The 288,358-nt window shown below is 35.3% G+C and overlaps 2 protein-coding genes and 1 pseudogene across 2 annotated transcripts; 1 reads left to right on the top strand and 2 right to left on the bottom strand.

Moving 5' to 3' along the window:
* The first annotated feature begins 55,105 nt into the window (after nt 1-55,105).
* On the top strand, nt 55,106-182,084 carry LOC143641099 (protein crumbs homolog 1-like). Its single transcript, XM_077108503.1, is given in 14 exon segments — nt 55,106-55,550; nt 69,247-69,427; nt 69,482-69,496; nt 70,982-71,121; nt 75,182-75,364; nt 129,750-130,411; nt 130,413-130,707; nt 135,979-136,526; nt 138,043-138,208; nt 143,361-144,270; nt 146,755-146,887; nt 150,486-150,611; nt 181,870-182,050; nt 182,053-182,084. Coding segments are annotated over 14 exon segments (4,017 nt in total).
* A 20,306-nt stretch (nt 182,085-202,390) lies between these two features.
* LOC143641083 (DENN domain-containing protein 1B-like) lies at nt 202,391-235,847 on the bottom strand (annotated as a pseudogene).
* A 38-nt stretch (nt 235,848-235,885) lies between these two features.
* Nucleotides 235,886-269,487, bottom strand: LOC143386710 (tubby-related protein 4-like). Its single transcript, XM_077108495.1, is given in 10 exon segments — nt 235,886-235,990; nt 235,993-236,075; nt 238,188-238,281; nt 239,100-239,244; nt 242,439-242,583; nt 246,048-246,282; nt 247,342-247,566; nt 260,197-260,363; nt 266,972-267,106; nt 269,343-269,487. Coding segments are annotated over 10 exon segments (1,479 nt in total).
* Between the last annotated feature and the right edge of the window lie 18,871 nt (nt 269,488-288,358).

Here is a 288,358-nt window from a genome sequence, read left to right as displayed (position 1 = left end):
AGTTATTTAATAAATCAGTTAATGATGAAATTTTTATAGCATTTTTTTTGTAAGAATCTTCCATCCTAACAACATTTTAAAGTATTTTTTAACTTTTAACTTTTAACTTTTGCATCATTTACTTTTTTAAATACCCTTTAGAATAGTCCTAGAGTTATATAAAAGTTAAGAGGGTAGTAGGGAGGGATCCCTTATTCCCCTACTATTGACATCTTACATTAGTGTGGTAGATTTGTTATGACCAAGGAACCAATATTAAATATTATTATTAACTAAAATCCATAGTTTGCTCATACTTCCTTAGCTTTTACCAAATGCTATTTCCCTGCTCCAGTATCCCATTCAGAATGCCACTTTGTTATTGGTTGTTATATATAACAGACTCCTCTTGACTGTGACAGTTTCTCAAGTTTTTCTTGATGTTGATGATATGGCAGTTTTGAGGAGCACTGACCAGATATTTTATAGTTTTTCCCATTATTGAAATTAATATTGTGTTATTATCATGAGACTGAAGTTATGGGCTATTGGGACAATGATCACAATGTCATTGTTGTTATGTTGTATCAGTGATACATAAATCAACATGATATGTACCTGATGATGTGACCTTAACCACCTTGTAGGTAGTGTTTCTCTACTGTAAAAACCATTTTCCCCCTTTTCATACTGCCTCTTACGAAGAAAATCACTATGTGTAGCCCACATCAGGAGATATCCTCCCCCTCCTGGAGGGCAGAGTACCTACCCAAATTATTTGGAATTCTTTGCATGAGGGATTTAACACTATTCCATTTATTAATTTATTCAAGTGTTAATTTATATCAGTAAAGACTTATTGATATTTATTTTATACTCCAAGGTTGTAATCCAATGTTAATTAATTTTTGCTATTTAAATTGTTGGGAGTTATTTTTCCTTCATTCCTATTCTCCTCTGACCTCAGTGTGGGGTAAATTTAGCACTAGCTCTACCAGACATTCCAGATCAGCTTTTATACTTCTTGCCTCATTCCTAGCATAAGCTAGCAACAATATCAAGAGCCAAGGCCCTGGGGCAGGAGTATGCTTATAGTGTATGAAATACTGCAAGGTGTCTAACAAAACCAGAATGGTTTGAGAGAAATAGAAGCACTAGGGAGGTTTCAGTGGTTTTGCTATCAGTTCTTTAATATTTTCTATAATCCTTCACAGTAGCTACTATAAAGCCCATTAAGACACTTGAGGCAATAGATAGCTTAAGTGATATACTGAAAACCTAGCTATAAGGTAATATAATGGAGACTTAAACATAGGTTGGTCAGATTCTAAGTCTCACATCAGCTCACAAAAGCTAGAAGATAAACTCAGGAATTTTGCAAGTTAGTTATTGAAGCTTTGTCAGTTTAAAATCAGCCATAGTGGAAGTGATCACAAACACTACAAATCAGGACTTTGAAGAAGTTTTTCCGGAAAAAAGAATGACTCCTAGATAACCGAGTATCTATTCCACCTTTGTACTTCCCCAAATTAAAAATGTCAAAAATTTCAACTGGTATCCCTCTGTTACAACTAAATTCTGCAGTGGCAGGGATGGCTGATATGTAACCTGGATTAACCTTGTTGTGTAATCTTTTTGGTTCTCCACATTATTGTCCTGATAATTCCCAGATGGATGATTCTTTTCTCTAAATCCAAAATTCTTTGAAACTTTTAAATAAGTATACTTTAGGAAAATTACTGAGAACTAGGGGATAATTAGGCTGTTTATAGTTTAATCTCACCACAGTTTAGTTTGCTTTGCCCAGAGACCAGCTCTATACAAGTAATCATGTCTGGTCAGATGGTCTCAAGTTGGCAGCTTTCAAAGACAGAAAATAAAATTAGCTCTTAGCAAATCAAGCGTCACCACTGCAAAAATGAACTGTGGGTTATAGCAATCATGTTTTCATACAAATAATGCATCTGTATGATTTCACATATGTTTGAATAATTTTAGTTACCTGTTGTCCATTCCTTTAATGTAGTTGAAGAACAAATATTTATATCTAGCATCCATTTTTGAATAAGGAGGGTCAGTAAAATCAAACTTTGGCTCTGTCCCCCCATTAGTTGTGCATCCATAAATGGATCCTTTTAACTCTCTAGGTCACTCATAAAATGAAGGGGTTAGATTATATAATTACAAAGTTTCCTTCAAGGTCTACATTTTATGATTTCATAATTACTCAAAGCAGTTAATTATACACACTGATGAACAGCTTTCACTAGGTCTCAGTACAACAAGCAAATTTCTGCAACTTCTTGTGTTAAAACAAGGTTTATGTCTTCTTTTCATCACATACTGGGTACAGGTTGGCTATAATACTACCTTATTTGTCATCATAATTTCTATAGATTGTTTGGGTCCTTTTCCCCCAAATTCATATGTTGAAATCCTAATTCCTTGTATAATGATATTATGAGGTGGAGACTTTGCAGGCGATTAGGTCTTGAAGGCAAGTCCCTTGTGAATGGGATTAATAGGCTTATAAAAGGGACCTCCAAGAGATTCCTTGCCCCTTTCACCATCTTCAGAGCAAGAAGATGTCTGGCTGGTAGGAAGTGGGTCTTCTTCAGGCACCAAATACAAATTCTGCCTCCACTATTGGTTGATGAATTCCCAACCTCCAGAACTGTGAAAAAGAAATTTCTCCTGTTTATAAGCCTCACAGTCTGTGATAGTTTACTTCAGCAGCTGGAACAGACTAAGACATTCATTGTAGGACAGATGATGGGACTATCCGGTTTTAGAGAATGCTGTGTTCATGGCTGAAAAAAAGAGAAGAAGAACAGCAGAAGAGTTTTATGGCCCTGACGTCTTCAGCTCAGCTGTGGTATGGGTCACTTTGCCTTACACTTCATTAACCAAAACAGGTCATGTGGCTCAGCCTGATGTCACTGGACTAGGGATGAAGTAAGGTAGGAAATATTTGGAACAAATAATATTGTCTACTCCATCTTTCCTCTTATTTCAAACTTTTAAGAGTCAGTTTCTAAGCAAGCTCATTTAAAGAAGCATTAAATATGTACATTAGAGCTGGGTGTGGTGGCACACATCTATAATCCCAGTGACTCAGGAGGCTAAGGCAGGAGGATCACAAGTTCAAGGCCAGCCCCGGAAATTTAGCAAGATGCTGTCTCTAAGTAAATAAATAGATAGATATAGCTGGGCATATGGCTCAGTGGTAAAGCACTTTTGGGTTTAATTTCTAGCATCAAATAAATAAATAAATTCCAGGCACCAGAAATGAACAAACAAACAAACAAATAAATTAATAAAGGTACAGATTAGAAATTTGAAGGACATTGACAAAGATTTTATTTCAGCAACTATTTATTAAGCAGTTATGTGTGGGACTATTTAAAAGAAAGGTATTATTTAAAATCACATTCTCCACTCTAGTGGGGAGGATGTATGTGTGAAACTCTTCACACATTGTTATCTATGAGACAAATCACATTTATTCTTTTCAGATATAGAGGTAGAAATTTTATTGCAAAACATAAATCTAGTTTGATGACAGGAAGAGATGCTTTGTGAAAGGAAATATAATCTACTGTGCTTTGAAACCATTAGCCCCAATACAGTCAGTTATTCTTTGAGGTGAAGTTTAACTCAGATTTGGGGAATTAGCAAATAGTCTGTAGATTAGAAATTCTTACTTCTCTCCAACCTAGTTTCACTTATGATTTATACCTTTACCAGAGACAGAATGAGGAAGCAGAAGTCAAAATGCACAATTTTATATTTTAGATATCAGTACCTGGAAATTTCATCAAAAACTCTGAGAATCTGTTTAAACATTTTATGGACTAAGAATCTTAAGACAAGCCTCTTTATCCTGCTCATTGTGGTTCTGATTGTTTTTCTCCATGTTCTGTTGAAGTAATTATAAAATAATTAAAAGATTGATTTCTCTACAGAATTAATAATGATGGAAATAAAGAGAGATTCTATTCTTTTCATTAACTTCATAATAGGTAATTTTTTGGCCTTTTTTTAAACAACCCATATATATATAATTGAAAAAAGGCAATGTATGTGTTCTGTAATTTATTTGCTCAGTTACTGAAGGTAGCAGATAAGCTACTGGAACTGTTTGAACTTCAGAATAGCTGTAGATCTAAGATCATGCTTGCATGAACTTGATGTATCCCTAGGTTGGAAGTTCAAGAAGGGGTGCAATTGGGTCCATTCTGAGGGACTCTATAGCAACAGTGAGTGTAATCTACTGCCACCTGTCCTTTTATTCTCCTGTTCCTTGTGTTTGGAGTTAATATATTCATTTGATTTTTTTAAGATTTCATGCTTCCTTTGGCTGTGAGATATGACCAAATGCTTTTATCCCCTTCTCTATAAGCAACATTGTGGGTTAAACATTATACTGAGCGGTTTTACACAATTTATCAGCTTATAATGAAGATAGTACTCTTTCCATTTTGCAGAGGAATGTAAGGTTTCAAGAGAACAAACCAACAAATTGTTGATTTCCTATACTTTTTGTTCAAAATGGGTAATTTTTACACAGTCATATCATACAATCAGGATTTTGAATTACTAATTTCAGTATTCATAAAACCCTTCTAAACCTTGATAAATCGGATTATGTAGAACATTGGTCTCATTTAATTAAATAGACTTTTAATGGATATAGCATAAAAATTCTATATCAATCTTTCTTTCTTTCTTTCTCTCTTTCTTTCTTTCTCTCTTTCTTTCTTTCTTTCTTTCTTTCTTTCTTTCTTTCTTTCTTTTGTGATGCTGGAGATCGAACCAACTGAGCTATATCTCAGCTAAAGTGAAGCATTAATGTAAATATAATTATATATCTCAGCTAAAGTGAAGCATTAATGTAAATATAATTGGTTCTTATGTTTCTAATTAAAAATATTAAGTCAGAAAAACATAAGAGAGAGAGAGAGAGAGAGAGAAGTAATGGGAAGATGATCAAGTTTGAAAATAGGTTCCACCCATAAATAAAGTTCTATTAATCAAACTCTAAGAAATAAAGGCATTAAAGATTATTTATCATGTATTCCATCACCAGCTCCATGTGCTACAGGTGTGCTTTCAAATATCAACATACTGTATACCCTCAAAGGAAATTTTGATTGTTGATGATAGAATTTCAGACCCAAAAGCTTTAGACATACACTGGCTTTTAAAATTCCAGATAGCATAACAAACATACATGCTAATAAGCACATTGCTCCAAGGCAGTTTTTTAAAATATTTTTTTTAGTTGTCAATGGATCTTTTGTTTATTCATTTATTTATTTATATGCAGTGCTGAGGATCAAACCCAGGGCCTCACATATGCCAGACTCTACCACTGAGCCACAACTCTACCCCTCTAAGGCACTCTTTACCCTAATAGCTAATCATGCAAACTGGAATGGCTTTGGTTACAGATTGTTACAAAAATGTTTTGTTAATGATTTGCAAAATTTAATGTGTAACATAAACACATAAATTTAAATGATGGATTTCTAGGCTCCAACTCCAGATTGGATAATCATTTTATTATTTAATTGCTCTTGGGTGGGACCTGGGAATCATTTTGGGGGGGATTTTTTGGGGATTAAATTTAGGGGCACTCAACCACTGAGCCACATCCCCAATCCTATTTTTTATTATATTTAGATACAGGGTCTCACTGAATTGCTTAGTGCTTTGTCATTGCTGCAACTGAACTTGTGATCATCCTGCCTCAGCCTCCTAAGCTGCTGGGATTACAGGCATGAGCTACCATGCCCAGCTTCAATTAATTAAACAACAAGACTCACGATTTTGATGAATATCACTTAAAGAACAGATCTTAAGAGATATTAATTGTTAGGTTAAGAGTTGATGGAGTATTAATTATCAGAGTATGGCCAAGAATCTTATGAGGGAAGAAGAGGGGAATAACAGGGGCAAGCATAGTGCATTTGGAACTCACTTAGAGAGAAATGTAATAGTGAGGGGTAATGTGAGATGAGGTGGTAGGGGCAGCATCCATACAAGAATGGCTTTAAAAACTCAAATGAGTTATAATAATCTTCTAGTCATTTCCTGAATCTTTTCACATCATGTCCATGAAAGGATAACATATGCACACCGTACTTGCTCATGCAGTCAGTTCTATTGACAACCAGAGGTGACCACTTGGTGGCTCCTGTGGCCCTGACATGTTTTAATTTGCTCTCTGTACATATATTGGAAAATGCCACTACAGGAAAGGGAAAGTCATCGTGGATGGACCTTTAAATAAAAACAATGACATGCTCAAACTTGGTCATACTGCAGATGGATTAAAGAGGGGCAAGGCTGTTGGTAGAGAGACCTAGTAGGAAATAATGGGAACCTCAAACAATGTATTCTCAGTGAGGAGGAAGGTATAGGAGTGAACTTAGAATGGAAATCAACTTAGTGTTTGATGAGAAATGGATGAGAAGGAAAGGGAATATAGTGAAGGATAATTACCAGGTTTTTCGTTTATGCATCTTAAACAATGGTATGGCATTATTTAAAGTAATGTAAAAAATGTAGGATGAATCCTTATAAGTTGAAACAGATTGTTTTGAAATATCAATAGAACATTCAGGAAAAGATGTCCAGCAGGCAGTTGGAGATACTTCCTCTAAAGTTTAAAGAAGAAACCCAATTTGGAGATAGAGAATTGAGTCCTCACTTTTTTTGGAAACTTTCACTAAACACATCCTATATAATATTATTAGGATTGGAACAGGCTACACAAAAAAATCTAGAGAAGTACTATGACATAATCTTACAGTAATCTTATAGATCAAAAGGCTTAAATATGAGTGTTATAATACCCACTGACCTCCAGGACAAATAATTGAAAATGAATCCAAAGATTATCAAGCAAAGGCAGCCATAACATTATGTGTAATAGTGACTAAATACAAATAATCTTGAGGATATCAATTACATTTGCATTTGGGATGTTTTGGATAAGTGTCCTTCAAAGGTTCATTGTCATGAGCCATCCATGGGCTGTGTGTGAGCTATGTGCATTTGAGCTTATGACAGGACTGGTCTGGCATTGCTCATTGGGCTGTGGGACACAAATGTGCCTTTCCCCTCACTTTGCCTGTGATCCCACACAGCACCTGAGTTGGGTATGACCTGTCAAGATGTCAATTGATCTGCTGACAGCAAGACATCACAAAGCAAGACTCCACCCTTGAAACCTTATCCCTGCCTTTGTCTTTGTCTATTTCAAGAACCCCCTTGAACTAGATCTATCAGGGGCTTTGCTTTTGTAAAATATTTTTGAGTGATTGTGTTTTATTATTTAATAATTTGAGATATTAAGATTTGGAGTGGCTATTTAGGGTGGCTTGGATTCCTCTGAGCAGAAGAACCCTCCAACGAGATGCTGACTGTCTTTCCCCTCAAAAGTCCATATGTTAATGTCTTGTTCCCCCAGCCTTGAGGCTATTGGGAAGTGTTGGGACCTTTAAAATGAGGACAAGTTGGTGGAAGTTAGGTCATTGCGGGCATTTCCTTGAAGGGGATCCTATCTTCCTTGAGGTGAACAGGCCTCTTCCACCATACATTTCCTGCCATTATGTGTCATCCTATCCCAGGCCCAAAGCAACTAGGGAGGGAATTCTCTGAAACCATGAGCCAAAATAAACCTTTCTTCCCTCTAAGTTGATTTCTTGCAGGTATTTTTTTTCTTAATAGCAGCAGAAACCTAACTAACACAGCATATTTATACTAAGAAAAATATTTGAAACAAATTGTGTTGTTTTATGTTTCAGTATCCAGAGTTGCTTTTAAAGAAATAAACACAATCCAATAATCAAGAACAAAGTAAGGCAATTAAAATATTTTCTAAGGTCATTTAAGAAACACACAAAAGTCCAGAATATAATTCATAGAATATGTTTTAGAAATGCTCTTTCTCCATTTTTATGTTCTCAGTATCTTTCACTATTTCCTGAAGTCTAGACTCTCAGCTTCCTTACAGATTGTCTCATGAAGTCCTCATAGGTTCTTTAAATCCCTCTTAGAAATAAATTTCTACCCTTTCTTACAAAATTCCCATGTCCTAGATTCCCAAATTCTCTTTATTTCCTTCTCATTAGCTTGATTCTGTGTAATAACAGACCAGGAGCAAAGTTTTCAAAAATTAAAGTTTTCATATAGGTTAGAAAAGGAATGGGGAAAATTATTCAACAAAGTCAAATGTACTCTAGTGAGCAAGGAAGGGGAAAATAATGTCAACAAACACTAGTTCAAAACTTCACTAGTTCAAAACTCTGGATGCTGATTCAAAATGGGGAGAGGGGTGGCATGAGAAAAATGGAGGAATTTTAATGGGCAAAGGGGAAGGAGAGTGGGGTGGGTACATGGGGGCAGGAAAGATGGTGGAATGAGATGGATATCATTACCCTAGATACATGTGAGACTGCACATAGAGTGTGATGCTACATTGTGTACAGCCAGAGAAATGTATATATAATTAAAATAAATAAAATTAAGAAATAAAAATAAAATACTAGAGAAACTGGGGATAGGAAAAAACTTCACTTGTGTCGCTCAAATAGCTAAGTGAAGAAATAAATCACACCAGGGTGTCATCATGGAATTTGTGGTATAAAAAAATGTTATGGACAATGAAAGAAAAAATTCTGAAGGGAAATATCCTAGAAATTTAGTAGTAATTGATTTTGGAATAGTTTACAAGGTATTACAATGTTTTTCTAAATATTGCTGTTGGTTTGATATTTTTGAAAAGCAGGCAAAGTATCTTTAATAATCAGTTCAAAATATTTCTATTGAAGTAAATTTATTATAAAATAATTTAGATGTTCTAACAACATTTTAAGTCACAGAGCTTCTGCTAATGGAAATATTTGCTGTTGTTAAGATGTTAAAAATCTATACTTATTTAAAAGAAATTAGTTTAAAAATATGTAAGAAATGAGAATGTGTATTTTAATCTTAAGCAGTGTGGTTTTGAACCATTTTACTTAATTTCTGGAGATGTTATCTCACATCTAGTATGGAAATAGAGATCATTTTCAACTGCATTGTAGTGTTGTGATAAATAATCTACGTGTGATAATCTATAAGGTCTTACAGATTGATAATCAAACTTAAGATTCACAATAGGGACAGGTGCAGTGGCACACACCTGTAATCCCAGGGACTCTAGCCTCAGCAACTTAGCAATGTCCTAAGTAAATCAATGAGACCCTGTCTCTAAATAAAATATAAAAAAATGGGCTGGGGATGTGGCTTAGTAGTTAAGTACCCCTGGGTTCAATCCCTAATACAAAAAAAAAAAAAATTCACAATAGGCTGTATCAAGCACCAAGTATACTTACCTTGAAGAAATTTATGGACAAGGATCAATGAATGTACAGAAACAAGCCAACAGATATCTCCTGATTTCCAGGCTCAGACTTGGATGTCCCAGGGATTCTGCACACTAAATATGTGTAGACACAAGGAACAACGTTGACTGGATAATTTAGCTCAAAGAAAGCATCAGCTTTGATGTTCTTTCAGTTTTTATATCAAGCCATATGTATGTAACCAATTAGTCACATCTAATCAGGTTTATGTGATTACCTCCATCTCTTGAGGGCAGCTCCATTTCATTAGTTTACCAATTATTCATTAAACAACCTTGACAATGAGTTACAAGTGCTTAATCTGGTAAATGGGATTCTAATTTATCTTGTATTGATATAGGTAAATTTCTTTTTATTCCTGAAATAGTTTACTGCTGAAAATTAAGAATCAAATCTTAAGGCATTCTTGAGCCTAGAGAGAAATAAAAAGAACCGTTAGACATTTTTCTACTTATAAAATGCTCAGAATAGTAAACAAATTTTTAAACAGATTTTGATTTTTTTTCTTTTCCTCATGTGGCATGTACCTGATTGCTTGTTTTCTAGGTAAGAGGGAGAAGACCACTCTCAAAAACACAGTCTTTCCCTAAATAATCACAGTAACATCTTCATTTATTGAGGATCAAATACTTGTAATTGTGTTACCTGTAATCTCTGAATCTTACAATACATCTGTAAGGTACCTGTTATCTCTATTTGAAAATTGTATAATTAAAATCCTAGAAGTTAAGTGACAGAGCGAGGATTAAACCAAAACATCTTGTCATTCCCTCAAAACCACTTTATAGATCTGAATAACTACAGATAGCTATCTTAGATGACTAAAGATTTACTAATTAATCATTTGACATTTATCTGTTTAATGGTAATGTAAGAAGTTTTCAAATTTCTGTCCAAATTATCCTAGCTATTAAAGGACCTACACACCTGTAATGAAACACAAAATTTCAAGCACCTCTGTACAGAATATAATAAAATTTTCTTAGAGTTAGTCTTTAGGATTATTATAGGTTATTAGTATTTGAAGACCACTGGGTACCTTGAATGACCTCCAAACCCACCCTCCAGCACTGTGATTTTAAGAAGAAATCATTGGTGCTTATTTTTTTGCATTATAATTATATAAAATTTTGTTTGTATCTTTAATTTAATGCGAAGCCACATGGACTTCAGAAATAATGGATATTTAATTTGATTGTTTAAGCATTTGAGTCATCTTGTCTCTGGTTCAAGGGTAAAATGAAAACTATTTTGAATTCTATTAATTTCCTGCTTCATAGGCTATTGGATGTTTCTAAAGAAAATCTTCAAAACAAAACAGAAAAATATCAAGGTAAACTTAGGTTGATAGATACATTTAAGGTCCAATATTTATGTACTTTCATGAAATTCCAAATTAATGTTTGTATCATATATTAATAGGTCACAGAACAGTTGAAAAGGACAAGTAAAATAAATTTGTAGAACATAGCCTAAATTAAAAGCATTAATTGGAAAATAATATATGGTGGTTTAGAAATCAATATCACTGCACTCTGTTGAGTAATAAAAAGGTGTATCTTCCTGTGTCTTGTTTTATAACCATAAATTTATTATTTTATTTATATTATAATTTCCACCCATTTAGTGTTTATGTAATCATTCGCTTGCTTATCAAAGCTCTTCAACACATGGCCTATTTCTTGATTTCAGTTTTTTTCCATCTGAATTCCACTTACTTTTCTGTGGTTCTGTTAATCAGTGAGAAACCATGTGACATTTCACCTGAAATGTCACAATAATCTCTTGAAGTTCTTGAATGATGTTTTATTTTGAAGGTATCATGTTTTCTTCATTAGACCACTATTCTTTTGTGTGGAGAATTGCTCTCTTTACTGTAATTTGTTCTTCTCTAGGAACTCTCTATTTCCTTTCTGTTTTCTTTTCATTTTTCTTATCTACTTTTTTTTTTATTTTAACCTTTCTGGTTTCTGAATACTTTCTCCTCAGCTTCAGTATATTGTGATATTCCTTGGTTGTGGGTTTATTTTTACTTTATGTATTTTTTTTTAATAAGTGTGTTGAAATTATACACAATAGTGGGATTCATTAACTTTATTTTAAATTTTATTAATTCTGTAAGAGACTTTCTGAGTTTCTCCATTCCAAAGTTTCATAAATCTCACAATTTTGGGAAAAACCTAAGACATTAATCACTTTGAATACTTTCTCATTTCCATTCTTTTTCTTCTATTTCTTGGTATTACTATTATATGAACTTTGTAGTGTTTTTTTTTTCTATCTTTGATAGCTGTTAAGTTTGCTAAAATATTTTTTCTTTTCAGCTGTGTCTAATATGGTCTTTATATTTATTGGTTGAGTTTATATGTCAGTAGTGACATTTTTCTTTACAACAGATCTATTTGCTTTTAAAATATTTGTATTGCAATTTAAATTTCTTTTAAGATAGATAGCTATATCTTATATGGTTATTTATTTTGTATGATAGTTATATATCATATAGATAGCTATACATCTATAATTATTTAAATGAATACTTATTTTTTGTTACTTATTGTACATACAGTTATTTTTTTCCAGGTATATAGAAGTCATATTTCTTTTTAAAAAGATTTTAGTTGTAGATGGACAGAATGCCTTTATTTTATTTCTTTATTTATATGTGGTGCTGAGTATTGAACCCAGTACCTCACACGTGCTAGGCAAGCATTCTACCACTGAGCCACAACCCCAACCCCATATTTCTCAATCTCTTATCTCAAGGTTGGGAGTTTAGTCTGCTCTATGTTGCTTCTGCTACCTCATTGCTTTTTTTTCCTTAGGACTTGTTATAGGGTACTGGGAGCCTTTCTTCAAACAAGGCTTTTTAGAAATCTACATTGTATTTTATTAATTCTGTGAGAACATTTTGTGATCTAAGTCATGGAAGCTTCCTTATGAAGATTGTTTATTTTCATGTGCTTTTGACAAGTGCCCAAGAACGCCACTGGCTCTGAGCCAGTATGTGATTTTCCTACCTAAAGTGTGTGTTTGGGGAGGAGGATCTCAGATCCCATGGACTAATGTGCAGTCTCCAGGTTTCAACTTTCTGGAGATCCCGTGTGCAATGGGCAGGCAGTCATTTCCTTCCTTCTTGCTCCCCCAGATCCCTGACAGTGGGAAGGTTATTTGTTAACATCTGTTTTCGCTGATCGCTCGGTTTAGAATCCCCTAGCTCCCTTCCATGGTTATCATGAACCATGCTCCTGATGTATTGGATCCATTTTCCTCTTTCTCCCTCCCCACAAGAAGACAAATAATGGTGATGAACATGAATTTCAGCCCTTTCTTCCTCTGTGTTACCTGGTGACCTACATTTCTTCCACTTACATATTTAAATAATGTTCCTTTATTTGATTGAATATTTCTGAGGATTTGTATTGGGAGAATTTTAAGTTTATGAACCTTTGCCCTCTCACTAAAAAATAGAAGTTAATTATGCATTCATTAAAGTAAAAATATCTTTATAGAAATGATATCCTATTACAGGAAATTATATTTCTTATTCCTGGCTCTCTGGCAAGAAATCCAAATGCATTTTTTAATTGTAATGGGCCCCAATTGAGAAATAATCCTTCTTTAAAATAAATACCTTTCAAATGAGAAACAAATCCAAAATATACTGTGGATATTAATCATCTCCATTTTCCAAAAATATGGCAATCTCACAGGCTATTTCAAGTTGTCAGCTTCTGTAAATTTGCATGCAAGAGGTTATAAATAAAAGTAACTATTACAAGAACTGGGATGACTTATCTTGTAAATTTTAATTAGTAATATTTAAGCATCCACATAAGATAACATTTATTGAATGATATGATCTTCTAAACCTCAATTTGAATAAAAATGTTAATAATGACAATATTGAAATTTGTAAGAAAGGACAGGTATGTCTTTTCATTTTTAAAATTCTAATGAAATTATGAATTTTGCTTTCCTTATTATTCTGAAATAAGAAACACAGGACACTTTGCAAGTTTATTCTAACTTAATTACATTGAGGAATTCAATTTTTGCACATTTTCTTAATTTTCTAACATTATTTGCTTATGCCTTTTAAATCACTGTTTTCAATTATTGCTGAAAACTCACATTAAAAATAATTTCACATGGGGCACAGTGGCACACTGCTGTAATCTCAGCAACTAGGGAGGCTGAGGCAAGAGGATCACAATTTTGAGGCCAGCCAGGGAAATGTAGTGAGACTCTGATTCAAAATAAATTGAAAAGAACTGGGAATGTAGCTCAGTGGTCAAGTGCCCTTGGCAAAAATAAAGTTTTAAATTATATAATAAAATTTCAAATTTAATTCAATTGGTTTCTATCTTAATTGAATCATTGAAACCTCATAACATTGTTGGATATATTTCTTTTTAAAATGTATTTATTTTTTAGTTGTAGTTGGACGCAATACCTTTATTTTATTTATTTATTTTTATGTGGTGCTGAGGGTCAAATCCAGGGTCTTGCACATGCTAGGCAAGTGCTCTACTTCTAATCCATAATCCCAGCCCTATTTTTCTTTTTTTTTATAAAATTTATTTATTCTAATTTGTTATACATGACAGCAGAATGCATTTTAATTCATAGTACACATATAGAGCACAAGTTTTCATTTCTCTGGTTGTACAAAAAGTAGAGTCACACCTTTCATATCTCCATACATGTACTTAGGGTAATGATGTTCATATCATTCTACCAACTTTCCTGCCCCTGTGTCCCGCTCTCATCCCCTCCTTCCCCTTTTCCCTATCCAAAGTTCCTCCATTCTTCCTATGGCCCCCCCACTCTCCACCCATATTATGGATCATCATCCACATATCAGAGAAAACATTTGGATTTTGGTTTTTTGGGATTAGCTTACTTTGCTTAGCATGATATTCTCCAATTCCATGTGTTTACCTGCAAATGCCATGATTTTTTTTCTCTTTTAATGCTGAGTAATATTCCAGTGTGTATATATAACACATTTTCTTTATCCATTTATCTACTGAAGGACATCTAGGTTGGATCCACAATTTAGCTATTGTGAGTTGTGCTGCTGTAAACATTGATGTGGTTGCATTATTATAGTATGCTGCTTTTAAGTCCTTTGGGTATAAACTGAGGAGTGGGATAGCTGGGTCAAATGGTGGTTCCATTCCAAATTTTCCAAGGAACCTCCATACTGCTTTCCATATTGGTTGCACCAATTTGCAGTCCCACCTGCAATGTATGCGTGTCTTTTTCCCCACATCCTCGCCAAAGTTTATTGTTGTTTGTATTCTTAATAGCTGCCATTCTGACTGGAGTGAGATGAAATGTTAGAGTAGTTTTGATTTGCATTTCTCTAGTTGCTAGAGATGTTGAACATTTTTTATATATATTTGTTGTATATTATATTCTGATCTTCTGAGAAGTGTCTGTTCAGTTCCTTGGCCCATTTATTTATTGATGTTTTTTTTGGTGTTAAGTTTTTTGAGTTTGTTTTTTTAATATATATCCTAGAGATTAGTGCTCTATCTGATGTGCGTGTGGTAAAAATTTACTCCCATTCTGTAGGCTCTCTATTCATTCACCTCACTGATTGTTTCTTTTGTTGAGAAGTAGCTTTTAACTTTAAATCCATCACATTTATTGATTCTTAATTTTATCTCTTGAGCTATAAGAGTCCTGTTAAGGAAGTTAGAACCTAATCCCACGTGATGAAGATTTAAGCCTACTTTTTCTTCTATTAGTTGCAGGGTCTTGTCTCTGGTCTAATTCTTAGGTCCTTGATCCACTTTGAGTTTTGTGCATGGTGAGAGATCAGGGTATAATTTCATTTTGCTGCATATGGGTTTCCAGTTTTCCCAGCACCATTTTTTGAAGAGGCTGTCTTTTATCCAATATATGTTTTTGGTTCCTTTGTCTAATATGAGATAATTGTATTTATGTGGCCTTGTCTCTGTGTCCTCTATTCTGTACTTATTTTTCTATAGCAAAAACAAAATTAACAAGAGAGTTTATATATATTTCAAGAGGCCTCATATATTTGTCTTTTTGGCTCCCAGAAGTGGAGTCCTGTCACAGGTCAGGATAAAAGAACAAAAGACAAAATTTCACGACAAAATGTGGAAGAATATTAACTTGGGGCACAAGAGCATCTTCAGGTCAGCTGAAACTAAAGTCTGCTAGTGTTAGAATCCACATCAAATTAAAATCAGAACAGAACATGTTAGTGAAATTAAATACCCCTTTTGGCAATAAAAGAAAACTAAGAAAGAATGTCAACTTATTAGCTTAAGGTACCTGGTACTGGAGATTTGACCCAGGGTTACTCTACTACTGAACTACATCCTCAGCCCTTTTAAATTTTTTTTTTTTTGTGTTGAGACAATTTTGCTATGTTGCCCAAGCTATCCTTGGATTTAAGATCCTCCTGCCTCAGGCTTCCAAACTGCTGGGATTACAGGCTTGTGCCACCATAGCCAACTAAATTTCTCACCCTTCCTGAAGCCGCACTAAGCATTTTGTATTTCATTTGCGTGGTCTTCAACATTCTACTCTTCTATTGTCAGTTATTTATTAAAATTAACTCCAGACTCAAATAATTATGTCAATTATTCCTAAGGAAGAAAAAACTTTGTGGATTTTTTTCCTGTTCATTTTTACCTTGAAGTAAAAGAGTTATTACTATTAGAAGTAGAATGTAAAATAATGAACACTGTAATAGTGCCATCTTCTGTCTATCTATAGCTGTTGACATTGCTTAAAATTATTTATCAGCAAGCTTTATTCTTCAACACCTCTATTAAGTGACAAATGGGTAGTATTATAATCCTGAAGTTAAATATGTTGAAATTCAAACTCTGAGAAAGTGTCTTATTCTAGTTAGGCTCACAATAGGGCCAGAACTGAAATTCAGGTGGTTTGATTCAGCCATGCTTGGATAATATCTAAATAAGTCACTTTAGACTTCCCATATCTATTTTGCCTTTATCTTAATAGATAAACTTATTTTTATTGTAATATCAAAACAGAATTTTATAAACTTGTGAAAAACACTGTTCAAAACATTTAAAATTAGACCTCGTGTTTTGGAAAAACAAAAAGGCAGTGCTCTAAAGATCTTCCAACAAATCATGAGCATGCATTTATTAAATGTAAGAAGCTATGTGTTGATATGCAATAGCTCTGTTGGTGGAAAGAAGTGTAAGGTAATTCAGGTCACTATGAATACCAATGGAAACAGACCTTTCTCAAAATCCTCAAAATATCTCTCTCCAGAATTTAACACAATATGCCCTTTAATGATTATTGTCTGATTTTTAAATGTAAGTCAAGTACAGTGTGATGTTTCCTTGCCTGATGGTCACATTTTAGAATATGATCATTTTAATTTTGAATGACATTGAAAATTTACCACATTTGAGAGGGACTGCTTTGTAAGTGGTAGTGAAATATAGTAAAATGAACACAGGTTTTAGTCAGTAAACGATAATTTATGCCCTGCTTCTGCCATATTCTCTCTTAACCTGCATGACTTTCACATTCATCATCTATCAATTAGAATACTTTATTTAGATACCTCTGTGGAATACTGTATACTTAATTTAGCCTTCATCCTTTCCTATTCACCTGTTTGTCATTACAGAGTCTGGCAAGCTAAAATCCACATTTCTTAGTTTTGTTACAGGTAGGGTTTTTCAATAAATTAGCTTCCACCAATTATAAGCATTGGCAGGCAGCAGACCATTTTCCTCATTTAGACCATGTCCATAGGCTCATACCACCAGGAAGACAGGAGGATTTCAGCACCTGTATTTTATTGTCCACTCTGCAGCTACCTGGGTGTCAGGAGGCAGTCCTGCAAAAACAGTGGCCACCCTCCACATTCCAGTGCTCATCCACCTGCTTTGTGATGGTTCAGGGACTATGTCAGTGGAGTGCAGTGACAATTTGGCAGCGCTAATCCCTGGATCATAGCATGACATTGTGTTTTGCACTCTATAATACTCAGAAGCAGCCTCAGAGTTAGTTCTGGCAGTCATCCCTGGAAGACCTTTTGGAACCCACTCTTCCAGCCCTTCCAATATTATCTGTTCCTAATTCTTCATATTGAATCCAAAATGTTTACAGTGGATTTTTGTGTCTTATCCTAAACCCTGATATAATATCTAAGTTTGCTTTGTGCTCTAAATATTTGTTTTGTTGGAGATGAAGTTTCTGTATCTTGCCTAGGCTGACCTTGAACTTGCTGTCCTCCTGCCTCAGCTCTGCAGTACCTATGATTGCAACCACTGTGCCTGGTTAATAGTGTTCTTTAAATCATGAGGATATTGTACTTATGTGCTTTCTAAAACATAGTCTCTAATGTATGGTAATTTCTTAAGGAATTTCAATTTCTTTCTATGTGGAGTCTATTTGTAATGTAATCTTAATACTATCCAACAACTACTCTTATTCGTTTTGAGAATATTGGAGTCAAGTGTGTAAGCATGTTTATTAATGACAAAATGGGCTATAAGTTAAGGAGTGAGTATAGTTTTTGAGTATTATTAAAAATAAAGATCATACATACATATTTGAAAAACATTTTGTATAATGACAATTTTATGTAATTCCAATAGAATATCTGACATAATTTTAAAAATATGCAATTAATTATTTTCTAAGATTTCTTTTGGTTAGTATAATGACAATTATTTATGTGTGTGTGTGTGTGTGTGTGTGTGTGTATATATATATATATATATATATATATATATATATATATATATACACTTATAAATTTTATGCACACACATATATATTAACACACACATAGTAAGGTTATATTTTAAAGCATATGATAAAGAACAATCTGTATAATGCAAGCAATGAAGTAATGAATTGATTCATTTTAGAAACTGATATTTAGGTTCTACATTTTAAAAAAAGTAAAACATGAAAAAAATAGAACTGAGCAAACTCTCCACAATTTCAGACTCCATGTTAGGAATATCTTTTTACCGACTTATAGAAAGCAAAACCAAGGATGGCTAGAGATGAAAAGGAAGTTCTGTGTCCAGGCTGAATATTAGTAAAAATATCTGAAAATGCACAGCATCTGGGAATATGAGCAAAATAATCAATCAGACACAGGAAAGCAACTTGGATGCAGCGCATACAAGGACATGTCTCAGGGGAAGCAGTTGGCCAGTTCCGTCTGGACATTAAAACAGGAACATTCAAATTGGTGTGAAGCGAGCTGTAAAGTCCAAATTGTAGAAAACTGGGGAGGTTCCAGGTGGGCGGAGGCAAAGTATGTGTTCAAAGATGGAAGTCATGGAAAAATTCCAGCCAGTAACCTGGAAAAACAAAGACAGCATATTTGAAACATCAGGAGCAGGAATCACCTTGCTGATGGAGGCAGATTTCCTGTCTCAGATTTTAGGTTTTCTATTATACCATGAAGGGAAGAGCTAATCCCAAGTTGCACAGTCCTGGATATCCAGAGAACTGATGTCATGTACAGAGAGAGGAAAATATATGCTTTGAGGCAGAGCCTGGCACATGCAATCAGTGGCAAGTTAGGTTTTTGGTGAGGCATTAGTGGCTGTCGGATTCTTGGAAGAGAACTGTGCTGAAAGCAAGATTGGGTGCAGACACCTAAAGGGACAAGAATCAATAAAGAAAGAGAAATTGGTCTTTTGCTGAAAATTCACTCACAGCAAAAGGAAAATCACACAGAGAGGCATGATGTAAACACTTGAATTCAAATAGACGGGTCTCACTCTGTGCTTTCTTGCATCTAGCCATTTTTGCTGTGAACAAAAGCTCACAGGTGCTTGGGTCTAAAGCAGGGTGAATGGTGTTAGTCATTACATCTCAACAGAATAATCTGTATGCTGGTCACATTGTGTTGTCTGTTGTGTTTCTTAGCAGCACACTGAAAAAAAGAAACTTGATTTGTGTGGCCTGACCATTTTTTTCCCCTCTTACTGTGAAAATAAACATTAGGTGTGAAAATTTGGGTCCTTTTACTTTTATTTTATTTGTCCCTTGCAAAATTTTTTAATCCATTTAGTAACTGGAGGCAAAACATAAAGACAACATCTAAAATTTATTAAATATTTTTGTTTGCCTTGCATTTTCAATACAATATTTTATTTTACTTATTTTAGTACCAGGGATTAAACCCAGAGATGTTTAAACATTGAGCACTGCCCCATCATTTTTTTTTTAGTTAAAATTTGAGACAGGATATTACTAAGTTGCTTAGAGTCTCATTAAGTTCCTGAGACTGACTTTGAATTTGCGATCCTTCTACCTCAGCCTCCTGAGCTGGGATGACAGGCTTGTGCCACCTGCCCAGCTTGCATACCCTATCTTATGAAAAGGTTTTCAGAGCCTAGTTAGTGTTCACAGAGCTAGGTAGTGAAAGTTTTAGGCTCGAGTTAGGATTTCAGGGTTCGAGTTTTAGACCTGTTTCTAAGTAGCTGAAACCTTGAGCAAATTACTTCTCTCATTATCAGTTTCATGACTGTTGGATGAAAATAATAAAAAGCTGCTTTACACCTTTTTCTTTTCTTTTTTTTTTGCACAGCATTATAGAGGTCTACATGTATAATTCAGTTTAATGCATGTGTATTAACAAAATAATGTTTTCCAAGTAGCCTTCAAGATCCTGGGTTTGAGACAAAGGCAATAAGCTATGGATTTGGACTTTGAGGTCTTGAGTCAAAAGGGAAGACAGAAATATACACAAAATATTTTTTAAATGGCAGAAACTCCAAGAGCAGCGATTAGCCCAGCATGAAGTTGAAAAATAACAGATTTAATCACTGTCAATGTTTAATTTATTAACCTTCACTTTTCCCTTACATTATTTTTACATGTACAAATAATGACCAGAATTGTCTATAAACGACTATAAACTATCACTGATGGGTAGGTGACACACACTAATGGATGATGTATTATTCATTAATCTAAAGGTACTAGAGGACAGCAAAAGCCTCAATGATTGTGTGAGGTTCTGGTTCTTCCTAACTTGACTGGGACCTGGGTCCGTTTCAGATCATCTCTCTACCTGGCTCTTCTACTTGCCAGCTCTGTGATCTTGAGCAAGTTACTTAAACCCTGTTCTAGTGTTTCTAACCTATAAAATGAGAATAACAGCTGTTTCTAAATAATACAGTTATAGTGAGTTTTAAACAAGCTAATCTATAGTTTTTAGAAAAGCATTTTCAAACAGTTTGGAGTCAATAAACACATCATAATTGCAAATGTCATTATTAGTATGAAGATAGTGGTGTATTTTTTTGAATAGTTCTTTGTAAAATAGGAAGAATAAGAAAATTTCTCTCTTAATCGTGCTGAGAGAATTAAATTTAAAAATACCTGATATGACAGGTCCTCAATAAATGTGAACTATTATGATGATAGTTATTCAATAATTCTCTTTATAGTTAATATTTCACAGTAAAACAAATAATGTTAAATAAATTCAAAATATATGTGTAAGCAGACAAATTTTTGTATGCGTATATGTGTATGTATATCTTCACTAAGTTTCAAAATTACACAGAGATAAACAGGTTGGATTGTTCTGTTTACAACATTATGGACATTTCTTAGTTGACTCAAGTGAATACTGTGGACTTCTGTGGAAGATGTCCTAGCATGGTTTTGCTAATACAAACACACAAAAATTCCTCCTGGGTATACAGACTAGCATAAGATTTGCTTAATGGAGTCTTCATTCTTTTCTCCTATTTCTTTCTGTTGTCTACCTTCCTAACACTGGATTGCATGTATTTAGAGAAATCTGGTTCTTGATTCTAAGGGTTCAAGAAGAGGGTTACAGGAAACACTGAGCCCAGAGCCTGATATTTATAAGCATACTTGAATTAATGAAGGATTATGAATGTAGTTTGCAACCCTCTTCTGGCACAGTGAACATCTGTTATTCTAACATGTTTTAAAAAGGCAATGGATAAAAAGCCCATATCGGTACACTGACTGGTAAAAATCAAAATAGATTAAACTAGTGATTTTAGTGCATAGCTTCCTTTTAAATTTTTAATTTGCATTAAGAATACATGCAATGATACATGGTAGTTATATGTGTTACATTTTTATACTTACCTATCCACAGAGGTTACCCAATAGTGTAGAGTTATAAGAAGATCCTAATTATTGAAAACAAAATAATGAGACTTTCCAGGAAAAATTTCAAAGAAGTTCTGCTCTTGAGGCTCTCCTTTCCTCCTCAGGGAACCAGAGAAGTCTAACTCATTTAGCAATTTTCAGGATAGAAATATATAAAAGGAAGATAGAATTCCAGGGTCCAGGAACACAGTGTCTTCCTACTTTTCAAGGATGCCATGCCTCAATTGTTCCCTTGTAAGGAATGAAAGACCATGCTACTTCCTGTCTGGAAGTTGTTAGAGCCCTTCAACCACACACTGCTGTTTTTGCTGCTAGGCTGCAGACAAGAGGGAAAAGTATCCCCAAGGTAACAGTGAGGGGAAGTCCCTTGTAATACCCATGTAATTAGTTTGTTGAGCAAAGAGTCCAAGAAGAAAATGAATTTATAAATTTTTAAAATGTGTTTTTACCACATTGAGAGGAACTTAGTGTTTTATCAGAAAGCTTGTAGTTCAATCAATTAGTACTAAATTTATTTATTTTCAGTGCATGGAAAATTAGTCATATACTCATGGACATATTAGTATATTATGTGATTCAGTTAAGAAAAATATCTTCATATTTAGACTATTTAAATAGCTTTTGTGTAACTAAAATTATTACATGGGGTAATTTAGGATACTAGAAAACATATGTACTTCTGTTTACATTATATAATTTTTAATTTATCAGATGAATTAAAGGTCTAAACCTAAAATGCTAGCTAAAATATCTTTCTTTTGTTTTTTTTTTAAATTTTGAGATAAAAATTATTTTGAGACTTCTAAAGTAGATGCTTGTAGCATTATTTACAATAGTAAAGACATAGAAAAAAACCTAAGGGTCCATTGATAGATGGATAAAGACACTACAATACACATGTACAATGGAATATTATTCAGGCATAATAAGGAAATACTGTCATTTGTGACAACATAGATGAACCTCAAGGGCATTATGCTACATAAGATAGCTGGACAGAGAAATACAACTGCTATATATATCTCATATGTGGAATCTTAAAAAGTTGAGATCATAGAAACAGAAATAGAATGGGTTTCTGGAGTTGCAGAGTAGGGAAAATTAGATGTTGATCAAAGGGTATAAATTTTCAGTTATAAGATGAATAACTCCTGGGGATCTAATGTGCAGCATAATGACTACTGTTAATATTATTGTATTATTTACTTGAAGGTTGCAGAAAGTGTAGCTCTTAAGCCAAGGAGGGTTGTACATAACTGAAATCCCAGCTACCAAGAAGGCTAAGGTAGTAGGGTCAAAAGTTCAAGTCTAGCCTGGGCAATTTAGTGATATCCTGTCTCAAAATAAAATAAGAAAGGGCTAGGGAAGTAGTTCAGTAGTAAAGCATCCCCGGCTTCAATTTTCAATACTAAAGGGGGAAAAAAAGTAGATCTTAAATGTTCTTTCCACCTGCCTTAGTTGTGCTAATCTTTTTACTATGAATACAAATACCAATATATGATAGCACACACTTTATATACAATTTCCACAGCTTATGCAATATGACTACAGCTTAGGAGGGACCATTATTTACTCAGATAGAAATGGGAGTGCTTTTATGCTATGTTTATTTATCCATTAGCAACATTTAATACTATTCTTGTACTTTTAATTCTCCTTGATAAATCAAATGCATGAACCTTCTTCACCAATATTTTGTCAGACTCATTAAATATCATGATAATTCTGGAAAAAAGAAATTAGTTGCAACAATAGTAAAAATTAAAAAAATTTGAGTAAAATATAAGAGTTTATTTTGTATTATCATGCAAAGAAAAAGATTTTCTTAAGCAAGACAAAACCTTTGCTGCATTAAAGAAAAATGCTCTCAGAATATTGGCAGGATTCTTTGGCCTGCAAGTTCCCCAAATGCAACTTAAATTTGCTTCAGCAAAAAAATAAGAAAAAGCACTGCCTGCTTAATGTCAGTAATTCATTCCTGAGAATCAAACAATTTATGTGAACATGTTTACTGTATAATAATGTTTAGGGTATAATATTTAAATAGAAAAAAATGTATTTCACATCAGCCATCATTCCCTCTAGTTTTGTAAAACTAGATAAAACCCTATACAGAGAATGTACAACATTCTTATTCACCAACTAATATGATGTTTAATGAAGAGTTCTTCCTTAGTGCCACTACTATTTTTTGTGTATGGTTGGGGTTACCGGGGATTGAACTCAGGGACACTCAACACTGAGCCACATCCCCAGCCCTATTTTGTATTTTTTTATTTAAATTCAGGGTCTCACTGAGTTGCTTAGTGCCTCCTTGTTGCTGAGACTGGCTCTGAACTGAACAGTCCTCCTGACCTAGCCTCCTGAGCCACTGGGATTACAGGAGTGTGCCATGGCACCTGGCTAATGCCACAGTGTTAAGATGATCATCCTTTTTATTAACACTCTGTCAGCTTCTCAAAACATCCATATATGATTCTTTCTTCCAATAATATTTGGAATTTAACTTGAATCTATTTGTGCACATTGTTGGATTAGAAATATTGTATATGTGGATATCAAACACTATAATGAGAGATGTATATATCCTTTAAGTTTTAGGTATGAAAGACATACTGAAAGGTGTCTTATTTGTTCAGTTAACAGGGATATTAACCACAGGCATAACAATATCAGGGCTTCTGTTTCTCTCAGTTGAACAGGTTGGCCTCTCTTACCATCTCCCTTCCCCATCTCTTTTCTGTCTCTGGGGTCTGTAGCCCTAATTGGGTCTGCATTAGCTCATTTTCTGGGACTTTCTCCACTTGTTAACAGAGAGAGAGAGAGAGAGAGAGATAGAGAGAGAGAGAGAGAGAGAGAGAGAGAGAGAGAGAGAGAGAGAGAAAGATCTTTGCTTTTCCATTTTTGTAGACCTTATCATGCTCAACTTTAGAAGAAGGGCTTAAACAAAAATTTCTTTTTATATGGCTCTGAGTGACCTATTTGGGGTATGCATCCCCTTCTGCAGTAACTGGTCATGTGGCATTTTGCTGAACAGTGTTCACATAATTGTTTCCGGGGCCAGGAGCAGCATTTATTAAATGGTATTATTATAGGAGAAAGGAACAAGGCTTCTAAATGGTGGTAAATTGTACACACAGTGCTAGGTAAATAACATGTTCTCAATATACCAGGTAATATTGTGTTTCCCTCTAACCTCAGCATTTTTACATCAAAGCCCTTACAAACAAAATAATTCAACCCATAAGTAACAAAGAATCACTGCCATTAATTGCATACTCATGGTTCGACAGGCAGTTGGCTAATCACGTTCCATGTGTTAACTAATTCAATCCTTACATGAATCCCTTGAAATCAGTACAATTATTTTCAATTTGCAGAGGTGAAACTCCAGCTTAAAGCTAATGAATAAAGCTAGGACACAAAACCAGGGCTCCCTGACATAAAAATTTGATTAAGCCAGAGGACATCTCACTGCTCGAATTTGTTGATTGCTTCTGTAATTTTTATTTAATATGTTCCTCCTCTGTTCCTTTTAGTTCTGAAATTGTTAGTTAGAAAATACGATCGATAGAGGCTTGATTTTGTGTGTGTTTGTTTTGACAAGACCGTGTCACAGGTCATGTTTTATGCTTTCATCAGGAAAGAGAGAGTGTCTGGTGGTCTTTTTTCTTTTGTTATTAGCAGTCATTAATTCATTAGAAGTTGCAAAATATTGACCCCCTAATTCTATCATTTCATTTTTCCAGTCATTAACTATCATATATCTGTACCTGTTTTTGGTTATCACAAAGCATAGTTTGCATAGGAAGGATATATAAGTGCTCCATTTTCCTTTGTTTGCCAATATTCAACATTAATTGGTTTCCTAATATTTCTGCAAAGGTAAAATCAACACATTTTGGTTTATTTATTTTAATCAAAATTTCCTCAATTACCAATTCTTTGTTTCTTATTGATCTGTGGGAGCTCTTTTCTGTGAAATATGCTTCACTCTTTTTCTTGTCTTACTTTTTGGATGATGTCTCTTCTTCATACAGAAACATTTACATTTTATATAGCCAAGTCAAGTAAAAGTTGAAGAGTTTCTTCTGTATTCTGCTTTTCTTTTCTGTAAGTGGAAACTAAACATCATGCTCTAGATTTCACATAAACAGCACAACTCAGGCATTGTTGCTTCAAGTTTGATGAGATGAAATAATTTTAAACTTCCTTGAAAAAATATAATAAACATAAAAATAAACCTTAGCATGGAAAGATAACCACATAGAAACTATTTTTAGTTGATATTCAATAAAACATACACAAAATTATAAAAACCAAGTAAGTATGTAATCCGTGTCGTTTATAGAGCAGTATTTAGGTAGGAAAAGACTATCTGGTTACAAAACAGGGACCACATTCACTCAAATAGAAAAAAAAAGAATGTTTTTACACTGTGCTTCTTTATTCATAGCAATACTTAATATTATTCTTGTATTTTAATTCTCTTTAATATATTAAATATATGAACCCTTTTCCACAATATATTGTCTGGTTAAATTTTAGGAAGGTTACAGGTGTATTAAGTAAATTGAGAAACTCAGAGGTGAATATTTTCTCTCATATGGGGAAGCTACAGTGAAACAAAGGAAAGGAAGAGGGAAAAATATGATACATAAAGCATCAATGAAATATACATTAAAAGATGAGTGTCGCCTGGCACAGTGGCACACGCCTATAATCCCAGTGGCTCAAGAGGCTGAAGCAGGAGGATAACGAGTTCAAAGCCAGCCTCAGCAACTTAGTGAGGCCCTAATCAACTCAGTAAGACACTGTTTCTAAATAAAATACAAAAAAGGACTGGGGATGTGCCTCAGTGGTTCAGCACCTCTGGGTTCAATCCTGATACCAAATAAATAAATAAATAGGCTAAGTGAAAGAAAGTCTAATAGAATAATTGAGTAGAGGAAGGAGAATGGGAGATGGGGAGGAGAGGAGGGAATAGGGGGACCATGAACGGAAACTAACTGCCATGCAGGTATGAGTTTGTTAGGATCAACCCAACCACTATGTATATCTATAAAACTCTAATAAACAACAACAACACCACAAATCAATACAAAAAATAAGTGAGGGAATTTCTGGAACAAAGTGCCAAGTAAAAGAGAAGAAAATAAAGAACTCTGCAAAATTTTTGTAAAATGAATAAAAGAAAATATAATGATAACAGAAAGATACAGACATCCATCAGTGTAAAATTAGGATCCTGCACATTTATAAATTTCAGATGACAATTTGGAAACTTAATAACTTGCTCAGAAAAAAGTCTGTGTGTAAAGCAGATAAATGAAATTATATATTATATAATCATATAATGAAATGACATAATATAATATATATATTATATTACATATAATTTGTAATAGTATTATTATATATAATAATATGTAATGTATGATTACATATTATATATAATATAATATATAATTATATAATGAAATTATATATTATGACTATAAGAGTAATTCTTCTAGGTGGCTTTATTTTATTGTATTATTATGGGGCTAGGTCCTTCCTGGAAATTGAAACAGCATGAAGTGCACCTCCCACCACACCCCGAAACCCAGATTCTTGAAATCAAATCAGAAAGATGTGGACTGGGTCTCTCAGAGTTACAACAATAGGTTGTTAGAAGGGATAGGAAAGGGGAATGTGGACTCTCTCAAGGGAGAGGGTGGTTTCTCCCAGAGAGAAAAGGAACAGTGTGCCTCTCCTGCCCTCTAGTTTTATTGTGGGATCCCAGGAAAGAGTTTCTAGAGAGTCCTGCACTGATCTACCTCTTGAACTTTGAGAGCACGATGAATCAGACTTTCAAGTCTCCACTGCCATGAGCAGATCACTTTGGCCTGTGCTGACTGGTTCTAACTAGAACCTGTTCTTACAGATTTTATGGTTAGAGTGAATTATCCTTATCTGTCATGACCTGTGTGATGCTTACTCAGTTTCCCTAAGCTAGGGCAGTGAATCAGTTTAGAAATATTAAAGATATGAGAAATTTAAGAAATAAGACAAGACATGAAATAAGTGAAATGCAGGATCTGATGGGGACCAACTCTGATGGAGACTGGTTCTAACTCCATAAAATGGAGCCTGTGGGCTTTATTTAAATAAGTGGAAACACTAATGGGTTTCAGTGTAAAGAACTTTCTGAGGAAACAGGAAGAATATGGCAGAAACAACTCAAGTGAAGCTTAGCATGTTAGGCCCGCCTCCTCTACTTTTGGGGCAGCTGTGTTTGAACCTAGGACTGTGAGCTAAGGCAGGGCATCAGCATTATATGGACATTCTTGAACCAGGGAATTTCACCCAGGAGTTCCCAGAAAAGCAACCTCCCTGCCTTGTGGTGGCTCAACCCATAAATCATACACAGCCTCTAACACTTATCTCCCTGAGTTCTGTGATCTGGTTTGTGTAAGGCTTACAACAACCTCCCCCCCACACCCACACATACACATACAACCTCCCACAAATGCCCACCAAAGTAACTTGTGTTCCTCTTATGGACATTATTTCAGGCCTGTATTTCTACTGCAGATGACAGGTAGTTTCTTGAGGAATGTAGAATATCCTGCCAACCTCAGCCAGGAAGGTAAATTCCCTTTTAAAAGAAAAAGCAAGTATGGGTCAGTACAATGGGCCTAGCTTATAGAATTATTTCCTTAACCTCATGTTCCCACCACTCACATTTGTCTGTCCCCTGCCAGCATGACCCCAAATAAATTGTTTACCAATACAAATATACGCAAAATCTTGGAGACTTCTCCTGAGGGAAAGACACATGCTTGTCAATACATCAGTCCTTGGAAGAATCATAATTTCAGAATACTCTAATAAGCAATGTTGATAAGGCTGTAGGAGAAGCAACTATGATGTGTTTTAAATTTGTTATTTTACTCCAATAAAAGGCATAAACTCCTTTTCTTTATCAAACATACTTGAACACCTTTACATGGCAGGCTCTGTGAAAGGTGTAAGAATAAGGCACTTGTTGAAATCTATTGAGGCATAAAGTCCAATAGAGAAGGTAAGGTGTTGAGGATGGGAATAGAAGAGCACACTATACCCTTCAAACTTGGAGGAAGTGCCCTCTAGGAGCATTTTGCTAACATTTTATTTAATTCAGAAACCAACTCACCTAGGTTATTGCTATCCTTATGATGTATGAGGAAACTAAGGCTGAAGAAAATTAACTTGTCCACAGTTATATGTCTATAATAGGAAAAGAATCTGATATTGTAATAGGAAAAGACTCTGACATCAAGGAAGAGGTTGAACTTTGGATGTATAACAACCATGATAAATATGATATTTCTATTCTGTAATGAAGTGTCTACCACACTCAGTAACTCTCCCTTTTTAAAACATTTGTAATGTGTTGCTTACCTGCTACCTCAATAGAGGACCCTTGGAGAAATTACATTTACATATCTTTGTAAATACATATACATATATTTATACATACAGGTATATTAAAATATGTATAAAAATAAACAGTAAATAGTAACAAAAACTATGTGTGCACACAAAAGATCCAGGAATAAAACCTTAATCTACTTCTATAACCTCTTATAATAATGTCTTAATTCAGTTATGAAAATAGCTTTAAGCTCACAAGTTCCCTACAAAAATTCTTCAGATTTCAGGGGTCTATGTACTACATTCAGAATTTCTGCTCTGAAAACATTGCAATTTCTTAATTTACCACTGTCAACTTAGAGGTAATATTGTTCCACTTCACATAAAATATGAAAACATTACTATAGTAAAGTTTTATTAACCTTTTTGCCCTGTGTACTATTTTTAACATATATTTTATATCAGCATATGATTAAGCCCTACAACCAAATATAATAGTCATAATAATAATAACCGTGATCAATTTTGCTTTAAAGAACAAATTTTCTATCAAAGTAATTCCCAAAAAAACATATGCATCCTTTTGTATTTACTAAAATGCATACTAATTAGAATGCTCTTCAAGCCTTTGTGTAGATGCAAATTTTCTTCTGATATGGATTCCCTCCAACTTGAAGAACCAGATATGCTAATAGCTAACTTTTCCAACTTCAGTTATCTGAATAGATTTTCATTTCACCACCATTTTTAGAAGGTATTTTCACTGATGTGGAGCTCTAGCTTGACAGGTTTTGTTTCAGAGATTCCTTTTCATTGCCCACTGACTTTGTATTTTTCAAATGAGAAATTAATTATCAGTCTATTCATTGGTATGTAATGTGGTTCTTCTCCCTGAATTCCTAAGCAGTTTATCAGTGTTTGCTTCCCATTTGTTTTAAGCAATTTTCTTTTCATGTGTCTGGGTATGATTTTCCTTGTCCCTTCAATCTCAGTCTAAGTTTTTCACCAAATTTGGGAAATATTTGGTTATTCCTAATTCATTTTCCCCCCTGGGCTGTTGCTCTTCTCCCTCTGGGATTCAATGATACCCAAGGAAATTTGCTTGGAATTATCCCATGGACCACTTCAACTACCTTCATCATTTTAAATATTTTGGCACCCCATTCTTTAGATTGTGTAATTTCTGCCTCTAGATTCATGAATCTTTCATTCTCTGGTCCCAATGTACTATTCTTTATTTCAGATGTAGTACTTTTCAGTTCCAGAATTTTCAGTGGACCTTTCTTACAGCTTTCCTTTCTCTGCAGAGATTTCTCCATTGTTCCATCATATTCATCCTTTTCTAAAAGTCCTTGAAAATATTATTAAGCTCTTGACTGCTAATTTCAATATTTGAGCATTTTGATGTAGAATAGAAGGAATAAAATAAATAGATAGAAAGGAGACATAAAGAAATGAAAGGAAACATGATTTAATTTACAAATTCTACATATTTTTCCAGGCCTCTCACTCCCTAATCCAGTCTCTCCAAGCCAGTTATTCCCAAATTCCTGATAAATCTGTAAATTTACCTGTGTATTGTTAATTAACCTTCCCCCAAGTAATTTATTGAGTAAAGAGAGAGATACATTATTTTGACAAACCCACACTTTAGGGGACTTTCCAGCATCATCTACTGATCAGATAATCAAGACCAGGTCATCCTAAGGACCCAGATATTGATCAGACCACCAGAAATTGCCCTGAGATCCGCAGATTGATTGTAGTAGGCCCCCTCTTCCAAAGAGTCATAATTAAGCTTCTCCAAAGATTCTCCCCATAATTGTTCTTATCAATTGAATTTTACAAGGAGCATCGACAGGATGTCAGCAGGATTTCTGCAGAGAGCTCAGTGTGGTTGAAATCTTCTTGTTTCCTGTAAGTGCCAGGTTTCTCTTTCTTGTAAAAGTTAGCAAGCTTGTTGCTATACAAAAATTCCTATTTCTGTTTTCCATGGTAAAAACTCATGGAAACCTCTGTCTATTCTAAGAAAATGGAATGAAAAGTACTTCTATGCAACCTCCCATTATGTAAATCTCCTCCCTCTGAGTATAAAGTTTAAAAAATTTCCAGACTTGGGGTCCAGAAATTTTTAGGTATTAACCCCTCTAGACCACTGCAGCTTAAATAATTCTTCTTTCTAAAAATTTCTTGGGTGTCCAGCCTCATCTGTCATACATCAATATCATTCCTATATTTTTTCCCCTACCCATAACTCACCAACTTTCCCTTAAGAGCCAGAAACTTCAAAACCACATTTCTTACTCTCTAGATGACCCATTCCCCTTTGAATGTGCTATTTATTCCCAAAGGCATCTCTCTTGAGATTGCCCCATTCCCTCTTGAATGTTTTTCTCTTTTCCTCAATAACCTTTGTGCTTCTGAGTGGCACATGCTCAAATCCTTTTCATTACATATTCCAAGAGGCCACTGGTCCTGAGTCCAGTGTCTCCTCCTCTCTGAGAACTCTTCAGATACTTTTTCTGAAACACTTCTGCAGTGACAATTTCAATATTTATTCCCTTTTTAAAATATATTTTAGTTGTAGATGGACACAATACTTTTATTTTGTTTATTTATTTGTATGTGATGCTTAGGTTTGAAACCAGTGCCTCACACATGTGAGGCAAGTGCTCTCCTGCTGAGTCACAAATCTGGCCCCTCAATATTTATTTCTATTGACTATGTAGGTCACACTTATCTGCTTTTCACATGCCTAATAACTTACCATACACTGGATTTTCAGATGATAATTGTGGGGATTTTTTGGTTGTGTTAGTTTTCTTTCAAAGATTTGGAATATTCTGGCACACAGTCAAAAAATTCTATTTTCCTGTAAATTTTGGTTTCATTATCCATTTGATGGATCTGTTTTGGTTTTGAACTTATGGTGTACTCCTTCCTCTATGGTTCCAGTAACGCCAGAGCTTTCTGGTTTCTCAGTGCTCGAGATGCTCTGGAAATCTCTCACTCTGAGATAGAACTTCAGTGCTCTATTTTTTTTAATATACATATTTTGTATGTATATTAAAAATATATATATTAAAATCCATCTCTCAGCAAATGATATTTGCTAAGCTCCTGAAGAAACTTGATGAATAATGGGTCTTCTGGGATCCTTATTTATTTTTTTCTTCTTATATGCTCTGAACTGGCAATTAATTGTTTCTGATCTCATCCTCCTCTCATCAGGAACATTGCTGTGGCTCTGATTGTTTGCCTTCTCTCTTCCCACTGCATAAAAGCCACTCCAAAAAGAAATTCCAGGAGTTCATGTACTTTCATGTATGTTCCATTAAAAAAAAAATCTAGTCCACTAACTGTGCTCAATACTGAATATACTTGCCTGGTACCTTTCCCATGTCTCTAGTTGTTTATATCAGAAGGGCAAATGTTGAACCAGCAATGCTGTTTTGGCCAGAAGTGGACATTGGTGAAGGCAGCTATCTCTTAAAATTACTAGACGCTTAGTAGGAGTTTAATCAACAGAAAAATAAATTGGTTAGATAATGTGTTTTATGTAAAGAAAAATGTGATCTAAGACTAGAGGAGATCTTTGCATTATGTCTGGTCACAGTGAATATAATAATTTTATTTGGTTTGAGTAATCACAGAAAAATATCTCAATCAAAGGTGACTCAATCAAAATAGCCAAACTAGGTTTGATCACATACAAAAAGGTATGAAACATGACCTTGCATCTTTGTGTTAATCATTATTTTACATGTTGGCATTGTTGGTTATTTTATTATAACGATTTTGGAAACTTCTTAGAGGTGATTACAAATACTGTGTCAAAAGAGTTCAGCCAAAGACAATTTCAGAGAACTTCTTTCTCTCACCTTCAAAGATATACTTGTATAAAGCTAAAACAGACAGATGTAAGCCAAAATGTGCTGAGTTACATAAAATCCACACATGTGGATAAAAGTATCAGAAAGAATATTTAATTTTTCCATTCATATAGATTCTCACTGTGGAATGATAGATATAGTTCATAATTATAAACATGCAAACAGAGACAACAAGCTGAAATAGAGAAATATTTGCATCAACTTCCACATTTTTTAGACTTGTATAAAGACTGTGTTTAATTAACAGTAATCTTCAGATGCAATTACTGAAGTTGTTTGATTGCTCAAAGTTGCTTGCTCTTATTTGAGTGATCCTGCAATTCTGTTTTGGCTTTGGGAGTACTCTAGGTATCCTGAAAATGGCCAATGCATATTTGAATAATATAAATTAATCCTTTCCAAATAAAATGTTTAGAAAATGATATTTTTTCCTTATACTAGACATTCTAAAATGATAATCTTAAAAGTGAACTGAGGTCAATAGCAGGGGACAGTGTTTATCCTGATATCATGAGTTTGAATATTCACATTTGATTTGCAGTAATCTTTCCTACCCAATACCTGAGGGGTCCAGATTTTAATTTAAGAAGAAATCCTTTCTGAGATCTTTTCTGGGCCAATAGGTGTTTTAAACATCATTGCTGTGATTGTCATTGTGCCATCTTATCATATGAGCTTTCAAAGTAAGATTTATGTATACATTTACTACATGTCTTTAAGAACTAAAAAGACATAAAATATGACTAGCAAATTTGCTAGTATTTCACATGCAAAGCAAATTATATAAATAGATGTAGTTCAAGGCAGAAAAGTAAAAGAAATGATTATGTTTGGTTTTGTTTGTATATACCCTATTCATACAAAAGAGTTCCAAAATTTAATGTGTTATCATTTAGAATGTGTATGTTTTGTGACAAAGATAATAATTAAATTTTAGTTATCAGAAGTTGAATTTTACATTATGGTAAATTAAAATTTAATAATATCTTTTTGTAAGCTATCATAAGAACATCACCCTACATATTTAACTTGACTTAAGCTGAGAGAAATAATATGAGACAAAGGTATATTGTTGGGAAATACTCCAAAATGTCCAATGATGGCTTCAAAATATGAGAATATTTTCATAACTAATTTTTAATACTATAAACTGATGGACAAAAGAGATCTGTTTAATAAGTTAAAAGCTGGTTTAGTTACCTCATTACAATTTCTTTCCCCTAACATGTTGAGACAAAATACCTTGGATCTTTTTATCCAGGCTTGCATTTTTCTCTCTTATTTTCTTCTCCTGTAATTTATTTACTCTTTTTTCCCTTTGTTTCCATCAACATAGAGCATTCAGAAGTAAAATTATCTTGGGAAGGGGGATGATGGCAAATGGATGAAAACCTAGCTTCTTGTCTTGTGGTGGTTACTATAGCAATAATCATGATGGGAGATTTTCAGCCGCAAGTGGTTTCTATAACAACATGATATGGTGCTTTAGAAATAGACCTAATGTAAATAGATTCTTTCTGGGTCTCTTAACCCTTTTATACCACAGAATTAGCATTCTTTGGGAGAACAAATATTAGTTGGCTAATTTGATGGAAGCCTTTAAAATATTGCTTTTGCTTTATAAAGATTAAGATGTTAATTATTTTAGAAAGCCCTGGCTAGAGATTCTAGGATCTTAGGCTTCTTCACTTCTGGAAATAATTGATAGCATCCTTAGTTTAATTCTGCAATAAAACCGAAATAGTCTCAAAGCCATATCATTCATAGAATTCACCCAAAATGTGAAAAACCGTGAATTTTCCTCATTAGACAGTTTTTTAATGCTCCCATTAGATCACTGAAGGCTTTTTTTAGTGAAATCATTACACACTGACTACACCTGTGGAGGTCCCTGGTGCGTGTTGATGTTTCTGCTTCCATTAATGGGGGCCTGAATACTTATCCTTTGTTATGCTATTCTGTGTGCTCTAAGTTAGGGATAGTCTCTATTTGAGTATGACAAAAGGAATTTCTGTAAAAATTTTCTGAAGGAAAGTGTTAGTATAGTAAAATACAACATCCAAGAAAACAAAGGTGACCATTTTCATTCAAAATCATCATTCAAGTGTCTTATAAGGGAAAGATCAAGGGAATGAAGGACATGTACATAACACAAAAACAGTTTGTGGTAGGCTGTATATAATTTTTCAAGAGAAGGAAAGGTGGAAGTCTTAACTTTAGTGGTAGAGTCAGTAAAATATAGGAAAATGGGTATTAAGCTTGCCTGATTCAGTTCAATAATGAATTATCAATTACTAGTAACTCTTAGGTTGGATACCAGACGTATATACAATGATGAATAATATATGGACATGTTTTAAAAGTAAATTATCAAGAAAAAGCATTGTTATTAAACAAAATGTTAATAATGTAATCAATTTATTATTGGAAATTAATGAATCATTTGCTTGAATTCATCATTCTTTCCCCACAAACGTTCCCTAAATTGTAACTACAAAGGCATAGCCATGTATTTAAAAGAATGATTTCATCTAAGGTGTGATGTCTTATGCATTTTTTACAATACAGCTATTCTTATATTTTGTGCTTTTCTATTCAGTTAAACTGCCAATTCCAAATAGGAGATAGTCTCTTTCAACTCTCAGAAGGATGTCTGCAGCCATGCATCTCCCTCTGAGTTTTAAGACAGAGCTGCAGTATTTTCATTTCCCTGGTGTTTCATGCTCAACAATGAAGCCTCAGAATTCATTACATATGCACTTGCCATAGCCTTCTAGGGTAGAGTTTGCCAAATGGGTCCCTGGGAGATCAAGAACTGTTCTCCATGTGCATTATGAGGTTGTGCAGATGAGCTAAACACATCTGTGTGCACTAAGACCCTGCTCAGAGCAGCATGTGCCAGAACACACTGGGCAGAGAGCCATTCATAAACTCTTCAAATTTTTATCCAGACCAAAGGCACAATGGCATCACAGTTGTTGAGCTCAGAGCCATGGGGCTTTTAGCTGAATCAAAAGAAAATGAAATATATTCACGGTGGCTTCCAAGTTAGCCAATAACCACAGTAACATGGGTTTTCCCCAAATTTGGTCCACAGCTTAGAGTGACCTGACAGAAACACATCATTCTCTCTCTGTTCAAGTGTAGTGAGCCATAAAGTGAGCAAAACAAACTTCCAGGGGTAAAACCAATTAATCAGCAAAGCAAACAATCAGCATGTATTTATGGCAGTATTCGGGGCATACAGTAGTATTCAAAGTATGTGATCAAAACCAAATACATAGGTCATATGTATAGGTACATTGACAAAACCTAGTACAGTTTCTGAATGAACAGTTTATTTACTAATTGTAAAGCAAATGCATGGATAAGTGTTAAATTAAATTGTGTCTCAACAACATTACGTTCTCTGGCTGATAAGGCCATAAGATCAATAAAAATGAAAAATATGGAAAAAGTACACATCTCGTGGGCTCTAAGGAAGTGTACCATTTAAAGACATATAAAAATTAAACTTTCAGAAAGTAATTTGAGATGTCTTTATTCATGGCTACTGGGATAAAAGTGTCATAAAGTAATATAAATTAAATTCCAAAAAAAATAACATCTTACTCATAACCACACTTATTTTTCCAAGCTTTAGATGGCTGTACAAAAACATGACAAAGCTGTCAACAGCTGCACTGTCTAATATAGTAGCTGCTAGTCACATTTGGCTTTTGGGCACTTAAAATGTGGCTAGTCAGAACTGAGTGTGCTGTAAGTGTAAAATATACATAGGATTTCACAGACTTAATATTAAAAAATAAATATCTCATTAATCATTTTTACATTGATTGCATATTGAAATGAAAATATTGTAGACATATTTGATTAAATTAAATATGGTGAAATAAATATTGCCTGTTTGTTTTCCCCTTTTAGTGTGGTCACCAGAGGACTTGACATTACATATTGGCTCACTTTATACTTCTGTTAGCACTGGATAAATGCTTGCTAATTAAGTGTAGCCCTTGGACACAGAGCCACAGCAGTACTCAGGAGCTTAGTAGAAATGCCAAATCTCAGGCCTTATCCTAGACCTTTTAAGTCTTTAACAAGATCTTCAATGGTTCATATGAACATTACTGTGAGGTGCTGATTGAGATAAACTTTTAGGTGTGTCTTTTTGTGATTCCATCTTCTTTCTTGCTGTTTATTTGTTTTTCAAATAAATGTTTTAAAGTCTTCTCAGCAGCCTGATCTGCTACAGTTAGATGCACAAAGTTGGTAAAGTTATCTGACATTCCTGAAACTTTATTCCATATTTATAGAATGAATATCACTCTATAATTAATTTTTTTCTATTGGAATTAAATGGAATGATAGGTTAACAATAGGGCTCTAGTTTGGGCTGTTCTCATGTGTTTTACCAATTTTGTTTTTTCTTTAACTTTATTGTGTATAGTATGTTTGCTTAGCACACTGGTAAGAATCTAGTGGAAAATATTAAAAAGTTCAAAACCCTTTTTAGAACAAAGGTATCATATAGCTAAATATTTCTGTACTATAGCTTTATTATTGATATTGAATTTTTAGCTGTTGATTGCTGATTTTTTTTCTTTACTTAAAAAAGGGCTGGAGATGTGGCTCAAGCGGTAGTACACTCACCTGGCACGCGTGGGGCCCGGGTTTGATCCTCTGCACCACATACAAACAAAGATGTTGTGTCTGCCAAAAACTGAAAAATAAATATTGAAATTTTCTCTCTCTCTCTCTCTCTCTCTCTCTCTCTCTCTCTCTGTCTCTTTAAAAAAAAACAGGTCTGTATGAATGAGAACAGTTTATTTTTTTAATTTAGGACATTTTTATCTTTACCACAAGAATTTCAATCTTGGCTTAGTAGAAGCAAAGGAACTAGTAAAATGTAAGCCTATCCCATAAGTTAAAAGGGTTATTTAAAATCGTATCATTATTAAAATATACATGGATTATAATAATGTCAGAAAGTCTAGTTCTGATTAGCTTTAAATGAATTTAATGCCTAAGGAACATAATTAGATCCTATTAAAAGTTTCAATGATTGACATTTAGTAAAAAGTGACATTCACAATTTATATCATTTAGTCACATTGCATGATGAAGAGTTGCACACCTTCTACTAGACAAGTGTGTATGGTTGCATTCAGAGGCAGGAAGCACTTACCCTAAAGACCAAGACTGCAGCCAAAGCAGACCTTGGCTTAGTGTACAGGATGGGTAAAGGAAGATCCAGAGGCTTTTATTCTCATGGGGAGGCTTTGTAAGAAAAAGAACTTTTTGGAAGAGTCACCTCTTGATTTCATTTGTGATGATGTTGATACTCAGAAATTATATATAAAAGTATTGGCAGCTGGGCATGGTGGCGCACTCCTGTAATCTCAGTAGCTCAGGAAGCTGAGACAGGAGGATCTTGAGTTCAAAGCCAGCCTCAGCAAATGTGAGACACTAAACAACTCAGTGAGACCCGTGTCCAGATAAAATAGGGCTGGGATGTGGTCAAGTGACCCTGAGTTCAATCCTAGTACAAAAAAAAAAAAAAACTGGCAAATTTGCTTATCACATGCAGGTGATTTAAAATATGTTCATAGAAAAGTTTCTCAGTGAGGTCATTGCCCTCAAAAAAGGAGATAATAGAATAGAGATAGTGAGATACAGATGACACTAATGAACCTTGGTCACAACCTCTTCTCAAGTGGAGTAAGGAAGTCAGGCTTCAAATACTTTGCATGTGAATTAATTGTGGTAAATATGAAGGTGTTGGGCACCTACCTGGATTATGAAGTATGATTCTCAGAAATTGTGCTGATGATAAACTTGTACTTCTTAGGACTACAACAACTCAAAAAATCTTTTTTCCATCATATAGTCTCATTTTTCTAGAATTGATTCATTTAACTATGCTTTTACAAGGAAGGCATTGACTATGAACATGGTACACTGAAAGTCAACAGAAGAGTAACATGACATAGGTGCATTAGACTCAGGCAAGGAAAGGCAAATAACATTGACTAAAAACTACTTCATGCCTAAGTTTTATAAGGAACTTTATATATGCTACCTTTTTTACTCCTAATTATAACAGCAACACAAATGATAATGGATGATAATGCCCACTCTGTGCCAAGTACTGTTAGGCTTTTATGTACATTAATTTAAACCTCATAATAACTCTATGGCATAGGTACCATTTTTATAAAAATGGAAACTGAATCAGAGGTTTTGTTTTGATAAACTCATAGAACTAGTAAGTAGCAGAGCCAGGATATAAAACCCAGAATACAAAATCCATGCTTTTACAAATTACACATATGGTTATCAATCATCTCCTTTAAAAATAAGAAAACTGAGACTCAGTGATGATGATTTTCTTAAAGTCATCAAAATGAAAAATAAATCTCTGTCTGATCATAAAACCATTCTCTTTCTATTAAATGAAATTGGCCTCAATTTAGTTTTTAAGATTATATCTATGTAAATAACTTTATATAAGATAGTGAACATCTAGTTTTTAGATGTAAATGAATGGTCCTAAGAGCCCATCTCCTTCTTATTTTTAACTATTCCATATGGATTCTATCATATTACACATCAAAGTAAGTGCCTTGACTGATGATTTGTTCTGCTTGATTTTATCAAAGAGGTCAAAGGAAGAATTTCACAGCAAGGCTTAAATGAGAATGCAGGTAGTTTTGCTCATTCATTCATTATTCAACAAATTGCTATTGACTACCTATCATGTGCAAACTATTTTAGCTATGTCCTGAATAAAGATGTACCTCTTCTGAATCACCCCTCCCCATCCCAGCCCTTAAAAGAATTTCATTTTCTGCAGAGAGCCAGGGCAATAAGAATTCAACCAACCACTTTTTCTAATTTCATAAACTGAAATTTTTCGACCTGGATATTTTGATGCAACTCCAATCACATTGTTTATATAATCTATTTCATTCTAACAGGCTCATAAGCAAATATTTATTATATCTTCCATATAAAAAAATTATATAAAAGGATATCAGAAAATATTCATTGGGTGTCATTGGGAATATCAAATTTTGTATCCTTAAGTCATATTTAGTCCTCTCCTATTATTGTTTATTAAAACTAAGCTAAATGTGTATTAAATACAGAATGATAATAGGAAGAACTGGTGCTCCAAGTCCCTGTCATCTCCCAGTGGTTTGAGGAATTAAAAAAATTACAGGAAAATACATGCTTCAAAGCACTTAACTTAAATAATTTTGTATATACTAGTGGAAGTATATATTGGTAAATATTCAATGAAGCTAAATATGGGGATCATTAAATTTTTTATTTTAACCCAGATATGAGCAATAATAGTAATTATATCCACCCTTACTTCCTGTGAGGATAAATTTTATTCTTAAAGTTACTATCAATAAAGAAGAGACCAAAGACAGAGATGATTAGATTTATATGGGAATAATCAAGTTATAAAATCCTGAGAAAAGACTGGGCATAGTGATGAAAAGAGGATATTTAATTAAAAAATAAAAAAATTCAAATCATCAAATATTAAAAATTATACACTTATATACGCACATATGTACATATACATGTACATAGTTTACACATGAAGGAACCTCATAAAGGTATGACCCAGGATTATGATAACTCATACTCGAGAAATAATCGTGGGACATTTTTTATGCATAAATAAATTCTGAGGATAATATGAAGAAACAGTAGATTCTAAGAACAGTTAGACTCATCACAGCTTTCATGAATTGTTTTTCTGAGCCAAACATTTAACCATCATTCTAAATTTGTAATTGGATGAAAATATTTTCTTGAAAACACAAACTGGAGAACAGATGATTCTAACACTATTCCACTTTTAACTCTATTTGATCCTGACCAAGCCCAGATACCTATGGAAAGGATGTATTTGGCATATTGAATTTGTCCATTGATAGACTTTCTATGTAAATCTCCCTTAGAATTATGGGTTTTGTTTTTCCTAAAATAAAACTCTTTAAATGAAAATTATTATTGAATTGGGTATTTTTATTATTATTGTTATTTTTGTATGAATCTACTTATTTTTATATTAGGAACCCCAAACATCTTCTGTAACAACAAGTTAGCATTTATGAACATTTACCATATGTGTCAGCCAAGTATTTAAATATAGTTATTTAATCCTCATTAAAAATGCTAAGAAGTAGGTTCTACTAATTTCCTTTTACAGATGAGTAAACTTTAAGTCTGAATGTCAGAGCTAGGCTCCATGCAGGTCTGTCTCACCCTGCCACTGAATTATCCTTTCCGGAAAATCTGCCTGAATTTGTTAATAGAAAAGTTGACAAAAATACTGATAATAAAAACTACTGGATAAAATTTTCAGGCTGATGATTTCAAATAAGAGAATTTCCTATTTGGTAGAGAAGTACATTAATACCATTAAGGAGAAATAACTCTTACACTACTGATAACAATCTCTGAGGAATTTAAATATTTTTCCTTAAAGCATTTATCACTCTAAATAAATATATTTTACCTTATAACTAAGGTAAATTATCAATATGACTTTTTTCATTACTAAATATATATATATATATATATATATATATATATATATATATATATATATATATAATTACTAAATATATACACACACATAAATAAGAAATACATTTTAATGTTCTTTGGGTCTTCATCTTCCTTAAAACTGTTCAAATTAATTTTTACTTCTCAGCAAACAAAAAATATTTTATTCTAGAATTAGAAATACTCAATGAGAAACAGAAATAATTATAGTAAATACATAAAATCTTTTTATTTCTTCTGTACAGAAGTTTTCAAATCTCTGTTCTGAAACCCCAGGGGAGGCAGGAGGCTAGGCTGACTGTGGCAAGGGCCCCTCCCCAGGTTCAATCTAAGCAGATCTGCCTTCGAATTTATACACTGGGATTACTCATGACATTTTTTTAAAGTAATTCTGCCACTATTGAACAAGAAAAGGAAATAGGAAGGAAGGAAGGAAGGAACAAAGGAAGGAAGGAAGGAAGGAAGGAAGGAAGGAAGGAAGGAAGGAAGGAAGGAAATGAACAGTTTAAAACTCACTACTGTGGAACTTCTTATAATAACCAGTAGATGGCAAACTTTACTGCAAGGAAGCAATTTTGCAGCCCATGAATATTGGTCTGCAAGTACCAATTACATTTCACAGTCAGTAAAATTTTCTCCTGTTTTCATATGAAAGCTGCACATAAAATCCTCTATGGTCATTTTCCTGGGAACTAAATTTCAATTATAATTTCAAATAATACTATAGGCTTTTTATGTGTTCATTTATGTCTTGTTCTAAAGACTTTTCACTATTAAAATTTAATATTTTGTTGTTCACTGAGGGAACATACAATCTGCTGGATATAATGAAACATATGACATATTTTTATCAAGCATTGTGAAAAAATTTGGAATAATCAAAAACCTTACCTTATGACACTCCCATCATTGTTCTGACCATAGTCTGCTTTGATTTCCTTAGTTGGTTATTTAATTATTTAATTTAATTGGTTGCTCTTAATAATGCAGTCAATTGCAGTTCCTTTATCTATTTGAAAGATTGATTTGTTTTTTTACAGGAAATTGTTTGGTTTTTTAGTACAGGCAGTTGAAGCATTAGTTAATATAGTGTCCCCCTGGTGGACTGCATTCTGAAGAGAGACTGTTAGCATCTCTATGGACATTCCATACATATATGTAGCAAATAGGGCCAACAATACAATAAATGGTCATGATTGACAGGTAATCTTATCTGGAACCAATTCTAAAAACACCTCAAAGTATACACAGAAACAAATAATGAAAGGTGCAGCCAGGTTGTAAATCTACCTACATGGCTTTAAAAAAAAGTTTTTATCAAATTTATTCAGTAATATTTTAAAAATTCCAAGTGTTAAAAGGGAGACAGCCACATTCCTCTGAGCTCTGCACTCCTGCTTCTCACTCATGACATGCATTACCCAGAAATAGCTACTGAAAACTCTCCTAATTATTTCTCCTGGTTTTCATTTATATTTCCAAATAATGGCTGAATGCTTGGTTTTTTTAGTTTTAGATAATGATATAATCTATTGGAATCCTACTATGGTAAAAATAAATTTAATTCTCCCCCAGTTCTCACATACATGCACCCACACATGTAAATCTATTGTTCCCAGTATCCATTATATGATTATATTGTCACTATTATTATCATAAGGTATAGTCTCAACAACTACATATTCCTTTCAATTTGCCTATTGATTTCACTTAAATATACTGATTTCATTTACTTTTACTTTTACTTTGTGGTATAACTTTAAGCTTTCCTAGAATTAATTCCAATGAAAGTTTATTTTTTTTTAAAATTGGTGTTTTTAGTTTTCTATTTTATCTCTAACTGGTGCCTTGTACTTTTTTTTTCTTTTTTCTTGGAGACATCTCTGGTTAATTTCTATGCCAGTAGCATATCTGGCCTCCTGAGATCTCCTTTAGGTTACACCTTTCATTTCTTTTTTTGGTTAGATTCCAAGTTTCCTAGATCCCACAACATCTTCTTTTTCAGTTTCACTGCTATTTTTGTGAGCATTATCCCCCAGAATCTTCCTGAAGATAGAGCATGACAGCTAAAAAATGGAACCTGTGAATGCTAAAAAATGTTTTTCTTCTTTTCAAATTTGATTTGTAGTTTAGTAGGGCATAGAATTCTGATTTGGAAATGACATCATCTCAAGATTTCTGAGGCATTGTTCTAAGATATTCTAGCTTCCAATGCTTCTGTTGATAAATTAGTAATGTACGGATGCTTTGTAAATGCACTTTGCAAATGTTCCATATAACAGAAGCTTAGAGGATTTTTCTCTTTGTCCCCTGATGTTCTGAAGTTTCACAGTGATATGCTTTGGTGTGAATTAATTATTTTTCCCTCATTTTTCTTGGGCACTCAGTACAACTTTTAAATCTATAATTTTATTTGTTTTCAGTTCTCATAATATTTTCAATATTTCTGTTACAATTTTAATTTCCTTCTTCTCCCTCTGATTCCTTCTTTCATAACCACCCACGTTTTTAACATTCTCTTGTTTGAACTCCTTGTTCCTTATTTTTCTTCTCTCTGTTTGAAAATGACATGATCTTGTACATAGAAAACCCTTGAGATTTCATACACACAAAACCAAAGCTGTTAGAACTGATAAACGAATTCAGCACAGTTGCAAGACACAACTTCAACATGCAAAAATTAGTTGCATTTCTACACAACAACAATGGGAATCTGAATAAGAAATGAATGAAACAATATCATTTACCACTTGATAAAAAAAAAGGTACTTAGTGTTGGGAGTCGCTCAGGCTCCAAGACAAACTTCCCAATCCCCCCAGAGAAGAGCCGCTCAATGGTGAGCCCTGCTGGCTCACATGATCCTTACCCACCAATCAAAAATCACCTGGTGCCAACTGCCATAACTGTCAAACTGCCCCCGGGTCTATAAATATGCAGAGCTGTTCCTCAATAAAGGGGCATTTTCTCCGACAACGAGCCTTGTTCGTTCTTTCACTTAGGATTAAACTTAACCAAGGTAGTATAAGACTTGTATGCTAATACTACAAAACAAATTAAAGAAGACAAAAATAAAGATATTTTATGGTATTGTTAAAATGTCTATGCTATTCAAAATGATTCACAGATTTAATGCAATCTCTATAAAAATTCCAATGATATTTTTGCTAGAAAGACAAAAAAAAAATCTTAAAATTTATATGGACCTTTCCAAAAACCTTAAGTAGCCAAAATAATTTTGAAGAAAAACAGAACTGGAAACTTCATAATTCCTAATTTTAAATGATATTGAGGAAAGAACATAACTCTCCCACAGGCAGCCAGGAGACGAACCTTGGAGAAAGACAGGAGAGGAGGGGGCACCATGCCAACCTGAAAGGAGACACCAGGTCTAGAGACACTCTGTGACTTGCTACTCCCTGACAACTTCAACCACAGCCACTACATCTTAGTTACAACACCTATTTCTGTTTCTTAGCTCTTCAACCACAGCAGCCCTTCTTTAATTACATTTGCCCTTATTATCTCTAGCAACAGCTGACCACAAGTAGACCCCTAATGGAAATGCTTCCTCTCCCCTTGTGTCAAACCACAAGTCTGGACCTGTCCTCTTAAATATGTAAATAAGAGATTAAAATCATGAAATACTGACCGGTTTATTAATCTTGGAGCTTGAAGAACTTGATAGGCATCTCTCATTCCACCAATCACTTGTACTGGGGCATCAGATATGGTTTTTTTAAATTGTTCTTCTTTAGAAATACATGACAATAGAGTGTATTTTGGCATATTATACATATATACATGGGTATAATGTATACTAATTAAGATTGTATGCTTGTGGTTGTACATGATGTGAAGTTATCCTGGTCATGGGTTCGAATACCACAATAGGAAAATTATGTATGATTAATTCTACTTCCCTTCCTATCCCCTCCCCACACCCTTCCCTTCATTCCCCTTTGTCTACTTCAATGAACTTCTAATCTTCTTCTACCCACCCTCCCTTGTTGTGGGTTAGCATTCACATATTTGAGAGAACATTCAGTTTAGTTTTTTGAGACTGGCTTATTTTAACCCAGCTTTATATTTTCCAGTTCCATCCATTTACCAGCAAATGCCATAATTTCATTCTTCTTTACAGGTGAGTAGTATTCTATTGTGTACACATACCACATTTTGTTTATCCATTCATCTGCTAAAGGGCACCTAGGCTGGTTTCATAGCTTTGCTATTGTGAATTGAGCTGCTATAAACATTGATGTGGCTGTATCACTATAGTATGCTGATTTTAATTCCTTTGGGTATAAGCTGAGGAGTGGAATCACTGGGTCAAATGGTGGTTCTATTCCAGGTTTTCTAAGCAATCTCCACAGTGCTTTCCAGAGTTCTTGTACCAAGTTTCAGTCCGACCAATAATGTATGAGTGCATTTGTCTTCATGAATCTCGATTTTATTGGAGTATAGATTTTAAAGTAGCTTCTGATATCATCTGTATTTCAGTGGTGTCCTTGGTGATGTTCCCTTTTTATCATAAATTTTAGTAATTTGAGTTTTTTTTTAAATTTTATTGTTGGTTGTTCAAAACATTACATAGTTCTTGATATATCATATTTCACACTTTGATTCAAGTGGGATATGAACTCCCATTTTTACCCCATATACAGATTGCAGAATCACATCAGTTACACATCCATTGATTTACATATTGCCATACTAGTGTCTGTTGTATTCTGCTGCCTTTCTTATCCTCTACTATCCCCCCTACCCCCCCACCCCTCCCCTCTTCTCTCTCTACCCCCTCTACTGTAATTCATTTCTCCCCCTTGTATTTTTTCCCTTTCCCCTCACTTCCTCTTGTATGTAATTTTGTATACCCCTGAGGGTCTCCTTCAATTTCCATGCAATTTCCCTTCTCTCTCCCTTTCCCTCCCACCTCTCATCCCTGTTTAATGTTAACCTTCTTCTCGTGCTCTTTGTCCCTACTCTGTTCTTAGTTACTCTTCTTATATCAAAGAAGACATTTGGCATTTGTTTTTAAGGGATTGGCTAGCTTCACTTAGCATAATCTGCTCTAATGCCATCCATTTCCCTGCAAATTCTATGATTTTGTCGTTTTTGAATGCAGAGTAATACTCCATTGTGTATAAATGCCACAGTTTTTTTATCCATTCATCTATTGAAGGGCATCTAGGTTGGTTCCACAGTCTAGCTATTGTGAATTGTGCTACTATGAACATCCATGTAACTGTGTCCCTATAATACACTCTTTTAAGGTCTTTGGGGAATAGTCCGAGAAGGGGAATAGCTGGGTCAAATGGTGGTTCCATTCCCAGCTTTCCCAGGAATCTCCATACTGCTTTCCAAATTGGCCACACCAATTTGCAGTCCTACCAGCAACGTACACGTGAACCCTTTTCCCCACATCCTCTCCAGCACTTGTTGTTGTTTGACTTCCTAATGGCTGCCAATCTTACTGGAGTGAGATGGTATCTTAGGGTGGTTTTGATTTGCATTTCTCTGACTGCTAGAGATGGTGAGCATTTTTTCATGTACTTGTTGATTGATTGTATGTCCTCCTCTGAGAAATGTCTGTTCAGGTCTTTGGCCCATTTGTTGATTGTGTTATTTGTTATCTTATTGTCTAATTTTTTTAGTTCTTTGTATACTCTGGATATTAGGGCTCTGTCTGAAGTCTGAGGAGTAAAGATTTGTTCCCAGGATGTAGGCTCCCTATTTACCTCTCTTATTGTTTCTTTTGCTGAGAAAAAACTTTTTAGTTTGAGTAAGTCCCATTTGTTGATTCTAGTTATTAACTCTTGTTCTATGGGTGTCCTATTGAGGAATTTGGGGCCCAACCCCACAGTATGTAGATCATAGCCAACTTTTTCTTCAATCAGACGCCATGTCCCTGATTTGATATCAAGTTCCTTGATCCACTTTGAGTTAACTTTTGTGCATGGCGAGAGAAAGGGATTCAGTTTCATTTTGTTGCATATGGATTTCCAGTTTTCCCAGCACCTTTTGTTGAAGATGCTATCCTTCCTCCATTGCATACTTTTAGCCCCTTTATCAAATATAAGATAGTTGTAGTTTTGTGGATTGGTTTCTGTGTCCTCTATTCTGTACCATTGGTCCACCCACCTGTTTTGGTACCAGTACCATGCTGTTTTTGTTACTATTGCTCTGTAGTATAGTTTGAAGTCTGGTATTGCTATACCGCCTTATTCACACTTCCTGCTTACCATTGTTTTTGCTATTCTGGGTCTTTTATTTTTCCATATGAACTTCATGATTGCTTTCTCTATTTCTACAAGAAATGCTGTTGGGATTTTGATTGGCATTGCATTAAACCTATAGAGAACTTTTGGTAATATCGCCATTTTGATGATGTTAGTTCTGCCTATCCATGAACAGGGTATATTTTTCCATCTTCTAAGATCTTCTTCTATTTCTCTCTTTAGGATTCTGTAGTTTTCATTATATAAATCTTTCACCTCTTTTGTTAGGTTGATTCCCATTTTTTTTTTTTTGAGGATATTGTGAATGGAGTGGTTGTCCTCATTTCCATTTCAGAGGATTTGTCGCTGATATACAGGAATGCCTTTGATTTATGCATGTTGATTTTATATCCTGCCACTTTGCTGAATTCATTTATTAGCTCTAATAGTTTCTTTGTAGGCCCTTTTGAGTCTGCTAGGTATAGAATCATGTCATCTGCAAATAGTGATAATTTGAGTTCTTCTTTTCCTATTTTTATGCCTTTAATTTCTTTCATCTGTCTAATTGCTCTGGCCAGTGATTCGAGAACTATGTTGAATAGAAGTGGTGAGAGAGCGCATCCCTGTCTTGTTCCAGATTTTAGAGGGAATGCCTTCAGTTTTTCTCCACTCAGAATGATGCTAGCCTGAAGCTTAGCATAGATTGCTTTTACAATATTGAGGTATGTTCCTGTTATCCCTATTTTCTCTAGAGTTTTGTACATAAAGCAATGCTGTACTTTGTCGAATGCTTTTTCTGCATCTATTGAGATGATCATATGTTTCTTATTTTTAAGCCTATTGATGTGGTGAATAACATTTATTGATTTCCATATATTGAACCAGCCTTGCATCCCAGGGATAAATCCTACCTGATCATGGTGCACAATTTTTTTGATATGTTTTTGTATCCAATTCACCAGAATTTTATTGAGGATTTTTGCATCTAGGTTCATTAGAGATATTGGTCTGTAGTTTTCTTTCTTTGAAGTGTCTTTGTCTGGTGTAGGAATCAGGGCGATGCTGACCTTGTAGAATGAATTTGGAAGTTCTCCCTCTTTTTTTATTTCCTGAAATAGCTTGAAAAGAATTGGTATTAGTTCCTCTTTAAAGGTTTTGTGAAACTCTGCTGTATACCCATTCGGTCCTGGGCTTTTCTTAGTTGGTATCTTTTGATGGTTTCTATTTCCTCAATTGATATTGGTCTGTTTAGGTTGTCAATATCCTCCTGACTCAATCTGGGCAGATCATATGACTTAAGAAATTTATCGATGCCTTCACTATCTTCTATTTTATTGGAGTGTAAGGATTCAAAATAATTTCTGATTATCTTCTGTATTTCTGAAGTGTCTGTTGTGATATTGCCTTTTTCATCTCATATGCTAGTAATTTGAGTTCTCTCTCTTCTTCTCTTCATTTGCATGGCTAAGGGTCTGTTGATTTTATTTATTTTTTCAAACAACCAACTTTTAGTTTTGTCAATTTTTTCAATTGTTTCTTTTGTTTCGATTTCATTAATTTCAGCTCTGATTTTAATTATTTCTTGCCTTCTACTTCTTTTGCTGTTGTTTTGCTTTTCTTTTTCTAGGATTTTGAGATGAAGTATTAGATCATTTATTTTTTGTTTTTTTCTTTTTTTAAGAAATGAACTCCAAGCAATGAATTTTCCTCTTGGAACTGCTTTCAATGTTTTCCATAGATTCCGATATGTTGTATCTGTGTTTTCATTTATCTCTAAGAATTTTTTAATTTCCTCCTTGATGTCTTCTATAACCCACTGATCATTCAGTAACCTATTGTTCATTCTCCAAGTGATGCATGATTTTTCCTTACTTCTTTTATCGTTGATTTTCAGTTTCATTCCATTATGATCAGATAAGATGCATGGTATTATCTCTACTCCTTTATATTGTCTAAGAGTTGCCCTGTGACATAATATATGATCTATTTTTGAGAAGGATCCATGTGCTGCTGAGAAAAAAAGTGTAACTGCTTGATGTTGGGTGGTATATTCTATATGTGTCAATTAAGTCTAGGTTATTAATTGTGTTATTGAGTTCTATAGTTTCCTTATTCAACCTTTGTTTGGAATATCTGCCCAGTGGTGAGAGAGGTGTGTTGAAGTCTCCCATGATTATTGTATGGTGGTCTATTAGACTCTTAAACTTGAGAAGAGTTTGTTTGATGAACATAGCTGCACCATTGTTTGGGGCATATATATTTATGATTGTTATGTCTTGTTGGTGTATGGTTCCCTTGAGCAGTATGTAGTGTCCCTCTTTATCCCTTTTGATTAACTTTGGCTTGAAATCTATTTTATTTGATATGAGTATGGACACTCTTGCTTGTTTCCGAAGACCATATGCGTGATATGATTTTTCCCAACCTTTCACCTTCAGTCTATGTATGCCTTTTCCTATCAAATGCGTCTCCTGAAGGCAGCATATTGTTGGGTCTTGTTTTGTGATCCATTCTACTAGCCTGTGTCTCTTAATTGGTGAGTTTAAGCCATTAACATTTAAGGTTATTATTGAGATATGGGTTGTTCTTCCAGCCATATTTGTTTATTTATGTTACTAAACATGGTTTGTTTTCCTCCTTGATTATCCCCCCCTTTACTGTACTACCTCCTGCTGTTGGTTTTCATTGATATTTTCCACTTCCTCTTCCTGTAATATTTTGCCGAGGATGTTTTGAAGAGATGGTTTTCTAGCTGCAAATTCTTTTAACTTTTGTTTATCGTGGAAGGTTTTAATTTCATCTTCCATCCTGAAGCTTAATTTTGCTGGATACACAATTCTTGGTTGGAACCCATTTTCTTTCAGTGTTTGAAATATGTTATTCCAGGATCTTCTAGCTTTCAGAGTCTGTGTTGAAAGATCAGCTGTTATCCTGATTAATTTACCCCTAAATGTAATCAGCTTCCTTTCTCTTGTAGTTTTTAAAATTCTCTCCTTATTCTCTATGTTGGGCATCTTCATTATAATGTGTCTAGGTGTGAATCTCTTATGATTTTGCACATTCGGCATCCTGTAGGCTTCTAGGATTTGGGGTTCTGTCTCATTCTTCAAGTCTGGGAAGTTTTCTCATATTATTTCATTGAATAGATTGCTCATTCCTTTGGTTTGGACCTCTATACCTTCCTGTATCCCAATAACTCTTAAGTTTGGTCTCTTTATGTTATCCCATATTTCTTGGATGTTCTGCTCATGGTTTCTTAACAGTCTTGCTGAGCTGTCTATGTTCTTTTCAAGTTAAAATACTTTGTCTTCATTGTCTGATGTTCTATCTTCTAAGTGTTCTACTCTGCTGTTAGTATTCTCAATTGAGTTTTTAAGTTCGTTTATTGCTTCCTGCATTTCTAGGATTTCTGTTTGTTTTTTATAACTTCTATCTCCCTGTATAATTGATCTTTTGCTTTTTGGATTTGTTTATGTAATTCATTGTCGAAGTGTTTGAAGTGGTTTTCATTGTCTAATTTTGCTGTCTAATGTCTTCCTTGAGACTCCAGATCATCTGAAGAATGTATATCCCGAATTCTTTATCTGATATTCCATCTGCTGCAGGTATTACCTCTTCTATAGTTGAGTTGACCTGCATTGCTTGTGGTCCTTTCGTGCCTTGTCTTTTCATACTATTCGTGTTTCTTTCTGCTTGGTGAAACTGTTGTGTTATTGATTTTTCCCCCTATATATTTATATTGCTCTTGTATAGTTGCAAAGTGTCCCTCGCAGGTGCGGGCAGTGGCTCTGCCCCTCCTCCAATTGGGGAAATGTGCCTACCACACCGGCAGGCCAGTGGGCCTGTTCTTTCGGTGGTTGCAGGTCCGCCTACCTTGCAGGCGTGGGCGGCGGCTTTGCCCCTCTGTGGGCCGCTGGGCCTGTTCTGTCTGTTGGTTGCAGGTCTGTCTACCTAGCAGGCGCTGGTGGTGGCTCTGCCCCTCCCCCAACTGGGGCTATGGCGGGCCACTGGGCCTGTTCTGCCGGTGGGTCGCAGGTGGGCCTACTATGTAGGTGCGTGGGGCGGCTCTGCCCCTCCGCTGGTTGCTGGACCTGACCTGCCGGTGGGTCTCAGGTCCACCTACCTTGCAGGCGCGTGGGGCGGCTCTGCCCCTCCGCGGGTTGCTGGGCCTGTTCTAGTAATTTGAGTTTTCTCTCTCTTTTTCTTCTTTAGATTGGCTAAGAATCTATCAATTTTATTTACTTTTTCAAAGAACCAATGTATTTGTTTTCTTATTTTTTTTGTTTCAATTTTATTAATTTCATCTCTCATTTTAATTATTTCCTGTTTTCTATTGCTTTTAGTGTTGATTTATTCTTCATTTTCTAGGGCATTAAGATATAAAGTTAGGTTATTTATTTGGTGATTTTCTATTTGTTTTATGAATGAGTTCAATGCAATGAACTTTCCTCTTAGATCTGCCTTCCTACTCTCCCAAAGATTTTGATATTGTCTTGCTATTCTCATTTACCTGTAAATATTTTTTTGTTTCATTCCTGTTTTCTTCAGCTATCCAGTGGTAATTTAATAGTGTATTATTTAGTCTCCTGATGTTAGATAACTTCTACTTTTTAAAATTTTATCATTGATTTCTAATTTTATTCTATTATTATCTGAAAAAAATGCAAGGTATTACTTCAGTTTTTTGTATATGCTAAAAGTTGCTTTGTAGCCTAGCATATTGGTCTATTTTAGAGAATGATTCATTGCTGCTGAGAAGAGAGTGTATTCAATTGTTTATGGATGAAATATTCCAAATATGCCTATTAAATCTAAGTTATTAATTGTATTTTTTTATTTCTATCGCTCCTTTATTTAGTTTTGATTTGAAAACCTATCGATTGGTGAGAGAAGAATGTTAAAGTCACCCAGTTTTATTGTGTTGTTATCTATTTGATTCTTGCGATTATGAAGGGTTTGTCTGATGTATGTAGTTGCTCCACTCTTTGGGACATAAATAATAATATGCCCTGTTGATGTATAGCTCCCTTAAGCAGTATGAAATGGCCTTCTTTATCCCTTTTGATTAATTTTGACTTGAAGTCCACTTTATCTGATAGGCGGATAGACACCTCTGTTGTAGTTGTAAAAGATATTTCTTCTAGCATCTTCTGGTGTGGGGAAATAGATGTTTCTTTTTTTTTTTTTATTTGGACCCAGGATTGAACCCATGGGCACTTTACCACTTGGCCACATTGCAGCCCCTCCTTTTTTTTTTTAGCCAGGCTGTCATGAAGTTGCTTAGAGCCTCACTAAGTTGATAAGGCTGTCTTTGAACTTGTATTCTTCCTACCTTAACCTCCTGAGTCACTGGGATGACAGGCATGTCCCAGGGTGTGAATAGGTCTTAATGACATATCTGCTCTAACATTCCAGCTCAGTTAGTAGAGTGCTTGCTTTGAATGCACAAAACCCTAAGTTCAATCCCCAGCATAAATAAATAAATAAATAAATAATTCAAGCTCTCTAAGCTTTTGAATGTTTTCTCTTTTATTCAACTAAGTCATGTCCAAATTTTAAATTCATTTACAACCTTTTGTTTCAGTCAATAAACTTTTAAAACTCTGAGCTGTTAACATGAAAGGTAGGATCTTTGTTCAGGGAGATTTTATCAATAAGTTCAGACTGATCCAGCTTCATGGTCCTTCTGTAGTCACCTCAATATCTATTCCCACATGTATTTCTTGGATTTCTGTCTGTGTAAATTAGAAATTCAAATAGAAATTTTTGTTGTTGCTGTTTGCAGTGCAACTCCTTATGGAAATACCTTTCCCCCACTGGAACTTGAGTCTAATTATAGGTCTTAGAAGCAAAGAGATGTGTTGGAGGTAGGTCCCGAAAAGAATCAGCATCCATTCTTTCTATATGTATCAGTTTCCAAAAAATGCTTTAATATATTATGCACACAGTCTTTCAGCTGCTTGATATAATAAGTGGTTATAAGAAGTATCCAGTGTCAAACTTTGCATGTCTACATTACCAGATCACATCATGGACAATTACTGCTCTCTTTATTATTGGCAATAGAGTCATTAGTATCTTTGAAACTAGTCCATTCAGAGAACCAATCCAGAAAGAAAAGTTCTAGGGCAAATGGATGAAAGTCTAACCAATCACATAATATCCTCAATCTGTTCCTGTAGAACTGCTTCTAGTACCAAAATCTGCTTTAATCTGAGTTCTCCATGAAACAGAACCAACAGAAAAAAAAAAACATAGAGAGGGATAAGGAGTTTTCCTAAGAAGATGGTCCATCCTTTATAAAGGCGTATTTGTGTCTTATGATTTAAGAGAATTTTATTTTCTGTGTTCTATTACAAGCTTGTACTGTTTATTATCTGCTATTACGCTTTGGGGCAGTATTGTGAGAAAGGAATTAAAAGAAAAATGTATTATCTGATTCCACACAAAAAACCTGTATTTTGTGGGCCAACACAACTGAGGTGTCAAATTATAGAACTTCTCAATATATAAGATTAAGAAAATAAGAATGCCTATATGTCCAGGGAAAACATATTTACGTGAGTATCTGATCAATTTGGAAAGAATCAAAGAATTATTGCTTTAATGCAGGTTGTTGTGTCAAATATATTTTTAAAAATACATTCCTAGAACAGTCATGATTTTAGGAAAATGAAAGTTTTCACAAACTTTACTACATCAATGTCCTTGTGATGGGACTTAATCTGTCTTAAAACTGTAAAGTTTACATAATTATTTTGTGTTGCGGTGAGAATAAAAAGAATATATGTAAAATTTTTGGAATGTTTGGTGCATAAACAACTTCAGTAAATAACCAGAATTTTATTTTTATCATTTTTCTGTGCATTTCTCTTTAGAGCATAAGTTGAAAATGTGATAAAACAGTCAAAAAACAAATAACAGTCTTCACTTAAACATTAGTTATATCTTATTCAGAGAGAATTTTGTAATTCACTTCCCAATATTCCCAAAGTCTCCCATGAGAAAATGTGATTTTCAAAATTTTACGTATATAGGAAGGGTTAATGGTTACTTCAACTCACATTATCTTATACCTGAGAAAGGGAATAAGGAGGAGAAGAAAGAATCTCAAACCAGTATTTTTTGTTTGTTTCATATTAGCATCTACATAACAAATTTTGACAAGTGGGGAATTAAAACTCATCATTAGAATGCAGCCAACTATGTATTTCATTAATGAATTTGAGGTGACATAGGGTCTAAAAGAAAGATGTTCTTTAATTTTACCCTCAACAATTTTATAAGTTTAATCTTGATATTTTTTATTTCCTCAAAGATTCTTTTTGCAATAAAAACAACACCAGGTGCCTGTCAAATTCTTGCCAAAACATTTCTGCATGCAAAGGTTTTTCACAAGACAGCAATTGCCATTGTTCAGACATAGCCAATAATTTGGACAAAGACTGTGACAACATGAGAGATCCTTGTTTCTCCAGTCCCTGTCAAGGAAGTGCCACTTGTGTGAACACCGCAGGAAAAAGGAGCTTTCAGTGCCAATGTCCTCCTGGGTATAGTGGGATCACCTGTGAAATCACCACTGGTTCCTGCGGTGTGAACTCCTGCCAACATGGTGGTATTTGCCACCAAGACCCTGTCGACCCTGTCTGCATCTGCCCTGCTGGATACACTGGAAGATTCTGTGAAATAGATCACAATGATTGTGCTTCCAGCCCTTGCCACAATGGGGCTGTGTGCCAGGATGGCATCAATGGCTATTCCTGCTTTTGTGTCCCAGGATATCAAGGAAGGCACTGTGACTTGGAAGTGAATGAATGTGTTTCAGATCCCTGCAAGAATGGGGCTACGTGTCTCAATGAGATAGGAAGATACACTTGTATCTGTCCTCAATATTATTCTGGTAAGTGTGAAATTACATCTGCATCTCACATGATGTAATTATATTTTTCCCCTTAATTTTTTTTCTGCTTAAAAATATAACAGAAGCAAACGTGACATTTTATGTCTCATCCAATTGTATAAGAAAATGGTCTAATTATTTTTTTATTTAATTGACTTTAATTTTTAAAATACATAACAGAGGAATACATTACAATTCTTATTACACACCTAATTCTTGACAGGAATTAATTACTAGACAGAAATCTTCCAACACCATTGAAATGTCACTAAACCCACCAAACTAAGTGTTTGTATATTGTCACTGTTACTGGTTCTAATGGAGTGTCACATTACTTAAAACCTAACTAAACTTTTTAAATAATACTCCATTGTGTACATAGACCACATTTTTTAAAAAAAAAATGTACATATCTGTTGGTAGATAATGAGTTTGTTCTCATATCTTGGTGATTGCTAACAGTGATGCAATGAATATGGGAATGCAAATGTCTCTTTGACATACTGATTTTATTTCCTTTCGATATATACTTAGTAGTGGGATCACTAGATCATATGATAATTCTATTTTTTATCTTTTGAAGAGTCTACATACTTTTTCCAAAAATGATCTCAGTAATTCACAATACCCCCATCACTGTGTTGGGTTCCCTTTTATCCACAACCTCCCAACAATTGTTATTTTGCATCTTTTTTATAATAGTCAATATAACACGTTGAAGGTGGTATCTCTTTGGGGTTTGAATTTGTATTTCTATGATGATTAGAAATGTTATACATATGTTGGTTGCTTGTGTTCTGCCATTTGCAACAACACAAGTGAATCCAGAAACATGATGTCCTGTGAAATAAGACAGACACAGAGAGACAAATATCATATAATCTCACTAATACCTGGAATCTAAAAAATAGAACTCATTGATATAGGGAGAAGTATAGAGATTATTAGAGAGTGGTCGTGGAGGCAGGGGATGGACAGGCAAACAGAGATATTGATCAACTTGTATAAAGTTACAGCTGATAGGAGAAATAAGTTCTGCTATTCTGTTGCACAGTGACTATGGTCAATAGCAATGCATATTTTAAAATAAATACAAGAATTTTAAATATTCTCACCACAAAGAAATGATATTTTAAGTTGAGAGATATGCCAATTAGCCTAATTTGATCATTCCACCGTGCATGCACATATCAAGCCACCACACTGTACTTCATAAATATAAATGATTTTTATCTAAATATAAAATAAAGTTTAAAAACATAACTTGGGTTCAATCTAGAATCAGTGGGCTTCCTAGGGCCTTACTGTCCAGGTCAGGACAGTTCCAGTTTCCCCATTGGTGCATATATCTTTCACCCAATTCATCAATCTTCCCTGTAAGGATCAAAGTCTGACCTTGAAATCCACTTGGAAGGCAGGCTATAAGTTGATGTATATCTGGTGCTAAAGTGTGATTAACAAATCCATAGTGGCAACCAGCTCTTATTTAATCTATCAGGAAAAGAAAATAATACTTTGTATTTATCTATTCTTTACAAAATGTCTATTGATATGCTTTTATCTTATTAGTAGTACAACAAGGTAACCATTCGTTACCAGGTTCTTCCTGCTCATGGTCTTCACATTTAGTCTCCATCCTCTCCATTTTTCTGAATCACACAAAATTATTCACTAAGGCCAATTCCTCCTGTGTTAACCATGTTATTTGCTTTGTAGTATCTTTGGATTTCCCATCTATTTATAAGGGGGATAACTTACCCCATCTATGCCTCCTATATTTATCTGCTCACCCCCTCTACTACCTTGTCTCATGTCTCTGAGACATCACTCACATTTTAGTGCTGTTTTCCTCTTACTCTGGCCATTCTTGTAGCTCTCTGTGACTTCAGGCTTTCAATTTGCTGCCTTCTCTTAACTTTCATGCTTATTCTTTATTTTTCTTTTTTATAACATACATTAAACAATATGATGATTTCCAAAATATTCTTCAAAATTTGCATCAGAACAACCTTCTCAACATCACTTTGCTAATCTTACATATGCTGGAAATATTTCTTTTGCAAAATAGACATATCCCTAGTATTTTTTGCCATAAAATTTGCTCATGCTTCACCTATAACAATTCTTCAAACTCTGCTGTTTTGAAATCAAAGATGTCTTCTAAGTTGAGTCCATGCATTCTATTCCCAAGGCCTTAGCACAGGTCCTCTTCATCTCTTAAATGTAGTACTACTCTATAGCCAACCAAATTCTCTACATCTAGCCATTATCTTCTCCAAGTTAGTTTTTAACACCATCTTTGAAATAATCCTTCTAAATTGGATCTAAGCAAAACTTTCTGAAGAACCATGAGAGCTCTGTACTACATAGAGAATAGTTGCAGCTTCTCATTGAAAACATTCCACAGTGTGTCCCTGACATTAGGTGAAACTCTCCACACCACTCTAAAGTATTCTATTTTCTCAATTCAATCATCTTCATTTTTTCACTGAAGTAGCTCCCTTTCTCCCTGGAACATTCTTTCCCACTTTACAATATCACTCTGAAGTTCTCCTCAAATTTCAACCTTGTTCAAATATTACCCCAACTCAAGGAACATTTCTGGATTTTCTCTCAGGGGAATAGTACTTTCACACTGCTGTGGGAGTGGTAGTCATTACTTCCACACTAGTCTACACCTCTATTAAAGAGCTTCCCACATTTCATCCTGTTTTACTGATATCTAAATGCTCTTGTCTTCTCCTACTTAACTGTTAGTTCCTAAAGGACAAAACTTCTGTCATATAATTATTCTCAAGTTAATTGATTTTTTTAGTATCTCATACACGTGTGCCAGTTTATTAAACATACACGAAAATCTCCTTATTTATATATGTGCCATCATGTCCATTTTCTTTCATTAGTGGTTTGGGAATTAACTTTCAGTGTTTTAAACTTTTTGATGAAAATGAGAAATAAGTTTTTAGTGTGTGTGGTGCTGGTTTGGCATTTATTTTGTTTCTTATGGTCCTTTAAAAAAAAATATATATATATATATATATATATATATCACTGTAGTTCATTAAGATAGCATCTTTTATTTCCTATGGCTATTTCAATGTTGTGAATGGTAATTAAAAGGGAAATATATGAGATCAAATTAATGTTTTAGTTATTTAACTAAGGCATTCTGAAACAGTCTTATAATTGCAAAAAAACAGCTTGAAATTTTTTAAATAAATTTTAGCATTTTAATTTAATTGGATTGTAATGAATCTTTTCTGTGGTGTAGATTTAGGCATAAAGGATTTCAAGGGTGTATTCCACATGTGACATGCAGTAAAATTCCATCAAAAGGCACTTTATCCTACAGTGAGTGCATTTATACTGTGGGTTTTATCATTTTCCTGCTGGGGCTGATAACAGTCGGTGCTCTTTTCTCACTTTAACACTTGAAGTTCACAATAAGGCTGTTTCCTTGCCAAACCCTGACATAATGATGTTTCATCCTATATGACCATATTCTTCCCTTGTTTTCTAAGAGACCAAGTAAATTTTATTGTTTCAGTGTTTTCAGGTAAGATAGATAAAATCTGATTTCAAACTAGAATTTAAATGAGAAATTCATAAAGCAGTAAGAATCAGGTCTATTTATATCTGGTTAAGTTTTTCATGTTCAAAAATGTGATTGTAGGCTTGCTCATCAATCCCCTACACAGTAGAATAACCTGCATTCTGGTAGCTCATCAGTGGTTCTCAGCCCTGAACACTCATTAGCAATTACCCAGGGAGATCTGAAACAGAGATGTTCAGACTCTGCCTTCGGAGAGTTAAGTTTAATTGATGATTCTCATGTACAGGTAGGGCTGGGAGACAAAAATTAAGTTCATGTGAACTTAATTTGGAAACTTTCCTTGCACTACACAATCATTTAGCCACAGGAAGGTTTGTTTACTTCATCGCCATCCCATGATTACCAATATTTGTGGCAGCTCAGGCCAATTAATTAGAATCCCAGAGAAGGTCAATAGAACCAAGGGAAAAGCCAAAGTTCAGACAGAAAGAAAAAGAGCATGAGAAATCAGCATGGATGCACTTGAGTGCTCCGACTCAACCTAGACCACCCCATGAATCCTGGAAACTGTATTACAATGACCTAGCCGCTGTGAGCTCCATCCAAATTTAGAGTAATCATAAAAAACTTGGCTTACAGGAAAAAGCCTGTGTTCCTCTGAGCAGCAAAGCAAGAAAAGGTAATAAATTTTAAAAGACAGAGAGGTAGGAGGTGGGGAAAAGAGCTGTAGCACATGGAGAGGGTTCACACTGTGTGAATTCTCCTCTCTGCAACCCATTGTGCTTTGTGAGCTGTGATTCATGAACTACAGAAATGGGCTCACAGGGAGCCATGGAAGATGCTGGTGAGAATCTGCTGTGCCTAAGCAAAAACTCCAATTGGAGCTCAAAGTAAGCACCTGCAAACTTTCTTTAATGAAAAGAATATTAGCTCTGAGCACATGACTGCTCTTAGTTAAAATTTATGCAATGAATCATTCTGTAATGGAGGTCTTCCTCAAAGTTAACCAGATTGATTAATGTGTATTTTTACCTGTTAAGATGTTTTGCAATATGAGAAAAACAGGACTGTGGAAGGCAGGAAAGGACAATTGATTGTGTGATGAAGCAACTCTGTAGGAAAATACATTTTTCCTCCATGATAAAATACATCTTTAGTATAAAAATGTACTTTTGGAAATAAGAGAAATATCACATTGCATTCACTTTTTATGCATAAGGCAGACCCATGTTGACCTTTCAAGTAAAAGATGCATCTCTATTTCAGAAACTAAAGTATATGAAAACATTCTTTTTATTTTTTTTTAAATCTATATTAGTACATGGAGACTAGTTAGAAGGTTATTAGAATAATTCAGGTGTAAAGTATTAGGACTTGGCCTGGGACAGTGAACATATACATGAAGGAAAAGATTGGCTTAAGGGAAAGAGATTCACTTAGCATTTATCAAGGCAAGAATGTTTTAGACTCATTTTATGCTAGGAAACACTAAAGTCTCTGTTTTGGTTTAAATATGAGACATCCTCCAAAAGCTGATGTGGGATACAATGCAAGAGAGTTTGGAAACAAAAATGATTGAGTTAGGAGAGCCTTAACCTAATCAGTGCATTTATCTATTTTAATGATTAACTGGGTGAAAACTACAAACAGGTAGTGTGTGGCTAGAGGAGGTGGATCACTGGGGGTGTAACTTTGGGGTTAATATTCTGACCCCAGTGACCGAGAGCTTTCTCTGCTTCTTGGTGGCCACATCCTAAGCCACTTTCCTCCACCACACTCTTCCATCCTGATGTTCTGCTTCACTTCAGGCCCAGAGCAATGGAGTTGGCCATCTATAGACTGAGACCTCTGAAACCATGAGCCCTCAATGAACTTTTCTTCCTCTAAAATTGTTTTTGTCTGGTTTTTTGGTCATAGTAATGAAAATTCTGAACCAAACATCTCTTAGAAAGAAAGAAAGAAAGAAAGAAAGAAAGAAGGACTAAACCACCATTTCCAATTTAATGAACTTAAAATATAGATAGATGGTTCTCCAGTTTTAACTGCATGAAACATACTTGGTGAGCTTATCATTAAAATACATTTTTTTTAATTTAATAGATCTGACATGCCTGAAACAGGAAAAAAATTAATGAAAATAGATTTTATGTAAAGCAGGTATTTCTAGTAATAGTTCAGACATATGATAGTTTGGATAGTTCCTCCAAAGCCCATGTGTTGGAAACTTAATCACTAATGCAATAGTATTGGGGTAATGTGGTGGTGGAAAGGTCATAAAGACAGAGCCATCATGAACAGATCAGTGCCACAATCAGAAGGGCTTTGGGGAGCGGGTTCACATCCTCTAGTCTTCTACCATGTGAGGAAGAACACTCCTCCATTCTGGACAATGCAGCATTCAAGGCTCCATCTTGGAATCAGAGACAAGGCCCTAACCAGATACCACTCCTGCTGGTGCCTAGATCTTGGACTTTCAGCCTCCAGAGCTCTGAGAAATAAAACGTCTGTTCTTTATAAATTATCCAGTCTCAGGTATTTTATTATAGTAGCAAGATGAAGTGTGATGCATGGCGTGGATTTTAAAAGCATTTTTGGATTCATTAAGTCAAATTATATATATATATATATATATATATATATATATATATATATATATATATATATGTGTGTGTGTGTGTGTGTGTGTGTGTGTGTGTGTGTGTGTGTGTGTTGCCTGAAGTGGATCAGGCAATGTCCTATGTTCTGTAAATATAAGAGTAAAGAAAAAATTTTAAAATGCCTTATATTCTAGAGAAAAGAGCTAGATGGGTACCAAATGAGTAAGTAATTGATTAAACACATAATAGGCTGGTGTGATAACTGCAGTAGAGAAAACTAAAACAAAAAAAGGGGAAATAGCAATTTAACATTTGACATAATGATCAAAGACAGCTTCACTGGACAGTGACTTGTGAATGAAGTTATAAAGACATGAGAAAGAGAACCAGGGAAATGTTTTGTGGAACAGCATTCCAGCAGAGGAACAGCAAATGCCAGAGGTTAAAGTATTTGGGAATAGCAATGAAATTGGTATGAGTAGGCGAGGAAGATATAAGGCCAGAGAGAGAAAGGCTCAGACTTTGTGGGGCTTTGTAAACCACTGGAAGAACTGGCTTTGACTTAAGTGAGATGAGAACTTGGGGGAGAGTTTGAGACTGGAATGATTATCTTATATTTTAACAAGATCAGTCTGCTTGTTACACTGAAGATTTAAAAGAGTGGTTAGGGTAGAATTACAGGGTCCAGTGGAGATAATGGCAAGCAAAGGGACTACCTTAAGGGATAGAAAAGGAAAGAGAAATATCACATTTTAACAATAACATCCCTGCCTTAAAATTTAAGATAGAAATGAACACAGAAAGATCATGGATAATGTAAACTAAAGGCAGCATGCCTTTCCCTGCATGCTCTTCATTACCCTCTGATATTCACGCATAGATTATTCAGAACAGGTATGACCTTTAGAATATTTATAGAAAGAATGCAGTCTTTTGTAGTAGTTTATATCAACCATTACTTAATTAACAGTGTCTTTCATATGCACAGGTGAAGCTTATGAGTAATAACTAAGTTACATGATGCTTATTCATTTAAAATTTCCTATCAGGACCTCTTTTCATTTCAGTAATATTTCATGTTCTTCTTGAGCCTTCTCCAATAGTCCACATCCATTCTGATACATAAGTCTAAGAGGTAAAATGTAGCCAACTGATACTGACTTTATAATGGCACTTCTCAAAAACATAATTTGAACTTCAGTCAACGTGGAAATTTGAATCTGAGCTTGAAGTTCCATCTTTTCTAAATATGTTTTGATTAATTAAATCACTTAAAGGCTTCCATGGAAAATCATCTGGATAATTTTTTAAAAATCCATGAAAAACAATGTGGGAAAAATAAAACCATATTTTATCAAAGGAAAATGGTTGCTTTTGTATATGATCTTAATTATGAAATTGATTTTTCTTGAGGTGTGGTATAAAGAAAATAAGATATTTGTTCAGAACTAGAACGTTTTGAAATAGTCTCTATGAAGAAATGAAGTTTAGGGCTTTTGAAAAATATTTGTTGAATGAATGCACAAAATAAGAAATTGTAGTTGCTCAGCAAATATTTATTCCTGCAATGCTCTGATCATTGCGCCAGACCTCGGAGACATAAAGATGACTAAGACAAAACATGTCTTGACAAAGTGTTCACAGTTTATTCAGGAAGCAGGCATGTAAACAAAACTTACAGTCTGTCTCAGAATTTAATTATATTTCTTTTTAAATTTTATTTGTGCTGAGGAAGCACAAATAGAAGAGGTAGTAACATTGCTTGGGTTAGGAAATGATTCATAGAAAAACTGGCCTATGACTTGAACAAAATCACATGTTTTTCAGGAGAGAAAACTGAAACTTTTGTCCTCTGGCTACATTAGTTGTTGTTGGTATTATTACTGTTTAAATAACATGTTGGATACAAAGGGAGAATAACTGCAGAAATGTTTTGGAAAGAGGTTGCTGTGGTCTGAATGTTTGTGTCTGCACACACAAAATTTGAATGTCAACATTCTAACTACCAGAGTGAGGTGTAAGGAGGTGCTTAGGTCATGGGGGTGGGTCCCTCAGGAATGTCATGAGTGCCTTTTTGCAAGAGATCTCAGAGAAAGCCTGTGCTCCTTCTAGCTTCAACTCAAGGTACTGTCCAGGAGCTGAACAACCAGTTTTCTTTCTCACATGCTCCTGCTGTTTCTCTTAGTGCCTTTCTATCTATCTGCAGGGTGTGTGTGCAGGTCTGAATGTGAAGGGGATGAGTAGAGAAATATACAGTGATTTGAAAAACAGATGCAGTGTGGAAAAGAGTGGAATTTGGAAGAAGACAGGTATTACAGGCATTGAACATTGGCCTATTCAACATAAAATGTAAATATTGTAATTTTTCCATAGTCTTCCCAAGAAACTTGGAAAATTAAAAAAAGATTTAAAGCATTCATAAAAATAGTGCTTTCTTTTTTTTCAGACAGCGTCTTAGAGACTCTGAAATGGATTTTTTTGACTTCTTAAACTTGGCATATACTCTCTCTCCCTTCTCTCTCTCTCTCTCTTCATATATATATAAATATATATATATATATATATATATATATATATATATATATTATCTTCTTAGAATTTTAAAAAGTAAATACACACATAACACACACATGTATGTAGACACACATACAAAATATAGTCAATAGATTGCGAAAGTCATACCCATTAACTTAGGAAAACAATAATATCAATGAAATGACATCTCAGTACATGCTATGACATGTGTGAGGGGAGTAAAGGGGAAGAATGGCATATACATGCATTTAATGAAACATGGTTGGAGAAGAAGACTAAAGAATGCATACAGAGGAGAGAAGAGAAACAGTTCTCCAAATAGACAGCTGAACTCCAGAAAGAACCATTAAATACAAGGAGGTCTGAGAACCCCCTCCCTATGCTCTGCCCCAGGGTTCTCAAAGGGGAGACATTCTTTCTTTTCCTTTCCAGAACTAGTTTCAGCCTCCACGAATACTTTGGAAAGATAGGTTGTAGCAGTCACGAATATCCCTCAACTTTTGGTGATAAAGGAGCATGCAAAAAGACATGACACAGCAAAGATTAGAAAAACCACCAGAAAGTGTTTAATATTAAAACCTGAGGTTGTTCCAGTTTTGACTGTCAGTGAAAACAAAAGTGGTAGAAACAAAAGGATCTCATTAGTTGCAATAACATACAATAAAAATAGGTAAGTAAAATAATGATGAAATAATAAACTATTAATTGTTATAAGTATTAATGGGATAAGCATAAAATAACAAAAAATTAGTTTTCTTTTTTGATTATAGAACTTTATTATTTATTCAGTTTGCCTAGATATGGATCATATAAAGTAACTACTATAATCTATTATTTTATTACTTTTTAACTTGTTCTTTTTAGATATACATGACAGTAGAGAATATTTTGACATATTATACTTACGTGGAGTATAACTTCTTTTAATTAGGACCCCATTCTTGTAGTTGTACATGATGTGGAGTTTCACATCTATTCATATGGGAAAGAAAGTTAAGTCTGATTCATTCTACTGTCTCTCCTATTCCCATCCCCCTTCTCTTCCCTTTATTCCCCTTTGTCTAATCCAATGAACTTCTATTTTTCCCTCTCCTCAATTATTATGTGTCACCATCACATCCACATATTAGAGAGAATAGTCAGCCTTTAGTTTTTCAGGACTGGCTTGTTTCACTTAGCATGATATTTTCCAGTTCCTTCCATTTACCAGCAAATGTCATAATTTCATTCTTCATTAAGGCTGAGTAATATTCCATTGTGTATATATACCACATTTTCTTTATCCATTCATTTGTTGAAGGAAATCTAGGTTGGTTCCATAGCTTAGCTATTGTGAATTGAGCTGCTATAAACATTGATGTGGCTGCATCCCTGTAATATGCTGTTTTTAAGTCCTTCGGGTGGATATGTACTGAGGAATGGGGTAACTGAATAAAGTGGTGGTTCCATTCCAAGTTTCTTGAGGAATCCCCATAATGCTTTCCATAGTGGTTGCACCAAATTGCATTCCAACCAACAATGTATGAGTGAACTTTCCCCCCACATCCATGCCAACATTTATTGTTACTTGTATTCTTGATAATTGCCATTCTGATTGGAGTGAGATGGAATCTCAGTGTGGTTTTAATTTGCATTCCTCTAATTGCTAGAGATGTTGAACATTTTTTCATGTATTTATTGACTGATTGTATTTCTTCTTCTATGAGTGCCTATTCAGTTCCTTTGTCCCTTTATTGATTGGGTCTTTTTGGGGTGGCAAAGATTTTTCTCCCATTCTATAGGCTCTCTTACAGTCTACAGGCTTTCTCTTCATGTTCTTGATTGTCTTCTTTGCTATCAAGAGGCTTTTTAGTCTGGTACCATTCTATTTATTGATTCTTGATTTTACTTCTTGTGCTTCAAGAGCCTTATTGAGGAAATTGGTTCCCGAGATGGCATGATAAAGAATTGGGCCTACATTTTCTTCTAGTATATGCAGGGTCTCTTGTCTAATGCCTAGGTCCTTGATCCACTTTGATTTGAAATAAATCAATTTTATTACTTCATCAGATTTAATACATTAGGGAGGTCACCTAGGTTTCATATATCCCTAAGAAAGAAAAATTATGCAACTAAAATATAATAAGATTAAGGCATTGTTGACTATAAAGTGCATTCTGGTTTTAGAGATGTTAAAAGTGAGGAATATTAGAAGTGACAAAATTCAGCACCAAGAGAATTCTGAGCTTATAAAGTCAGCTTTTAAATGGATTATTTTTAAGATAGCATTTTGTTTATTTTTGGTATCTGTAAGAAATTTTATTGACTAAAATTCCAAAGGTGTTACTAATGGAAATAAATTGCCTTAATTTCCCATAACATCTTGGTAAAGGTTACTATGATTATCTTACCTTATGAATCACAGCATGAAGTCACCCAGCCTCTCCTTGTATTCTAGGATATTAAAAAGACTGTAACTATTGTATGTAGGAGGAGAATCTACTGCATAAGTATGACTGCAATGGAAACTGAATGCTGCATTTCCTCTTTGGCCTGATATTTGTGTCACAGACTTGCACTGAAACTGTTATAATTGATATATGTAAAGAACCCAGAAACAGTGAGCATAATTCTTATTCAAAAGAGAAATAATATGCATAGAGGCCTCTTAGAGTAGCAACTATATTAGGTGGAATTTGAAATTTAAGAATATAACTCAAAGGCAGAGTTCAATTATTCCCAGAGCATGAATTTTGCAGATAATATAAAGGTATACAGTGGTTAATCAATGTCATGTTGCTGTGCTACGCACTCCACCACTGTAATGAGGACAGCATCAGGGACGAGACCTGCTCCAGACTAATAGCATATAACACACACTATCTTGTGGCACAGAGTGTTAACATCGATCTCTAATTGCCAAAAGGTACATATGAAGGACAAAAATGTCTAAATGCTTATCAGAAGTTTAGGACACAATCATTCAGAAACAATGATTTGTTTTATATGTTTGACAAAGCAATCAATTTGATTTCAAGTCTTTTGATTTAGAGGGGTCCCAGGCTTGCAGAGGCATTGAGAAGCTCTGTCCTGGTATATCAGCTTGTCTTCCAGGAAAAATGGTAGATTATTCCATTGCTGTGATAATCCTAGTTTTCATTCAAATTCAATAAGCATCTTCCGTGTTCAAGAATATGTGCTAAATGCTACAGATATGAGCATTAAAGAATAAAGATCGACTCCAAAGTGCTTAGCGTTTATAGATAAAATGGACAAAAAAGCAACTGTAGTACAATAATATAGACGTTTCTATCATAGGGAATTTTGAGAGTACAGTGGAGGAACGTCAGTGCCAAACAGAAGCCATTAAGTACTGATGTCATACTCAAACTCAATCTCTGGAAACTTGGACTGGTTTGGACAAGTAGGGAACAAGGAGTGGGCATCACAAGTCAGGGGGCCTCTTTGATCCGCGAGAGGCGCAAGAGACAGGGGAGATGCAAGCACATGGTGTGGATGACACTGGCTAGTTCTCATCTTTGAGAAGTTTCTACTACATTACAAGGCATTTGTGCCTTATTCTGGAGATGCTGGAAGGGGAGCTATATAAAAATTTTAAGCAGACATCGATATCCTCAGGTTTGTCTTTCTATGGAAGTGTACTATATAGAAGTACCGAGAGTGATTTCAAAGAGGGAAGCCAGTAGTAGTGAGACCAGTGAGAGATGCTGAGGGTCAGTAAGGTCTCTGCAATGATCACGACCCCAAATGCTACGGCACAAGTTTCAATTTTTACTCAAATAAATTTAATTTTAAGCTCTCTTTATTCTAAAAAACAATCAAATTTAATGTGCTGGCATCCTTATCTTGGCTGGTGGTAGACTCTGTAAATGGTAGATGGTGACAGAACAGCCTACTGCCGTTTCTTTTAAGAAAAAAGGGCAAAACCAATCAAACACCTTCTGAGCTATTTGAAAATCCCTCAGTAACATTTCAATACATAATTTATTATCCTGGATTATAGGCACAGAAATAAAAATGAGAAATATAGATATACCTCCTTTGGTGTCTTTTAAAGCCTGTGAATTTGATTATTGTGTATATCAAATACCAGTTGAAAGATTTAGTAAGACAGGTTTCATCTTAATATCACTTCTACTTTTGTAAATCTTAAACTATTTAGCAAGTAATCACCTACGATTTGGGAGAAGGGATAAATACTGATTTCTTGTAACAATACTACGTTGAAATGAGTGGGTTCTCATGATGCCGCTAATTATATTAAATCACAATTTAATTTTATATTTAAAAGTTGTATTTTACAACAACAACATAATAGGAAAATATTTAAAATGTCTATGAAAAAAGGAGCATTTAAGCAAATAATTGTACAACATATTTGTAGGATAGGTTTTTGTGGACAGACAAGTCTTTTTTTCTTTTTCTCTAGCAAATACTTAGTATGCACTAGTTATTGTTATAAACACTTCAGAATACATTTAATTACAATAATAATCCTATGGTTTGGTTACAAAGATTTTTCCCATTTTTCAAAGAAGGAAAGTTAAATATGGGAAGGCTAAGAAACTTACCCAATGTTCCACAGCTAATAATTGGCTGTGCTGATTTCAACCAAAGCTATCTGCTTTGAAGTCCCAGCTTTCATCCACTATTCTAGATGAGACCTAACTAAACTTTTTGAAAATAATGAAAAAAAAAATTGACCAGTCCAATTTAGGCTTCCAATAAAAGTGTCATTTATAATAACTTTGTTCTAAAAATGACTTATTTGTTTCCATAGACTAAAAACCCACAAGCTGTTGTATGCAGTAATTTGTAAGTAACAGCTTCTCTGCTGTGTGCAACTTCCCACAAGCACACCAAAGTTAATATCAATTAGGATTAAGGAAGAAAATTATTTTGGGTAACATAATATTTGACAAGTGCTTTAGTAAATAAAGCATCGCTAAATAGCTAAAATATTTTCACTTTGCTAAAACTTTTCTGTTTTTCTGTGCTAATTTTTTTAAAGGTGTTAACTGTGAATTGGAAATTGATGAATGTTGGTCCGAGCCCTGTCTAAATGGTGCAACTTGTCTGGATGCTCTGGGAGCGTATTTCTGTGACTGTGCCCCCGGGTTTCTAGGGGATCACTGTGAGCTCAACTTTGATGAGTGTGCGAGTCAGCCATGTCTCCATGGAGGGCTGTGTGTGTGGATGGAGGAAACAGGTATGTCTGCTGCTATAGCTGGGCAAATGGCTTAGAGAGATGGAGAACTATTGTACCACTCTGGTCAATTTGAAGATCTCATGCCCTCAGCTTAAAGATTTTACATTGCATTATACTTTCTATGATAAAAATTGTAGTATTCAGATTTTGCAAAAACATGTGTTTGTTGGAGGTCGTTTTGTTCCTGAGCAAGGAGCTTTCAAATTCACTCTTGTTATAGTTTGAAATTGCTTATGCTAAGGAAAAAGAACAAATTTTCAATTCCTGGAAGTAGACCTGTCATAAATAGGGAAGATATTAAAACTAAGCTAGGAATTATTAAAAATGTGAATGTGAGATTTTAAGTATATGACACAATAACTTTTAATAGCATTGCACTTAAAATCATCTTGTTTGATCTATCAACAGAACAAGATGAACATTTATGTTCTCATATTACACAAAGAAATCTAAAGTGCATGGAAGTTAGAAGATTCACACAGAATCCAGTTTCCCTTTAGTTAGTAATGAGACATAATTTATTCCAAATCTAATTTCAAAGTAAATGACACTCAAAGGGAGAATGATAGAAGACATAGGTGTTTCAAATATATTTATCAAAATAATAGGATTTCAAAAACAATGTTGTGTTCTCATAGCTATACCTTCCTCAAACCTCCACTTATCTAGGTGTAAAAAAACTCATTTTATATAGTACTAAATTATATATATAATTGCTAATGGCAATTGAATACAAGGGGCTCTTAACCACAAAACCAAATCTCTAGCTTCTTTTTTTTTTAATTTTGACACAGGGTTTCACTAAGTTGCTTAGGTCCTCACTAAGTTGCTGAGGATGGCCTTGAATTTGCTCTTCTCCTACCTCAGCTTCTCAAGTTCCCAGGATTATAGATAGGCATCACCATGCCCAGTTTATAATACTAAATTTTTAAATAATCTTGCCTAAATTAAAATTATCATCTTAATAAAGTTAGTAACCTTCCCCACTAGATTTGTATTTGTGTATTAGATATTAGATATTCTCACTCAATCAATCAATGAAATAGCAAGATTAAAATATTCTTGCAACCCAAAAGAGAGAGAGAGAAAGAGAGAATATTACAAGTCACACTGTATTTAATGAGGACTTTTTCCTGAGTTTTTCATTATTTATTGTTTTATTTTTATAAGGGAAAAATGATTCTCTATTGCCTTAAAAAATATTAACGATTTTTCTTAATACTATTTAATAGTAATTTACTCAGAACTCTTTATGTGTACACTTAGTTACCACAATACTCCTATAGCATAAGTATCTTCAACTTATGGATAAAACTTAAGTATTTATAGTTTCCAAATAACTTTGCATGAATAATTTTTAAAAAGATAACAATAAGACATCACTCAGGTCTAGAGAGATAATTCCCTCAGAGTTTTTGAGATAAGTATAAAGACTGTATCATGGGTCTCAAGTTGATGAAAAAATGAAAAGACAGAATAAAGATATTTGATTTCAGTATGACTAAGAAATGACATGATAATTTCATTTACTCTCCAGATATAGCTGTAACTGCACAGGTAGTGGATTCACAGAGACACACTGTGAGACCTTGATGCCTCTTTGTTGGTCAAAACCTTGTCACCATAATGCTACCTGTGAAGACAGTGTTGACAATTACATTTGTCACTGCTGGCCTGGTAAGTGACAAAATACCTTCCACCGTTTTTTTTTTTTTTTTTTTCTCTTAGCATAGAAAAAAATGCCTATGAAGTGAAACTAAAAATTGTTATTGTTAAATGTTGTAAGTGAAATTTTTCTTCTAGTTGTATTCTTCAGGGCTCATACATATTTACTGCTATACTACACATTATCCAAAGTGGGTGACTAAGTTGTCCAAATATTAGAACCCTCTAGAGGAAGCAGAGGGGGAGAAAATCAATGGAAAGATTCAATTCAGCATGGTTTTCATAGAGAAAGTTTCACTAGAAGATGATTTATTTTCTTTTAGGACTTTCTTTTAGACATCAGGAATATATAGGAATCTGTCAAACAATGTTAAAATACTAGAAGCTTGTTTTATACTGAATTGAAATGGTCAACCTCATAATGAACATGTGTCAGAAATTTCCTCAATTGCCATGTGACTTTGGACAAATTACTTAACTGATCTGAGCCTCAGTTTCCTCATTTTATAAAAATGGAGGTGCTGGTAATATCCACTTCATAGAGTTGATTTGGAGAGAAATGCAGTAATGTATACAAAGCTCCTGTCTGAGCCTCTACCATAAAAGACACACAATAAATGTTAACTAGATAACAAAATTAGGTTGACCATTCTAGGTCCTATGGCTAGCACCTAGTGGCCCATTGCTTACTTAAGGAAAGAACAAAGAATGAAAGAAGGAAAGAAATATGATAGAGTGCCACACACAGGAAAGAACATATTCAATTGTGGACTTTGAGTAATTGCTCACAATGTTGGCTTAGGAAGGGCTGGTGGTACAGAGAAGCTGGGAATAAGGTTGAAGCCAGATGACAAAGCCACTTGCAAATCATGGGGCAGGGAAGTAATGTAATCTGTGAATTTAAAAAGAGCCCTCTGACAGCCTAGTGAAGTTGGTTGGAGGAAATACAACTACAGGCCAGGAATTAGTGAGAGGACTGGGCAGGAGTTTAAACAGAGCTGAGTCTGTTTGCTAGAACAGAGAGCAGTGGTGAGGTGAAGATGAGGGACTGGATGGGCAGGAAGTCATGCAGGAGGTTAAATGATGGGCAGATTTAGGACAGTTCTGCCTTTGAGTTTCTCTTAGGTCACTTGCATGGATGGCAGTTTGGACTAGATAGACAATTCAGAACATCTTTGTACCCTATTATCACTGCTGTGTATAAAGAAAAGATTGAGTACCACAAACTAATCTAAGAAAGGATCATTCCTTTGGATCATGAAACACTGCCACAGACTGCAATGGCAAGAATCTACTGTGATAATTACCTAGAGTCCTCATTTCAAAAGTAATTAATTATGAGAAGTGTCAGTCGCCTTAAATGCTTACCTTAGAAGTTTTCTTGATACCCACATGAGATTGGATGTGTTAAAACAAACCAACCTTATATAGGAACACTGGGGGCTTGATTTGGTATTAGATTGCTTCTTTGCACAGAGTTCTATCGAACTATTGAATGTAGTCTTGACTGAAGGAGTCTATTTATATCTGTGGTTAAACAGAATAGAAAATAAAATCCCCACAGGGCCTCAGGGGTGGAGACAGGAATGGTAAAACTATAAATCAGAAGCTTCTGAATGTTCAAGTTGGGAATGAGATAATGCATGAGCTGGAAAAGCAGAAAATGATTTATGTTGAGTCTAAATTACTTCCTAACCTGGCCTATGTACAGGTCTTGAGTCTTAGAATGAAAAGGAAATTGAAAATAGTCCAAAATCCACCAAAGCACAACAAATAACAGTTTATAAAAACTTGCTGTGAAAACTATCATTTACTGAATATTTGTATATCCTTAAGTATGAAATCAATTATTTTGAAAGTAGACATTTAAATTTAAAAGATTCTGAGGACTCTTTAGCAGGAGCGTCACAATAAGGGATTGCGAGATCATGATCTCACATGTTCTTTTAGTTTCTTTTCTCACTATGTTTCTTCTTCAGATAGCTGAGAAAGGATCCGAGGGTCACATGTGACATATATATTATGCTGTTGAGCAATAGAATTTATGTTGTGGTTATTATTTGACACATGACCCCATTCAGGTTTTTACTAAAGTTTCAAAATGAGCAATCCCATTAGCTTCTCATCATTTGATTAATAGTAGTCCTTTCTCTGGTTTATGTAGTAAACCAGAATTATAATCTAAATTCTTATTTTCAATGATTAATTGGTACTGTTTTATGCTTTTTTCAGGCATCGGTTAAAATCCACTGTTTACATCTTGCTCAGCATTGGAAGAGTAAATAAACTAAGTACAGTCTCTGTTGTGGTAGAGTATATAGTTGGTTGAGAAAGGCAGCCATATATACAAATAAATACATAACTAAAGATTATTAAAAGAGCAACAAAAGAAAAGTATTTAGTGATATAAAAAAACCACAGGAACTTATTTAGATCTGTCCATGAGGGCAAGTTATTCTGAGAAAGTAATACAAGACAAAGTCTAAAAATTGGGTAAGAGTTGGCCACACAAAGGCTTGGAGAAGAATTTTCTAGAGGAGAGAAGAACACCGTTATGAAGGCCATAGGGTAGAAGACATTCCCTGGGAGGAAGGAGGAGAATGGAATTAGGTAGAAATATTGAAATGGAAAGGGTTCAGGTGATAAGTGCATTCTTAGATCATAGTAAGGATTTTGATTTTATCCTATGTGAAATGGGAAGTCATTGTATAATTTTAAAGTTAAAAAAATACTGTAACTTATAACTTTTATAATTTTTAATTATAAATTTTGTTTTAAAATCATATTTCTCAGCAGACTTAAGTGACATTATAGAGGCTTTTAGGTGTATTGTAGGTTTAATTATATTCCTTTAAGAACTCTATACAGCTGTTTTGCTGTCTTGCAAAATAGCTGATATTATTTTATTATCCATCAGCATTATATTAGCATTCCAGTAAATTTTTATTTGGGAAATAGCACAACACATAACATATAAGTACTTGAAAATCAATAAGAAAACCAGCCTAAAAATTAGAAAAAAGATATATAATGTTACTTGAGTCAATAAACAACCAAAAAAAATGTTAAATTCAATAGTAACTGAGAAAAATGTAAACTAAAGTAAGATACTATTTACTATTTACTATTTACTATTTACTATTTACCAATTTACTAATGACAAATTTTATATTTGCTGATAACTATGTTTCCAAGGGTTTGGAGTCCTATATGTATTCATCTACTTGCTAGTTGGTAACAGGTAAGTGGTACAACTACTCTAGAAGCATTTGTCAATCTGTACTTAAATAAAATTGTACACAGCTTATGACCTAGAATTTCTGCTTTTAGGGCTAAACCCTAGAATTTTGCTTAAACACTTACACATATGTCATATGTAATGATATTCATTGAAAATTTTTAATAGTAAAAACTGCATTAAAACCAATAAAAGGATGATTATGGCACATTCACGTTTTGGAGTAGTCGGAAATAGTTTAAAACTATGAGTTAGATCTCTCTTACTAACATGGATTCTGCAAGGGAATGAAAACGCAAGTTTCGGAATATAGTACAATTGAGCTTGGTTAAAACATACACACCCACACAATAGAACTATATATATAATTTACTTTTCTTTCTCACTGAATATTAGGAAATAACTATTTAACCTACTTTTGAGATTTAAAATAATAATTTGGGGTTGGCTATGTGGATACTTTTGATTTTTAAGTTATTCTCTATAAAATTTTTTTCTTGATAAAAACACATCAATTAGAATACTTGTTAAATTCAAGTAAATGGTATTTTATTCATTTTATTAAATGTTCAGGTTAAATCAAGATTACCCTGAAGTCCCATTTTATTTCAGGCTTTATTAATCAAATCTTTAAAAAAAAATTGGCAAATTACGGATCTTGCTAATGATATTTATTTCCACGTAAACCTCCTCTTACCCAATTCCCCTGGCTAGCTCTTTGAGCACTGGCAACTTGCTAATTGTCTCAGGCACAGTGGTCAGCCTCTTTTCAGGCATATGCTCTATGATTTAAGAGCTTTGACTCAGCGGCTTTTCTGAACTTTCATCCTGCAGGATACACAGGTGCCCAGTGTGAGATGGACATCAACGAATGCGAGAGTAACCCCTGCCAGTCTGATGGGGAATGCATAGAGCTGTCCTCAGAGAAACAATATGGTCGTATTGCTGGACTGCCTTCTTCGTTCAGCTACCTTGAAGCCTCGGGCTATGTTTGTGTCTGTCAGCCTGGATTCACAGGTGAGGCCAAGGAGACAGGAAATGACTTTCTTCACTTGATGGCAGACTATGGATTTAACCAAATGGTGTATTAGCAGTAAAACCCGTGCTACATAAACTGTGTTGATATGGTGCAAAGGGTCCCCCTTGTGGGCTTGAGATGAATCTTGGCTCACATCTCATAATTCCTCTCTGCAGGAGGAAAATGCTAACAATAGGAACAGAGGAAGTGTATAAAAAGGTAAATATTTTCATACACTTACTGGGAATTTCAGTATATCACAAATTACTTACCTTGAAAAGCAGAATTATTGGTATATTTTGTTATTAATTTTCATGTTAAATTTTATGTGTTATTTGAATTTGGTAACAAAGTCACGGTACTTATTTCTACTTATATTGAGACCAATTATCTAGTTTCAAGTAATATTTTGCAACTATTCTATAGCTAAAGTCATTTTATACATCAAATTTAAATTTATGCTCTATCTTTATTTATTCTTACTCTAAAACTCAGAGGTTTCTAATGGACAATTGTGTTTGGGTCTGCTTAATGTTCTGAAAATTTTCAGAATTTTTGATACAGTCCTCAATTTGTTAATAAGCAGCAATTATCCACAATTGCATAGATATGGGTGAGAAATTAAACTATAATTTAGATTTCTACCTTATTTTTTTTCTCAATAGGTTAGTGAGAGACACTTCAGGAAAATATTTTAGTTTTTGGGGGCGATTTCTGAGAAAAGTAATAAGGGATAAGTGAAAATGGGTGCGTTACTCTATTTACACCTGGGATTTTCTTTTAATATTTCAGCTTTGAAGATTAATTAATTTGTTTTGCGGTAGTGTTTGTGTAAGGTTGCTGAAGAAAATGCTTATTTGCTCATGTGCTGTCCTCTTTATGAGAACACATAGAAGAAGACCTCTCCAGTTTCAATATCAGGGTAAATGGTATTTTCCTTCCACACCTTTTACCTTACATTTTAAAGGCATGCAAACAAAATTTGATAAATGACAAACATGAAATAAATTTTGTAATGCATATTTCCCAATAATGTAGGCTGCTACAAATAACGATGATGTAGCTAGATGTCTAAAACATGTTTCTTTAGAGACATAAATGTCTTTCTGTTATATATTTATCTCACCCCTAGGAATATTTCAATTTCCTGTTTCTGTTTCTTAATGTTGTCTCTTTTTTTTCTTCTTTCTTTCCAAGTTATTTGATTTTTGTACAGTGTATGCATTTTTGTTTTTGGCTAAATCTTTCTTGGAACAAGGTAGGGGTGAATATAATTTGTTTCTAAAATATTTGGTTTAGGTATATAGAGGGGATTCTATCACAGCAGAGGATAAGGTTAATATTGCCTTATCAGATAAAAGGGCACAGATGACCAACAGATTCAAACAGAACAGGCAGTAGAATATGCTAGAAAAGTGTGTTGGACTTGTTTTCTGAAGGACTGCCAAAAATGATTAAATGAATTAAGAGATTCTGATTGACCACATCTCTGTGGCTTAGTGAAATTGTTTATTTTCACACATGTGAATTCCAAAAACATGGGTTCCTATCATCAGTTGCCTTCCAACGGTGATTCAGAGTCACAGCCTCTTCTCTTTTTTCCCTCCCTTTTCAAACTCAACTTCTGAGTTTATTGTCGTCTTTTGCAGCAAGTTGTTGGAGAAGGAAGGAAAGTAGAATATGAAACCTGGAGGTTTTACAAGTGGAGCCCCATGAGTAATGGGACTCTTCTACCCACCTTCCATTGATTAAAATTTAGTCATACAACCACATTTTACTGTAGAGAATACTGAAAAATATAGTCTTACCTAAAATAAAGAGAAAACAAATTTCATGAACATGAATTTCATGTATTGTTCATTCCATGAACATCAATTTGACACAAAAGCTGAAACTGGCAGACTGGGGATACAAACATGAATACTCTAAGTATTTTCCTACTTACTTACTACATAATGATATATATATTCATATGTTAATGATATGTATATGTCATTAATGTGTATACTAATATACATACACATAAAGATATATATACTCACACACTATATATGTACATAAACAACTATATATACTTATATATACTGCTAAATATATATATATAACTATAATAGTTAAAACTGATATGTATGTGTATATATACAGAATATATATACAATATATAAACTGTATGTATGTGCATATATGGATATATATACATAAATATGCTTCAATATGTTTTTATAATTTAACCATTTAAGTGATAATAGTAGATTTACATGAAGTCATAAGAAATAGAACAGGGAATCCCATGTATAGTTTACCCAGTTTTCCCAATGGACTATTTTCCATTCTCATCAGCAATGTATTAGTGAGTGATCCAATTTATTCATATCCTCACTAACATTTGGTTATTTTTTTTTTTAAGTTTAAGACATTTTAATAGTTAGGAAGTGATATGCCATTGTGGTTTTAATTCATGCCTAATAACTAGTATGTTGAACAACTTCTCCTGTATTTATTTGATCTGTTTATATTTTATAGCAACATATCTCTCAATATCTTTTGTCCCTTTCTAACTGGATTGTTCTTTTTACTCTTGAGTCATTTTCCACACACTAACCCTAAGCATTTTTTGTTAAGTTTATACTAAGTATACACTTTTATTTATTACTTTCTTTGGGGTGATTATAAATAATGTTGTGTTTTATTCAGTTTCCATATATTTCTTTGTTAGTGTTGGGGAGATAATCTCCTCTAGTGGTTTTTGATCTCTTTGACTCCCACTTAGCTGCATAGCAATGGGTCTTAAGCCTGTAATACTTCCTGGTGGAGAGAATTGTAATGCATTCCACTGTGAGGTGTATGTGTATGTGTATATATATATATATATATATATATATATATATATATATATATATATATATATACATATACTCTGTTGGGTGGAGTGTTCTATATTTGTCAACTAGATTATGTTCTATATTTGTCAACTAGATTATCTACATGATCAGATCCTCTATGTTGGTGCTGATTTTTTTGTCAAATTTATGAGCGTAATGTGGCTCACAGTGATGCCTTAATGCTTATAATAGCTATAGGATTTGTAGTGATTTCTCTGATTCATTCCTGATGTTGATGGTCTATATCGTCTCTCTCCATTTTTTGTAAGCTTATTAATTTCATTGATTTTTATTTTTAAAGAACAAGTTTATTGTTTCATCAATTTTTTTTCTGTTACCCAGTTTTCAATTTCATTGATTTTTGTTCCATATTATTGCCTTCTTTCAGTTTGCTTCAGGTTTATTTTTCTTTTAGTTTTTTTTATTGCAAGGATTTAGCAGTATAAATTTAACTCAATACTGCTTTTGCTGCATCCCACATATTTTCACATGCCACACTTTCATTTTAATTTGATTCTATGTATTTTCAACATTTTATTTGAGGCTTTTTCTTTGATCCATGTATTATTTAGCAATAGGGAACAGAAAGTATTATAATGTTTATTTTAATCATTATATATAGTTTAGAAAACTTATATTTTACCTATATTTTTGTTCTCTCCATTGTTTTTTCCTTTTTCCCATGTCATTGAGATTCTTCTTTTGTAATTTTCTGTTAAAAAACATTAGTCAGATTTAAGGTAGGTATGTTAGTGACAGTTTCTTTTAGTTTCCCTTAGTCTGAGATAATCTTTATTGCCTATTCATTCTTTCTTTTTGGGGGGACACTCAACCATTGTGCCACATCCCCAGCTCTATTTTGTATTTTATTTAGACACAGGGTCTCACTAAATTGCTTAATACCTCACATTCTGAGGCTGTCTTTGAACTCTCACTCCTCCTGCCTCAGCTTCCCAAACCCCTGGGATTACAGGTGTGCACCACAGTGCCCAACCCCTTCATTCTTGAAGGATAGTTAAATATAGAATTCATTATTGACTCTGTTTTTCTTTTAGAATTTGAAAAATCCACATCACTTCTTTCTATACCCCAGGGTTTCTCATGAGAAAACCTCTGCCATTGGAACTGTTGATCCCTACAAATGATACATTATTTATTTCTGGCTAACTTTCTCTTTTGTCTTTAGCATTTTTCCCTTTTGTTCTTAATTTTCAGAAATTTACTTCTGATATATGTTGGTGTTTATTTATTTGTGCTTATTCTACTTGGGATTTACTCAGTAAAATTTTCTTTACTGTAAAAATTCAACTTCATGAGAGAAAAGGTGTATTTAGGCTCATGTTTTAGAGGTTCAGTTGATCACATGGCACTGTTGCCTTTGGGCCTGGGTGAGGCAGTGCATTATGGCAGGGAGGGTGTTGCACAGGAGGTTTCCCGTCTTATTGTGGCTGGGAAGGAAACCAAGAGCAAAGAGGAGGGGCTGGAGTCCCAATGTCCCCTTCAAGAGCATGCTCCTAATTGCTTTCCTTCCTGTTGGCTCCACGGTATAAAGTTTTCACTCCCTCCTAATAGTTCTGTGGGCTGGTGACCACAGGTGTTTGAGGGACATTTATGCAAACCATAGCACTCAGCTTTTCAAATCTGTGAATTTGTGTCCTTTGCCAAACGGGGGAAATTTTTAGCTAATTTTCCTTTGACTATTAGCTCCACTCTCTTTTTCTTCCACTTTTAGGACTCTGTTTATACAAATTTAGGGTCTTTTTTTCCCATAGGTTTCTGAGGCTTTGATCATTTCTCCCCCCATATATTTTCTCTTTGTTGCTTGCTAGTACTCTGTCCTCAAACTCACTGGTTCTTTCCTTTTTCATCTCTTCTCTATTTTTAACCAACCCAGGAAGTTGTTTATTTTTTCTATTTTATTTTTTAATTCTATAATTTCTAATTTTTTCTTTTAATAATGTCTATTTCTTTGCTGATATTTTCCATTTTTCTTTCTTCTCGAGAGATTTATAATTGTTTATTGAATCTTTTTCATGATGCTTGCTATAAAATTCTCGTCAGATAATGCTAACAACTGATTTGTTTCAGTGTTGGCATCAGTTAATTTTCCTTTTTCCTTAAGTTGTGGTTTTCCTGATCCCTGCAATAATAAGTTATTTTTAGCTCTATCCCAGACATTTTAGATATGACGTTAAGGAATTTAGAATCTTACTTGAATTTTTCAATTTAGCAGGCAGTCACCTTCTTATGTTTGGAGAATAGGTCCTGGTCTACTTGTGTGGACTATGAATTAAGTCATCATTTAACCAGTCTTTGCAGTGGTATTTTATATTCTTAGTTTATCTTGTGCCACTGGGGCTCCCACTGGTCTCTTCTGATGGTCCCTGAGTGGTCAGAGGTGTTGAGGGAGGGGGGTTTCAGGTCCATGAGAATGAGGAGGCCTCCTTGACTGGACATGTTTTTGGCTGGGCTTCTCTCAACCTCAGTGGGATGGACAGCATGTTTCAAGGAAGGTGCTTTCTGGGGTACAATCCCTTTTGTTGAGGTCCCCCAGGCCTTGATGGGGATGATGAGCTTCAGAAACCTGCTAAGGAAGGAAAACACATCATCACATGCCTGTCCGTGGTTGGGCATACTCTCCTTGGCCACATCTCTGGGTGGGGAAGTGAAGTCTCACCAGGAGAGGAGCTAAGCTCTTTCTCTAGTTGTTTTTTTTCTAAACCAGCAGGGGTCTGCTTAATTCCCCTTGCCAGGACTTGTGGGGCTCATTTTGTATTGTAGGCAAGACCCTGGTTCAATATGGAGGAGGAATGAGCCTATCTGGGCTGCCTCTATGGGACACATTTTTGTGTTGGGCCTGTGTGGTAAAAGCCCAGATGCTCTGTTGGTCTTCCAGTCCTAACAAGTTCACCTTCTTTTCCATGTTCAAAGTCTCTGCTGTTATTACATACTGTTTGTATTGTGACTAGTGGGGAGGCAAAGGGTGAGATGACAAGCCTACACTCCTATCCAGAAGTCACATTTTAAAATACCCAAGTATTATGATAAAAGAATCATTTTCTTTAATGGCTTTAGTGAGAAAAACAGATGTTAATTTTCTCTTCATTTCCCCTGTAATATCAAGATGAAAATATCATTTGATGTAATTGATGAGATGAATATACTTATTAATAGTAAATGTTACTATTTTTTGTTGCCTATACTCTAGAAATTTGGACATTCAGCTCTGTTTTATCTTTATTTTTTATATATCCATTTTGTTTCTTTTTTACAAAGAAAAGACATAATTTACTTTTCATACACTCTATCTATTTGCAGTTCTCTCATTTGTTAGATTAAACTAATTTTCCATTGTAATAAGAAATGTGCTCATGGATCATATATTTAACGACACAGCTTCACTTAAGGAAACCATCAGAATTGTTAAACATAGTAACAAACTATTCCCAGTTTTTAAAGTTATCATTAGGAATGCACTTCTTACTCCTCATCACTAGGGTGATTATCTTTCATATTAAAATATTTTCATAGTTCATGTAATTTTTCTAACTTCTTTTAATGCAAAACTGATAGACAGTGGAGTGGGAAAAATAACTGGGAGTCTGGGAAGATAAAACTCAGAAAGATGGAGATAGAGGGAGCTCTACACCATGGAGAGTGAGCTGTAGTAAAAACAAGGGTGCAGGAGGTGGGATTCTAGTGAGAAGAACCAGAAACCCCTGAATGAGATCAATGTTTATTCAAGGTTTCTTCTGGGATTTCTACAAAGTAAAACAAGTTATTATGACCCAAAGACTAAACATCTCATTCAATGGATTACTTGAGAAAAATCTAAAGATCCATTTTCATATATTGACAATTAGAGTCAAATCATGCCTCTAGATGCAATAAAAGTTACTACTTTCCCATTCCTCAAAATGACTAAAAAATTACCTTTACAAAATATACTTACATCTTAGCTATTTGTTCTCAAAAGTGCACATATCAAATTTTAGAATGTAGTATAAACACTGGATTTAAAGGTCTATGCATATACTTAAATCCACACATTCACATAATTTTAAGGATAAGCTAAATAAATCTATAATTAGAAAAGGCTTGTTGTTGAATAAAACTGTTCAGTCCATTCCAAAATCAGTAAATTATCTTTATTTTCTATGACCACCCTTGACCGCTACAAGAAGGAATGTTGGTTGCTTCCTTCTGTTATGCATTAGATTTTCAGTCCGGGACATGGGGCTCACTCAGTTCTAGGAACATAATGATGAAAATATATGTCCCCTTCTCCAAAGAAACTGAAAGAATGTGAAGCAAAAGATGTGAAAAATACATGACAATATGATAACTGACATAGTGAGACTATAAAAAGGCACAATCACACAAATCAGTAAGGAGGACTTATTTATTCTCTCATTTCCAGAAGAATTTAGTGGAACTTATAAGAACCCAAACAGCTTGATAAGTTAGCCTATTTAAATATAATTGAATATGTTACTTCTGAAAATTAAAAAAAAAGATCTAAGGACCTCAGTGCTTGTCCTTGAACTATCCTGTCGTAACCAACACATCTACTGTGGAAACAATTGAAGTTTTATTTTTAATATTAACATTTCATTTGCGGGAACTGGGGATACAGCTCAGTTGGTAGAGTGCTTGCCTTGCATGCACAAGGCCCTGAGTTCAATCCCCAGAACCACACTAAAAATTCATTTTTGTTTATCAAAATATGGTCATAATAATACATTTACAAATTTCCAAACTGCTGTATAAACCAAGTCCAATTTTCAATTCTAACTTTCACTCAGCAACTCCAATTAGCGTTTATTCCAACTAAGCAAAAGAAACACTGTCACCTGTGCCTGGAATGCTACACTGCTGCCTCTGAGGCTGGGATTTTATTATGCTTCACCCATCTGCTCTCTGCATGGAAAAAACTGAAGAGTGCAGCAGGGGATCCTGTGAAATCCTGGCTTCAAACCTCAGGCAGAAATAGCAGGGTTCTTAACAATGAACACCCTGATGAGAGCCACCTGGCAAAGTGACGATGCACGGAGCTCTCCTTCTCAAGTTCATCTGATTCAAGAAAAATGTTGCTAAAAATGAAGTGTTCACTTTTCCTGAAAAAATTAAAATTCCTCTCACTTTACCTAAATCCAACTATAATAGCTGTGTAGAGCCAAACATATATTATCCAAACCTTCGGGTGGTAGGAAGCAATGAGACTCATGGGACAGTATCTTCTTCCTAAAGAGAAATTTTCAATAGAATTGGTTTATTTGCTGACTTCATTTTGGGCTCATTGTTCTTAGAAATAGGTTGTTTTTTTCCTTACAATTTCAAGTTTGAGAACATAGAGTCTAAGTAACTTGAACAGACATACACATACAAAACTATAATTCTAAAAGATCTAACTTTGCTTCAATCTTTATTAACTTAATAAAATGTTCATTTTAATATTTTCAACAGAGTCAGCTCATTCACTTTTGCCTTTACTATGTATATTAATTTCTATAAACAGAACTATGAGTAGTTTACATGAGCATATTCCTTCTTGTATTATTTTCTTACTATGTGTACTACAATAATTAGGGCAGGTCTAATTTTTATATATATATTATGTATATATAATATATCTGTGGTGAGGCAACATATGATGGCAGCAATGAGTAGTAAAACTCATATATAGATGCATATATATATATATATATATATATATATATATATATATGTTAATTTTGAAAATTATATTTATTAAGTACTTGCTATGATCTACAAAAATGTTATGGTCATAAGAGAAATTTAATGACTATGATCTGGAAGACCAAATAAGGAACAAAACAGAAATGGGTATGTGTGAGAGACCCAAATGAATGAGACAGATAAACATGGCATCCTGGGCTTTGACTGCTTAATTGAGTTAGCATTCTTTTGTTGACTTGAAGTCACATAAACTAGGAAAAAAGCTCATGAGTAAATCATCAGAAGACAGATGCCAACTCTCTAATTCAAGTAAACTGGCCAAAAACCTTGGGGAAAAATTTCTTTTCTAAAACAAAAGAATGAAAGCATCATTAATTCTTTGCCAGGAAATTTATAATTAAAGTCTCAATAATCCCCATTATCACACCATAGTTGCTGTTGTGGAGACTAAGAAGGCCTGAATGGTTGATTTTCACCGAGATTTTATTTCCATATGAGAGATGTGAGCCATACCCATTATAAAAAGTTTCAAGTAAAGGAATATTTTTTCTGAGTATGGCTATATATTGTTACAGCAAGAAGATGAAGAAAATGTTCAAAGAAAAGTTGAGAATCCTGGGAATTGTGCTTACAGTTAGCCATACTGCAAACCTTCATAGACTTGGTCAGCTATGTGTTTGCTGCCCATGAGGATGTCCATCTTAACACCCCATGTCTTCTCCCAACTGTCCCAGATCCCCCAGTGTTTTCTTTAAGTGTGCTGTTAATTCGGAAGACCAATATCATTGACATTGCAGTTAAAGCCCTTTTACCAAGGGCCACTGCTATTGTTGTTTATTGAATCTTTCTTCTGACATATATACGTAGGCACCCCCAAAAGCACCTGCTATCACCTGAATCCTTTCTCCAACCACCACAACATACATATTCATCTGGAACTTACTTCATTCCTGGCAAACTCAGATCTCAGTCCAAGAGAAGTATCCAAAACCTTCAATCAACTAATTGCTTTACTGAAATATTAGATATCTTTCCCCAAAGAGGTTTTTGTTATACATTGTGTTAATCAGCTTCCTATTATTGTAACAAAATATCTGAAGTAATGAACTTATAAAGAGGAAAGATTTGTTTTGGCTCACAGTTTTGGAGATTTCAGTCCATGACCAGTTGGTCCAATTGCTTTGGGCCTGTGGTGAGGCAACATATGATGACGGCAATGTGTGGTAAAACTCTTCACCTCATGGTCAGGATGGAAAGGAAAACAAAAACAAAAACAGAGGAAGCCATGGGTGTCCTACAATCCTCTCTGAGGACATACCCCCAATGGCCAGAAGACCTTCCACTAAGATCCACGCCCCCCCACCCCCGCTCTTAATATCTTTACCACCTCCCAATGCCCCAAGCTGGGACTAAATCATTTACACAAGGGCTTTTGGGGAATATTCTAGATCCAAACTCTTGGCCAAAACTTACCCCTTCTATAGTAATTCTCCTCATTGCACCCTAGTGATTACTTAATCAATAATTCTTTAAGAAGATATAATTAGAATTATGAATTCCCCTAAAGTCCACCAGGAACAATCACACCATGATTTCCATGTCTGCTTACCTCAGTCATCCACAGAAGTGCCAGCATCTCTGGTTGTCCATCAAGCCCTGGTCTCTTATCCCAGAATGCTCTGTACATTCCCTAATTTCATGCAATTTTGCACCCCTTTCTGAACTCTTCACTATATGCTGAAACCCTTAAGTATATTATAAATTACCACAGTCCTCAACTTTTCTGAAAAATTTCTTCACTTTACATTAAAATCTAGTTTTTTTCCCAGGACACTGATTTGCAACCCTCTCAAAAGGTGGCTGTCTTATATTCTTCTTCCAAATCCCATGTCCAACTGGTACCAAAGATAAGCTAAATGTCTTTCCCATTTTATTGCTGCATATAGACAACTACTCCTCCCTCTTCATTCAAAATTCCAACTCATTTTGATGCATGTTATCTTTGGATGATGCTGCCCACTATCTCTCCTTCTTATGATATTCTTTGTATCTCCTGGTACCTCCCCTTCAGTGACCAAATATTTTAATATCTTACTCTTCTCATTGTTTTTGGGTTATTAACACTAATGTAGATGATCCATGCAACATTTTGCCTCTCTTGTTTGACCATTCCCCCACTCCTTCCCACACTTTTGTCACAATCTAGACCTTGTCATCACCAATAATCTCCATGAAAAACTCACTTTCAATCACTCTGTTCTCTGAATACAACTGTATTTTTCCAATTCACTTATATTCCCAAACTCACTTATATTTTCATTGTCCTTGTCTTTTGTATTAACCATTTTTTAACTCATTGCCTTTTGTCTCAGTTAAGATTCTGTGGTCCAGCCCTATAACTATTCCCTTGCATATACTCTCAGCTTCACTGATTCTGTCTCTCCTTGTATTTGCCCAGCAAAAGTACAATTATGGTTAAATGTGACTTCTCCACTTCTATGGGCAATTCGAATGTGGGTGGAGAAAAACTCACAAGGCACACACTGAACTGAACTCACATCACCTTAAATTTATTAGCCCAAATCTCAAGGAGTCCTTTGGCACCAGACCACAATCCTTTCAGAGCTGTGCTTCCTAAGATAAAAATTTTATCTCTTCCTTCAAACTTCTTTTTTTTTATTATTGGTTGTTCAAAACATTACAGAACTCTTGAAATATCATATTTCATACATTAGATTCAAGTGGGTTATGAACTCCCATTTTTATCCCAAATACAGTTTGCAGAATCACATCGGTTACACATCCACATTTTTACATAATGCCATATTAGTGACTGTTGTATTCTAACACCTCCTCCCTCTTTGTTAATCTTAGTTGATTATCAAGTTTCTCATTTTACACAGGAAAATAACTACCTTACCTTTACTCCACCAAACCTACTATTATTTGATTTTATCTTTCTTATAAGCTTGTAAATAACCTGTTACTACATGTGACTGCTGGCAGAAGATATTAGACATGGGTCAGAAATGAAGTCACAGCAAATACGGGCACCATGTTTATATCAATTATTTTTGCACTCAATTACCATAGAACTGACATTCCATGAACCCAGGCAAGTACTGCACAGGTAGATTTGTGTAACAGCTGAAGAACTCTGAATTAGAGAATTCACTGACCTTAGAACAAGCAGTAAGAAACATGCTCTTTGACTGATAGCACATTACTTCATCCCTCTAAGTTGCTTGCTAGAAAACCAACCCCAAGAAAAGGCCAGAGTAAAGAACAGTCAGGGCTTTGGTGGCACTCTCAGCCAGAAAATGCAGAGATGCACATGAATCGCCTCTTCTAGCACATGATCCTACAAGTTCCTGGTTAAATTGGAATTTTCTTATGAATCCACCACTCCATTAACTACCTTGTTTAGTTCTACTGGCAAATATTAGGGTCAGTTTTGTTCAATTTGCCTCACACAACATTTAATTAAGGATATTATCATGAGGACTCTAAGCAACAGAATCAGGTCAACCTGTAGTATTGACTTCAGATGTATTCTATAGGGTTGTGGACTCAGAAAATTGTGAATAGTCCCAAGATCAGGAGGTCTTATTTCCTATGGCTGGAATGCACTCAAAAGCTGACCTCTTATTCATTTGGATATAGACAGGGACTTTAGATTGACCTACTGATCTTTGAAGTCATTTCCAATAATTTCAGGGGTGATAGATAGGCCTAAAGGAAAGACATTATTCCACCTACAAAAATGTAGCACAAAGGGGCACAGTGATACTCCAGTTTGGAATTTGCTGTTACATTTGATTTAGAACATTGGTACATTGGTTGGGTTCACTTGATCCGCTGAATAGTATCACTGAGTAGTTACAGCTTCCCCCAAAGATGCTTGGGCATCAGGAGAGGGATGTGAATTTACATTGTTAAGGCTGAAACAAGCTTGAAGGAATGTCTCTGTTTACACACACACAAGATTGAAGAGCCGGGAAGGTTTGGGAGCGGTTATTGATTGTGTCAGGCTGGCAGAGTAGTTTAGGATCAACCAAATCCATAGGAGCTGATCTGTTCTTATAGCATGTGGAGAGGGATGATATGGTGAGTTTTAATTGACAGCTGTGGCTGTTTCTGGATTCAGCTGACCATGTGATTGTTTGGCCAGTCTGCCCTGATGAATCTAAGGGACAAGTCCCTTCTCCCACTGAGAGCAGAGTCAGGAGCAACCAAGAAGCTATTCTGAGCTACTTCTTTTAATCCTACTCCCTGTTCTCAATCCCAATAAATGATTGACAGGTAGGAAAATGAGAGCCTCTAACATACTTGCTCACCTACCACTTGCATGAGAGTCCAGGGAGTCTAGATGGTTTAGAAACCATTCTAAAGGACCCTTGACATTTTTCTTTGGAAAGCCTTTTCAGCATCTCATCTTTATTGCCATAATTACTGGGTCTGAGACTTAATTTTATCCTACTCATCAACTAATGAATTAACCTGTTACTGTTTTCTGGATGTTGGTCCAAGACAAAATGCTTTATTACTCATAGCATAGCAAACAGAAGCATCATGCTTCTGTAGATTCCCCTTGTTCCGGAGCCAACTGAGGGAATTTAATATGAGTTCAAGTGGATAGTGTGAATGTGGAGGATTTGCATCACAGCTGAAGAACAAATTTGAGGAATCTGATGTTTCCAGAGCAAGCAATAAGACAATCATTTTTTGTCCCAAGGGAGAAGTACGCTCAAAGTTGCTTGCTGCAGAGGCACTCATGAGAAATGGCCTAAGTAAAAAGTGATTAGAGTCTTACATTCTTGGAACACCCAACAAGAATTTGCAGTGACACCAATGCCCATGTTAGACTGACTCTTTCAACACCTCCTTATTTAACTGTTACTCAGGTATTTGCCACCTTTCGACCCCTGCCCATGTTTGTCCTACTTTCTCTTTAAAATACTTCCACCTAAAACTACTTCAGTTTTGGATCCCATTCCTTCTCAGTGACTCAGGAATTTGTCTTTAGCAATTATTTCTTATGGATCTTGCATCATTGACTTGCCACTTTATCTTGAATCTTTTATATCCCCTTGCCTACTTCCCACCTGAATAAATAAATAAATGCTCCCTAAAATACACAGTGCCTCCAGCTGCCACCATGGAGAAGTTCTCCACAACAACCTCCTCCAAAGACAGGTCTATACTTTCTCTCTCTACTTTCTCACTTCCCACTAACTCTTTCCAACAAGGCTGTTCCCACTTCTCAGTGAAAACTCCTTGGTCAAGAATTCCCATTTTGTCAACTCAACTCTTGATTTTGGGTCTTCATCTGACTCGACATCACACTATCATGTTACAGTTACTCTCTTCCACATTCTGGAAAAAATATCTTTGTGATTTCTTAATATCTGTCTTCTTCCTACTTACTCTCACTGCATTGCTCTTATCTTTTTGTTTTCTAATTTCAAAGTTTTGATGTTCCCTATGATTGAGTACTTGAGCATCTTTTTTCTACCCATACTCGCTCCCCAGGAAATCTCAAGTAATGAGAGTAAATTCTGTATATATGTTAACACCTAACATTCTTTCTCTCCTGAATGTGCCTTAACTTTTTCATTTAGACAACTAAAATGATTTTCAAGTATAATATATCCCAAATAAAACTTTTTATTTTCTGCCACCATGAATTCCAAAACAAAGAAATTAGGCTAAAGCAAACAAAGACAAAAACAGAACACACACACACACACACACACACACACACACACAGCCTCACAATACTACAAGAGCAATAAAATATTTTGTTTTCCATATCAATAAATGGTAACAGCATATTAACCAAGTCGACCAGACCTTAAAGCTCAGTAATATTTGAGTTCTTTCTTTAATATCCCAATTTTATTCATCTACAAAATTTTCAGCTTCTCCATCAAGATGTGTTCCAAGTATGGCTGTGCTTCCCCACCTCCACCATTTTCTTGTTGGCTACTGCAATAGCCTGAGTTTTTGGTGTTTTATCCTCCACTTCTCAAATGCATTCTCCACATAGATATTGGAGTAACTTCAACGTGCACCTGATCAGGAGTCTTCCATTTAAACAGTTGAATGGTTGAGACCATTCTTGGAATAAACCCATACCCCAAAGCATGCCTTAGAAGCATGATCTGCCCTTGACCTTGCTCTCCAACCTCACTTCCTGACTTTTTTCCTTCTTTACTCTAGTTGGCCAGGGTTCTTGAAGTTACCTAATTAGGTTGACCTCACTCCTATCTTGAAGGCTTTACATTTATTTTTACCTTTGCCTGAAAGACTCCAGATCTTTGCATAGTGATTCATGAGCTAGGCACTGTTTTAGGTCTTGAAGCTATATAATTAATGAGATTTTCAAAGTCATAGTGAACAATTTTAGATCTTTTAGATCTTTGTTCAAATGCCACTTTTTCCAGACAGGTCTTTCTAAATAAAATGCCACCTCTTTGTGAACCCCAATGCATATATGCACATATCCTACTTTTCTACTGTAATTAATTTATCCATATTATTAATTACTCAAATCTTATGCATATGTGCGCATGCTCTCATGCTCTCTTTCTCATACTCCAGGTTATTTTTCAGCTCTCCCCTTTCTCAGTCCTGATGAAAATTGTTCACCATGATATAGCTTCAGGACCTAGCACAGTGCCTAGCTCATGATTAGGAGTCCAAGAAATATTTGTTGAGTATAAAAGTATTAAAATCACTCAATTGAAGTTTCAGTTAAATCTCAAGAGCTCTCGGTAAAAAAAATATTGATCATCAAACCCACAATGGCAGGTGAAGTTTCACCTTTATCAGCTAAAAACTTTGATTAACCTTAGGAAGATTCTTTCTAAGCCAGAAAGAAAAGATTCTCCTGAGCCAGATGGAATTCATTGAGGTTCCGAATTCTTGCTCAAGTTAGAATCTATGCCAATTTTGATAAACTGGGTTTTCCCTGCCAGTTAACACAACTTGAAAAATGTGCTCTTCCTTTGATTGACCTTCGATTTTCAGGAGGCTCTGGCCCCTTATCGTGAAGTTTCTCAGTTTCCTTTTTTCCTGTCAAGAATTTAAGGATCGATGAGAAAAAATTGAAGTGCAGTACAAGAACTTTTATTTTAGTGAGATACATATATTATAGTAATTTACAGTTTAAAAATAAAATCTTTAAAATTTTTATAATTTTATAGTTTCCCCCCTTTTTTTAAATGGAGCACACCAAATCTGTAGAAATTACTATTGGGGGATGTGATTAGGATCATTTGTGTCGTGAAACACATCACAGCTTAAGGTAAAGTTGGCACAGCTCTGTGCCTACTGTTACCCTCTGGCACGACCTTGGAGTCCAGTGTATATTTTTAGTTCATTGGTTTGGGACAAAAGCAATTTTCTCAGTTCGATGTTTTAGTAGAACCAGGCTGATTGAGTGATCTTCTTAAGGCAGAATCACAAGGTTTTGTTGACGTATAAAGATGTTATTTGGTGGTTGTCAGCATTCTTTTTCCATTTGACTCCTTGATCTATCTCCCATAGTATGTGAGCAGTGGGGAATGGACAAGATGCAACTGTGGGGTGAGCCCTTCTTGGCTCACGGATACTTCCTAAGCATTGCACAACAATGCAGATTCTAGCCATTGAAGGTTTTTCGAATGGAATCAAACGAACCTTCCTGCTTCTCACAAAAGAACTTAATTTTTTACTTAACCTGTATCCATGATTTAGATCATTGCATGTTTATTATTGGATTTTTCCAGATAGTTCTAGTGCTATCTTGAAGACACAGAGTGACCTGATTTACTCCCCACTTCTGTTTTCTCTAATTCACTTACTTGCCTTGCTTTTCTCCCCAGTTACAATGGGTCTTAATAAATCCATCATATGAAGCATTCTCAGATCCAAAACTCTATCAACCTTTTCAAAAAATATAAGAACAGGGTTCACTTTTGATGTTGATGAGATGGAGCCATAAGAATTTCAGGCTTGTCTGAACTTCTCTTTGGGTAGTCTGAGCCCAACAAGAAAAAGGATCTGAGTGAAACACTTCATAAATGTCACAGATGCATCTCTGCTGAAGCTATCTATGTTCATTGCCTTCTTCAGTAAGTTTTCTTCAAAATTACTCCTATCAAAAGGCAGAGTACCTTCTAATAAAATCACAGTAATTCAGATATGGTAAGATCTCATCTTTCTTTTAATTTATTTTTGGGACTATTTTATTGAAGTATCTCACACAGAGAAATTGGTGCAGATCATACACATATAGTTCAATAAATTCATTTTAAAGGGAATGCACTCACTTATTCAGATCAAGATATTCATTAAATGTATGATACATTAATTTGAAGGCAGCAATTAGTACTACTATAGATAACAATAAAGGCAGGATTGAGTTTGACACAGCAGTATTTTTAGAGAATTAAAACTATCCACAAATGGGACAAAGCTCTCTTGGATTGAAGAAGGAGTCTGTGTAATTAGAACTGTTTGGTGAATAGGAAATATGAGATTTGCACTGAGGGTTTGGTGGGTTTAGACAACTTCTTTGGTTTTTTACAACCAAGAATGTATACAAAAGCAGGCTCTTAAGATCATTGCTATAGTTTGAATCTTATATGTCTCCCAAAGGCCTACGTATTGGGTGCTTGGTCCCCAGCCTATTGCTATCAGGAGGTGGTGAAATCTTCAGGAGACAAGTTTTGCAGGAGGTCTTCCGATCACCAGGGATGTGCCATCAAAGGGTACCAGTCTCTTCCACTTTTTTTTGTTTTGTTTTTCTTTCTGGCCATAAGGTGAGTGGTTTGCTCAACCAAGTGCTCCCACCATGATGTGCCATCACACGCCCCAAACAACATGGCTAACCAATAATGGACTGAAACCTCTATTGCTGTAGGCCAAGATAAACCATTTTCTTAATAAGTTTATCATCTCAGAAATTTGTTATAGTGATGGAAAACTAGCTAACCAATGTCTGGTGGTAGTATCTAAGCAATTTGTATATTTGCATAATGAAGTTCTATTTTCTAATTATCAGTGAAAATGACAGAATATTCTTGGGAATATTTTTTTTTAAGTTCATACAGTAAGTACATTGAAAACAGAAAAATGGGCTTGTTGTTTCTCATATTAACATAATATTTTATTACAAGTTACAGACATCACCACCATAGTCTAGGACAGAAGGTTAGAATAAATTTCATGAGATACAGGACTTACATCTAAGCCTATTTTTACCCTGAGAAAGCTAAGGCAAATAGTGAAATTATTATTTGTCTTCCTTTTAGCACTGACATGATTTTTTAACACAAAGTTATGGGTCCCTCATTCTAGAGAACAATATGAAAAGTTTCATAACTATGCTTCTCCAATGCAACAACAGAATTAAGGATTCACCTTTGTGTACTTTTTCATGAAAGTTTGTTTCTTTTTCTTCCATATATGATAATCTCATTTTATAATTTGTGTTTTAATTATTTCAATAATTTAATAAGTAGAAAAAATGCAAATAAAGATAAAATTATACAATTTTCTACATAACAATTGAGTTCTGCAGAGCCCAAAGGGATTAAATTGAGGTCAACTTTTACTTTGAGTCACCTACAAAACAAATATTCTGGAATATCATCAAAAGTTTTAGAAAAGAGAATTGTTTTTTTGGGTGCACTTTTGAACAGAGGCCACAACCTCGAATTTATCTGTTTCTTTGAGTGAGTTTTAACATGTTGACCTGGCGAAACTCCAACACCATTTGTTATATCCTGCCTGTCTCAATCGCCCTTGAAATTTTAATAAGGCCCTATACTTATCTTAACCCACTTTCACAATATTTCTTGGTGCAGCCATCCAGCTGTGGTCATTCACTTAAGAAGTAGCTAGATTTATCTCTAGCAGCTAAGGGCATCCCAGTATCTCTTGTTCCCCCTGCAGAAGCAGGAAGAAGCTCAATGCATTTGTTCCAGCAAAAAGATTTGAAAAGCTTACACAAATAGGCAAGAACATAAAATAAGATAATCAATTTCTCAAGCCTTTCTCATAGTGGATTCATTAGGAAAAATGATAGAAGCAAGCACCCTGCGGAGTACTTAACTTGAACCATAGTAAATTCTGTATAGCCACAAAAGGTAAAAATGCTACAAGAAATTAAAACACCAGGAAGCTTTGCACCAAGACACTCTCCAGATCATCTGAAGCCTTTTTTTGCCTTTGAATTCTCACTGTTGACTCTTGTGTGCTTTTATCCATCCTTTCTGAGCACATCACCATGCCAAGCTATACAAAGCAGCCCGGCAGGACTGACAAGGCCCAGGAGGCAGCACAAGTGTACGTCTGGCACATCTCTCCTCTCCTTGTTGAGCTGTCCCTGTTGGTGAGAATTTTTTAGCACACAAAGCATGTCCCTAAAGATAGTAGGAAAGGGGAAGAGATTCCTCAGCTCCTGCCTGTTTCTGTCTCCTTTCAGGACTCCAAGATCTCATCTGATGACCTATGCTATTTGAATGATCACTCTTAGATTCTGAGTAATCATTAATTAATATCATCTTTGTGACTGTTCATTTAAGCCATACCCCCTCTAGGACATTCAGCTGACTTCTATTAAATGGTCCCTCATTCTAGTTTACCCTCATTCTCCCACTTTCAATATTTTAGCCTAATCAGGCATTGTGCATTGGAGAAATAAGAGAATATTTTTAGTGAATTAAAGAAATAGATTGTAAGAGAGTAAAAGAGAAGAGTCCAGTCTATGCTTATATATTCTTGAATCACTCATTGTCTACATTGTCCCCATTTACTCCATATTTCACAGGGGAATATAGATCATACTAAATATGCTGACACAAAAATCAAATACAGCATCTTACTTTGAGTTACACAGAATGAGTATTTTCTTTAGGTTGCCACAGTGATATTTTTCAAAGGTTTTCTCCTTGGAGAATTCAGGCATCAATTTAATCTGCATATGTGTAACTAAAAGTGTTTAATCATTAACAAACTTAATTAGTTTTGTCTTTTGTAAGAAATTCCGTAGCTATAATATACAATTAATTTGGCCAAATGAAGAACCTATAGAAAATGGTTAGAGATGCAAGAGAGTAGACATAAAGCCTTCCATTTGTCACATGACTAACAACTCAGTGCAATAGTTATAATGAGGGTTGCTCCTGCCTCAAATTAATATGAAAACGTTCCACAGCCACTTAACTAGCATGAAAAATTCTAGAAATTCATACACTGATTGGCAAAGTCAACTGCATACCTACCAGTGAGATAGCTGAACTCCTTAAAAATATTCTGTACTCTTTATGGGAGGGAGCCAAATAATTTATGAGCTTTGGGGAGGAAACCTTCCCTGCAGATGTGTTTTATGCTTCCCAAATGGCTTCTTTGCCTTCCTGTCATAAGCGGTTTCGTTCAGTAAGTAATTTTCTATATATGTAGTGTGCCTAGCACTGTGTTAGGCACTACTTTCTTAAGCAAAAAGAAGTAAAACTATATGGACATAATAATGACCTACATACAGGGTATTTGTCAATAAAGCAAAAAAGTTAATAAATCCCAAACACCTAGACTAGCACCTGCTGCGGGAAACCAGATGCAGTTATTTGCCAAGGTCATGTATCCCTCTGTAGGACAGGAACTATGGGCTCATGACTATGTACCCAATAACCTACACTGTGCCTTATGCAGACTTAGTACTCAATAAAGTATATGATAAATGAGTGATGAATGGATGGATGAATTAATATGGTGAAAAATCTTTTTCTTTCTACAATACATAGATATTTTAACTTGCTTATTTATCCAGTTATTTAAATATTTGTTCTAATAAGGAAGTGATCTCAGAAAAGACACTACCATGATCATTCAAAGATGGGAAGCATTTTTCAAAGAAGCATCTAAGCATAAAGTAGCCTGTTTTAAGTGTTAAATGAACCTGTTTATCAAATATGTCTAGCAGAAGCTTTTAAATAGAAATATGCCAAAACCAAAATTGTTTTTGCAAAAAATTCAGATACATGTATGTATCTCGATGCATAATTTAAAAAAATGTGCTCATGTACTCAACAAGTATTTATTAAGAGCAGACTTTGTGCCAGGCACTACTGCATGCCCTGAAACTAACAGACAATAACCCCCTCCCCTGGCATTGTATTCTACAGAGGGTGAAAGACAAGAAAAGCACACATTTTCACACACACTCATTTTCAGGATACATTTTGCAGCTTTTTTGAACCTTATGAACCACTCAGGATGCAGACCTGCTCCAAATCAATTACTCTATAGGATTTAGAGTAAGATCTTTCTATGACAGAAGTACAAAATGGGTAACTGCTCTCAAAAGTATTTTAGACTAATAATGTTTGTCCTCTATTTTTGGTGTAAGTTAATTATAAACCTTTGTTCTGGACTCCCCCTTGAACTTGAATGGTCTCAAAGTTTACACTGTGAGAATCCTCAGCCTTCCTGTACTATTCACCCATTCTCACTTGATCATATCTCTTTCCTCAACCCCCACACATCATTGACTTTTAGACAATACATAAGGTATCAATAATAGCTGTAGAGTTTCCATATGAACCCAAACTAAAATTGTATTATTTTGGAAAGCTGAAATACAGATCTTAGTAACAATTCTTTTCTGGAGGTTTTCTAAGCTTCATCTCGGAATCATCAGAAAACCTTAAACATGGTGCACCTTGCTCAACTCGCCGCTCCACTTTCCTCCTCTTGCCAAAATCTTTATATGACTATGAATAAATGTGCTTGAAGCTGCTCCTGGAGGACTAAGGATCTGCTCTGTACATAATGTCTCCTCCACTTTTTCAATAGAACTGTTACTTAATATGCTCTGTTAAAAGTGTCCAAAATGTCCATTATACAAAGACTCTTTTTAGAAATTTCAAGGTTTAAAAAAACATCTTTTTTGAACATCTAATATGCTACTTCCTTCAGTTAACAATGTGACCTGAACAAACTCACAGAATTTCTTATTTCAGTTTTTTTTCTTCCTCAGTGTTTATAGGTTTCCAGAGCTTTACTTTTCTGAAATATTTACTTTCTGTTTTATTTCCTCTATTAAATTGGCATCAGATTTTTAAAAATTTTATTTTATGACAAGCAGTTTAATGAAATCTATTCTTTTAGTGAGCTATAAAAAGTCCTTTTTGAAAAGAGAGTATACCAAATAATAATTCTGCGCAATGGATACCAGACCTTAAAACAAGTGGAAAGTCCCAAGAGATTTTTAAGAGTCTCAAATAACCTTATTGTAGATGTCACAGCCAAGGACCTTGGACCAGATCTTGTGCTTGGATTGGTTTATTTAGCTGACCCAATAATTTTAAAAGAAAAATTAGTTATGAACATTTGGAAGTTAAGAGATTTCAAATACTAACCAGAATTGTTGTCTTCTCTTAAAGGATAGGAATGGCTTACAGAAATTAAGTGCTCTCTGTACCAGACCCTGGTCTAATAGTTAATCTTCTAGAAAACTTCTAAATTACCCCATCCTCATCATCTGAACTTCACAAATGAGGAAACTGAGGCATGGAGAGGTTCCATAACATACTCCACAGCTAGCAAATAGTGAAGTTGGGACCCCAACTCCCACCACTAGGCTTAGATATTCCCACGCAGGCCATGCTGTTATCTGAAAAGTACAAGTCAAGGGCCTGGACCCACAAGCCCACCACCAACAATGGACCCACTTTCCAATGCAGCATCAGTAGTTAAAATTGAAAACTGGGTGCCTCCTTAAACAGACACCTCGTATTTGTAGGCATTTCAGTTTATGACCCTTGCCTTCATTCTAAATTTAGAGCATATTATCTTGAGATAGGAGCTGCATCTCATAATGTGCTTTATGCATTCTGTAGGTTTAGTCTTTTCTTGAAGTTAATTAACATTGATGAGTCCCACAGGTCTTGATAGCTTCCTGTGAAGTTCTCAACACTGATAATAAAATACCAACCCTTGCCATGCTCTTGGTTCTTGCCGTCAATCCAAGAACAGGTTACGTAGTCACCCTGTGCTAACAGTGGGTTCAGTAACAATGAGAACTGGAATACATTTCACTGTTGTACAGCTCATAAAAGCAGTTTTGCCTAAATTATTCCCCAAAGGATTTCACACTTAATTGTTTAGCATTTTCAGGTAATAAGGACATGAATGACCACATTTGCATATCTAGATTGCTTATTTGCCCTGGGTTCAGTAGTCATTGCTTGAGAGAGATTTGTGTACCACCTGTTCTCAGTCACTTATCTTTTCTCTCTGTTAAAGTTGCTGGGATAGAAAAAAAAAGTAAAACTAATCTCCTTCATTAGAGGTGGAGAGACTTTTAATAAAATGGGACTTTCTCTGCACTTCAGAGAATAAGCAGAAACCTTTGATGGATTTTCTATCTGAGGAGTTTCCAGGGAGGAAAGGATATGATTTAGTCAGCTAGTCAGCTAAGCTCATTAATTCAGGTAACTTGTTTCTAAAAAGGAAATTTTTCTCTGAGAAGCCACTATGGCAGACTTTGTTTTTCCTTTTTCCCCCATATCACAACTTCTGAGACAAATATGCTATTCTAATTTGTTGAATTAGCTATACATTATCATTTGATAAAATGGAATGCTTCTTAACTTATCATTAAAAAGAAGTTGATGAGGATTTCTTTTCTCAAAACAATATTTTTAAATGTAAATATTTATAAATGCTCTTTGGTTTTGTCTTTGATATTCTACCAGGAAAGCCCATGTGTATAATGTAGGACATTAGACTGTGGAATAGGAATAGGTTTCACTTCTTCAAGGGATTTTTCTCCTCTATCATCCTCATTCTTTAGACTGCTTTGTTCAGTGGATTATTTATAATAATAATAATAATAATAATAATAACAACAATAATTAATCAGAATGTATTTATTATACTATTAAAAATATACTACATTTAATATTAGTATTGCTCTAACCTTTAGTTCTCCAAGATTGCTGTGATTCAGGGAGAAAATGCAGAGTTTTAAAAGACTTTTTTAAAGACAGTGGCAGGTGTACTGAATATCTCAAGAGGTCCTATGAGCTGATATCATAATTCATGTCAGGTATGAAAGATAAGTTAGGATTTTCTTTTTAGTGACCCAAAGAAGAGTTCAGAGCTTTAAGAGAAAGATATTAGTAAATCAGAAATTGTTGAAAAAATAAAAGCCTTAGACTTGAAATTGTAATTGAGTCAGACTCGGTTATCTTAAAACTATTCTAATAGGAACTGTTTTCCAAGCAAGGTTCTGGAACTTTGTGCTTCTAAAGTAATTTGCACAGGAATGAATTTGAACATTCTCATGTTGTTTAGCCCCACGAGTTAAAGAAAAACATTTTAAGATCATGGACTCTGAACTGTGACGACCTGTGTTCAAATACCAACCCTTGCCATGCTCTTGGTTCTTGCCGTCAATCCAAGAACAGGTTAAGTAGTCACCCTGTGCTAACAGTGGGTTTAGTAACAAAGGATCAAATCATGTGACGAATGCAAAGCTTCAAGAACATTTCTGCACATAGTGGGGGCTTTTAAATGTTTATTATTATTATTATTATCATTATTCAGCATCCTTCGTATCCCCTTTCATGCTTTTGATGGTTTAGAAGCTATTGTTCTTTTCCAGTCTATGAGGCCGAACAAGCAAGCTCTGTCAACTTAGATTGCAGAACATAGACAAAGACTCCCCCTTAGCAGAACTGAAAGTTTCTGCATCTCTGTGTGCAAAGTAGAAAGCACTTTCTTGAAATCATATCCATCATAGACCTTTGATTAAAAACATGATCTGGAAGTTGCATAATTGATTTTCCACATGTTCCATTCCTGAGAATTAAGTCAAGGTCAAAACTTCTGCAAGGAAGGATGGTATATACAATCTTTATGTGGCCATCATGTGTTTCTCTAACTTGGAAGGTTCTATCTCACATTACAAAAGGGAATGGATTTTGGGGAAACAAGCAGTCTCTCTTAATGTTGAGTACTTTTTAATTCTCTTCTTAAAATATTTTCATGAGGTATAATATTAAGGTCTCTTCAGAAAATCAGAAAAATATCATTTCCCTGTTTTAAAATTCTAGTAACTCCATTTCTCAATGATTTCATAATTATTGTGAAAGTGATTTTATAGTCATAATCTGCTAGCTTTGTTTATATAGCCACGAAGGTTGCCTGTGTCAACTATGTTTGTTTAGTTCCACAGGTTAATAGTCTTCTCTGACAAAGAATTTAAAATCAGAATGGCAGTGAAGTAGTTTTTATTTCATTTCCCATTGCTGTCAATCCATTGATCCTTGGCAGTAGAGCAATAGTGTCCATGTTCTTGTTCCCAACATAATATTTAAAGCACAAGGAATGGGGAATTTAAGCAAATGTACAATTATCATCTCAATTGTTTTGGACACTCTTTTCACAGAGTCATGCTTCGCTTTGGTGTTTGTCTTTGTAGGTGATCCTCTCTTTCTACATTTTTTTTGTGTGTATGTGTGTGTATCTTTTTATGTCTGAACTTAACAAAGAACTCTCCCTGAAGCTCTATGAAATTCTTAAATCCCACTACATCTCTGTTAGAGCCATGTTTGATTTTAGCATCTGGCATAGTACAAAATGACTTCTTTGAGATGTATTATGGATGATTTAATGTTTCCAGGAAGCTTTAATTAAACAATAAATTATTATCCTAATTTCAGTTTAATTTTATTCATTTACTCTATAATCTTTATTGGATATGACAAATTTTTTTTAAACATGCTTGTGTAATTACAAGAATTGTATAGTTACTTAGAAAGTTTTTTATAATAAAAGAACACAAGTTCATAGGAGGAAAATTAGAAAATACAGAAAACCGAAAAGGGAAAGGAGGCCATCTCTATTGAAACCAAACAAAAAAATAGCATTTTTTAATATGTTAGCAGAGTTTCTTCAAGCATTTTATCTTCTTTCTTTTTTTCCCCAACCCTCTTTCTACAAAACTGAGTATTGGGGGGTCTGTGTGTGTGTGTGTGTATTTGAAATTATTTAATAAACCCAAATCTATGTATATCTGTATACACACACACACATGCACTCACACACACACACACACACACAACACACACACACACACACACCTAGAATTTAACACATGATCAAATTTCACAAACATAATTTACTGTCTTCAATTATTATTCCATTTAATTGAATATGCCTTACTGTGGATTACCCCTATTCTTGGATATTTAGATTAAAAAAACATTTTTTTCTATTAAAAATAACTATGCAATAAATACTTGCTATAGTTCAGATACAGAATGCCTTTTAAAGACCCATGTCCCCACATTTCCTCCCCAGTCTGTGGTCATGAGACCTTTAAGAGGAGGGATCAAATTGGAGGAAGTTATGTCATTGGGGGTATGCCCAAGGGATATTAGGACCCCAGCCCCTTCTTCTCTTTGTTTCCCAGTCACCATAAGGTAAGCAGCTTTTTCCACTACTTCTTTTTTTTAAATATATATAGTATTATGTCCTTTTGAAATTTCTTTTATCTGTCTCAGAGACTGCAACTATCCTTAAACAACAACAACAAAAAAAAAACCTCAATTAAAAAATGGGCAAAAGACTTGAATAGACATTTTTCCAAAGAATAAATACAAATGGACAATAAGCACATGAAGTGATAATCCACATGAGTAATCCTTAGGAAAACATAAATCCAAACCATGAGGAGATACCAATTCATAATTATTACAATGGCTACTGTTGGAACAAATACAAAAACAGAAAATATAAGTGTTGGTGAGGGTGTGAAATAATGGATCCCAAGTGTATTGCTGATGGAAAATAAAATAGTTCCGATGCTGGGGAAAAAAGTATGGCAGTTTCTCAAGAGTTAAACATGGTATTCCCACTTGATTCAATAATTTTACTTCTGGATTTATACCTAAAATAAGTGAAAGAAGAGTCTCAAATATGTTTATAGCAGCATTATTTACCATAGCCAAAGGTGGAGGCAACCCATGTCTAGTGATAAATGATTGAATAAATAAAATATGGTACATAAAATACAACATGGATGAAATTTGGAGATATATATTAAATAAAATAATCCAATCAATCACAAAAAAATATATTATTCCACTTCTATGAAGTTTCTAGAGTTGTCAGTTTTATGAATCAGAAAGTAGAATGTTGAATCCCAGGAACATAGGAGGGAAGAAGAGGTCAGAAGTTAGTGCTTAAGTATCACAGACATTCATTTACAGAAAATGAAATATTTCTGGAGATTGATGGTAATGACTACAATGTGGATGTAGTCAGTTAGTGCCCCAGAACTGAATGGTTATAATAGTCAATTTTATGTTATATGAATTTTATTGTAACGATAAACTAGAAACTTGGTTTGGTTTATCATAGTTGTTTACATGGTCTATTAGGCGGCCTTTGTGGCAGGTCTTCAATCTTTTTATGTTAGATATAAATACTAAAATATTTGTTTGCAGTTCCTAAGTCTTAAAAATTAAGTGTTCAGTGCCCTGACATGTCTAAGACACTCTGCTTGACATTCTGCCACCTTGGTCACTATGTGAAAGTGATATAAAATCCGCTACTTCCTTATCTCTGATACATAAAATACCTTGCAAGTCAAAGTAGCAAAGACTCTGGTCTTCCTTTAATACTGAGTATTATTATAAGGATGGGGAAGAAGTGGCAGGTGAAACTGAGAAAAAAGAAGAGAAGACATTACAGAAAGGAAGTCAAATCTTTTAAAGGGATAGTGCTAGTTTTTGCTTCCTAATGAGAGATGGGAAGTAGAGCTCAGAGAAGGTGTGCAAAATGTCCAGTTATAATTTTGTTTTCTTAAGTTACCCATTATTAAGTGGACCTTAAAAATTACTTGGTTTGCTTTTTTATACTCTTCAAAACGATACCATTAAACAACTCTTCTGAAGGGATTGGATGAAACCACAAGAAATTTATAAATTTATTAAAATGTACTTTAAAAAACAGATAAGAAAGAAAGAAATTCAAATGTAGTTATAGCAGTCATCAATGCCCTCTGCTCAATGGCAGATGAGACCCGGGGATTTTTGCCATATGCCCTTGCTTAGTGCAAGCAGTGAGCACTGTGCTTGTGTTTGCTTTGAGACTCTAAGCTAGTAAAGGAAGCTGCATAACAGCTGCTGGGATTCTCCTGGGCAGCAGAGAGAAGAGTGGGGCCAGAAGATACATTGGGGTGCTTTTCAAATCATGTGAAGGTTTGGCTTTTCCAAGGCTCCAAGATTTCATCCAGCAAATCGAGTAGGATAAAAACTGACTTAATTCCTTTCTTTGAGCACAGTATGGTGCCCTGTTTTACTTATATAGTTCTATTGTTCACATTTTTAAAGAGATTAAGGATGTTCACCTTTTTGATTGTGGACAAGTAAATAGCAAGTAAAAATATTTTAAAACCCCTCTTTGCCACAAATAAGAAAATCACATAAAATATCCAAGAGAGTCTCTGTTTGCTGGTGATCAGATCTCTTTCTAGGAAGAGTTCCTGTTAAAACTATCATTTTCTAGCCTGAGGTCTTTAAGAATATGCTATAATAGAACTTACTGATAAGGTTATGCAAAAATAATTACTTACTCATTGCAGATTCTTATATTTTGGAGTAAAAAAAAATCCCCCAAATTGTTGGAATACTTTCCCAAGAAACTATTTCCCCAGACAATAGTTAGTGGCAGAAATAGTTTCAGAGTAGACAGCACAAAAGAATACATGCCAATTGCAATTAGAACAAGCAAGAGAATTCACCTACAGATCAGAAACACAATTCCTTTTATAGCATATTAGAAACATCCCAAACTTTCTCAATAGTCGTATTCATCAAACAGCTAACATTCTGAAATCCCCTGAAGAAGGTGTTGAAGTGAAAACACATTTGTTTTTAGTGTGGAATCTTCAAGAAAGAGACCTTATAAAATCATTTGCCTTGTTGCCCTGTCCACCTCCTATAATAACCATTGATACCACGGTCTAATTTCAACCAACTTTGATAGAGAGGCAAAGGGTCTATAGCTGGACAGAGCCTCATTAATTTCTTGTGGTTTCATCCAATCCCTTCAGAAGAGTTGTTTAATGGTATCATTTTGAAGAGTATAAAAAAAAAGCAAACCAAGTTTCTGCTGTGAAGTTGTCACTGTAATGGAAGATGATTATATCAAAAGAAGTTCAAATGGAAAAAGATGTTTGTAGTTTCCTTGTAGTTTCTTGTTAACAAGCAAAGTGACTGCCATATATAACTCCACATCCTTGCTTCTGAGAGTTACATCCTGAAACTTTATAATAAATTCCACTCTTGAGTTTTGCCCATCTACGTGGCTGTCTTCTTTCTTGGCGCTGAACTTAACCTATTTTCAGGAGTGAACTGCCATAAATATAAGGCTTCCTAGGAGCTGTCAGTGAGTCAGATAATGGCTAGAACAAACAAGGATTCAGAAAAATGTTGGGAGTCAATAGAACCTTCCATAGTAATATATCCTGGGCAGCAGTTCAAGTTCAAATCTAGGACAAAATCACTATCTGAGAGGGTCCAGGTCTGAATGTAGTAAAGAATCTGCTTATAGAGTTTGCAGCTGAAACTTGTGAGCCCCAGTGCAAAGACATGTTTCATTATGTGGAATGTACTAAAAAGCTATGAGCTTGGTGGCTACTCACATGCAATTGGAGATACCAGGATGGTGCTCCTGGTATTCATCAAACAGCTAACATTCTGAAATCCCCTGAAGAGGGTATTGAAGTGAAAACACATTTGTTTTTAGTGTAGAATCTTCAAGAAAGAGACTTTATAAAATCATTTGCCTTTTTTCTCCACTCTTCCTCTACACCCAAGGTGCTGATTTTTCACTCTGGTGACAAAGAGAAAAACATATATATATATATATATATATATATATATATATATATATATATATATATATATATATATATTATATATATATAATATATATAATATATATATATATATATATAATAATAGTATATAAAACACACACACACACACACACACACACACACACACACAGTCCTTCCTCAGTATCTGTGGGGGATTGGTTTCTTAACAGAAATACAAATCCTGGTTGCTCAAGTCCTTTACATAAAATGGTATAGTATTTGCTTGTAACCTACATATATCCTTCTGTAGACTTAAAATCATCTCCAGATTACTTAAAATAACATAATGTAAATAGTGTTTATGCTGCATTGTTAGGGAATTGTGACAAGTTCAGTGCAAATTCAATATTTTTTCCTGAATGTTTCAATCTGGACAAATCCTAAATGTGGAACTCACAGATATAAAGGGCCAGTTATATACATACATCCTATATATAATACATACTTTGTGTACACATGTAACATGAACACACACATGTATAATTTTCCATTTGCAAGTGAGAAAAGTGCTCCAAATACCTTGGTCTAAGGTTATGTGACTAGATAAGAAAACCTGCAGGGTAACAGGGTCATAGTGAAAGATCACCAGAATAAGGCTGGCAATTGGATATGAACTGATGCTTTGAAGATAACTCAGATTATTTGCTTCCATATTTCCACATCTCAACACTTTTAACTTGAATATACTTTGATCAGTAAAGAAATAGGTTGTGCAGAAAATAGAAAGTATGTGCTTATGTACAATATAAAAATAATTAGTACTAACTTGGGAACTGGCCAGATTAGAAAGGATATATTTTTTAATTTTTTTATTTTATTTTTTATTTTTTTTTATTTTTTTTTATCTTTTTTTAATTGATATATTTATTTTTTTTAAAAAAGAATCCAAATAAAACAATTTCATTTTACATTGATTACTGGAATTATAACTTTGTTTAGTCTGCTTTTTAAAATTATTTTTAAATTATTTCTCTTCTTCTCATTCTTGAGTATTCATTCTCCAAACTCTATTAGCAATATTGATGTATCACATAAAGGACTGAATACACTAAAAGTCAAAAGACAAATGAGAAAATTTTTTTAAATGAAACTACTCTTTTATAAAATATGGAACATAAAACTGTAGATCTCAGAAGTCTCACTTGAATAAATCAATAAAACTATAGCAAGCTTATAATATAATATAACTTTTAAAATGCCTTGGATCAAATATAAGTTATGCAGTTGGAAGGATAAATATTTAACATGTCTTCAGTGGACAGGGATGCTGTCCTTGCAAGGACATTAAATTCTGTTTGAAATTAGAAATTGCAGTTGTAGATTTGGGCTGTTTCATTTTCTGTCACAATAGTAGCCACACAGAGAATCGAGTTACAAGTATAGTACCTTGGAAACTTGACACCTGATGAAATAATGTCCAGGATAAGGCACTTATTGATTTCTGGGGTATACATGCATGCATAAATGCATATACTATATAATATAGTAGTAGCCAGATAGATACTAGATAATCAGATCAAGTATGTCTTTTACAATATAGACATAGTTAGCCAAAGGCAAGAAAAACTGATGAAAATTTAAAAGCACATGCAAAAGAGACACAGGCATGAACCTAAGACAAAGATTATAGGATTGCTTTCTCAATATTTTATCTTTCCTTTTAAAAGTGGTCATGGTAACTAATATTTACATTGTTATAAATACATGTTTAAGAAACTATATCGTTTCTTAAAGAGACATTTGCTGATGATGAATAATAGCTTCAGGACCACAGCCTGTACTATACACTGAGTGGAAAATCCACAATTAGAAATCAGGGGAGCCAGCAACACCATAGCCAGAGAAGGACTGGGTGCCTTGCTCAGGAGCTAGAGTTTGCAGTTAAACAGCTAGGCTGATTTTAGCTTTACTTTGCAAATTTATATGTATGTACCAGCTACTCTCAGCACCACTGATCATTGAAAAGTGCTCATTTTTCCAAAGGATAAAAAATCCATTATTTAAGAGGTGAACCCAATAGGAGGAAAATATTCTGTAATATTTTAATGGAAAGAATCAAGAGATTTACAGGATTTATAGGACTTGGATGATCAAACTCTTAACATAAAAAGTATTGCACAAACAGTTCAAACTAATATGATATATCATGTTTCACCCAATGTAATTTAAAATGTTTGTGTTATATTTTTCCAATCAGAGCTTATTATGAACTCTACTTCCATCAGCAAGTATAAGCTTTTTATGAAGATTAAGTCACATTCATCTGGTATTTTACTTTATTTTTTCCAGACTGCTCAACTTTATAAAATGTTTCAATAAGCATTGAGAAAATAATAAAATAGGTATATATACAGTTGCTGCTGTTAAAATTTTTTCCAAAAAATTGTAATAATAGTCTCCAGACCAACTTTAAGATCTCACTCTATATAAACTAGTACTTAAACATTCTTTATTAAAATTCCCACAAAATTTATGATGTTTTGAGTAAGGATTACATATAAGTATATATGTATGCTATAGATATTATGAAAGTACTTATATTTACATTAATTAAAATAGTTTATATTTAGGTCTTAATTTATGTAATTGTAATATAAACAAATTACACAATTATAAGTGAATTCCATTAACAAATCCTAATTATCTTTAATTTGCTTTTATGCCATTCCCTTTCAAGGAATCTTTCCTTATTTCAGTTTTGTTGAAGTTGTTTTCAACATGAGACAGTAATTCTGATCAATGACATTAGTCTCTATTTCTCCAGATGCAGAGACAACATTTTCTATTCAGCAGGGGATCTAAACCATTCAAAGAAATCCTATTTTACACCAGAAGAGTGAATATATTGGTTGAAATGAGATTGTGTATCTCTGAAATATATCCCTGTGTTTTATGCCTGGGTTAGTTCCTAAGGCAACTAGAGAAATAAATAAGTCTGACTCCCTAGAAATTCAAGGAGCATTGTTTACACCATTTAGTTTTAATGTTAGCCCTGGGATGTGGTTATTAATTACTAGTAGCCTCACAGGGAGAAGGTAGGTTCCATCTCAGGGCTTAAGTGACTTGCCTTAACATTGAAAAAAGAAGCCTGCAAGAATATTAATAATATAAATCCACAATATATGAAAAGGATAATACATTATGAACAAATGGAATTAATCTGGGAATGTTTATTCATTTAGTGTTTTTTAAACTCTAAAATTTTAATTGATGCAATTCACTATAATAGAATGATCAAGAAACTCAAAGTAATCACCTCAATAGGTACTGAAAATGATACTTAACAAAATTCAAAATCCATGCATGATTAAAAACTCTCAGCAAACTAGGAAATCAAGGAAACTTCCTTAGGCTGATAATTACCATCTACATAAATCCTAGATCTAACATAATAATGGTGAAGGAATTAAGTATTCCCCCCGCCCGACCAGAGATCAAAAATTACACAAAGATGTCCACATTTAGTACTTCTCTTCTACACTATCTTGTGTTTCTAGTCAGTGAAATGTGGAAATAAAAAGGAATAAGAGTTATACAGATTGTAAAAAAATATTTAAAACCCCTCTGTTAACAGGTGGCATGATTGTTTAATAAAACTAATGAGTTTAAAACATGGTCACAAGATACAAAGTAAATATACAAAGTTAATTGTTTTTACATACTAATATCGACCAATTTAAAAAAAAAAACATTTTAAAAGTATCATTTAAATAGCCAACACACACACACACACACACACACACACACACACAAACACACAGCCTCTAAAATAATTAGGTATTGATTTAATAGAATAGTTGCAACATTGCAACAATTCTCACAAATTCCATCTACACCTTCAATGTAATTCACATAGAAATACAAGGAGTGATTTTATAGAAATTGACAAGCTGATTCTGAAATTTATGAAGAAAACAAGGGGAAATAGAATACTCAAAGTCATGCTGGGAGCCATGGCACAAGTCTGCAATCCCAGCAGCAGGGGAGGCTGAGGCAGGAGGATCTTGAGTTCAAAGCCAGCTTAAGCAAAAGTGAGCTACTAAGCAACTAAGTGAGACCCTGTATCTAAATAAAATACAAAATAGGACTGAGGATGTGTCTCAGTGGTTGAGTGTCCCTGAGTTCAATCCCTGGTACAAAAACAAATGAACAAACAATCAAACAAAAACTCAGTCAATTTGGAGGGAAAAAACCCACAAAAACAAAACAGAATTGAAGGACTCACATTACCTGTCTCCCAGATCAACTTTAGAGGCATGGTTTTCAAGATATTGTAGTGCTGGCGAAGACAGACATAGACAAATGGAGCAAGAGTAAATGCAGATGTAGGTTCATTTTAAGTAGGTTTATTTAAGGTGTAAAGAAAATTAGTGAAGAAAAGATGCACTTTTCAATAAACAGAGCTAGAATACTGCATACACCATACACAAGCATTTGAAATGGAATGCAACCCAAATTTTATATCATGTGCAAAAACTAACTGTATTAAATGCCTAGATTTAAAGTAAAATTTAAAACTAGCAAACTCCTAAAATAAAACAGAAAAATCCCTTTGGTCTTGAGGTTGGCAAAGATTTCTTAAGTTGAACACAATAAGTGCAAACTGTGAAAGACAATTTGATAAATTGCACTTCACTAAAATTAAAAAAATATATATATTCTTTGAAAGATACAGTTCAGAAAATAAAATGACAAACTACAGGCTTGGAAAATATTACCAAACACATATTATTTTACATATTTAAAGAACCCTCACAACTCGATAATATAAACAAATCAGTCTTAAAATACAGAAATATAAATTATAAAATATAGATTTGACTCAATAAACCAAATAAGATGATACATTAGCCCAAAAAGATGCTCAACATCATGAAAATAACGAGATACCATTACAAAACTATTACAATTTTGTCTGTCTCTATAGTTATCCATGTAATAAGTGACTATATCAAATGCTTGATGGAGAAGAAGAGCAACTCTCATGCTCTGGTTTTCAAGATGTAAAATGGAAAACAGTTTGGCAGGTTCTTGAAATCTAAAAATAACCTTCCTACCAAAATCCAGCAATATCATTCCTAATTCCTAGATATTTAACCCAAAAGAATGAAAACACATCTACCTGAGACCTGCAGAATGTGTTGTTATCACTTCTTGAGTCACAACTGAAAAGCCTGTTAACACACCAAAATTTCCATCATTTGGTAATGGATAAACTGTCTAACATTCTAAAAGTAGAATGCTACTCAATAATATAAAGACCTGAATTATTGACACAATCAACAACAAAGATGAATTTCTACATTCTAGAAACAGTAAAAGAGAAAAAAATTGCCAGGACCTGGGATTAGGCCCTGGGTTAACAGCAGGAAGATTGAAAACACATTTTAGGGAGAAGTACACATTTCATATTCTGCTTGTGGTGGTAGCAGCTATGTAAAGTTTAGTGGCTGTGTAGTATTTGTACACTTCTATGCTTCCAATTCATCTCCCAGGTCGCGATTCAGATGTCATCTCCTCCAGGAAATCTTTAGATCTGCCTCATATCCACCTTCATACCCTCTGCTATGTAGTTAGATTTGTATCTTTTATGCATTATAATGCCACATTCAAATCACTCTAACAGATGTAGCACTTAGAATACTTGAATACAATGGCTGGTCAGTTTGATTACATTTTCCTTCAAAATATTGTGAATTTCATAATAATTTTCATTTTTGCAATCCCACTGCCTGGCCCAAAGGAAATGATCAAAGAGTATTCCAGTTTTATGCAACCGGTAAAAACATGGTTTAGAAAATCAAATAGATCTGAGTTTTAATTCTGACTTTTCCATCTACATGTCTGTATTCCTGGTTAAATTATTTAATCTCTTTGAGTTTAGGTCTCTATAAAATGGGGTCTCCTCTGAAGACCCTGCAAAGACATCTCCACTTTGAGGCGCTCTCCTGTGGCCAGCCCAGAAATGTCACGGCTTTGCCTTTGCCAAATTATTCTATTGGTTGGAAGCCAGTTACTGTTCCGCATAGACTCAAGGGTGGGGACTCACACAAGGGTGTGCATGCCGGGAGATGGAGATCCCTGGGAGCCTTATAGAAATCTGCCTACTACACGTGAGAAGTCAATAAAACCCAAAAGCTAGCACAAGGCCTGCTACACAGCAAGTGCTCAAACAGCTGCTTCTATCCAGTGGATAATGATCAATCAAGGGTTCTGCAGTTAACCTGAGTTGCCACTACATGGTGGTGCGTCCTTCGGAGCATTGTGTTATTAAAGAGGGCATAGATTTTAAATATAGGAGCCACAGAAGCAAAAGACCTTTTTGTAAAATGATGAAATAAACAAAGATACATTTTAAAAGTAGAGATTGAAGCACCTAAATAATCCTCTTCTGAATCTCTATTGCAGTTATATGATCTATGTTACGTCATTTCTCTAGAATAAATAAGCTATGCAAACAAAAAACCCACTCCTTGCTTTTATGTACAAGATTTTTCAGATACTCATCCAGACACCATTAAAAACAAACAAACAAACAAAAAACGCTTTAGCTCTTAGAGACTTAAAACCTTCTGTAATTTTGTTTTTAAATATAATGCTTATATTTTCTAAACAAAATGAAACTCATTGTGGAAAATTGGAAAATACAAGAAAATAAAATGAGAAAATCCTAATATCACCCTTTGAAATAGTGTGGTATGTTTCTTCAGATTTCTTTTTCTTCTTTCCTTCTATCTCTGTCTTCCCCTCCCACAACACATATACTAAAATAAAAATCGTGCTTATATATAGCTTTATATACTACTTTTATCATATAACATTTTATGAGCATTTATACTCCCTAAAACATTTTCTAAAAACATAATTTTAGTGGATTGTATACACTAAAGATAAACCTCTAGTTCTGTAAATCGGAGATGAAATTTAAATGAGGCAGTTTGATGAATGAAAAGAAAGTGGCCTTCTGAATTCAGTGGACAGAGAGTTCTCAAATGAGTTCTCAAATGAGAACTTGCCAAACCTGTGAATTTAACCTTACTGAGACTCAACTTCCTAAAGTATAGATATACCTGCCTTTCAGGGCTGTTGAAAGAGTAAAATGAGCTAATGCTCAGACAGGGTTCAGTAAACTGACTCAACTTTAAGTGTTGTATTAAAATAATAACACTTTGTTTGCAAATAACTCTCTTCTCCTTAGAGTTTGGGGGCTGGAGAATCTAAAAGAATCTAAAAATCTAAATTCTTTCATGCTGCCTTGGTCTTTCCAGTGACCAGTCCTCTTCCTGAGCCTACCTAAGGGTGCCAGGAATGAGACAACTCATTAGCACACAAGACACTATCCCTTTGGAGATCACAAAATTTTAGGAATTGTATGCAGATAACAAGGGAAGAATCCCAAATATATATTCATAATATATTCATATAATTCTATTTTTAATTTTTTTTGAGAAACCACCACACTGTATTCCATAGTGACTGTACCATTTTATATTCCCATCAACAGTGAACCAGAGTTCCAATTTCTGTTTATCCTTGATAATGCTTGCTATTTTCTGATGTTTTTATAGTAGCCTTTCGAATGGATGTGAAATGGTATTTCATCATGATTTTGATTTGCACTTCATTTAATAAATTATAAACTTTTACATTTATAATAGTGTTAGAGATTTTCAGAATTATTGCAAAGATAATACTGAGAATTCCTTTATGCTCCTCAACCATTTTTGTTTATTATTGACATTTACATTTACTATAGTACATTTTTTCCCAATTAACAAATCAATGTTAATGCATCATTAACTAAATTCAACCTTTATTTGGCTTTTCTGAGTTTCTTCCTAATTCTTTTTTCTTCTCCAGGTTTCATTGAAATTAGTTGTCATGTCTCCTTAGTCTCATCTAGGCTGTAACAGTTTCTCAGATTTTACTTGTTTCAGTGACCTGGATAGTTTTGAGGAGTACTGGTCAGATATGTAAAATGTCCCTCATCTGGGATTTTCCTGGTATTTTTCTCATGATGAGACTGGAAAATGTGCTTTTCGAAGGGAGAACACAGATAAAGTACCTTTCTTATCCTATCTTATTCAAAGATGTAGGCAATCAATGTCACATACCATGTTGATGGTAACCTTGAGCATAGGTTTCAGAGGTAGTATTTCTGAGGTTTTTGGTTTTTTAAATGTGACTTCCAAAATATAATTTGTTATTATCTTATTACTACTATAGCAGCAATATACATAAATAGGGTTAGTATGTACTCATCTCTTTTGTATAATTTTAAATTTAGATGCTGAATTTATATTAGCTTTATCATAGTGCATTGAATTTTCTTTTTCTGGAAGAGATACTCTAGCATGAGGATCATTATTAATTTATATCCTGGAAGTTTTTTTGTTAAGAACCATTTGCAATATTTCTCCTACCTGTTATATGTTATATAAAAACAATCAAACTGGCTACTTGATTTTTTCCTTCCCCTCAAATTATACATTATATTCTGATTTTCAAATAGATTACTATAAGTTACAAATAACATTTTCAGGTATATTTTAATCTTCTTTGTATCTGTTTTTATAGTAATTTTTCAGTTGAGCTTAATTTTAAAATGATTCCTGAATAAATTTTTCAACTGTTTGTTTATATTTTTTCCTCTAATAGTTCTAATAGTTCTTGAATCTTTTAATCCCACTATTAATTTTACTTTATAATTTGTTACTCATTGTTTTTATTTTTCATTTCAGCTAATCTTTCATTTTTCAGATATAAAAATTAAAAATTTGAACAATATTTTCATTATATCTTATGATTTGCTTTTAGAATTAGCTGTAGTCCTAGTAAATTTTTTCACATATTATTTTGCTATTCATTTTTTGAGATAGTAGATATGTAAGAGACTATTACTTATCTTCTAGTGAAGGCATTTTTGAGTTTTTGTTTAAAGAGTTATTATTATTTTATACAATTTTTTCCACTTTTGTCAGATAACTATCTCTAAGGTTTAAAATTGTATTTATATTTTCTTTGCATTCAGAATTATACTCATCCTATCAGAATATCTATAAAATTAAGAATACATTTTATTTCTAGTATTTATTATTCAATATGTATATGCCTTTGTTTCCCATTGTGCTAATTAAATTTACACATGCCAATATTAAAATTGTATATGTTACCATTTAATATACAATATATGTATACTCTTTTATTCCTTTTATTAATTAAATCTACATGTGGTCAAATTCTCTTATTTTTCCTAGCTGCCAAAATGCCAGTGTTATGGATTTGTTCATTTCTTAATTGTTTATTTGAAAGTTTTTTCCTAGCTAAGAAAAATTCTATATCTTATCTACATATTTTAATGTTTAAATTTGCCTCCTGAAAGATGGTGTCCATTGTGTCTTTCATCTAATTTAGTATTTGTTGAGCCTTCTAAATCTGTCTTGTTGTTTTCATTAATTTTGGGGGATTCTCAAGTGTTCCAACTTCTAACATTGCCTTTTTTTAATTTTCTTTATCTTCTCCTGCAACTTCAATTAGATGGATGTTGATCCTTACTATTATATCTTCCATGACTCTTATTTTCTCCCTTTGACTTCCTGATCTCTTTCAGCTGAATCCTGAAAATTCCTTCAGATCTATCTTCTTATTCAGTAATTCCCTTATTGTTGGTATCTAATTCATTATTTAATTCTCAATGGATTTCTTATTCCAATAATTATATTTTTTTATTTCTAGAAGTTCCTAGTAGTTCTTACCTTTCTAAAATACTTTGCTTCTTCATCTTATAGTTCTTTCCTTTTTAAAATAACTTTTATTTTTTTTAAAGCTAACATGTGCATTAGAGGAAACAAAAAACGCAGAAAGCAAAGAAAGAAATCATCCAAAATCATGAGCAGCTTGTTGGACATGTGCTTCTAGGTCTTGTGTGTACTTAGTGTGTACATACAAATCATCTTATTCTGTGTGATTGAGATCATACAGTGCATCTCATGTTTTTCCACACATCCTGCCTTTCTTGGGGACAAATATTTCACTGAAGACAAAAGTGGCAAGAGGCTTCAAGATAAAGTATTGGCAGAGTTACAATTAAAATATTGCATTCCCTTAATGTTTGATCTTTTTTATTTTCATGTATTTTAACTAAATAACATATGAACATTCAACTAGATGTAATCTTTGCTGTTTCTGTATATGTATATATATATATATATATATATATATATATATATATATATATATATATATTCATAATTCTTTGCTTCCTCATTTTTTGGTAATTCTTATGATGATCTCATATTCCTTGGAATTTTATCTTGGGAATTATTTGATGGCTAGGCTTAAATTATTTGCCTCCAGAGTAGGTTTGCCTTTCTTTGCTAGTTGCCTGAGATCCACTCTAAATTTTTGACCTGTTATATGATAGCCTAAATTCATGATCAACATGAAAATTCATATTAGTAATTAGGAATCCTCAGGGAAATTTACTTTTTAATTGACCTCCCCCAAGACGAATATCTATCACTACCTCATGCCTTTGGGGGATTTATAAATTTATCATGCAAAAAAGAGAGTATAACTGTACATAAGGGCAGAATCATAGAATTGATTATTTTTCTCTCTTGTACTGCAAAGCCAACCTTCTCTGGTACAATTAGTTGCATAAAATGAAGCTCTAGTCTACACCATGAGGACTCAAAGGATGCTCCCAAGGCAATGCTAACTTGTACTACATTCTGAAAGGTGTGTTCTATATTTTAATCTTACTTAAGATGTACTAATTTGGAAAGAAATTTTTAGGTCATTTTCCTAATGTTCTAGTCTACCTAATTGTCAATAAGCCAAACTGTATATATATTTTGTAGATTCTGTAGATTTTATCAATGTAAGACCTTCCTTATTCCAGCTTCATACTTTTTTACTTTATATCCTACTTTGTCTGCATTGAGTATTTTCCTTCCTGCATTATTGTTTTTGCCTCAAAAATTGCTGCCTCGTAATATTTTTAAACCTTTTATTTGTAACACAGTTTTTGAATCTTTGCCTTCTACTGGTAAGTTTAACCACTTATATTTATTTTTATAACAATTGTTTTGTCTGGATTACATCTTCATTTTCCATTTTGTTGATTTTTATTGTTTGCTATATAGTGTTTTCATTGGGCATATTAGTTTGTGGATTTTTATATTTTCTTTATTCGTGGAATTTTTCATGTTTGGCTTTCATTAAATTACTTCCAAATACTAGTTTTAACAAATCTTTTAGCCTATGTTCCCCTAATTATAAAGGTTAAAATGAAGTCATATTGCTTTGGGTACTCTATCTGTAGGATAAGGAACTGAGCATGTTTTTATAAAACCCCAAGCTCTCTACAATAGCTTGACCTTTGTTAACATAATCGTGAATCTGGGAACAGATAATTGCCATATAACTATTATTTTTACAATTCAAAATTTAATTTTGGAGAATAACGCTGGACAGTTATCATATTTTATGATCTTTATTTTGCAAAATGATTTAAACAAAACTTCAAATTCATGTTCACTAACTATGCTAGGGAATAATCAAAACTAGTCTCAGATCTATAGCTGGAAGACAATGCCTGTTCAGTTTTTAGTAGTTAATAATCACTTATAGTAATAAACTAAAGTGGAATCTCATCTATTTCATAGATGCTTTGGACAAGGGAACACAAGGGATTCCAGTCAGGGGTTTTCTCTCTTCGGCTGTATCTCCTATATCTCTTCTGGGTTGCATTATATAAAGCTCTCTGTCTTTACTTTTGCCTTGTTACTCCCTACAAGTTGCCATTTTTGACATGTAGGGAAAGTTTTGATAGATATAACAAAATGATCTTTGGAAATTTTCAGATCTGAATTTAAATTCTGATTCTGCAGTTTCCAATTCTCTGGAGTTATATAAGCTCTATAACATCTAATTTCTTCAACTTAATATCTATCTCACTGTGAGGTTGTGAGAAATAAATCATTCTGCAAAATATTTATAGAGTGACCTACACACAGTACCTACTTAGTAGCAGTAGCTATTGTTAATAATGCATTCAATATTCTGCATATTTTAACTAAATAGCTTTTAGAATGCATATTTATAAAACAGACATTTTAACATAAATTCACATTTCAAATGGTTCTTTCATTAATTGAATTTTAAAATTAGAGAGATTGTTATCTTTTTAACAAATGTCAAGTTCAAAACATTAAGAGAAATATCATTGCTCTCTAGTCTTATAGATATTTATTTTTTTTCCAAAACATTTGCAAATTAATTTCTTTATTCAGTTCTCACAACACCACCTACAGGTGGATAGTACCAAGGTGCTCCCTCTTTGGTATTGACAAAGCTAAAGCTCAAAGAAATTAAATGACTACTGGAGGATCACACATTTAATTGGAGTCATTACTAGAACATTTGACCTAGAAAAACCTTCTTCGTCCTCCATATCTATTAAATAAATTTGTCAGTTAATATATGGAAAATCATTAAAGAAGAATATAAGTCAATCTATAACATAATATGCCAAAATTTTGATCTTTTGAGCATACTAAGGATGAAATGGAAAATGAAGTAAAAATGAAGAGAAATATTCCCTATTGTATTTTTAATAAATTCTATTTATTTTATGAAAGGCATAATGAAATTTACTCAGTTAATAGACAACATATGGTGTTGACCCACCGTAAGTTAGAATCTTGAGGTTCTGGCCAAATAGTAAATTTAAAGAAATAATTTTAGTTTTCTATTTGTTTGTTTGCTTTTAATCAAGAAAACTGTATCAAATAATTTGATTGTTCTATGGACCATTGCCACTGGTTAAGGAAGAACTCAAATATCAATCCAAGACTGGCTCCCTGAATTGACACATTTAACTGGGTATATGAATTCTGTATATCTCAGCTTCTTTCCATCCATCAGAGCTTCATGGACTTTTTTGGATCAAGTGTCTCTTTGGAAATTTGCTGAAATTTTTTACTACATGTATACTACATGTAAATTTTATACTACATAATACTTGTAAAAATGTGTAACCTGGGCCCAGTCCACATTTAGAGAGTACAAAGTTCTAGGAACATGTCCTAAGAATCTGCTTTTCAAGTACACACCACAACCAATCAATTATTTTGGTACATTTTAAAGAGTCACTATTATAAGTTATCTCCCCAGAAAAATGTAATCACAATCACAAACTATTGCTGATACTTTAAAATAATATATAGATTGTTAATATCCATTCATGGGTACTTTAGACATCTGTGAATGCCAGATTCATAATCCTTGCATTAAATAAAGACTAGATTACCTTTCAATGCATTAGACTCTTTTATACATGAGATAAGATAAAATGCATGTTTGTTTTAATTTTGGAAATTGCTAATAATACTGTACAAATTTACTCCAAAATATACCTGTCATACTGTATTATTTTATAATACTATATTATAGTAGAATATACAGACAGTATGAAATATTCCATTTAATATACAGTACTCATTATTAATCCGTATATAGAAAGTAAAGACAGAAAGGCATTCACACTTATAATTCTTCCCATAAAGTTAAGGAAAACAAATCACAAATATTAAATGATAAACAGCAATGCAGTGTCATCTTCGCTAGGTTCATGATGGGACCCAGACATTCAGGATAAACAGGAGTGAGAAGGTAAGTACAACATGAGCTGACCTTGAACAAAGTTGGAATTTTCAATAAGTCAAAAGCGAGAGGGAAAGCTTTGAATATGTTTTAATTTTTATTCTAGTAAAATATGTTTTAAAATAGGCTGCTTATGTAGTGGGCAGTGAAAAGTAATACTGAGGGATAAATAAAAGCCAGATTGTGGAGGGCCTTTAATGTCAGGCAGGCCTTTACCAGACCAGTAATTTACTTGGCCTTTGACATTATTTTTGTAGCTGTGCAGACGAAAATATTAGTAAATTTGTGAGAAATGACAAACAGCACCACTAAAGAATGTAAAGCCAATTCTTACTAAGGCAGAGAGAAAGCAAACATTACTTGGAATAGCAACACATCCAACCCAATACAAAGCAGGTTTTTGTAATTCACCATAACTTGAGTGTTTAATCATTCACTTTTGACAAGAAGAAGGAAAAAAGGACTAAGCAAGAGCAGAGCCGTTTCTGATGATTTACTGATCAAAGCCAATTAGGATGATTCTGGTTGAACACAGTTGAGTTTCTCTGAAATTACTTTTCAAAGCAACGTCAACAAGAGTGAGCATGTGCAATGCTGTGCTTTCTATGTGTTAGTCCATAAAATAACTAAAAATCACTTACCTATACCCACTGAGCTTCAGGATGACTTTTGAAGTTTAAAATCAAGGGAAATGTAGAACTGAATGCAAAGCATTTTGCTATTTTGTTTTTCATATGAGGATGTCAGAATATTTTTCACATAATAGACTGGGTAAAATTTTTCTCTAGTTTCAGTGTTTATTTTATCTGAGCTAGGATTTGCTTATGAACAAATACCAAATCTAGAGAATGTGTTTCTATCATATTTTCAAAGTAGTATTATAATAGAGTGAAAAAGTGGGCACTGAAGAAACTACCCATTCTTTATTTTATACACAAAACATAATCTTTTTATACAAAACAAATCACCAGTTTTTATGGTATCATTAAGTTTGGGGGTAGTGCATATAAAAGACATTTGACAGAACACATTTTTATAATTTTATGAAAAAATGTGTTTTCCCCTAACTATTTCATATATATATATATATATAAATTTACTGGCTAAAAATTATTGATGAGTCATACTTTTGATTATTATTTTATAATGTCTCAATATTGATTTTTCTCTTTTTCTGAATATCTCTAAATGATTATATATATATATATATATATATATATATATATATATATTTTTTTTTTTTTTTTTTTTTTTTTTTTTACTTTACTGGTGATTAAACCCTGGGGTCTTCTACCACTGACCTACATCTTCAGTCCCCTGTGTCTGTCTGTCTCTCTTTTAAGTTTTTATTTTGAGATAGAGTCTGGCTGTTGCTGAGATTGGTCTCCAAGTAGCCCAACTTGGGATCCTCCTCCCTCAGCCTCCCAAGTAGCTGCAGTTGTAGGCAAGCACCTCTTCTCCCAGCAATGACTATATATTTAATATTATTTTAGTTCAGCTCATCATATGATTTTACTTGGAGGCACCACACTGTAGAGAAAAAAAAGTCTCATCTTAAGAGTCAGGCAGTCTGGGTACCAGCCACAACCTTGCTCAGTTTCATCACCTAAGAAATGACAATGGTAGTGCACTCTTCATCATTTATTGAAATCACTCAGTGGTCACGTAAATAAAACTCTTATTGCACTGCCTGGTTCAGATTTGGGTCTCAGTAAGTGCTAGCATCCTCCACTCATATTCACTGTTTACCTCTCAGCTATCATTTCTTGTAGCTGAAAGATACATGAAAGTTTTCCCTTTTCCTTTGTTTGCTCTTTACATGGAAAGTTGAAATATTTGATAATCAAGCTTATTTTAGTTGTATCTAGAATACCAATAAATGACAAACAAGAACCAGAAGCAATAGTCAAATTTCCAATCCTTATTTTTCAACATAGGGTTTTTTAACACTTATCTTGGTTCTTGAGTATGTCCAGATAGATGAGGTCACTTATTGTGAATGACCTCTGTAAAAGTGAAATGTAACTATAATCAACACAGAGTACATTGTGGACACTATGAAACCTAGTTATCTTCATGGAGGTAGGGAATTATAGCAAAGACAAGCAGTGTTTATGAGCACTTGGGATGACCTGGAACCACATGCTTTGAGCAATTGCCTCATTTAAATCCTCATCACAGCCTTCTGAGCAAATTAGCTTTATAGAGATTTTAAAAATTATTATACGATTATTGAGTTGGAAGATCTTATATTCAGTAAGTTCTCCACTTAACAAAGTTTTCTACTGTTATCTATTGATAAATTATTCATTTATGTATAATAATTACTTAAAAATTATGACAGCATCTCAGGATTGGAAAAATCAGTAAAAACTATTGAATGTCATAACTTACCCTTTCTTAATTTTCTACTGTAACTTCCATGCTAAGGTATTCCTTTCTGAATTTATTCATTTTCAATGTCAGGAAAAAGGCTATCTCCCAAGACATCTTATTTATTATTTGGTCAGCCCACCATATTTATGGTAGGCATACATATGATATCTTTTGGCATCTTACTGTTAGTACCAGTTTTCACAGATGGAACCAAACTAACCACAAAATTTGATGGGATGGATGTTCAGCCATATTAAGACCCTTCTGATGTGCAGGAATATTTGTTTTTCTTCACGTTCAATATCCCATTTCCTTCAATTTCTCTTTGACATGATTTAAAGTAAACTATTTTTTAGATTCTTTTTATCAGTATCTGTATTTTTATCTCTTTCTATTAAAATAAAAATATTTGCACATAAGATATAAAGTGAGAGACTGAAGTTTCCTTTTTCATAGATATTATCATTCTCCATGATAGCCCCATTACCACAAAAAAGTTTTGGAAATCACATTACATTACTATGGCTCTGTATTCCAATGATAGGTTGAGATAATATACACAAAAGTAAGCGAGCCATGTACACTGGTGCATGCCTCTAATTCTGGCTACTCGGGTGGCTGAGGAAGGAGGATCACAAGTTGAAGAACAGCCTGGGTAACTAGTAAGATCATCTAAAAACTAAATTTTAAAACAGGTTGGGGATGTAGCTCAGTGGTAGAGCAACTCTGGGTTCAAACCCCAGTACTGAAAAATTAAAAAATAAAGAAGACAATATAAGTAAACCATAAACTACAGAAAAATGTTAATAAATATTTCCCTTGGTTGTTGTTTATTATCAATTGAAATCCATATGTCTCCATGTGATAAACTATGTCTCCTTCATCCAGTTTTATATTTGCTTAATCTCAGATAGAAAGTGATAGCCATTCTCTTCACCTCTCCACCAAAATGGTGTGTGCACTTGACTCCATTCCTTATCAGATCTTCTCACAAGACATTCATGATCAAGAAATTCCATTCTAAGAAACAAAAGTGAAATCATCCCATTCCGCAAAAGATTTAGATGACAACTCATGATAAAATCAGTAAAATAAACCCAGGTAATACAACCAGGTCCAAGAGGAGAGATTGGAGAACCAAGCTTGGTTTATAGGGAATTACATACTATATGGCTCATATTTTTATGGTGTGTTAAGGTCACTATCATTTTAATAATTTCTTTGTTTCTAGCTGATTGGTTCAGTGATAAATATGTGAAACCTCTGTTGGAGAAAGAGAGTCAACTTTTCTCCTCAATTCATGAAAAACTGTCTCCTTTAGCCAACACAAGAAACTTGATTTGCCTGCACAATAATAATCCTGTTCTGTTATTCTTTATATGTGGTGTGTGTGTGTGTGTGTGTGTGTGTGTGTGTGTACTTTAGTTGTAGATGAAAACAATATCTTTATTTTATTAATTTATTTTTATATGGTGCTGAGGATTGAACCCAGTGCCTCATGCATGCAAGGCAAGCACTCTACCACTGAGCTGCAGCCCCAGGCCCATATTCTGTTATTCTTATTCTATTCTGTTCTTTTGCTCCCATCCCCATTTTTCTCTTCTCCTTTTGTAAATCATTGTAATCAGATATATAGACTAATTTACATATATTTGTGTAGTTTATTAAGGTTTGCGTATATGTACATATTGTGCTAACACCTTCAGTTTTTTTCTCTTTCTATTTGTCACCATGTTGTTCAGCTTTCATGTCCTATCACCTGGTTTCCATCACAACTTACCTGACTTCAGTTACAGGGACAATTTGAAACTCAAATGCTACCTCAGGGTAAATTTACAAAGGATTATCTTTTAGTATGGATATTACAGTAGAAATACAACATAAATGACTACCTTCAGGGTAAAATTATTATCCCTCTCAGGTAACATATTTATATTTTCTAAGGATTATAAGATACAAAAATCTCAATCTAAAGTAATTGCTTTAGTGGTAAGAATTGGAGGCCACTCCATCATTCTGGGTATAACTTCTCACTTGGCACTGACTAAATAAAATTTCCATAAGTCTTCAGGTCTCCCCTCTCAGAAAATATAAATAAATAAGTAATCAAATAAAAATTCACGCACCAATTACTCTAAGGATTTCTCAAACACTACATATATGCAAATTACTCCATTTCAAAGAATGAAATGGCACCAGATTTCAGAGGAGTATAGTTATTCTTTCATAGAGGGTGAAATTTAAGTCAAGCACCACATAAATACAGCCACCCCTTTATATCCATGAGAGCTCAGTTTCAGGACTTCTGGGTACACACACTCCATGGATGCTCAGGTCATGTAAAATGGTGTAGTATTTGCCTATATCCTACATATATCCTCCTGTATACTTTAAGTCATTTCTAGATTACTCATAATACCTAATACCATGGAAATGTTACCTAAATAGTGGTAAGCCATATTGACTAGGAAATAATGACAAGGATATAGTCTGTACATGTTAAGTACATGCACAATTTGTTAAATGTTTTTGATTAAATATGCAGATGTAAAACTTGCAGAGAACCAACTCTAACTCTTGCCACAGTCTGAGTTGATGAAAGCCCCTGCTCTTTTTTCATAAGTTTTTCTTCTCTCCATTTCCTGCATAGATCAATAGATTTGAAGTTGCCATGAATTTCTTAACCACTAATCAAAAGCAAAACAGAAAAAAAAGCAAAAAAAAAAACAAAACAGCATTTCTATTGTTGTGAAGAAAAGCAAATCTAGCCCTAATTTTCCATCATAGAAGTTGCTCGAAATAGTAGTCTGTGTTTAGATTCCTCAAAACCCAGTTTTTTTCCATAATAATAGTTTCCTTCAGTGTTGTGATCAGATTAACATTCACTAGTGTGACTTGTAAAGGGAAGGCACCACATATTAAGCACAGATTGTATCTAAAAATAACAAGTGTGTCTGTAATTGGCACAAATGAGTCTTACACTAAACCCTGCTGATCCTGCTTGGGAGTGATGAGTCAAAACTGAGTCCTCACACTTGCCACCAAAGGGGAAGAGAGAGGCATTGAAGAACAAGAACACTTTTGGAAATGCTACAAAATCATCAGAAACTTGCTCTATCCACCTTGTAGGTGTGAGGTTGGGTTTTCATCCTTTTTTCAGAGACATGTTTGGAGCCAGGACACATGGTTTTCGCATTTTAATGGTGATGCTCATAGGTTATCTGTTCTTTTCTTATTTTTATATATAATTGGTGCCATCGTTACAGTTTTAAGATGCTTATTTGGCAACTATGTTTTATTATAATGATGCTACTAGCATGTGAAAAGTAGAACAGTTGAGTAAGGGAAAGTAGATATTACCATGCTTTGAGCTCTTAGTTTTTATATTTAATTTATTCTTGAATTTATTTATTAAATTCAGAAAATACTTTGGTCAAATGAAACAGATCAAGAAAAAACTCATTTTTTATGACTTGTAGAAATAAATTAAAATAATCATTGATTATAAAACTTCAAATGTCATTTTCATAGCCAGTGATGTTTATATTATACATAAAGTCTATGTTTTTATACATTAATACAATTTATTCTGATTAGTGTATGTGATATACCAGGTAGTAGAGATTTTCTGTATCATTATTTTTTAAGAAAAGTATTATCAGAATCAGAACTAAAAGAATTTTAGTAAAATAAAATAAAGTGACAGTTTCTAGTTAATTAAATTAACTTCATATAAACAAAATGATAGTAAGCTTCAAGTAACATGCCTCACACTATAAATACTTGGAAATAAACAATGAATTAATAGTCAACTAAAATATCCAATTAAGAAGACCAAGTGGCACTTATAATCCCATAAATAATGCCTAATCCTTTTGTCTTTGTTTACAATAGAGCTTCTCTTTGTTCAGACAGTCAAATAACCAATGAAAGGATTTTCAATCTGTTTTCCTACTTTTAGTTTGCTGGGTTCTTTAAATAAATATGTTGGACTTTATTTTACTTTGAAGATGTCAATAGAATTGATTTTTTTTAAAGCAAGAACATAAATCACTGTTATCATCACACTTTTCAAATTCTGTTTACTCTTCTTGAGACATTTGACCCTAATACAGGCTTGCTTTCTTCCTTTTTATTGTTTTGCTTGTTTATTTGTTTTGAATGATGGCAGAATTTAAAACTAGCATCTCTCTCTCTCTCTCTCTCTCTCTCTCTCTCTCTCTCTCTCGTTCTATCTCTCTCCATATATACAGAGAGATAGATTTAGTAGTTGTTTTATGGAAGATCAAGTAGAAGAATTATAGGAAAAAAATCTAGTAGTAAACAATAAAGAAAGCCCTACCATCATATTTGCTGGTGAAGTATAAATGAAAGAGAGCTGTAAATTGTGAGGAAATAAGCATACTATTTCAGGCCCTAATAGTCCTCTGTGTGAACAATTTTAATAGCTGCCTGGAGTGTCTTTCAGTCTCTAGTTTTTCTTCACTTCATTCTGTTACATATTCCAGTGGGAGTGATCTTTACGAGAAACCACATTGGTCTTCTATCCAACAATTACTTTATTGTTTCCCATGGCCAGAAAATAAATAAACAAGTAAATAAATAAAAATAAAAATAAAAATTTTCTCAGTTCCCAGACTTCCAATCTGGCTGCAATGAGTCTTTCCGACTTGATTTTCCTTCATACATCCTTCTTGCCAACCAGATTGCCCAACTCATTGTCAATCTCAAAATGCCTTGAAATTTTCTTCCATTGAAGAGTGTTTTCTTTAGTCACTTCTTTGTATATGATGACTCTTTTGTCAGTCTGACCCATACTTGAAACTTTGTGAAATCTTCTGTAAGGTTGCCAGAGTTTGATGTTCACATATTATCCACACCAACTGTGAGCCTACTGTCTACAAGGAATTTTCATAAATATACATTTTTGTCCTTCCATGATTTCATGAGCATATTCTCTTCTATTTTGCTTCTCCCACAATCCTCTGTGAATAGGACACAGACCAGGTATTTTGTAAATTTGAGAGATGGTAAATTGAAGGGTCAATTAAGGGTACTAAAGTGAGTTATAGACATCAAAAAAAATTGAAAATCACAATAAATGAAGATAATAGATTTCAGGAATTTGAAATGTTTATAGTCATTCAAGATCATGTAAAGATTATTCAGAGGTAGTTATAAACAATGGGTCTACAGAGAGATTTCTTTCAAGAGACTATGTTTTGAATTACATAGCACCCCTCAAATTTAGAGTTAGAAGCTACATTTCAACCCCAAGCAAAATAAGTCTGTGTCAAGAACAATTTCAGTGTCCACTAAACATGGGGTGGGGAAAGAAATCATCCGTTTAGACTAGACTCTCTACCTGGTGAAGGAATCTAATGGGGGTGACTGGTAATCTGAGGTAGAAGGAAAGAGAGGGAGAGAGAATTCCTGCTGTGTGGTGCCGGAAATTGAATTTCCACTCCCCTCAACTGCAGGTCAAAGGTACAGGAATCCCGAGGTCCAGATGGGCAACCCATGATAGGAATGTCCGTGAATGGACCAGGTAAAAGGAAACCTTCCCAACAGGCCTCTGTCAAAAGGTGAGGGAGCCCACCTGGACAGAGAGAGTTGTGAAAAAGGAGTCAATGTCTGTAAACCAATACATACGGGGGGAGGGAGAATGGAGCTGTGAGAACAGCTAGTCATCGGAAAGGCCAGGTCTCCCTTCCTCACAGGTCCCTACAGGAACAGAGCAGAAGAGGCTCCAAGGAACTCAGAAATGGCCCTAGAGCAAATATAAACTTTAAGGACCGTCTAGGCTCAGTGGACATGAATCATGCTACATTAGCTCTTGTCATGTAAAAGCTCCCTGTATCCTCTTCCCCTTCACAAACTCCAGTCTTCCCCTTCAGCAAACTCTACTCCCTGAATCCTCTTCCCTCTCACAAACTCTAGTCCTCTAAGGGTCAGAACACTTAGAAGTTTGGAGATAGAGACAGTAAAGGAACAGAAACAGAGGGAAGAAATTTTTCAGGTCTTCCTTTAAGACAGCCTAAGTTTGGCCTATCAGAAAAAGAGATTTAGGTTACTGTGAATTGCATTGAGACTTTTATAATTATATGTGACTGGCCATTTTAATTACCATTTTTTTTTAATGATCATGACTCTGTTATCTAAGAGTGAGCAGAAAAATCATGCAGTCTCCTGGAGATATTATCCAGAAGCAAGGCACATCTTTCCCCTATTAAATATATTAACAATGGAGTGAGAGAAAAATAATAATATTTTGCTTGGTTGTACTTCACATCACAAATTGTTCAATATTCCTCTTAATTAAATACTGGTTGATTAATTATTTTTAAATCATGGGAAAATCAAATTTAAGAAAATATCTTCTAATATAAAAGTTTAACTTATTCATAAAGTCAGTAAAATTAAACTTGCACTAGAACACTACTTTAGGATTTAGCTTTACCTGTCATACCTTTGTCAGTTCTCTGTATTAAGAATGATTAAGTAACAAATTGGTTCAGTTCAACTCTGTTCTATTCATCAAACATTTTAAATCATGTGCCCTTAGCACTGTGAAGGCATTGTCAGAAATTTTAGTTTATAGTGCATTTACTATTTTCACAGAGCTTAATTTTTTTAATTAACAAGGACTATATAGAAGTAATTCAAGTACAGTAACATATAAGTATAATAGAATCCAATCAAGTTTCTAAATGTATGGTACATCAATGGCAGCAGATACTCCAAGATTAGCATTGTCTACCTATATCCAGAAGTATACACAAGAAGAGCATTTTGGAGTTTGGATCAGATTAAATGTGTTTATTACTTAAGGACAGTCATTATTGATTAATTCATTCAAAAACCTACTCAAACAATGCCAAATACAAGCCAACCACTAAGCTGTGTTTTAGACATACATTGATGAATAAAACAGTCATTTTCCCTTGCATGACAGAACTCACAATCCAATGAGATTCTACACTAACATGCTATCCATGTAAATCTCTCATTATGTAAAATTGTGCAATTGAGGGGTACTACCTAGGCCACACATTTTAGATTATCTCTTTCAATGATCACAGCACTATTCAAATGTTGTCAGTAGAGGGTTAATTCTTTTGTTTATTATCTTTTAGTAATGGCCGACACTCTCTGAGAACTTATATCCAAATGATGATATGAGCATTGTATATGTTTTCACTTACTTCATCAGTTAAAAAACCCCACGATACAAAGAAACACTCTTATTCACCCCATTTTGTACATGAGGAAGTTAAGACACAGAAAGTAAATGTATCTTGTTTAAGATCATATAGCCTAAATGGAACTCATATCTAACACCATATCTAACATCCTTTTGATTAAATTTTTTAAAACATATATTCAGATATTAAGTTAATTGGGAACTTTATTGCCAAAGCTCTTTAATCTGAGTGTGATGTTTATTCTTTACATGTAAAAACATGATGGCATGACTTAATAATTCATGTATGAGAAAAGGCAGAGCTGCTTAATGCATCAGGATCCTTTGGTTAGAAAAGGATTTTTCCATCAAGAAGCCTTGTGCCTATTAAAGATTTCAGTCTTACTCTCTTTTGGGTAAAATATATTTCCCCCTTCAATTGATTTGTATGATTTACGCATTATTTGCAGTATATGTACTGGTGACAACAGTAAAAAAGAGTGCACTAAGTTGTCAAATAAAAAACAATATCACTTTAGATTTTTTAAAACATAGTTTAGGGTCACATTATAAATTATCTTTGGTATTTAGAATTTGTTCTTCCTAAACTTCCATTTCTTCTGTGAAAATGAACTAGGAATATCTGCCTTGAATACCTCAGACAATTGTGGAGGAAGGTATTGAAGAAATCATAAAGTGTTTCACATATATCAAATTTTGTTTTCATTATTTGTTCATTTGAATTCATCATAATTCTTAAATGGTATTATATTTCTTCCTATTACATTGATTAAATAAATTCTAATAATTATTTTACTGGATGTCTTTCTTCGGCTTGGAGTTAGGAAAGAGTAAAGAAAAATGAAGTAAAAATTTTAAGCAGGGGCTTGATATGAGATAGATGCCTTGTTTTATTCTAGAATTGTTGGGAAGGAGGAAATGGGAACTTTCATCTACTTAAGAGCTCCATAGTGTGAGATGTCCAGGTCTTTGTATTTTTCAAATTTTGGTTTTAGGAGTTATCTGGCACACAAATAAGATAGAAGAAAACATCACTATTTCCAAATAGAATAGAGTGAAATAAATGGATAAACTTATTATTTAACTACTATAAATTGCAAAAGACATCCACAAATTAGTCATTTATATGTAGGATTAGTTCCAAGAGCAATATTTTCCCTTTTTTATTTTTATGGTATTTAGTGCTCAATGTATATCTGACAGTGGTAGTTTGAATCAATCACTGTAATCAATAAATGATCTATTTCTACAGAAAGAATTCAAAGTCTATCATGAATGCTCTTCTCATTACAATGTACATGGAATGGTCAAATTGATCTTAGTCTTCCTCAAGAACTATATTTTATTCCTTTACAGTTTTGAATTTCAGATATGTCTAAACTGGGAGATTATACATGAAAGTTATGTGAAATTTCTATTTCTAATCTGAATATATCTATTTTTTAAATTTGCTCTAATTAGTTATACATGACAATAGAATGCATTTGACACAGCAAACATATATGGAGTATAACTTCTCATTCTTTTGACTGTACATGGTGTAGAATCAAAGCAGTCATGTAATCATATTGAATACACCTATTTCTAACCTATTGTTCATTATTTAACAGGAATTCATTGTGAAGAAGACATCAATGAATGTTCATCAAACCCTTGCTAAAATGGTGGTACTTCTGAGAGTTTACTTGGGAATTATACTTGCCATTGCCCATTTGACAACCTTTCTGGAACATTTTATGGAGGAGAGAACTGTTCTGACATTCTCCTGGGCTGCACCCATCACCAATGTCTAAACAATGGAGTCTGCATACCTCACTTCCAAAATGACCAACATGGATTCAGCTGCCTATGTCTACCTGGATATACTGGATCATTGTGTGAAACTGTCACCACACTTTCATTTGAGGGCAATGGCTTTCTATGGGTCACAAGTGGTCCACATACAACCAAGGACTCAGTTTGTAACATAACCTTCAGGTTTCAGACTGTTCAGCCAACAGCACTTCTACTTTTCCAAGGGAACAGGGACACATTTGTAAAGATGGAGTTCCTAAGTGGCTACATTCACTTATCAATTCAAGTTCATAATCAGTCAAAAGTGCTTCTGTACATTTCCCACAACACCAGCAATGGAGAGTGGCATTCAGTGGAGGTAATATTTGCAGAGACTGTGACCCTTACCTTAGCCAGCAGCTCTTGTACAGAGAAATGCATCGCTAAAGCTATTTCTCCATTTGAAAGGACTCAATCAATATGTGCTTTTCAAAACTCTTTTTTTGGGTGGTTTACCAGTGGGATCAGCCAGCAATGCAGTCACTCTGCTTAACATCTATAATATCCCATCCACACCTTCGTTTGTAGGCTGTCTCCAAGACATTAAATTTGATTTGAATCCCATTACCTGGGAGAACATTTCATCTGGCTTGTCGTTAAATGTCAAGGCAGGCTGCGTGAGGAAGGATTGGTGTGAGAGTCAACCTTGTCAGAATAGAGGACGCTGCATCAACTTGTGGCTCAGCTACCAGTGTGACTGCTACAGGCCCTATGAAGGTCCCAACTGTGTGAGAGGTGAGAGGGGATAGGTGCCTAGGAATGCTGTCCCCAGAGCAGAGCAATCACAAGGACAGCCTTGCTATTACTGATATGAATCATAATGAACCTCAGGACTTACGCTGCTGTTTGCCCACTAATGAGAAAACAGAAGAGTGCAGGGCTGTGTGTTCATTTTGAGTGGATTCATAGGAGACCTGAGTTTCTCTCAGTCAGAAAAATAAAACAATAAGCAAATAGCTCCTATTCAAATGGGTTTTCATTTTGCTGTTTGTACCTGCTCTTAGAATTTTACCATTAGTTGCATATCAGAAATTTGTTGTAAATCTCATTTGTAAAAGGACTTTATTCACAAAACTAGTCAGTGCCACCTATTAGCATAGTCTGTTGTGCTTAGTAGAGTCCCAGTAAATATTCACTTCCTCAATCTTCGTTCTATGCAATTCATACTTGCTCTAAAATCATGCTTAAGTTTAGCACTTTAACAGAACACTAATTTCATGCAAAGTGACAAAAACAAGTTTTGCCAGAACTGCATTGGAAAAAACAGATAGAGGTCTTACAGAGGGAAAGAAAGAAAGGAAGGAAGGAAGAGAGAGAGTCGGTGGGGATGGGGGGGAGTCAAAAGTAACAATAGTAAAACTTGGTAGATGCCATAAACAAGTTGATCTGATTTTTCTAGCAAATCATGGTTTGAAATAAATTTCAAAATCCTTTATTTCCAGCATCATGTAAAAAATTGCTGTTGATAGTGATCAATACCTACCTGTTTCTTTTTATTATTATTATCATGCATTGAAAAAGTCTGAGAGGTAATTGTAACAGACCGCTTTGAAGTTCAGCTGTAATTTACTCCAAGATTTTAGAGTAACTCCAAGTAGGACAACATCTGGTAAATAGTCTTCTCTGCTTTATATGAAATAAAATTAAAACCAGTCTTAGCCCATACCCTACTCAATGTTCAAATGGCTAAGAATTATTAGAAACTATTCATGGGTTTCCCCCTTCCCACAATATTCATTACAAATCATGGACCTGTTTGACAATGAGGAATGGCATCTACTCACTCTATGTAATATTTTAAACAGAATGGCAAATTGTTTCGTGATTTTTTTTTTAAGGAGAAAAGGGGAAATTATGCTGAGGCGATGGTTCACTTTTTGAAGAAAAATTTAATTGACCCAAGGCAATATTTTTAGTACATATACAAAATAACAAACAGATGCTGACTCACTTTGACTGACTTCCAGATGTAGTGACCCTCGAGGTTAATGCTGACCATGGCGATGCTCACTGTCCTAGCAGATAGATTCAAGAGATGCTAATCCAGTGGGCTCTGGTTTTCTTTAGTGCATTTTTTTCCAACTTGGAAAATTATGAACTTTTTAAGCCAAGTTCCTGAATTGCTTATATTCCCTCTACTTCCCCCATATCCTTATATCCTTACACTATTTAAAACTGTTCAATCCCCGTGAGAATGTTTGGCTTCAAGAGATTATAACAAGTTCTGTAAAATCTTTTCTTTTTGGAATACTTGGGATAAGTTTAAGAAAAATTACATTTTTCTTATCACCTCTAGTCATAAAAATAAAATATTCTATATTGGCTGTTGTCTATGAGAAATGTTTTGTGTGGAGCATATTCCTTTTACAAAAGATGCTTAAATGCAGTAATTACACATCTTTTGGCAATTGTATGTTTGTAAATGCTCTTAGAATTTTACCATTAGTTGAATATCAGAAATTTGTTGTAAATCTCATTTGTAAAAGAAATAATTTTTTGGAAAAAAAGGACTTTCTTTGTTATGTGTCTATTCAAGAGGGAGGATACGTACTAACAAGCAGAAAGACACAAAATTCACCCAAATCATGATTTTTGGAAAACATTTCCCAACCTTGTTACACACTGCAAGTATTAAGCAGACCTGATAGAGAATTTCATTGACTGACTAAATACAAAAAGCATAGGGATTTGTAATATCTTAAAGTCAATCTTTTTTAAAATTTGCCTAAACTCTGAAGGGTTTCCCTAAGCTTAGACCCAAAACTGTCTGTAAGGTGGTCCCAGCTTACCTTGGGTCGATTGTGTGTAAGAACACAGAGTTTCCAAGATATTCTTCAGAATAAATGCACCACCTATATCTTTCCTTCAGGAAAATATTTAATTTATAAAAACAATTTATATTTATCTTCAATTATACACCTATACTTTGAGAATCTTATCTTTCTAGAATTACAAATTCACATCTATAGAAGAAATTTCATGCCATGGTTGGATTTGTTTGTTTTTTTTTTTTACACTGTTGTGCCTGCCAAGTGTATGGACCCAAAACTCTGCTTAAATACCTTCAGGAATGGTGAATTCACTCATTCCTTCTTGTCAAAATTTCCCTGAACAGTTCTGTCCTTGTGTCTAAAGGAAATGTGATTTCCCCAAATCTTTCATTTATTGGTCATGTTATAATTCCTGAAGATATGCTCATATAACTCTTAACACCTCTTCTTCCTAAGGATGCTTAAATACTTGAAGAAGAGCATCTAGAACTATCAAACTTTTCACATCTATCATGCTACACATCCTAGTTTCTTCTAAATTTTCCATATGGCATAATCTTCAGACATGTTGTCACCTGCTTCTTGGTGGTATACCTGCTTGTCTGTCTTCTTTCTAAAATGTGACAGATGTGCTTGATGATACATGGTGACACAAGACCTCAACCTTCCTTATTCTGGATAACATGCTTCTATGTTGCAGCCTAACATTAGACTGATGCTCTGCCACTTTTCTTGTACTTACATCACATGAGTATCTCACTTGGAGTCACTGTCATTCACAATGTCATAGAATCCTATTTCTCTCCCAAAAACCTATGAGGCACTTTTTGATCTAAGCGCCTTTTATTTATTCTCATTAAATTTCATCTTGTGTTCCATCAATCATTAAAGCGTGTCAATTTTTTTTTCATCTGCATATGTTACCACTGATCTTCAGGACATATATCACCAACATGTATGAGAATTATCCCTTCCATTTCCACAGAGAAATCAAATTTGGCTTCAGGTATTTCTAAAATCTTGTAGCACATCATACATGCTGACTAACTGTATATGATTCTGAAGAATAGGATTACTAAAGAGTCAAGCTTCTCAAGGTGTATGGGGGGGAACAACTCTGTATTCTGTCTTTTAGTTGAGGTCTGCAAAATGATGCTGCAGGGATCCTAGATTGATCATCAGGGACTTCTGAGATTGAATGATTTTGTGTGTATCCTCAATCCTTAAGCTTCAAGAGCCAAATCTTCTTAGTAAGCATTTTTATCGTAAATGAAAGTGCTGCAGTGTATTCAGAGTTGTTAACCTCTTCAAAGAGGATATTTTATCTAACAGTACACTTTGAAAGCTATCTGTAGTTGCCTGAAGCAGGTAGTCTCCAAATGAAGATTCAAACTGCTATGTTCCATAGGAAATCAAGTCAGAGTTCTGAAAATATAGCCTGTTATGCAGGAGGTCTTCAAACAGATGGCTGCCTAAGCAAGTTTCACTAAAGCTCAGCTGAACTAAAATACATCTAACTTTTGGCCAAACTTTAGCTAAACCATATGATGACATTTAAACACTTCAGATGTGCTTTTCTTCTAGGACAAGGATGCAAAAACCCAAAGACAGCAATATTTTTAAGACAGTGCTCTTGTCAAGTTCAGCATTGATTTCTAGGTAGCAAGACGTAATGGGCATTTCTTAGTCTTCCTCTCACTTGACCTTTTAACAACAGCAAACACAGTTGAGTAACACATACTCCTTAGTGTGCTTACAGGGTATCAGTCTAACTGGATTCCCTTATCTTACTGATTCCTCTTCTGTCATCTCCTTTGCCTCCAAATGTCTGGAACCGACAGGCTCAGTTCCTGTACCACTTCTTTTACTTCCTATATATTTACTTTTGTGATGGTACCATTCAGTCTTCTGTCTTTAAATCCTTCATGTACGCTGAAAAATACCAAATTATTATAGTTATCCCAGAACATCTTCCCTGAATTTCTGTGGCAACTACCCAGTGGTCATTTCCATGTAGATATCTAATAAGGCATCTTTAATTTTATGTGGACTCCCATTTTCCTCCGAAATCAGTTCCTCCAGTTTTCTTCCCCATCATTACAAATGGAAATTCCAGGCTTCTAGTTGCTGGTCCAAAATCTTGAAGATGTACTTGATTTAGAAAATTCTATTTGTTCTACTTTTAAAGTATTTTAAAACTCCTACTACTTCTCACCACCTCCTGATTCAAGGTATCATTATCCTTTCTTGAATTACTGCAGTAATGTCCCTCTCTTTGGGTTTTTGCTCAAATATTACTTCTTAGAGAGTTCTTTCCTTATTATTCCATTTAAAATTACAATCCCATCCCTATTCTCAAATCTTCCCATTCTATTTCTCTATGACTTGTTTTATACTAAATGATCTCTAGTGTGATGACATACTACACAGCTGATCTTCTTATCTGTGCCATGTATGTTTATCCCTACTAGTATATAAATTTGATAAGGATAGGAATATTTGCTCCTACTACCGCACCAATGTTTTTAAATGCAGGTTTCATTTTTACACGTCTTGAGTTTTCTTGAGGTGGAGTGCATCACTGATATTGCCTCTTTTGCGCTTTTCTAACTCCTTCAACCATAAGAAAGACCTAAAGGGGTCAATATTCCTCTTTGCTCCCTTTTCTCTCTCCTTTTCTCCTCCCAAGCAGGACACAGAAGGAAGAGTCTTCCTCTTTTTTTGATCCTCTGTCCTGCCTCATTATGTGGGATATCATCCCAAAGAGTATTTACTAATCAAATTCTTGATTTTTGTCCTTTACAAAAAAAATAATTAGGTTTAATAATTCATTGGCTCCAGCATGCCTACAAATAGCAAAGATGAAGCTTGCCTGAACAATATGCTTAAAAATCTCAAATTTCTTCCAAGATGGAATGCAATATAGTGTCTGACATTTCACCACTAAGCCCCAGCATTTTAGGGCAGTGAAGGGGAGATTCTTTAGTTTTTTCTCTTTTGTGTTTGATGGCCTCATTTATGAACTACAGACTCAAATGCAGTTGTTTTCAGGATAAAGTAAACTCAGAATTACAGAAAATGAGGCCAAATTGTTAGTCTATTCAGTAAGTCTGTCCTGAACACAAAAAAATGTGTATGTGTGTGTAGATATAAAATTTTCCCCTTCTGTACCTTCTTCCTTTTGAGTCTCAAGATGTTTCCTCTTTGTTTCTCCTCTTCCATTTTGACATCGAAGAGTATGTGGCAGGCAGATTTGGCCAGGATGACTCCACTGGATATGCTGTCTTTAATCTTGACAGGAGTTATGGACAGAACTTCAGCCTCTCCATGTTTGTCCAAACAAATCGTCCATCGGGCTTACTTCTAACTTTGAAAAACAGCACTTACCAATACATTCGTGTCTGGCTAAAGCATGGAAGATTAGCACTGCTGACTCCAAGCTCTCCCAAATTCACAGTAGAATTTGTTCTTAGTGATGGAAATGTCCACTTAGTGACTTTGAAAATCAAGCCAAATACAATTGAATTATATCAATCTTCACAAAACCTTGGATTTATTTCTGTTGCCACATGGAAAATCCAGAGAGGAGATGTCATCTACTTTGGTGGCCTACCTGACAAGAAAGAGACTGAAATTTATGGTGGCTTCTTCAAAGGCTGTATCCAAGATGTAAGATTAAATAACCAAAATCTGGAATTCTTTCCAAATTCCACAAACAGTGCATCCCACAGTCCAGTTCTTGTCAATGTGACTCAAGGCTGTCTCGGAGACAACATCTGCAAGGTAGGGTTATTTGTACCAACTATGGACATATTGTATGCTAAATTTTTATTTTATTAACATGCAATTTAATAAAACCATCCTTTGTACCTGACAACAATGTTACTGGCCCATCAGCAAAAGACCTGTTAAATATCTATGTTCCCAACAGACTGCGTGATTTCTGATAAATTTTAGTGGACTTATTGGCATCATGATATATTTAACAATGATAATAACTTCAGTTACATATTTCCTACCCCACATCAATCAAATTTCTTAAGAATATTAATATTCTAATTCTTAAACTCTTATGGCACTCTATAGGCTTAACTGAACTAACTCTTTTGAAAGACTCAATTAACTTTATCTTAAATACCAAGCTATTGTTGTTTTAAACTTTTATTACTTCAGCAAGAAAAAAAATCTGAGAGTTTTTTTTTAAAATTTGAATTCCTCTGAAATTTCTCACAACCCATGCTTTATATTATGTACTTTATATGCTCTTCTAAGGGCTACATTAACTGTATGAAACTGTCAGCTCTGCATGAGCTTTCAGAGGAAAAGAAGAAAGCATATTGATGTGTGTTACATGTTTACTGAGCTCCAACTATGGTCACAGACTAGCCTTAGTCCTAAATATACACAGAGGAATCATTATGAGTTTACTATAGGAGCACTTCTAATGTGCCAGGCACTATTTTACATAGACTAATCCATTAATTCTGTTGAAGGATTACTGTATAAACCAGATATTATTATCCCCTTTTATACTATTTATAAAGAAACTAAATTTTATGTAACAAACTGAAGGTGTGGCTCAGTGGTAGAATATGTGCTTTGCATGGGTGAGGCCCTGGATTCAATCCTCAGCCCTAAAAAAAATTAAGAGATAAAAATAAAAATAAAGTTATGTAACTATCCTGAATGGTTTGCTAATAGTTGACCTGGGATACACACAGTCAGGCTCTAAAAAATTTTCTTTTAAAATATTTTTATTTTGAATATTTTGTGAGTGAACTTGTAAGACCTGAATTAAGAACAATGCGTCTCTGATTCAGAGGCAGAGCAAATGGTGAGGGAGGGCATTGCATTGGGACCCAGAGGATCTAGGTACCAAGCTTCATTTTCATTTCCACAACAGAAAGACCCTCATCTGTAAAAATAAAAGTAATAATCCTTATTGCAAATAATTACTGCATGTGAAAATATGGGATAATTTGTAAAATACAGCATTTTAACAAGCATCCTTGTATTATACATTGATTTTATATTTCCTCTTTTTCTTTCCCATTCTCTCTTTCCCCCTTTCTCTTTCCCCATCCCCTCTCTCTATTGCTCTTTCCTTGCTGCTCTTTTAGAAAACAGTGGGCAATGGTAACATTCAGTTTTATTCCATATACTTAAAATCCATGTTAAATGTTTAAAATCTGAAGATATAGGGAAATTGGCATTTTAAAATAACAGATATATGTTGTCACCTTTAACATTTCCACATCTAATTGCCAATGATTTTGATGATTTTTTTACCCCTGCTCAGACCAATCCCTGTCACAATGGAGGCATTTGTTATTCCCTGTGGGACGACTTCTCCTGCTCCTGCCCTGCAAATACAGCTGGGAAAGCCTGTGAAGAAGTTCGGTGGTGTGAACTCACCCCTTGCCCTCCCAGCGCCCAGTGCCGGTTGGTGCCCAAAGGATTTGAATGTACGTAGAGCTGAGGACTGTTATCCTTCCAATGAATTTGGCACGTTTAAGTTGTTCTGATAGGAAACAAAAAAATAAATAAATAAACAGACATGGTCAACTTATTAAATAAGTGGATGGTTGTTCACCCTTCTGTGAGTAGTATAATTAACCTGATATGAGTAGTATAAAAATCCAGATTAGTCTCTTGTTTTATCCTGCCCTGTGTGTCTGCATGGGAAATGGAGAATGTAGCAATACCAAATCTGAGTCCTTGGTCATTTAAAGCTGATGTCTAAAGAGTTAACCGGGTGATACTGTCCTTCCTCATTATTAGAAATACAGAATAAACGTGCTGGTGTTAGCTCACTGCCGTTTTAACTTCGGGTAATTCACATGATCTCTATGGTCTAAAGCCTCCTTTCCTGTGAAATAGGGGTACCGAAATCTATAGGTTTCTTTGTGATGATTGCAGATTCTTATGTATATAAACAAACACATTAGGTACCCGGTGATACTGGCCAGGACTGCATCCCTTTATGTGAAAGATTCCTCTGCCCCTTTCAGTGCTACAGAGCACAATTTCTCAAATGTTAATGATTTGAACACCACACTTAGGATTTTTTGACATTTTCACAAAGTAACCACACTGTCATTTCTGTGCTGTCTCCTCTCTTAATTCAAATAACGCACAGCCCAAGATATAGCCCATCCTCTGTTTAAATTGAATTTGAATCCCTTCCCCTTATCCAAAGATTCTGCTGCTAAACATTTTGCTCCTAGAATTTCTCTCTTACTCTCCAACATCAATAGTTTTTCCATTAGCAGATAAACATTCCATCAAATTTCCTCATTACAAAATATATCCCATGACCTCCCTTCCCCAAATTCCCACCTGTGACTTCCCATTTCTCTACTTCCTTTTCTAGTGAGTAAAACAAAACAAACCTCTGAAGATTTGTGCTCAAAATACTTCTGCTGTCTCACTCCAATCTTTTACCTCATCACTCAGGCCCCATAAACCTCTTCCACTCTCTCAGCCCAGAGCTTCACAGTTTCTCTCCACCATTTCATTCAAATTTGGATGCCAGGGTCTTCCTACCTGTTTTTTTCTTTATATCTCTTACTATTCCTTGATATTTTGTGGGGTGTGGTACTGAACCCAGGGGAACTGTGTGACTGAGCAACAGCCCTTTTTATATTTTATTTTGAGAGAAGTTCTCACTAAGTTGTTTAGGGCCTCCACAAGTTGCTAAGGCTGACCTCAAACTTGCAATCCCCCTGCCTCAGCATTCAGAGCCACTGGGATCACAGGTGTGCATCACTGCACCTGACCTGGTCTTGAGTATTTTGATATACATGTATGTGTTTATTTTGTTTATTTGTTTATCACCTCTTTCCTCAGTAGAAAATAAGTTTCACAGTGCAAGAAATTTTTCAATGTAGTTATTTAATTCACTGTTGGCCCTTAGAAGAGTGCCAAACATCATAGTAGGTTGTCATAAATATTTGTTAAATGAATAAATTTACTTATTTTTCTGCAAATTAGTTATTCACTTAACTGCTCTACATATAAGTATATTATCTTCTTACAATAAAAATATACATAAAATATATTTAAAAAACACTGCACTAAAATAATGGAATGGAACTAGATGTGAGAGTGGCTGAAGGTCAGTTCCAACATCCCATTTAGACTATGCCTGACATAACTGAAGACAAGAGAATACATTTATTTTTATGTTTCTATATTTTAAAAGATAGATATGATACATGGTAAACTGTAGATATACTTGAGGAAATTTTCTAGAGGAATGTGTATATTTATAACTCATTTTTAGGAAATACCTACTACATACAAATAGAAGCATGATGAGTTGATAGAAAGTAAAATGGTTTCTAACCAACACAGAACTTTACGGATTTATTTATTTATTTATTTATTTATGCAGAATTGGTGATTAGATCCAGCAGGGCCTTGTGCATACTAGTCAAGTCTGTACTACTGAGTGACACTCCTAGCTCAGCACAGATTTTAAGTGCAACATTTTCCATTCTTCTATCTCTGACATGCTTGTTGAAAACGATGATGAATGAAAATGAACTATTAATTTTATTGTTACTCTTTTGATAGAAATATTACTATTGCTAGTCCCAGCTGTGTTCTACAACAGCGTTCAATTCACTTGGAACATTTCCACAGGGGAAATGAAAAGAGTAGGATTTCAAAAATCAGTGGCAGCCCAAGAACAGCATATACCCAAAGCAGTTTGGACTGGCCCACATGTGTATCAGAAACAAGTGAATCTTCACTGCTGTACCATGACTACTACAAAAGGAAAAGAAGCTGGCTCCAACATCCCCAAAATATCCCAACAGCCTTCTTTTCGAAGTATGACTTATCTTAGTGCAGACAGAAATGGAAATCAATAGGAGGTTTACAATAGGAATTGTATATCAGTTTCATAATTGACAGATATGAACCATGGATTCATTTTTCTTCTTTGTATACTTTAAATTTTGTGTGATCTTATGACTGTATTGTATTTTCTTTTCAAATAAAATATATTGAGAAGATTAAGTGTAACAGAACAACATACTCTTGAGAGCACGGCTCATACATTACTCTGAGTTTGGCCTTTAGATCTTTAATCATCTGTATCTCTGTGTCCCACTAGGATTAAACCAAGATTTAAAAATTTACAACTCACCTTAGATACAGGTGTGTTTATTATGGCAAAGTACCCCAAAGAAAAGTCAAAGAAAAAATGTTATGTGCATCGTGGTTTTTACCTATATCTCAAGAAGTGATTTCAGAATTTTGTTATTTTAATATTTACTTTAAAATATGAGTCACTCATTGCTCTTTCCCTCCTTAATTCTTACCCAAAAACCTGGTTGGAGGAAAAAAAAAAACCTCAACAATCAAAAACAATGAAATCAAATGAGATTTTAATTTAGTCAAATAATAAAACTTGAATGATACACTTTAATTTTCTCTTGCTGTGATTTATAATCATGTCATTTCCAAAATAAAGGAGAAAGTTATTTTCATCGATTACTCATTTACTAAAGTTTCCTGAGCACCTATTGTGTGTTAGGCAAAGTTCTAGACAGAGATCTCTGATCTCAAAAAGCCCATGCTATAGAACAGAAAGACAGTCAAGGAACAAGTATACAATTTTAAACTTCAAATGTGATAGGAGTTATGAAGAAAATAAAACCCAGAGTGAAACAGAGAGTGAGCACAGGGCAACAGTTGTTTTAAATTGGATAGTCAGGGAAGGCTTCCCAGAGGAGGTGACATTTGAGCAGCTATCAACGCTGAGGAGGAGCCAGGTACAGGAAGGCCTAGGGGAGAATATTCCAGGTTTAAGTAATAGCAAGTATAAAAGATCTGAGTCAGGGAGAAGCTTGCTGTCTTCAGTGAGTGGCAGGATATGTGAATAGGGAAGAGAGTGGAAGGAATTGGAATTGGAAAGTTAATCAGGGGTCATATCACATAAACTCCTGTGAGGAGCTGGGGTTGTCTCTCAGCGGTAGAGCACTCATCAAGCATGTGCGAGGTACTGGGTTCAATCCTCAGCAGCATAAAAAAACCCCCCTGTGAGTATTGTTTAAGACTTAGGCTTTCTAGATATGATGGCAACTAATCGAGGTCTTGGGCTAAGGAGTGGTGGTTGGATTCACCCTCAGCATCACAGAAATAGGGACCCTAATAAGTAATTAGTCTATATGAAAGATGACAGTGGTTGGGTATATTGCCTCGTACATTGAGTAATGACAGTGTTTCAAGGTCAATAGCTACTGAAAAGTGGGAAAAAAATGAAAATGGCAAATTGACTACTGGATTGGATAACGTGGAGGTCACTGTGACCTTAACAAGAGTGGTTTTAGTGAGGTGATTGGAACAGAACCTGAGTAGCATGTACTAAAGAGAAAATGGTAGATAAGAAAGTGGAGACCTTGAGAATAGGAAACCATTAGAAGAGTATTGATGGGGAGGGGAACAGCAAAGGAAGAAGCAGGGTGGGATGAAAATAAACGGGACCCAACACATTGCTGACCAGGTTGGCCTTGCACAGGGTCATGGAAGGTGCATCCATTTTAACAGGATGAGAAGCAGAGTGCATCTGGTGACTGTGAAGTTTCAGACTTGGTGGAAAGCTGGGGCACTTTTTCTCCTATTTGCTCAAGAATGCAAACAGGAGACTGAGATAAGTTCAAACATTTCCAGAGAACAAGTTGTGATTTAATAATCTTATAGATTTAACAACCTTTTAATAGAAAAATGCAATGATTACCCCAAACTGCTCTGCTTCCAGATAGTACATGGTAATGATGAGGTAGAGGTGGTTGATTTGGCTGTATATTTTTTTCCCAGTCACACAAAAATATTTGGTGATAGGTGGAGAGTGGGTAGTTTGGATTTTTACCAGGTTAGGTAACCCAGTCATTGGGAATGCACATGTCTGTGTGTTGTGGGCCGGGGGTCCTAGGGATTGAACCCAGCGGTGCTCTAAACTTTTTTTAAATGCTTATTTTGAGACAGGGTCTTGCTAAATTGCCTGAGCTGGCCTTGAATTTGTGATCCTCCTTTCTCAACCTCCTGAGTAGCTGGGATTAGAGGTGTGTACCTTTGCACCCAGCAGGAATACTACCTTTTCCTACCTGTTGAACAGCTTCATCAGAAACCAGTCTCTACTATTGGACTTCTGTGTTGCTATAGCTGGATTTGTAATTTCTTGGTGCTCAATTTTTTTTGCATATGAAATGGATCATCAGTGCCTTATTTTGGGGTTCTAGTGGAAAATAAAAATTGGCATGCATTAGAATATCAATGAAAAAGAAAAGTCTGGTTTGCGTTTTGGTATTAGACCATCCATGTTTTATGTTGTGGCTTTATTATCTATTAATTAAAAAACATAAGCAGACTGCTTAGCTTCTGTTAGTCTCTATTCCTTCTTTAGTAAAATGAAGATAATAACCATACTTGTAGTCAAGAGTTTTTTATTTGAAATAATTAAAAAAACACAACTAGCACAGTACCCACCATGTCAAACAATCAACACATGATATCATTAACGTGATGATCACTACTATTAATGCAGGTAATTAAGCACATATTATAGACTTAATAAAGTTGTTAATTAGTGTTGTCTTCTCTCTTTAGGTATTGCAAATGCTGTTTTTAATGGACAAAGCAATGAAATATTATTCAGAAGTAATGGGAACATTACCCAAGAACTCACCAATATCACATTTGGATTCAGAACAAAAGATGCAAATGTGATAATATTGCATGCAGAAAAAGAGCCTGAGTTTCTTCTTAATATTAGCATTCAAGAGTCCAGATTATTCTTTCAATTGCGAAGTGGCAACAGCTTTTATGTGCTACATCTTACAAGTCTGCAGTCAGTGAATGATGGCACATGGCACCAAGTGGCTCTTTCCATGATAGATCCACTGGCCCAGGCCTCCAGGTGGCAAATGGAAGTGGACCATCAAACACCTTTCATGACCAGTGCAATCGCTACTGGAAACCTCAACTTTTTGAAGGACAATACAGACATTTATGTGGGTGACAGAGCTCTTAACAATAGGAAGGGCCTGCAAGGGTGTCTAAGTACAATAGAAATAGGAGGCATTTATCTCTCTTACTTTGAAAATGCTCATGGTTTCACTAATAAACCTCAGGAAGAGCAGTTTCTTAAAATCTCTACAAATTCAGTGGCTACTGGCTGTTTACAATTAAATGTCTGCAACTCCAATCCCTGTTTGCATGGAGGAAATTGTGAAGACATCTATAGCTCGTATCACTGTTCCTGTCCCTTGGGATGGTCAGGGACACACTGTGAACTCAACATTGATGAATGCTTTTCAGACCCCTGTATCCATGGCAACTGCTCTGACAGAGTCGCGGCCTACCACTGCAGGTGTGAGCCTGGATACACTGGTGTGAACTGTGAAATGGAGATAGACAATTGCCAGAATCACCAATATGCAAATGAGGCCACCTGCATTAGTGAGACTAATGGCTATTCTTGCCTCTGTTTTGGAAATTTTATGGGAAAATTTTGCAGGTGAGCATAATGTCCATGAAGCTTGGTTCTTATCAAACTGGAAGCTCTCTTCTCAAGGCCTGCGTATACACTGTGCTGAACGGGAAAAGTTTTGGTCATTTCAAACAATTTGATCATCTAAAGATGGGATTTATCTTGATGGGATGACCTATAAGTATTAATGGTAGTGTTTCAACCAGACAGTGTTTCCTCAGCCACCTTTGTTAGAATATGTGAACTATATGAACTATAACTCCAGGATCTGACAGCCCAAGGTCACAAGAAAGGAAGGATTGTAAAGGAAGGCAGGATGTCTAATAACAAAATAATGCCCAGGGTTATTTCAGTGGATAAATCTCATAAAATCCTGAAAAGGCTACATTATCGTTTCAAAAAAGTAAATTTATTATTTTCAAATGTAAAATGAACATGTTTTAATGATTTTATTAGTTATTAATTAATGCAGAAACTAGGGAGACATTAAAAACAGTCCAAAGGACAATATACAGAATATAGATGTATACAAAAAATAGAAATGATGAAGTGGATCTACTAGTAAATGCAAAACTGCTTACTATTCCACAGGAGAACAAAATTAGGATCTGAGAAAATCTTTCCTGAAGTATGACAATCAGTTGTATTGCTACAAATTCACTTGCATGTCAATAGCAAGATTCTTTTGTATTAATATAATTTTCTACAATTTACAAAATTGTAATATTGCTTAGTAAAGAAAATCTTAAGACATCTACTACTATAGAATCAGATTGTTCTAGAGATCCTTTATATAACATCCAGTATTTCACTGAAGATAATCCACTGATCTCTTGCCCATTTCAAAGTATTTCTCAATTTTCTTCTGAAACTACAAAAGCAGTATTTTATTTCTAGCAACCACTTCTATTTCATGCTGTGTAAACAAAGATAAGAAAGAATATTTTCCTACTAAGTCGCATTGCTCCACTGTTTCCATGTAAGTAGAAGCCATTATTGTTTTACAACTTATACTGCTTTAAATTTACTAAATAATTGAGTCATTATGGGTAGGTGAGAGGGTTATTATTAACAAGTAATACATTCCAGGACTTTGGCAAGAACACCTGGAGTGGGTTGGCAGCCTGTAGACATTGGAGACATTACACTAATTCAGAGCTGACATTACACTAATTCATTAATTACATGAATCTTATAGCAGACATAACATGTATCCATCTCCATAAAATGTGGATGTATCTTCATAACATTTATTGTTGTTCAGAGCATATGATAGCAAAGTGATAGCTGCTAAGTGTTAACATGCCAGTTAGATGTTACTTTCGTGAGCTCATCCACTTATTTGCCATTATTCAGGATCAAAATCAGTAGCATTCCACAGTGAATTTGGGTAAGTAAAGTACATTTGCCTTAGTAACTATTCTCTAGAACTTTTTTTTGCCTAATTCATCAAAGTCAAGTTCTTAATGTATAAACTTTTCAAAAGTACCTTCTAATGAGATTCAGAAATTGTTTATTAAACCTAAGATGTATACAGAGCTTCATTTTGCATTGCTAATTGACTTCTTTCAAAGCTGGTTGACATCTTTGACTCTTTTGAAATGTTCTTATATCTTCTTTTAAAAGTAGAAGTGATTAGCTCTTGTGATAAGAGACATTCTTACTATCATCTACTCTAGTTTCTCCACATTAGCTGCAACAAACATGACAGAACAAAAAGGAATTCATTTTACATTTCCTGAATATTTATTCTGTATCTGATACCAAGCACATACACAGTGGGCCAAAGGACCTAAGCAACATTCTTAAAATCTTTTTGAACATCAGTCCTTTGAAACTAGGGTTTTGTCTAGCCATGATGTTCAGCTTAGCTTTTAAAAATTTGCTCTGCCTTTTATAAGAATTCTTTAGCACGTGCAGTTTTGTTGTTGCAGAAGAGAGTTGCAGGCTGAATTCACATGCAGTTGCCATGAGTGCTATTATACAAACCTCCTGGACAGCACTTGGCTTGCATTCTGCAAAGCTATGAATTATTGGAGAGAGAGCAGCAAGTCTTGGCAGGGCAACTGGAGTTCAGCTCTAAAAGCCAACAGAGAAATCGCATGAGTGTTTGGGTACCACAGTGCTGTCCTTGTTTTCCTGGCCTTTATAGAGATGCAATTTTCCAATGGCCTTTGTTGATTTATTAGCAGAACGGCGGCAAATCTAACTGTAGCAAGTTCCTTTCCAACTCTGAATTTATTGCCACTCCATGGCATAGATCTTATCTCCCGAATAAAAACTGTGTAGAATAGAAGATGGATAGCCAGGTTTGCTACAGTACCCTCCAGTAGGAATTTTTACTGGAGAAAGTGGTGCTGGTATAATGCAGCACAATTCAGCACTTAGAAAGCGTCCAGACTGAGTACCTAATTAGCTTGACATTGACTGCATATGTGAACTTTTCAAAAAAGTTTTCTTGAATGAAATGAACAAGATGAACAGCTGTGGCTGTTACTTTTCTCTTTCTAGATACAGAAGATTACCCTCAACAGTCTGTGGGAATGAACAGACAAATCTCACTTGCTACAATGGAGGCAATTGCACAGAGTTTCAGACTGAATTAAAATGTATGTGCCGGCCAGGTTTTACCGGAGAATGGTAAGTCACCTTAGAACATTCTGGAAGAGAAATCTGGGCTAAAGAACAGTGGGATTACTTGGAGTTAATTTTCTTCTCTAATTTTTCATCTTAGTTCCCATAGGAATATCTATGCTGAAATATAGGTCTAAGGCAGAGTTGAGCAATAAAAAAGAAGTAAATTTACAGTGTAGGTCAAAGTAGAGAACATTTTATTAGCCAGGACTTCGAATAGGGAAATATGTTTTATTAAAAATGTATAATGTGATATTTTTCTTTCTTATAAGTACTTCTGGATTCATATTTTCCCACTAACTCTAATACACAATGCAAATATGGTTGCTACTGAAGTAAAATGACATGCACCTGAAAGACTGCCTCTTAGAATTACCAAAAATCCAAAAATTATGTACACCTTACCCATCTGATTCCGTCTTTCCCAGAGCAATGCCTTCAGTTCTTCCTCACTTTCTACAGGGACAGTCACTGACTTTAGACAATCTGTGACGTGCTGAAAATGCAGGGAAATTTGCATATGTGTGTGACTGGCTGAGGGTGAGATCAAGGGAGAAAGCAAGTTCTTCATAACATGTATCAGATTCCCAAAGGAACCTGTGTCCCCCAAGCAGTTGCAAACCAGAACTCTATAGGTTATCAACATTATAGAGAAATAGTCAAGCATTTGTTTATCATTGTGTCATGAACCTTATGATATCATCCTTCATTCTTAGAGCTCTCCAAGGTAGGTTTTACTGTTCTTATTTTGCATATGTGCAAGGTAAGACTGACAGGTTAAGTGACAAATCAGGTGTCCATTCAAATGTATGTAGCAGTAAGGTTGAGCTGCCTTGGAAGCCTCCAATCATTTATTGGATATGTTGGCATAATTGTATGAATAAATTTTTGCTCACCACAATTAAAAGAAAATGGAAAAATTACTCCCGAATCTCATGTTCCATCCAGGACAAGGTCTTTCTGGTCAAACTTTCTACACAGAGCAACATAACTAACAAAGAGATTGTAACTGAAATTTCCCAGAAGAACAGATAGTAAAATAATAGGAATGTCCCTGCTCCAATTACACTTTGGATTAATTTGAATTTTTGGTTTCTCAGCTGACTCTTTTGGCATTACACAGATACAGCTCTTTTGCCATTTTTACAAAACAAACAGGGACCATATTACCCTTTGGAATGTTCTAGGTGGCATAGGCAGTCTGAGTGTATAGGTGTGGAAAGAGATAGACTAAAGTCACACTTTCCATTTCACAAATCTATTTCATGCAGTTATCAATTCAGAAATGGTCCAGATGATTTCCAATTCCATATGTCTTCCAAAAGGTTTATTTATTTATTTTTTCAAAATTATTTCCTTGTCCTAAATTTTGAAAAACTGCTTTAAGTGCTGATCACTTCCTGGCCTAATTACACCACTTCTGTTGATGTCACAATGCACAGAGCTCATCTGAAATCTTGGATTATTTTTCTATTACACCTTGCCCCTATGTATAACAAATATTGACCTCGCCTCTTAAATGTATTTATTTATTTTAAAATTATATTTTGCATTGAAATTTAAATTGTTTATTTGAAATATGAAAAAGAAAGCTCATAACTTTCCTTTCTCTCTGAATAAACTTCTCATCTGGATAAAATTGTCTGGCACAGCATGATTTCTAAAATAGCAAATCTCAGGTAGACTCAGTACTTTCAAAGACTTAATTCATCATTAGTTAATTCTTTGGATACCAGTGGATTTATTTAGACTTTCCAACTATAAATTCTTTGAATGAAAGCTTCAGTGTTGCTTGTTATATGTGTGTATGTGTTATTCACTGTTTAGCTCAAAATATAAATAGGTGAGAAAGAGTAGCTAGAGGAAGACTAGAAAACTCGGGACAATCTCCCAAGGACTAGTTAAATGAGAATTTTGGGACACCCAAGGTTATTGAAGAACTGCCCTCTAATACACTGCCTTCTCTCTTGCCTGGAGAGAAACCTCCAAATTTATAGTGTCATCCTGGCAGGTTGGATGATGGATGATGTGAACATGTTGGCCCACCCAGGACAGAGAGTGCTTGGAAAGCTCCTGTGAATTGTCAAGTTTTGCTCAGATCTAATCAGAAAAGACTCCTTCCAGCCCAGTAGGTTAAGCCAAAAAAGGAAAACAAAATGTCTCAGCTATGCTTGGTATTCAATGGGATAAGGAACTGTTTTTCTTGGAAGAAATCTTCATTTTTCTATACTGTGAGTTGATTACATGGAAGTTCTATGTTTTGGAAGGTAGAGGACATTAAAAATTGTTTACATCAAACTTCAACATTATAAGCTGCTCTGCTGTAATTCTTGAAGATGAAATTTTATATGAATTTCCTACAGTAATACAGATGTTTCAGTCACTGCTTTATTTGAAGGCCTGAGCAGTGTTTGTCACATGATAAAACCTACTAAATGACTGAATGAGTAGTTGGTGAATTAATCAATGAATATAAAGAAGAACAAGTTGCTGACCATAGGTAACAATAATGTACTGTATATTTCAAAAACCTAGAAGAAAGGAGTTTGAAAGTTTTTGTCAGAAAGAGATGAATCGTTTTTGAGGAGAGAGAAATGTTTAACCTAACTTAAACATACAATGTACACATATCAAATACCATGAATACACACAATTTTTATGGTTTTATATTGTGAGTTAAAAGAACTAAAAGACAAAAAATGTTGGTGGAGATTAAGGTAAATAAAAAGGAGGAGGGGAGGAGGAGGAGGAGGAAGAGGAGGAGGAGGAAGAGAGGGAGGAGGTGGAGGGGGGGTGAAGAAGAATAGTAATAGCAGTAGTAGTATTAGTAGTAGCAGTAGTAGTAGTGGTGGTGGTGGTGGTGTTGGTGTCCAGAAAAGAGGAAAATTTCAATTTACTTTAGAATTGATGTTGAAATTTCTTTTGAAAATTTTGCCTTTGAAAGGCATTTTATTGTATCAACTAAAATTATGCTTAGCTTTTGAAAAAAAAAACAGATTTATTAGCAAGTGAAATAATCTAATTACCCACTTTTGCTCAAATTAAAAAAAATGGAATTTCAGTGTAATTTAAAATCTCTCAGAGTTCAGTGTTTTGTTGTGTCTCTTGGGTGGCTCACCTGAGGGTGCCGGTGTACTAGCATCCTGACAGCTAAAATGTAGGTCTGCTGTGCAGACTCTAGGTTGGCAAAGTGCAGCCTCACCTCATGACTTCTAAGTGCACCTAATAAACTGAGCATTTATAAGTTGGTAAACCCACTAGTGCTCTTAAGGGAGAAACTGTTCTATGCATGGCCCATGTTCCCTTGGTTTCTAAATAGTCGCACCTGTTTTCCCATTCTAATTAATCCAGTGTGTGCGTTTGTGTGCCCCCACACCTGTGCACAGATAATTTCTATTAAAACCACAACTGGCCGAAGGAGTTTGAAGGAACATTTCCCATGTTATCCAATATATATATATATATATATATATATATAAATTGTGTGGGAATGGGCAGATAAGACGGTGCGGTCCTGGGTAGATGAGGCGAACTGTTGCGTTCCCCATTTCACAGCCCATTTATTAAACCGGGCCCTGAGTCTCTGCTGTTTCTGTTTATTTTCAAAGTGTGAAAAGGACATTGATGAGTGCTCCTCCAATCCCTGCTTCAACGGAGGCCTGTGCCAGGACCTACTCGACAAATTCCAGTGCCTCTGTGATGTCGCCTTCGCAGGGGAGCGCTGCGAGCTGGACGTAAGCGGCCTGTCCTTTTATGTGTCCCTCTTACTGTGGCAGAACCTCTTTCAGCTTCTTTCCTACCTCATTCTGCGCATGAATGATGACCTGGTTGTGGAGTGGGGCGAACAGGAGGATTACTAGCCCTCATTTCAACATTCCCCAGTGTAAAAGCCCTGGAGTTTCAGGACATGCCTTGATTCACTTTAGACCTCTAAATAAGAAAAAAAAAATTTAAAGTAGAAACCATCTTAAATATGGAAATAAATTCAAGGCCTATATTAAGCATATCACAAGTATTTTGTGTCTGTATAAAATATTTTCCTATTCTAGCTTTAAGAAATGAATAAAAAAGTCTTAACACAAGTAGAAGTATTGAGTGTATTTATTACAAATAAACATATTATCATTTTTTAATACTTCCATATTTGAGTGGTTTAAGAAACCATTTTCTCCCCAATCCATTTTTTTACAGACATACTTTCCTGCTATCAGTTCCTCTATTCACTATAATTCTATTTTCACATATGTTCTTTATTCTCATCTATTATTTATGACATAAAAATTTGAAAACTACTCTAAACTGTTTTATATCATGTATGTTTTCATTCAAAGCCATTCAAATGAATTGTTGCCAGTTCTCTGATAAGTGATAAATGTATAAAGGAAAAGCAGAGAATTATATCCCTAAAATTATACAAAGAGAATGCTCTGGTATCAATATTTAAATTATACTTTGCTAGTGTAATTTCTGATTTTTAAGACCTTCTCTTTTACCATAAAATAACAGATAACATTTTCTCCTTTTTTTGCAATACTTTCCCTTTTATCCATGCAAAAAATTGATTGTTGATAAATTTATGCCTTAGTTGGCTGTTCTATCAAATTTTCACTGACATTTTATCACTTATTTTAAATATATTTGTGTACATATATCTGTCCAAAGGAGGCTTTGTTTGTGTTCATTGAAAGAAAAGATACTGGATCTTATGAATTAATTCAGAACACAAGTAAAATAACAATAATCTACTAAATGTCATTTTGTGAATGTGTCAATGTCTTTGGGAGCTTCCCTGGTTTGAATATGTAAGCATAATTTATTCATTGGATAATATCCAATATTCTTATTATTTTAAGAACATTGTTTTTCTCTGGAAATGACCAAGGTAAACCTAAATATATGTTCAGACAATCAGGAGAACAAAATAGTGTGATCTAAAAGCAAAGAAAACACATTACATTTATTTTACAATAGTAATTGAATGTTTATGCAGCAAATATTCGATGGAGTACCAGCAATCACTTCAAACCAAAAGTATCTAATTTTGAAATCAGTTCTTTATACGCAACCATTTCTTTCACATCCCAGATTTTGTGGCAAGAGACATGGGGAAAGCTTTACCCCAACATTTGCATTTCTAAATATTTGCAGGAAAACATTAGATAAAATATAGCTAAAGACCATACATGTAGTTTTCACATTTACTCCCTCCTAGACATATCTGTAATTATAAACTCATAGGCCATTCCAAATGTAATTTTTTTCCTACCAAAAATATATCTAAGAAATATTAACTCACAATCTCTTTGTGCAATTCTGAAGCCTCTATTGTCATTGTAATTGTCAACTGCTTTCTGTTTTCCAAATGTGTTTTTGTCATGCAATATCTGACTTTAAAAACGTGCTATCTTTTCTCTTTATTTTTCTGTAGTTTCAACTGTGTTGTGTGTGACTATGGCTTTTATACATCTGCATAGAAAAATAAAACCTTTTCTCCTGCACCTTCTATTTCTCACCCTCTGATGAGACTGTCTTTATTTTCTTTAACTGTGCCTTGCATGGTAAATGTCCACAAGGCAGGCCCATGTGTGCAAACGTGCATGCTGTTCTTTTTCTTTGAAATACTAAGAACTTGTTTAATAATCTCTTTCAGTTTATTCTAATATTTCAGACTCTCAGAATGCTCATCTTCCTGTTTTTGTTTCTGTGGAATTTTCTTCACAACAGTTTTTCCTCTGTAGATACTATTTTTTTGTGGGTGAACACAACTTTAAGAGGATTTCCCCCCACTGTGGGAGTCTGTGTACTCTCTGAGTTATGGAAATGTTCCTGTCTGGAGTCTTCGCTTTGGTCTTTTCCTGGGTAGACAGGAGGTTCGTCAGTCTAGTGCCTGCTTGGGGATTCCCACAAAATCTGGATACTGTAAATTTGGGCTCCGCATCCAATTTCGGTGGAATCCCTTCATAAATATAACCCCAGCTGCCTCTCCAGCCTCATTTCTTATCCATTCTCTCACGACTCCCCTCTCCAGCTGTGTGGAAACTGTCTTCTCCCTCAAGCTTTCCACAGCTCCTCCTTTACCCACTGGTACCTTCCTAGCTTCCCATTTCCTTCTTTTCTTCCTGGCAACACACTCTGTTTCTTGAAATTATAGATCTAATATGACTCCTCCAGGATCTTCTCCCTGACTTCCCCAGAAGTTGTTCACTATTTTATTTCTCTCTCTCTCTCTTGTCACTTTGTACCTCTCTTCTAGTGCTCATTGTTGGTAATCTAATCATCTAAACACAGAAAACGCTTCTCAATAATATGCAAGGACTGTCTAACACAAACTGACATGGCTCTACAAATGCTGGTGAAAGAATTATCACTTTACAGAACCATGAGGATCTTGAGAAGTAACTGTATTAGTTTCTTACCTTCATATGTTGATGTTAGCAAGGGTAAATGCTTGATTTATATAGGATAAAGGTTATCATGATATACTTATAACTCAATTGCATTATCTTTGATAATATAAAATAGCACTTATTCCTAGTGGTATAATAATGTCAAAAGAGTTGTGGTTATGTCAGTCTCAATTTTTTTTCTTTCATTATATCAGCAGAATTCTAATAGCTGTTTTAAAATCTTATTTGCTCATTTCAACACCTGGGTCATCATGAGATTGGCCAGTATAGATCATGTGTTATTATAGGTTATATAGAAACTATGAATTCTTTTCCATTCCTTTAAGAAGCATTTTGTTTTAGTGAGTGATCAATTAGCTAAATGAAACCCCCATTCTTATAGTGGTGCCACCTATTGATGCCATAGCTGAAATCACTCAGTTCTTCCACCTTTAGCCGGACTGCTTGGAGTCTCCTTTACCTGTGCACCTTTCAGAATATAGCTAAAAATCTGAGCAGAAGTCATTTTGTGAATTTGGGGGCTCCACCTCTGTAGCACTGTCCTTTCCAGAATTTTCCTCTTCCCTTTCCATCTGCTATGGTGAAACCTACCTCTTTTCCCTGGTTCATTAAGCCTCAGGTTGCAAAGTTCACTCCTGGATTTAATTAATCAGCTTGGTGTTGATTTGGGACTGCATTCAGAAAACAGGTTGGGGAAAACAAACAAACAAAATCACCCAGTAGCCTCCTCATTTCTAAGTTCCATTGTCACATAGTTTAATGCATAATTTTGATTACTCACCAGCACTCTTATATTGCAGTTTTGTTATTCTATCCAGTTTTATAGTTGTTATTTAGCAAGAGGTTGGTTAAAAGGAGAAACTTGGTTATCAAAAGTGGAAGCTGTGATTTTATGTAGGCCATTTCAGACTGTGTTAACATAGGTATTTGGTCCCAGAACAAAAGATGCAATTTTCCTTCTGACTTCTGCATTGGCCAGGTCGCTTCAGAAGACAAGGTTTTACTTGTGAATCCATATTTAAAGGAAAAGTTTGAGGGTAACTGCCAGGACCTAAAAACAGGCATTTTAGAAATAGTGTAAGGATAAAGGAAGGTTTTCTCTAGATAGAGATGGCAAGGAAAACATAAAACTTCCTTCACATATTTCAGTGGTTATTGTGAGAATTTAGAAGTTGATTCATTTTATATAAACACAGAGAGTAGAAATAAAAGACAAAAGGATAAAAATTTTAGGATGATTTCAAGTCAGCCTAAGGGAAAGCCAGCTAACATTAGAACTATTCAATAATGTTAAGAATTGATCTGCACCAAAGTGAACTCCTGTCCCTGGAAACCTTCCAAGAGAATATGTCAGAAATATCACAGAGAATACTTGTATAGTGATTGAGAAAGATGCATGGATCTGACAATTCTTAAACATCCATGATTAGCTGAGTAAGCACAACTAATGCACTTTGTACCTATGAAATTTCTTAAGATTGTGGTATCTATATATATTACCCATGACAGCAGAATTAGAGCTAGTTTGAGAAATGAAATCTGTGTTTTTTAGTTAAATAAAATGCAGTATTGAGGGCTAAATAATTGACTAAGCTCACCTGATATTTTGGAGAAAGGAAGGACTGTGAAATATACTTCTGGGATTTTCAGATCGTTAATATATTAGACCATGTTATAGTGAAGCAATGTTTAAAAAATGAGAAATTTTCCTAAGAATGTATTTCTTGATGCACTGATTTATTATGCTGGTTTCTTAAAAATTGAAAACCTAACACCATCAACTCTGTTCCAATTACCATTTGAAAGGTAACTCTATCATTCAGAGCAAGGATAGCCTGGGTCTGGATGTCTTGTCATGGGTTTCACATGGGTATACAAGCTTTTCTGAGCAAACCTGGAGGTCTGCTTTGCTCCACCATCAATCATTTTTAGACAGGCTATGCAATAGAATCAAGGCATGTAGCCAGAAAAAAAAAGAGCAATCTGGAAAGTTTATTTGGATGGTGTTTCTTTTTTTAAGTCATATGTTAAAAGGATGTTGGAAACAGGTTCCATTTTAAATTAGAGGGCAATCCCTATTGGAAGATTAGGTTAATGGTCTTTCAACCATCACATTGAAGTACATGGCACTAAAATATTAGACTAAATTATTCGAGGTTGTGTGTGTTTAATATTTAAGATCCACAAAAATGACAATTTAATATGGTACAATCTGTTATATAATAAGTACCTATATGTGCCAGGAGGCTGCTTCCCCTAAATTTTGGGTTACTAACGCAGCACAGTCAATTAAATATTTAAAAGGATTTCAGGAATGATCCAATTCAACTTCTGTTTATAAAAGATGAAGAATGTAAGTTGGGACAGGCGGTGCTTTACTTAAGCTGTTAAAGTATTCAGTTCAATATCATTTCCATAGTCCAAAGCTGAAAGAGCAAATTCCTTTCCCACTTGCAATGAAGATTCTGAATGAGATTTTCAGAGTACCCTAGAGTCCGGCATTTTCTCTACAGGTATTGTGAATTTTAAAGAACAAAAATACGTAAAACTGAATCAACATCAGACCTGTATTCATCAAAAATATAGTCTTATTCTGAGGATGTTAAAGGTACTACTCTAAGGCAGTATCATGACAAATGTGAATCATCATTGTTCAGTCCTAAGATCTTAAGAAGTTGTAGGAGGCAAAGCTGAGTCTGGCTTGATTTTGTAATAGAAAAAAATGAAAATATATATGATCTGAAGGGAACTATTATAGTTATGTTAATATTCACAGAACCCTTATGAGATAAACACATAATGTATTTTTGACATTTTTGTCATTGACATTTATTTTGGACATTGACATTTAGAAGGGTTAGATATTGGCCCAATGTTAACAATGAAAGTAGATATCTAAATCTTAGCACAATTTAGAACTTAGGAGTGCTTGATTCCAAGCCATGTCTTTCCAGTATGAACCACTATCTTTAATAACAAATCCAATAGAATGAGTGCAAAAAAAAATTACTCCTATCAACTTGTTTATTTTTAATAAAAAAAATGAAAGAAAATATGCTTTGCTCTGAACTTTCTCATTTGGCATTCAGAAGGGCAAAAAAATTATAAAATTACTTCAATTGGTACCCCTAAAATAATTATTGTGAAAGGTACAAAAGAAATAGATGATACTATTGAAACTGGGAAAAGCAAGCCACGCCTACACTGTATTCTTTTTCAATTAAAGAAAGTCTATCAATTTTACAACTTCAGGATTTTCTTCCTTTCACAATAATTCTGACCGATATATTTATCTTTATTTTAAAAGTGAAGAAATGGAAATTTGAAAAGTTTCCCTGATTTGGTCAAGGTCAATCATCTAGGAAGTGACAGACCTGGGGTTGAATCAAGTTTTCTATTTCTAAATGTAATGCTAAAGAAAGGGTCAGGATCTGTCAGTTGGGACCCAGGAAAGGGATATGGAATAATTAGTAGGGGTTCCTGTCTTGTAGCCCAAATTTGAATTATTACCAAAAATGGCTTGATGATGATTCACTTATTCCTCTTCATTCAACCCTAAAGCTTTGGTCCTATTGGAGTAGTTGCCATATTTCTAAAATGAAATAACAAGTAAAGATAATATAGAGGAGGGCAACTAGAATCATAGGATATAGGGGATTTGAGGAGTGGGCAGACACATCTAATGACAAAGTTCCTCTTCACCTGAGCTCAGTGAAGAGCCTGAACACACCTGGAAATTAATGGATGGTATGATTGAGGGAACCTGTTTGGTAAGCTCCCAAATTCCAGGATACAGGCATTCACTGAGACCTACCTAAACATAGCAAGTAACAAGAAAATCTTCTTCACATCATTAAAAAAAAATAATAACCTTATAGAACTCGTTAACCCAAGATAGTAAAGCAGAAAATAAAAATAAATGCAGCAAGGATTTGGAGTCATTTATGAATGACAGAGTCATAAATGGTTTCTGAGAGGGTTAGAGTTATGCTTAATTGTAAAGGCTAATGTCAAGGACAGAGCCGACTGGCCCACTTCCTCAGGCTTCTGTTGCAAACCGAGCACTGGCCAATGCCACAACAGTCTTACTCTGATGTCAATTTCTTTGTACTCTGAATTTGGCCTGCAGGAAGGAGGCACACAGAATTCTCTTCAAATTATAATATAAAAAATCACTGTCACTTCTCGCTGACTTTCTACTAATTAGCATTCAGAAGGGAGAAAATATAGCACTAGATATTTCTCCAGAGCAGACATAAAAATGGCCAACACATATATAAAAAGATGTTCAACATGACTGATCATCAGGGAAATGCAAGACAAAACCACAATGAGCTATCACCTCACACATGTTTATATGGCTATTCTCAACAAAACAAGATAGCAAGGGCTAGTGAGAATGCAGACAAGTGGGAATCCTGTGCACTGCTGTGGAGAGTATATAACAGTGCAGCCACTATGGAAAAGAGAATGAAAGTTCCTCAAAATATTAAAACAGAATGATTATAGGATTCAGTAATCCTGCTTCTGGGTATATCTCCAAAAGAATTGAAATCAGGATTCGAAGACATTTCTAGACTTCCATGTTCCTTACAGCATTATCAATGAAAGTCAAGATATAGAAACAACCTAAATGTCCTTGGAAGGATGAATGGATTTAAAAAAAAGAAAATGGTAGACACATACAATGGAATAGTATTCAACTGTAAAAAGAATGAAATTCTGACACCTGCTACAACATGGATTAAGCTAAGTGAAATTCACTAAGTAAAAAGTTTACTAATGTAAAATCATTACACAAAGTGAAATTCACTATTACAAAAAGACAAATACTGGGCTGGGGATGTGGCTCAAGTGGTAAGGAGCTCACCTGGCATGAGCAGGATGCTGGGTTCGATCCTTAGCACCACATTAAAAAAAATAAATAAATAAAGATGTTGTGTCCACCGAAAACTGAAAAATAAATATTTAAAAATTCTCTCTCTTCTCTCTCTCTCTCTCTCTCTCTCTCTCTCTCTCTCTCTCTCTCTTTGAAAAAAAGAAAGACAAATACTGTATGATTTTACTTATAGATAGATGTCTAAAATAGTCAGTTTTGTGGAGCAGAGAGTAGAATGGTGGTTGCCAGAGGTTGGGCAGAGGAGGAAATTGGGAGTTGCTGTTAAATGAATGTAAAATTTCAGTTATACAAGATGAATAAGTTCTAGACATCTGTGTACACACTGTGCCTGTAGTTAACAATGCCTTATCGTGCATTTGGAAATTCATTAGGAAGGTAGCTGTCCTGTTGAGTGTTCTCACCACAGTTAAAAAAATTACTTAATAGAGTATTATAGACATTTTAAATGGAGAAAAAAAATAGATATAATAAAATGAGTTCTTAAGTATTATTTTGAGGCATTATCAGGCACTGAAGTCAGTTCTGATTTAGTTCACTAACCTGTTTTCCTTTCCTCTTTTCACAGATTATTATGATTTCTGCTTCACCACGTATAATTAATGTCCTTCATTTCTTAATGTGAGTCCATTGCCGCAGGCTTCACAGAAATCATGTACCATAGATTTTCACCTTCACAACGCATTTTTTTATGTGTTCAAAATAGAACACAAAGAGAAAATATAGTGAGACTCCTGAATGGTGGGTCTAACAAATGGAATTTATTCTTGTTATTCCATAAACAAGTATAGAAAATAACCAGGTTGGTGTTTGCCACTGAGGTGACTAGCTAACCATATTCTACAGCATTTTTGTCACTTGTCAAATCAACTCCTCTACTGAGATCTCCCTGAAATGATGATTGTCTTGCTACATACACTACTGGACTTAAAGAAACAAATTTTTTAAATAGTGCATTTATTCACTCTTCCACCATTTATTGAGGTCCTACTATAGGCAAGGCTCTGAGATAGGCAAGATAAGCAACTAAAATACACACAAAGGATGTTCCTGCTTTCAAAGAACTTAAGAGAACCAGACATATCTCCACACATAGAATTGTCCATTTTTGTAAATCATGGTGATATTTGAAATGTGCCCATAATGATGTACATTGGTTATGTCAAGGATAACCATATTATTGTTTATGCAGACTGGGATACTTTGAAAGTGAAAGGGAACTAGGAAAACAGCTTAAACTGATATTGTTCTGGGCTAACTGGGACATACCCTATTATCCATACTGTAAAATTAATTGTTTTATGTGGTACACTTCTGTTCTCTTTAAAACACAGTTAAAGTCTATCATAAATAGTTCAAGAAATCAAGTATACACTTTACAAATCAATTAATTGGTCAAATCATTCAAAGAAAACCATAAAATTGATTGCCTCTTGTTAGTTTTAATTTCCTTATTTCCCTTATTGTTTACTTGAGGAGAACTTTTTGACATTTGGTTCCATCTATCAAAAATAGAGTTGTAACCAACCAAACTTGAAAGTGCTAGTATAAAACTGAATACATGCTGTTGTCTAGTACAATACGACATGAATTCAGTTTCTCTTAATTTTAATTTTCAAGAATGGAGTGTATAAATTTTTATGTAATATGCATCTCTTAAGTAACATTGCTTTTATGAATGAGGCTGTATCTCATTAAACCCATTGCTGAATCCTTTTGGTGAGAATACACGATTTGGCATACAGAAAACTAGATAGATAGCAAAATTTAATATTTGAAAAACTTAAAAAATCAAGGTCACTTGAAGTTGGTAATTGTTTTAATATTATTTCTACTGAAAGCTTCCATGACTCATAATATTTATTCATATAATATATGAATAATTTATTCATATAATGTATATGATTAAATATTATATATATTATATAATGTATATGATTTTAGTTCTATGACTTTATACATATATATAATTTTCCTGACCTTTGTAATTAAACATTTTTCTTTTTATATATAAAAAAACTTAGTCTTGCTATTACCTTTTTCTCACAATGTGAGTACTAAAACATAAATTTGTTTTATGTAAATTGTTGAAATCTGCTTAACTAGTGGTCTACAAAAAAGAAGCATCCTGTTAAACATGATATCCAAAAACAAATAGGCTATTTGCATTGAAATTTACCTGATCATTTGGAAAGCACATTTATGATGGCTCCATTGTCTAGCTGAGTTTAATTTAGTTCTGTAAGTAAATACATTTTATTTAAAGTAAAGAGAATACATGTTTCTTTCATCTAACTCCCTTTATATTCCTTTGATAATCCTATTATGATAATAAGATAGTGTTATAAAGGAAAACAAAGATATTTTATATTTCTTATTCAAGGTGGCAAAGTATATATTTGTGTCTGGCAAATGACAAATATCACTCTACTTGATATCTAAAACTCAGGGAAAAATTACATCCTAAGACCAATATCTTCCTTTGAAATTTTTAATAGCCAACATCATGTTAGTTATAAAGAAGATAATAATTATTAACTGACATAATCAAAGAAGTGGTTCTGAAGCAAGTGCCAAAACAGCAATTTCTAACTTTAGAATCGTCTGTGCATGGGCATGTGTGTACGTTTGTGTGCTTGCGTGTATGTGTGTTCAGTTTCTTCAAAGTTACTAAATTTAAGATGAAAAATGATAATGCATATTAATTACAGAAAATGGACCTATTTTCCCTAACAAATTCACAGAAGGAAAAGGCAAGGTATTATGGTTTGGATATGAGGTGTCCCCCAATGTGTCCTGTACTGATGCAGAATGCTCAGAGGTGAAAGGAATATATAATGAGATCTATAATAGGTAGATTAATCCATTTTATGAACTAATAATTTAAATGGCCTTACTAGATAGTAACTGTGGGCAGGTAAGGTGTGGCTGAAAGAATTAGATCACTGGAGGCGAGACTTGAGGGTTTACATTTTGTCCCTGATGATGTGTTCTTTCTCTGCTTTCCAGTTGGCATTTGTGGGGCTGAGTTTTCCTTCACCAGACCCTTCCACCATAATGCATTACTTTATCTTGGGCCCAAACAAATGGAGTCAGCCCACCAGGTACTGATCCTCTGAAACCATGAGCCCCAAATAAACATTTCCTTCTCTAAGTTGTTCTTGTCAGATATTTTGGTCACAGGGATGAAATGATGCCTAACATTAGATTTGGTCCCTACTAACCCCTTTGTTGGTGATAGTGTCTTGGGGTTAAGTATGTCACACGCTCCAAAATCTCTATCCAAGAACCAAATTCACAGACAGCTTTTTATTCATATTGGACTAAAACTTGATATAAATTAGCTCTTCTCTGAACCAATCCCAGAAGCAGTTTAGATCCATGAAGATATAACCTGTAATGAAGAACACTCTCATAGCAGTTATCCAACTAATATTCAATTAGACTTCCTCTGCTTTTAGAAGAGTATTATATGATGTCAGAATAGAGAGGACTGCTCAAAATTCTAGTGATCTAGAAGAAGTGGCGTAATTTCTCTTCAAAGTTGGATAACTATTGTTGAATCATTATAATCCACATCATTTTAGTTTACCTCATCTAAATCAGTAAGAACTGACCACTGTTGCAACTTTGAAAAGATATTTTAAAGGATATGCTGCTCATGATTCTTTTTAAAATCCTTATTTCATTCTTCTTTGCCTAGTCAAATATACATTTTCAAAATTCCCCAATGAAGACTTCCTGGCTTCCCCCACCACAATCAGTATTTGGAGGGTCTTGTTCCCAGAACATTAAATACACCTCTGTCACAACATCTTATGATAACACTAATTAATGAAGGCTGATTTGTCACTCTGAGCCAGAAATTATTCTATGGCCTTATGCACATTATCTTATTCATTATTCACAGAAGTCTTAAGACTTCTTCCATTTTACTGGTGGGAACATAAACCAAAGAGACAGGAGAAAATGTCTTCTTTATCTTTCATAAATTCAGTTCCTGGCAATCATGCATGGCAGAGGAGAGCTTCATTATTTACTGAAGGAATAAAGGAATGGATGAATGAGTGGTATGTGGTATGCACAGATGAAAAAAGTACAATATTTACAAGAGTGGGGAGCACAGAAAATCTTCCCACAGAGGACATTTGACTCAGGACCTAAAGACTGCATAGGAATTTTCTTCAGAAAACACATTTTCTCTTGACCTGCATTTATGTTTTATTTGATTATTTCCTTGTCATCAAAGTGTTGTTTTAAAATTATTTTCACTGGAGAAATTTACAAATTGTGCTCCTGTCTGCAGAAAGAGCTGAGAATACTCATGTTTTTAAGAAACAATATAAGTGCCATATTGTGTTCATAATGATCCTCTATGCCTTGATGGATTACTAGTTCTTTCTATAACTGCATTTTTTACATTTGTGAAGGTAGAGAAAGGGAAAACTGAGAAACAATCATTAAAGTCATAGACTTCCTTAGGGATTCCTGAACAAGGCTTGTAGATGTGAGAGAAGAAAGGAAATCTCAGGCACTGGCCCAAAAAGATAATCAAGATTGCTGAAGAGGTCCCAAGCAAGGACAGAGGAAAATATGCCAAGGAAGAGCAGGTGGTTCCAGATGAAAAGCAGGATCCAGGAAAGATCTGGAAGAGCTCATGAGTAGAAAAAGCGCTGGTGCGGCCACAATAGCTCAGGGACAGGGCTAGAGATGACTGCATTTGGTCTCAATGTACCATTACAAAGACCAAAATTGAGAATTTCTCACAAATCTAGTTATCAGGAAAAAAAAACAGACTTACAAAACATTTTCCAAATGTTCTCCCCTTCCCAAATTCAGCTGAGCAGCAGGGTTTGTACTGTGCACTCCCACCTCCTCCCTGACAATTCAGCCTCCCTCTAAGCCACCTTCCTGTACAGTAACTGCTCCCTGTGGGACAAGCTGACATTCTGAGCCCCAAGGCAGGAAATCCAATGTTCTGCCCTTTTATAGGTCCCATGAAATGCAGAGAACTGTAGGAGACAGTGCCTTCCGCATGCCCCCTGCAACCAAAAGAATGCCAGCATCTTCCCAAAGTGACCATTTCATCTACGCATTTGTTTCTTCAATGCCTCCAGCGATGGGTAGGATGTAGGCAGAGAGGGAGGAAAGTAAGCAGAAAGTTAGAAATACAATATATAATCCCTACCATGATAACTTCAAGGACACTGTAATCTCATTGTAGGGAACAAAAAAAGAAGAAGAAGAAACTAAAAAACATATCAAAAACAATCCCTAATTTATGTCACTGGGTAAAAGCACACATAAATTCACAGAAGTCTGATCTCTACAAGCTATTGTAACAGGGGAAGTTTTCGTGGAGGATATGGGAATTAAACAAGGCAATGAAATATGAGGAATATTATTTATAGGACAGAAATTGGGAGAGCATTCAAAAGAGAAAAAAATGGCCCAAGTAAAGACGTAATAGTGGGAAAAAAAAGTTTATATGGGAAAAGAGCAGCGATTAAATAGGCCTCACTGGAACAGGCAAAGAATGCTGCCATAATGGGATATAAAGTGGGTAAACAAAGCAGAGGGCTAGAGGATGGATTAAATTGCTCAAGTTTCTGTGAAAATTAAGGCAGAGTAGAAGAACCTTTCAGAACTCTGTGATTTAGGCCTGAACTATAGTTTCCTCAAAACTATTTACTGCAGCTTGTGATTATTGCTGGCTCCCACTTACTGACTGGAAGGCATCTGTATGAGACTATTCCATTGATTGGGTGGCTTATAAACAGCAGAAATTTATATCTTGCAGTTCTGGAAGCTGAGAAGTGTGAGATCAAGGTGTTGGAGGGTATGGTATCTGATGAGAATCTGCTTCCCATTTTTAGATTTTGTCTTTTTTCTGTGTTCTCACATGATGGAAGGGACATTCCTGAGGGCTCCACCTTTGTGACCTGAACACCTTCCAAGTGTCCTATGTAGTGATACCATCATCTTGAATTTCAGGGAGACACAATATTCATAACATAGCAGGACTTTATGTCAAAATGTAGCAACTTTCCTTAATGACGCTTTTATCTTCAATAATAAATCCTCAATCATATTCTTAGACTTATTCTTAAATGAAGGAACTCAAACCATGTAGATGGTTCATTGTTATAGTGAGTGGGGGGGCGGTGTTAATAATACAATGCAGACAAAAAGTTTTTCTTGAGCAAACACCTGGAGAAATTTGCTCTGTTAACTCTCCTATTAAATATACATATTATTTAAAGAAGCCCAGGTTTTGATTTTGTCTAATTAAAAGTTTTCTCTACACATAGTTTTGTTTTGAGCCCTTTAAAAAAATCATTCAAATTCCTTCTAATGTTCGTATTCATTAATTAACATTTCAGGCCTGTGGTGCTCTTTCTCTATTTCTATCAAAGGACTAAAGACATGTTTTATTCTGGGAAGGTTTGAGTATAATCGGTTTAAATCTCCCTTCCTTTAAAACAAACAAACAACCAAACAAAAAATCCTGAGCAAATTTCCTGGATCATCAGTCTCTGGTGAAATAGACTAATGTTATTGTTCATTATCTTAAAGCACATAAAATGGAGAAACTATGTAAACTCACTTTAGAAAATGTCCCAATGAGTAGATCAGTACAAAATGTGTACTATACTGAATGGTGGGCAGTCTGAACATATCTATGACTAGTGGGATCTATTTTCAGAGCCAACGAAGCCACATATTATAAAAGCAGAACCTTCACTGTCTGAAAGACATTAGCCTAGTGCACAGGAACACTGCCCCCAACCTCAGGAATCAGATGGGCAGTATAACCATGGCGTTTCTTCCTTCATGGAGATGTATCCCCTCTGACTTGGGGCTCTAGTGGTGATGGGAAGGATTCACCATCCAGTATCTCTTTTATCCTAACTATCAGTAGTTCCATTACTTCCACTTTATAGATGCAAAAACTAAGGTTTGAAGTAATTAAGTGATTGATTGAAAGTCACTTAGTTAATTCAAGCTTAAATCCTCATTTTGCCCAATCCAATATATAATTCTGGATTTCTAATTTGTTAAATTAAACCTTTAAAGATCTTTTTTTTTACCAGAAAATTTTAAAAGTGTTTCTATTTCTTAAATTTAAAATGAGTTTTTAAAAATAGTTACAATTACATATAGTTCACAAAAATACAAGGTTTCCATGAGACCAACAATGCCCAAGAAACTGTGGATTTTTTTATTTTAAGAACAATTCTAGGAGCAAAAGAGGAAGAAAATGGGAAAGAGATTGTAAAATTTGCTGTATGGCCTTAGCAGGATCTGTATCTATTTATTTTTACTATTAAATCCTATAAATGCTAGAGATAATCAGAGCTGGCAGTATGTAAATTATCTTAATTTGCAGCTTCTTGAGGTTGAAGGTTGTGTTTGTTTGGCTGATTTAACCATATTGCCACTTAATTACCAATATAAATGCTCTCCAGTTTTAGAAACCAATATAAGCATCTCAATTTAAAATTTTATTTGCAGAACCCAAAGTAATGACATTAAGCTTCACATTCACCTAGTGAGGTGAGCTGAAGAGATCTGGCTTTTCTGTACATAATTGCGTATTATTAGTCTTCTGCCTGAAACAGAAGTGAGTCTTTCATAGGATTTCAACATGACTGGGGAGGACAAGCCATTCCTCCTCCAGTGTAAAAAATATGTGCACCTGTAGAAAGAGACACTCTGGGATGTAAAGGGCCTGGAATAGGTTACAAGGGCCATGAAGGTGATGCGTAGTCACATGATGGCAAAGCATTTGAGCAGGGAACTCTACCTCTTTGAATTAAATATTCTTTGAGGGAGAGTAGGTTGTATCCTGAGTGTAACTCACGTAGTACTGTTGGCAGAACAGAGTATAACAAAGACACCATCCTTGATTTCATTCCCTTTTAAAGACTATAAACTAATTTACTCATTCCAATACCTGCAGACTGCATTCATAACCACAAACTCCAACTGAGTTTTCTTGGTTCAGAGAGGGCTAGATTAGGACTGACACATAGGTCTATAGATATCTGCCTGGAAAACATTTCAAGTATCACCTAGGTGTGTCAGGACTGATCATCACTCATATGGAGAAGTTCCGCATTTGTTTTACAATGCCATCTAATTTGTCAGTTCAGTTTAAAACAATTTGGATCTTTATGAACGCAGAAGCTAACAACATGAAGGGAAAATAGAAATGGTATGTTGTTTGACTCTAGCTTTCTGTATATAGGAAAGTGCAGGCCTTGAAATCATATCTTAAGTTTTAAAAAAATGTGATATGTTATGAACTGCAAAAGTTCATGGCAGAGAACATGCCAATTCGAATTTTTGCTCCATAAGATTAAAAGTATATCCTTACAAATAAAAGTAGTTAGATTTTTAACATACTATACATGGTTACTGCTGTCTTACTTGATTTTGTAAATGGGAATATGGGACAACTTTTCTCATCTGACTTTCTATATGCAGTAATGTGCCATCACACTGAGACAAGTGCATTTATATACTGTATCACAATCCTTATCAACAGGTGTTTATTTTTTTTAAATATTTATTATTTGTAGTTGTACACAATAACTTTTATTTATTTTTATGTGGCGCTGAGGATTGAACCCAGGGCTTTGCACATGCAAGAAGAGCGCTCTACTGCTGAGCCATAACCCCAGCACCTCAACAGGCATTCATTGAATTCAGGCACTGTCCATGTATACTTTATATACTTGATAAATAATAATACTTAATATTTTATGTAGTGAAATGTGTATATTTTCTTATAAATAATGTTCAGGTCCCTTTTTAATATTACATTTATTAAAAATTATTTTAAAAGTCAGTGTCTCAAAAGGAGTAAAAATCACTCTGCAGTTCTCCAATACTCCAGGAGTCAAATATGAAAGGCCTCTTTAGTTTGCCCCCAAAATATTCTTCTTTATCCTTATAAAAACATGAACTCCTAGAGTTAGAACAAAGGAACCAATGCATTTTAGGGAACCATGTATAAATACTATGATACCCAAAAGAATTAGCTGCCATTACTGGGAAATTGGGAAATGGATGTATAGTTTTAAATTATGAATAAATTTCAAACTTTCCATCAAAGTCAAATTATGCTGATGTTAGTCAAATCTCCTGTAGGCATTGATTCAAGAACCTGCTGATGGAGTAAAAATACACAGAAACTTGTTAACAAGAAGTAAGATTATCTACATCTCAGCAAATAATGCCGAAGTGTCATATAATATGCTGAGCTCAGGCAGCCCATGGCCAATGGAAGAGCCCTCTCTTTGCTTCCCTGTTAATATTTACAGTTGGAAGCAATACATGGCTGCAATCTAAGTGCTGCACCTAAAAAGGGAGTTGATGGCTCTATACCTTGTTTTCTGACACTGTGAAGCACTGAAATAGCTACCTTCTTAATCACTGCCTGCTAACGTTGTGTCAAAACTGGAGCGAGCATAGCACATGGCTGTTTTATACAAGCAGCAACCTCGGGAGGTTGTCTACATTGTTTAGTTATTTTATTTCTTGACAGACATGTTGGGTGTTAAAAGCACAGGACTGAAAGTTGTGAATTATGGGTCCTTTTCTTTGTTCTCCTGCTGAGTTTTTTAGCATTTACGCAGGCAGGCACTGTAGAGACAGCTTACTGCCCAGACACACACTGTGTGCTGGGCACCCTCCTAGAACTCACCAAAGAAGCCCACCTACCCATCAGCATGCTTTACTGAAGCTTGTTCTCACGTGTGAAGCCTTCAAGTAATTAAACAAACTTCTACAAGCAGGGAAATGCGACTGGCTATAAAAGCACTGTACACAGTAAGAGACATGAAATATAAAATAACCACTGATTCTCTTCTCTCCATGAATAAATATGCCAACTAAGGGTGACAATTGAAATTACAGAGTAGATTTGGGGTTCCATCTATACAGTGCTCTACTTCACATGCCCCAGGGCAAAACCAAACAAGGGCTAACAATTTAGATGGCAAGTCTGTGGCTTACTAGCTGGATGAATTAGGATGAATTGCTTAAATCCTCTTTTAGATAATCACTATCTCCTCAGATGGTTGTGAAAATTAAAACAGGGTGAGCAAAATGCTGGGAGTATACTCAGTTTTCAGTTTGTAATGACTTTTCTCTTTTCCCTATATACCACCTTTTAATTTAGAAAAATGATTTTCCAGAAATGATTCCTTTGTAGAAAATGAACTAGATGTTGGAAAAGATTAATTGCCCGGATAGAATGCACAAATATGCAAAGACCTCGTTGTCATCTTTGTAGCAAAATTAATATATTTATTGTGGGTTCCTGAAACTAGGAAAAGGGCCCTAAAAGTATCAGATAACATCTTTTAAGAGAACAATGAAACCATGTGAAAAAAGACCAACTTCTAAGAACCATTAGGAATAAAAATGCCTTTTAGGACGGTGCTGATTTCTGCTGGGGTCTACCACCACACAAAGAAGAGTACTTGGATGGAGTGAGCCCTGTCGTGAGTGACTGCTTTTCTCTCGACTTCTCTCTGCGAAGTTGTAGCTACTCCTTGTGAAGATGTTGAATCATAGAAGATGCCTTCCTTTTACACCCAGTGCTGTCAGTGGAATGTAAATGTGACTCCTCACAACACTGAAAATACCGAGGCTGTGTGTTTAATCTGTGCTGTGCTAGCAGAATGACCCTGAAAAGAACATGAGCATGGAGCACGTTTGGAGAATTGGCATCTATCCTTGTAAACAGGATTGGGGAGGATTTTTTTGAGACCAGTGACTAATCACGATTTTTTTCCTGGGGCTCCTAACAGCCATGTCCCTGAGGACAAGTAATCTAAATGGTGATTGAATAGAAAAGTTATAGACCCAAGGGAAATATTTTTTTTAAAGGGGAAGGGAAGGGAGTGTTATTCTGGGGTGTGGGAAAAAAGAAGAGGGAATCGTGATGAACCGCAAAATCGAAAAGGCTGAGTTTATCATTTGAATTCTCAATTCTAAGTTCCTTTGGGAGTTAAGGAAACAAAATTTTCCTAGGTTTTAGATTATTAAAGTTAGGAAGAGGAATATCTTAGCAATTACTTCAAAAATTCAGAAAAAATAATGTAAATAATTCAAATGTCAGTATGACATAGAATATGAGAAAATACCAAAATTGACAAGATTATCCAAAAAAAGAACCTTGTACTTTGAGAATACTAATAAATTGTAAAACCAAAATATAATAAAGCACTTTAGCCAGATCATCTAATTTCCTCTTAAATACGTCTCTGAAATGGGTAGGAAGCAAGGAATGTGATTTTCATTTTATTAAAACAGCCAATGGAAAAGAAGAGTTTTTATGTAATTTGCCCTGTGAGCCTTTTTTAGGAGAGTATCAAACTTCCTAATGCCTCTACCTCCCATCCTTTCTTGGGCAAGGACCTGTTTTTAAAGAAGGTGAAGACATTATGCATACATATTTACTTTACATATTTTATATAGACTTAGAAATCCCAAAATATAAAGTAACCATTTTGCGTATATTGTCTGAACTAATTTTATAATGGCTTTTAAATTCTGTGCTAAATCTTTATATAGAGAAAGAGCAATTTTAGTTTGGCAGTACTTTTAAGCTAATAGGAAAATGCTGGTAGAATTTATTTTGGTCTCCTCCAAGAAGGAATGCTTAGTACTAATATAAACATATCTTTCCCCCTGTCATGTGTTTGGGTACTTTGTAAATGGCTAGGAAAGTGAAACAATATTTTGTTTGTTTGTTTATTTGTTTGTTTGCTTTTTCCCCTCCTGCTATCTTTAAAACTTACAGAGTTTTCCCCAAATGGCTTATTTGGAATTTGAAAGCCCAACTTCAGAAAGACTTTTTTTTTTTTTTGTATCTCTAAAAGTAAATATTACTTCAACAAATCTTCACAGTGTGAAAGTTTTGGTCTTTGCTAGTTTTCAGGTACCTTGATGATTTCGGTTGCTGCTGTCTCATAGATTCTGGTAATGCTCACTTCAGATCTACCCAGCCATAGCTCCACAAGATCCCTCTCTGTTTAGACATACTGAGTCTAAAACTCTTTGGAAAGGAGAAGGCTGTGCAGTGAAAGGCTTCCCATTAAAGCATGGTGTGTGTGCTTCATCTTCCGTTAGGCAGAGTTTAAAACTGGAAGCCTGATAATTTGATGTAAACTGACAGTGACAATAGAAATGGCTACTTCTGAGATTATTTAAGGGAAGGAGCAGGGAATAGACATTCATCAACAAAACAGCAAAAGAAAGGGTTTTTATTTCTAGGTTTGCTTTTTAAAATAAGAATGGAGTAAATGGCACAATAGATTATATAAAAAAGGACTTCAATGACAAGCTGTCAAAGTTAAAGTAATATATTTTACACGGGTGACCGGACACCACACTTTATCACCTACACTGGGGGAAGCCAATTTGAGTCTGGTTGATAAAATACAACCTCCAGAATTGGGCCTGGGGCAAAGCTGGCATTGCATGGCGGGGCATGATGACCTGGCATCCACTTCTGTTGGATGGGACACAGTGGGAGTTGGCACTTCTACCATCTAGGGTTCGTCTGGTATTTAAGCTCAATTTGATAAATAAACACTTGTGCAGGTATGTCAGAAGGGACAACACAGTTGGCTTTGCTCCAGTGCAGTTTATGCTCTGGTAATTTAATGCAGGGCTGAGGTATAAATGGGACTAGTGATTCAAAAACTGAATTTACTGCAGTCTCACAACTGTTGAAAATTAAACTACATGTGCTGCAAGTTAGGGGTGACTAGGGTATCTCATTTTAGGAGGCTGTTTTTTTCAGAGACTAGAATCTTTGTTTAATTACAGAGGGAAGTACTTGAATGTAGACTTGGTCCAAATAATTTTCTGATAAGTTGACCATAAATCCTCAGTAAAATAAGCTTGGTGGTCTCAGCATATCTATTGGCTTTTTAATCATTTTTATGGCTTTCCTTTTACTGGTCAAATTATCCTTATATGCTTTTAAAGCTCCTCTGACATGGATTAAGTCAACACAAACCAATAGACCTTCATTACTTTGTCAACTGGTTTTGATTTGGGGGCAATAAATACAATGACACAGACTAGATTACCTTTGCTGAAGGAATATGTGATAAGCCATAAGGATGTCAGGGATTTGGCATCTTTTTCCTGTGTAATGTGGGAATGAATGAATAACAGCTTTTAACCAGCTGAAGAAAGTTGGAAAGAAGAAAGAAATCAGAATAAAAAAGTGCCATGGTTTGGGTTTTAGGTTAAAAATGGTGATACCAGTAGATCATGGGAAAGCCCACGAACACACAGTGAGTGTCTGATGCTGCTTGGCACTTTTAGTCAAGGTTCAGGGCAAATAGGTGGGGGAACTGTCATCTGATGTGACCCATACCTTAGTATCTGGAAGGATAGATTTGGCCATCAATGGGAATAAAACTTACTGTGTGATAAAAGTTTAGAGGAAAGAGAAATCAGAAAGGGCTAGAATAGCCAAGGAACAGATAGTGGGAGAAACAAGAACTGCATATTTTGGGGCCTAAAGAAACTTTTCATTATAAAAATCATTTTTTAAATACTATTTTCCAAATATTTTCTGGAATAAAGGCTCAAATCTGAACAGAGTCAAGAAGAAAGGTAGAATGAACACATTTATCCTTCACCCACACGAACCAAGTTTTAAACACTTTGCTATCTTTGCTGTTTCGTTAGTTACATACATTTTTTGCTGAATCATTACAAAGTAGGTTGTAGACAACATAACATTTTTCTATGTAATTTTTTGGTAAGCATATCCCAAGAAAGAAGACTTCTTTCCAGAGTTACAATGCTACTATCATATTCAAGGAACCTAACATTTCATAAACTTTCCATATTCAGGATTTTCCAATAGTTCAAATAGCATCCTTTTTTGAATTATTTTTAATCCAGGATTCAATCAATTGCATTTGGTTATCAGTTGTTGTGTTTCAGTATCTTGAAACCTCAAACATTCCCTCTGCCTCCTTTTTTTTAATATTTATTTTTTAGTTGTATTTGGACACAATACCTTGATTTTATTTATTTATTTTTATGTGCTGCTGAGGATTGAACCCTGGGACTCGCCTGTGCTAGGCAAGCGCTCTACTGCTGAGCCACAACCCCAGCCTTTCCCCCTGCCTTCTTTATTCATTAAATATTCTCTTCCTTTTGAAATTGTGTATAAAAAATTTGCATATTTTTCAATCACCTCCTCAAAATATACCTACTATGGAAGAGATGGCGTATAAAGAAACTCAAATCTTTCCTGTGCTGTAAAAGAAAGATTAGTAGAGAACTTTTGGCATGTACACAGAAGAAGAACTGAAATAATAAAGTTGATGTGTTTCCTGTAACTGGTCCAAGTCAAATGGACTAGGAAAGAACCAGCAGAGAATGTACATGAAATGGGCTTCCACCTCACTTCCAACTCCTCCTGAGATAGTGTCTCCATGGTTACCTGCCCAGGTTCCCTAAACACCTTCCAGGTTGAGCTGACACTCCCTGCTTCCACCTCTTCATCTGTAACCGGCTCATCCTGCCCAGACAAGCAGATGTACCAGTACCGCTGTCATGCTTCTTGTTCCTCTTAAAGCAATGGGACCATGGGTGTTGTCATCTGCCTAATGCTCCTTCCCAGCCCTACTTATTTATTTATTAAGAGATTCTCAATAAGTTGCCCTGGCTGGCCTGAAAATTGGAATCCTCCTGCCTCAGTCTCCCTAATCCCAAGGATTACAGGCGTGTGTCCCTGTACCTGGTCACCCTTCCCTTCTTTACCTCATTCTCCCAGCAGCTACCTTCCTCTCGAGGTTCACCAGGAGGTCTTCCTTCCTTCCACTTGCCGTCCTTCCTACTCACCTCCCACCTAACGCAGCCCACAAGACAATGGTTGTTTGTAGCTGCCCCCACCCATACACACTACTATTAAATAGAAAGGTCATTTTTTTTAAGACGATGACCTTCCTTTCAAGTTCCAGACCTCCAGAAACTTCAATGTCTGAAACTTTGAAGGCATTCAATAAAGATTTATTGAATGAATAAATGCATGAATAAGCAAAAGAATGAATTCACCACCAATACATTTTCTGGGCTATACAGGACTCGTGACTGCAAGGAAATTAATAATGCATTTAACAGAGCAATGAGCATTACAAGTGTATGAGTCATTAACAATTGATTAGCCACTTTGTGCAAAGCTTGGCATTTTGTATTATTGGAAAGTTCCAGAGTAAATAGATAAACAGGTACTCTTTCCTTACAGTCCTAAAGAGAAAGGATAGAATTTGGCTTAACTCACAAAGAACAGTAGCAGCACTTCAAGTGTACATTCCATGTCATACATCCTTGGCTATAGGTCTTCCCAATTACTTGCTGACACTGGATATTGCTGTATCAAGGAACTAGAGAGAGTAGAGTCACAAAGACTTCCTTGGGGGTGCTTTGCAAACAGGAAGAAAAGATTGAGTAGTGCTCTAAAAAGAAGAGAGGTATGGTTGAATAAATGGCATGTTTCATGATGGAGAAGTGGCATTGGCAGAATTAGGCGATTCCCGCTGAGAAATGGAAAGAGTGGTTCTTTGTTGGAATGGAGGTAGATGGACTCTGACAGATAATAACCAGATGGGAGTTCATTAATAAAAAGGATCAGCTTAAAGATTAGAAATGTTGGTTTGATATGTTTGGGTTAGTTTCCATGGACTTCTAAGTCTGGTAATCAAGGTTTGGCTTTCATTTTCTTTTTTGTTATCATTTAGATATGAGGTGTCCCTCAGAAGCTCATGTGTGAGAGAGACAGTGCAAGAAGGTTTAAAGGTGAGATGATTGGGTTATGAGAGCCTTAACCTAATCAGTGCATTAATCCTGATGGGGATTAACTGTGTGGTTGGAGAAGGTGTGTCCCTAGGGGCATGCCTTGGGGTATATATTTTGTATCTGGTGAGTGGAGTCTCTCTGCTTCCTGATCATGTGAGCTGCTTCCCTCCACCACACTCTTCTGCCATGATGTTCAGCCTCACCTCAAGCCCCAAGGAATGGAGCTGGCTGTCTGTGGACTGAGACCTCTGAAGCCATGAGCCCCCGAATACACTTTCCTCCTCTACTGTTGTTCTTGTTGAGCTGGATGGAGGGTGTAGATTCTAGGGGAAGAGAAAGTAGCTGGAGGACCTATTTAATCCTCAGGAAAAAGATTGCTAATGACTTAGTCCAGGATTATGACTGTGGGGATGCAAAAATGTGAAATGTGGGTGGAAGACTCAAGTGGGAAAGGGTCTGGGCACAGGCTAGTGAAGACATGAGGGATCAGGGTTGAAAGATCCAGGTGTTTAGTAGCTCACAGCGCCATGCAGTTTACACACTCAGAATCTTGGGTTAGCAATGACTCTTTTCCAAAATAAAACAAAGAAAGAAAAAGAAGAAGAAAAGGGAAAGGAAGCAAGAACATCCACAAAACTTTCTGAAACCAAGATGGGCCAAGAGTGTGTCCATGAGTTTCACCTAACCCATGGAAAGAATGATTCGCAGGTAGAAGATCACAGCTGGCTTCTGCTACTTTATTGCTTAATCTTCACTAGCAGTTCCTGCTTGGGTCACCAGGTGATGTACCTGCCCAGGATATAAGGGGGAGAAAAAAGGTAAACACAGATTATGTCTAATTTCACAAAGAGGAAAATACCTAACCATCTCTGTGCCCGCTTGGTGCCTCCCTCAGTTGTGTCCTTTCTTATCTACCATACCAGTGTTCCTCAACAGTACCTCAGAAATAGCACCTCCCCTGCAGGTGATCCAGAGAGCAAAGGCTTCCATTCCTCTGTCAGACACATGCCAAGGTTTTTATCAGGTAAAAAAAAAAACCAAGAGAAAGAAGTTCTCAGTGGATCAAGTCCCTAGCTGGCCGTGTGGTGCTGTGCAAGCTCTTAAGCTTTTAACTCCCTGTTGTCAATCACTGTGTCTCTGTGGGACAGACACTGTTCCAGGTGGTGGGGAGACAGGCGGGAACAGGGAAGACAAACATCTCAGCCTTCACGGAGCTTTCATTACAGATGAAAGGGTCGATGGGTAAACTAGACAGATATCAGGGTGCAGAAGAGAAAGCTGGCTGCAGTTAAAGAGGGGGGTCAGAGCAGGCCTCCCTGAGAAGGTGATGCAAAATAGAATGATCTACCTTGTTGGGTTAGCAGGGGAATCAAAGTGCTCTCTTCGTGTAAAACATCTGGCAAACCCCTGACAAAAGGGTCAGAAGAAATGCTTAGCTGTTATCTTTCAATAATAAATTTACAAAACATAATGAAATCTGAGTTTGGACTGCTGGGACTTGGTTCTTGTATGAGAGAAAGAGAGATAAGTTTTATTCATGAGTTCTTGGGTTCCAAGGAAAACAATAATATCACTTACACCACCTGCTTCCAGAGAGGAAAAATATGAAGGCAGTGTGTCCAAGCTTCTAGCTGCTTGTGTGCTTCTGCCTGCAATCTGGGTTCTAAAGCAAGAAGGCGGCTGTGAAGCATCAGGCGAGAACTCAGATCCAGTGCCTGGGCTGGCAGGGCAGAAACCCGTGGGCTCACACTGGATCTCAAGCCAGCGTGGTGCTTACACAGAGCACGTGTACAATCATTTGTCAAATGCAAGAACAAATGTGTCGCTTTGTGCCCAATTTCACAGCACATCTCAAGTCTCAATATAATTCAGCTTTTTCCTTAAAGGTCATAAGAGGAAATGTGTCATGCTTGAGTTAAACTATGAAAGAGGCTAATGGTTTAATTGCACCTAGAATTCCAAATGTATATCTCTATGCTAGCGCAGTTCCTTTATCTCATTTACCTCCAGCATTTTGACAGGAAATTTTCACAGTCGCTATTCTGGCCTCTTGAGCAGGGCTTTGTAGGGCGATCACATGGGAAGTTTCCCAGGACGACACCTTCCAAGCTGTGGTGGCCTGAATTAACCCATCTCAGCCTGGTTTTTCATTCCTGGCTGTCCTTGAAGACCCCTAATCAGAAGATTTTAAGGAATTATAATGATGTGGTGGGAGTTCATGAGACAGACTTTATGTCAGATTCCTTCTTTCTCCAGTAAGGAGTTTCAAATGCTGCCAACTGCAGTTGTACATAGCCTTAGAGAGACTGGGGCTCACCACTGTATTGTTCTAAGCAATCCCAGGGAGAGCTTGCAAGTTTCCTGGGAGAAGCAGGGTGGTGAGATGAAGAGATGGGCAGTGCACAGGAGAAAATGACTGGTTGCTCTGTGCTCTGCTGCTGGACTGGGCTCCTGGGGAAAGGCACGTAGCTCTGCCACAGCCTCCTCCTGCACATTTCGAAGCCTTCCTGTCAATAAACACAGCATCAGGCTGAATTGCCAACTCTTTGTCCCAGGACCCCTCCCTCATCCTCTCCTTGGCTTCTCAATACTTTATTTGCATCCTTTATAACTGTGAAGTGGACAGTGTATTTATGGTTAAAAATTAGCTGCCATAGTGATATTAATTTTAAAAACAGAGTCCTGGCATATATTCAATATTACTATGGAAACGGCTGTTTCTAGTAATTCACTGATAAGATACAGTTCAAGGACTCAGGTCTGTGTGGGAGGTTTTCACCATCCATAAAATTGAAGCTGTACTTGTTACAGTAGTGATTTCCAAGAACTGCTCTCCAAAGTTAAATATGGAATATTCCTTTCCTTTTTTTTTTTTGTTTTGTTTTGTTTGGGAGATGAGAGTTAAAGCTATCTTTATTTTGTTTTAAATATGCAGATGCAAGATAAATATTCTAAGTGGTGTTTTAAAAACATATTTAATTTTCCCACTGATCACTAATTCTTATAATAGCACACAGTGTATGCTCATAATACCTACACAATGGTGCACACACATACATCACACGCACACAAACTAGTTTCAGAAACTCATATAGAGAAGCTGGACTGCAGCTTGTAATCACCTGCGCATTCAACATCCTAACTTCCCACCTTAAACTGTCTCCACGTATTCCTCTGTAACTGACATACAGCTGAATTTTGTGAAGGACTTGAAGAAATTCACTCCACTGCACTGTTTTCCAGGAGCCAATTTTAATCTCAAATATCACCACTGTTTTTAAACACAAACACATTTCTGCTGATCTTATAAAACCAGGTATGAGAGAATGACCTCAATGGTAGCGGCCTCAATTCTTGAATCGATTCTCACTTTAAGTCAAAACTTTAACATCTTCACTTCCATGCAATGGGAAACGTGAGGTCAATTTTCCCAAGCAGTCTTGTAATGCTTCATATTGACTGGGGACGGGGGCGGCCTTCTTTTAATGTGTTTATTTTTTTCACAGTCTTCTGAACACTGTCATCAGCCCTAAATATTATGAAAGGCAGTTTTTGATGCTGAGGATATAGAAATGGGCCCATATGTTTTTCTTTCCAGATAGGTCAGCTCATTTTATATTTTCAGAATTAGATGAACTGTTCATTAATGTGTGGGTTGTGGGTGTCAGGAGCCCTGAAATCCACACTGGGCAAGAGCAGCCAGCAGGAAAGTTCACTGAATAATAATAGAGAAGGGCAACAGCATAGACCAAGTTCTCATTCTCCACACAGCCGAATGCTATGAATCTTGGAGTAATTCTGAGACACGAGAATTATTTCTTTTCTATTTTACAGATGGGAAAACAACACATAGAGACCAAATGTACTAAAAATAGACAAAACTAGATACAAACCCATTTGTCTGTTTAGCAAATACATGCCGTCTCCAGTCTGCCTTCAGCAGAAACAGTACAGAATCTCTTTTCTGGGATTAAAAGATGCACTGGTGAATGGTTCCAACATACAGTAGTCAAGTAAAAAGATTAAAAATAAATGCTGATAATTTCACCTCAGAGTGCCATAACATAACCTGGCTTTGGGTTATAGATAGGCCCTAAACCAGTCAAGGTTTCAGTGAACCCACTTTGGGGGAAAACCAAAGTGAAATACTTATTTATTCAGCAGCTAAAGAGTCATATTTTTAAAAAAGAAATTAACAATTATAATTCAATATAGTTTGAAGCCTTTCATCCTTGAGAAAAATAATTTTACATGGTAGTCATTGCTAATATGGGGTATATCTTTTCAGGAAAAAGCTATTCAAAAGCACAGCGTTAGAAGTACCACCCGTCCAAACAGGTCTTGTCCCACACTTGGAGGCCCCTATCATCCTCAGTTCACATGTCACAGTAGTTTCAATTATCAAAAGATCCACTCCACGGCTGTATATTTTAAGCATGGTTGAAGAATAGCAGACCAAAAGGAGCCTTTCAACCATGGGACTTCAAAGGTAGAGGATCTTCAAGAGGGTTTTCAAAATCCTACTCATTCCACTTGACTCCAGAGCTTAATGACATGCCTTACTTAATACAGCTAAGGGAACTGTCTCAACAAAAACACTATGAGGCCTAAACTTGCAATTTAGGCTTTATAGGTTGGCTCACTGGGTCATACTGCAAAATCCTAATGAAATTCTAGTTTATCTTTTATAAATAAATAGAATAAGGGAGAATGGTCAATGGTGTGTTAATGGCTACTAATATTTTTATGTTTTGAGAACTTCCTTTAAGTCATGCTTTGTCTATTTCACATCACCTAGTTTCATTCAGTTCCATCCCTTGAAGTGGATATTAATATCTAATTTTATAGATGATGAAAATGACTCTCTGAGAGATGAAAGAAGTTGCTGGTGTATTCACACAAGTACGTGTCAGGATCATGAATTGAACTCAGGTCTCTCCCTCTATAGACTGGACCCTTAACCACTTCATTAAATGACAGCAACGAGTGGCAGAGATGGAGCTAGATTCTAGCCCTTGAATTTGCTTTTGTTCTTATTACATCTGAGCACAGTAAAGCCTCTTTAGGCAAGGTTCTTGGTTCCTCAAAAATCACAAGTGAAAAATCAGCTCTCTGATGCCTCCTGAATCGTGGCACTCACAGGGACTCTGAGCCTATGCCCAAGAGCCCCTCTTCCTCCCAGGTGCAATGCATCAAATGAGAGGATGTATTTGGACTTCATTTCCCCACTGTCAGCAGCCTCCATCTTAATGAGAAAATAAGAGAGCAGAAAAGTTTAGAAAACAGAGGCAAGCCAAATCATTTCTGCCTGTCTGTCTGTGGACACACCCAGCTCACTCATCCAGGATAACAGCTGTACTCCCAAAGTTGACTCCATTTACTTGAAAGACTAAGATTAAATCAACAACCAGGGATTTAGGAGTGCATTATCTAAAGGTCTGGAGATAATACCAAGGGTTTTGCTGGTCAGGTTCCATCTGCCATTCTGTGTCCCTGACTTTTGATCCTTCAAGGCCAACTCTATGACTCTGTTCATTTTTCCCAGACCAGAGTTATCTTTGTCAATAACACATGTAATTACACACAAAAGCACGACCAAGCAGTATGGAATGGGAATTTGCTCTCTAAAATTGTTTTTTTTCCCCCCTCAAAAACTACTGGATTCTGTGAAACTCTTCATGTATTACTCCTAAAGCTCCAATAACTTGACTCAGGATTTTTCACAGCAATATAAAAGAGAAGGGAAGCGATTATAGTATTTCTAATTACCTAATAGCACCATATCCCTGAATGTGCTAGGTGCTTGAAACTATCTTTTTCTAATGTGAATTCATAGTCTTCCTACACAGGCCTGTTTCTTTTACCGTGTCCTGTTCCCAAATAATGACATCCCATCCATGTACTCATCTAACATGGGATCCTCAGCCATCTTAATCCTTCTCCTATGCTTGTCCCCAACTCCCGTACAATCTGATGTGGAGTGATGCCAAATTTACCTCCAAAATTCCCCTCATCCACCCTTGCCCTTCAACCCTCACTTCTTGGCTAACCTTAGACCTAGGTCATTCTTTATCTTGACCAATAAATGAACTAACTTTTCTACCTCTAATTTCTTACCTACCTTTACTGTTTCCAATCCTTCATCCTAATATCAGAGACAAATTAATAAAACCCAGATCTAATTATCTCTTGTCCTTTCCAAAACATCTCCAATAGCCCAAAAATGACTAGAGGACAAACACCAGATTTTAAGGTAGTTTCAAATTCCTTGACAAAATTTATCTCCTTTATAGTTTTATCTTTTATCAATGATTTATATCCTTTCCCTATGCAAACATGGAGATGATGGGCAATACCTTTCTTTGGTCATTTTTGGCTTCTTACTGTTTCACAAATTCTAAGCACTTTTTTATCATCTGGCTTTTTAAAAATTCAAATGATTTCATCCAAATAGCATTTCCTGCTTATGATCCTTGAACTTTCACTCATACTTCAAAGAACAATCACATGCTTCATTCTATTCTTACTCCACCATATCCCAATACAAATTAATGCACAATCATTACACAAATTTACAGTGCACTATGATTATTTGTATGTGTGGGTGTGTTTCCTCCTTTTCTCCTATCCTTAGGATCTGAGTTCCAAGTTCCAAACTTTAATTTATTTCCATATTTTTATTTTCTAGTAATACCTATAGTAAATAGTAAGTATTGTTGAATGAATAGAAAAACTAATGAATATGAACAAGATTCAGTGATTGGACCCAAAACAACAGTACAAAGACATCACTGTATTATATTAATTATATCATTATATAATTTGAACCAAAGCAGAAAAAATTAAATAATAATAATGAAAACTAACGATAGCAAAGATATTTAAACTGCATAGAATCTTAAAATGGAGTTTCTGTTTGTAATGGTAGATTGGTTTGGCAATGGCACAGGGACCATAGAGAAAGCTAAGTGGGAAGGTAAGGGAATTTACTCCTATATTTACTCTGCTGGAAATATTTCTCCTAGAAAAATCACTTAAAATTCAAATAGTGACTGCTTCCTGTCTTTACTATTTCTATGCAACTCAATCACAGTTTCATGTACTTGTTGCCAAACTGATAGAATTCAGGTTTTCTAAAGAAGTGCTTTGTAATCATACTGCACCAACATTAAACCAACCATGTGCGACTTGTAAACCCACGAGATCTCAGGATTCGGATCCTCCTGCCAGGGCTCCACCTACAGCTTTCTGTTACTAGATGTTTGGGTTTGGCATTGAACTCATGTGCTTTTTTACAAGCATTCAACTGTCACTTCAAATCCAAATCGCCTGAGAGACTAGTGTTTCAGTCCCTCTTCTCTAGGGATCTTCCCACAAGGCTCAACTAATTTAATTTGCTTCCTTTCCCAAGAAAGACTGTAAAACAACATTTTTTAAAAGTCTAAAATCAAACTTTGGGCAAGGGAGGAAAGAAACCATAAATAATGCAATCCCATGAATTTAGAAATACACACACACACACACACACACACACACACACACACACGTGTTCATTTCTTGACCTTGATGTCACATGAATCACCTTAGTCACTAAGATTAAGACACTGAGTACAATAGATAGTTCACATCATACTCTCTGCCCACAGGAATCAGATGCTAGACAGGTGGTCATCTTCACATGATCTAGGAATAAGAAAACCTGGCTGTCTTTTAACACCTTGGTCTTTTTACAATACGGAGTGGTACCAACTTGATCTTGTTATTCTTCACTCCAGGGGAGTTCCGTTGTCCTAAGTTAACATTGCTCTTGAACTCACTTCTTAACTGTCTCAATCCCTTCAGTTGGCAGATGACTTGATCTCCGACATTTTCACTGCCATTGGCTCAGTGACGTTAGCCCTATTATTCATCCTCTTGCTGACTGTTGCTGCTTCTATTATTGCCTCCAAAAAAAGGGCAACTCAGGGAACCTACAGCCCCTGCCGCCAAGAGAAGGAAGTCTCTCGAGTGGAAATGTGGAGCATGAGGCGCCCCCCACGTTGGAGAGATTGATTTAGAAGCATGGTGCCCCTTTGAGAAAGGGGTCGGATCCCGGTGAACTCATGATTGGACTTGAGTGATTTTTAGACATACCTGGAGACACCAATTCAACTTGGATTGCACTGGAACTGTGAGAAGGATAATTTTGATCTCCTTAAAGATTTCCATAGTGGTTTGACTTGACGCCATTGTTTTTTTATATTAACCAATCATTAAACTATGTCTGCACCATTAATTTCAGCCTCATATATGGCACAAACATCTTCCAGAGCACTGTATCTTTTGCAAAAAGGTCCAGTGGCTATTGTTTAAACTCTTTACTCTGCAACCTGGGAACAATGTTTTAGTGTGCCCTTTAGCAGACAACTACCATTTTTTTTTTATACAGGAACTACAGTAACAACAACAAAACAATAGAATACCTTTCTCTTTCTATCATGTGGTGAAAGGTTTAATTATATGCCTGTGAATAGATATACAGTCTCATCCTTTAGTCAAGTACTTAGAGAACACCATGGGAATGACCCAAGGTCAAAAAGTGACCAAACCATAGAAAAATAACCATTGAAATGTGGTTGTTCTTTCTGAGTATTTTTTTTTTTTGCATTTTGTGGCATTAAATGTGACAAAGCAACCGATGGAAGCATTTGAAAAACATGTTTATGAATCTTTTAACTAAATCATCTCACATTGGTTACACTTAAGAGTCCTTATACTATTTTATATTTTTGTGATACTGAGATTACAGGCATGTGCCACTGTGCCCACTATAGTCTTTATTCTTTGTAAAGGTTAGTTTAAGATCAAAACATTTTCTAGAAAGTTAAAAAAGCAATAAAACTCAAATTCTCAATTCTGAAAAACCTATTTTTGATAGGTCACCAAGAGTGACATTCCAAGGTAAGAACCGTAAGTGAGATTCATGGTAAGGGTTATGTGTACAGACCATCTATGTGGTATGAGGAGGAAAATCCTAGGCCTTCTATTTATATATTTATCTACACAGTATTTGTTATATTTTTACATATGTTTTGAAACACATGAAACAACATACTACTAAAGTATAATACAAATCAAACATTGAAATACATGCCTATATATTTGGGGTATATGCTCAAACATCTTAATCATATGAATTTTTAAATTTGGTTTAAAATAATCTTCTTAATTACTCAAGGACATAATTCCAGAAAATTCCTCTCTCTTTGAATATCATCAGTTTTCCCACTTTATTGGATCATTCCCTTAAGCATCAAACATGCTGTTCTATGTCCCATCACATAGAATTGTCTCCTATGACCATATATCCTTTTCAGTCAAGTATCTGCAAAAGCATTTTCTATCTTCTCTTTCTCTCTTCCAATCTTCTCTTGAATTCAAACTAATTTGCCCTTTCTGTCCATCAAAGACTTTCCCATTGCCAACTATAATGGTCAGTACTCCGTCTTCCACTTCTCTGACCTTTCAGAAGAAAATGAAATAATTGTCACTCCTGCTGACATACTTTCCACACAATGATATACTATTCTACCTCCTCCTCTTACCTCACCATCAGTTCCTTCTCAGTCTCTTTCTGGTTTCTCCTGGTCTGTTAAACTCTGCTTTATTTTTTCCATATTGTTTATCACTATTTTTTTTCTGTTTCCCCTGATTGGAATTTAAGTTATATGAGGAAAAGAACTTTCTTTGTTTTCACTGTAAAACCCTGCACTTACAACATACCCTAATGAAAACATGATAAATATTTTGTGGCTAAACCAACAAATAATGAGTGAATGTTATTTGCATTTGTACCTGCCAACAGCAAAATCCCAGTGTGCCCAAGATGAGTGTGTTCTGTCATTGGATGATCTGGCTCCTAAACTATCATGGCTCTGAAGCCTTCTTAATGTCTTAATCTCTGACTTTCCCCCAATATTTAACTTTGCTTTAAGTGTAAGTTCAAGAAGACAGATGTCTCTAGATGTCTACATTTGGAGTATGCCATGAGACATGTTTATCTTTGTATCCCATTAAAGTTACAACTTCTTAATAGAGTTTTATATGGGAAGGACAAAAAGAGCTGTTGCCTAAAGGAAAAAGAAATAAGTAGCTGAGCTTAAAAATACAAACTAAGATATTACAGAATATAAATTTTCCTTATGGATACTAACACAGGAATAAAGAGGTAACTCCAATAGTAATACCATAAATTTAATTGATCTATTAGTCTGTGACATCTAGGTTTACAGCTTCATGGAAGAATATAGATGCATACCTGTGCATGAATGAATGCATGCAGGCATGAATAGATGAACAATTCCATGTGGAAACTCCAAGTGTGTACATGACAATGTGGTTTCTTTACAAATCTTTTTTTTTTTAATTAATTTTTATTGTAGGTTGTTCAAAACATTACATAGTTCTTGATATATCATATTTCACACTTTGATTCAAGTGGGATATGCGCTCCCATTTTTACCCCATATACAGATTGCAGAATCACATCATTTGCACAACAATTGATTTACATATTGCCATTCTGGTGTCTGTTGTATTCTGCTGCCTTTCCTATCCTCTACTATCTTTGCATCCTTGAACAAGTAAAATATTGAATACCTTTATGTGAGCAATGCTTCAAAATTAGCTCTATGGAGTATTTGCACTGAACATCTTTGAAAAATAAACTTCACTTTACATAGAAAAATCTAGGATCTGCCTCACAAATGGTGCAAATGTTCTATTGAATACATTTTGCAATTTATATCCAGATTGGTTTCAAAGATGGTTACAAAAGTTTCTGTTATCCTTGTTTGCAATGTAATGTCACCATCCCTCCCATAGAGAGGTGGAATCTGTCTCCCTTCCTCATGAATCAGAGGTGGCCTTGTAATTCCATTCAGCCAAGAGCTCACTGAGGAAATGATATTGTGCCAATTTCAGATCAGGCATTAGAGGCTTGTGACTCCCATTTTCCCTCTCTTGGAAGGCGGTTCTGAGACTGCTATGCTGCAAAGAAGCCTGAGATGTAAATACCTTGAGGAGAGAGAGGTCCAGCCATGCCAGCTGAGCCTGCTGATCCTGATCCGGTCTTGCCTGCTGAATGTAGTCACATAGTATGACCCATGTAAGACCAGCAGAGAAACAACCCAACCAACATTCAGTCTTATGAGAAATAATAAACCACTGTACTAAGTCAGTGAGGTTTTCGGGTGTTTTTTTTATACAGCGGTAATAGGTAAATGAGATGTATCCATTTATGTCAATGAGGCAATCCAAGGCAATATAGGGTACTTCGTAATTCTTTTTTTTTTTTGAGTATGAAATATTCAATTGCCTAGTAACAATAATTAGTACATTATTAATAAAATATGAATATATGCCTAATTTCTTTCTGAGTGGCAAATAAGAATGAGAATCCATTAAGTTCAAATATAGGTCCAGGAGGAACTGAGAGTCACAGTGCTCTGGCAACTATTTGCAGGATTTGGGACTGGGGTGTAAAGTGGACACAGCTGGCTTACTTCCTGCCCCCTGGTGAACCCTGGCCCAGGGCAGCCCCTGTGAAAGGCACATATGGTGTGTGTTTATAAGGAATGACAGGAAGGCTCCTTTAAGTGGCCTCTTCTGTGGCAGTCTCAGAGCACATCAAACCTGTCTCTCTTCCTCCTCCTTAAATTACTACTTGCTCAACAGGTCCTCTATGAAATGGAGATCAAGATGCTCCTACAGTCTGGCCCCCAGAGCAATAATCATTATTTTTACCAATTAGTGTTCGTGGTAGGAATTGAAAAGCATCATTCATAATGGGTTGAGAGCAGCATAATAATGATGATGATTATTGGGTTATTCAGGAGGGATCCTTCACTGAGCTCTAACTGTATCACTAGGAGTATGTTAACAAATTTGCCACAATATATATATACGTGATATCTCATTTAAACCTGCAACAGCCCTTTGAAAGGGAAACTTGTATCTTCATATTAGGAAACTTTGGAGACAAAAACAAACAAACAACAAAAAAACCCTCATAGGTTTAAGTTTCTTTCTGCCCCATCTAAATGATCTGAACTAATCTGAAAAATGAGTCAGTCCACTATCTCACAAAGAGTATTATGATAATTATCCCTTAACTGCATAGTATATATTAAGTGCACAATATCTATTATTATTATTCAGAGAAGATGGAGGGTCAGTAGGACAAGTGACAAACATGGGTAACATTTTGATTGTTTCCACACTCTTACTTGTATCTACCAAACAAACCAAGGGCGTAACAACTTTATTCCTATCTTCTGTCTTACTTATCTCATGAAACATCTGTAATATTAGTTGGTTCACACAAAGGTATTTTTTTCATGTTGTTCTCACACCTCTAAAGTGGCCTCATGATGGAAGTTCCATTAGCTAAAGAAGTTGATTAATCTGTAAGACTGAAATAAACTGTACATATCACATCTTCTTCTCAATAAAATTGCCAGAAAATAAATCAAAAGGCTTCAGGTCTATCAGACTCCCGAAACTTATAATACAGAATTTTTTTGTAGAGTTTCAGTTTATAACCATAATATAACCATCATCATCATCATCATCATCATCTGCTTTTTAGAATTACTCCTTAAACCTCTTTTGTGAAGGAACCAAGATCATCTACTACCATCATCAACAAGACTGGCCCAGATATCCTGGTTTAAAGTATGCTTCTGATGATGATTATCTAGCCAACTTTCACCTAGCTTTATGCTCTGCAAGGGTATGATCCAAACCATAAAATTATTCTTAATTCTGGAGTGGATATGACTTTTCAAATTTCAACCTGCTTCCAGTAAAAGTGAAATTTTTACTGCTTCATATGGCATTGCAGAGTGATGACAAAAAATTCATGTTTCCAATTTAAACCCATTCTTCTATGATTTAGTATTCAGGCTTTGTTTTATGTGGTTCCAGAAACCTGGGAACAACATCCATCAGATATATTTGGCAGTGCCTGCCTGAAGAGAACTGCTTTACGAACCAGTTGAAGGGTCTTCTAATATGTTAGGCAAATAGCTCCCTTTGAAAACTGATAAAATCCACATCTTCCAACACTAAAGGGGGCATGTCTTGGAAGAGTTCAGGGTTTGCAGCTTAAGGCTCCTGGCTCAAATCTGAAGCTCATCCATGGTTAAAATAAGACAGACACTGAATCGAAACACACATATGTGCTATTGAAAGTCTGCAAAGTATAAGTGTTTCAGCACTCTGTTTCAATTCAGCCCTTCATGTCATAGATTTGGTTACATCATGGGTTAACTCATTCAGCTCCATGCTCAACATCCACCTTCATATGGTTGCTAAGTCTTTTATTATTGGAGTCAGGTGGTCCACAAGGTAGTTTCTATGTTAGCTTTCCCGTAACAGAGATATTCAGAAAACTTATATTGCAAAGTTAGTCTCGTTTTCTAATACCTGCTTTAAAAAGAAATTGCTCTACCTTTGAATGATTGGGGAATGTTTTGATTTTTCAAAAATGAAATAACTAAGCATCAACTATCAAGGGTAGGTTTAATTAAACAATATTTTTTTTATAAAGAAAAATTCATTAAGTCTAACTTAATAACCTTAACTAAAGGCTAATAATAAGTTTCTTTTGTCAGGTTTGCAAGGCTGTTCAGTTTCATAGGTCAAGAATATAGACATCCCGACATGAAGTCAGGCTCAGATTTTACCAAGAGTACTTGTTATTTTTCTAGTGCATTATATTTACTTCCCTGATAGAAGGGAAACCCAAGAGCCCCCTTGATGTGAAATAGTACATGGATTTCAATTCAACATCTCTCCAACTGCCAAATACTAATTTAATTCAATCGAATCTGTAGTTAACAGAGTTTAAGTGGCTCAAGTTGAAGAGAGGAAAGAACAATCAATTTACAAAATATGGACTGTTCATCTAAAGCATCTAATGGCCACAGGAGAGGAGATTCCAATTAAGGTAACTTATTTAACCTTAATGTTGTATTGGTAGAATGAGAGGCCTTGTCATAAGGAGGCAAAAAAAAAAAAAAAAGATTAAGAAAGCACCATTCAGAATTAGAAAGTCAATCATGATATTATCATCTGAATTGATAGAGGCTACCAGCTTCTTTTTATCTTTTGAAATTAAATATACATTAATTCTACCACTTCTCTCTTGAAGAAACTAGTCAAGCACACCAACATGATAAAAATCACATTTGCTTAGATTTACTGGGGTTCCAGGGGTTGATAGGAGAATATATATATATATATATATATATATATATATATATATATATATATTACTATTCTGAACATATTAGTAGATTTCACATCTACCTTCAAGTTATTAGGCTAGAGATGAGTCCATTATACAAATATTTGGTTCATAAAAATATATTCTTGCCATGCATTGTTAAGCTTAAATCAGTTTCATAAATATTCTGTTTATTTTAAAAGGAATGATTGTATATTTTTGTATGGGATATTTATTTCTGTGTTCTTTAATCAAGAAACAAAAGCTAGAAATGATAAAGGTAAGTGAAAAATATTTCAAGATGACAGATCAATGTGTGATTTAGAGCTTAAGGTAGAGCCTAAGAGTGTTAAGGAACAAATTTGGTCATTTCCCTTCTACAAACATTTGCTGATTAAGATATTAGACAGAGTTCACATTATTTAATCAATTACAAAGTAAAAACTAATTTTGGGGATGTTATGGAATTTTTTGTCACTGTTAGAAATAAAACGCTTGAATGTGGCTTAAATATTCTCTAAGGGTCCATTGTACTGGAAGTTTTGGTCTGCAAAGAGGCACTACTGAGAAGTAGATGCCTGTGGAAGTTCTGCCAGGTGGGAGATCTTTGGGTCATTGGGGTCAGGCCCTTAAAAGTAATTATTAAGCCCAAACACTGAATTTCTCTTCTGAACACACATGTTCTCACTATGATTTGTTGTCAAACCAATGGGATTAACTGCTCTTAGACTTTGAATCTTCAAAATTGAAAACTAATTTTTTTTGGTACTGGGGATTGAGTTGAGTACTCAGGGGCACTCAATCACTGAGCCACATCCCCAGCCCTATTTTGTATTTTATTTAGAAACAGGGTATCAGTGAGTTGCTTAGTGCCTCACAGTTGCTGAGGCTGGCTTTGAACTCGAGATTCTCCTGTCTCAGCCTCCCAAGCCACAGGGATTATGGGTGTGTGCCACCACACATCGTTAAATAAACTTTTTTGTCTTTATAAAGGTAGGTGCCCTGGTATTTTACTGCAGTAAGGAAAAGTTAATTAATATAGAGTTCTTTAAAATAGCTTATGTTATATGTCAGTCATATGTCTCCTTGAGACTATGAAAGTTACCCTCTGCTGCCATTTAATGCCCACCAGGTTGTACAGAGAAGTGATGCTCCATCCATGGCATCCAGGAAGGAGAGAGAGCAAGAACAGTGGGAAAAGACCATAGGAGAGCTGAATCCTTCTGGTACATGTCCCCAATGACCCACTTCCTCCTGCCACATCTCGTAAGACTACAGTTATGACCCAGTCAGTTCATTGGGTGGATTGATTAGGTTAAAACTTTAATAATTAATCATTTCACATCTCAATATTCCTGCATTAACATAATAACTTTGAGGAGATACATCATATCCAAGTCATGACAGGGAGATATTAAGGAGTGAAAGTGATCAAGTTATATACATGTATCAATATACCATAATAAAACTCATAATTTTGCATAATTAATTTGGGCCAATAAAAACAAATTATCACATTGATTCTGAGCTGCAGAATTATTAATTTTAACCATGGACATGTATTTTGCTGATCCGAAAGACATCTAGTAAAAGAATCACAAAATGTCTTGCATTTGGCACCAAGAACAATATGATAAATTGATATCAAATGTATTGCTGTGCACCATGGTGCATGCCTATAATCCCAGTGGCTGGGGATGCTGAGGCAGGAAGATCGCGAATTCAAAGCCAGCTTCAGCAAAAGTGAGGCGCTAAGAAACTCAATGAGACCGTGTCTCTAAATAAAATACAAAAAAAAAAAAAAAAAGAGCTGGGGATGTGGCTCAGTGGTTGAGTGACCCCGAGTTCAATCCCAGTACTCCCTCCAAAAAATTCAAATGTATCACCTGAAATCTTACCTAAGAGTAGAAATTGTAATGGTAGTGAAGATTGCATTAAACACAGAATACAGAAGTTTCTGAAAAAAGGTCAATTATCCTGAAAATTTTCGTTTGTTTTGTTACTGTTCAGGACAATAAATACTCTTGCACTGAGGGAAATAGTAATGTATTGAAAAGGAAGGGAAGGGAGTAACCAATTACGTAAATACTGGTCTGTTGACATTTAAAATGTGACAAGATGAGAAAGGTTAAAAAATTTTTTTGACGTGCATGCGAAGAAACCCAAGGCAAATCATAAAATAAGATGCAACTACTTAGGTTGGAATTCCACCAGCACTGACTGGATCATTCAAATATCCAACATATCAAGATATTATTTCTGGCTTTACAATGAGCCTAGGGTCAAATAATTTAAATATAAAAAAGTTTTAAATGATTTCTAAATCCTTGCTATGTTAACATTTTCAAAATCTCTAAATAAATGTCTGGAGATATTGCTGGAACAAACCAAATGTCAGTTGCTTATATAGATTATTCCAGTTAAAATTTAACATACATATGGCATTTATTGTTGATACTATTTCATTAATTATATGATCATTTTGTAAAGAAAGAGATTATGGTTGGGTAAAAAGTTTCACATTTAAGTTGCTAGTCTAATAATAATCAGGGGGTCTATCTTCTTGAACTATCTTGTCTAAGTAATAACAATTATTTTCCCAAAATTTACATGTTTATATTTTATTAGTCAATCTCTATTGCTTTATTTTTTCTACTTATGAAGGAGCAAATTTCTTCATATGGTTTTATTTTTCTGAATCATCTCCACTGGAAGTTGTTTTCTGTGGTAATACCATGTGTTCTGAATTTTAAGATGCATCTATAGATTGACTTTGCTTTACTTTTGTAAGAGTCTCAGGGTTGTCACTTATTATGGACCATGTTTTATGATAACACAGGAATGTGTTTTCATCAGAAGAGAAAGACCTCCTAACATGGGGGTAAGGGGAAGAGTTCTACAGTACTGACTCAGCAAAAGACACACACTAGGTCGAAATGAAGACTACCCCAGACCCATAATAGCACAGCTTAACGCAAATTTTAAAGGACTAACATGATTTTCAAGGCATTCAACTGCAATACAGAATAAAAATCCGAGAATATTTAAACAATACAATGAATTCTAGCATCCAAGAATATTTGGTATATAATAAAAAAAATAAAGGCATGCAAAAAAGCAGAAAAGCATGCCCTAAATGCTGATAAACAGGTCAGCAGAAACAGGTCTTGAGATAACAAAAGATGTATGACACACTTTGCAGTCAAAACAACAACAACAAAAAAAGCTGCCACTAATCATGTAAATATCATATAAAAAATAAATTGAAGACATAAAAATACATCTAGACTCAGCTTCTGGAGAAAAGTCTAATATCACAAATTAAATATATACAGAATATGATTAATCAGTGATCATGAGAAAGTTATAAAAGAAGCAAGTGATAAATGACACTATCTAGAAGGCATGAATTACAGTAGATTTCCTGTCAGAAAGCCCACAAGACTATGAAGTGGCTACTAAAAGTGCCGAAAGGGCTTTGTTCCCCTGCAAAAAAAAAAAAAAAAAAAAAAAAATCTTTCAAAACATATACAAAGAAGAAGGAGAAAAAAAAAAGAAAGAAATTTTTACAACAACAGAAATTTATTATTGCCAGCAATCCTGTATTAGAATAAATAGTAAAAGAAGCTTGTAAGATAGACAAAATATGATGCATATGCAAATAGGCATCAGAGAGAGGAGTTTGAGACCAGCAAGGGTTAGTATATGAGTAAACATAAAAGATTCTTCTCATTTATTCTTTTCTTTAAAGGTGAATATTTTAAGCAAAAAATTAAGTTACCAAATATTTAGATATAATTATATGACAAGAGTATTAAAGAACTGGGTGAATATTGCTGTTAGCTTCTTACACTATACATCAAGTAATACATGTTTAAACATAGACTGTGATAACTTAATGATACATATTTTAAACCCTAGATCAAACACTAAATATTTTTTTCCCTTGGCAATGTGCTGGGGATTGAACCTAGAGCCTCATACACATGAGGCAAGTTGTTCTATCACTGAGTCACATCCTCAACCCCTAAAAAAATAAATTTTAAAAAAGATAAGACATGAAAAAAAAAAGATAAGACATGGGCTGGGGATGTGGCTCAAGAGGTAGCGCACTCACCTGGCATTTGTGGGGCGCTGGGTTCAATCCTCAGCACCACATAAAAATAAAATAAAGATGTTGTGTCCACCGAAAACTAAAAAAATAAATATTAAAAAATTCTCTCTCTCTAAAAAAAGATAAGACATGATGATAAAGCATCTGATGATAAAATATAATTATGAAAATGACTCAATCTCAGAGCAGACAGAAAATTATAAAAATAAATCAATAATAGCACAAATAGAAAACAAATAGTAATATGCTAAATTTATACCTATTCATATCAATAATTACAATAAGTGAAAAATCTAAACACTACACTTGAAAAGCTAAGAGCCTGCCAGATTGGACCAAAGAAGAAAAACAAGGTGAAATTCTATATATAAAAAATTCTCTTTAAATAGGAGACACAAACAGTTTGCATGTAAAAGGGCAGTAAATATTATCTCATCCAAGCATTAATCAAAATAAGTGTGGCTGTTGGCTACAGTTAAAAGATAAAAGATAGAGACGAAAATTTTAAGTATGAAAAAGGGGAATTGACCAACCTGATGTAAAATACAAATGTAAATGAACTTAATAAATCTGAGTTTTTGGTGACTTATGAAGCAAAAATTGATATAACTCAAAGAAGAAATTTAAAAATCTACAATTTTTACTAGGAAAATTAAACAAACTTCAATATCTGATAAAACATATATTAGATATTAAAGAGTGTTTAAATTAAAATTTAAGCAAGTTATTTTTAATAGGGGAAATATATTCTAAAGTTTATACAGAAAGGCAAAGACCTTGAATATTAAATTTTCAAGAATAAAGTGGAAGAATCAAACTGTCCAATTCTAAATCTTATTATAGAGTCATCAAGATAGTGAAAAAATGCTATAGAAATGAGTATGTAAATCAATAGAAAAAAATACAGTCCATACATAAGCACACATAAATATGTTCAATTGACATAAAATGTTATGCTCTTATGAGGGAAGAATAGTCTTTTCAACAAGTGGTACTAGGAAAAATGGGAAAATCTGGCCCTTAACACAACATTAAAAAAAATGAACTCAATATGAATCATAGATCTAAATGCAAGTAACTATTAAACTTCTAGAAGAAAGACATTGTGATATTCTGACTAGACAACAGTTTCTTAGGACAAAAAGGTGTATATTGTGAAATAAAAAGATTGCTAATGTTGTATTTCTTCAAAATTAAAACCTTTTATTTTGAAACATTACTAGGAAAATCAAAAGTCAAGTCACAGAAAGAAAAACTTACAAAACGTATATTAAGGGACATTTTTCCAGAATGTTTTAAAGAAAACAAATTCTTACAAGTCACTAACAAGAAGAAAAAATAGCTCAATATGTGTGTCAGCAAAGATTGGGAATATACTTTCACCCAAAGAAGAGAAGTCAATCACCAATAAGCACATAAGATTTTCAAAATCTTCGGTCATAAGAAAAAAAATTGAAATCAAAATGAGGTACCATTACATAACTACCAGGGTGACTACAACTAAATCTACCAACAAAAGCATTACACCAAGTGAGAGAACTTGAAAGAACCCCTTTATGGGAAATTCTTAAAAGATGAAACCATAGTGAAAGCAGATCAGCTGTGACCAGTAGTCAGAACCAAGAGTGGACAGTCACAAGAGCACAAAGTCATTTTGGGGGTAATGAACTTTTCTAAATCTTGATTTGAAAGTGATTACATGATATATATTTGTTGAAATTCATTGAATTATACCTGCTAAATATGTGAATTTTTATGAAAGTAAATTGTACTTCAAAAAAAGTTCATTTGAAAAAAATGTGAAAAAATGCACCTTGAAAGAAAAAGAATCTTCACCAAACAAAGAAGCAAATTTGTAATGGGTGTTGGTAAAGAAACTTGAAAATCCTGTAAAACACCCATGGACTTTGAGTTTCCCTTTTATTTGTACATCAAAAATCAATTGTGATACCCCTCAATAATTTCAAAGAATAGTATGTTCGCCAGAATGATCCTTTGCAATATGTATATGATCACCAGTCTTAACTAATTATTCTATTATTTTAAAAAGAATAAAATTTAGCCATATCATCAAACACTTATTTCAAGTTTCTATTGACTGTGATTTAGTTAAGAAATACACGATTTTCTAAGTTTGTCAAGAAGTGTCTCTTATACAGGAAGCCTTAAGATAAAGCAGCACATTTCTTTCTAACATCTGTTCATGAGTTGGGAATTTTGCCTAATGGACTGTGTCCAATTTGGACATTTATCAAATCTCAGAAAGCTTAGTGCTTACTTTAAAATATATTTAATATTAGATTTTTGAGGATACAATGAAATATGAAACTAATATTATTAATGTATTTTAATGTCCTAGAGAATCCCTAAATTGGAAACTGGAGTTTCAAAAAGTAATTTGTAAATTATGTTTAATGGTGTTACTCTAAAACACCATTAATATAAAACATTGTTCATATTTAAGGTAGATTTGCTTTATTCAATTTCAATGTTTTTAGTAGTACATTATAGTTACACATAATAGTGGTGTTCATTTTGACAGAATCATACTTATATGGATGATAATTTGTTCCATTTCAGTCTCCATTACTTCCTATTTCTTTTCCTTCTGCCTCCCCTAGGCCTAGGTCCCCTTCCTCTACTCTATTGGTCTTCTTTCCATTTAATTCATTGGTTTTAAATTGGTGCTTTATAGATACATATAAAGATAATTCACTACAGTATATTCCATATGTGTACATAGCATAATTTGGTCAATTTCATAACAAAACTGTAGAACAACAGTTTGTCTTGAGAACTGGTTCTTGAATATGAGAAATTAGAAAAGTAGGAGATAATATCTTTGGATGTTCTATAAGTGATATTTAGATATCCTCAACAACTTCAAATGTTAATAACAGTGGTTCCATATTTTTTAAAACTCACAAGTTAAATCTTTGCCATTTTCCAAAATAGATTATGTCATCCACATGCTACTGAGGTTATCCTGCATAACCCAAGTGGGTCTCCCCAACACATGTCAATCAAATAGGGTGGACAGAGAAGAGAGAATAGAAAGATAGCAGAAGGAACATACATACAAAAGAGAGAATATTTGAGATAGAATTGGAGACTAGCTGGGGAGTATGAAAAATAGAAAAAAAATGAAAAGGAGAAAGTCAAGCATTAATACAAACTCTCAAAAAGATACCAAAAATTTCAGTACAAGATAAAACTTTATAATTTGAAAAAATAAAAAGGAAAAAGACATTGTCTAATATTAAAGGGGAAAACATGCTGGGCGTGCCATGTAAGTTCTATCCCATATTTCTGTTTAATAGCTTGCAATTCAAATCCCAATATGGCCATTTGGTGCTATGGAACTTTGAGGATATCACTGTTTTTCTTGAACTTCAGTTTCTTCATGTCTACAAAAAACTAACTATAGAAGGTACTGCAGAATTTGTAGGAGTATGGCCCAATCATCTGGTTATTCTTTTTCTTTTTTTTTTCTCTCCAGGTGATTCTAATGAAAAACTAAGAAGATGACACTGGATTAGATAAGAACTAAGGTTTTATAGTTGTATTTTATACTACATACTCCATGTCACCATAAATTCAAACTCAAATTGATACTTACAAGTATTTTCTATCCCTCATGGCAGCTACTATGCATATAGAAGTTTCTCAATAAATATTACATAATTCTAAGAACAGAAACTTTTGTTTAAAATACAGAGAAAACAAAACTTCATGGAAGTTATTAAGCCACAATCAATAGTATAACCTGGGGAAGGTTTTTAATTAATCTAGAACCTTCCATTATACGGTATCTTATATTTTAGATATCAATGCTATATTTTCCGTGTATGTACAACTTTTTACGTCCTTTAATTCACTCTGTTACTTCTGGACAAGAAATTACCAGAGTCATGACCATAAAAATTTTATAGGATATTTCATTTAAACTTAAGGACAATCTAGTAGACTGTAGGTCTTGGATGAGAAGTTCATTCTGCCAGTCCTTGGAGCACTTGGCTATATTTTATCTCTATCCTAGAACCTTATGCATTTGGGCCAATAAACAAAGTTGTCTGGCTTAGGTCTTGCTCTGAAACAATCAGTGACACTTTAATTACTTAACTATTTGCCTATGATTTTTCAGAACCTAATAAAATGTTTACTATACCTAACAGTGTGCATACCTCTCATGCAGCCCTATCAGAAAGATTCTGCAGCAGTTACAAAGCTTAGAGATGAGGGTAGTGGGGTCCTTCTAGTCATTCACCTAGAATTCTGAGGGGGATTAATGGTCAACTATGAAAGAAGAATCAGCACCACACAGTTTGATTGTGACCAATTTTATTATATATCTGCATTCTTGGGTACTTTATGGTAATGTAGAATTCATCCAATATTTATTTTTTCATATTTAAAAGTCCCAAAGCAATACTTTTATACACAATGTCTTCCAATAGTAGTCAACTTTGGAGATGATTTATATTGTAGCCTCAAGGATGCAAGAACACTGAAGCAAATCTCAATGCCTAGTAAGTTTTTCAGATACCTGTTATCATGTTGAGCATAGAGCTCAAGATCTTCAGTCCTTTGAAATAACTCTTCATCTAAAGCAAAAGAAATAAACTTTGGAAAAGTTCACTTTTGAACCCTTCATGTCACCTTTTGTAAAAAGCTATATGTTTTAAGTTGTAAGATTCATGCAGTTTCTATTTTTTTTGCTGTTTTAGGCATGACTAAATCATAACGGGTTTTTAAAATCTAATTTTTGGTATGCGATTATTTCTCAAAAATAACCTATGAAAACTATATCTAAAGGTTGGTGACTTGACACGTGCAGTGCATTTAACATGCACAGTGTTCTAAACTGGCTTTGTTCTAAACAGCATATCATCAACCACAAGGTGGATTCATTAATGGATCTCAACAAGGCTCTCATCTGAGAACTAAAATAGCAGAGATGAAGAGACGTACATGTTTGTCATATCAAAGAGGTAATCATTTGCAACTTTACAACCTTCTAAGATAAAAGATTGTATATCTTCAATTACTTCATTAAACTAAAACGTGGCTTGCAAAAACATAGCCTACTGGATACAAAGCATTCTGTTAAAATTGCTGTTGAGTACCTTGTTTTATTTATTTTTTGGTATATTTGCATATCATATCCAGGGCTACAAATTTTCAACAGTGCTTTCTGCCTCTTTCAAGTATAATAAAAGTAGAAATCTATAGTAGCTCTAAGGTTAAACAAACTGTACATTATGCAAAAATTAACTTAATTTACACACAGTTAAAAAGTATTGGCAATGCCCTTTATAAATCTTAGCAAATGATGTTACAATCTATATACGTGGTCATTTAAATTTATGTGGTGCAGAACAGACTTATGTGTTAAGTGTACTCACATAGAATCAACAGTTTGTACCATAAACATTTCTTTTAAAGTAACAGTATTGGTAATCTAAGGTACAGGATTTTCTTATTGCATATTTATTGATGCTGAGGCAGTTAGTTATGATACAATAATGCAATATCCATAATTATTTTAAATAAAAAAACATTTTTCTTTCCAACAATATAAAGAATATTTTTTCCTAAAATCACACAGAACATTGCTACATACAATTTTACGCAAATACTGAAAGACATGACCTTAAGGCATCTGCTAGAAAAGCAGATGTGCATATTTATATTAACTAAACTATGAAAGAAAAAAATATTGCACAAAATTCTATTATTTTGTAAAATAAAATACATCTCAGTCTAAATGTACATAATTCCGTATTCCTTAACTAGATCATAATGTTAACTGCTTTGCTCAAAACCAATCTGGCTTTTAAAGAAGTTTTATGAAACATGCACTAACCATATTACTGGGCTCCACATAGAAAAAATGTCAGTACTGACAGAAGGTTTCTAAAAACTCTTTCCTATATTAAAAATTGCTCTGGGGGAATTAAACTTGGAGATTCATCTTACATTCCGGAATTTATATTCTCATTTACAAATATTTTCTTAGATTCAGATTCTTTGATGCTAAACTAAATGGAGTTCTCATTAGAAAACTTATTCATGAAAGTAATCAATCTGAATTTTCAAATAAAGAATGAAGGTCTACCGATTATAAGAATATTCAGTTTTCCCCTCTTGTTCAGGAATCTACTTCATCATTTTATTTAATAAACAATTCATTAGATTTCCTGGATTCTAGTATTAGAATATTAGCATAAAATTCTAATAACAGCATTGTCACTTAGTTTAATTTAAATGGAAGGACCTGTTTCTAGAGAATGCTATTATAAAGATAAGAGAAAAAAGTAAAAACTGGATTTTTTTTAAAAGTTAAATTATTTATTTATTCTAAGTTGTTATATGAGGCAGAATGCAATTCATTTCATATTACAAAAACTGGATTCTTATCAATATGATTGGATTCTGGTCCACACCCTCACTTCTTACTAAACTGAATAAAGTGGCCCTAAGCGTGAAAAAGGAGCATCATTCCCCAGAGAGGAATAAGCCACTTGCTTATCTGACAGAAAATCACTTAAACAAGGACAATCAGTTTCTGAAAGATATCTTAGCAGCATTATTTTAATTAGCATAATGATTAGGAAAGTTAATGAAATCAGATGTGGTACTTTAGTTCTGAACTTAGAACATGCTTTAGATTAAGCAGGTATTAAAAAAGAAGAACATCTTTCTTGACTTTCGAATCTTAGGCTGATAACTTCTAAGCAAAGCACATTATTATATTATTATTTCAATACTTTTGCAATTCCTTTCAGAGCAAGAACAATGTTAATTATTTTATTTCCCCTGCACCTTCAGTTATCGTACCTTGTGACTGGTTTAAAAAGTCCATATTTTTAAAAAAAGGAGTTATTAGTTTTAAGTTGGAAAAATAATCATGCTTTATTTTGGTGCCTAAGATTTGCTAAACTAGTTAATTATAAAAATATGCCAGTTAGCAACATTTTCACTAAACAAAACAACAGCTGCTAAATTTATATTTCTCTATTTCCCTGAAAGACCATGGATGCAATCTAAGGGCAAAACAATAAAAGCTACAGCAAGATTCAGGAAGAGTCATGACTCAGTTTAGAGGTCATATAAATGATCATATCACAAAATGAAAAGTCATTAAGTTTATATAATTTTGCTAAAGAGGAGGTGCTGTTTTTTTTGAAAAAAATTCAAACAGGGAGGGAATTTTTGTAATCTGGTTTAGTTACAACAGAAAATATGGGCACAGTATAAAATAAAACTTATTTATTTCAGAATTCATGCTAATTTCACTTTATTTGCACTATATCTACCTAAATATTGGGAAGCTAGTTTAAAAGCAGACTCTGAGTACTCAGAACTTTGATGTTTTGAGATGCCAATATCTGCTAATGGTCTTCTGGATTTTTTTCAGAAATAACAGGTAGAATTTTGTTTTTGATTTTGTCTTTAACAGAGTAAAACATCTAATTTTGTATGTAAAATTAAGGCACAAATCACTTTAAAATTCCTTAAGACAATTAACGTTATTTGTGAGTGGCTAAGTATCCTCAAAACAACATAGTATTAGAGCCAAACATGTTGTGAGATGACTGAAAGTTAGAAAAAGAACATAAATTTCTGTGGCCATGCTATTTATTAAGAAGTCAATTGACACCCCAATATGGTCTGTTACACTCATCATCATCTCATTCTTCAGACTGAGTTCTGAAGGAGAAAAAAAATACCTCATTTCAAAATTTGTATTAAAAGATGACTTTGTATTCTTTCACAAATAATGGAGCATTTGCCAAGCAGATTAACCATCAGAGTAGCCTTTTTTACTTCTCAGTTGGAACAGCTCTTCTGATATATGGAGTTTTTATTGCATATTTCAATAAAGTAAACTGAAATTTGAAATGAACATATAAAGGCAAAATTTGACAAGAACTCTGAATCTTACTTTTATGATAAAATAAAGATTAAAAATTTTTCCTTAATATTAGAACCCATTCTTATAAGGAAAACAAGATTCATATTCTTTTACAATTACTAATGATTAATCATCCTGATTACAATACACTCCTTTAATTTTGGAATGCAATTTTAGAAAAACTGACCTGAATAAACAATTTTAAGTAAAGTTTTAAACAAACCTACTTTTAGATTTTTAACTGAAATTATACTTCTTCAGTAAATATTTACAGTGGTGTCTTACTACAGTTCTTGAATGGTTTCTCATACATTTTTTTCTTTTTTCTTTAAAAAAGGTATTTTTAAAAGAATATAATCATGACTGAGGCTACAGAAAATAAGTACACAGAGATAAATTAGCCATAACATCACTAGTCTGCCCTACCATGAAGTAATTATGTAATTTAGATGAATTCCAAAGCTTAATAGTAAATTTGTGGGAGACAAATTTCCCATGAAGAATTCCAAATGATTTTCCAATAACCCTCTGCCTAAAGGAGATGAAGCCTAACTCCTTAAGAGTGGGAGACTCGTAGTGACTTCCTTCCAAAGTCCACAGTGTAGAAAGCGGGTTGAAGAGTAAATTAATGTTGGAGAAGCCTGACAAATGTTACCTCAGCCAAGTTATCAACATCAACATCCACAAAACATGTTGATATAATGTGATGAAAATGACACTTTACTTCTGTGACCTGTTCCACCAAACCCATAATCCTACTGTGATTAGGAGGGAAAAAAATCAAACAAATTCCAAGAGGGGTACCCTGAAATATATCTGACCACTACTTCTCAAAACTGTCAAGGTCATCAAAAACAAGAAAAGTTTAAGATAAACTGCCACAGCCAAGAAGAGCCTAAGGAAACATGACAAATACATGTAATATGGTGTCCTGGATGGGGTGCTAGAACAGAAAGCATCCGTTAAGGAAAAACTGCAGAAATCTTAATAATGTATGGACTATCAATACTGGTTCATAATTATGGCAAATATATTCCACCGAAGTGAGATGTTAATAATCTAGGAAACTGAGTACAGGGCTATTGTGGGAACTCTCTGCACTGTCTTTGCAATTTTTCTATAAATCTAAAACTTCTACATACAAAATCAGTTATTTGAAAAAAAATAAATCTGAGATAATGATATGAAGCATTTTGTTGGAAAAAGATTAGCTAAGAAAAAAGAAAATTTTAGTCTGGACAAGTTTATATTGCATTTGGCCTTCTTTCAGTGAACCCCTAGCGAGCAAAGGCATACACAGAGACTGAAAATCCTGTATGTGTCTCATTTGTAAACAGAAGTCATTAACTTCACATTGCAATTCAGCACTTCATATATTTCACTGAGTGAAAGGTAAATTTATAGCTTTATACCTTTTGGAAAACATGGCTACAGTGTCCTTATAAAAGCAAATTAAATATTTCCACAAGAGAGCTTTTGAGCCTTAAAAAATGAATTTTGATCTTAAATTGATGAATAGAAAAAGGCATTATTGCTCTGAAGGACAAATAACTTAGCTCTCAAAGTTTACATGTAATTTCATACATTATTAAAGTATGCTTAATATAGTTTTAAGATTAAGGCAATTACTGGATTAACAATTTCATCAGTTTCAGGCTAGTTTTGACATCCTGATCAGGTTCATGCTCAACCAGATTAGTACAATGGCTACTGGTTATATGCAAGAATTATATATGCATACTTAGTTTAAATAAATGAATGGCATTTAAGCACCAAATACTGGGAAATCATATGTTCAATACTTACTTTAGACATACATACAAACTAGTACCTGATTTAATAGCACAGTAGAAGAATTCACTTTACATGTTAAAATCAATGGATAACATACATATCCACAAGATGAACAAGTGGGGGAAATGTTTGTTCCAAATAAAAAAAAATAAATAGTACCAAGAGTTATCATTCCTACAAATGATTTTGTTTACTACATAAATTTCAGGCAATCCCAAAATGTTTCCATAGAAGCTTAGATGCAAGTGAATGACCCTTAATTGGTGACTTAATCTTGGTTTCCCCTTGTATTTTCTTCTGAAATGGTTAAACCTTGTGGGAAGTCAGATGACATGTGACATAATGACACTATTTCATTGGAGCAGTCCAATATCTTCTGAAGTTGTTTTGACTTTCCCTTCTTTCTCCCAAGGAACGAAAGTAGATGGACGTTGCCCAAGGCTGGGCACAAGCAGATCATCTGAAATCTGGCTTAGTGTTTCTTTTTTTTTCTCTTCTTCCTTTATCATTCTGGGATACTTCAGTGGCAGCTATTGGAAAACTCAATCCTGCAGTAAGATCTGGCTTTTCCACCACAGTAGGGATACTCAAATTGTCAGAACTGAGGTGTTTTTTATTGTTTTCCTCTTTTAGGATGAAGAGAGAATCTGTCAAGCCAGAGGAAACCCTCTTCCTGGGAGATGGAGGGAGGTGTTTACCATGGAGAGCACTATCATCCTTCCCGAGATTCCACTCTGTTTGATCACCAGAACCACCACATAGGAGAGCCAGGTTATTCTCACTGGGAGCATTGGATTTATTCTGAAAGAATAACAAATTCAGAACACTTTTAATAAGATCACAGCATTACTTTAGCAGCATTTTTTCCATTTTGAAATCAATGTTCATATCTTTCAAGACTGGCAACTTGAAGTTCTTCCCAGGGGAAATTATAGCACTGACAGTTATTCTGACACCTCTAAATCATTCTATGAACAGGAATGAAATGTGATGGACTTTGGTCTCTATGTCTTTATAATTGTCACCTGTCAAATTCAAACTAGACTATATAATTCATGCCAAGTTCTGGAGTCTCTTACAATCAGAACAGGGTTGCCATTGCTCATACTATTATCCTTCATGTACTTAAAGCATTTATTCAATTGTTTTTATTTTTAATTTTTTTAATACCAGGAATTGAACCTGGATGCATTTAATCACTAAGCCACATCCCCAAAGCCCTCCCCCTCCTTTTTTAATGTTAGAGTTGCTGTGGGCCTCCCTGAGTTGCTGAGGCTGACTTTGAACTCACAATCTTCCTGCCTCAGCCTCCTGAGCTGCTGTGATTCCAGGTGTGCAACACTGTGCCTAGTTTTAGTTCAATTTTGTTTAAAACACCATTCATTTTGGAAGTAAGAAGATGGAAAATGACTCAAAAAATCCATTTATTATACTTTTCTGAAAACCCAGGAAGTAAAATAAAAAGGTAGAAACACTTAACATTTTAAAAATTCCCCCAAAGAAGACAATTATAAAATTAGATTATATAAAAAAAATTACTTCCAGACAAAAAATTCAATTAATAGTAATAATCACCAGAATTAGGTAAGTGTAAGGGAAAATATAGGGATTTTATTATTAGAAATAATTCTTAGTGATTAAATTATACCAATTTTGAGGTTTGAACACCTATTTAGAGGTTAAATGCTTCCACCAACTAAGATTATAAGATCAGTCAATCACAGCAAGGGCAAGAATGTTTTCATTTACTTTTATAAGCTGAATGGTCAACTAACTGTAGGTTTGTAATCAATATCATCCATTGATCTAAAGAAATCCAAGCTCTTTGCAGCTGCCAGCTTTCCTTGATCTGAGCTATGTGTGCTCAGTGTGTTGAGAATCTCTCCTATCAAGTCCATTTCACCTGGATAAGTAATCTTTGCTTTTGTTTCAACAGAGTCATCACTTTCATAAAAATAAGTAGAAGCTTCCTCGCCATCTTCAGAAGATAACCTGGAGAAAATAAAACATGCAGTAGTAGGTGGACACCCTGAGATGCTGTGTCTCAGCTCACCAACCACATTCAATCAATGAGATGGTTTTAAATTCATAGCAGCAGTTCACAGTGGAACAACACAAAACCAATAACTGGTTCATGGTCAAACTAATTGTTCTTAGTTATTTATGCACCAATTCAAGTACTGGAAATTTAAGTACATGCATTAAGAACAAAAACTTTATGGTACCTTAGCCATCTAGAAGCAGCAGGGCTTTTCACAGCATTTAATCCTGTGGGATTTGGGCCCTTTACCTTAGAAATATTTGCATGAACACTTAGAAAGTTTGTAATAGTCCAAGTTCACTTTCAATATTTTTATATGGTTTTCCTTTTATTTACTCACTTATTTTATAGAGAAATGCATATTTTTATATAAAACATTTATTTAATGTAGAGAAATACTATTTTGTCATTCCCATATATCAAAATTATTAAAGTCTACACTATTATTTCCCTTGCCTAATATTATAATTGATTTTAACATTTGTACTAAATTTTTCTATTCTGATATTATCCTGTACTAAAATGTCTCACTCAATTCAATTTGATTATAACCTTTCCTCATATTTAAACTTGCCCCTTTCAGCATAAGGGTAAGAGCCTAATTTAGGTGTCTTCTTTATTTTTATCTTTACCTTTATCTTTATGTCTTCTTTATCACCATCCCAGATAGTAAAGTCTCTAGACATTGCTGCTTTCCAAGAACAAGGTATTTCAGGTCTGTCTTTCTTTCCTGTCCCAAGACAAGAGCACTGTTTACTTTTGCTGAAGGACACTGCAAGGGAGTAAAACCTGAGCTCCAGGAGTGTGCATTCTTTGAGACATCCTTTGTAGCCTAAGGCATTGCTACCAAGCCACGCCCTGGGTAGGACACCACACTCCATGACTTACTTGCTTGCTCTTTCAATGTCGTCCTCCTCATCGTCATACAGAACACCATCAAGGCTCTTAAGAGGCCTTTTTAAGCGTGCCTACAAAGAAATTGAACAATAAAATGACTTTCAGAGTTTAAAACAAATATCTTTAGTAAATTTTAAAGAAACAATGTGATTTTATCAGGAACATTTTCAAAAGAAAGTTTTTGAAGGTTACCCAGTAACTTGGCAAACAAGGAAAGAAGAAATGAAAGAAAAAAGTTGGTATTCATCTCAACACTTAATAGTTCTGCAAACTAATAATGAAAAATAAATCAGTGGACTTAACACACATAAGCACACAGTTGCACAGACCTTGATTTACGTGTATTTGACTGAGTACCAACTCTACCTCCACCATGCACCTGTCACACAGTATTAATAATCATCAGTATTTGCCTAACTTGTCTTTCTTTTATTCCTTGCTCATACTCCTCCCCTACACCAAGTATTTTAGAGCAGTACTTCTCAATCCTTAGTGTGTACATAAATCTTTTAGCAATTTATAAAAAGATAAATGTAGGTTCTGGTTCTACAGAGATTCTGGGGGTTTTGAGAGTTCTCATGACTTATGATAACCACTGACTAAATCCATCATTTCTGTAGGAACTGCAGAATTATGCTTTTCTAGAGCATTCCTTCTATATTAATTTCAGGGCATTCTCTAAAGAACAACTTTCTTTAGCTATCCCAAAGTGCAATGTGCATGGGAAAAGAGAGGATAAAACACCAACTGTTTCATTTCATTTAACAATTTTTAGAGTAATGAGTTAGTTCTCTAACAATTTTTAAAAGTGAGCCATAAGGACTTTTTATAAGCATGACATATATTTAATATGGTTCAATACACCATAGTTATTATTATTCTTGGTGTTCAAACTGCCCCATTTTTAAAATTTAAACCATTATTTGTGTGTGTGTGTGTGTGTGTGTCTGTGTGTGAGCAAGTACCAGGGATTGAACCCAGGGGTGCCTAGCCACTAAGCACCCTAGCCCTTTTTTTATTTTTTAAATATTGAGACAAGGTCTCGCTAAGTTGCTTAGTGCCACATGCTAAGTTGCTGAAGCTGGCTTTACACTTGTGACCTCCTGGCCTCAGACTCCCAAGCCACAGGGATTACAGGTGTGTGCCATCACACCTAGCTACACCATGATTTTGATTTAAAAATAGCCTTTATCTTTTAGAGATAGAACCTGAAACATTTACAGAATAATATACTGTTGGTTTTCTTTTTTAAAAAACATAGGAGACACACACACACACACACACACACACACACAGAGGGAGAGGGGGAGAGAGAGAGAGAGAGAGAGAGAGAGAGAGAATTTTTTAATATTTATTTTTTAGTTTTCGGCGGACACAACATCTTTGTTGGTATGTGGTGCTGAGGATCGAACCTGGGCCTCACACGTGCCAGGAGAGCACATTACCACTTGAGCCACATCCTCAGCCCGATATACTGTTGGTTTTCTACTTCAAAATAATACAGTGGTGGAAGAAGGAGCATGCATGAGCTGACCCTGCGTTGACTGTTACTGAAAGTACATGAAAGAAACCTGGGAAATATTAATAAGTGTCTCTCTACTATTACACGTTTGAAATATTTCAAAATAAAACTTTAAAAAATTATCCCATCCTTCATCAGTGGTAGCTCTTTAAAGTTGGTTCCTGTGTTCTTTGACATAACCTCAGAAAAGATTCCTAGTTTTTCTAACTGGAAAATGACATTTAAAGGCCAGAATCTGTATGTTTTAGTTGCTTAAGAATGCATGCTATTTTTTGAGACAGGCAACATGAATGTGTACACTTCAGCCATAAAACCACAGAGAAATAATTTTCTGTCTTCTCATTTTTATTTTCCAACCCAGATAACTGCCTTTATTGCACCCAAAATTAATAAGCAAGTTTCTGCAACCTACAGCACTGATCTATTCTTCTCTACTCCTCTAAGTTCCCTGTAAGGCTGATGATTATAAATATATTTGGGGAGGGACCAGGGTGCATGTAGCTCAGTGGTAGAGTGCTTGCCTAGCCCATACCAGGCCCTGAGTTAATTCCTACTACTGCAAAAGAAAAAAAAAGAAATAAAGGGGATGACCTAAAACCATAGTATCACTTTACTATCATACTACTTTACTGTAAGTTGGAGGTTTATGAGTTAAGTGAAAATTTGCAGAATCACCACTCACAGCATTATTTCTTTGGGGAAAATATATTTCATCCCCCAACTCACAAAATATAATACAATTCTTTATTTCTAAAGACAAGGCATTATTTTTGCATTGAACCCCGTATATGGCATTATGCCAGCCAGTTGGTCTTACATTTAACTTTTTGATGAAAGAAATCAAAATTAAAACTAAATGAGCAAAACTATAAGAAATCTGGGACTTTATGTTGTTATTTGTTAGTATCATTAGAATTTAAGAACTAATAGAAGAGGATGATCAGAAAATAAATATATAACAATATACAGAGTATTTTACAAAGCATTCTCACACATATATACAGGGTTAGGTCCTGGGAATACATAATTGAATTAATTAAATTCTTCCATTAAGCACTCACTTAGTGTCTAAAGGACTGTACAAGAAATCTGGAAGAATACCCACAAAGGCTAAATAATCTACCCAAAGTCACAAACAGTCAAAAATAGAAACCAGAAAACCGAATCCATGTCATTCTCTGTTGTGTTCCAAATCCTTAGATAATAGTTTACTTTATATCCTACAGCTTCCTTCATATATTGTAGATGATTTTATTTCAATTCCAACTTTTTTTTAAATGAAGCTACTATTTTTTTTTCTAAAATCTGTAGCATCAAAGTCATAATGTGGGCTTCATAAGCACATCTGAATTAGGATTTCATATTTCCTACCTACACCAGGGTTCATCACTTCTATATGGGAATGGTATTAAACAGTGTATACTGTGATCAATTTCCAAAACATAATTATAATTAGAAAGAAAAAACTGATTAATATATTAATAATTTTCTATGACTGTTAACCTTTGTCTAACTGAACTAGTGAGTTTTGCATCTGCTAGCATTTCAATATTTCCAACGACCTATGGACTGTCCTTTGTATAATCTCACTGGTTTCCTCAATAATTAACTAAATAAAATGATTCATAGTTTTACTTTTTGATAATAGTTATCCTTTGTTGTAAGCAGTTAATGTTTTCTGAGTAAATGAGTATCATACAAAGTAGGTAGTTTCTGTTGAGTATTCAATGAGTTAAACAACTAGTAAGAAAATATACCCTACTGACTGACTAATATAAGCACTTTAAGGATCCATGAGGTATAGATGATTGTTATATTCATTCCTTCAACAAAGATTAAAGAGGTGTCTTCCATGTGCCAGGTACTGGGCTAATGCTAGAGGAACAAAGAAGAACACTCTCTGCCCTCATGGGTATTACCTTCTAGTAAATTACACATGAATTAAAGTGAATAATCATACAAATAAGCATAAAATTATGACTAAAATTAACTTGTACTAAGCTGTGATTGCAACAAAAGCAATTTGACCTAACCTGAGAGGTCAAAGGAAGTCTTTCTCTGAAAGATTTTTTGAGTTGAGCTCTCAACAGTTAGCTGGTTTTAATAAGATGATGGTAGTAATTAACAATACATACAAAGTCTCTATGGTGGGACCATCAGGGAAAGTGGTGTGCTGTGAATTAACTTGGTACACAGGACTCCTCAAAGGGCCCACTAAACTGTGCAGTTACCTTTTTGATCACTAGATGGCAGACACACTCTATAAAGGCAAAAGGCTGGAAAAATTTAAATTCATGCTGGTTATATGGAAGTGGAGGAGGTCATAGATCTAGCAAGCAAGTGAGAACTTGGTGGGATAGGCAAGGAATATATCCTAGACTTGTAGGTCCATATTATGAAGAATAACATTAAAAGCTACTTAATCAAATCTTAATTGAGAACCTACTGAAAGCAGGGTAGTAAGCCACGCCTCTTAGCATCTCTTCCTTTATAAACATTCACTAAGCACCTACAGCATGCAAGCTATTTTCTTCAATGCTATGAGTCATATAAAAGAAATGAAAAAGATATTTCTTCTTCAGAAGACATTAAAAAGCACAAGACAAAAATGCTAAAATCCTGAATGTAAGATTTAAAAACTTACTCTTCTCATTGCATGAATGTAATTCAATTAAGACTTTAACAGATAGCATATGAAAACTTATGTACATTACTGATCAGACATTATTTAAAGTAATTATGTAATGCTAGTTATAATTAATGTCAAATAGAAACATTCTTAATAATGAAAAGATAGCATTGCTAGTCTATACACTGAGCAATATAGAACTGCAATTACATACTACAAACAATAGTAAATTCTTGGATCAAGTAAGGAGGTATAGAATCTTCTGAAGTGTGCTTGCTTTAGCTGCTCATCTAGTAAAACTGAAATAATAAAAAGTTTCTGGACTAACACTGGGTTATACTAACACAAGTTACATAGAGGATGTGCTATTAGCAACTGTCTTGGAAACCAGTACTATACAAAATAAAGGCACATTTTGGGGATGTAAAAACACTCTTAAAAATGAAATAAAGAATATATATCACTTTGATACAAAAGATTAAAATGAAACAGGAAACAAGATGTCATACATCCTCAATCAGACTCCTACTAGGTTCTGAACACACATAACTATATAATTAAATTCTGCTTCCATGAAAATGTAAAATATACATCTAGAATATATGAAAATTCATGAAGTCAATACTTGATTTGGAAAAATGTATTGAAAAAGAAAGGCTATCAGTAAGGGATGAAAATTATTAGAGAAAATCCTACTAGAGAAGTTAAACATATAGCTAGAAATTGAATGAAATAAAGTTGGCTGATGAAGACGAGACGAGAAAATATTTTATATGAAAGAAAAATCATAAGAAAACCTTAGGGGTAAGACTAAGTTGCAAAACCATACAACTCAATGTCTGATGAAACCTGAAGAAGTAAGTCTTGTTTAGCTGATTAATAAAGCTAAATGTTTTTTTTTTCTTTTCACTATAATGGTCTCCAGAAAGTGTATCATCAGACTGTAGAAAGGTGAAAGAAGTCTTCCAGAAGCAACAAGGGCCAGGTGATCTGCAGTTACCATTTTGATCACTAGATGGCAGACAAATACAAATAAGGCAATTTACAAGGTAAATTTAAATTCTTGGGCTGGGGTTAGATAGGGGAGATAAGGAATATAGATAGATGAGCAAGAAAATGAAGAAAATGGAATTTTTATACTTCATAAAATTAAGGTGTTTTTAATACATGAATTATTGAAGGTAGATGTAATCTTTGCTACTGCCCCTAATTTGGAGTTGAGGCAAACTGTTGTCCAAAAGTTTCACTTTGCTTACCCCCAAGTCTGAAACAAATCTCTGAGCTTATGCATTTTTCATCCAAAGACAAAAATACCTGCATGAAGTGCTATGAGAATAAATTGTGAATGTCACATGAAGCTAGGTCAGTAAAAAGATTCTGAAGTGGTCCTGACATGTTGAGGACCCTTTCCCAATTCTCCCAGATCACAGTGATTTCTTATTCTTTGTCAGCTTTATTTACTTTATTTCTACCACTCAAAGGTTACCTGGTATATGTTCCCTTATAAAATCAGTATATCATTTTCAGTTCATTCCTATCTTACCAAGCCCTTGAGACCAAGAATCTTATCTTTTAATTTCTTTTGCTTCTAATTCCACTTTCATCTGCAATGCAGAAAGCTGCAAGAGAATGTCACGCCCACTCTAACAATGAGAAAGGGCTGGAAAATCTAAAAAATAAATTGTTTGTTCTTGAGCCTCTCAGGTTCCTGAGCTGCCAGGTAACCAAATACACTGAATTTCATATATTTCAATCTCTTCGAAAGAGAGATGGGAGAGAGGACTAATTTCACCATTTGCAAAGCACAAGGAAAGAGAAAACTGCCATATAACCAGGTAAGAAGAACTCTGCTAAAATTTTAATAGTCTTAGAGGCCAAGTATGAGCCAATGTGTTAATTTGGAATAGCTGGGAATCTCAAAGACAAGGGGAGTTTGGCTCTTTTCCAAAGATGAAAGTCCATAATTTTGTTTGCTAACTGGGCTACCTCACCACCCAGTGCTCACAAGAAAGACTGAGGTGAAGATGGGAGACTGAACAGCTTCCTTACTGGTTCAGGTATGCAGAAGGTGACAAGCTCAGCGACAAGTAGGAAGCCTCAATTTCTTTGAGCATTCCTTCAGATCCAACAGAGAAGCAAAATCTCTGTGTCTTAAGAGGAACAAGAAACCCTTTTAAGCAAATGATTTTACATTGATACCAAGCAGAGGTCTATTCCACAAGGGAGGTACATGTAACTCTCATCCACCCTGGATGAAATACAGACTGATGAAGTTTGTCTATCACAGGGAGAAGGGAGAGGGCTACTAAGACAGTCTACACCTGAAATAAAGGGGAACATAGTCCCCAAGACTGAAGCTGGATACAGCACAGAAAAGCCCTACGGCCAGGACAAGGAAACAGCGGCTATGGAGGGTGAAAAACATGGAGAGGTTCCCCCTGTCCCCATTAGCCCAGTGTGCCTCAGATGTAAAAGGTCTGCTGATAGCTGAGAGTGAAGTAGGAACACTGAGAAAACCTAGTAACTGCACTGGCAAGGCTCCACCTTAAGGACAAGACAGCAACCCACTGAAGGAAATGATATCAACAAGAATGTCCAAATTCAGTGCAACTTCTGGTAGACTCAACCTCTTAAACTAACAGCATTACAGAAGAAGAATCTTGACCATTTCTGGATGTAAACAATTTTTTGTATCCATGGGACACAGTACTCAATTAAGCATTATGAGATATGAGAAGAATAATAAGGATAAACAACATACCTGAATAGATAGATCAGCCTATTTTTAAAAAGTGAAAATGATATGAAAAAAGAAACAACAGAATAGGAGAGTTGAATTGTTTTAATCAGCTCATCAACAGACTGAAGAAAGACTCACTGAATTTCAAAACAGGTCAATACAAATTATTCAAAATGAAACACAAAGATTAAAGAAAGCAAAAAAAATGAAACAAAAAAAAACTATCAGCAAAAAAGAGCTGAGGGGTATTATCAACCAGTATAATTCATACTGCTTCTAAAACATAATAGGCATTAATTCTTCCTTTTTTATTTTTTTCTGGTGGTTGTTGTTGTATTTGATAGAATGGAAATAATATTACCTCATACTTATGAAACTTCTAGTGAGTGTTGGAAGAACAAATTTTGTCAGTATATAACATCCACAATAATTCTATGGAAGTGAACATAATCATCACCATGTCATAGACCTGAAGGCTAAGAGGCTTGGGGAGCTCAGGAAAGTTGCTCAAGTTCATAAACCATCCAAGTGGTTTCTAACAACTGATGAGGGTGATGGTTAAAAAAGTAAAAGGGAGAGTACATGTATTTTGAAGTGTTGAAAGAAAAATAGTACTTTATATTCTTTATCATATCACTTTTTATACATGAATATATTCATGTTTATTTTTCTATGTTCTGTTTTGTAGCCTTAACAAGTGTTTCAAACATAACTGAATGTACAAAAAAAGAGTAAATGCCCTAAATGTTGTAATGCTGCATTATATATAAAACTGTGCACATATATTACATTTTGTCTCTTGAAAAAAAAAAGTAAAAGGGAAAGTGAATACGAAGGTCAAAGGAGGAAAGGTTTTCTGAATTTGTAAATGAAAGTTCTCAGAAGCCACAAAGAGGTAAATGATCTTGAAAACCTTCAATAAGCAGTCACTAGATATTCACTAGATAGTCACTAGATAGTTGAATTAAACTAGACTCCAGGATGGTGTGTCTATTCTGTCCATATTGCACCACTAATTACATTAATAAAAGCTTATTTTAATTAATATTAAGTTGTTCCAGTATTTGACTAAAGAAATACCTTTATTAGACCGAATGCTAGAAATCAGAACTAACCCCATTTATAAAGAGCTTTTTACTGAGCAGAGATTAGGAGTTTAAAACCATCCTGGAAATGAAGTATTTTAGTTTCATTTCTCCACTGTTGATCAGAGACTTTATAAAATTCACCCCATGGCAACACTGCTGGGTACCCTAAGATGGTCTGTCATTGAAGTGTGTTAACAGGTGGAAAGAAGGTCATTACTCACAGGAGGTCTCATTATTCACCTGAGTGGGTACAAGAAATATGGCTGCAAACAATATTTTTAAGACAACTTTTAAAGGCTGTTTATATAACAAGTGATTATATCAATAATATTTAAAATACTTTGTTCCATAATTTTTGATCTTTAATATTTGAAAATGCAAATATTGCCAATGATCTTGCAGTAATTTTCCAGGGCCAGATTATTATTGGTCAGTATAAACACAATTTTACAAGACTGATAAATAACATTCTCAAAGCAAAATAAATAAATATGTCAGTAAACCTTTGATAAATGGCAATCTATTTCACTTTTGTTGACAGAGTTTCAATATTTCAACATTTAAAAAAGGGTTCTTATACACGTCAAGTCCATTTGTCTTATATTCTCAATAAAACACAGAATTTGGTTTTCTTCATTAATTAATTTGAAGATGAACTTCTACCTGGGATAAATAATTCAGAAGTTAGCATTAATCAACAGAATCATATTATTGCCAACCATTTTAATTAATTATGCTTTTAAAAAGGATTAAAAAATATTTGATTAGGAAAACAACTATAGATACATTTTACTTATCAAATTTATCACATCAATATATTAAGTGTATATATGTGCATGTGTGATATCACACATAGGTACAGAGAGATTTAAAATGTATGTGTGTGTGTGTGTGTGTGTGTGTATGTTGAATATAGTCAAAATTTCACCAAACATTGCACTGATATTTTGGTCTCAGAATCAAATAATAAACAGTTTTTAAAAGCATTTATTACAAATGTCAGAGACACTGATAAAGCCACAAAGGGAATAGATTTCTGTGAAATGACTAGTATTATATTCCAATGTTAGAAAAACCATAAAGAACTTTCAGAGAAGGCTGCAAATATAGTAGCCCTATTTTGTAATTGGCATGGGGGCACAAGCTAACTTAAGATATTTATGTATCATTCTACTGTTTTATGTTATGTATTAGAAAATATAACAATGTGTATAGATATAAATCAGGCTCAGATTATAATAAGATTCTATTATACTCCTGTAGTTATATATCTATTGACATTTCTGGCAATTTCCCTCTCAGGGGACAGTAAAAGGCAGCAGGAGTAACCTCTACAAAGGAAATGACTTTCTTTTCCTTTCATCAACATTAACATTGATCTCTGACAAACTTTAAAAGCACTTCTCTACACAAAACCAGAGGAAAATTGCCATTTCTTTATCCTAAGATGCCTGAGAGAAAATAAGAATTTGTCTGCAAAATCTAGTTGTTTTTTTTTTTTAATAGAGAGCTGTTGTTAATCAGAATTAAAGAGGTACTAGTTTAAAAAAAAGAAACTTCAAAAACTAATCTGGATGAAAAACAGGGAGGAAAAATATTAGTTTTGTGATTCCACATAAAGAGTGGTAATATTCATTAAATTTACTAAATGGAAAAACTGAGTACCTTTATTTTTGTTGGGAAGATTCTGCAATAAATAATAGTTGTTTGTGACAATAAATTTGAAGGGTAAGATTATAACATAAGGGAGTTACATTTTAAAATATTTCAAAATGTATATGGAATATGTTTATATAATTAGTATTATTTTTCATTATTTCTTTTTAATATGCCAGTTATTATTTAGTAGAGCTAAACATACAAAAAATGACATCCCAGAGTTACTAGAAGGAATATTTAGTTTTAAATTATTTATTTGATTGAATGTTCTTGAACAATTTTATGACAATATAAATGTCTCAATGTGTGTCCTATTGTGTTTCTAAGAGACTATTCTAAAACGGCGCTATAAATGTAAATGCTCTTCTTTTAATGAAAGTACTAATGATTTCCACTAGATGGCACCCTTGTAACCCATAATGGATTTTATTATTTTTTTTTTCAAACAGGTTTAGCTAAAATCAAATTTGACCTGTTGGAAATTAATATTATTTCAACAGAGAAACAACAGAGAAAATAACTTTCTAACTAACAATATGGTATTCAGAGTTTTCAATGTGGACTCAAAAGATCAATTGCAAAAATCTCTGACATTAGCATACATTAGACTAAAAATATCCTATGTGAAAGAGTGACTTTGGGATGGAGACTGCTGCAATGTACTTTCACTTTGGCAGTACTTTTTAATGGGCATTTGTTGACAGACACACACTCATTTAACTTATTTCAGATGTTTATCATTTCTCTCTCTCTCTCTCTCTCTCTCTCTCTCTCTCTCTCTCTCTCTCTCTTTTTTCTTTTTGTACCAGGGATTGAACTCAGGGGCACTCACCCACTGAACCACATTCCAGTCCTATTTTTTGTTTTATTTAGAGACAGGGTCTCACTGAGTTGCTTAGCACCTTACTTTTCCTGAGGCTGGCTTTGAACTTGTGATCCTCCTGTCTCAGCCTCCCAAGCTGCTGGGATTACAGGCATGCACCACTGTGCCCAGCCAATTGTTTACCATTTGAAGCCTTCTTCAAATTAATTACTTTAATCCAGCATTTTAGTTTCAAATGTTCTCACGATTGAGCCAAAGTAAATGACGTGCTAAAAGTACAAATTTATTTATTGATTGATTTATTTATGTATTTGCTAATTATGATTTAGTCAAACTTATTTGTATTATTTTGTAAAAATAAACTTATTTTACAAAGTTAAGTATTATTTTCAATTATCTGTCACCTACTGCAACACAGTTATCCCCTTGTGATTTACAATCACTTTTTTTACTTGGTCAGAAGCAAGTGGCTACTTCCCTCTGTAAACTATGACTATGTCTTTTCTGTACTGTCCAGTCCAGAAAAGCTGTTCAATGAACTGTATTTTTCCAAAGATCCCAAAACAAGTATATCATTTCCTGAAATCTATTATTTCATCTGTGCACCTATTATTCCTGGAATCCTCTGAATTCCTATGAAGTAAGTTTGTCATAAATATATTAATATGAGTCACACCCTATTAGGTGTGAATACCTCATCTTGTTTTATCCTTAGGACTAAGTAATTTAAGAAAACACCTACATTTTCATTTGCTCCTATAAGTTTCATGAAAGCAAGTTCATTTTCAGCATTTTAAAATATGATCATCTATAAGACAAATGTCTTCTCACATTTATAAAGATGCTACTATATTGGGATTTCTTTTTAAGTTCAACTAAAATATAGCTTTCAAATGCCTTACAAATCTATGCAAACCAAAAAAGTAATTATCTTCAGAGCATATTTTTTACAGATAAAAGTATACTACTCATTAATTATAAAATGAGCTCATGGCTATTGTCCTATATTCCACAAAACCATTAGAATGATTTACAAATCATTCTAATACACAAAGACTCAAAAAGACAGCAAAGTTTCATTCATTAATTGGGCATGGCACCTGGCACAGTAGGTAGAAATGAAAAAGCTCATAGATCATATTTTATGGTGAAAACACATTCCTTATGCATTCAAAAGATAACTGCTCATATCTCAAACTAGTTCATATTAGTCCATATGACTATATTAAAAATATGTCCACCAATTTACTTGCTCTTATCAGTTGCTATTATGACTATTACACATATTTCTATTTGTAAACACTGTTTAAGTTAAAATTCTGACTACATTCCAAACCTATTTATTAACAGGCACATTGCATTATATCATATTATTAATGAAAATAATCTTCCATTCATATTTTCTTGTGCAGCTTTTACATACCTGATAGAACAGGTAGAAAATCTAAGAAGATTGTTATTTTTCCCAGACATGAAAGAGTTAAAAGTGATATGTATGCCAGGATTTTAATAGGGCTTAACAAAAAGCTTCACTCCTCCACTTTCACTAGATTTTGTTGCAGTGATTTTTTCCCTTGCTTAGGGCCATCCATCTGTTAATTCTGACTTGTAATATAGCTCAGCTCGCATACTTGTTCACTAGTGTAATTGTGTGTATGTGTGTGTGTGTGTGTGTGTGTGTATGTGTGCATGTGCACATGTGTGTATCATACACTTAGATAAATACATGCTATAATTCTGTAATTGCCGGACTAAGTCAAGAATGGCTAATATTATTAAAATGGAGCAGAACCTTAAATTTATATAAATTTTACATATTATTTAAAAGAATTTCTTATTCTTCAAAAATTTTATAATTTTTTAAAAATAACTTCAGATCACAGTCTTAATAGTCTAAATATTGTTCACTCAGCATTTAGCATTCTTTTCTAAAATAAAATTGATGAAAGAAGGTAAGTACATTGTCAGGATTAAAACTGCTCTGGACCATGACCAGTGGCAGTATTCTCACTGGACTCAACTGGCCCTGTTTTCAATAAAACCAGAGTAGGATTCTTTCCCTGGAGTCCTGTTAGGCTGGGGCTGCTGTTAGAACTGTCATCTTCACACAAAAGGGAAAAGGGTTGGGCTTTACAAATGTGAAGCCTAATTGGGAGATCTTCATGGCTGTACCCTCGACATTTATTTAAGCCTCATCAACAAAACAGAAAATAACCATCCTAATTAGCAGACCAGCACACAAATTACTGCTTGTTGGGGGTGGACTGTAGATTTACAATCTATAGCAAATATAAGCTAAATAATGGAACACAGGCTTAAAACAAGACATATTTTGGATCTTGTTCTTTTTTATAGCACCCAGATTACAAACTTTACTTTTTTACTTTAAAATATATTCTAAAATCATTCCATTTTTATAATTTGGAAAATATCAAATAAATATCAAATGCAAATAAAGTCTTTCACTGGCAACTCTCACTGGAAACTAGAAATGTAATGTTATTGCTACACTTGAGATCTACTTCTAAAATAGATAATCAAATGGACTAGGAACCCACATGCATTGCTGAGATAATTTTACCGACAATAAAATAACACACATAGGGTCTTACATTTTGACAAAAAGGGGATTTGCCAGTATAATGGCATATATATTGTTTTTCAAATCATATACTGAGATTTCAAGTCATGCCTACTTCAAATAAAGAAGGTAAATTTCAGGAACTCTTGCTCTTTTAGTGTCCAGATAATTGTTAGTGACTCTGGGCAGTAACTACCAAGAGAGAAGAAAGTCTGATGATGGCACTGCCTAAAAGACCTGGCAATCAAGATTATGTATAGATATAAATAAACACCTACCAACTATTGAGTACTTTTTATGTGGCAGGTATTTTATATGCATTAAATATCTATAGAATCCCAGGAAAATGACATATATTGCTAAGGGATATTCTTTTTGGATGCGAGCTCAATCAATGCTACTATCTTTTTCAGTCAGGTCACCTTGTGGCACTAACGCTGTATGCCCTCATCTCCAACTTCCTGTCTGCTTCAAGCACTCTACCCAGCCCAAAGTTACCATGGTAGTGGTTAGGCAATCAAGCATTAAAACTCATCTTTCTGCTTTTGAATTCCTATTCTGCCATTTATTACCTGAAGAACTCAGTGTGAAAATCTTAATCTCTCAATTTCCCTGCTTATAAGTCTGAAAAATGGGGAAGGGATAATAGTTTCCCCTCTGATTGGATTGTTGGGAGTTTTGTATGAATCACATAATGCAGACAGACAGAGAGGTCCTCACTGTATCAAGAACCTGTCCATCTTTCTCCATGTTTTCTAAGGTTGCTCTAGTGCCCTCTTTTATGATTTCAACTCTATAAAAATGGAGGAATAGAAAAGAAATTAAGAAAAGGAATATTATTCGAAACACCAAATCCTAAAATTCCCTCCAGAATCTTGCTTTTAAGTCATTAAATTTAGCACATGATGTATCTTTTAAGATAATTTGGTTATTTGATGAATTAAATAGACAGGAACTGGAGCATCCCTCCTTTTGATATGTAACTCAGAGGCCAGTTCTAACACAAGAAAGTGATATTATTCTGCTAGACAGCCTTATAGAAGGAAGAAAAAGTTTATATTTTAAGTGTATTTTCAGTTGTAGTTTTTATTTTTTCAAGTGATTCAAAGTTCATGTGAGAGCTAAGTAAGTCCAGTGCTAGGAAATATAACTGTCTTTGAGAAGGATATTAATGAATCTGAACAATTCAAATAATAAAAACTATACACAGAAGAGATCAAACAAAGAAAAACAAGTTTTTGTCTCTTAAAACAAAGATCCTTGTCATTGTTTGATAACTCCATCAAAATATGAGCCCCTGGAATACTAATTTATCTGTGGATCCAAAGCATCTTCCCTATTTCCTAGGATGATTATGTAATTTCTGAACAACTTAAAACCCTGTACATAATAATTTGCATAGCTGTGCATGTCTCTTCATTTTGGTTGCTGAGGAAGAAAAAGTGCTTTCACAACTTCTTATTATACTTACTTTCTGTCAGTCTTCAGTCTTATCTAACTTAAATAGATGTATTTAAATTTTACTCTTCTATGATTACTTGTAAGGTGTTAAATTGTATTTTTGGAAATAGGAAAAATATAAATGAATAAATAAGAATTAGTGTTACTGCAGTACATACTGATATCTAGATTCTGATTTTAACCACATTTAACTTTTCCTAGAAATATTTACATAATTAGTTAAAAATTTAATCTACTCATATTATTATACATGAGGAATTAGAAGTAAAAAAAAATAATTGATTTGGAAATCAGCCTAAAAGAATATGCTCATGACTCTAGCAGCAGCTTTCTGTCTCATCTACAATATAGCGGTTCATGTTTTTATTAAATCAATGGGATTGTATCATTTCTAAAAGATGGATGCTCCAAGGAAGCTTCTACAGTAATAGACTACAAAGAAGAGCAGTAAACTATGGCTGTCCCCTCTCGATTTCTTTGCTCAACATGCAAATAGTGTATTCTAAATTTATTTCTGCTTGTAATCTTTTTTGTTTGTGGAAGTGGCTCAATTGTCATATGAGAATTAAGGCAAGAGAACATTATGATAGGCTGACCTTAAGCTTACCTTCAGATAAGTTCAAAGATCCAGCTTCTAGGAACTTAACAATATGGATTTGTTTTTTTGTTTGTTTGCGTTTTGGCAAAAAGCTTTATAAAGCAATTATAAATAATAGACATTTTATGAGATACTGTCATAGTACTGAAATTCCCTTCTCTGAGAATTGCTTCCCCTGATCACCCTACTCACTCCTACCACCTCCCACTGTCCCTGATAACACGGTCTCTTTCTGTTTTCTCTGGCTGGAGTTTATTGAACCAAGGATTAATTCTGGGTCCAAGTGGGCCGATTACATCCTTCCATAAGGAATTGGATTCTGGAATTTCTCTCCATTTCGAATAGTAGCTGCTTCAACTGAGGACCAGCAAGATTTATACCAGGGCCCAAAGAAGCAAAGAAACCAGTATACAGAATGCACAATGAACATAGAACAGACCAGGTACTGCAGGGGTAAGTGAAGGGAATCTGACATTCTTCCCTGACTGCTCTTTCCATTTCCTGTTTCCAGTTCTATCGCAGGCCTATGTATTTTCTTTAACTTAGATATTGAAGGAATACCCATATCATGGATCACAAATGTCCTGATACTGTTTTTTTCATTTGTGCAAATTTGCTAAACACTAAAAAAATAAATATTTCAAATAAAGGATTAGGACAATTTCAATTTGAATACACCATGTTCTGCTTTTAGAAATAAGCCTCTGGCCACAAACAGTCTATCATTTCAGAGTAATAAAACTCATCTCAAAGAAGTAAAATTAGCATTATTAGAAAGCATGAATTCTGCGAGACTTGGGGGAAAATTTAAGATGGAAAGTAAAAATGAAAGAATTGCTCCAAGATGACTTTTTAGCAAATAGTTTTATAAAGCAATTATAAATGATAGACATTTTATGAGATACGGTTACAGCTCTTAAAACCCTTCTCTGAGATTACTTCTCCTGATCACCCTACTCACTCTTATTACCTCCCAGTGTCCCTGATAACATGGTACTCTCTCTTATTTCTCTGGCCACAAATTTAACTCTTTGATAAGTATATACATGAATCTAAAATAAATCAAACTTCAGTGATAGAAAAAATACAAATAAAACATTAAATTTTTAAAAAATATTAGGACACAAATGTTTGGACATACGAATATATTTAGCTATGAAATAAAGACTCTCGGATATACAAATCCACTGATATAATGGGAAATATACTGGGTATATAGGCTTCTTGAAACTAGATACTTATCACTTAAAATGTAAAGATTTCCTAGACACTCTTAATTTCTGCATCATAATTATAAATATGATGAAGAAATTCCTGTATAGTAATTAGAATTCTTTTTTTTTTTTTTTGCACTGGTGAATGACATTGTTTCATGGTTTATGATTTGGCTTTTTGTTTGTCTCCATATTTTTTATTGATGTATTTTAGTTGTACATAATGGTGAAATTTGTTGTTAAAGTCACACATGCACATGATATAACAATAGAATTCATAAAAGAATAAGCCCTACTTCTCAATTCTTTTTATATCCATCACTCTGTCATATCTTCTTGAGAACTCATATAATGCTAACTTACAAACACCAGTAACTTAGTGATGTGACAACAAATGACAGCCTGAAGATTCATACAATGAATGGGACCTGTTATCATGTAGGGTTTTCTATGACCTAATATATTTTTTTTATCAGAATGTACTGTGTATTGATCAGAATTGTTAATATTGTATTTTATATTGGAAATCTGCGAAGGAAGTAGCTTTTAGGTGCCCTCACTACACTAAAGGTAACTTGGGAGGGTGATAGATATGTTAATTATCTTGAGTAAACATTTTATCACGTATATCAAAATATCTTTGTAGACTTTAAGTGTACACAATAAGAAGAAAAATTTGTCTCTAGGAAGTAGCAAAAAACAAAACCAGAAATTAAAAAAAAATGATTTTAAAACTAAATTATATTAGACATGTTATGTCATGTTAAAAGAAAGGAATAGTTTTAAATACAAAAACCTGACAATAGTTTAACTTAAAACTGACATTTAAGAGTTTCTTTAATTTACATATTTTGTTTTCATCTTCAAGCATCCTATAGGTAAAAATGATCTCATATTTTTTCATATAAAAATCTTTTTTGCCATGGTAATTATGATCTAAATGTCCCATTATTAAGCCAGTAAATTGTTCTACAAAGTTTTTTTTTAAAGATATTAAGGGTTGAAAACAGACAAGAATTGAACATACTTGTGAGGGGAGTAGAATCAGAAATATCAATAGCAAACATATCATTAGTTTACAAGTTAATGTTTTTCAGTTAATAGTGACCACAAAAGCTTCTACAGGGAATAAGGGCTTTATATAGGCTTCATTTAGCTCACAAGTATTAACAATATGCTGCAATTAAGCAATTCTAATCATTTCAGAATAATAAAACTAGATATAGTAATATAACTAGATATAGATATCAGTTTAATAAGTAGAAAATGAAGAGAAACTACTTAACATGTTACAGAATAGTCCCATGAAAACAGAAGTTTTAAGTTTCCTTCTATATACATACTTTGTATCTAGAAAAGTGCCTAACACACAGTAGGCGTTGAACTATCAAATGAATGGGTTTTCTTTACAAATGTCTAGGATGTTAGTACAGCTTTACTGGCCCTTTCCCATTCTTAAAGACTGCTATGGTTTGAATGTTTGCTCCCTCCAAAAGTCATGTTAAATTTAACTGCAGTGTAACAATGGGATCTTTAAGAACCGATTAGATTAGGAGGGCTCACCCTCAGAAGTGGTACTGGTGCCTTATAAAAGGGTCAGTTTGGCCATCTTGTTCTTTTTTGCCCTCTACCTTCCCTTCTGCCCCTTGATGACACTACATAATGGCCTTACCAAATTCTCATGCCTTTGCCCTGAACTTTCCAGCCTTCAGAAAGATAAGCAATAAAGCTCTGTTCTTTATAAACTATCCAGTCTCAGGTGTTCTGTTATAGCAGCACAAAATAGACTTACACAAAGACATATTTGGATTTTATGGCCATCTATAATCTTCGGTATCCAGCTATCCCTGAAAGTTAACTAAGCATTAGAAAGAAACTTCTATACCTCCTCTGCCACTGATTAGTTATGAATCTTAAGGCAAATTGCCTTGTGATGGGACCATTCTAGCCATCAACTTCTGCTTATAAACTCTGGTGGCTGTAATAAGCTTTGTAGCTACTCTCTAGTTCTTTATTTTTGTAATTTGTATATCCATTCAAGAATTCTGTTTTAAACATTGTTTTCTAACAGCATTTAAAATATAATTTGATGGATATAAATTTTCCTTGGTTAAAAACCTACAGAAATATACTTTTGATACTAAATGAGAGGCAAACAATGCTATGATTCAGAAAGCTTTACCACTGTCTTTTAAGTGGCATTAACATAGAGGCAGAAGCTTTAAATATTTCTAGCAAGTAAAATATCTACCTCTGAAAAGTGATAGACATACAGAGAGCCCCCAATTTACAATGGTTCAACTTAAACAATTTTTTGAGTTTATAATGATAAGAAAAAGCAACATGTTTCTAGAAGAAACCATACTGCAAGCTGTGGATTATTCCCAGGCAAGTCATATGTGATGCGACACCCTCTCTCAGCTCTGGACATGGCAGTGAGTCACAGCTCCCAGTCAGCCATGCAGTCACTAGGGCAAATAACTCCACAGTGTACTGTGCTCCTAAGGTAAAGGTTTGGTAAATTAGGTGTATAAAATCATTTTCAATTATAATATTTCAGCTTAGGGTGGGTTTATATCAGGAGTAACCCCATTGTAAGTTGAGCAGCTTCTACAGAGGTTTTCACAGACTGTTTTAGTAAACAAATGTCTATATATGAGTTTCCTTTGATTTTTTGTAGTAAAGGAAATCTGTAATTTCTTGTTCATCAGCACGGTGTTCATACTCTATGGAAATCAAATATTTGTCTCCCCCCACTGGATTATGAGCTCTGTGATGACATGACGAAGTACAGGCTGAGCATCCCTTATCTGGAATGCTCAGAACCAGAAATGTTTTAGATTTGGGAGTTAGGATTTTAGAATATTTGCATCTACATGAGATCTTGGGAATGGGGCCCAAGTCTAAATGCAAAATGTGTTTGTGTTTCATATATATTTTATATAGCCTGAAGATAATTTTATTCAGTGTTTTTATAAATATTATAGTGCACCTGTGTTTTGAGTTGCTCAGTTTTGGTTGTGGATTTCAGATTAGGGATGCTCAACCTATATATAGAGACTGATGGCTGGGACATCTGGTTCTTAATCTAATACCCAGAATCCACCATCATTTCCTCGACAATACTGCAGGTTTTCTTATCATGAGACAAAAAATTAATGGATCCAAAACTGTCCTTAAAGAATTCACTAAAATTATGTAATTTTAGAACATGGAGCCAACAGGGTAAATGACCTTACCTGGGCAAGCTTACGCTTTTCTATGTTTCCTCCCTTTTCGCTGTGTAAAGTGTTAACTGGTGTATATTGTACTGAACCAGAACAGGTCCCATAGTCTTCCTCATTTTCCTATACATGAAAAAATGAGCAAGGAATTATTTTAGCATATTTATTCTATTACCAAAGTTATTTGATTAATAGACTTAGTATCTGATACACATGCATACAATAAAAAACACACTTCAACTATAAAATTTAAATAGTCCATTTAGGAACAAAGTACATTCTTCTAAAATGTGAATTAATTTTCATAATAAACTCTTGAATAACCTGAACTACTCTGAAAATTTCAATTATTATGCTTTCTTGAAAGGTGAAAGTAAAAACTGTAACAATTTATAATAAAATCTATCATAATATATAATCAAACAAAATACACATATACTGACATAATGATTCAAATACCTGCAATATCATAAATTTTAATATAAATTCTCATATACCAAATTAAGAATATTCTTCAATTTAAAGTAACTGTTTTGCAAAGAGCCTCTAAACCAAACAATGGCATTTCTGAATTAATTCTATTTCAAAGGTATCTTTTTTAAAAAAAATTCTCAGCATGAAGCAAGAACTTTGTAATATCAAGGCAATCAACTTTATGAAAACATACATCTGGTTAATCATCTTTGAAGATCTCCACAGTTCTGTGATAAAATATTCAAACAATAAAGAAATGATTGTTCAGAGTATGCATATAGAATGGCAGAGAGTTGCCAGAGGGCTTGTTATGAAAAATACACTTTTGAACAAAGGGATAAGCATATTTCAAAAGTCATTAAAAACATAAATCTCATGTGATTTGTAAACATATAAGCTTCAGATGAAGACAACAGTGAGGGTAGAAGGAAACAACACCACACACCTTGTGCTTCAGTTTACTCTTCACTTCCTTCAATCCCAGCTTTGCATGTTTTTTTTGCCTAGAAAATGATACTGAATGTGTCTGGTTCAGCATAGTTCTATTAACACTTTAAAAATAAGTACACATGATCACATTTAGAATTACTATTTGCATAGAAAAGGAGCTTATTATAACCTAAAACTATTTTCCAGGACACCATCATTCACTATTTCATTATACCTAAATTAAATCATATTTAGGCTGTATTTAATATTTCCACAAATCACACAAAGGCTAACATTTAGTCTATTTTGTCTGGTAACCTATAAAAAACACATGGGGGATCTACCAGATTTCTAAAGTACAGCCTTAATTTAAAATTGTGACAAGCTAGGGGCAAAGAGGAAGCATATCATACCAGAAAATTATTGGGGCAAATGTTTAAACTTCAAGAAACTCAGGCAACTTTACAAAATTTTATTAAGGTGCTTTTATAGGCAGTCACAGAAATTTTACAAATAAAGCCATTGTGATGGTATATCTATTTCATACATACATACATATATTTTAACACTTTGAAAGCTATCTGTTTTTCACTAAAGTTTGGCTCCAGATTTGAGTGTCCCAAGTCCTGCTGTGAAGTGTGTGGAGTATAACTTAACTAAAGACAACTGGGAGTTTCACAAAAGCCTTAGCCTTTGCTCTACTTGAAATTCCCATTCACTGTGGCCAGAGTGAAAAAGGAGAAGAAAGGAATTCACATTTATTTTCTATTTCCTAAATACATGATTGTGTGCTGGGTGCTTAGCATACATTATTTCTTTTAGTCATCACAGGTTGAAGTTCAGCATGATTGTTATCATATCTAACAAATAAGGAAAGTGACTCAGGAATAATAAGTCCACCTAACCAAGATTCAAATCTCAATCTATTTAGTCTACTTCTCTTCTTTTAATTTATATTAAAATTATAGAGTCCAACTTCTCAAAGGAAGAAGTAAAGTTGTAAAAAATATAATCACTGAATTTAAGTCTCACCAAAAAGAAGGCATTGCGAACCTCACTGTATAGACAGAGAAACTGAAGACACACATGCTGAAAACTTCAAGTACAAAGGCCATGCTCCACTTAACCCATCCTGAACTCTCAAGGTGCTTTTAGAAAAAGTAAACACACAACTTTCCCAATTTCTTTGCAGAGAAGGATCTTATTTCCTTCCTGTTAATATCTGTAGTAATCAGTAGAGTATTTGGCATACCATAAGGAATATCTTGAACTGAATAAAACAATTAATTCTTCATTGTAAATGAAGCAAACTAAAACATACCACATAGTAAAAGTAATCCAAAAAGCCAATAACTGTAAATTATATCCTATTCTTCTTTAGACTTGAAAGCACTTTCACATTCTTCATTCATAAAGCTACCTAATCTATTTAAGAGGTCCTATATTAATTCCTATATTTCATTGGTAAAAAAATGTAATTACCAAGGAAAAATGCTTTTGTTCCCATCTTTTAAGAGTTTGTACCCATCTTTGCTTTTACTGCATTTGGACTATATTCTAGTTTATCCAGACATCCTCTAATCCACCTGATCATACTTATCTTTCCAGGTTCTCCTGTATCAAGTTGAAGCTAGTATTAATCTCTTCCATAGTTCTGCAATTTGTGCACTGTATTTAAATGTATACAACCCTGCCTACTCATTAGGTTTCCTTCATACTACCTAGAAGATGGAGTAGATTCTTTCTATCCTTTTCAATTCACCAAACTGACATTCAACAATGTCAGCAACTATTCACTATAGAAACGCACCAAACAAATGGCTTTGACTAATGCAAGGATCTAATGAAAAGATGAATTAGAAAATCTTTTAGTCAAATCAAATATATAGTTCACTTTGCTGTAATTCTTAAATTATGAGAATGTGTGTTCCATCTCTTGTTTGCTTTATGGGCTCTTTTAATATGGAAAAGTACAGAAAACAGAGAAAAAACCTTCTAGCATAGAAATAAGTATAGAAAAAATATTATAAGTACAGCACAAAATCATTATTTATTCAACAAATACACATCCAGTACTTCAGTAGTATGTTCAAAACACAGGGTGAAATGATGCCAATATCAATATAACATCAGGAATAGCATCTCAATTACTTATAGTACTTTATATGCTAAGCTAACTCCATGATGAGAATGAGGCCCAGTTCATGACAGTTATTCAAATAATGTGTTTAGTGTATAAAACAGAGGCAAAAACATGGCCTCTGCTGCTTAAAAATCTGTTATACCCACATAAAGAAATTAGAAGTAGTATTCACAGCAATTTATAGTCAAAGAAGGAATTTTAGTGCACATATTTTAGAACATGAGCAATCTGGAGAGATCAGTTTTAGGTAAAATTATGAAGGTCACAAAATAACTGATTAACTTGCCTCAAATCTTTTGATTCATGTCTGATATGATACAAGATAAATGATAAAAAGTTATTAAGTATATCCTAAATATCATAATTTGTTGAAATTGATTTAGGGAATAATTCTCCAAAGAGCAGAATTCTTAATTTGAAAAGATTTCATTGCCTTACAGAAAAGTGTTCAAAAGAAAACATCCTACTGACTAGAAGGATCAAATTTTAAATAATGAATGAGTCTGAACATATTTTTTTATTATTGTACTTTTATAAAAGATAAGAGTGAAATTCAGGAGAAAAGCACACATTTGGCAAAACTATACAAGCTATCTAGGCTTGCTCCAGGAATAAAATGAGGGCCTACTAACTGCAAAAACTTTCCTAGCATCTAGAATTTTGTGTGTGTGAGAAACAAGGCTTGATATTAGTTTGTTTTTTCACTTGGTAGCTGTGTGCTATTTCATTGTGGAAAAAAAAATGCTCACCATCTCTAGCAGTCAGAGAAATGCAAATCAAAACCACCCTAAGATACCATCTCACTCCAGTAAGATTGGCAGCCATTATGAAGTCAAACAACAAGTGCTGGCGAGGATGTGGGGAAAAGGGTACTCTTGTACATTGCTGATGGGACTGCAAATTGGTGCGGCAAATTTGGAAAGCAGTATGGAGATTCCTGGGAAAGCTGGGAATGGAACCATCATTGACCCAGCTATTCCCCTTCTCAGACTATTCCCTGAAGACCTTAAAAGAGCGTACTACAGGGATACTGCCACATCGATGTTCATAGCAGCACAATTCACAATAGCTAGACTGTGGAACCAACCCAGATGCCCTTCAATAGATAAATGGATATAAAAAAATGGCATTTATACACCATGGAGTATTATGCAGCACTAAAAAATGACAAAATCATGGAATTTGCAGGGAAATGGATGGCACTAGAGTAGGTTATGCTTAGTGAAGCTAGCCAATACCTAAAAAACAAATACCAAATGTCTTCTTTGATATAATGAGAGCAACTAAGAACAGAGCAGGGAGGAAGAGCAGGAAGAAAATATTAACATTAAACAGAGACATGAGGTGGGAGGGAAAGGGAGAGAAGAGGGAATTGATTGATTTCCATGCAATCATGGAAATGGAGGGAGACCCTCATTGCTATACAAAATTACATATAAGTGGTTGTGAGGGAAATGGGAAAATAAACAAGGAGAGAAATGAATTACAGTAGATGGGGTAGAGAGAGAAGATGGGAGGGGAGGGGAGGGGGGATAGTAGAGGATAGGAAAGGTAGCAGAATACAACAGTTACTAATAGGGCATTATGTAAAAATGTGGATGTGTAACCGATGTGATTCTGCAATCTGTATTTGGGGTAAAAATGGGAGTTCATAACCCACTTGAATCTAATGTATGAAATATGATATGTCAAGAGTTTTGTAATGTTTGTTGAACAACCAATAATAAAAAAAAATTTCCCTTCAAAAGCAACTTAAATCAGCCCTTTAGAGGCAGTGATCTCCTAGAACAGCAAAGTCATGAAGAAACCAACAAAAGGCAGAGGCTGAAGTTTCTAAGGCAAACTGATGACTTCTTTTCACTTAACGCGTTATGAAATGGCTTCAAATAGTTCAGAATGTTAGAACTTTATTTTTTAATCAACTCTGTAGATTAGCTTCCCTACCAAAAAAAATGCAATCTTTGAAACAGATTTTTTTCAATCGGAAGAGTAACTACATTTACATTGCAATTGCATGTAAGAAAAGAACATAAATTCTAAACATTAAAATATATTACTATTATTTCTATCATATCAATTATTTATTGAGAAAGCACTTGAAGATAAATTTTTATAATGTCACAAATACTACCCTGAATATATTTAGAAATATAGAATATATGTGACCTACTGAACTTAAAAACACGAACAAACAAACAAAAACACTTCACTATCACTAGATAATCCCTAGAGAAGCTACTGGTCTAGTGTAGAGATAAACATATATGAAGACACAGAAAGTGCTGAAGCAAGTTCCTACAGTTCAAATGGAACCATAGAAATAGTTCTATAAACTTAGCTGGTTTTTTTATTGTTGTTGTTGTTTGTTTGTTTGTTTTTTTAGCATGGGATTGGGAAAACTTTTTTTCCAAGGGACATTAATAGATGAACCAGTGGTTTACTAGATGGATAAAGACCAAGAAATGGATGTTCTAAGTAGTAGGAACAACTTGAACAAGAATAGAAGGGCAGAAGAAAATATCTTGCATTTAAAAAAAAGGCATTGCTAAATATGTTCAGACATATGAAAGTTTCAGAAGAACTGGGGAAAACAGAACAGAATACAGGGAGGAACAGGTAATGCAAGGTCTTAATTAGTATATTTAAAGATATTTTAAATTTATTATTTGTTCATTGTTACTGTGGTTATTGTAATTTACTATATGCCATGGAGAATCACTGAAGAATTTTAATTTTGGAGAGTCAATGAATCTTTGAGAGAAGAGATATTGCCACATTTTTCTACTTCTGCCTCAAATGCACAATGAGAATTTAAAATGAATGAAAGAATCAAATTTACAAAATGATACCTCCTCATGAACCGTTTTAATGTGCTGCACAATTGTGCTGGTAGCTTTGAAATAAAATGAAGAACCATTTTTAGATTATTTAAAGGAAATGCTCTTTCTATACAATAAGATAACTTTTAGCTGAATTTGTGTTGGTCAATATTAATTCTAAAGTTTTTTAAAGCTTATTGAATAATATTTTGAATCCACATGTGTATCTTCTAGAGAGTATATAAATCTGTCAACAAAATTATTAAATACCATAAGAACACTTACAAATTTGTAAGCTGTCCGTACTGCAGGCGTTGCTTTGGTCATTGCTGTGTTGAACAGTGCACCTCCTTTCTGCAAAAGAAAGAAATGTTTCCAAAAACTTTTGGCAAACTGTCCTGAGAACAAAGCATTATTAGTAGTATACAAAAATAATTTTACTCACAAGTTAAATACCTTTTAAAATTATTTTTTAATGTTTTAAAATACTACAATAACAACTATAAACATTTGATTCTGTTCTTTTAGTTGGTATATTACATCATTTAAAAGACATTTTATCTTTGAAGTTGCAGACAAGTAACATGGATAGTAAAACCTACATATTTAAAACTTAATAAAAAGGGAATAAAATATTTATCAGCTGTTTTAATATTGGGTAGTAAAGTTTAATCAATAGAAGCAAGATTTTATAAAAAGTCATATTAACAAAACTATGTTATGAAGAAGTTATAAAAGTTCCATGAAATCTGGCTATTTCAACTAGTTCCTTATAGTATAAAGTAACAAGAAAATATTGCTTTACAAAATATGTCATTTATCTCTAGACAGAAACTTTCAAATTTAAAATTATAAATTTATGAATATCAACAAACTATAAGCATAAAATAAGAATATGTACACTGAGAAAATTTGCACACATTTCAAATATTATAAATAAGTAGCAAAGTATAAATAGCATACTTTTACTGATTTCTCCATATCACATTGAAAGAAGAAACTTCGAAAGCATATTATTACCTTTACTGTATGTACCCACTGTTGATATGAACTTGGGTTCCCTGGAATATAGAAAATCTGATATCAGGAATCAAAAATAAAAATTTATAAATTAAAATTCATCAATAACTAGTATTTCTAGCATCTTAGTAGGCAAATTTTACTTACAATGTTGTAAAAGAGGCAATGGCACAATGAGAATTAATGCTTTAATTTTTATAATTAGCACTTGAAAATGGACACTTTTTTCATTGACATATGAAAATAATATATTATTATCTATTCTTTTATTTTCATATTGGCCTCAGAGGACATATCTCACTTCTTTTCAAATCCAAAATTTCTATTTTTTTAAACTTAATTTTCAATGTCTTATGTCTCTGCTGTTTTGTAAAAGTTGGCCTTTTTTACATAATTTTACTTAATATGCCACTCAAGTGCATAGAGAAGTGTGAAAAAATCAGAATGAAATTTGGAGCTGAAAGAATCTGAGGTACAACAAATTTATTCTGTGGTTAATTATTAACACATTAATTAACTTTATTTTAATGCAATTAAACCACAGTTTTAGTTCTGAGCATATTCTCTGGTTACAAATCTATAAATTTGAAAGGTATCACCCAAGGAAATGTAAAGCAAATGTATCTTTTAAGCTACAGTGTACCTGGTTATTATTATTACAAAGCTCAAATGCTGACAAAAACTAGTTCTAATACAATTTGGAACTGACTGACTTTGAAATACGGTAAATAATTTGTCCAATAAAATGAGATTCAAGGCAAAAAAGTAATCCATATTTCTAGCCTATTCTTTCATATCAACTGATTTCAACTACTTTCTTGTTAGTATAAATGTTTAAATATTCTCTAAAGAAGTGGGAAAAAATCACAATAAAAATCAAAGTGTTACTAGGTGTAGTGGCAGTGGCACACACCTGCAATCTCAGACTCAGGAGATAAAGGCAAGAGGATGGCAAGTTCAAAGCCAACCTGGGCAATTTAGCAAGACCCTATACTAACATAAGCAGTAGAAAGAGCCAGGAATGTAGCTTAGGGGTAGTGTATCCTTGTGCTCGATTCCCAGTAACTTCCTTCTAAAACAAACAAAAAATCAAAGTGCCAGTGGCTACCCTGTCAATTACCAGGTACAAGTGACTTCTAAAAACGATGTTCCTTTGTTAGTGGTTGTGGCTTAGAGAGGTGGGGAGGAGAAGTACCACCTTGCTGTTACAAAAACAGAAGCAGAATGATCCCAGCCTAAGAATTTTTTCCTGTTATTCTTTGTCACCCTAATAAACGTCAGGCAAAGCATTGTGCTCTGGATTCACTCTTAGACTTAAAATATTTTCCTAATTTAAAGAAGTATCAAGAAATCACTTTTATTCTGATAAACTTTTATTCTGATAAACATCTCTTACCACTCCACACTGCATTATGCCTTTTTTGGAGAAAATAATCTAGAGAGAAATACTATATATTTAATTTTGTAAATGACTACACAAAAATGTATCTACCTAAAATAATTTATGTAAAATAAGTTTAAAAGGGTAAGCTTTAAGAGGTCTTGGCTTGTTCAAATTTTTTAAAATGTATTTTCCATTGTAAAATAACAAATTCCGAGTTATCCTATAAATTTATTTCTCAAGGAGATTTTTATTAATGATAAAATTAAGTGCATATTTTTATTCATCCAGATTATTCACTCGTCTATTAAAAAGTCTCATCAGTTCATATATTTTTTACTTCTTTATTGTTAAAAATGATTGAGTGAAAATCATAAATTTAAGATTTAGATGTTTTTTACAGTTATTCTGTAAAGTATTTAATTATTTTCCTAAAATGAATTTAAGAAATCAGAGAAATGCCAATAATATAACACTTCAGCATTTTTGGATACTCAAACACAAAGAAAATAGCTATGATAAGACAATGGATCTGTTATAGAAAGGTTAGTGTCTTATTTAGGATTGTAAGGTTTAAAAAAAGTTCCTACTGAGCTCTCCACAGGTCACAGATGTTTTTATCTACATTATGTTATTCGATCCTAACCTTTCTACTATAAAACAGGCAAAGCAGGCAATGCCATAGGCAACATAGCTGGATGGGAAGGAAGCAGCATTCGGTGTATAACAGACCTTTGTAGTCCAGATCCACCCTGCAAACCATGTGATATGGAACTAGGTTCTTAATAGCAGAGTCTCACCCTCCTTATTCATCAAAGCCTATCATTGCCTTTTAGGATTAATGTATATAAGAATGAAAGGTAATTATTATATGATATTTAGTAGGGTACCTAACACATCACAGAACCACCATAAATGTTAGTTATTATTAATTATTATTAATAAGTTTCCAAATAAGGAAGCTGTGGTTCTGAGATGATACATTCTTTGCCCAAATTTGGAAGTCTAACAACCAAGAAAAAATAATCTAGGCATTTTAATTCTTGGTTCATTATTCTTTCAACTCTGAAATACTATCTCTAAGACTACTTACTAAAATATCAGAACATTTAAGTTATACAGAGGTTTCTCTGTATCACCTCCAAAGCAATCACATTAGAAAGGGATGCTGGGTGCAATGGTGCACGCCTGTAATCCCAGCAGCCCTGGAGGCTGAGACAGGAGGATCATGAGTTCAAAGCCAGCCTCAGCAAAAGCAAGGCACTAAGCAACTCAGTGAGACCCTGTCTCTAAATAAAATGCAAAATAGGGTTGGGGACCAGGCTCAGTGGTTGAGTGCCTGTGGAATTCAACTCCCATCCCCTCCCCCAAAAATAAAGAAAAAAGAAAGAGAAGAAAGGGAGAGGGGCTGCTCAAGCTAGAGCTTTGAAAGGGAAATTAAAAATCTAGAATAAAATAAAACTATGACATATGAGGGCAAACAGTAATTCCCTAGGAATAAATAAACTGGTTAAAATGACAGCAAAATGTGAAACAATTTAGGTAGATTCCTGTTTTAAAAAATTTAAGGACTGTATCCCTAAATTTTACTGTTTCATGATATAAGTAAGGTTCCTATTTCTATGAAATTTATGAGACAAGCACATAATCCTTTGGTAATGTTAAAAAAATAAGGCTGCTTTTCTTCTTAAAAATTAATTTGAATGCAAAAAATAATCCATCAATGTTTCTTTTAAGTTAACTGTTTCAGGCAATTAACAAGCCTTATTTAAAAAATTTAACATTCTTACTAAACAACTCATTTTGACTTACTCAAGGACAAAATATCTTTAGCTTTCACTTATGCAAAGACTGTTTTTTCAAATGTATTTGTTTAAATTCCAGTAATGTGTAGTTATTTATCAAAATATGTAAATTGATCTAAAATGCTTATGTGGCCAGAAAAATGCCACTAAAACTGATAAATATCTACTACCTCATCAAATTCTTTAATACCTTAGTCAGTAAAAAGAAATAAACAAAGATCTGACCAGATTATATCAGGAAGCTAGTGAGGAAATACATGCTACTAATGAAGAGAACGCACATACTTCTATATAAAATTCAACATTAAAATCGTTCTCCTTTTTAAAGTTTAGTCTATGATGAGGATTTAAGAACTAGTATTATTTTAACTGAAAATATATTTACAAAACAACATTCCTATTAAACTTTCTTGAGTGGCTTTCACAGACTAATCAGGAAAAAGAACCTTAGTTTGGTGAGCCTCAGCCTCATCATTCATCTTAAAAGTCAATGGCTTTTAGGATTAATGTGAGTATGAAAGATAATGATGATATGATGTTTAGCAGGGTATCTAACACATCCCAGAAATAGCATGAGTGTTAGTTATTATTATGAATAACTTGTCAAATGAGGAAACTGTGACTCTGAGATGATCTGTGTTTACCTAATTGAGTCTTATTATATTCATGTCCTCTTATATTTCAACATCCATGGATACATTTCCCTTCATATATTTCCTGGTATACTATTCTTATAAATTAAGATTAAACATTCTGCAAAAGTGATGAAAAGAATCAAGTATAACATGAATTGCTTAGTAGTCCTGATTATGAAAACTTATGGGACAGAAAAAGGTTTTATAAAATCTCTATGAATTCACAGATTCTTTAATCATATTTCTAGATTCAAATTTGAATCTAAATGTTCTATATCTGATTATACTGCCTTGTATAATTTTAATTAGAACCACAATTATACCATACTCAACAATCATTTTATCATAAAACAAACACTAGCAACAAAAATAGCACACAAATTACTACTGTCATGATGCTGCTTGGTAAATTACTAACAATGCAGCATGCAATTTTTATTTATTATTGGTTCATCATACCCATAACTTACCCAAACAGCAACAACAACTGCAGCAGCAATATAGCACTGGAGGGAGCTTTTTGGGGAGATAAGGGAGACCATTAAGGGTAAAGTGTAAAAGACACTAAGTATAAAACTCCCTAAGAGAGGAACCACAACAGACCAGTCACATGTGTGAACACACCTGGTAAATCATCTTCATCTTCACTGAAAACATTTGGGTTGAAGACAGGTAAGTTAATATATAGTCCATGGAAATCTTCTGAACTTCTGGGAGATAGATTGTCATCTGCTGTGGCTGGAGATGCAGCAGGCTGGTTTTATAGATCACTGTGAGGATGAAGAAGGACACATGAATAGAGGTATGTCAGAGGGGAGCCAAAGCACCAGTGGAGTAGTGGTAAGAGAAAAGAAGGGCTGTGGCTCTCTGCCATCAGAAGACAGCTCTACATGTAGGGCCACGAACCCAAGGAGCTCCTTGTCCCTGTGCACCTCTATGCAAGGCTGGTGCTCGGGCTGATGGCTAAGGGACTCATGTGTTCACCACTCCTGCCCACAAAAGAAAAAGAATATAAATTTTGGTGAAATCATTATGTATGGTTCTATATAACTTAAGAGTTAATGCATTAAAGTGCTATTCTTTGTTGTCCAGATTGACAAATAGGGAAAAAAAAATGTGAGGAGGGATTAGGAAGGCAACATCAGCTGCCTCCAGGAAGAAAATTAGGTGTCTTTGATTTTTACTGTATATTCCTCTTAATCTATTGAATTCTGAATCTCTTATGAATTTTTAAAATCAAGAAATGCTAAAAAATTTTCACGGGTTAGGCAGTCCTAATTGAAGGAAATAAAATATCTAATACAGTGAACTACACTCACTTTTTATGTTCACAATATACAGACTTTGAAAATATTTAATGGGACACCATATATATATATAATGCCTCCCAGAATCTAAGAGTTAATATCTTTTCTCCAAGAGAATCATGTGGAAAATTTTTGTAGTTTGATAATAGTAACATATAGACCCAAGTGCTCTTTTTAAAAAGGTTAACGATTTGAACAATGATTCCAATGCTTTTGTCTTAGGGCACCCAGATGACTGGTAGCAGGCAGCATCTGCTTCTTCAAGGAGTCTCACAGACTCATTTGTGGATCTACTCATCATACAAGAAATAAGGGTAGAATGAGAAGATCCTTTAAGTGAAGTCTGACTTCCATTCCTTTTTTCAATATTTACTATAGGCAGATGGCTGAGTTGTCAGCTTACTGATGTGGGGATAATAATGATATTCAAACAGTGGTTATTAAAAATCAACCATCTCCATCAACAGGGCACTGATGCACAGCTGCACAGACTTTTGTGGTCCTCAGAGAACTTATAGGTTGCAGAAAATATGCTTTCTTTGCATCATGAACAGGGGTGGTGTGTTGTTATCTCCTCACTTTTATGTTTTACTTTTATTCATCTTTTTTCTTTGAAGCTAAGAAACCCTAAAATGAAAAAATCCAAATGCAATGCTCTTGAATAAATCTCTGAAGATGCATGCAGAGCAAAAGATCTTTTTTTTAACATCTGATTTGCAAGAATTATTTATATTAAAGGATCTGCATGAAAACAATCTTACAGATTTTAAATTTTTCAAAAACCATTTTTAGTAGGTGACATAGCACATCTGAGATGCAGCCACAGGCCCGTCTGACTGAGCTGGCCTGGCAGAGATGTGTATATGGGAAACGAGATGGCAATGAGGAAGATAGGGATGGGCCACCCAGCAGAAAGAAGGTACTTTTAAAGAATCTGCCATTTTCCTTTCTTCTTTGTCTCTGATGTCAATCTCACAAGGGAGCACTCCTCAACTGGGCAGGATGCAGATGAGAACCAAGGTCTGCATTCTGGCCCAATTTCACTCCCCTTAGTTTGGTTTTCCTCTGTGTCTCAAACTTGTCATGGGTGGGGCATTTATCTGGTACTGAAAAATGAAATTATAAATATTTACCACTAAGAACAGTCAGCCAACTTCTTAAATCCCTTAAAACTATTTTCCTCCATTTTGTTCAGATGTTTCTTGTAATTCAAGAAGCTGGACTCTGGTCTCATGTGCTCACACAAACCAAAATAGCTAAACATCTTTGAGAGCTTTGACAGAGTTTTATATTTCTCTTATTTATTTATTTCTTTAAATTCAGGAATTAACTTTTTAAAAAAGTGCCAGTAGCAAAAGTGATCTGAAAAATTAATTCATTCAAACTTTTCTGGGCTGGAGTGAAGGTTTGGCAGAACACACAGGCTAATCTGGTGCTGTCTTAGGAGCTCATTTTCCACTTCAGGCTGCCAAAGGTTGAAACTGAATCTTTTAGTCTGATTTCAAATGGGGCAGTGGAATAACAGAATAAGATTTTTTTTTTTTTTTTTTTTTTTTTTTTTTTTTTTTTTTTTACCTGCACCGAGGTTGGTTGGCAGGAAAGCAGCCAAACCCACAATCTTAAATTTGGTTCCCCAGATATTGGACGTGACCTGAGCAAGATAATTGTGCTGTGAGGGAAAAAAGGAAAAGAAAAAGTCAGAATCTCAGTCTACTTCCATGTTTTTTATTAGTCCCTGTAAGAATTTTCATACTTATTGCACACCATCAATCATTCCTGCCATCCTTCTGTCGTTTTTAAGACCAGGTGTTAACTAGAACAGGCCAGGCTCCCATTTCCTAATGGCCGTGCACAGAGCAAGAGTGAGAGTGGTTCTGTCCTAGCATGTCCACGTGCACAGTTTAAAAAGCCATCAAAGCTGGAGTATGGGGTCATGTACCCGTAATCCCAGCTACTCAGGAGGCTGAGGCAGGCAGATCACTTGAGCCCAGGAATGTAAGACAAGCCTGGGTGACACAGAGCAAACCTGCTTAAAATAATTTAAATCAATAAATAGTCCACCAAAGTGGTTTGGGCACAGTTTTCTTTGCCCCTGCTTTCCCCCAATCACTGGTCTAAAAAAGGAAACCGACTCTGAATCCACTGTTCTCCTTGGAAATTCTCTTGGAAACTCTTTGTGTTTCCAGCAGGCTGAGTGGAGGCAAAGGAGGCAGGGGAGTCAGGTATGGCTGGACTGAGTGGCCATGGCTGGGGTTCTTGCTGAAGACAATGGCGAGTCACTCTAGGACAAGAATTGGCTTGAAGGGGCACAGGTAGAAAAGTGGATGTGCCTCATTCAGAGTGCCACTGTAGGAAGTTTCTAGAGGCAGAGAGGCACATGGAACAGAACCAGGCACCTGAATGCAGGTAGTAGAGAGTAGGGCAGGCAGGTAGGGGAAGGATGATGGAGTGTCCAAGTGGCTGGAGGGTTCAGCCATGTGTTACTACCTGAGTGATGTCTTCAAAAGGAAACTCTCTCCGAGTCAGGCTGGGTGAGCCGATGGAAGGCTTTCGCATAGGCAACCTTGGAGATCGGGAGATCTCCTGAGCAGCCCGGGGCAGCTTGGGAGACTTCTGGGCCTCAATGCTGATCCTGTGGAGACAAAGTGAGGGGGGTCAGGCCAGTATTTCTTCCCTTCCAAGGTCAGCAGTGGACATCAATTCTCTGCAGCCAAGGTCCTATTTTCACAAAGCTCTTACTCCTGCTTTGGCTTTAGGAATATGAGGAAAGAATGAATTGTATATTGAATAATAAATACAACATCTGAAAATATGTTGAAATTAGATCAAGATTTTTTTCCTCCCATTTCTCTGTATGGGGGATTGAACCCAGGGCCTTGTACCTGGTAGGCAAGTGTTCTACCCCCAGCCCCCAATTAAGTCATTTGAAAGGAACTTCATTTGTAAGGGAACTGTCTTTCACTTTCTACCCACTTAAGAGTAAGTTTGGAAATGTCCACATGACTTCTGTCAGGGGTGTGTACAATCAGTCCTGGGGAAAATGCAAGAAGGGAAGTCCTCTCTCACTCTGAGGCCACTATGATTTTTTAAAATTCCTTCCACGACAGTTTGAATTTTAACAGATTCATCTAACACTTTACTACCTGCAATAGTTATATCAGATCAATGAATTTAATACTTTTCTGCTGAATTCTGACACCAGATTCTAGCTCTGCTCGGTTCTTTATACTTTCTTTCTTTATACACTGAGGTGCACATGTTCAATGCCAGTCTACCCCAAAGAGAGGGTTACAAATGAATATAACAAGGTTTCTAACATCCTATAAATATGTGTTGAACCTCATACATAATGCTTGCAAGCTTGTTGAGAAACTTCAGGCTCCTGAGGAATAGGGGAATTGGGGATCAAGTTAATGAAAGCTGTGAGCCAGGGCTATCAGCCTGGATGCTGTGTGGAGGGGTTCCAGGCAGGAAGAGGAGGAGGAGGAAGGGACCAGGCAAGAGGTGGCAGCCTTAAATGGACATCTACATGCCAAGGGTTTAATTTCTTATATATAGTAAGTGCCCTCTGCCCAATGAACTAATTGCTTCAGAGCTAGGCATTTGGGTGTTTACATCTAATGGAAAAAATCAAGCACTGTGGCAGCACTGTAAGGATCAAAATTTTATGTGCAATTTTAACAAACTTTAGAATAAAGATGAAAAAAATCAGATTGCTGGACCAACTGATATCTATATGGGAATATAAACTTTTACCTCTAATTCACACCGCACACAAAAATTAACTAGATATAAAGTTGATCTGAGATACAAACTCTCGAGCTACTAGAAGAGAACAGAAGACCATCTTCTCAGCCTTAGGGTAGACCAAGATTTTAAAATAGGACACAAAATGCACTAACCATAAACGGATTTCACATGGTGGACTATTTGTTAAGTATACACATTACTAAAGACCCATTGCTAGAATATACAAATAACTCTTGCAAATCAGTAAGAGAAAAACAACCCAATAAAAAATGGGCAAAAGGAGATAGATAGCCAGGTGGGCTGATCTGCATATGAAAAGGTACTTAGCCACTTAACTGGTCAGAGAAACTAGACCTAAACCATAATGCAATATCACTATATACCCAGAAGAATGGGCAAAATTATTTTGAGCAATGACAATGGAGCTATAGGTGAGAATGGACGCAAGTAGAGCTCTCATGTGCTGCTGCTGGGAATTGAACTTGCTGCAGCCAGTTTGGAATAATGTGTGGCAGTTTTCAGAAAGTTTTAACAATGATCTAACTCATGACTCTGCCCCTCCCTTCTTAAGTGTTCACCCAAGAGAAATGAGTGCATGTATTCAAAAAAGAATGTTTATATGGATTTATTCACAGTAGTCCTAAACTACTAAACATTCATGGAAATACAATAAACACACAGAAGTATATCTGCAATAGTGGAATAATTCCACAGAGCAAAAAAGAAAGACAAACTACTGATTCATGCAATAACACAGATAAATATTGAAATCATGTTAAGCAAAAATCCACATATTGTTTGATGCAACATCATGAAGTTCTAGAACAAGTAAAATAATCTATCATGACAGAAGTCATATAAAATGGAAGAGACACGTGGGATTCTCCCTGATGATGGACATGTTCTTTACCTTGAACCGAGTAGGGACACCCTGGTATATCAACTGCCCAATGAACTAGTTGCTTCAGAGCTGGGCACTTGGGAATGTCTATATCTGTATGTAAATTGATTAAACACCTTAATTTTGCATAGCATCATGGAGCTGTAAAGCTAGTGGGGATCTTGGCAAGGATCTGGTCCATCCATTATCATCCATAGATAAGGAAGCTCTTATTTCTATCCAAGGTCATACTGCCTACAATGCTGGCGGCAGAGAAGGCAGGCAGTACTCTCTAAGACAATGCAGGCCTGTCCATTTACTCTTAGTTTTCTGTCTTCAGACAAACCCTAGGAACTATTCTTTTTTAAATTTACTATTACTTTCTCAATTACAGCATTGTAGGCACTTAATTTGGTGTTCTCAACATGCAGCACCCACTGTAAAACCTTTTTCTTCCTCTTCTTAAATTGTAAGAAAAAACAAATAAACCTGAGAACTATGACCAGCCCTATGTCACCCACCATTGCTACTCACCCCTGGAGATATTCTGAGGCTTGGGTAAACTTCCCACCGAGTGTCTTTTCTATCCTTAAGAAAAGCAAAAAAGAGCTGTGAATATTCCAAGTGCAGTCTCCCAGAAGAAAAAGTGATGAGGGGGAAAAAAAAGGTTGATCTTGACAAACAACTGTCAGCTTCTTCCTTCCTTTCTTTTTCTTTTTTTTTAGAAGTAGTTGAACACAATAACTTTATTTTATTTCTTTTTACGTGATGCTGAGGATCAAACTCAGGTCCTCGCATGTGCTAGATGAGTGTTCTACATCTGAGCCACAACCCCAGCCCGTCTTCCTTTTTTTTTTTAACATAACAAAGTTTATTTATTTTTTTTAAATTTATTTTTTAGTTGTAGATGGATACAATATCTTTATTTATTTTTATGTGGTGCTGAGGATTGAACCCAGTGCCTCACATGTGTGAGGCAAGCATTCTACCACTGAGCTATAGCCCCGGCCCTAACAAAGTTTATCTGAGCAAAAAATGTTCTTGAACTGGGCAGCATTCTGGATCAAAGATGGTTCAGAATATGCCCCTAGTGTCAGATTCAATGGGACTAATTTGCTAGCACAAACACATTTCTGTCCAGAGCTTAAAAAAAAGGCGGGGGTGCGGGTGGGGAACACCCTAAAGACTGGGATTACCTTGGGAGTTTGGGTGACTTGCTAGCTCTGGAAATTTTGGGAGATTTCTTGGCAGCCCAGTCGTCACTCAGCTCAATGTCACTGGAGTCTGAGCAATTGCAGCTGTCAATCACAGTAGAAATCAAGCTGTTTCCATAGATCTCATCTGCAAGATACCAATTTAAGGGAAGCTAAATCAATTAGACTTTAACAATGATCCCTGCATAAACCAGAGGATAGACTGGCAGATATAGATGAACAGGAGCCTTCCTAGGTTGTAACCAGGTTCCCAGGGAGGCGGTCAGGGAGCCTTTTCTTGGCATGGGTTTCTGAGCTGGCTAGAAGTCCCAACAAGCCAGGTGGTTCTCCATGTGTCATGAAGCACAACAGCAAAGCCATTTTGTTTTCAACTTTCAGTTCAGTGAACAGTGCCAGACTATTTTGTGTATTCCTTGGGGCATTAAAATACCATGTCATTTTGACAATGGCAGAAAAAAAATTCCTAATTCTGCTTAGAAAATAGCATAAAAATGTCAAAGGAAAAAATACTAAGCTCCTTTCTATTTCAACCTCTAAATCTAAAGTAATGGCCTAGTCAGTCAGTCCTAATCCAACAGAATTAGGACCTTATAAAAAGAAAGAGCAAGGTCTCTTTTTAATGCACAAGGTCCGAGGACAGGCTGTGTGAACACACAGAGAATTCTGGCAGCTGTCCAAAAAGCAGGAAGAGCTCTCCCTGGAACTACCTGTGACAACGCCCAGATCTTGGGACTTCTCACCCTCCATAATTGTATGAACCAATTCTACTAATAAATTACATACACACAGAGGATGAGTTTTGTTTCTCTAAAGAACCCTGATTAATCCTGATTTGGGTACCGGGAAGTCAGTGTTGCCGTAGTGAATAGTGGAATAAACAAAGAAGCTTTGCAACTGGTAATGGGTAGAGGCTGGAAGGTTTTGAGGCGCAGCAGAAACACAAGCATAAAGGGCAGTTCTGACAGTTTGGGACTCAACGCTTATAACCTCATTTAACTTTAATTATCCCCTAAAAGTCCTATCAAATACACTCACACTGGAGGTTAGAACTTCACATGTGAATTTGGGGGAGAGTGCACACAGTTCGGTCCATAGCAAGTTCTGATAAAGATTCCTTTTGAAAATCTGTGAATTTTCACTAAAAAATATACTTGTAGAACGTTTTCAACAGTGGATCACAAACTTCAGTGCATAAAAATCACTGAGAACCCACAGTGAGCAGGAACTTATATTAAATAAGTCTCCCTGGTGATCTGCATGGAGATGGCCCATGGACAACATTTTGAGAAACAATGATGCATAGGCTTGGAAGAGTTAATTGGCTTCTCAAGATGAAAAATTCTTGGCTTTTCAAAGACAGGAATTATTTCCTTCTCTGAGCTAGTTTATATATACCATTCAGTTGGCAATTAGTCACACTGTGCCTTGTGACACAGCTTCTATTTTTGTCATGAGGTATTTAAATCTTGATTTCTTAACTGAACTTTTCAAGTGTTTGTCTTGTCTCGCTGAAGGGTTTGCAAACTCCTTAAAAACAGAAATAATCCTGGGCCTTCTCTGTTATCTAGGAAACTAAAGGACCTCATACAAAATAGGCACTGTTGACTGGTTTGCTTTACAACTTATAATTCTTTAATTATAAAAATAAAACATGGGAATCCCCAAAGGATTGTTAGCAATTGGTCAGCCTCTTTGGTATGAGCTGACAAATGTCAGCACTAGGGGAAAACAGGCCTTTGGGTAATGAGGTTAGGCTTTAAGCAAGTCTGGCCTTAGGAGGCTGCAGCCTTGGTGCCCACATACCCCCTCCTGTCCCCTCTGTAGTGGGAGGACAGACAGTTCTTCAGGAGTACCCTATGATTTCAGCATAGGTTTTATGGAGTCCCATCCAGAGGAAGGGCCTTAGATACTGACAGCCAGAGAGAATATGTGCGCAGGCTCTGCTTGGGACTCGTTCTCTGTACCCCTTCCCCAGGCACCTCCAATTAGTGTCAGCTTTCCTTCTCCCTTTCCTGAAACCATGCTAACATCTTCTGCTCTCTTTTCTATCTTCCCTCTCCCTCCTTCCTATATGCCTCCTCCCCGACAGCTCCAAAATTTTCTATTTGCTTTCTGTTCCTAGTACTAGTTTGTTACATAAGTCAAAAAACAGGGAAAAATGCATATCTAATATTTTAAAGTAGAGGTTCATTGCTTTTGAATTTATACAGTAACACTGGTAGGAGAATGTTCCCAATGATGCTGAACAAATAATGTGCAGCGGACAGGTAGAGCAACTGCGTAAAACATCAGCATGGGAAAGCGAGGTTTAGGGTGAACAAGCCCACTGCTTTGTGATATAGGGTCATGCACATGTCACAGCAGCTTTAGGGATGTAATGACAGACAAAGGATAACCTGATGAGCAGGACAGTGAACTAGTGCAAGGAAGTAGGGACATTAAAGTATAAACTAATAAAAACAGATTTAATCCAATAGTGTTGTTTCAAGATCAAGCACTTGGGAAGCTCTGGGGGACAAAAAGACGACTCAGTTCCCTCCCTTGGGTCCTCAGGATTTGATGGGCAAAGCCTCAGAACCATGATGACTGCAGTGTGCTGAGCAGGTCTAAACAGCCCATGATCAGGGATGGTACCAAGTATAGTGCTGTTCACTCTGTGGTGGGTGTCAGGTAATGTCTCACAGAAGGCAGCACATTGAGCTGCAGGTACTGATGGGTACGCAGACACTGGGCTAGCATTAAGTGGCACCAAACACCAAAGTACCTTCTTACAAGAGCATCACAGTCTAGGATCTGAGAGAGAGGGAGGCAAGAGTATCCTTAACACATTAACTAAGCAATGAGGACCAGCACAGGAAGGAGTCTGTTCAAGGGTAGAGTGAGCCATCATGTTAAAGATTTTATGGACAACCAGGAAATTTTCACTGGTAACTAGCTAAAAAGCAGTTAATAGCGTATCAGTGAAGGACAGAGGCAGAAGGCCAGGAGGCCAGGGACAGGGCTGAAGGCTTCAAGTGTTCTTTCTTCTTCTTCTTCTTCTTCTTCTTCTTCTTCTTCTTCTTCTTCTTCTTCTTCTTCTTCTTCTTCTTCTTCTTTTTCTTTTTTGCAGCACTGGGGATAGAACCCAGGGCCTCATGCATGCTAGGTAAATGCTCTGTCTCTGAGCCACACTCCTGGCCCTGAAAAGATAAATTATCTCACCTACCCAAGGAGGGCAGGGACATGGCCCATTACTATTTTCAAACCACCTCAATTTGACATTAGGGCACTCATGAATGCTTGGTCTATAATTGAAAAAGAGGAGGCTCTCCCTGCTAGAAGCTGGGTCAGCCTTCCCTTCTCTCAGAGCTGGTTTTCTCTACCATGGCCCCAACTCCATCATGCCTTATACAACATTATTAACCTATCAGAAAGTACATTTAGAAAACTGTCACTTAAATAGGATTTTAGGAATGCAGGAGCTTCAGGGACATTCCACGCTAGCCAACTCAGGCTCACTTCACAAAAGGCATTCTTTTGGCATGGGTTTTAAGTAATGACATTCCATAACCATAGGGGAACAAGGGCTCAGTCCCTCAGCAAGGGTCCCACCTGTCTTGCTATCTGTCCATGGGTCCATGATGACAAACTCTGGCCGTAGCTTGCTGATACGTCGCCCCTTCAGGATGGGCATGAGCCCGCCCAGGTACTCCAGATAGAGGGTGTAGCACGGGCCGCCCACCTCCGGGTCATCCTCTGTGCGCTTCATGGTGCAGTGCAGCCGCTCATTGCCTGCTGAGGGGTAGCTGACAAAGTCTCGCATGTTGTTGGGATCTGGAATTGGGGGCTAGAGGCAGGACACAGGCAGAAAAGGAAAGAGCTGGGACTCCAGAGACTCACACAGAGAACAGAGAAGGCGTGAACACATCAGGTAGCTTGGGAAAGGTTAACTATGTGAAATGGAACAGCAACTCACAATTTGTGGGTGCTCATCACACAACACCTAAGCTTGGATCCCACTTGAGACAATTAAATCAGAACCTCTGGGGGTAAGACTGGTTAGGTTGTTTCCTAATATGATACAATACAGCAATGTTGAAAACTGCTGGTGTGGAATCAATGGAAAACATCTAGGAAAAAAAAATCATGAGAGATTCTAAAACTCTGAAGTATCAGTAAAAAAAAAAAGCACCCAACAAATCAATCTGATACTCAGAAGTAGAGATAAAACATAGAAAAGGACCTAGGGTACTGAGGACCTGCACGAGTAGCAGGTTTACATTCACATGCTGCCTTTATAGTTTCTGGAGGCACAGTCAGTATGAAGGATGGCAGGCGGCTGTATTGGGCCAGGGATCAGGGTAGGGGGGCTCTACCTCCAGCACAGCAGAGAAGAGAGCTGGCCTAAATTTTGACTGGGTCAAATCCTGCCTCTTCCCTAACTAGCTGTGGGGCAAGTTACTTCACTTCTACCAATTTTTTTCTCGGTTTCTCAAGTGGAAACAATGTCAGATTCTGTTTGGAAGTCAGGATGGAACAAAACTGATTTTTACAAAGGATGGTACAAATCTAGTATACAGTTAGTGCTAAATAAACACTTGTTCCTTTGATCATCAGGACGACAGGGAGTCAAGCTGGGAATACCAGCATGAACATGAGAGAGGTGAAACTACCATACAAGGCAAAGCTCACTTTGATACTCAGGGAAGTATATGCGCGCATGGAAGGACATGGCGCAACTCTGCAGAGTCACACTTGAGCCATTTTTGGACACTCTGGTGAAGCAGGGAGCCCTGTGCATCTTTTCTGATGCCCTCCCCTATCTCTCCTGTCCCTATCCTCCTCTTGGTGAGCAGTGGGTGGCAGAGAGGTGAGGATGGAGAATGGGGAGGGCAGAAGGCTATACCTTGATGGTGGGGATGAAGGCAGTGGAGAGGTAGGAGCAGAGGCCGGGGGGCAGGGTCAGCTTGCTAACATCCTTGTCTTCTCGCAGGGTGCTGGCGATGGCCTGCTGGCACAGTAGCTGTAGGCTGGACACCCGGTGTTCCACTCGAACCACGTACAGGGCGGGTCCTGAGGCCATCAACAGCCGTGAGTCCGTGTGGCCCCAGCAGATGGAGATGATGGGGCGCTGCAGGCAATGAGAAGAAGACAGTGCTTAAGCTTTTGCTCTTCTGGTGAACAATGGACATTATGTTCAGTGTTCTCAGTAAAATAAAGTGAGCGGACAGTATTGAGAATATTGGTTTTAAGAGCATAATAAAGAATATTAAATACCATATTATGAAAATTGAGCATTTTAATTGAAAAGGAATGAGATCTTTAGGCCAGAGCACAAATAAAGGACTCGAATAATTTTATATTTTTCTGTACAAGCACTGTCTTGTTTAATTTGATGCCATAAATCCTAACAGCTCTATATAATGGCCTTCTACTAGCCAGGGCAATCACCCCAGGATGTAGTCATCCATATTCCATACTGAAGTGCTGGTCATCAGAATCCCCAAATTACCCAGTGTTGTTTCCCATAGCTCAGGGAGGTGGTGGGTAGGTAGATCTGAAGGCTCTTTCCGTCCATCCCAACAGGCAGCATTTCAGAGTCAACTCAACACTGGACTTGGGGGGCCTGGGCATGTGAACTGAGGAATATTTCCCAGTCAAAGCCTCTTAATTTTCTCAGGAGTCAACTGGGAGCACTATGAGAATTAAAGGACATGGTGGTACCATGGTGCTTCTGCAACCCATCACAATCTACAACCCAGGTATTATTCACTGCTAATCTCCAAATGACTAGGCAGGGAGACAAGGGGAAAAGCTCTATGGAAAAGGGAGAGGTGGCAGGGAAAGAGTTCCTGTGGTGGCCTTGCCAGGTGTTTGTGGCCATGATTTTTTTCAAAAGGCATGCTGAAATCCAAATATGTATGTTAGAAATGTCTTGAACTGAAAACCCCCAAAGCTCAGGGATGCCATTAGCCAGGCAGGGAAGAAAGAGGTAGAGAGCTGTGATGGAGAAGCAGCAAGAAATATGTTCATTCCCATCCAAACAGATGGAGCACTAATTTAATGAAGTCTCCAGGGGGTTCAGAAAACAGAAATGGGAATACCAGATCTTTTATATGAATGACAGATATGAACAGAATTCACAACACTTTAGTGACAATCATCAAAATAAAAGAACACATGAAGACACTTCCTTAAAATACCCTCCAGGGTCAGCTAATCCTGGTTTCAACTTCAAAGCAAAATGCAAGGCTGAGGATAACTCATCTTGCATTTCCATCCGTGAGGCCAGGCAGTCCCAGGATGGGACAAGATTAACAGCCAACACCCCCAACTCCCTAAGGAGGACTGAGTGATTGCTGGCTGTGGACCTAGAACCCAAGTCTGAGGGTTTCTGAAGCATGTTCAAGCTGGGCCTCCTCATGAGATGATCCCACCCAGAGGGCAAACCCCATAAAGGGGACTGTGAGGTCACAGAAAGGCACAGCCACTGCTGAAAACCAGGACACCAACACAAAAAAATACAAAAAAGTCTCTGGCACCATCAGCCCTGTAATTGCAGGTTAGAACAGAGGCCTTATCAGAACCAGCACCAAAATCTGAACCCAGGGCCTCCCTACTACATGATATACACACACCCTACTACTGAGGTACATCTCCAGCCCTCATGCTTAATTTGAAAGGCAAACTGCTGCCTCTTTATTCCTGAACCCCTAAAATAATATTCCGCATAGAACTCAAGGCATGAAAACAGTCCTCAATCATCACTTGACTCACTGCAGCTGGCTGCAGACATGAAATACTTCTCCAATCTTCCATTCCTCTTTCATCAATTGATCCATCTGACATGCTGGGGTTACAAAGCAGGAACTACAGATTTATCCTCCCTTCTCCTAGTTCTGCTTGTCAGAGTAACTATCTCTGTTGAACAGCTGATTATATGTTTTATATAAAATTATCATGGGTAAGTATGTATGTCTTTGTGTCAAGAACTACTAACAGACTCTCAAACTGGTTGAAAATCCTGTTACATTTCCACAAATAATCACTTCCCATCATAACAAAAATAACCATGTCTTAAAAACTTACCACATTCCAATAGCACACAGAGTGCCTGCACATACTCCCTCAGCAGGTCCTCTCAACTTGGCTACACAGGCATTATTAACCCATCTAACACAGGAGGAAAACAAGGCTGAGGAGGCTGGGTAACTCAATCACAACTCAGGAGTGGGAGAGCGAGGGCTTATCTCACCAGCGGGTGCTGCCTCTGAAGTGTCAGTATACCCACACTTGGACTAAAGAATGTGCACTGTTTCCTTGCAAAACTCAACTAACTGCCAGTCACAGATGCGGTGATGAGTCCATTATTCTCCCCTAGTCTGTTCTGCTCAGAAACAAACCAAACGATGTCTATGGAAAAAGCAAATGGACAAGAGAACAGACTTTACCAACAGAACATGGACAATGACCTGACTGGTTCATTTATGGCTGAAAATAAGTCGCAGGTCATGTGGGCCAGCATGCAAAGACAAATGACCAGGGAGTATTGGTAGATGAACTGGAAACAGCATCAGGATGATATGCCTGGATGGTGAGGGAGGACAGTGCTATTCCGAACCGGGCATCACACAAATGTGAAAAACAGATCCCTCAGTCAAACAGGAGTGTGAGGTCTTCAAAGATTAAAGGACAGAAACCAGAACCAAGGAAAAAGAGCTGAAATTATTTAGCCTGGACAAATAACACCTACAGGGTTTCAAGGGAATCATTATTATCTGGATCAAGGTTACCCCCGAATTCCTCCTTCTAAGAACAGGACATGGATACCAACAGAAATTTAAATTAATTTGGGGTGCAGGACTCAGTCATTTATCCAAGTTTGGGATGGTTTACTCCAGCCTGGGGGATACATTAGTTTTTGTAGCCTATACTCCTATGAAATGATAAAGTAGCTAAGAAAGTGTTAATACCTTTCCTCTTATGATTTTTAAGGTTGTATCACAAAAACACAGGGAAGAAATTACAGATAATAAAAACTGTCCCTCTGGTGTGAAGATTTCCAGGTATCATCTGTGTGGGGAAAATTAATTCTTGTGGTTACCATTTAGTCAGATGTCAGGCAGCAGGGACATGACCTCTCAGGATCCCCATAAACCTGTCCACAGAAAGTCCCTTTATAACACATTGTCTTTCATTTTCAAAATCACATTTCCCAGCCTGCTAGGCTCATGTTACAAATACGCTGCTGCTTTGGCAGCAGTCAGATTTCAAACCCAGGCATCCAGTCTTGACTTGGCAGCCATCATTTTCTGTCACTCTGTCCTCTGGGCTCAGCCATTCCGGCAGAGCACAAGCCCACTGTCTGTTTGCCCACAGACCTCACAACACAGAGCATCCTTCCTCCTGAGGAATCTCACCTGTTGGGTTAAGCTGCTGGAGAGAAATGCACTCCATGTTCCGTTCCAGTAAAACCACGGGACATACAAAGGTCCCTCAGACTCATGTTCTAATCTGAAGAGCTGCTATCCGCTAGGAAGAACTAGAAAGCTTGTGGATTTAATCTCTCAAACCACATAAAATGACAGATGGCTAAAACTGTGAAGTTGAAAATGTTAAAATCTTAACTTGTGGGGCTGGGTCTGTAGCTCAATGATGGAGCACTCACCTAGCATATGTGAGGCACTGGGTTCTATCCTCTGAACCACATAATAAATAAATACCTACCTACATACATAAAATAAAGCTAGAAACAAACCCTTAACTTGTGTAAAGAGGTTCACGTATTTGATGTATCGGAGGTAAAAGGGCAAAACAAAACAAAAAGGAGCTGCATCTAAGAGAGTCAGCAAGGTGGACACTGCTGCTCTGCTGCATCCACAGGAGCTACTGCTCACCTGGGAGGATGTGTCATTCACCACGGCAGGTGCAAGGCACAAGGTTAATGGAGAGTCCTCCTGCCCTGCACCTCCCTCTTTGGATGATGATGCTGAGCAATGTAAGCAGTGGGTGTTGGCTTCCTCTCCCTCTCTTCCTCTGGACAGCAGTATGGTCTGTACTCCTGAGTGACCACTTCTCACGCCTTACTATGGCATCCCATCTCCTGCCACTACACAATACATGCCCTGTGTCAACCCAATCATTTATTCATCTATTGCACCACCAACCAGTCATAAAATAAAATATTTGCCAAATGTATACAATGGACCAGATCCATTCTAGGCATTAGGGGAGCAATGCTGAACAAGACAAAATCCACCCCTCGGGGAGCTTACATTCTGGGGTGGTAGAGAGAAAGAAACATCTTAACATGTTTGACAGGGATGACCTGATAATGTCAGTAGTGAGGACGCTATGCAGTGAAGACAGGGTGGTGTAAGGGAATAGAGAAAGAGCGCAGGGAGCAGGCAAGACCGCTCCAAGGAGGCCCTCTGAGCAGAAGCCTCGCTGATAGGATGGCATGTATCACTGAACTGGCACCAAAAGGTTCCTTCCAATATCACCAATTTTATATCTATTAGAGCAGTTATTCAACAGTTTTGGAAAGATGTAAGAAAAAAGCAGGTGTTCTTTACATATTAAAAATAAGCTGTCTAAGCAGATTAGAGGCAATTACAGTGGCCCAAGCCAGGGATAAGGAGGCAGTCCTGGTAAAGACTCCCCAGATGAGAACCAGCTGCCGAGGTGGTAGAGGAGTAGATCCCTGTGGAGTTCAAAGGCCTCCCGCCCCCTTCTCCCATGCTTTGTTCCTCCTCTCTGTGGCAACCCTATAAAGGGGGTTCTCTGGCAGGAGGAAATGCACAGAGAAGGGGATATTTCAAGTTTACACAAGCACATACAACAGAATTCACTTCAGAAACCATGGATTCTGAGGAGATGGACATGATCAACCTGATCTAAACGTGACACAACACAATGCATAAAGAAATATCCCATGGGACCCATTAATATGTACACTACTTATGTTTTTATGTATCAGTTTAAAAAAATAGTGACTGTTCATCATCAAACTGTTGGGTGGAGCCACGGACAATTTTGCATATGAAATCGTAATGATTTGTCCACCAACCAAGTTGTAGTAATAAAAGCTGGCTCAGGATTCAGCCAGCCGAGTCTCAGTTTTAAAAGAACACAACCATTCTCCTATTCTCTAAGCAGATGACACCCTCGGAAGACTTGCTCACCATTCACAGCAAACCTGGAATGCCACAATGACAGCCCTGGGAGAGCAGCCAGTGCTTCTCCTCAACAGAAAGAGGCAGACACATTTTTGGCTAAAGGATTCTCCTTCAGGGGTACCGAAATCTCCAACCATAAATGCAATTTCTCATTTTCTGTTCCCATAACTTCTTTCTTAAAATTTCTCTGGAGGGCTGGGGTTGTAGCTCAGTGGTACAGTGCTTGCCTAGCACATGTAAGGCACTGGGTTCCATCCTCAGCAAATTTAAAAAAAAAATAAAAATCACTGGAACATCTTACTTCAACAACCAAAACTTACAGAATACATGGTGACCCCAAACCAGCCTGTAATGCCAGATGTTCATATAACAAGCAAAAATCCCAGACCCAAATTACTGAGGCCCACAAATTTCATTCAGTAGTACTAACTCTAAAAATCCTTCACCAGATTATCAGATATTCAAGTAGATACAGATGATCAGACCACAGCTGATGAGGTAACTTACAGAATTTTAAACTACAACACATGCAATAAGGAAAGGAAAGTAACTGATAATAAATTTCCTTGTAAGAGCTTTAGCCTCAGGCATTAATGTTACAAGTAAATCAAGAAAAATCAATTTTAAAGCCAATACTGCCACATGTTATACCAGGCAATGGGCTTTGTATGCAGTAGCCTACAATCTAATTGACTTGGAAATAAATTTCCAATCTAAGTTGCATTTAATTATTTTATAAGCAGTTCAATAAACTGCCTAACTTCCTTCCTGCTATAAAAATTTCCCTGCATTTAGATTCCTTGAATAGCACAGCACATATCACACATGGTTTGAGAATCACTGCAGTTAAGAGTTAAGTTGCACATACTGAGTATTGGACTTCATTTTCAAAGGCAGTATTGTTAGCCTTTATATCAACACAATATTTTCAATGGTTGCACTAGATCCTAAATGAAAAAAAGAATCAATAACTGATTAAGGTGTTGAGACACTGCAGGGACACTCCACCGACGAACGCTGGTCAAGTCTCTCTCTTATTCCTGAGCCCAAACAGTTCAGATGCAGGACCCATATTTCATATGGCAGCTCATGAGAATTTTTGCAAAGGCTAAGGCCATCAAGCCTCTACCACATTATAGTCTGAGTGAAAGTCAGAAAAATGAGGAAAACATAGGATCTGACTTGAGTAAAATAAAAGACAGGAAAGTATAATTCATCCTAGAAGTATTAAGCATCCCAAGGGCTCATCAGGAAGAAGGGTCTCAATCCCACAGGCAAATTTAGAAGAGAATGTGACTGGGCTGGTATTGAAGCTTTCCTAGGAAAGACACCTCTGAAGAGGGAGGAGAATGCCATCGGGAGGCATACCTAAGTCAGAGAGGACAGGGGACTACAAGGCCGAAGGCACTCAGAGTGCTTCAGTCTTGGATTGACAAATATTCAAATATAATAGCCTTATGAACTCAGAAAGAGCTGAGATTCTTACCTTCTCCTACTTACCACCCACTGTGGTTTGAATGTGTCCCCCCAAATTCCTATGCTGCTGGCATTTGGGTGGGGCCTCTGGGAGATCCTTGAGATTGGATGAGGTCATGGCCTCATGATAGCATTAATGAGGAAAGAACCCCACCTAACAAACTTGCTCTGTCTTGCCATAAGATGCCCTCTGTCACACAGTGATGCTACAGAAGGCCCTTACCAGATGCTGAGATGTAGGCAGCATACTCTTGAGCTTCATGGCTTCCAACACTGTGCAGCAAAATGCTTTAGGACTCAAGCATTTTGTTATAGCAACAGAAATAGGCTAAGACATTGCCTATTAGGCTACAGATAAAAAGCTAACCTGAGATCTGTTTAGAAAGGGCACAAGCCTTCTGGTCTAAACCATCAACAGAAAGACTGAAGAGCACCTATGTTGGCAACTGTCTACCCAAGCCGCTGAACAAATATTTACAGAGAACCTACTATGTTCTGGCAATGCTCTGGCCATGGAGCCACAACCCTACACAGGGTAACCTCTCCTTCAGTCTCAGATTCGCTAGGACTCCAACATAAATGCTCATGTTGCCAGACAGCCTGCTGCACACTAATGGCCTCAGCTCTGCTTCACTTCAGCTCCTCCATGTGCTCACGTCATCTCTTATAACTATTTCACTTCTAAAAGAGGACTCTAACATTTCTAGCCAACCACAGCTTCCTACTCTGTTTTCATCACTTCCTCTTGAACAGGCCTTTCTATGACTTTATGCTTCCTGGTCTCAGGTCATGAAGCATCAAACTATGGAATGGTTGCCCATTTCCCTACAGGGTTCTGGGTCTTTGTGCTCCACTCTGCTTTCCAGTTTCTAATTTAGACACGTTGTATTTCTGACTTGGGACTGCAGAGAAGGCACGGACAGCACAGATCCTGGCTTTGGAACAGACTGTCCAGCTTCGGTGGGGACTTCACTTCAGCCTGCCATTCCAAGGCTCCTGTGCCATAGTCCCTGTGGCACTGCATTTTTCACTTTTCTTCTGGCTCTTAACTAGTTGGGATGAGAGAAGTTGTCCCATACCAAGTGCTTTGTCCCCTCCTTTCCTTACCAGTCGTTCAGCTCTTTCTGTAGTCTGTCTTTCTGTACCTCGTCTCTAGGCTGAAGTGATTAAGTCACAGGAAGTGAATAGTATTAGCACCCTTATAAGAGAGGCTAAAGGGTGCTTCTGTCCCTTCAGCTTAAACTTCCTAGCTTTCAAAAACCATAAATACATTTCTATTATTCATAAACATCCCAGTCTAGGGGATTTTGTCAGAGCAGCCTGAATGGACCCAGGTTCCTGACACGTCTATCCTTTGAGTTACTCATCTCAAACCCATACTTCCTACCCCACCCTGGCTCTGGCTATTCTGCTTCTTTACTTCTCTCTGCACAAAGCTTTATCATTTGTTTGTAAGCATGGTCACACTCAAGGCACCACCCGCTTTCCCCTTCTCCTCAATCCCTGTCACACAGTTTACACAGCTAAAACTTCAGTTATATCTGCTGCCTCAACTCCCTCATGAGTCGTTTTGTCACTCATTCTTTATCTTAGCTACTACAGCTATCCATCTAGCATCTAGAACAAAGCTTGGCACTAAGATGGTTCAATAAAAATTGACTGATGAAATGAACCAACCTTTTATAATGTGACTGCCATCACCATTATTCCATTGAGAAGACTTGTTGACCTTAAAACCTCCAAATCCAATTTTCTCATGTCTACATTCAACCGTTGTCCTCTTAGTTGACATATTTCCTTTAATGGCTCTTTTATGACATTCCCCTTGCATCTCTTTCTTCCTTCTGCTGCTTGCTAAATGAGGATTATCACTCTACTATTCAAGCTCTGCACTTGGTCATCTGCTCCTCTGTCCTCTCTCTACATTTAATACAAATTCTTTTCTCCAACCATGGTCTCTCTACACAAGGCTCTACCTGTCTCTTTGATCCAGTCTCCTGCCTGAGTTCTTGCCCCATCTCTCCAATTGCCTTCCAGTTACCCCACCCAGACATCTGGCAGGACTCCTGGCTGAAAGCTTCTGCCTCTGGAGCCAGCACCCTCCTCCTCCTGGGTGGCAAAGAGCCAAGTCTAGTCTCATCTCGCTGAATTCTGCCTCAGCCACTCTATTCCCACACTTCCTGGCCTTCTCCCTCATTCCTTCTGGCTGGGATTACACTGCCCCCCTGAGAGATCAGCCTTCCCAAAACCCTGCTGTCTTTCCCTTGCTCATAAAACAAAAATTCAAAGACAACAAAGTCTAAACCTCTTGGCCAGTGCTGCTGTCTGAATGTGTCCTTCCAAAACAAAACCAATTCCCACTGCTGTAGTCATAAAAAGGTGGGACCTTTGAGGAACAGATTAAATCATAGGAAATGAATAGAATTAGCATCCTTATAAAGGAGGCTGAAGGGCGCTACCTCCCTACTCTGTCCCTCCAGTCCTGTGAGGCACTGAACCTGCACTTCTTGATTTTGGACTTCCTAGTCTCCAAAAAACATGAGAAATAAATTTCTATTATTTACAAACTACCAAGACTAAGGGATTTTCTTATGGCAGCCTGAATGGACCAAGATGCCAGACACTCAAGACCTCATACATCTGTCCTACAGCAAGTGTAATCTTATTTCCTGTTGTTGCTCTTCATCTAACCTATGCCAGAGTTAAACTATACTCTATTTCTCAAAGTAATTTATTACTTTTTTTAGAGAAATCATACTATAATTGCCAGTAGCTGAAGAAACTAGGGGATAATACAAATAGCAAAGAAACTTATGTTTTCTGACCCTGGGAACTCATTAAGCAATGCATAGCAACAAAAATGGGTAGTCCTGAGGCTCAGCCACCTACTGAACCACTGCTTATTGAGACCCTACCATAAGCCAGGTGTGGTTCTAGGCACCTGAAGGACAGTGGTAGATAAGACACACAAGGTTGCTTCACATGGGTCCCTTATATTCTAGTGGGATGAAACAACTACTCAGGAAATAAAATTGAAGAATTTCAGATTCTGATACATGCTAAGACAGAAACAGCCCAACAAAATAGAACGCGGCTGTGGAGTGGAGTATCGTGAGGAAGATACTATGCAAAGCCTCTCCTGGGAGGTGAGACTCAAGCTCAGACTGAGGGTGAAGGAGTCAGTTTTGAGAAAGGTTAGGTTAGCATCCAAGGGAAGCCTCTAGGATGGCACAGCCACAGGACTTCTGCTACCTGAAGATGAGCAGGACACATCTGATAGGCGAGATAGGCAAGGCAGAGGGCGTGCATGGCCTGGTGACAGTTTGCAGGAGGTAGTCTCTAAGGAGTTTCAAGTAGGACTGACATGCTGAACAGAAAACCTGCAGGGGGTGTGAGGTGAGAGTTCTCAAACAGTACCTCTTCTAGATGAAAATTGCTGATCATGAGGGCCTCCTAATGTAGTAAATTCACTCTTTTAAAAAAATGTATTGCCTTAATTCATGGTGTAAGCAACTGCTCTGTGTTCAGCAGAAACATCTGAATATAGCTACAGCCCTGGTATGAAGGCTGCTGTTGTTCAAGTGGCTCTTTCACTCAAAGATACCCTAATATTGACAGAAGGCTTAGTGTGCATAAGACATCGTGCAAGAACAAGGAACGAGACAGGACCCTGCTGCCATGGCCTTGAAACAGACGAAGAAATAATGACACCTTTGAGGAACATCACTACAACTAAAAGGACAGAGTGCTGTGGGGTCTGCAGCATGATGCTTCCTCTCAGACAAAAGCACAGGCAGAGTGGCCAGGTGGTGAGTGGGAAGAAGTGTGCCTACAGAGGGAACAGTATGGTGCAAGTGGAGGAAAGTGAGCTCCGGCACGACTGAGGAGCACAGGATGAGGACTGGCAGGGTTAGAGAAGGAGGGGATATTGACAGCTAGTCCTGCAGAGGATGAGGGCCAGCTTGTGGAGGTCCCTTTAAATCATAAGAGACTCTGACGTGGCTGCCAAGGGAAGAGTGGCCCAGGAGGGAAAGTGAGAGAGAGGGGCTGGGACAGAGTGGTGGGTGGCAGAGAAACAAGGTATAGACACTGAGTTATCTAGGAGGTAAAATGCAAAGGGGAGTCAGGATGACCTGGCCTGCAGCTGGAGCTGCGCATGATGGGGCCGTGACCCAGATGGAAGAGGAGCTGTCTGTGTGGGGGAATGCCCCGAGGGCTGGACATGATGGTAGTGAGTGCTAGACTATCAACAGGTGTGTGAGTGAGTAATGGGGTCTATACAGGCCGCTGTCAAGAAGCCACCCTTTATAAAGACAGTACTTAAGGGGCTGGGGAGGTGGCTCAGTGGAAGAGTGCTCGTCTAGCACGTGTGAGGCACTGGGTTTGATCCTCAGCACCATATAAAAATAAGTAAAATAAAGGTACTGTGTCCACCTATGACTACAAAAATAGTAAAAAAAAAAAAAGAAAAAGAAAAGAAAAGAAAAAAAAGACAATACTTAGAGCTGTAGGAGTGACTGGAATGGCCTGAGGATTGGTGGGATAAGAGGAGGGACCAGCAGAGCTGGAAAAATATCCACCAAGAACAAGTCTTAGTAAGACTCCTTTTCTCCATGCAACCATAGCACCTGGAAATAGTTCTTCAAAATCTAATTTTGGTGTATATTTGTCTGCCTTCTTTAACTGGCTTCCAAGCTTAGAAGGAAGGGATGTATCTTCCTTATCTACTCCTAAATAGCAGTCCTGAGAGCTCAGTGCCAGTCACACAGTAGCCCCTCAAAGAGTTTGCAGGATGCTTGAACAAACAAGAGGACAGTATGCTTACTTGCCCAAGAAGATGTTATCAAAGATATACTTAAATCTCACAACTCAACAACAACAACAAAATAACTTGATTTAAAAATGGGCAAAAGATCTAGGCACAGTGGTGCATGCCCTATAATCCCAGCAGCTTGGGAGGCTGAGGCAGGAGGACCAGAAGTTCAAAGTCAGCCTCAGCAACTCTGTGAGACCCTAAGCAACTCAGCGAAGTCCTAGCTCTAAAAAATACAAAAAAGGGCTGTGGATGTGGCAGTGGTTAAATACCCCAAGTTCAATCTCTAGTACCAAAAAAAAAAAAGGTAAAAGACTTAACCAGACGTTTCTCTAAAGACATACAAATGCCCAGTGAGTATGTGAAAAAGACACTCAACATCACTAGTCACCAGAGAAACACAAAACAAAACCACAGTGAGATGTCACCTCACACCTGACGGGATGGCTACCATCAAAGACCCCAGAAAATGAATGTGCTATATTCATGGAGTTGAGTATTACTCAGCCTTAAAAAGGAAGGAACTCTGATATATGCCACTGTACAGAGGAACCTTGAGGACACCATGTGAAGCAGAATAAGCCACAAAAGGCACGTCATGCACAAGTCCACTTAAGACAAACACATAGGCCACGCTCAGACACAGAAAGAAATAGCAGTTGCCATGGGCTGGGGGAAAGTCCGCCTCCACCTGCCAGGACATGCCCCTTTCTGCACCAGGAGGGCACAGCACTGCTGGGGACTCCAGGGGAGAAGGCCCAGGACAATGACCCTTGCTTTGTAGTGCTGAAACAGAGGCTCTCCCCACATTCTCTCTTTGCTTCAGCAGAGCAGTTTAAGCCAAAGCCCCAACGCCTAGATCGACTTGAGGGCTGCCTCCGTCTCTGATTATTTCCTATGTTTGTGAGAGGTGTACATGCATCAGACTTCTGTGTATTTCTCCGGTTATTTCTGTCCTTTGTTAGGAAGTCCCAACTAAGAAGTCATAAAGATGATTTTTACTCTAAGTGAATAAATGAAGATTCGGCCTTCACGCCAGAGTGCTGTTCAGCACTAGCTCCCTCTGATTATTTACTACTCATTCATTTGACTGGCTAATACAATAAGGCATTCTGGTTAAGAGGCAAAAACTGTTCTCTCCCCTATTAATCCTAGTTTATACAACAAATTCAATTAAAGTAAAAAAATGACTGAAATACAATTTGTCAAAGATAACTGAAGTGAGTATAATAAACTCATGAATGTTTACCAGACTGGGTATACTGACACAGTGACTTTTCTTTAATATCATTACCTGAACAAGCGTATCCAGTGTGAAGATGTGCTCCCCCCGAACACTGTAGAACTTGACCATGGCACTCTTCAGAAGGGGACCATTGGGGAGCTCGCTGAGTTGGGTCTGCCGCTCCATCCCAGCAACTGCCAGCAAGTCTCCCTGTGTGCACCACTGAGCTACCACCTCTGAAACCATACAGAAGAGACACTCAGCATGAGGATGCAACCCTCCTCAACTGCCAGTCAGCCATACTGGCATGCATCTTCAGTAGTTTAAAACATAGAGATGCTAACCAAATATACAAGTAGACCTCCCCTTTCACGAAGATAACAACCCATTTCTTTTATTTTAATTAATTTATTTTAACTAGGTATATATGACAGCAGAATGCATTTTGATTCATTGTATACAACTGCAGCACTTTTCATTTCTCTGGTTATACACAATGTAGCAGCGCAACACATGTGCAGTCACACATGTACTTAGGGTAATGATGTCAGTCTCATTCCACCATCTTTCCTGCCCCATGCCCCCTCCCCAACAATCCTCTCTTTTAAGACTTACTATAAACAAGCTGTTACATGGTTGGAGATTACAGTTTCTCTAAAACATATCTAGATCAGGTAGAAATCCAGATATAAGAAGGTTGCCATGTTAAAGGTGGGTGTGGTGGAGCAGCTGCTTGGGAGCCTGAGACAGGAAAATCACAAATTTGGAGGCTAGGCTGAGGAACATAGTGAGACCTTATTGAAAGAGGGGGGAGGGGGAGGGGGGGAGGAAGGAGAAGAAGAAGAGGAGGAGGAGGAGGAAGAGGAGAAAATGATGATGATGATGGTGATGAGGAGGAGGAGAAGAAGAAGAGAAGGAGGAGGAAGAGGTAGAGGAGAAGTAGTAGTAGTAGTAATAGTAGTAGTAGTAGTAGTAGTAGTAGTAGTAGTAGTAGTAGTAAGAGAAGGAAACAGAGGAGAGGGAGGGAGAAGAATAAGAAAAAGAAGAACTGTTTTAACTATCTCTAAGCATTTCCATAATCTATCTACACCAGCATTTCCACACTGAGACTGTGGAACATTTCTGCTAAGCAAGTTAAGTGATAAAACCTGTGACCCTATACATGTCACATCAGTGTTTCCCACTGCTGTGCCCACCACTCCCAGAGAAGACGCCGAGTTTGTACATGCTCAAAGTAAAAAGTTGAGTCAAGGAAGCCCATGTTTACTCATTTGATACCTGGGTAACACTAGGCAAGTAAATCTCTGATGAAGGATATACACACATACAAGGGTACTGACTTCTATTTAACACTTTTTTTTAATGCTGTCAGACTTAGAAAAGAAGATAAGCAGTCTTGCTGGGGGGCAGGTAGTACTGTCAGAGAAATTTTCACACTAGAGATGCCAACACCCATCTACAAGCCATTATTTAACTAACAAGTAGCTGTTAAATGGTTTGTCTTATCCCAGTGTGAGCAATTACCTAGTTCTTGCTGGTGAACAGATCTATAAGTACCAACAAGATTTATAGCATTTTTTCTCTCTTAAAACCACAGAACCATAATCTGGCTTATACTAAAAGCTCTGAAATCTATATCTAAGTAGCCCATTTTGCAGAGAAGCTGAACTGAATTAAAAGAAGGTGCACTGGCCAGGATAGGCACGTATTCAATTGCCGGGGCTATAGTGCAGCAACTTCTAAGCTCCTTCTAGTCACATGACCATAACATCCCTCTAGTTCACCCTTGGAAAGAGTTTCGGTGCTAATTCCAGTGCTTGCTGAAGTCACTGATGCTCTTGTACAACGGCCTTGAAAGTGAGCACACTCCATGAAGCAAGACACCTCATCAGGTTTGCTGCAGCCGAAACCAGGAGAGCTGAGCTGCAGCAGTTATAGACAAACACAAATCAATCCCAAATAGTGACAATACCAATAAAGGATTTTTTGTATGAATAAAGTTAGACACAAACCAGAAAACAAAAAATAAAAAGAATCAAGTAAATATCCTGGTAAATAAAATTTTTAAGATGTCAGAAAATGGAGGTTAGAGGATTTGTGCCTCTTCTAAAATGTGCTCTGAATATTCACTGCCAGGTCTAGGTCTAGAGAAAATCCTGGTAGGGATCATGAATGAAATAATCTTCAGTGAATGGCAGTGTTAAGTAGGTACACAAGAACACCAAAAGGAGAAGCAGCTAATAGTCAAAGTGCTAACAAGACAGAGTCTATGGACTCCTGGGCAGAAACATCACTGTAATATGGTAGGTAATAAAGATGCCAGCACTGTGGTTGCAGTGGCAAATGCCTGTAATCCCAGCGGCCTAGGAGGCTGAAGGAGGATTGCAAGTTCAAAGTCAGCCTCAGCAACTTAACTAGGCCCTAAGCAACTTAGCAAGACTCTGTCTCAAAATAAAAAATAAAAAGGGGTCATTTTCTGCCCCCAAAATAAGCCTTGCTAGGTGCTTCACCATTTGACTCCTCTGCTGAACACCAAATAAAGAAAAGCCTGCTGGAAAAAATAATAATAATAATAAAAGAGTGGGCTGAGGATGTTGCTCAGTGGTTAAACCCCTGGATTCAATCCCCAGTTCCCATCCCCCACAAAAAAACACAGATGGTAACACTAAATTCCATGACTCCTCATCTGACCTGTATTGATTCGTACCATTCTTTTATTTTTTAAAAATATTCTTTGAATTTTGTCACAAAATGGTTTTGAAAGTAAGAAGCAGGCTGCTTGCTGCCCTTATAGTGCTGGCCTGGACACAGATGTCCTCATCAGGGGCTGAGTTTCTGGGTTTGGAGTTTAAAATTGTCAAAAAACAACAAATCGAAAGTAAAACTGAAAGTAAAAGCAAATGTTCATTCAATTCCCAGATATCACTATGATGAAGAATACAGAAGCCCAGATGATTGGGACAGAATTTTTCTGTTTCAGAAATGTTTTGTAAACCATGTCTATTATATTTTAAAAAACAATCTCCAATATCCTTGCCCAAGGTTTCTGTAATAACTTTCTTATTCTTTAAATCCCTGAGATTGTATTTAAAATAAAACTTAGGAGAAACAAATGAATATTATATTCAGTATCCTTCTTTTGACTCTCCCTAAAACTCCTGGCCAAGAGTTTCTAATGTTCCCCATTCGGAGAACTGGAAGTTCAGAAGCATGCAGGTGATCCATCTTCCAAACACACTTATTTTCTCAATGATTTGGGGCTAAGACATGGGGGGCATTTTGGCCTCTTAAGTGTTTGCAAAGAAAATCAGTAGACTGGTCTGGGGTTGTGGCTCAATGGTAGAGCATTTGCCTAGCATGTGTGAAGCACTGGGTTCAAGTGTCAGCACCCACATATTACTAAATGAGTAAAATAAAGGTCCATCAAAAACTATAATTTAAAAAAAGAAAAAAAGAAAATCAGGGCTGGGGTTATAGCTCAGTTGGTAGAATGTTTGCCTTGCATGTGTGAGGCACTGGGTTCGATCCTTAGCACCATATAAAATCAAATAAATTAAATAAAGGCATTGTGTCCATCTACAACTAAAAAAATATGAAAAGAAAAAGAAAACTAGCAGATTTACACTGCTCAACTTAAACCAGACAATCTTATGGATCTTTCTTGGTAAAAGCTGGGGGTCAAATTTTCATCTAAAGTTAGCAGTGAGAATTGGTTCTTTCATGTTAACAAGAAACCTCTTTTGTGGGATTAGTGCTGGGTTCAAAGGAGGCAGCTAGGTTTTAGCAGGAAAAGAGTGGTCTCTTAACAAACACCACATACACTGCAGCTGCCTCGTGGCTGCCTGAGGTTAACCCAGCCCTCTGTCCCTTAGGTTTCCATAGTAATGAATCACCTTTCTGTTAGTTGACTCTTGTTTGTGGGCACATGCATATGCACGTGGTGCGAGAGTGAGAGGAAGGAGACAACAGCAGGTGATTCCTCTTTAGAAAGGCCGTTTTCAGTGAGTATAGTAAGGACTGGAAAAAAAGGGCCCATATCCACTGAGGACCAATCTGCTACCAGGGGCCCCAGCATCACTGACCCCTGTCTGTTCCCTCAGAATGAGTGACGAAATGCTAAGAGGAAGAAATTCTGCAAAACAAAGCATGGGGTGGAGGCCTTTTATTTCATGGCACACAGGGATGAAAGAAGTGCCTTTGAAAGCTGCTTACAGTACTGAGGTACCCAGCTCCTCGGGGAACACCTGAACTCATGACTGAATCACTCTTCCTCAATAAAAAGTAGAAGTCATAGAGGGTAAAGTCCGGGGGAATAAACCAACTCAATGCTTACTGTGTCCCCAGCTGGGTTCCTCGCCTGGTGGAACTTCCTGGGCAGTAGCTACAAAGCAACATCAGACCCTACTTCCACCCCAATCCTAGAAATCTGCAGCAAAAACCAAGGGTGGCAGGTAGTGCAGAAGAGGGCTGGTCACAGGGACAAGGGATGACCTGGAATCCTAATTCTTCTGCACATGATATAAATTACAGCACTGGTGGTAAGTCAAAGAAAGGGCATGTGAGTCACCTTTTTCCCCTTGAAAAGTTGTCTAAGTTAGTTACAGAGAAAGACCCAGGGGATCAGAGACCTTAGGGATAGGTGACAGACCTGTCTGTGATAGGGTAGATGACTGTGGCCAACTGCTCTTTTCTCTTTTATTTTTTAAATTTATGTGGACAAAACATAAATTTAAAAAATAAAAAATACTGCTGTTCAGGCTACATGTAAGATCAAGTCTAAAATATTCTGATACCATGACAGAAAAGAGAAATCATCTCCATGAGGTACCTCCTGGATGGCACCAGTTCACTTCAATTTCATTCATCTTTCTGAAATTAGGAAGACTTAGTACAACGGCATCTCCCCTCCAGGAAGGTGTAAATAATTGAAAACATTTTAGACTACATTAAGATTTCTAGTTAGGCAATGACTACAATGCTGAATTTGTCTGAGTTTTTAGAACATGACTCAGGTAAAAAATCTTTACCTTAGTGAGGGCCTCTTTAAATCACTCCTCAAATCACCAACTCCTCCTCTTATACTCAGCACCATTGATGGGGCTATGTCAGAAATGCTGCTACAGCACAACATGACTTGATAGGTATAACATAAGTCAACAGACTTAAGGAGCCAAAAAAAATAGTTTCCATAAGCAAGATGGTAAAAAAGACTGAAAAATTCATCTTGTGAAGAAGAAAGAGGAACTGAGTGGTAATTATATTATTTTCAGTCATGACCAGATATTTCATAGAGAGCAAATTCAGAATTCCAACAGTAGTGGCAGATTTTTAAGAAAAAAATAACTTGGTTAAGAAGTTTGAAAATGTAATTTGTGAAGAAGAATGGAGATTAGATTACTAACTATATGGGGGAGCTTATGATGACCAAACATATTATTTAGATCCATGAAAGACAGAACATTCAAAAAACAATTTACAGAAAAGCAAAGGAATTTAAGTTCATCATCAGCATGAAAATATTTACTTAGCTCATAATGAGGCCTATCTGTGTGGTATGAAGGAGGGCTTCTCCATACTTCATGCTGCACAGGACTTTATAGGCTAAATAATTCCTTATAAATCTAGTTCTGAAACAGCAGAAGGGGATACCTAAGAAGGAGTATAACCTGCTTCTAAAAATATTCTATATTTTTAAAATAGAATTAAGTAAGGCTTGGGGGTATTAGAGATGTATGATATATTTCGGTCAACCATCATATATAGACCTGATTCCTGAAGAATTCACACAAGCAGCAGCAGCAGTACAGGACAGTAACTCTCTAGACTGACATCCAATTTTGAATTTTGGCAGTTAACTAGGTTGCAGTCAAGTTCCTGGCTGGCTTCTCACCTCCCTTTTCAGGTTACAGTAGGTCCTTTGAAAATATTAGCCAGAGGCAATCCAGGAATTTCTTTCTTTCTTTCTTTCTTTCTTTTTTTTTTGGTGGGGGAGGGTACTGGGGATTGAACTCAGGGGCATTCAGCAACTGAGCCACATCCCCAGCCCTATTTTGTATTTTATTTAGAGACAGGGTCTCACTGAGTTGCTTAGGGCCTTGTTGTTGCTGAGGCTGGCTTTGAACTTGAAATCCTCCTGCTTCAGGCTCCCACAAGTATGCATCACCACGCCCAGCCAGGAATTGAATTTTTAAATCTTTCTACACTGCACAATTCAATCCTCAAGAAACAGACTGTTTTTCCAAAGAATTCACCAGGGCCACAACATCAGTTAATATTCTTGAATTGAAAAATTTAGAGCATTTCCAATGCCTATGGCCACTGATTTTCTATCCAGAAGGCAGCAGTGCTTGATGCCTGCCCTTCACATCCACGCCTCCATCTGGCCGTTGCAGAACCTCCACAAGTCTTTCAAGGTAGCATTACTGCACAATGATTGGTACCTTAATAAGCCTGTCAAATTCTTAAAATTACAGAGCTTCTGTGTAAATGATGATTGTACACCATCTGCTGCCTCAGGAATGGCAGGTGCTAGTATCCGTTTACTGTGCAGACAGTGTGAACCAGATGCAAACACACATACACCTGGGAGGGTCATTCTTGTCAGAGTGAAGAAAGGAGTAGGGTAGGACAAAGACTGATGGGAATCCCTCTTCAAGATAAGACCAACTATGGAGTTGTCAGGTAAGCAGAGGAGCTAGGGGAGTGACCTGTGTTAACAGACTTCATTAAGCCCAGAAGAAGTCACTGCAGAGGACAGGAATCAATAAGTACCACGTGTGTGACACCAGCCCAGAAGGCATTTGAGCACAGGGCTGCGGGGATGGGGCATGGCAGCGTTTTGTACCTTTCAGCCCTGAGCGGATGACAGTGGGAGACAAGTCATCGTAGTTGTTCATTAAGCTGATGTCTCCTGAGGTGAAGCTGACAGTGACCAGAAGCTTGATGTTCTGCACTGGGATGGGGTACGCTGCAGGACCATCTGTGGAAACACAAGTGCCAAGTGAGAAGCAGGCAACAAGGCTGTGCTCTTGAGTGGTGCCCTAAAAACTGCCCAGTGATGCAGCTCTCACTCTGGACTGGGATGTCACCAAATGAGGCAGTTACTGCACCATTCAGGAGCCACACAAGTCATCAGTAGAGCACTAGCAGAAGACCTCAGAATGAGGAGAAGGACATGGAATATGCAATCCAAGGCAACTGCAAGGTAGTGAAAATATGTGTGAAGTTTATTAACTTGTATATTAATGTGTCATGCAAATTAATAAATGCAAATTATTTTAATGCTATACAACATATAAGAATAGTGGGAAGGAGGATAAAAACATTTTCTTAATTTGGGTCCAAAGCATCAAAAAAAGCTCTTTTCAATACTAAATGCTCTTTCATTGAATGTTGAAGGCAGTAAGCAACCACAGTAGTCACAATCAGTTCTTTCCCGCTTAAGTTTTTCCCATAAGAGACTGAAAATCTGGAAAGAAGGCTGAAGTTGGATGTGCTATATACGCAGCACCTGGCCACCATAAAGAAAATCCTGCTTTGCACATTCCAGGAGTGCTTGTATGTGAGGGGCTATGGACTGGGTCTTCCACATGTTATTTGAGAAAGTGAAAGTCCCTCTACATACCTGGTTGAGGCAGGGCTCTTTCAGAAAGTATCATGGTCACATGAGCTCAACTCCAGCAGCCATCCAGGGTGGCCTGCCTGATATTCATCTGACTTAATGTCTTCATGCTAAGACACAGCACTATACCTACCTCTGCACTCCAATTCTCTAAGCCACCAAGAATATTGTTACATCTGAAATGCAAATACCTGTCATCCCCTAAAGTGCTCCCTGCTTCTGAGAAGGGTAACTGGCTAGAGGAGCACCATGGTCTGACTAATGTCTTGGGCTGACTCTGGACTTGCTTTGTAAATCTGGTCTCTGGATCACATTTCTTCCAGTAATAAAATGGTTTGAGTGAATCTAAATTCACCCTACTAGAAAGGAGTTCTGAGCTGAGTCCATATTTTGACTTTCTTGCTCAGAGACTGTAGAAATATGACCAATGATTCACCTGACGCTGTTGTCTATTTGGAAAAGGAAAATCACCATCCAAGTGGATGTATAGGTACTAGGAAATCTCTCCCTCTCAAGACCCAGTGATCTGGAAACCCTACAGCCAATCTTAATGCTTTTCACGTGGGAAACCATCCTTCACACAACATGCAAGTTGCTGGGAAGCATACCATATTATTTCTGTCTCTGTGACAAGAGGGAGAAGTACCAGTGGAGACAGAGGCTGATGGGGGTGACTTCCAATTTTTTCTGGACCAGTTCCTCCTAGGATGACAGGCCCTAAGTGGCAGGAGAGGTCAGAAACTGTCCAGGACAACAGCCTGCAACAGTGTGACCATTTCTAATTAAGGGGCCAATCCCTTCCACTGTGTCATAATATATTTTTCTTAAAAAAATTTTGGTGGGTGCAGAGTATGGGACTCTGGTAAAGGATATAGGCCAGTGCTGCATACTGACTCTGGTGAAGGGCAGAACCACACCAGAGGGTTCCTTCTACTTTTTTTGGTCTTCTAAGGGGAGGAGAGATGAAACACACTGCTTGAGCAGAAGAGGCTGGAGTTGCCTAAAGCAATTCCCACCAAGAGTGTCTGGTATCACAGTGAGGTCACGGAGGGTTGGGGGGGATCATGTGACCTGAGAAGGGGTTTAGCTTCTGCCTGAATCAGGAGAAAACACAGGCATGAAATATGGCCCAGACCCTGGCCTTCACTGTGGCAAAACTGATTCTCTTCTCATGCAGTAAAGCTACAGGCTTCAGAACCCTGAGGGATCTGTCCACGCCACACATGAAGCTACTTAACTGCACAGAACTCTCCATCTTAAAGCTCTTATTTCCTGCTCAGCAGCAAAACCCCACAGCACCCCAGGGACACAGGAAGAGCCATCTTTATTCTTTACATCTAAGAAAACCTAATCCCATGGGGCATAATCAACTTCACCCTGATCCTGAGAAAAGGGACAGCAGAGAGGAAGCAGTCACACCAAGAGGGGAGATCAGGCCAGTTGTGCCTTGCATTTCAGTTCAAGAACCCTTCCCAGTAAGTTAGAGAGCCGCAATGGCAAACCTTCACCCTTTCTTTTCCAAATCAATTCTTTCTCCTTATGGTGCTTCGGTCTGTTAAATGAGTAAGAAAGAGAGGGCCAGCGAGCTGGCTACCTTGGGGAGGGGAGTAGTCGTCTGAGTCGGTATCACTCTCGCTGCTGTCTTCCACCAGGAAGATGGGGTAGTTCCAGGACATGCTGAGGATGCCGTCAGACTCATGCAGGAGGATGTGGGCCAGCATCCTGCAGTGGCAGTCCATGACAATTACCTGCCTGTCGGCCGTGCCAAACAGCACCTGCAACCAAGGACCAGAAGCCTCGACTGAGTAGGACAAAGTGCTGTGGTTTCTGGCAAACCTTGTTTGTATCAACTGGTTTTAGGACAAATATATATTTAGACTAAAAAAAAAAACAGTGAAGTGACTGAGAGTGACTTAAAATATTAAATAGCAAACACTCAGCTGGACATTATTGCAAGAATTCTAGACCTCCAATATTGAAAAATGAACTAACAGCAAAATGAACACCTTAGGTTGTATGGACATTTCCAAATGACACCAGCAAAATTTATTTCTGTTTTGTGTTTTTTCATTGAAGAAGGGTTAAGAAAAGACAATATTAATTTACTTTTCTGGAAAATAAAAATAAAAAAGAGATTTATTATAATTCTCTTAACTTTAGAAGAAAATGTTTAAATTTGTTGGCCAAAGAGAAAATATATACCACACAAATCACTTATAGACTCAAATCATTTTATAGACTCAAACAACTTGGGAGAAGTCAAATAGGCTGACCATACCACGAAGTGATCAGGCCAGGCTGGCTGCCTGACTAGAAAGGCTAGAACTTACACCCAGAGAAAGTTACTCGAGGCCTCTTTGTCCTTGCTTCTCTTTGCTCTTGGGCTTCTGACATAACCTCCTTACAGCAGATGGCACAGCTGGATCTTGGCACCTGGCAGTTTGGGTGCCCAGTGGGCACTCATAACCATTTTTTTGTGTGAAATGAATGAATTACAGTCAGTGACAATGGAAGGCAATTCTGCTGATGACTGAGATAGACTAACTGCCAGGGAAAACATGGTGCGCTTAAGCAATATTAAGTTCACAGAATTACAGAGCTGTTTAGAGTTGTTTTAGAAGAAACCAACTATTTATCAAATATTCTATTAATCAATAGCTATATTTTAATGAATGAACACTAAAAGAAGGTTAAAATAATTTCTCCCAGAGCAATGATGAGTTCATTAGTGTATACTGCATAAAGGAAAAGCAGGTTGTATTTTTAGTTCTTGTGGTGGTGACAATGTAAAATTAAAAGTTAAAACTTGTTAACCAAAAATATATTAAAATTAGAAAGAAAAAAAACCACCATTTTAATTTAGAATATTTCAGAGCACCAAATTTCTGATCAGTGATTCTGAACCCATCACAATCAAGTGGGTCTTCTCCCAGTCTCAGACAAGACTTAGATGTTCAGGCCACATATGACCCCTTTAACTCAGAAGATATGGTTCTGAAGATAGGGTATTTCTCTTTTTTATGGTTCACTTTTAAATTTTAATTTCTTTTAACTTACAAGGTACAGTGAAACATAACCACATTGAGAGTCATCTTGACAAAAACAAAAATATGTAGCCTGTAGAATAATAAATAGGTAACATTTCAATAAGTATATAGTAGGTACTAGCTAAGCATACTCTAATCTCCATTATAATCCTTTAACCCAGATTTAGCCTACTTTTACAGAATGGAAAACTGAACCTTAGACAGACTGGGTATATTTCCCAGTGTCACAAGCTGTTAAATGATGACCCTTCATTCAACTCTTTTTCTTGGGAACAGAAATTATGCTCTGAATTCTATGAACTTCCTGTACAACAAAATACAAATAATTTTCTGTGTAGTTTGATTATCTCAAATTCTTTGGGTTTTGATAGGACCCTTCCTAAAAACAGTGACAGTATACACATAATTCTATAGGTTTTGCTTTTAAGGTTAGTGATTTTTGGAACCATAGAAGAATATGTCTAAATATTGATTTCAATTAGTATTGATGGATTTTTATTGGAGTTAATGCATATAGTGCAAAATGGTAAAGACTTCTGAGAGTATGGAATATATTGTAGGGAACATCAATGAAAAATCTCTGCTGCAAATCACTTTATTGTCTGAAAATTGCTCAGGATAGGAAATCATATAGCCCAGTCTTGGGACAGTATTGGTTTGTCCCAGCTTTTCCAGTAAAATGGGAAAAAAGAGTGATGTCTTAATCACAATGCTTTTGTGAGATAAAATTTAACAATACACTTGAAGTTTGTGGCAAATGAGAGTACATGTTAAATACATTGTGTTAAAAATTACTGTAATTATTTTTGGTTCCAGCCAGATATTAAAACATCTCTTTTATTCTATTCAACATACATATTTATATTTTTCTTGATCTTGAATGTATGATTTTTTATAATTTCTCTTAGTTTTATTCTCCACATTATCTACAAAAGCAATTTAAGAAGCAAATCTAGAGTCCCTAAGTTCTAGAAATTGTTTTTATTTGTGGTAAATTTGTTTAGCCAATGAGTCCATTGTGAATCCCAATTTCAGGCACAGAATGTTTAAAATTGAGGTAATGACTCCATTACCCAAGCTGAAACACAATAATTCAGCTTCATATGTACTATATCAAGGCAAACATGGTAAATAGGTATTTCCCTTGTGAAATGTAAACAAATTAAACTCCGGTCATATGAGCCAATAAATTAGAATTTGCTTTTTAGTTACTGTAGATTGCCTATCCTTTCCATTTCTTGAATTTCTGAATCTTACATGTGATGTAATTTACACACTTACTGAGCTGAATATATTGCCACACATTATAAATTGAGAGTAGAAAAAAGTCAGAATGTCTAACCGCCCTTTTCTTTATACTGGAATGCCCTTCAGGAGAAAAAAGATGTGAATTTATAGTGTGTTCCACAAGTAAATGCATGAAACATATGAAGCCATAATTCACACACAAAGAAACTGCAATATTTCTATTTTTTTCTAATTTCAAAGGTTTTACAGCATTAGCTGCAAAATATCCTTATCCAAAATATAACCAAAAAAGATTAAAAAAAAAAAGAAGAAGCTTATTAGATTCTGAAAAATGAAGTAGCAAATAGCTTGTCTCAACTAAATTAAGGTAAGGTCCTTAGTCTGTTTACTAGAATGAAGGGAATATAATCATTTTATCAAAAAAAGAAAAAAGAGGGGGGCCTTGATACATCTCCATGAAAGGTATGGTATGAGCAGCAATTATAAAATTAAATAGAATTGCAGTAAAATAAATAATATTTAGACTATTAATTGCAGTATACTACTTATCAATAAAATATACAGCTTAAATTCAATATAATTTATATTGCTCTGTCCCTTACTCAGGAAATGGTGAAAATAAACTCCATGTGTTTTCACTTAAACCAGTATCACATCAGTTTTCCATCAGTGTTTGAAGCTAGGCTGGTTATAAAATTTATGAGTCCTTCAACCCTCTGTCTACAGTTTGATGGGTTCACCAAATGCTCTGGAGAAGTCACTTTTCCACTTCTAGAGTTAGGATGGAAGCTGGCCTTAGCTGGAACCATGAAAATAGCAACCTCAGAGTTCATTACAATGTATGTTATCCCAGAGTTTGGAGCTACTAATACACAGACACAGAATGAGACTCACATAGATGATTTGATTTCAATTTGGTTGAAAAATGACAGACTTTTGAGATTCTGGAATTCTCCACATTTTGGGGTGGAGTGGGGTGGGGGAAACACCAAAAGAAAGCTATTTTGTGTGAATTTCAGATTGTTGACATTCCATCATGGGACAAAAAGATTAGAGAAAAACCAAACCTTAGATTGTTAACTGAAATACATTTTAATTTAAAAATATCAATAGTTCTAAAATTGAACTGTGACAAGATCACAGGATATTCAACATCTTATTAAAAAGTTTGTTTCTTAGCTATTTTTTTCCATAATAATTTCTTAGTTGTATGTTTTTCAGACATGTAAGTATTAAGCCTTACATTGAGTCAGTTCTCACTGGTATAAACTCACAGATCATTAGAGTACAAAAACTTCTCTACTCATTGTTAAACACCTAATAGCAAAATTTCCGGAGGGACCACTTTACCACACTAGTCCCCATCCTGGTTTTCTTTGCCCTTTCCTTTTCAAGAGCTGGCAAATAAAACTGCCATAAAAGGAGGTGATAAAGACTTTGCTTCAGTTTCAAAGCCAGTATCTATAGAGTGCCTTACAGATTAGAAAACATACTGAATGTTAACTCTCTTGTGCTAATCTTGTGGACGATGATGTGTTAAACCACCAGTATAATCCATGTTTTAAATTTCCATAATGTCTAGAGTGTCACACTTAGATGCTGCTTTCAGCTAGGACTTTTTTTTCATGTGAAATGTTGGGCATTAAATCAGGTGAGTCACTGGTATAGCATTTGTGAGAATCCTGGCATACAGAGACTGGGAAGAAATGGTGGGGACTGTCAATCAAAACACAAAGAAATGAGGAAAAGACAGTTCCTTCCCAGGCAGGCTTTAGGATCAAAGTGGGGAATAATCCAGAAGAGCAGAAGGAAGGAAGTGAAGCATAGGCAGAGGGAACAGAAACACCAAACAGGGAATAGATAGTAGGATATATGTGTCGTCAGATGAGGAAACATGATAAACAAGACTAAGAGAGGAAATAAAATGTGAACTACATGCTAACCATATAGCTGGAATTCAGGCATGCTTCTCCAGAGACCTGACAGCACTGAGGGAAAGAACAGCTCCAGGTACCTAGAAACAGGGAATGAGTCCCAGGAAGGGAGAGTAACACTAATAGTAATAGTACATTGATAATCATTGTTCAGTCTTTGTCAAAAAAAAAAAAAAAGAAAAGAAAAGAAAGAAAGAAAGAAAAGAACTGATAAGATTTTAATTACCCATAAAAATATAGTGACTGAATTCCAGTACAAATTTGAGTCGCATGAAACTTTAATTTAAATTCTGGGATATCCACATACTAATTTTGTGACCTTCGCAAGTATGAAACATCTCTGAACATTTTTCCCCAACTGAAAAATATTTTAATGGGAAATGAGAGCACAGATATTTTAAAATTACTTTGGATTCATGTAGCACTCAATAAATGAAAGCTATGTATATAACGATTCCATTGAACATAGGAAGACTCATTAGCAGAGCACCTCTAATACCTTGCCAGCTAAAGCCCTCTGGTCTGAGGAATGAGGAAAGTGGTTACTCAAGGCTACGGTTTTCAAAGATGCTCTCACTGAGGAAGCAGCACACTCTACTTCAATATACAGACCCTTACATGGAAAACGTTTGTTCTACATTGCTCAGACGAAAAACAACTTACACATTTTCATTTTCAGTTGTATAAATCAATGAAAGATGGTTTTGAATACCCATCTGTCTGGTTCATTGGCTCCTCAAAGTTAAAAATTAGCTCTGGCTTTTTACAGTCCAGAAATCTTGGGGGAAAAAACAGCTCTCAGTCCAATAGAGATTCTCATTATTCAACTCTGATGAACATGTTAACTCTCTTGTGCTAAGCAATTGGAGCTTTGCTGTTATTCCTAAGCTACCAAACTTGAAGTTTAGTCTTCAGATATCCACCCCCTCCAGAAGTCCACTCCCACCCATCAAAGGCTTTTCTAGTACCTGTGGAAGTATAATAGAACAGAGGAGACTCCACACATAACCTGCCACACAATGCTCCTTAGTTCCCAGGTCCAAAATAATCCTTGCTTTTCTGTCAACTCTGGTTTTTCTTTCTTCCCACAGTCTAGGCATCCTAGCTTAACTTCTGTCTGGCAGGGGCAGTGCCTAGACGGAAGACAAGGCTGCTTTTTGGCATGCCTATAATAGGAAAACCAAACCTAACTATATTAAACATGATTTTCAAGTATTCCAAAAGAAATGAATTCTATTCTTCCACTAATAGTTGCCTACTATTTAATTACTCAAAGTTATTTAAATGATATGCAATTCAGTGAGTGGAAGAATTCTTAAAGACTTATCATAATATTATTAAAATTATAGACTAGTGGGGCTGGGGATGTGGCTCAAGTGGTAGTGCGCTTGCCTGGCATGCGTGCGGCCCGGGTTCGATCCTCAGCACCACGTACAAACAAAGAAGTGTCCGCCAAGTACTGAAAAATAAATATTAAAAAATTCTCTCTCTCTCTCTCCCTCTCTCTCACTCTTTATAAAAAAAATTATAGACTAGTAAATTCTTTAGATATTTAAATATATGCTTCCTTAAAATTTATTCTAAAATTAATAAAACACTCTTCATGACAATATATTAAGCTTTTTCTCAATAGTATACATTTATTCAAGGATTATTATTTAAGAATATATTTAAACATTTAGAATGTTCAAAATGTTAAACACTAAAATGTTACCAAATGAAAGTTAGAAAATAACTGTCAACATGTCTGTAAACATGGATGCATGTGTATGTGTGAATATATTTATATCTTCTATATTGTATCTAATTTAATAGTATGTCTTCTAAGTGTATCAACGAAAAGTAGTAAAATAAATGTTGTAAAACAGCATTAAAAACTAGATATGCCACATAAAGGTATTTAATATGTGTTACTTTAAAATTCTCTATTTTAGAAAATCAATGGGTTTCAAAATTATTTTTTATTAAGGTCTACGCAAGTAAACTATAATGTGAGACATGCTGGCTCAGCACATATCTAAACTATAACTGAATGTAAATACTGAAGTAGAGGATTCTTTTGTTATACTCAAAAGTTTTAAATTTTAGCATGAAGACAATATTGTAGCACAAGATTGTACCAAAACTATCACGTAATGGTTTTGGAATTCATCCAGTCATTTCTGGAGAAAATTAATGGCATATAAACAGTTCCCAAGTGAGAATGTTCAATTTTACCTCACCAATTTTAAAGAAAACACTTCTCAATTTATTGCATTGTGATCAGAAAAACATTCTCAGGCTGGCAACCTCAAAAGAGACAAAAAGGGTTTTAAGAAGTAAAAAATACAACCAAGGCTAAATTTTGTTTCTGAGGCCTAAAAGAAATTAGTGGAAATTAAAAAAAAATTCAATTGTATTAATCTAGTTTATCTGAGTATTTATAATAAATATATTGGATAAAATTCATAAGTCTTGAAAGGAAGGGAAAAGCCTGTGAAATACATGAGGCAAGGCTATAAACAAACTTATGTGAGATCTAACTCACAGACAGTGTATGCCACAGAGCACTGGATTGTCTTCAGTATCCCAAGTGACTTGCTTAAGGTCATACTCGCCTTTTCATCAGCAAATCACTGTGCATAAGCATATGGGCCACGTGCCCTGTCACTTTGTTTATAGCACCATTACTTCAAGTTTGATACAAATTTTATGACTCAGTTTGTCAAAGTTCATCAACCCCATCACTCAAACCATGATTCTCTGAAAATAAAAGGTAAAGTTGGCAAGAAAAGGACATATTTTTCCTAAGGCTGAGTTAACCCAATGATGTTTAAAGATAGCATTGAGCTTTCATATTACAGCTTTTCATATTACAGCTGCACATATAACCTGTGTAAACTGCCTTCTGGTGAAAGAAACACTTCTTTATAAAATTTTGATTTACTAGATGGAGAGTAAGTCAAGTATAGGAGCAATTTATAAGTTGTTATTGGAAGTTATTTCAAAGTACAATATTTTGAAGCAACCATGCATTCTCTGATCTTACGTTCTCATGGTAAGCTGGAAGTAATCATAGAACTTCAAAGTGCTGAAAGTTTTTCTATATAATTAGTAAAACCATAAAAGAAATATGTTGCTAAGGATTCAAAGACTTTTCTTATGTTAATATTAAGAATCTTAAGTAGTTTCTGTAATGTTTAGATAAATAAAGGTTTGAAGAACTAAAGTGTGATTAAAAAAAATATTTCTAGCTGGTCGTGGTAGCACGCACCTCTAATTCCAGTGTCTCTGGAGGCTGAGGCAGGAAGATTGATTGTGAGTTCAAAGCCAGCCTCCCAGCAACTTAGTGAGGCCCTAAGCAATACAGTGAGAATAAATAAAATATTTTTAAAAAAGGGTTGGGGATGTGGCTCAGCATTTAAGTGCCCCTGGGTTCAATCCCTAGTACAAAAAAAATCTACATTTATTATATTATTGTCAAATTTAGATATTGCTGCTACCATTGAGTACACAAAACAGCATCAGACACTACAGTGCTATTAGTATCTATTGAACAAGGCCCATGCCCTAGAACTTATGAACTACTGAAAGAAGATTTCAAAGTAAATGATAATATTGTATGTAAATACAGTAATTTCATCGACACATTAAGAAACCAGATCTTAAGATAAACTGAAAGAATTTACAATTAAAAAAAGAAGACAACAAGCCAGTGCATGCCTGTAATCCCAGTGGCTCAGGAGGCTGAGGCAGGAGGATTACAAGGCAGCCTCAGCAACTTTGCAAGGCCCTAAGCAATTCAGTGAGACTCTTCTCTAAATAAAATACAAAAAGGGGGGGGGGCTGGCGATATGGCTCAGTGGATAAGCATCCCTGAGTTCAATCTCTATTAAAAAAAAGGCACTTGGAAGACTAGTTAAGTGTGAAAATAACACCCTCAAAATATGCAAAACAAGAATAAAGAAGAATAAATCATATTATTGGAACTAACTGTAATCAGGTGGAAAGGATTTTTGATTGGATGAGGAGTGTACCAAAGGCAGAGAATTCTTTATGGAAGAGCATTTCTAGTGTATAGTGAAACATCGTTAGAAGAATCTGTGTTACTGCAACTTAGTAGGTGCGTGCATTTGTATTGCACAAGTACTATATAGTAGCCTGGACAAAGTCAAGGGTATTTGGCTTCATCTGATATTTTTGTTGTGAATGACACAAGTTTAGAAACTGGTGGTTTGTACTTTGTAAATAAATGAGATTTTGTTTCTGTGAAATTTCTCAATGTCAATGGATGAAAGGGAGGATAAATTTGCCTTCACGGCAATTAAAGATTTGTTTTCACTATTATAAGGTCTTTCCTGTTCCTTCCTTCCTTCCTCTCTCTCTCTCTCTCTCTCTCTCTCTCTCTCTCTCTGTGTGTGTGTGCATGCACAAACACACACACACACACACACACACACACACACACACACATACACTCCTTTGAGAAATGAAGAGCATCATTCCTATCCAAACCTTTAAGGAAGCATTTTAACAATCTAACCTGACTATGACAAGGATTTTTATAGATTTTATACCTGCTCACAAATATGGCACATATACATGCAATTTCTTTTTGAAGCAAATATACATTAATATTATTAATGTTTGTTATGTTACTTGTATTTTTGTTTTGTTTTTAGTTTTGCTTAAACATCATGGACAGTGTTCAACCTCAGATTTATTTTATTCTTTTTAATGACTAAAAAGATTTGTATATACAGAATAATCTTATCTACCCCACTTTTCTATTGACAGATATTTAGAATTTTTATTATTAAACTATTACAAATTATAAATATGTAGTTATCTTTGTGTTTATATATTTAAAAATTTGTGTAAATATCTGCTATGTTAATTTCTAAAAGTGTAAAGCTCGAAATTTATATTTAAAGAATGAATTTAAATGATGGTAAACATTAATTTGTATCATAGATCAGGAAGAAGGAAAAAGATTTGAAAGAGAGAAGACATGGGAATCATGAACATAAATATAGACTGACAAAGACACTATAGAAAATGGTAGGTAGCAGTAGAAAGGTAAACAGTGAATTAGAAATCATGGTATGCTGTATATCAGAAGTTTTATAGAATTGGTGTAAACAAATAGCAATGTTATAAGCACATGAAGAACTGTCTGAGAAGCAACTACCAAAATGGGTCAAAACTTACAATTAGTTAATGATCTTCAATTATTAAAAGCAAACAGTCTCCATTCTTGGAAAAAAAGGAAATACTGGAGTCAATCGTGAGAGTATTGTGACACTTGAGAATGGTTTTGTAAAATACTCAACAAGATGTCCCTGAAATCCAGGCAGAGAGAGAAATAAAAGTAGAATTATGTTTCCAAAAACTTCACGGTAGTGATAGGAAGAGTGGATTTAAGGAAGCATCTACCTTAACAACAACAACAACAAAAATTATTGAAATAACTTGAACACAAGATAATTGTTAAAGCTTTTTTTAACAATTATTAAACTAACATAAGTTAAACTAATTATTTAACAATTATTAAACTAACTAGATGAGGTTAAATATTGTGCTCTTCCGTCTGAGTTGAAGAAAGGATATTAAACTGGAATAAACAAACTTAGAAATTGAAAGATATTTTACTATTTATCATTAAACCAAGCATTTTCTAATTCAAGTATTTGTAGCATAAGAAGAAAAATCTATGAGAAATTCTGAAGTGTGTTAAATTTTATCAGACGGTTCTCAAAATACAGTTACAGGAGTGTATGAACTTTAATACTGAAATGCATTCTTAATCATAAGGAAAATAATTTGGTCAATACTGAATATATTAAATGGTGACAGTCACAGTTTTGGCTTATAAAAGAAAAAAAACAAGCCTGCTGAACTGATTGTGCCACAGGCCAGACATGAGAGTAGATTTCACAGGTAGTATTATAGGTATTGCATGCATGATCACTTATTACGGATGTCCAGCAGATCCTAAACAAAATCATAACATGAGTAACAGAATGTTATGCTAATGTGAAAGGCAATAATTTAATTTTCCTAAAATTGCACATCCATTTTCTAAATAAAAGCTGTAAAAGGACAGTCTACATGGAAAGATATAATATGACTGAAAAAAACAGGGTAAAAATTAGGCACAACTGACAAAATGATCTGGAAAACAATTCTGAAACCCATAAAAAGCAATTGCATTTAATGAGCATTTTTACTTTAGTACAAGGTATCAATAAAAAAGCATATGATTATACATAATATGTATATGATAGAAAAATAAAATAAATGAGGAGCTATTTGTCATAGTTTTCTGCTTTCCATGTGTATAAATTTCCATATTTTTATTCATATTTTTGTAATAGTGTGTTGCATTTCTCAAATATTAAAAATAACATGCTCATTTTTGAAAACTAGAAAACAAGAATGTATAAAATGTGAAGTAAATCATAATCATTAAGAGGTTTAAGTACTCTTACTGTAAAATGATAAATATATGAGGTGATGTATTTGTTAATTAGGTTAATTTATTCATTCCATAATGTATACTTTCCAAAACATCATATTGTGCATAAATATATATACTTTTTAACTGTCAAAAAACCCCAGCATTGTATTGGCACATACATAAAACTGGCACACAGACCAATGGAACAAAAGAGCCCAGAAATGAACCCACACATCTATACCCAACAGATTTTTAATAAAGACACCCAGGACACACACGGGGAAAAGAACTCTTTAAAAATAAATATGCTTGGAGAATTTGATGTCCCACATGCAGAAGAAAGAATGAAACAAAACCTTTATCTCTCACCATATTCACACATCAACTTAAAATGGATTAAAGACTTAAATGTAATTCCTGAAACGATAAAATCAGTAAGGAGAACAAGGGAAAGTCTCCATGACATTGGTCTGGGCAAGGAGTTTTTTGATAAGGCCTCCAATGCACAAACAACAAAAGCAAAAGTAGACAAACAGGATTATAACAAATCTTCTGCACAGAAAAGGAAATAATCAGCAGAGTGAAGAGACAACCTAGAGGAGATAACATCTGCCAATTGTAATCTGATAAGGGGTTAATAATATCCAGAATATATAAGCAACACAAACTATTCAATAGCAACATAATGAATAATGTTAATAAAGATCTAAATGATATTTGTAAAAAGAAAATAAAAATATAAACGCCAAAAAAATGCTCAACATCAGTAATCATTAGGCAAATACAAAATAAAAACCACAATGACATATCATCTCCTTCTAGTTACAATGGTTATTAATATAAAAACAAGATAAATGTTGATAAAAGTGAAATCTAAAATAATGTTGGTAGGGATGTAAAGAAGTATAACATATATGGAAACTAATATATATGTTCCTCAAAAAATTAACCATCAAGCTACCACATGATACAGCAAGCACTATCACTGGGCATATCTCCAAAGAAAATGAAATCAATATGTTGAAGAGATATCGGCAACCTCATGTTTATAGCAGCACTGTTTACAAAAACAAGTTAAAGAATTCTCCTAAGTATCTATTAAAAAGTAAATGGATAAATAAATATGATATATGTGATGTTATCTCTCTCTCTCTCTCTCTCTCTCTCTCTCTCTCTCTCTCACACACACACACACACACACACACACACACACACACACACTACAATGGAATATAAGTGAGCCACAAAAAATGAAACTCTGTCATTTTCAACAACATGGATGAACCTGAATGACATCTTATTAAATAAAATAAGGCAGACACAGAAAGAAAACTACCACGTGACCACACACATCTACAGAAAATACAGAAGTTGCCTTCACAAAAGCACAGAACAACAGTGAGTACTACTATTGGCAGGTAGGCAGAAGAGGTTGGTCAATGAGTTTCAAATTACTGTTAGGGGGGTACCAAGGATTGAACTCAAAAGCACTTCATCACTGAGCTACATCCCCATTCCTATTTTGTGTTTTATTAGAGACAGGGTCTTGATGAGTTGCTTAGCGCCTCACCATTGTTGAGGCTGGCTTTGAACTGGAAATCCTCCTGTCTCATCCTCTAGAGTCCTGGGATTACAGGCATGCTTCACCATGACTGGCAAGTTTTATGTTTTAATAGATTTTTTGTTCATGATTTTAAGGCAAATTTTTAAAAATTATTTCAAATTGATAAATAAAAGTTGTTTCTTAAAATTTCTTTTATCAAGATATAAAGAGTATTTTCTAATGTTTTTTTAAATCATTTTAATAGATGTATGAAAATTTGATTTATTATGGCATATCAGAAGGTTGATAAATAATTTCATATGTGGACATGGAGGCTATTGTTTCTTTCCCTTGTTATATATTATAATAGACAAAATTATAACCTGTATGGGTTGGTATAGTCTAAGAAAAGAAGTGGAATCACAAGGTAGATATGCATGGACTTAAAGATTGCTTGCTATACTAGCAATTCTGTTCTGAAATGGTTATTTTAATGTATCACACTTAAAGTGTGTCAGTTTCAATGCACCCTGGCCATAAAAAAGTGCATACTCATTTGTTAAATATGTGTTAGTTTGATAGGGAAAAAATAGCTTTCATGCCCAATAGTAACCTATTTTTGATTACAGTGATTTGAACATTTCTATTATATAGTTTTTTGTTTGTTGTGTGTATGGTGCTAGGGATTGAACCCAGGGTCTTGTGCAAGCAAGGCAAGCTCTCTACCAACTGAGCTATATCCATAGCCCCTGTTTTTATTTTTAATGTTTATTTGAACTGCCTGTGTTTGGCCTTTTTTTGGTTTTTCGATTGGGAGGGTAGTATTTTAAATATAATTTATAAAAGTTCCTTACGTTTTAAAATGTTTAACTTTTTGTATAGAATATTTTAAGTTAATTTTATTTTTCTTATACTCTTTGGAAGATATTTTAAAATTTTCATTCACTTGTGCCTAATTTCAATAATTCAATCATTCTGTGTTAATGTTTTTTAAACTCCTGATTTTAACAAAAATATTTGACATTTTGCTTCTTACAAATACTTTAGTGGTAATTAGCCCAAATATTTTATTTAAATATTTTATTTCTCTATATGATAGAGCCATCTTACTGAGTAAAAGAGATGTGAACAAAGCTAGAGAAAAACTTTTTAATAAAAACTGTAGGCACATAACTATATCCAAACACTTCCAGAATTTGAAAAAGAGTGGGTCATTATTTTTTTTAAAGTCTTTTTCTTAGATTATGGTCTAAATACAACTGTGAAAATATATAAGCACATGTCTATGCATTCTAAGTGTTCAAACTAAGCTTACTTATTAAAATATTGAAATATATGACTTCTAATTATACAGTTTTCCTTATATTCATATCAATATGAACATTATATTTACTTTTACATGACCAAAAATTTAAATAGTCAAAGCCAACATAGGTGTGAAATATCATATGTGTAATAGACATGTATGTTTTATGTATGAATACTGCACATTCTTAAATTGACACTTTGGGATTATATAGTTTTAGAATTATTTTTTTCCTCTCTGCTTCATCTGGTTATCTGTAGTTCAATTTGTGAATTGCCAAGAAGTCATCGACAGTGTTTCTTCATATCCTGTAATTTCTATTCTTATCATTATTGCACATTTTATACATTCCTAAATTTAGGTTCCTCATGCACTCTCTTTGAACATTCTCTTAAAGATTCCTCTTGCAGAAATAGTTACAGAAAATGCTAATTATGTGATATAAGTAGTTTTGGAGAGTTGTCAGGTGTTAGGGGAGGAAAATTACTTATTTCTGGAGTAAGTTTTGTTTGGAAAATAGTCTCTTAAGGAAAAAAACACCAATATGTGAAATGGCTGCCATACCTTGAATAACTCCTTCCTTCACAACCCCAAGCTAACACATGAGGTACAGTTATAATTTCCAGTACCACAGAGTTTGCCATACATTATACAACCACATCTGGGAAGGTCACATTATTTCAATAATTGCATAGTTAACAGACACTCATTGAAAGGCTATAACATGTTAAAAAACATGGCTCATGATAAGCACTGGTCAATTAATTAATTTAATGATTGTAATGAAAGTAAAGGGGAAACAATCTCAATTGCTATCATGATGTCTTGTAAAGCACATTTTTCATAATGATAACTATTAAGTTAAAATTTGTTAATGTTTATGCAGGAATGGAAAATTTAAGTTAGAGTGTCATAGATATTCTAAAAGCTAAACATCACAGTGCCTTTCACAATGTGATGCAGCGACTGCAAGCCCCATTAATAAATTAAATTATCATGGTAGTAAAAACAACCCACAAAAGTCAAGGGTCAAATGAAAAAAACTAGAAAAAAAAATTGAGCATATGTCATCTAAATACCCAGATTTTCTAACATACTTATCAATATTAATCTTTTTTATTAAATAAGAAAATGAATAAATAAGCAAAAACATGAAAATGTAAATGTGTCATACTGCTGTTAAAATTCTCCTCTGCCCTTCCTTTTTCAGTTCTATATAATTTAATTCAAAATTCCCAGAAATGTTTCTTTCCCCCATACACCATTAACAAAATTCCAGCATTTTGCCTGAAGCTATGGGCTGTTCTAATCCCTGAGGAAAGAGATACCAGAAAAAAAAAGAAGTTCCACTTTTTTTCTCTACAATTTTAGAAAGTAGAGAGTATTGTACATTACAAAATTCATTCTGGTAATATCACATGTTGAGAAGTTTCCCAAAGTTGTCAACTGTTCTCTCCATTATATTATGGAGATGTGTATGAGAATACGTAATTCTGTTCTGCTTTCCAACTTTAAACAACATGTGGATGTCTCATTTGAACCAAGTAGTCTAGATTCATAGAGTTCAGAGAACAAAGCTATAGGTGTAAAATGCAGAGAGTAATTTCTATGTTTGGTCCTCCACTTTATTGTTTTCATTATTTGTTGATTTAGTAACCACATTTATTTCTATTTCTTCATGGTGTAAAGATAAATCAAAGCTGCTTTTTCACCTATGTGTAAAATAAAAATAAATCCAAAGATACTATAGGACTCATTATTAAAAGGAAACGTTTAAGAATCTTTATTTCACTTTAAATGGCAGTGTGCATGTGGGTGAGTGCGCATGCGCGCCCGCACGCACGCACGCATGCACACACACACACAGACACACACTCCATAAATAACCTAAAATATCTCAAGACCAAGCTTACTCATATATTTAAAAATTAAAACACTGTTAATTAAGTCACTATTTTAACATTAACAGATCATCTAAAAATATTTGATAGTATTCAAGGATTGCTTAGATTATGGGAAAACATACAGTATCCTACCCTACTAGGGAAGGGTGTGAACTGCTCTCAAATTTTTAAAAGAAAGTTGGAAATATGTAAAAAAAAATGAAGTGGAAGCTCCCATTAACATACCAATTTTAATTTCATTGATATTTTACATATTAAATCAAATAAGTACCGCAAATACACAATGTTAGGTACACTGACATTCTGCTTGCAATAGACCAGAAAAGAAAAGAGACAATCTAAATGCCATGAGAGGACAGAGAGGAAGAATCGCAAAACAAGTAGTGTCACTTTTGTGGAATACAACACAGAAAAGGATCTGTTTAAAATGTATGTGGTTATAGTATTCTTCAATTTGCATAAGATAGCATATATTGTTCACATATCAACAGAAAGTTTTAATCAGGAGTAGCAAATGAATAGAGGGTACAGCGAGATGATTCATAAATTTAAAAAATATATTGCCAATAAACATGTTGAAAACATGATTTTTCTAAATTAATTTAGAATAAATTAATTCTTTTTGAAAATAGCATACATTTTGTTTTAATAATTTAAAGTTCTAAAAAAAGAGAGAAATATTTATCCATAAACAACTTAAAAACAGCAGTAATCTTTCATATAAAACATATATACATAGATTATTTCCCAAAGGCTATTTATTTCTGGTCACTGATCTTAATACTGTGAATGTAGAAAGTGGAATAATAAGATTGAACAGCCTAATTTTTCTCCTGTCTTGGTTTCTTAAATCTTTCTCAAGGAGAACTCACCTTCAAGTGAAAATATCTTTCAAAAAGTAGGAATCCCAATGGAGTGTTTGGGTTAGCTATGATATAAGGAAATAATTGTAAATTATTTTCTTAAAACCCCTCTTGCTCAACAGTCATTTAAAATATTCAGACACATGCACACATACAAAAACAGGCCATTTTCAAAAGGAACATTATTTTGGAATAAATAAAGAACTAGTCAAAATATTGTTCAATAAAGAAATGTTTTCATGTCATATGACATTGATCAGAAAGAAAAATGGAGTAGGGTGAAGGGATGAATTACATGCAAACTATACCATTTGGATGCCACAGGTTCTCTATCCTGAGAGAGGGGGGAAAAAGAAAAAGTAAAAGCAATCTCATATCTCAGCTATATATACAGCATACCCATAGATTCTTATTTTAGAGTAAATCTAAGTTACATGTGATGTGAATAGCCATATGTAAAAGAGAAAGCAGACTCTCCTCATAAAAATGATAACAGAAAATAGGATAGAAGAAGGCACTTTCTCAACTATGGTACAGGAAGTTATACAGCTTTTGATGTAGAAGTTAATCTGAAGCCTGGAGTGGAAGACCCACATGCTGTGAGTAAAATGCACCTCTCAGTAGGCTCCTGAACCTAGGAAAAAATGCATGGTTAAATTAAGCTCTGATTTGTACCACACCTAATGGGAAAATCTAAGGTTAGATTAAGAACTGTTTGATAACAGTTAACATTCAGGCAAAGGTCAACATAAGCAATGGGCAACATTGCCTGTAGTTTATATAATAATGAGTGATTTGAAGATTTTATCATTATCATGTGGGTGACCGCGCACAAGCGCGCACACACACACACACACACACACACACACACACACACACATACACCATAAATAACCTAAAATATCTCAAGTCCAAGCTTACTCATATATTTAAAAATTAAAACATTGTTAATTAAGTCACTATTTTAACATTAATAGATCATCTAAAAATATTTGATAGTATTCAAGTTTGCTTAGATTATGGGAAAACATACAGTATCCTACACTTTTCTATTTTAAAATTCCCTTTAGAATTAGAGAGTATCATCAGTATTGGTAGCTCTCACAGTCTCTCATCTCTACTTCACCCTATTATGAGAATGCTTTATATTTCAATGTACTTATTAAAGTACACTGCCAATTAGAAAATATAGAACATGTATATTATTTTGTTTTGCTCATTTATTAATGAAGAAATATTTATTTATTAATTCATAATAATAATTTTAAAATTCTCTTTTCTATTTTAAGCCTGAATAACCAACGATATGTGTTTAAACTGTTCAATCAGTAATTATCATCTATCACATGATTCTTAATTGATTTATGTCCTGGTATTAATTCCCTAAGGCTGCTGTGAAACAAACAGAAAACCAAACAAAAACAAAAAACTTATTGTTTTGGTACATTAAAAACAGGATTGTATTGTCCCATAGTTCTGAAAGCAAAAATTCTGTGTCTCCCTCTTTTTTCTTTTTTGGTACCAGGGATTGAACTCAGGAGCACTTGGCCACTGTGCCACATCCACAGCCCTATTTTGTATTTTATTTAGAGACAGTGTCTCACTGAGTTGCTTAGTGCCTCCCTTTTGCTGAGGCTGGCTTTGGGCTCGCAATTCTATGATCTTAGCCTCCTAAACTGCTGGGATTACAGGTCTGTGCCATCATGCTGGCCTGTGCCTCCCTCTTAATTTGGCTCACAGATAGTGTTATCTGCCTGTTTGCATTGTCTTTTCTGTGTTTCTGTGTTTACCCTTTTCCTTTTACATAAGGATATCTGTTACACTGTATTAGGGCCAAGCCTAATAATCTGATCTTAATTTGAGCATCTTCAAAACTATTTCCAACTAATGTTATGTTCATAGGTATGGGGAACTGACACTTCAATAACTATATGTGGGATATATTTTAAACTGTAACAGTCCCTAAATTCAGGAGGAAAAAGACACTCCTATAAATGGCATCACTTACATCAAGTATTTTTTATTGAGGGAGTGGAAAATGGTAGGGAGTGGAAAGTTTTCCAAGATGAAAAAGAAACAGTAGCTGATATGTAAAGTTTGGAAAGAATGGCCTAGGTTGTAAGAAACCACAATACTGGCTAAAAAGTTCCCTCACCTTTTGAATCACTGACAAATAGGGGATCCCATTCCTATTTTCGGATGGGAGATGCCTAATATATAATGATAGTGTATTTTGAGGAAAAGAATTACCATAACTAGCCTGTAATAGTCTAGAATTACAAGTGTTAATTCTATGAATTGGTGGCAAAAAAATTCCTAGCATTTT

The sequence above is a fragment of the Callospermophilus lateralis genome, unplaced genomic scaffold (genome assembly GCF_048772815.1).
Source record: "Callospermophilus lateralis isolate mCalLat2 unplaced genomic scaffold, mCalLat2.hap1 Scaffold_84, whole genome shotgun sequence".
Lineage (NCBI taxonomy): Eukaryota > Metazoa > Chordata > Mammalia > Rodentia > Sciuridae > Callospermophilus > Callospermophilus lateralis.
This window is presented reverse-complemented; position numbering and strand designations above follow the sequence as displayed.